At 34.3% G+C, this 288358-nt stretch overlaps 4 protein-coding genes and 1 long non-coding RNA gene across 7 annotated transcripts; 1 reads left to right on the top strand and 4 right to left on the bottom strand.

Annotated features, from left to right (window-relative positions):
• Nucleotides 1-11193: 11193 nt before the first annotated feature.
• Nucleotides 11194-12646, bottom strand: LOC141482533 (uncharacterized). The gene is made up of 3 exons (XM_074176011.1): nucleotides 12333-12646; nucleotides 12055-12273; nucleotides 11194-11996 (listed from the first exon to the last, which is right to left on the bottom strand). Exons 1-3 carry the CDS (start codon nucleotides 12501-12503, stop codon nucleotides 11349-11351), a joined length of 1038 nt encoding a protein of 345 aa, XP_074032112.1. The 5' UTR covers nucleotides 12504-12646; the 3' UTR covers nucleotides 11194-11348.
• Nucleotides 12647-19996: 7350 nt separating this feature from the next.
• On the top strand, nucleotides 19997-201932 carry LOC111506965 (uncharacterized). Of its 3 annotated transcripts, none has more exons than XM_074176012.1 (5): nucleotides 19997-20093; nucleotides 51201-51527; nucleotides 158010-158205; nucleotides 169026-169304; nucleotides 200252-201932. In XM_074176012.1, the coding sequence occupies exons 3-5, from the start codon at nucleotides 158014-158016 to the stop codon at nucleotides 200339-200341; spliced, it is 561 nt and encodes a 186-aa protein (XP_074032113.1). In that variant the 5' UTR covers nucleotides 19997-20093; nucleotides 51201-51527; nucleotides 158010-158013; the 3' UTR covers nucleotides 200342-201932. The 3 variants fall into 3 exon arrangements, with proteins under 3 accessions (XP_074032113.1, XP_074032114.1, XP_023017956.1); XM_074176013.1 differs by lacking the exon at nucleotides 200252-201932 and adding an exon at nucleotides 178971-179429; XM_023162188.2 differs by lacking the exons at nucleotides 158010-158205; nucleotides 169026-169304; nucleotides 200252-201932 and adding an exon at nucleotides 127202-129651.
• On the bottom strand, nucleotides 124290-130048 carry LOC141482534 (uncharacterized). Its single transcript, XR_012465582.1, has 2 exons — nucleotides 129958-130048; nucleotides 124290-125123 (listed from the first exon to the last, which is right to left on the bottom strand). It is a non-coding gene; the product is annotated as an uncharacterized lncRNA (long non-coding RNA).
• LOC141482553 (uncharacterized) lies at nucleotides 176204-177142 on the bottom strand. The gene is made up of 2 exons (XM_074176044.1): nucleotides 176771-177142; nucleotides 176204-176464 (listed from the first exon to the last, which is right to left on the bottom strand). The coding sequence occupies exons 1-2, from the start codon at nucleotides 177140-177142 to the stop codon at nucleotides 176204-176206; spliced, it is 633 nt and encodes a 210-aa protein (XP_074032145.1).
• Nucleotides 201933-222325: 20393 nt separating the features above from the next.
• Nucleotides 222326-229544, bottom strand: LOC111506966 (transcription factor egl-46). Its single transcript, XM_023162189.2, has 2 exons — nucleotides 228818-229544; nucleotides 222326-226565 (listed from the first exon to the last, which is right to left on the bottom strand). The coding sequence occupies exons 1-2, from the start codon at nucleotides 229515-229517 to the stop codon at nucleotides 226471-226473; spliced, it is 795 nt and encodes a 264-aa protein (XP_023017957.1). The 5' UTR covers nucleotides 229518-229544; the 3' UTR covers nucleotides 222326-226470.
• Nucleotides 229545-288358: the final 58814 nt, after the last annotated feature.

Consider the following 288358-nt stretch of genomic DNA (forward strand, 5'->3'; position numbering starts at 1 on the left):
TCCTTATGGAATTACCTGTTCAATGTTGTGTCACACTTAGTACTTCCCCTAATCAAATTGTATGAGTGACCAAGGGGTGGGGAGAGAAGTATGACAGTTGAGGTAACGATAGGATTTGTCCCCCTTGGATTTAAAATTGACGTGTTTTTGCATTATGTTCACAGCACATATGTTTTGAGGAATTTATTTTCGGTATCGGGTTAAATCGAATCATAATTACAAATTTCGTCCGCCATTTTGGAGCCCCCATCTTGATTTTTTGCACTGAAAAACAATTCATAATTTCCGACCCTGAAAACCACCACTTATCAATTTTGAATAAAATCGGACCATAATTGCAAATCTTGTCTGCCATTGTAAAGCCGTCATCTTGTTTTTCCCCTAGAAAAACTCCATAATGCATTGTCACCGAATTTATGTCAAATTAGCTTTCGAATAAAGTATCATAATTTGGAATACGGAACAGTTTTTTTCACGCAAGAAGGCGCCAAAATCGAAAGTTAGGTAGCTAAAATCGACATGACTGAATTTCTTATGAAATTATCTTTTTAACGATGTGTCACACTTACTACTTTCCCTATTCAAAATGTTTGGGTGATAGTCACCCAAACATTTTGAATGAATGGGTGGGAGAAGAGGTATGACAGTTGAGGTTATGATAGGAAGACCCTTGGATTACAAATCGACGTGTTTCTGCATTTTTTTCAGAACACATGTGTTTTGAAGTTATTCGATCTGTTTCGTTTTCGGTGCCCCACCCTCTATAATTTAATCCTTAACGAGAGTGAAAGATGATAATGGTAGTTTGAATTGCTTACTTTTACGAGTGAGGTAACTATTGCCTGTAATAAAATTTTGTTTGTGTTTATTTATAAGACACACTGTTTCAAGTATAAATATAGACACTACCGTGAATATGTTGTGTTGCTTGAAGTGAAATCTGCACGAATCGCGAAATTATACAGAGGTATCTCAGGGCCATTTTTGTAAGATAAAAATACTTTGAAGAACATTGCCACTGCACACTCCCCAGAATGGGATACCGTATCGCAAATGTGACTCTATCAAGGAGTAATATACTGTCTTTTGCGGTTTGGTATCCTTGTTCGTTTGCAGCAATTTTCAGCATAACAACCAGAGGGCCATTTTTTATTCAAGTTTCTGACATGTTCATTGAACTTGAGACGGTTGTCGAAGTATAGCCCTAGAAATTTACAAAAAACACTGTTTTCAATAATCTGGTGGTTTGAAGAAATATCAGTTACTGCACATTTGAAGAACACTTTCTTAGTTTTCAATATGTTAAAGGATGAAAGGTTCGAGTCGCACCACTTTTGAACTTTATTATATCTGAAATGATATGATGAAGATCAGCCGTAACGGTGAAGTTTCCGCAGCAGTATCTAATGATTCACGCAGTCAAAAGCCCTGGATAAATCATACTCTTGAAGACTTTGTGAAGAGTTTGGCCATTCAGAAAATCTTGTTTTTGGTTTCAAAACTTGATTTTTATATTCAGTAGACCTGGATTGAAAATATTTGAATATATTCTTGATAGCTGTCAAAAATAAACCCATTTGAGTATATTCTTGATAGCTGTCAAAAATAAATCCAAGAAAAGTGATTAAAACGATCTTTTTATAAAACGCTAATCATTGTCTAGCCAATATCGTTTGAACTCTTGGCAATAGTACTCATTGCATTTATTTTATACTCCATGAACATTCAGTTGAATTAAACGTTCTGTAAAGTATTACAAAAGGTCCTGCTTATACACCGCATTATAGAATGTTTCACCACAGCAAGAGATATACAGTATGGATGTAAGTAGCCCACTCCTCTCTTACCTTTTGAATGGGACAAGATAATGAAGTCGGCAAAATTCAATTGAATAACGTTAAGGGTTTAAGATGTTGCATCACTTGTCGCCGAAAGGAGGTAACCAACTTTTTTTTCCAAATAAAAAAGGGTATTTTGTAATACATCTTTTGACAGGTCCATGGAAACACCCCCGTATATTCCGTAATATTCGAGGTAGAACGATGAAACTCTCACGACTGATGAAAATGCTCAAAATGCACCTACCACCTGAATGGGGTTGGCCAAAGTGATATAACACTGTCCCCACACGCGATGGAACACCCCATTTTTACTGTAAAACATATTAGGGAGCAAAATAGGATCAAAATTCCTTCAGATTCGTGACCAGGACTACCAACTTACTATGAATACACTTTTTTCCTGAAAAAATTTCATTTCTGAAAAATCCGAATTTGTCTCACTTTTTATGGAAACACCCCCGTATCTTCCGTAATATTCGAGGTGGAACGATGAAACTCTCAGGACTGATGCAAATGCTCAAAATGCACCTACCACCTGAATGAGGTTGGCCAAAGTGATATATACACTGTCCACCACTCGCGATGGAACACCCCATTTTTACGGTAAAACATATTACGGCGCAAAATATTTCGCTTGCAATACCTGAACCCCTTCATTCTATCTGGAGAGTACTCTCAGGTATGAAAGATACAGATGCTGTGAGATGCTATCATCCATTTTGAGCCTATCTGAGGAAAATGTCACAGCACCACATTCTCAGATTATCGAGATAGTGTGAAGCAGTGTATGAAAAATTATCGATGGCGGCATCTATTATAACTGAAGAAGATTATTCGTAAAACTAATTCTGGTTGCTGAACATCCAAATTCTATCCCAACCAGAAGTGAGAGCTCTCGATTGATTAGCAAAAACTGCAAAAAATGGAAAAAATCTATATTCACATCTCGAAAACTGTACAATTCTGAGCTTTGGCTGTGGACACTTTCAATCAGCACATCAAGAACTACAACATATCAAATTTTCGGCAAAATTCAAGGCAAGCCATTTCTCATAAAAAATGTGCGTGGTCCTTTATCAAAATATTGAGGAAGCATTTTACCATCCGAAACAAAATTGATCTTCATACTCATTGCTACACCGAAACAACTGTTAATTTTTAAAGAAAAAATCGCACTCGGTGAATAGGTAGAATTTAAATTATTTTACCCACTTGCTGAATTGTTGTATTAACCCCCAGACCAGTTTTCATTGCATTTGTTGTTTCTAGTATTGTTGTTCTTTGAATCATCGTTGTTCCTGTTATTTCTGCCGTGTTTATGTTCCCATTGTGTTTATTGTTCCTGTATTTGTGTTGGATATTGTTCCTGTGTTCCAGTTGTTTTCTGTTCGTGAGTTTCTGTTCATATTTTAATATTTCTGAAGTTCCCATTTTAACTGATATCAGCTCATTTTGATTGACAAAGTTCAACATGGCACGTCTGTCACTTAAAGCAAAAATTGAAATTGTTTTAATTGTTGGTAAGGTCTTATCGTGAAGTGGCCGCTGAATTTAATAGAAGACACCCGCTAGAGGTAGCTGTACACCCTGGAACTGTACATAAAATATATAATCTATTCCTGAGCACCGGCCAAGCAACAAAGGACAGAAAAATTGTAAAACATCATATTGATGATGATACGATATTGGCGGCTCATCAAGCTGATCCTAGAATTAGTTTGAGAAACTTATCGCTTCAACTCAATATGAGCCGCAGTAAAATATGGAGGTGTTTAAAAAGGCATGAAAATGCTTCAAATATTTACATACTTTGCACGAAGGAGATGAAATCCGTCATATGGAGTATTGTTTATGGATGCAGGGAAATTATCTCAATGACAGGAATTTTTAAAAGTATATCTTATACAGTGATGAGGCAACCTTTACCACGAATGGTGTTGTATCTTCCCAGAACATGAGGTTTTGGGCTGAACAAAATCCAAATTTGATGGTGAATTGTAGAGACCAAATATCTCAGAAAGTTAATGTATGGTGTGGTATCCTGAACGAAAATATTATCGGGCCGTTTTTTTTCGATCAAAATTTAAACGGACGACTATTCGTTGATTTTCTCGAAAATGCATTTTTCGATGTGTTGGAAGAACAACCTTTGGATGTGAGACACAGCATGATTTTTCAATTAGATGGTTCACCAGTTCACAATAGTGGCATAACAAGGGTTTGGTTGAATAGGAATCTACCTATGAAATGGATAGGATCCAATAGCCCTCTCGTAGTATGGCCACCACGATCCCCAGATTTAACTCCACTGGATTTGTATTTATGGGGAAACTTGAAAAATAAAGTTTATAAGTATAGGCCAACAAATAAGGAAAATCTTTGTGCAAGAATTATACAAGCGTGTAGAGAAATCACACCTAGAGAACTGAGAAGAGTTGGAGAAAATAATAGAAGGCGCATAGAAAAATGTGTTCGATTGGAGAGAAATTTCATAGAAGGCACGAAAATATAAAATTGTCAACAGTTAAATCATTTGAAATTGATTGTTTTGTTTTTAAATTGAAAATGTGATTTTGAAAGTAGTACTTCGAAAGAATTTTGTACTTTATATCATTTTTCGCCACAAAATATCCTTGTTTTTTTTTAAATAATCGGAAAATGAGAATATGAACTAACATTAACCATCCTAAAACCTCACTGATTACATGTTTCCGTTCCTCTTACAAAATTATCATTTTCTCTCCTATTGAGAAGGAATAACTTTCCTGACAACAAAATAAAAATTAAATTATTTATGTCAAAACAAAAGTCAAGTTTCTTTTGAACAATTTTGTTCATGTTTTGATGTCAAAATAAAAAAAAAAAACTACTTCAATTATTACGTTTCCATGAGAAGTGAAACAAATTCAGATTTTTCAGGACTGACATTTTTTCAGAAAAAAGTTAAACCACAGTAATTGGTAGTTCTCATCACGAATTTGAAGGAATTTTGAGCCTATTTTGCCCCCTAATATGTTTTACCGTAAAAATGGGATGTTCCATCGCGAGTGGCGGACAGTGTATATCACTTTGGCCAAACCCCATTCAGGTGGTAGGTGCATTTTGAGCATTTCCATCATTCCTGAGAGTTGCATCGTTCCATCTCGAATATTACGGAAGATACGGGGGTATTTGCATAAGGAGTCAGACAAATTCGGATTTTTCAGGACCGAAATTTTTTCAGGTAAAAAGTGTATTCGTAATGAGTTGGTAGTCCTGATTACGAATCTGAAGGAATTTTGAGCCTATTTTGCCCCCTAATATGTTTTACCGTTAAAATGTGGTGTTCCATCGCGTGTGGCGAACAGTGTATATCACTTTAGCCAACCCCATTCAGGTGGTAGGTGCATTTTGAGCATTTTCATCAGTCGTGAGAGTTTCATCGTTTTACCTCGAATATTACGGAAGATACGGGGGTGTTTCCATGAAAAGTGAGACACACTGTATATGGAATAAGGAAGCGAGAAAGTATTTCTAACAAGATATTTGAAACGGGTTGGTTGAATATGGAAAACAGAAGATTTCTACATTCAAGAAATCTCTTTCATAAAATCATCCTTACCGGAAGACTTTCCTGTCTTCATCAGAAAATAACATTCCGCACTGATGTTCATAATGTCAATATTAGACATCGAGGAAAATTGTCCCCACCCCCATTCAGAACTGAACTCTTCAGGAGATCGTTCATTTACCAGATTTGCAAGATATATAATCTCATTTCACCAAATTTCAAAACAGGAAGTATCCAAACTTTTAAAACCCAACTTAAAAATCTTTTGTTCAGGACTTATCAGTAGGTTTTTATTCATTATTTTCACATACCAAGGTTGAAAAGTGCCGCTTTCACCAAAAAACTGTATAGACAATTTTCAGACAATACAACAGACATTCAACAGGTACGCATAGGTATTTTTCAGGGTTAAGTGGAAAAACAACAGAGTAGCAAACTCCGCTGCCGAGTTGAACTTCACCCTCTATTTTCTTAAATATATTTTGAAGGATTATTTCTATTTAAATGTATTGAAAGAGGAAATAATAAAGACGTTATTATCATTATCATTATTATTATTATATACTGGCCGTTTCTCTTATCATGCGGTAACATTGCTCTATTCTAAACCGTAACAGATACGGAGATTAAATGGGAAAAAAGGTAACTGTCATCGAAACAGTAGGTACAATGGTCGAAGAAAATTTACGGGTTACGGGGACTCTCGCCCTTCTCAAGTAATTCTGGGAGAACTAAAAATGCTGTTTTTCGTTTTATTCGAATGGAATTGTTATTTCAGAGAATATCAAAAAATATTTTGATAAAACCTTTCGAGTCAACATGGCCACCATCGGTTTTTTTTTAAATACGGACCTTTCTTTTTCATTGTAAATATTAGGTTCGTTCCAACCAGCGTCAGAAACAGTTTCTGATAGTCAGGATTCTGCGCAGTAATGTGATTGCGTTCCAACGTGAGTTTCCAACCATTAGTAAACTATCAGTTTTCTGTTCCATCCAAGATTCAAACCTGTTCGAAATCTATCAGAATGGTTTGAGGATTATCTTCTAACCATCAATCTGACGCATGCGTATTCCGTATTACTGGTTCTGTTTTATGTTCATGCAACGTAAAAACAACATAACCTGCAAAAATTGTTATAAAATAAATTATGTATTTGCTGGCGCAGGAAAAATTAGGAATTCTTTAAGTGAACCTATAATATGAACATCTTTAATTACAGAAATTAATTATTGCGGTGACCTCCCAGTTTCATGTTGATAAGTAAATAGAATAGAGATATAAAATACTGCAACCTTCTTTTACTCTCCAGAAATACACTTGAATAGATTTATTTTTAAAGAATTGAAGGGGTTATATTTTTAGGAGTGACATTCTTTGTGGAATGTTTGAAATACAAACTGAGTAGAGAAAATTATCTTCTGTATAATTCAGTGTTCATTTAGAAGTATTTGTTTCGAAAGAATTTTTTTTCTTTCGTGTAATTCAATGTTTATATGAAAGTAGCTGTTTCAGGAGGACATTCTTTCAGTTTGTGTCTGAAAGTTACTTCTTTGCATAATCTACACATCCATGTATAGAGTTACTTATTTTCAAATTGATTACTTCCTTCCTTTCTTTGGAAGATTCCCTCATCCCCTTTTTTGTATTAAGATGGAGTAGTAGAAAGCCAAAAACTTTCTTTCCCAAATTATTTTTAAAGGTTATGTTGAAATTCCATGCCAAACTTCAGTTGAACTATCAGCTGTTCCAATCAGAAATTTCAAATTAATCAGAAACCAATATTTACCAGACATGCGCGTTGTCAACGATTTACAAACAGTTGGAAATCTGTTTGTGACTCAAGGTTGGAACGAACCTATTGATGAAGCAATAAATTCACAGTCCAAGGGTATATCACATTTGAAGTTTTTATAGCGTTTCATTTGAAATAACTACCATCATCCGTGACAACAATTTTAAATTACGTTCCTGTCATTATTTCTTTTGTGAATTGTTTCAATTTTTTCAAAATATAATTCAGACAACCCAATAAATTCGACAGATAGGTACCCTAACACAATAAAAATTTGTACTTTTTCGTTTTGTAAATTTTTGTATTGCCGTAATCCTTCTTTCAAGGCTTATTTCTCCCTAATCGATTATAATTCGTAATATTTTTATAGTTTTCAATCCTGGAAGTAACGAAAATATCAGTTTTTGGTTAAAATTAGATTGTTGTATAATTAGGAATGATCAAATAGCATTTCAGTTCAATTATCATTTTAAACGCGTAGGCATTGCTTGGTTTCTATGGCAGGAAAAATTAATGCGTTGTTGATATCTGTTGAGAACTGTCAGACGTTTATGAACATGTCAAAGATGTATTTAAATGATGAAAGGACTGATATGCTATTTACTTATGCATAATCAAAAAGATATCCTCTTTTGGCAAGGAATATGTATTTTGAGCTATACCTGAATCGTCGTATTCCGTACATTCAAATGTTCAGAAAGAAATTTGAGGGACTGTGGTGCATTTGACAGAAATGGAACAAGAAAATATGTGGTTACTGGAAGTGTGAGGAATCAAATTAATGTTATGTGTGAGTGAAACATTTTTTTTTCATTTAGGATTGGCCAGTTACAAAAATTATGCTAATCAAGATTGTTTTTTACGAGAATTGCCCATGACATGGGGATTTCTGTAAAATCCACCAGAAGTATTTTGAAAAAGAACAAATATAAATGGTACAGGAAACGCAAAGTTCATTACCTCAATGAAAAGGATTACGGAATGAGAGTACGATTTGCGAAGTGGTTAAGACGTTGAAATAGGGAAGTTGGAAATATTTGTAAAAATAAAAATAATATGGACTGACGAGTTAAAATTCACGAACAATGGTTGGTTTAACAGAAATATACATCATAGGTGGAATGATACAAATGAACATTTACATAGGGAAACCAATTTCCAAGAAAGATTCGGAATGAATGTTTGGTTGGGAATTGTGGAAACAAACACCCTTGGCCCTTTCTTTTACGATAATCATTTGAGTAGTGAAATGTATCTTCATTCTCTATTTGATGAATTCGATGGCTACTTAGATGAATTGCCACTGAATATCCGTCATGAAATACAATATTTTCAACAGGACAGCGCTCCTTCCCATAATGCAGCAATAGTAAGGGAACATTTAGATGCAATATTCCTAAGAAAATGGATTGGAAACAATGGACCAACTAACTGGCCAGCTCGATTCCGAAATCTTACTCCTTCAGATTTTTTTGTCTGGGGATACATGAAGGATGAAGTTTTTTCAACACCAAGTACAGATATCGATGATCTCAAACAAAACATAAAAGATGCATGTATTAGTATTACACCTATTCTGCTAGAAAATTGCCACCGGAATTGTCTGATTGTGAATTCATAGCTTTATGAATATTTGTAATAAAAAAAGGTCCTTATTAAAAAAAAAGTTTATGGTGGCGATGTTGACAAGAAACGTTTTATCAAATATTCATTGTTACATCGTCATAGTATACAATATTACATATTCTCCGAAATAACAATTCCATTCGAAAAAAACGGAAAACAACATTTTTGGTTTTTCCCGTTTAACTCGAGAATGGCGAGAGTCCCCGTAAATTTTTTTCGACCATTGTATTGTTTCCGATGACAGTTACCTTTTTGCCTATTTTATCATCTTCGTATTTGTTACGGTTTAGAATATAGCAATTTAACCATATTGAAAAAATTTTAATTAAAAATAACAAATCTGGACCACCGAAAAAAACATTGGAATAGAGCTACCATTCGAGAATTTTAAGATTCTCATTAACTTTGTTATTTTCTTATTTTGAAAAATTGGGTTTTTATTTGCAATAGTACTGTATTTTCTATATATATATATATTGCTTACTCTCACAACAATTAAATGTGTGGAATATGTCGGGAATATAATGAATAAAAAAATGGACCCAAACACCATAATTAAGAAATGCCCTTATTTATCAATTTGTCAGATATTACTTCATGAACTTTCATTCCTCTATTCAAAGTATGTTATTTTGTGACTCGTCCAAAAGTTTCTCTTTTTATGGACAGAATAAATATATATCTAAGTCAGCGAAGATACTAGAACTTAAGAAAAATGGTCTGACTATGATGTTTGAAAAAGTATCATGAACGGTGAGCATGAAGTTTTTAAAGACAGACGGTTATTTAAAAAATAACATTCAGTAGCTTTGTAAAATTGAATATGTTTTTAAGTATTCTCTGCTACGACATTCATAGCCTCGTGTTCTGGGTATGCCATGTTAACAATTATTCGAGTAACCTAGGACTTGTGCATATAGTTGGAATCGAAGTATAATCTTTTTCGTAAAACGTTTTTTTTTTCAAATTGCACTCAAAATTGTTCAAAAATATTCGAAGTTCCATCATATCTTTTTTTATTGTCTCATTTCTATCAAATATTTTCAATATCTTTTCTGATTTGAGGGTCCTGTATCATAAGTATCAGTTTCGTGTAATGCACTGTTTGGAACCTTTGGTATAGTAATGAATATTACTGGAGTTTTATCCCACCACCAAATCGTTATTTGAACACCTCGATACGTGTTTGGATCACTAAGTGATCATTTTCAAGAGGAAGATTAAACTTCAAGAGGAATCTTGATCTTTCTCTCGAAAATGATCACTTGGTGATCGAAACACGTATCGAGGTATTGAAATGACGGCTTGGTATTGTGAGGAAACCCTAATAATGTTTATCGGTGTCGAACAAATTAATTGTGCTGTTGAAAATATGGCCCATTTTTAGTATCAAACAATGACCTCATCAACTGATATGAATCATGTTGATGATGTCAGAACTGACTCATATCTCATTATTAATCAAATAGTATATTTTCCCACAACTTGATTTCAGGTAAATCGTCTATTGGAAAACAAATATTTGAAACACAACTCTTAAATTCCAAATATTTATTGAGGTTCTGAAGTCTACAGAGTTTGCTCCGATATCTAACACGTATGTGAAACACACACCCATTTACATTGTTTATTGACTCTGAGAGGTCGATTGCTTATGCTGAAATTCGATCGTATCGAATGAATTAAAAACGCATCTTGTTGATTGTAGCTACCGTTTCCCAATGTTCCAAATGATTCATATTTTTAAAGCTTTCGTCACACCATTGGATGTATGCCAAGTGGAAATTCGAACAACACTTTCAAATCTTTTTCGATTCTTCATTCGCAAAATCAATAATCCACATGTACTCGTACGCTTTCATAACAGACTAATGAGCCTATTCATTTGAGAAACTACTATGTTTTTCGGTTTCTATTGTCTACAAATATTCAAGATCATGTGAATTTTGGTGGCAGCAACAATGAATCAACATGAAATAAGAATAACACACAATAATGGGTGATTACTGAGAAAAATTTTTCTTTGAAGGGTCTCTCCAAACTCAACCTTGAGCCAGAGCATTTCACATTTATTTTCGAATCTTCACCAGAATTTACTATTTTATTAGTCAATTTTTTTTTTAATTTTCGAAATTCGACACTAAAAGCCGCCAAAATAGTCTTTATCAGAATGTATAGATAAAAAACATGGACACATATTTTATTAGCCCAGTGACAGTATTTTTGAAGGATGTCATAGCAATAAGTTACTAAAATTAAAATGAAATGAAATTGTTGCAGAAAGGATCGAACATTCACTATTTAGGAAAAAATATTTGAATGAATCCTGGAAAGTGACACTGGATACTATATCAATGTCATAAATTTTGTCTCGCTTCTAAAAATAATTTTATTTCTGACCGGGATATTATAAGCTTATATCGTCATAGTTACGCTATCAATAAAGAGGGTCATAACTCCCTTGGGACATTATAGATTTTATAATTCCCTCTACCTTTCACAAGTAAAAATAAATAGAAATGAAAACTGAACCATATTTTATTTATTCACGTCATTACAAATAATAAATGTACAATTTTGAAATGTTCCCTGAAAATTACTTCCGCCACTGGAAACAATTTCTTCTTTTGTATGGCTGGAGCTTCTGTTCACTACAGTCGAGGTACCTGCCTCTTCTGATGACAAAGTAGACAACATACGCGCCGTTTTATTTCTCAATTCGATGCTATCCTCCAAATACCCCTCCGCCACCGTGGAACTTTTCCAACCTCCGTGTCTTTTTAAGTTAGTCATAGTTGCTCCTGCATTGGCTAGAGCAGTAGCAGAAGTGCGACGAAGGCAATGTCCCGTATAGGAAGATGAGTTTGGCAATCCTAAATACATTGCGATTTTGCTGGGGATTTTCCCAAACATGTTTTTTCCAATTGGCTGAGATGTACATTCATTTTGTCGGAAGCTCAAAAAAAATCGTTCAATACCTTTAGGACGCAAAGACATATAAAGTCTTAATAAAGGCAAAGCGGAGAACTCTTTTTCATCCACAACTGTAAATTTCTTCGATACACCAGTTTTACTTTCCGGTACGTTCACTACCATAACGGAATCCCGGTCCTCTATATCCGATATTTTCATATTCAAAAGTTCCTGACTTCTGCATCCTCCAAAATAACCCATAATCAAAACAACCTATTACAAAAAAAAAGGAAATAAATACACACAAAAAGGAAAATAAGAAAAAAATTACCTTATGCAATAAATGAATATTAGGAGCGTCCTTTAGGAATCTGATAACATCTTTAGGAGATAAAACAGCAGACTTTTTCGGCTTATAACTCTTACTCTTTCGTTTCAAAAAAGCATGTAGTTCATTGAACTTGGTGATATCTCGTTTCTCATGTATAGTCACCATCGATTTCAGCATTGACCATTTAGTCCATAAAGAATTCGGACTATACGTTTCTGACTGAAACGAATAAACACAATTACTACCAAATCTACCGAAAAACATAGAAAATTCCTTACCAGTTCTTGAAAATATGCCAGAAATACAGTTTCAGTGATATCTTTTGGCATAACATTTTTCCGTGTCAGCCAGTCCAGATATATCTTGTATTCTTTTTGGTATACGGCTTCACTTTTCGATGGAATTAATGATTCTCTTGCTTGTTCAGCTTTTTTCAAAATATCCTCCATTATATTTGGGGTAGAAAACACGTTTTCACCGCAAACACAGCTTGATAACAAAGTTCTGTTTATAAACAAGTAACATAGCAACAACCTAGCAACAAGAAAACTCTACTATAATCAACGGTCCCTGATTCAAATATACCGGTAAGGTAATGAATTGCTACATTTTTCCGTTTCAAAAATGAACAAAATTTTATTGAAATCGGTCAGAAATAAAATCATCTATGTACCACGGGAATTAATGAGCCTTAATAACCTCAGGCAATTGCTGTCCCTCGGGCCAGAGGCCCTCGGGACGCAAACTTTGCCATCGGTAATTAAGGCCCTCTTAATTACCTTGATACATAAATAAATATTTTCATCTTTTCTCTTGGATACCAGCAGCATACTGGCAGCTAGTGAATTAAAAAAACGATACCTGAATAGAAAAATACACTTGGGAAGCTGTATATTTGTAATGAATGAATCGAATGATTTTGTATATAAGTGTAATTGTAAAATCTCTTTGCAAAGCGCTTTCGACTTTCGTCATCATCAGTGCTCACCTGGACGTAAATTATCTAATTGAATAGAAAGTTTTTGTGAAAATTGAAATTTGAATTTTGAGGTTATGAATTTAAAAAAATTGTTGATGAGGACTTAATCGTCAGGCAACAGGAAATATCGAATTATTGCCCAACAGAAGAATCCATTTACAGGATAATATGTAATATAATAATGCAGCATAAATAAAGGCTATTCATATATAACAAAAGATTGACATATTAAGGATTTGACAAATTAAGAAATAAATTCACATATATGATCGAAATAAAAAAAAAACACGTTAATTGACTATTATTCGTAAATAAAATGAAATTTGTTACATTTGTAATATTTGAATTATACTGTTTAGGTATATTCGAGACTGGCTTGAACGTTTAAAGTTCATTTCTTTAGATTTGTTGACTGCCAGTCTTCAAGCATAGCCCACTGACTAATAGGAAAGTTTTTCTTCCTCATTCAGAGGAATCGGTCAAATTACGGATATGCAGTTGGTTAGTACCTCGTCCACTCGATGGAGTGACATTTTGTTGTTTCGCTCCAACTTAGGAAGAGGAATGAAATACTCTGAAAGAATTCCGATTTTTAATTATGGAATATCATTGAATTTAGGTCGATGATGGTCACTATCTTGCACTGATGAGTTGCTAATGAGCCTGAAATCGGTCTGCAAGTGTGCCCGTTCCAAAATTGAAGGTCGACTCTCTCAATTATATTGCCAATTGCATATGCAGGAAATTTTCTGTGAAGATTCCTTCACTGACGCCTGTCGGATATAATCCAACGCCCTTCGTGGTATTAGCCAGGGGAATAGTTGTTTTCTGATAGGCGTCATTCCATTTAACCTACTGTGTAGGTATATTCGAGACTGGCTTGAACGTTTAAAGTTCATTTCTTTACATTTGAATTATATAAAACTAATTAGCCTATTAACCAACGAAGTACACGTTGGAGATTGAGGCCATGTGGCTTGGTCAAAATGTGATCTGAATGAAGGACAACTTGTGACTGGAAGTGTCAAGTCAATTGTCGTGTTGAAAATAATGGTACCAACTTGAGAAAAGATCCACTCTGTATTTTAAAATTGATTTAGGGATGCCAATATAACATTATTCAAATTTTAAATAATAAATTTCAATTACACTGCAGTGTGATCCTTTGATGAAAAGGAAAGACATCTCTGTGTCAGTTCACTTGAGTATTCAAGCAATGATCATTGTCTAGAAAGTTCTCTGGATATCTCCAGATTTTTCCATCTACAAAAAACCTACTCAGACTGATCATGTCGTCCCCTTCAATACATTTCATCCTATGCAACACAAAGTGGCTTTAATTGACTGATTTGTGTCAACACACTGTTGAATGCTTCTTCATCATCTACAAATTTCAACTTAGAACTAAATATATTGAAACAGATTGCTGTCAACAATGGCTCTATCAACATTTCATTACTCATAAATTAATTAGTGAATTTAAACACAGGTCAGACAGAAGACTGGCCTTCAACTCAATCACCTTGATTAGTTTACGTTGGTGAAATATTTTTCTTTACTCTTTACATTACTTTGATCAAAATATTTGAATGGCAATTTCAAATTTGATAGAAAATACCATACCTGACATGGGATTTTTATATCACAATAATTTAATCAACTTTTTAGTAAATTTCAGAGACAGAATTGCGAGTTACAGAGAGTCTATAAGCTGGATTCTTGTGATTGTTCTGTATCTTACATTAGTAGCACTTGTAGACCTCTCATTACTCGCATTAATGAACATTCAAAAAGACCTGCTGAATCTGCATTTGGCAACCATATCAAAATTCACAACTCTAGCCCTAATTGAAATTCTAAAACTTCACATATAATTAAGAATGAAAATTTCCTCAGACTGAACTTGTTCGAAGAGACGGAGATATCCAAAGAACTTTCTAACATGACCTCAATCTCCAACATGTATTTCGTTTCTCTATCAGGCAATTTCATACAATTCAAATTTTACAAATATACTATGTTCTCATATTTTGATACTTCTTGCTGATACTGCCTGATGAAGTACTCATCAACCGTTTTCCTAAATTCATAACCTCAAAATTCAAATTAAATTTCTTTTCAATTAGACGGTGGGATGGTAGCCTAGTGGGTTGACGTGGGTGGTTTGTTCCACTGACTCAATCGACCGCTCTGCGAACCGGTGGTTCCAATCGCAAGGCCGGACGATCTATTTTCACTTCCTATCGTCCAATTCCTGACAGGAATTACACGTTAAGAGGTAAGACCTCAATAATCCTCATCTCGCACAAGTTTCGACTTTTGAAAGTTTTCATTCGAAGGAGAGCCAGAGCTAGTTAACGGAACCACAGATTTTGAAAGATTCTAACAGATTCAGTTCCAGGTGAGCACTGATGATGACATTATTCGAAAGATTTTACAATTGACAATTGACAACTTCTACACAAAATTCTTTGATTCATTTATTTTATACAAAAAGTTCTTATGTGAGAATATAAGATTTTCAATTCTACTAAACGCAATATGAAAAAAACTATTCAATGTAAAGATTTGCGAATTTGAAGAGTTCAAATTTGAATCATATTCGAGAATTATCTAGATCTAGACAACAGATTTATCTCAATGATTCTTAAACGAAACAAGAGCACCTGTAGAATGAACATGTTTCCTATTCATAATAAGCATCTGAATTAACGCACTATTCGATACAGTTCTAGATGCAAGCAAAGAAGGTCCAGAAAGGGACCGCAAGAAGGCAATCATAATACTTCGGTGCAATGCCCCGAATAACAGTGAAGGGGAATACAATTTTTCGTGAAGTTACTGATACCATAAAGAAAGAAAAAAGAAATGATTGTTTTTGTTGGAATTTGTGACATATTTCCCAAACGATATTCTGAAATGATGGTCATCTGCTAATTAATATTAACATTGGAAAATGAAACTAAGAAATTCTCAAATTCGAATATTTTTTCAGAATATATGAATTTTTTTTATACATTTTGTATATCCAGTATATCCAGATGTACATTTTGTATATCCATATATACCAGATGAAATAAAAGCAAATGAAAATATAGTCAAATTCAAATCCACCTTGAAATCATTTTTGATTGACAACTGTTTTTATTCCCTAACAGAGTTTACTGAACAATTACTAAAATGAAATAACATATTCTCATCCCCTACATAGCACCAGGCATTTTATTCCCAACTCTACATGTACGAACTTTTAAAAAATATGTATTGTATTATTGTATTGTTAGTATTTTTAGGTGTATTTTTCGTTTTTTATTATTTTATCCTGATTCGCAACCGAACACGGTTATTAGACTTATCTCATGTCATGTAAATGATTCGAAGAGATCAATAAATCTATCTATCTATCTATCTATCAGTCAAATGAATCATTCTTAGCCTCGTTATCATTGAAATGAGATTTTCAAAAAACAACATGTTAATATTTCACCGAAAAGTAGATCGCCAAAGGAGATAAAAAGCTCTGGAGAACAACCAGAATCCTGATGAAATCTATTAGAGGGAGTCTAAGATCAGTCAAGAACCCTAGAGAGCCTTCAGCAACACCGGGGATATATTATAGCTGCGAATTGGTTCACATTTGAACCACAAAAATAAGTATAATCACCCGCCTCCCTGAATACAGGAGAGAGTATTCCGCCTGGCTAACCGACGCAAATCAGCTTCAGCCTCAAAGAAGGCACCCACAAAAATCTTGTTCGAATAAACATAAGTGCTCGAGAAAACTTAGAATTACTACCCAAGGATATATAGTTAGGCAATGAATATCTTCAAATACAGATACAATTTCATGGGAATAATCATAAATGAAATCTGGCTACCTGTTTATATCTAATTATCGCCATTATCGCCTCGATAATGTTTACCGCAGTCTTGGATGAAACGTCAAGCATGGAAACTTGTAGACCACGATGAACAGATCGGTGAAATAGGTTCGATATTATCATTTCTGGCCGTGAAATTTCACATTCTTTGATCAACCATAGATCGTCTAGCTATCACGCATGCATTTCAATGTTTATGGCTTGCCATAAGGATGATGGCATTCTTCCACTTGAAGAACACAATGCCCTGGCAAACACACAGTTTTATAGATGTATGCTGCATACTGCCTACAAGACCAAGCGAACTGAATAAATCTTATCAACAGGGACTTGTTTTAATTTTTGACGACTGAAGCATATCACAGAAGAGTTGATAGGTACTCCAACCACCAGTTCGTTTCGACTAATAACTCGTAGAACTGATAATGTTCAGTACATAGCTTTTGATATGTAGACCTGCCGAGCGACCACATACATATTCAATTCATGAAAATTTTCTAGACAAACACCCTGACTTCCACATTATTCAATTGAAACTAAATTTCAGTGGCCCCACTGACTTTTCTAGACACTACTCAGTGTCAGAATTAAGTGGTCCCTACCTCTTCTTTTCTCTCTCCTTCCACTGTTTCTCTTATTAATTTTGAGACTCATAAAAGCAAACCTAATCTACAATAAACTTCAGAAAATAATTGCTAACTAGTCTCCTCAAGTCATTTGTGGAAAATCCTGACACTCGTACAGGGTAGTAATATGCAATTCCGATTATTGGAGTAGTAACATCAAATATCTCTACTAATTATTTGTTAGTTTCATGATCATTTCGTGTGAATCCTTTCATTTTAGGTTCATCTAGCTCTACAGTTCATTCAGTTCCAAGTTTATAAAATATTTCAACTAACTTTATCGTTATTCAATATGAAACTTCAGAAAGAAACATCGATTCATGTGGAAATCAATAGAAGTAGAAGCAATAGTTGTTTTTGTTGGATTCTTTCTCTTTTTTTGTATCTTCAACAAAATATTTGTTGATGATCTACACCATTTCTTCAAAATGTGTAACCAGCCCTCCATGTAATGAAGAATTAAAAAATAGTTTTTCACTTTTTAGCTGCTAAGCTGAATTCTAAGAGGAGATGGTGGTTGATCAAATCACCTCAACTGTTCTTCCTGTAACATCGGATGAAGAGCAAAAGCTTTTCAGTTCTCCAACTCTTAGACAAACATAAGAGGCTTAAGCCATGGGAGATAGTTCCCTGGAAATTCTTTCAGGTATTCAGGCCCTGATAGCAGAACACGTACTATATGCCTATCCCCACCCATACCTACCAGATCATATGTTTAGCGTTGGACCAACTGAACTGACCGCTCAACGAATAAAATAATTGACTTCGTTATGAAACTGGATTCATTTGATCGAGTTCAAAATATAAGTCATACTCTTAACCTTCAGTGGAAGTTCGAATTGACCTACTCATTTCAGACCTACCTACCTTCCATATCAGCTACGTGGTTCGCTTTTGGAATGATTTCGAGTACTGATCATGTCAATTATTCATGACGTTACGCAACGAATAATTTGTTACAAATATAAAAGTGATTTCTTCAACTCAGTATGGAAAATGTCTTCTCACTTAATTTTCCTGATAGATAAAGGCATGTTATTGCATTGAATGACAAAAAGCATCAGAAATAAGCCATGGCGGGTGTCTCGACCTAATTTTCAAATTTGTAATGAATGAATATATGAAAATTGCTCCACCTAGAAAGCCTAGTTCGTTTAATTTTCCTGAACGAGGGCCCCTTGACTATATTCATTTTTAAATATTATTTGCATATCTCAATGAGGATCTAGAGGTGACTTCGAATTGGGGTGAAAGTATCCAGGTTCAATTCAATGCCAAGAAAACCCAGGCATCGGTTTTCTCCAAAAACCTAAATTTCTTCGAACCAGATAATAATACCAGGATAGACAATTCCGCTTTCTGTTTCGATAAGTTTGTTTGGAGTTAAATTGACACCAATATGTTTTGGCACAATCATGTCGCTGAATTACAAAGGCTGCTTCTCAAAAGCTTAGAATACTGTTCCAAACTAGAAAACTGTACAAACTCCAGCAACTCTTGATGCTCAGATCAGACCTTCTTTCGAGTAATTCTAACATGTATAGAGCTCCGCCCCTAAGCATACCCTGAAGCTGCTGAATTCCATCCAGAAAAGAGTCATCAGCGTGACTGAAGACACGGACATCACTTGCAACCTTGATAGTCTGTAACATCGAAGAAAAGTTGAAGATCTGTATCTCTTTGATAGATACTTCCACGGAAGGTGTTCAAGTGACTTGGCACATTCGATTTCACCAAGAGCGGTACATATCAGAAATACGCGAAGGACTGTGACTGCTCATCGTTTTGGTATTTAACTCAGTAAACCTCGAACTTCACTGTTCATGAACTGTATGTAGAATAAACTTCCTGAGAACGTTTTTCCATATGAATTCAATCTCCAGCGATTCAAATCCAACGTGAATATCTACTTCCGCATAGGCACTGCTCTGAGAGCGCCTTAAAGATTTTTCTGTAGTGTTTGTGTTTTGTTCTTGAAAAACATTTCAAGTTTGCGTTCGTTTTTTCCTAATCCACTCCACTACAATTACTACGGCAAAGGAAATTGTGCCTTCCAAAATGGAAAGCATATTTGTAGCAGCAACTTTGCTCTTCTTCGACAATGTGATGGTAAGATCTATTGAAGTGTATACTGTGGGCAATGCTGTTCTACTCCATGTTGAAAATATCTATCGTCGATCTTGAGATATGAATCGATCATTGTCATTATTATCATAATTGTGTGCGTTCTTCAAAAAGGTCCATTTTGTGTATTTTCTCTACGTGGGACCTCGGTCGTATTGACAACAATATTGCGAATAAGAGAAAACAATATTACGTTAATGTTGGTTGTTTCCTGAATCCCCAATCACGTCACCACTGTCTTGTATTCCAACAGGAACGAGCCCGATGCATGCGGGAATGAGGGGCACCCAGTCCTGATCAATACGTGGGGAACCGCCCCATTTACCCTGTCTCCGCCAGTTTGGCCGCATCTTGTTTGTCGTGTAGACGCGTATTCTTGGTTTTGCCGAGTCCCAATTACCAGATCCACGACTTCCATTGGAACCGACAGTGAGTGGAACGTCATTTTTCATGTAACTTATCGGCAACATTCTTAAACCCAATCAGAAATTGGTTTGTTGATGATTGTGTACCGCTTCTGTTTGTTATTCAGTTTTTGTTTTGATACAGTCGGTTGTTTACATCGGTGGGATATCTTTTCACGTCGTAACTAATCCTGAGTTTGATTTGTGAATTGTGTTTGGCATTTCACAGTTTTTGTTTCATAGTTGTTTACTTAAAATTGCATTTCTCGATACGTTTCACTTCTCGATATGTAATGAAAATAAAACTAGGTTATTAAGGTATATCTACATTTCTCAATCATAAACATCAAAGAAATTTTATAGTCAAAGTTACTACTTTTGTTGTTTTCTAAGAAATATATGTGAGTAATTAGAGTACAATATAGAAATTTCTCTTCATCAATATCGATACAATGCGTCGAATTTCAAACCACTTGTAACATTTTTATATTAAGTAGGAACGTCAGGAAATCGTCTACTGTCTCTTTTTACAGAATATGAAAAACTCATTTCTTTTTTGTTACAGTATTTTACAGTGAAATATTTTTATACTTCAATAGTAAAACGAAAATTTTGAAAAGCTACCCAATTGGCGGAAAATCTGGATGAAATGAACATCATGAAAAGAGATATAATTATTTCTGTTTGTTGGTTTTTGATAATTACCAAAACTTGAAAATGCTCAATAAATCCTACTTTCAGCTTGACAAATTTCAAGTAACTTATCAAACATTTTGCTTTTCCCATACAGGGTCATGTTATCAACAAATAAACTAATTAAAACAAGATTAATAAAGAGATGAATGAATGAATATAACACTGTTATTAGACTTTATTATAAATATAAAATCAGTTTTCTGGTAAAATTATCTATGCCTCATGTAGCCCCATTGAGGGCACCCCATTGAGTCACTTTTTTCAAAAATCTCATGGAATGTATAAAATATTTTTTTAAATATGACTACACTTCAAATCAATGGATTATTTTGTTGATTTAATTTTTTGTGGTGTTTTCAAAATTCATCTTATATTAAAAAATCTATCAATGCATAACAGAAATTATCGCTTTTAATTATTTTAGATTCTTTAAATTTTTCATCAGGTAACATTTGTGGGATGTATATTTGTCATTTTCTAGTTTATGCCTATAAATTTTGTACTCATAAGCGTCAATGAATTTATTTAACAAAATTATGAGTTTTGCTGTTTTCCCAGAAATATTTATGAGCAACAATCAGAATTTAATATGAACATTTTGATTTTTTCCAGCTTTTAAGAATACCCACATCAAGTCATGAAAAAAATCATTTTTATACTCTAATAGCTCATCAAAAATTTTGATCTCTTGCCCAATTGGAGAACAATGTTCACGAAATAAACTTGATGCAAATAATGAAATCAAAGACGTAGGAAACTATCTATCTATCTGTCTATCTATATATCTGAATTGTTGAAAACAATGAAAAAAAAGCAATTACTAAACGACGCATATTTAAATGCTAACTTTCAAATGATACATTGTGCTGAAGTTTTTTTTCGAAACAAAATTATATTTCACAAATTTTTATTGGACTGAACATATATATTTTCTTTGGAATAACGAATAATATCCCTTTCAATGTTTTCCCGTTGAAGAAAATCTACATTTACAAAGGTTATTTAAAGTTGTATAAACGTGGGTCGAAACATTTTATAATTTTCATGAACATTTTATACAACATTCTCCATCAATTGAACCCTATCAGAATTGGGTATGTTGATGACTTCTTGAGTACCACTGTGGTTTATTAGGTTTTCGTTTTGATACAGTCACTTCATGACACTTGTGGATAGCATTTTACTCAGTTATCCTTAGCTTGATTTGTGAATTATTGTGTTTGGAATTTCTTGGTTTATGTTTTACGCTTGATTTCTCAAAATTACGTCACGCGAAATGTTTCAGTTTCCGATGTGTATGGAAAATAAAATTAGGTTATTTATCTTTATGTCTCTCAATCATAAACATCAACCAAATTCTTTTAGAGGAATAATTTCTTTCGCCATTTTCCAAGAAATATTTTTGAGAAATCAGAGTACAATATTGAAATTTTCCACACCAATATTGATAGTGTGTCATAACTTGAAACAATAAATTATTTTTATTTTCAAATCAGTTCTCAAGAACTTTCTCAAGCCATAAGAAAAATAATTTTTATGTACTGCTAATAATACATCAGAAATTTTGAATACCTGTCCCTTGGAAAATCTGTACAGAATAATCCTGATGAAAATGAAGACTATCATACATGTAACAAACTGCTGAAGTTATAAAAATTGAAAAATAAAAGATATGTTCGTATAACTACACTACAAACATAAAAAGAAAAATTTCGTTTATAAAATTATCATGACGTTTTGAAAAATTGACTAAGGTTGTTGAGGTTTGATCTGTTATTCACCGCTTGTTCTTCATTATTTATCTCAGCCATTTCTGAAAATAATGTTTTCGAAGGATTCTTTTCAATATGTTAAATTTCAGTACTATCATATAATCCATATTATGATCATACTGAATAACATGATCTGCCAAGGCACATGATTTAACATACCTCCTACGATCACTCTCATGAGAGATAATACGACTGTTTAATGTTGTAGATGTCTGACAAATATATGAATTTTTGACACGAAATTTTGTAAATGATATTAGATTCATTTTTGTTTTGTATGAGTTTTCGTTTTAGTGTGTAAATTTGATATCTGATCTGAATGTGACTATGCTTTGGATATTTGCAGTATTATTTTGTGGAATTTATGATGAGCTAGGAGATATCGTCATTTGTAGTGCTGAATGATAATTTGTTAACTAATTCTTTGAAATATTCCTGATATAAATTTTGATTCTACTTTCGGGAGATTTGTTCGTATTTTTTTGGCTGGTATGAATGATAATTGATAGGTCTCATAATACTTATTGATTTTCTGTACCATTTTGTGATAATTATATCATAAAGATATGCTTCCATTCATTTATTCTTCAACTGTAAATTCGCAAATTCAATATTATCATTATATACTGATAAGACTTCATCATTCTTTTCTGTTGGTACTGGTAAAATTAAATTATCAACAAAACGTTTAATAAAAGGTATATCGTAGTTAAGTTCAGAAAGATAACTTTTTAGTGCCTCATCCAAAACATAACTTGATGAAATGGGTGATATAATGGAACCCATGAGTGTACCAAAAATTTCAAAAACAAAGGTATGATAATTCGAAAACAAATTTGAAATCTTTCACGAAATTCAGCTTAGGTTGGGTTAGGTTCAGAGTGAGTGGGTCTATTCGACCCTCCACCGCAACCCGCAAGGGTTTATTGTGGCTCACACCCATTCACACTCGATCAAATAAACACAGCTTCTTAACAAAGCCGATTAGTTTGTTTGGTGAGTGGTCTTTCATATCAGATGGAAAGAGTACGACTCTGGCGAACTCTCAATATCTGATTCGGTCCCAGCGGGGCAGGTACAAAGTATGTGCTCTGCTGTTTCATCATTTTCCAAACAGAGGCGACACACACTGTCTTTCGACAGTCCGAGTCTGCATATGATGATTTGAATGACTGTGACCTGTAAGACATCGTAGTTCATCCCTACTTACTGTAGTCCAACAACTGTTTGGTATCAAGCTTAGAATGGTGAATAAAGGTCTTGGAGTGAGCCAATCCTGGAAGATTCTGCCAGAAGTCCATAAATCTTCTTGCCATCCAGATATACAATCTTTGTTTGACAAAGCCTAAAGCGATACAAATGACAGATTCTGGTCCGATGAAGCTTAGAGTACAAAATTTCTCCATTTCACATCATTTCCTGTTTAAATTTGTCCAAAGTTTTCAAATGTAAAATCCTCTAATAGAGAAATGATCAAATAAGAAATGGTGTGAAATTGAAAAAATGTACTTTAAGTTGAATCAATTTCATGAAGTCTCTCAAATTTGTTTTTGAATCATCATACTTTGTTTTTGAAAATGTGTTTGATGAAAAAATTTTTGGTACACCCATGAGTCCATTTTATCAAGTTATGTGTTAGATGAGGCACTACAAAATAACCTAACCAAACTCAACTTCAATATACCTGTTATAGTCTTCCTCTCAAAAATGTCCATTTTGCAAGCACCTTATCTCCATGAATTATCTCAATTATTCATTCGAATTGGCCACCCACCATGCCTCGTCAATAGCTGACATTTCAACCGGCCTTTTCTTCATACCATGCATAGGAAGGAATCCGCTGCGCAATCCATTCACAACAGGTTCAATCGTAAATATTACCCAATCTCTTAAATTAACAAACGTTCATATAAAACTGAAAACATTTTCAAAACTTTGAAAATACTATGATGATCAAAACATTTTTTAAGATTGAAAGACAAAACTCCAACAGTTCAAAACTCTGGTACAGTCTATTATATTTCTTGTGCAAGTTGGAATTAGGTGTATATTGGCCAACATAGTATAGTTCAAGTGCAACCCAGCTTCCAACAGCTCCCGTTTAATAATATAGTTAGGGAGCTAACTGATTTCATTATTCAATAACCATTTCTGAATATATAAAAATCACAATAACTACATAACAACTCAATAAATTATAGGCCCTGAAGAAGCTTCCCACTAGAAGCGAAAGCTTGGCAAAGTAAAGCAGAGTTTTTTATTTTTGTTTTTTTGACTGAGAGACCCCGTTATTCCATTCTACTATATATATATATATATATATATATATATATATATATATATATATATATATATATATATATATATATATATATATATATATATATATATATATATATATAGAAGAAAACCATGAGAGCAGTCTCATATTCCACAGTTTCCCAACCTCCAATGAATCCCCAGCTGATGACCCAATTCAGGTGAATATTCGACATTTGATGGATATAATTCAGATACTTCAACAGTAACATTTAACATTCCAGACACCAAACTTCGCACTTACAACTGTAAATTTACAATATCTCCAAATATGAATATGCCAAAATGAAGACTCCTTTTGAAGTTATTCGCTTGATTGATGCTCTTCCATATTTTTATTTCCGGATGAATGAATAATATTTGATTCACGTACTAATATTTGTCAGAATGATGTTGAGACATGGGTTAAATTTTTTTTTTGTGAATCCTACTCATGAATCATAACATTCACCATCCTTTTTTTATATGAAAGTAATATACGTTCGATAAACTTTTATTGAACGAGGGATGGATAAGACAGGAGGTGGAGCACTTGTACCTAGGGGTTATGAACTATCATTTTTTGTGAAAAATACCTCAGCTGGGCTTCCCTCATGGATGGTGGTTTTGGCGTTCTTGCAGACCCGGACTTTATTGCCTTCTTCGCTGACTTCTCAACCTCTTCACTACCCTTTTTCCTTTTCCAGGGGCTTTCAAACACATCATCCAAACAAATCTGCGTCAAAACAGTCGGTGAAGGTACCAAATCCTTCGGGTGTGCATCTTCCAAGAAAGACAGATCCATTAAGGAATAAAACACTAAAATGCCCGGCAGCGAATGTTCGAATTATAAGTAGTAGACCCCCAGCTAATCCGCCAAATCGAGGGCCGCCGAAAAAGTTAGACTCGGCTGTCACGCAGGTAGCTATGGCTGCCTCCGTGTTGATTTTGATAGTTTTCTTATAAACACAAGATCTATTAACTGAAACCACAAATGTGCGTTTGACTCCTGGTGGTGGCTTCGTGAATTTGTATTCCTTCCTTTGTTAGCCAAGTGTTTCCCATCCTTACACTTGTTGCACCATACTGATTATGGGACAAAAGCCCGAAACACATGTCTATGGTGTGACACCCAGGTCAACTTGCCAAGTTGGGTGTCACACCAATAGGTGGTTCCACTTATGTCTCGCTTGCGTTTAGGAAGTTATTTTTATTAAGTACTTTTCTTGGTTTTTCACATTTTGTCTTCAATCGAAGACCGCCTGCCCGGTACTGACGATGCCAAATAGGCTGAAACAGCTGTCTACCGGTGGCTCTTAAATTGAAATCAATATGGGCATGATCAGAATGGTAATTATTCATTTATCTTTTGATTTTCATGGAATTATTTTCCAGCAGCTTGACTGTATTAACCTTTCTCGATTTCATATCATTTCTAGAAACATGTAGGTTCGTTTTTCGATGAGATTCCAGGTTAGCTTCCCAAATTTCTGCTAACGCAGTGGTCGGTTGAATGGTCAAACCACCAACACTCACATAAAAACTTGGCAAGTTGACTTGGGTGTTACACCAACAGGTGGTTCCACTTAGGTCTCGCTTGCGTTTACGCAGTTATTTTTGTTTAGTACTATTCTTGGTTTGTCACATTTTGTCTTCAATTGAAGACCGCCATAAATAAAACATATTTGATACAAAAATTAGAAAAATTATATTCGGAACCTACGATATATTTGAAATTACCATATCATTCATGATCTATCCACCATATCTTAGTTATTGACAAAATTTCAGCTTTAAGAATGTTCTTACCTTAAGAGTTACTCGAAGTAAAAAACTCTTCTCGCGACAAGTATTGGCTCAAACCTCTACAGATCACGTCTAAGAACTGTCGAGGAAGAACAAAGTGGTTATACGTACAATTTTGTATTTCCTTCACATCTGAAGAGTTAGTCGATTATACTTTTCTTGATATTTACACATTTTGGTGAACTAGAAAAGTATTAGACGCAATAATGTTCTGTGTACATAACGCAATGTTGTTTGGGTTTATGACTGTGTCTGAAAATTTTTATACTGACGTTTCATAATCCTAACGCATTTCTAAGCGCTAGAGCATCAAAATAATTTTCAAGTACTAGATACAGATCAAACTCATTTTCATTCATCATATAGATTTAGACAACACTCATTTGAACTGAACAAATGGCAACCCACCAGTTTCTTTATTCATGGAGTCATAATTTTTGTGTATTATTTAGTTCAACTTTAGTTAATTCCTTCAATAAATTGATGGATGTAGCCGTTACTACGTGGCAGGAGATCATAATGAAAAGAGAAATGAAAATTTCTATGTTTTTTACCACTTTTATTTGTAACTAACTTTACAATAAGTCTATTGTATAAGTTTGAGAATGTCCATATAGGACGAAACTGCAGTAACGTTAGTAACAAATAAAAGTGGTAAAAAACATAGGAATTTCCATTTCTCTTTTCATTAGTTGATTCCATTAAACTCTGTCAAACATTATTCTGTCCAAACTGATGTTATTTCAGGTACAAATTGAAGATATCATTTCAAGAATGCAACAAATGATGATTACTTCTATTCTCACTTATTCGATTGAATGAAAATAATAAATTTCGTCTGATTTCTACTGAGTGTTTTATTGTGTTATGACTGGTTTCGGCTTGTTGGACCATTTTCAAGTTAACTGATGCACTTTAAGAAACAAGTCCTTAAATATATTGAAAGGATTATATTTTTAGGAGTGATTAATTTTTGGGAAAGGAAGTTTTTGGCTTTCTACTACCCCACCTTGATACAAAATAAAAAATGGGAATCTTCCAAAAAAAGGAAGGAACCAATCAATTTTAAAAGTATTAACTCTAAACATAGATGTGTAGATCATGCAAAGAAGTAACTTTTAGACAAAAACTGAAAGAAGAAGCTCTCCTGAAACAGCTACTTTCATAAAAACATTGAAGTACACGGAAGAAAAATTCTTTCTAAACAATTACTTTTATATAATAATAATAATAATCGTCTTTATTGTTTCCCAGCTGTAGTTACATACAATTATTTAAATAAATTACAGAGCTAGTTGCTGATGTAACAAAAGACGAAGTTCAACTCACTCAGCACAAATGCTACTGAGTTGTTCTTCCACTGAATTATACAAAAACACTTTTCTCTTCTCAGTTTGTATTCCAAACATTCAAACATTCATTCAGATATCATTCACAGGATTTCTACACAATATACTAAATGAATGGTGATAATTTCACTTACATGGAGCACTGTCATCCTCGCCAGTAGACATCGATGTTGCGCCATAAGACATTTGCCTTAGGGCCCTTTAGTACCAATCTGTATAAAATTATAAGAAAAAACCACACAATTCATTCATAAATTACGATTTTTTATGTCACGGAATAAGTTTGATCTACTTATGTGTAGATCATGCAAAGAAGTAACTTCCAGTTTGTGTCTGAAAGTTACTTTTTCACATGATCAACACATCTATGTATAGAGTTAATACTTTAAAAATTGATTAAAAAAATCTGTTTAAAATCTGTTTTTCCGTCAACCAGCTGTCGCTGGTTGAATTCAATGTTTATGTGAGAGTAGCTGTTTCAGGAGGGTTTTTCCTTCCAGTTTGTATCTGAAAGTTAATTCTTCGCATGATCAACAAAGAAGTGGAAATTCAAAACATTTTTTTCTCAATCTATTCCTGAAAAAATTCAAGTTTTGCGACCCATTTTATCTTATGACTAAAGCTTATCGCTCACTTGTCCAGCACAGCACAGCACGGCACGTCCCGTCAAAATACGGATAGGATTGGAACAATGAAAATGAATGGACAACCGCACACTAGCCCGGCACGGCACAACCAAGAGCGTCCGTCGCCGGCCAGCGTCGGCCAGCATCATCTTGTCCAAAAGTGACTGGGAATTTTCGGTCTTTCTGTTTTGCTTTTCCATCAGTTGACAGCACAGTGTCAGACGGTACCTATGAAAATGGAAGAGGAAAAATTTCAAGTGAAATTCCCTTGAAATTGAACAAACAGCACCTTCAGTATGCTGGTTGCAGCTGAACAAGTCGGCGATGCTACTACCTGTTGCCATCAAGCGACGGACAGCGTTGTGCTGTGCTGTGCCGGACAATTGAGCGTCAAGCTTAATGGACGAGCCATCAATATATTTTTTCCAAAATTTGATTTCCAAAGTTTGGATTCCCATATCTATATAAGTGAACAAACCATCACATGTCTTCTTCTAAAGCGGTCCTCTCAATATTGATTTAAAACTTGTCGACACTGTCTATTATCTCAACTTAGATTCTGCCTCGAGGAATAATGTTTGAATTCCTGTGCATAGCTCATTAGGTATCTAATGGATTGCATAATTTCAGAAATTTAGTCAATGCAGCAGCTAGAATACCAACTAATCAATGTTGACATGTCCAATAAAATGAGGATTTAAATTACCATGCAAAAGGCAAGCCTGCATTTTTCAATATGAGTTTATTTTAACATACATTCAACGGATTAATAGTTAAAAAATGTTGAATTTCATTTAGGGGATAGAAAATGAATAAAAACTACCCCAAAAATCCCTTTTTTGAATATATCTCGAAAGCATAAAAATATATGAAAAAAAGGTCGAAACAGAAAATGTAGGCAATAACATTTTCTACAAAATCGTTTCTGATCACTTTTGACGTATTTGCAATAGAAACCGAGATATTTGCAATAATCAATTAATACTTATAGTTCAGACGGGCTGCAGTAGAGCGGCTAATTCTGTCTGGCAACAGGTATTATGAGACATTCACCGAGCAAGCGTAACGAAATAGATCGATGTTATAGATTGTGAAATGAATCATTGTAGTTGGGTGTTTGGGAGAGTGACCACACTTCACACTTCCCGATTTTCGCGGGGCAGTCCAGCTTTTTGGTGGGTTTGGGTTACAAGATCTTTTTTTGGAACTTCTGTCCAAGGGCACCGAAAATTATGATCAAATGCTCATTCGATTCAGAATGACCCCTAGTAACTTTATGAAAAATTTCCAGAGAGGCTCAAAAAATTGCTAAAGTAAAAATTTAGTAAAAAAAAGCGGAGTTTGATTTTTTGCAAATATCTCTGAAAATATTAAAGATATCCGAAATTAGAAAAAAGACCTTTGAAGTGGAAAAAAATTACTGAAAAAACAACCTCCCCAAACTCTATCACCAACATTTATAATTTCAATTAAGAAGCGAAAATAGCTCTAAAAGTGGGCAATGCGCGTCCCGTACGCGCTGACCGATATGGACCTTTGAACAATAAAAATTATTTCAACTCATTGAATATCATCATTGAGAAAAACAACTTCACATACCTTAAAGACACTTGAAAGAACGAAAATCCATGGAAAAAAATTTTCTGGTGATTATTTTATTAGATATACTTTGGTTAATTAACTGATTTTTAAAAGTTTTGAATTTACATAAAAACCTCGATAATTTTTAAATTATTTATGTTATTAATAATTATGTTATTAATAATTAAAGACAGTAAAAAGTGCAAAATTCAATTGAAGCAATGGAAAAGTTTTCTTTATATTCGAATTTGTTTATATTCTTATTATTGAGAGTTACATGAAAATGGTTTTTACGCCACTTTTAGCTCTATTTGTTTGCAAAATTGGTATAAACAATTGTATTGTTTGAGATATTTGAAATTTTTCAGAGAGGATTTTTATCAATAATGAATATTATGATTTTTAAAAACAAAATCATTTCTCAAAAAAAATTATTGCTTAAAAAACGCATTTGTTGATTCACAATTTTGTTTGCTACTAAATATGAATATTGAGGAATGTTTTTTTTTAATCATAATTTCTATTTTTTTTATATTCTGAATAAAAAATTTGTTTAATAAACAATTTGTTTTGAAGAATTATTTTTAAAATTTAGATTTCTTAAATGCTACCAAAAAAAAAAAAATAAAAACAACAATTTGTTCCTTCTTGTGACACATGGTTTTTGAATTTCACTAGTTCGGACTTCCATTGTCTAATATATAAAATGATTTGAAATCCCTGAAACAACTGAAAAAAAGGAAGAATTAAAAATGAATAGCTGAAAATAACAATTATATTAGTCAAAAAACCTGAAATGAAATAATAGTGAAATGAAATACAAGTGAAAATAGAACAATTGAACAAAACATAAAAAAATAAAAATAAAGAAATTGAAATGAAAATAAAAAAAAATTAAGAGATTCCAAACCAATCGACGTTTCGATTGTTAGTATCTATAATCGTCTTCGGGTGATGACTGGACTGATTCCTCGGAGAGATGACTATTTATGTGTCGTTCGATTACTTTCATTTACCTTCGCTTTCCATTTTTTCCGCTTCACTGGTTCAGTGGGAGATAACCGTTTGGCGGAAGTTGGCCATTTTTCGCTTGATGATGGGTTTCCATATGTTGCGTATCTCTACGCTAGCTTGGGTGAATACGTTGTTGGACAACATGTATGCGGCTTCCTTGAATTTTCTTCTAAATCAATGTTCCTCTCTGTGTATGATCTCAGCTTGGGACCACTCGATGTTGAGTTGATGGGTCCAAACATGTTCTGCTATTCCTGATTTGCTGGTTTCCCCTCGCTGTGTGTGTTTCTTGTGCTCGGCAATGCGAACATTCAATGGTCTCTTAGTTTCACTAATATAGGATTTCCCGCACTCACAGGGTATCCGGTAAATGCAATTTTTGGAATCGCAGTAAGCGTTTGGTGGCCTGGTTTTCGTGAGGCTGCTACGGATAGTGTTCCCGGATCTGAAGCAGGTTCTAATGTTGTACTTGGAACCAATTCTTCTAATCCTCTCCGATAATCCTCTGATGTAGGGAAGTGCAAGCACTAGTTGTGACGGCTTCTCTTCCTTGCGAGGCTCCTGCTGTTTTTAGCCAAAGTCTTTTCTACCATTGCTTTGGAGTAGCCATTCTGTTGAAGATTATTTTTGATGATGTCTAGTTCCTTCTCGAGACCTTCCTTCGTATTACAGAGCCCGAAAGCACAGTCTAATAGAGTCTTAATGATTCCTCTTTTAGTCAATTGATGGTAGTTGTATTCGTGGTTCAGATACTGTCCCGTGTGAGTGGGTTTTCGGTATACAGATGTTTCCCACTAAGTGTCGGTCCTCTTCACCAAAATGTCTAAGAATAGCAATTTGTTGTGGATTTTTTTTCCATTGTGAAAGTGATGGAAGGTATCACGCTGTTGATGTGTTTCAGGAAAGCGTCTAGGTCAGTATTCCCATGATTCCATATTATGAAGGTGTCGTTAACATATCTCAAACAGACTCGAGGTTTCTTGTGGGCTTCTTCAATGGCCAGAGTTTCAAACCGCTCCATATATATATTGGCTATGACTGGTAAAAGTGACGATCCCATTGGCAGCCCCTCATCTTGTGTAAAGAATTCGTCCTTCAGTTGGAAATAACAGTTTCGTGCACAGCATCCTAGTAATTCTATAATTACTTCTCTAGGTAGATTCGTTCTCTCTTTCAGGTTCCCTTCTTCGTATAGCTTTCTCTGTATGATTTGGAGTGCTTCTTCGACCGGAACGTTGGTGTGAAGGCTTTCCACGTCGAAACTAATTAGTTGATCTTCCTGTGTGACTTCAATTGACTCTAGTCTAGACAGATCATCAGCTCCAGAGATTCGGCTACCCAAAACTTGTCTAGATTTTTACTTCCCATGATAAAACTATTACAAGGAAAAACATCCTCTTTTGTAAAGAATTCAAGGCATTTTGTCGAACTACTAGAGTCAATTGAAGTCACACAGGAGGATCAACTAATTAGTTTCGACGTGGAAAGTCTTTACACCAACGTTCCGGTCGAAGTAGCACTCCAAATCATACAGAGAAAGCTATCCGAAGACGGGAACCTGAAAGAGAGAACGAATCTACCTATAGAAGTAATTATGGAGTTACTAGGATGCTGTGCACGAAACTGTTATATCCAACTGAAGGACGAATTATTTACACAAGATGAGGGGCTGCCAATGGGATCGCCACTTTCACCAGTCATAGCCAACATATATATGGAGTGGTTTGAAACTCTGGCATTTGAAGAAGCCCACAAGAAACCTCGAGTCTGGTTGAGATATGTGGGCGACACCTTCATAATTTGGAACCATGGGAATACTGAACTAGACGCCTCTCTGAAATACATCAACAGTGTGAGACCTTCCATCAATTTCACAATGGAGAAGGAAATCCACAACGAATTGCCATTCTCAGATGTTTAGGTGAAGAGGACTGACACTAAGTGGGAAACATCTGTATACCGAAAACCCACTCACACGGGTTAGTATCTGAACCACGAATCCAACCACCATCAATCGACTTAAAGAGGAATCATCAAGACTCTATTAGACCGTGCTTTCGGGCTCTGTAATACGAAGGAAGGTCTCGAGAAGGAACTAGACATCATCAAAAATGATCTTCAACGGAATGGCTACTCCAAAGCGATGGTAGAAAAGACTTTGGCTGAAAGACAGCAGGAGCCTCGCAAGGAAGAGAAGCCGTCACAACCAGTGCTTGCACTTCCCTACATAAGAGGATTATCGGAGAGGATAAGAAGAATTGGTTCCAAGTACAACATCAGAATCTGCTTCAGATCCGGTAACACTATCCGTAGCAGCCTCACGAAAACCAGGCCACCAAACGCGGACTGCAATTCCAAGAATTGCACTCACCGAATACCCTGTGAGTGCGGAAAATCCTATATTGGTGAAACTAAGAGGCCATTGAATGTTCGCATTGCTAAGCACAAGAAACACACACAGCGAGGGGAAACCAGCAAATCAGGGATAGCAGACCATGTTTGGACACATCAACACAACATCGAGTGGTCCCAAGCTGAGATCATACACAGAGAGGAACATTGGTTTAGGAGAAAATTCAAGGAAGCCGCATACATGTTGTCCAACAACGTATTCAGCCATTGTCAATAACCTTCAAACACATGATTTTGTGTAAAACAATACGGAAAATTTTTTTTACACAAAAAGAACGAAAAATGTCGATAATTAAATTACAAGTAATTATATTTTTTGGATCTACTCGTTTTTGTATAGAGTTATTTTTTTGAAATTGATTTATTCCTTCGTTCTTTGTTTTGGAAGATTCCCCACATTTTTTTGTATCAAGATGGAGTAGCAGAAAGTCAAAAATTTCAATAATTCTCAACCAAATGCCTCAATTTTACTTTTTAATATTTTTCAGGTGAAGAAGAATGTTTAGTACTAAAAATCGTTATAATCAAGGATCCATTCTTCTTCAGAATCCTCATGAGAATCAGCGTTATTCAAAAATTATTAATAATCAGCCACTTCTGCTTTTGTTGATTTTCTGACATATTTTATGTATAGATAATTTTTTCTTACCTTTCCCAAATAGGGCGCTGGTTGTGTCACAATCTGCGAAAGCTTGTGCAAATAATATGAATTGTTTGAAATTACTATTGTCAGAAGTGGAGTATAATTTGTTGGTAGATTTTTTCGAACTAAATAGTTTATTAAAAAAATATTATCGTCTGTTGTTGTGAGACCAATTAATAAAACCAATAAATCCACGTCGTTGCCAACAACTGCAACTGAATTTCCATGGTTATTCTTCAAGTATATCGCGGTATTGGCAATGAGTGAATCATCATCCTCATCAGCTTTCCTTACTTCAATTCCAGTCGAGCGTAGATATTCACTCAAATTCAGAACAAAATTGTGTTTGTTACAAATATAAAAATTTCGTTTCTGTAAATGTAACAAGCATATTTTTGTCAAAATCTACATCTGCAGCAACATTTTCCACTTGTTTTCGATATCTTTCGTAAGACTTGACACCAAATTGATCACTGCTGTATCCATACAACCACTGCATTACCAGTAAAATGACTAACAATGTATTGACGATAAGATTGAAATAATTCCAAGTATGTTTTACCATGAGGCCAGGTGACTTGGTGGAGTAAAAACCCCCCATCAACGACGAATGAAAAAGATAATAACAATTTATCACTTTCAAGACTGGTTTTGAAAACAGTAAACAAATCTGACTTTTGGGTCTTCCTCATGAAGCCTGCAGAATCGAATAATGATAGTGAAAATGGCGCTAATTCGTATTCAAAAGCTTTTTTAGAAAGCTCTTCATCGTCTCTAGTTAAGACGTTATGTTGTCTGATGAGTGTACATTTTTCTTAATGGTCATGCTAATCGGCAAAATTGCCGCTACTGATCAATGGAAAATCATCACTAGATGAGAAAAGAACACACGCAATACCCTCAAAAGGTCAATGTTTGGGCAGGGATTGTAGGAAACCATATCATTGATCCCTTTTTCATTGAGGGCAACTTGAAGGGCGATAATCATTTGAAACTCAAAATAATATCATTCCAAGTTTAGCCAATTCATATCCTGATCCAGGAAACCCTCTAGTTCTAGTGAATACGATATGGTTTTAGCAGGATGGAGCATGGAGGCGAGGATCGATTGAATGGCCAGCTTGATCACCTGATCTTTCATCATTAGATTTTTTTTATGGGGATATGTGAAGGGCAATGTGTACGAAACTATACCTTCAGATTTTAATGACCCAATAGAACGAATAACGCTTGCGATTAGGTCGATCATGCCTGATATGTTGAATAATGTTAGAAGACAGTTTTATTTGAGATTAGGATGTTTCCAAGAGGTTTGCGGTTAACTTCGTTAACATCCATAATTCTTTTTCATATTCTACATACAATTACGTTTTGCATTACATTTAGTTTTTGAGTGTATTTTAAAGCGATAACATCAAAAAATTGGGGGTTGTACCTGTCATTCGAAGAGGGCTGAAGGTAGGGGTGACAATTTTAAGTAGAAGAATGTCAAATTATAATTTACATTTGACGTCTTCCGGGATTTTTTTAATATGTACTGTAACCGTAATATTGAATTTATTCCATTTGGCTTTTACACACTGTATATATTTTACAGATTAAAGAATACAAATTTCTTTTCGATAATACAAATTTCTTTTCGATAATATTTTTGATAAATTTTTTTACATAACAATGAATAAGATGAATAATTCATTATATTCTTATAAATCTTTCTTGCAATAAAAACATTTTACTGTTAGGTTCTGTTATCGTAGAGTAAAACATAAAATAATATACAGTATATACAAACCATCATGAAATCGACATGACTCCTTGCCTTTCCACACTTTATATTTCAGGTAATTTTTCACTTTACTTTTGTCTATTAATGTCTTTAAACCTTTTTTTTCACAGTTGCAATTGTGTCACAATCACTTTCAAGAGGCAATTCACAAATTGAGCACAATTCAAGTTCCATTTTCACTTTTCACAGGTTCTTCAATGAAATGCAAAAAAAAACACTGTAATGAAATGGATGCAAACACTTCCGGGAATGAAAATAAATATAACTCGCATTCATTCATATGTGCACCTAGGAAACACCGACATTTAATCTATTTCGTAGTGCTGGAGAGATATAGCCGCTCTACTGCAGCCCGTCTGAACTATAAGTATAAATTGATTATTGCAAATATCTCGGTTTCTATTGCAAATACGTCAAAAGTGATCACAAATGATTTTCTAGAAAATTGTATTGCCTACATTTTTTGTTTCGACCTTTTTTTCATATATTTTCATGCTTTCGAGATATATTTAAAAAAGGGATTTTTGGGGTAGTTTTTATTCATTTTCTATCCCCTAAATGAAATTCAACATTTTTTAACAATAAATCCTTTGAATATATGCTAAAATCAACTTATATTGAAAAATGCAGGCTTGCCTTTTGCATGGTAATTTAAATCCTCATTTTATTGGACTATTACTGGAAAGTGTATTTTCGTAAAATGAACATACATATAGTCTTGGTTAGAACAAAAACTTGCGTTTCACGGAATGAATTTCACTTGTGTTTCGGTTTCTGACGATAAGTCAAAATTCATTTGAACTGTTGAACGTTCAATTTTCTGGAGTGATTGGTTTTCGGAAAAAACGGTGTCTTTCTACTTCATCATTTCTAAAGAAAAAAAGGGAATTATCCGAATGAATGAAAAATAATATCACTTCAAAATGAACTTTTCACGAAAATGAAGTCGATTCGAATCAACTACTTCCACATGAACATTTGATTATACGAAAATAACTGTTTGAAGTTCTAATTCCTATAGTATACTAATTTTGCATGTGTTTTCCACAATATACCGAATCAACACTGAAATTTAATGAGGAAATCATGTTAGATCTACTACTTGTGATCATATTCTCTCAGATTAGTTGTGACATAATCTATCGTTGAAGTGCTGGTAATGCCTGTTTTGTTTTTAGCTACTCTGGCAGGCTGTGTAACAATCGATATGAACAGAATCGGGCATATTTTGAAGCTCTCTCGGTATTGAAGTGTTTGATAACTCATTAATATTGAGGTTTCTGCACAATATGGTGGAAGAAAATTCACTTATCAAAATATATGCGATGGAATCGGTCGATACTTGACGGAAATCTATAACGTATTCAAAAATTTCACTAAACGCGTTCAAAAACGCGTTTTTTGTAAAACTGTTTGGTGAAAATCTCATAATGAAATGTTTCTTGAATACTTACCGAATATTTTAGAGTTTCATCTAGTTTATCAAAATATTGACCATGATCACTTGATGCTGCTGATGATGATATGCTTTTTTTACTTATGGGTAATCGCAGCCATTTCGATGTGTTTATCCAAAGAGAAGTCACAAACATGCATAACTTCAGAGCATGTATCTAAAAAATCTGTGGTTATGAAAATAGCTGATCCGCCGTATTTGGGTCTCATTGGCCAAATATTGGGAACGTACAGTACACATCATTTACGAAATTTATAGAGAAAATCAATTTGAAAGATACAGAAGTTTCTACTCCGCGCCCCTCTTCGGCTTCAAAAAGGTTGTGTGAGACACTTTTCTTGAGAAATGTAAGTAGTTTCTCAGTTGTCATCTACGTCTCAAATCAGAACAATTTCTCAATTCCGAAAATAGGTTTATACCTATTACCTGTGTGGGGATTCAGAATGGAATATTTTTGGATATATCCACGTTTTTTCTATTTGTTTGGGTCAGCTGGGATTGAGTGCTGCTTGCACTATTATTGGATTTTACCTTATCATAGTGCAGGTTTCGTTGTTTTAGGTCGATGTTTACTTTCGTTGTATATTTCAGTAGTTTGGACTTCCATTGTCTAAAATGATATAAATTGATTTGAAATCCCTGAAAGAATCTGTAAAAAATAAAAAAGATTAGCTGAAAAATAACAGTTACAACAACCAAAAAATAAAAATAAAAAATGAAAAAATTCAACTATCAACACGAGATGAAAATTAAAAAAAGTAATAATAAGAAATGAAAAATAAAAACTGTTAGTATCCACAATCGTCTTCGAGTGATAACTGATATTACCCGAAACGTCGTGAAGTAACTTGGTTTGGAATATTTTAATTTTTCATTTTTCATTCCTTGTTAATAATTTTTTTAATTTTCATTTCTTTTTGATAGTTCATTTTTTTATTTTTTAATGTTAATTTTTTTTGGTTGTTGTTTGTATTTTATTCCATTGATATTTCGGTTTTTTGCTTAATATAATTGTTATTTTTCGGCTAATCTTTTTAATTTTTTACAGATTCTTTCAGGGATTTCAAATCTATTCATATCATATTACACAATGGAAGTCCAAACTGATGAAATGCACCACGAAACATTGTCAACCACCTTCAAACAAACGTTCACTTTCTTTATCAATACGCGGTTTGGCACCCTTCGTATAGATGTCGTTGGCTGTTGTTTCAGCTGGCTATCATTGAGTTGTTTCAAAAGTAATATCAAATCGTCTTATTTTTCAACTCATTCCTCCAAGTGATACGAAAGTTTTTCAGTACTGGATGGTCCTTCATAATTGATTTACCTATTTTAGAAACCACGTTGATTTGTTGAGGTTATAGTTTCCTCTGAATCATAAAATTCTTCACTATTCATTTGTATCATATAATTCCTTACCATTTCGATTGCAAAATTATTTTGCATTTGTTTTGGTTACGATTATAATTAGTTCATCATTTTCCAGTTTATTCAATTCACTTGACTGTTCGAGATACATCAGATACGACATCATTCTTTGTATGTGAGGCATTCTTTTTTATTGGTTTCAGAAACTGTTTTTTTATCATCAGCTGCTAACATATATCAATGGTCTCTGCTTCAAGAACTAAATTATGGAAGTTACTATTTGACTCAAATTAATAATAGTTTGTCTGCTTCTTCCCAAAAATTTCTCTTTAGTTTTATACAGAGGCATATATTCTCCAAATAAATAATCGATGGAAGTTCAACTTACCATAATATTAGTCAAAAATCACTTCTAACTTAGTGCCACAATCATGACCTCAATATGGAATATAATATTTTTATCTTGATTAACATACAAATAGTTCTTTTGATTGAAACCAGCAAAAACTAATTTTTTCAGTTCGATATCATACATATTGATCATAAAATATAAATAATTCTGACTCCACTTCAGAAGGTCTCTGATTTCAAGTAACGTGAAAAACATAAATCTGATTTCAATATATTTTCACTGTAGCAAGATTTGCTGATTTTGGACTAATTGCTTTCAATTCGTGTTGATTTATCTCACTTTGTGTTCTTACTCTTCAATATTGAAGTGTAATAGTTCATTTTTCTCAAGGACAGAACACAGTCGATACGGGAAAGTAGTGATTCACGTCAGTTTTGAATCGCTGGGGATTAAATTAATTTGGAAAAACGTTCTCAGGAAGTTTATTACACATAAACACAGTTTTCCAAATGGAAGGGTTGTTAAATAGTGAAGTTTGAGGTGTCTTGAGTTGAACCTCAAAACGATGAGCAGTCACAGGTCGTCGCGTATTTCTGATATGTACCTACCGCTCTTGGCGGAATCAAATGTGCCAAATCACTTGAATATCTCCTATGAAAGAGTGACAAATCTCCAACCTTTCTTCGATGTACCAGACTATCGAAGTTGGATGGAATCAAGCACCTTCAGGGTATGCTCAGGAGCGGAGCTCCATACATGGGAACAATACTCCAAAAGTCTGATCTGAGCTTTATGAAGCATCAACAGTTGTTGAGGTGTCTATAGTTTTCTGGTTCGTAACAGTGTTCTAAGCTTTCGAGAAACAGCTTTTGCAATTTCAGCGACATGATTGTGCCAAGACATATTGGTGTCCATTTCAACTCCCAACAAACTTCGAAGCAAAATCGAAGCAAAAAGCGAAATTGTTTGTTCTGACATTATAATATCCGGTTCGGAGACATAATCTTTTTGGAGAAAACCGATGTTTGGTACTGATTTGAACCTGATTACTTTCACCCCAATTTGAAATCACCTCTAGGTCCTCATTAAAATATGCAACCTCCTGCTGCCAGTGAAGATGTGCATCCGCAGTTGAAGTCCTGGAATTCAAATGGAATTACGAGACAAGTGTGCTGTAGTCAGCAAAGCAATATATTAGATTCTTTTTTTCCAATGAGTCGTTGATATACAATAAAAAAAGGGTTGGAGACAATGTAGATCCCAAGGGATTACCAGGGTTGATGGTAAAAGTATTCGAGAGATATCCACCGAAGGCCACTTGCACGGAACGTTCTTTCAGAAAGCTGGAGAGCCATACACAAAAATGCAATACACATAGTATCGAAGTTGGGCCAGCAAACCCTCATGTCACACATGGTCAAAGTCCTCAGAAATGTAAAGTGCACTAGCTCTTGACTCCCCATGTGTTCCGTTAAGATCCCACCAAAATACCTTGATTTCTCAGACAATGATTTCTCTTCCTTGAAGAATGACTGAAAGTAGGCATTTCCATATTTTGAGAGTGAAAACAATGCTATACTTTCATTTGGTAATCATGTATTTTTAAAATTCCTCTTTCAGGTTCTTCAGCACATAGTTTGTCTTAATATCCAATCTTTATATCATATAGTGAACATTTCAATTCTACACGAATAAAATCAGTTCTATTTTCAATTGAGTAAAATCATTACTGCCTGCAGAATGAAAATATTATCACAAAATGATGTATTTATAATGTTCACTCTACATTTTTGGAAGTTTTTGATAAATGTTTCTGATACACTAAAGAAATAAAATATGATTTCAATAAACTGACATTTACGTTACATGAACAGAGCATCGTTCACGAGAAATGAGTCTGACTTAATTCCAAGATTATATTCATTACCCCATGGTAAAACCTTGACATATATTTCAGCCAGAGGAAATTTCTTAGGAACAGTGTAAGATGTGAATAGTTCAATTATCCTGGTCTCCCAGGAAATTGGATTCAATTAGTTCATCAGCACTGATGAGTAAAAAAAGGAAAATTTCAAAATACTGTTCTATTCTTGTCCATAGAGAGTTTGAAATGCTCTGGAAATCAAGAAGATCTAACGACATAATTTCATTTGAAATTATTATCCATCCATTACTTTGATTGAAACAGTTCAGTTCATTAACTCGTTCATTTATTAGGTGGTAGATTCATAATGAATAACTGTTTTACGATACAAGTTAGAGGATTTAACGACAATGACTGTCGTCATTATAATTGGCGTCGGCGACATTAGAGTCTCCATCGAACAGACGAAAGCAAAGATTAATTATTGTGATAGCAATATTATCGTGTGTGATGTAATTATCCCTCCTCTGTTTTATCAGTATCATACTTTTTTTTCCAATGAGCCTTCGTTTCTGAAAAAAGTGTTGACAGATTTGAATTCTACGTGGAAAACAAATAGTAGAATATTGAAAATTCTTTAAATATTCGGATGAGTAATAACTTGAAGAAAATGATATAGAATAATATTAGTATTATTGTAAAAAAAAATTGCACAGAGCGCCCACGCTTTTTTCACAATAATACTAGTATTTTTTATTCGTTATTGTTTCAAGCTTATTTAAAAAAAATATTTTTTAACTTTTTAGTTCGATGTTCTTTAAAAACTTGTTTTATAGTAATATATTTATTTTTCATTTTTTAGTTTCGTATGCTATAAAAGTGTGTTTTTTAGTATTTTTAAACTATATTTATTTTATCTAAACTTTGGGATCAATCAGCCGTATATTGTTTAGAAAAATGACCATTGATATTTTCCGATTCCGGAGAGGAAGCCTAAAAATCAGCTACCATGCCCAAGAAAGACAGCAGGCGCGCAAAGGAGGATTACAAATAAGGCAGCAGGCGTGCATAAAAATACTTTTCTCAAATGAAGAAATACGTGTAAAGTGAGTTCTACTTAAATCAGATAGGTTACGTATAGCGCCATTTGCCAATACATTAAGCAATAATGTCGATAATTCTGTCAAATACAGATCCCGAGCTTGAGAGTCACAAACAAACAAACGAACATATACAGGTGAAGCTAATAAACGCGTGTTAAAAATACTTTTTTCAAATGAAGAAATACTTGTAAAGTGAATTCGAATTATATCAAGGAGCTTACGTACAGCGCCATCTGCCTGCGCATAGATGAAGCAATAATGTCGATAATTCTGTCAAATATAGATCCCGAGCATTCAAACGGGAAAAAAGAGTTACAAACCAACAAACATACATACATACAGGTGAAGCTAATAGAATAGAAAGCTAAAGAAATGACGAATGAGTAGAAGATTTGTGAAGAAACAAATAAAGAGAAATGGTGGTGAAAAAGTTGAATGAGAGAGAAAAATTTAAAACCAAGATACACGATCATCATCATCAGTATCAATAGTTTTCGAGAAATAATTGGGCTATTTCTACTGCTTTGAGACTATTTACAGGTCGTCATTCTCTCTTATTTGATTTTTCGGTTATGTGCATTGTAGCTGGTTTCCACACGTTGTGAATTTCCACACTAACATGGCTGATTGCATCGTTGATTTACCTGTACGTTGTCTGACATAACTGACATAACTTGGTTTGAAATCTTTTAATTTTTATTTTTTCATTTTTTGTTAATAATATTTTTAATTTTTTCAATTTTATCAGCTTTTATTATTATTTCAATTTTTATTTGTTTGGTTCTTGTATGTTATTTCTTTATAATTTCAGTTTTTTGTTTAATAAAATTGTTATTTTCGGTTAATCTTTTTGATTTTTTTCAGGGTTATAAAATCAATTTATATTATATTAGACAATGGAAGTCCGAACTGATGAAATATATCTGTACGATGTTTTTCTGAACTTCTTTTTGAACCATTGATTCCACCGACTTCTTGGGTATTTCAACGGTTTCAACGACCTTATAGATTTTACCGTTTACAGTTTTTCACATCCACATGTTATTTGGTCAACGTAATTCTTGAAACCATTTTACGTAAGATTGCTACGGATTGGAAAGATTGTATTCTACATCGTTGATAAAAAATATGCTTGCAGTTAACCCTTTCCACTCCGCTTCTGAATAGTTCGAAGAATAGTGATGAACTCTGACAATTTAGATTTATAACGAACTAATTACATTTCGAATAGCATCAAGTTGAATTTCAATTTCATCAGATGAACAAAGCATTAAATAAAGCAGGTTATGTGATTAATTTTATGATCATAACTGTATCCTGAAAAGTTATACTACTTTTTTCGTACTACCTGACCTTTTTTTTTTTCAATTAACGATTTATTCATCAGTCTTGAATAATTTCAACGAACTCAACTCGATTGGATAAAATGGAAGTCAAATATATTCATAGAAAGGATTCACAATTAAAAATCAGCAAGCAAAACATCTGTCTGACCTGAAATGCATGCAAAAAATTATGATCGATAAAAAATGTCAATAGGTATACATCTTTTTAAATGTAAATGAATGAATCATCAAAAAAATAGCCCTACACGTTGCGTCGCCATACTCTTATCACCATTTTTTGATTACCTACCTGATTTTGATGATCGCTATTGCCCGACATATAGAGAATTTCAAAAGAGGATAACAAGTTGCTAACAACTATCAATATATTCAGAGAGCAATGGTAGTCGGTTTTTTTATTTTGAGGTAAAATCTTTTTGGTGCTGAAATCAAGAAATAAAAAATATACATAGGTCAGAAAGTTATTTATTAGTAGCTTCAGATTGATACTTCAGAAATGTGATAGATATGATAGCAGTTATATATTTTTTTTTAATAAAAACCATGTAAAGCCGGTAACGTAATAAATGAATAATTCGACGCCGCTGCAGCTGCAGTACTATTTTGAAATATAATCCTGTGTCACCTGCGGAAAGGAGATTAAGTGCTGAAATCGCATTTTCGGAAAAACACAATTGATTGTTTCATGATTTTTCCAGAATCCACATATTGATAAAATACCAGTTTTGAAGCTTTGGAATTTTGGCAGTACTTTTTTCTTTTTTATGAAAATGTTATCGTTTTTTCTATTCAATAAATTGATGGATGTAGCCGTTACTATGTGGTAGGAAATCATAATGAAGAAAAGAGAAATGAAACTTCCTATGTGTTTTACCACTTTTATTTGTAACTAACGTTACAGCACTTTCGTCCTATACGGACAATTTCAAACTTATACAATAAAAAGTGGTAAAAAACATAGAAAGTTTCATTTCTCTTCTCTTCGTTTTTTCTATTGTTAATTATAACCTCTACTTTTACAAATAGTTTTAAATTATCTGGACTTAGTGCGTTTTACACTAATTCCATCCCTGTAAAATGTGTAAAGTGCTTATTAGTACCTCAAAATGTTAGAGCTTAAGGAAATGATATGTAAACAATTTTACTTAAAAAGCTAGAGATGTAAAATGAACAATAACAAGTTTTACAAAATGTGCTTGGAGAAAACAAGTATTAAATAAGTAAAGAAGTAAAAAAAGTTAAAAATAATTATGGCTTTCCTAAATATCATCATAAAATGCCCCTCTCAACTTTTTCATCTTGGGCTCAGATACATTGCCCGAGTTGAGGTCCTCATAAGATTTCCGGTATGTTGTACCTATATAAGAAAGTAAATCCAAGATACCCTTTTTTTCAATTAATATCATTGGTGATCCCTGATAGCTAAGAGGTGGCAAAAGTTTTACAACCTTTCCTTTTTTCTTGAAAGAAACTGTTTTATATTTCTTCATTGCTTAAAAGTTGCGGTAAGTTAGCCATCTAACCTTACTTCAATTCATCACACCATTATCTTTATCTTTTTTTCTGTTAACTAATGCAGATTTTAGTAATACCAAGAAAAAAGTTGGTTCTCTCCAACTCGATAACATGAAATTTTTTTTCCTGGTGTCACGCATTAATTGCGCCCAATCATGAGGGTGTCCGCGAATTTTTTTTTGTTTTTTCTCTATGAGCGCATGAAATGCGAGAAATGAGAAATTTGTGGTTTATCTCTTGTAAGCTACTAGAATTTTGAAGAGCTACCCAGCACATAACAGCAATATGGCTATTCTTGTTTTGGCTAGGGCATGAATTGAAGTACATTGTCCAATTTCGTTTGCTCCACGGCCGGCGATGGCTTCGTGCCACGCATAACAGTAATTTTGGTTTTTGTCACAATCGAAAATGGGTAAATTAAAGGTCCATAGTGTCCTTTTATAAAAGTATATTGAATTTTTTATTAATAGACTTGCAAGGCATTGTTGCAAGTCAAATGTTAAGGTTTTCTTCGATGCATCATTCTACGAAATTTCTTTGTCGTTTCGCTTTTGATCATAAGCCTGGTCCGCTTGAGCCAACTTTTCTTCAAGGGTCAGTTTGTCACAAGTCACGCAGGTATCGACGTTGGGTTTCTTAAAGTGGAAATTCATCCCATGAAACTCTTGCCGATCTCGCTTCGAAGATCGAGGTCCTTCTGTATTCTTCATGAAGCATTGTAATAGTTAGGTGAGAAGGCAAAAACTTTTCAGGGTAATCTCGGAGGGAATAATGACTTTCGTATGATGGTATTTTTTTAATGAAATATCTAAAGTCATCTCTTAAAATTTTACCGGCGATCATCAGATGAAGCAGCTCTATGATCTGGTGAAACAATTCCAGAAATACTACTTTGTTTTCTTTTAGTTGCTGTAGCAATGAACCGCCTAGTTACTCCAAACGTTTTTAAAAAGCATTCTTTGCAAATTTTTGTGCGCGTGCCATTAATTTCAACCTTATATTCCACTGAAATCTGTTTTTTGGCTTACCTATTCCTTCTTTTTTCCGACTCGTTGAAGTTTGAAATACCCGCGATGTATGTAAGCCTTCTATTGAAATCTCTTATCTGCCAATATTATCAAATATTTTTTCGCGCATATTGAGATCGATTCAACTAGAACGTTTATTGCAACATTCGACGAGCTCCCTCCTTTCTCACTTTAGAACAGTTTTTCCGGTTTCGTGGTATATTCTTTTCCTAAGTATCGATTTTTTTTTCGCTCTCTTTCTCTTTCTTCTTTGAATCCCCGCTTCCGAATAGTCCCCCTTTTTGTTAAATTACTGGTTGAAGTGTTACCTGCAGAACTACCACAGCCATTTTCAACTTCGTTGTCGTTTCTGTTTGATGTTTCACGGTCATATTCGTTTTGCAGACTGTCCAAGATATTGTAATTGTCATTTTCGTTTGTCGGACCAGGATAATTTGTACCCTAAAAAAATCAGATCAGAGATCTTGATCATTACTTGAACACATTGTTTGATAATAATAGATAGATAGATAAACAGTTCATTTAACTATATCATATACATATGCATATTCATAGCAAGTCATTTGGTCTCAAAAGATATCAAGTAAACCATTTAGTAATACACTAATACACTTTCAAAAGTAATAACAAAATATCACAGCACATAAACATACAAAAATATAAGAGAAATATAAGAAATAGTTGAACAAACAGTACATAAACGGTAAGTATATTCTCAGAGGATAAAAGTCACATCTTGAATATCTTCCAAGTACTCATTGATTGAGTAAAAACTGTTTTTGAGCAAATACGATTTGATGGTTCGTTTAAACTTATTCACACTCATCGTTTTGATTTGACGAGGCAGTGCATTGCAGAGAATAAAATCTAAAGAATTTTTTTGTGAGACAGAAAGCTTATATCTAAAAAGTCTGATATTGTCAGAGGTTCTAGTGTTATGATGGTGAATGTCAGCATGTGTAGTGAGGTTGGACGATGTTTTGTGTATTTCAAGGAGTGAATTCTAAATGTATAGGGACGAAAGAGTCATGATTCTGAGTTTGATAAATAAAGGTCTACACGTATTTCTATACCCTAGATTACCTAATATTCATGTTGCCATTTTTTGTTGAATGAAAATAACATTAGCAGCCGAGTATTTTCCCCACAGTTACCCATATGATACAGAAACAGTGAGAAATACACTGTTTTCGTAGTTTGAAATATGCCTGAGTTGTCGCAGAAGAAATAATATGCTCGACAGTTTATGTTTTAATTGATCTATATGAGCATTCCAACTCAGTTTAGAGTCTAAAGTAACATCAAGTAGCTTCACATGCTGGTCTTGTTGTTCACACTGACGGGTCGCTACGAGTAGCCTGTGAGACTTGTCATTATTTAGTTTCATATTGTGGGCTCTAAACCATGTTCCAACTTTTCCTTCAATTTCTTTAGATCGATCTAATAAAACGTGGTTATATGGACTTGAACATATAAATGACGTATCATCGGCAAAAAGAACACATTTGAAGGGAGTTATGAGGTTGCTTAGCTCATCAACATGAATAAAAAATAAAAATGGCCCCAGAACAGATCCTTGGGGCACATCATGATTCATTTCATTAAAATTCGATGTACTATTATTGAAACGAACTGCCTTAAATCGATTTTTCAGGTAGGATTCAAAAAGTGAGAATGCAACTCTTCTTATTCCATAAAAATATAATTTTTTCAGTAGGATGTCATGATCGACACAGTCGAAGGCTTTCGAGAGGTCGCACAACGTGATAGCTGTATGATTTCGTTGTTTAAGGCTCTCGATTATATCCATTACCTCTGCTGTGGTTGAGCTACCAGCTCTAAAACCAAACTGCGAGTCACTAAAATATAAACTAAAGTCAGTAAGGTAAAAATATATAACTGTGAGATATCAAAAAAAAGTAACAGTTTTGTCTATATAAATATTGAATTATAATGAAAACGTATATCGCATATATCATGTCTATATTTGTTAACATTATGGAAATTTTATAACAAAATACCAGTATCTATCCTTTTTCCGTTTTCTGCTATCGTCATGAAATTGTCATGAATAATTCTTGCATCGAATTTGGTTCCATGTTATACTGCAAATCGAAAATTAAATTCTTAAAAGTATGCCGTTGGCCTTCTTCTCTGATTGTCAGTGGTAAATGATTAAAAAATTTGATGGCCATATAGCGTGGACCTCTTTTTGTATTTCTTAATCTATGTTTAGGAAGAATGAGGTTCGAGTTATTCATAGTAAAGTACTCATGAATATTTTTATGAATGATGAATTTTTCTCCATTGTCATAAACGAAAAAAACACAAACATAAATATAAATCCCACATAAGGTAAGTAACGACAGGAATTTGTGAAGTTCATGTTAGGCATAGTCTTTATTATACATTCTTGCATAATGAAAATGCGATCCAAGTGAGTACTTCCGCCTTGGGCCATAACTCTCCATATTTAAGGAAAGGATAGATAGTTCTAAAGTATGCCGTTTTTAGTGCAGCTGTATTAAGTGACTTCTTAAAACTCTAATTGCATAACATTTGCTAGCAACTTTTTTTGCAAGATGCTCAGTGTGTGCGCCAAAGTTTAATTTTTCCCTAACATTTTTTATATGATTCAGACGAAGTTCATTTTGAATAAAATATGTTGGGGATGTAGAAACAACATTCAATATGTTACTTTCCAAATTCATAAGGCAGTCAAGAGGGGAAACAAGATTGGAATTATCAGTATGACTGACAAGTTTGGAGGTGATGTTTTCAAAATTTCAGGAAAATCGTTAACATGAATATTAAACAACAACGGACTCAGCACATTTCCTTGTGAGACACCTTCATGAATATTAGCTATGTCAGAGTAAAAACTTTCTGTTGATATTTAATACAAACGTTTTGTTTTCTCTTGCTCAGATACGTCTTCATAAGATCCAAAGCTTTCCATGATGACATAGCCTTTATATCAACACAGAATGGTCCACGCAGTCAGAAGCTTCACCCAGGTCCAGAAAAACACCACAAGCACTAGAGTCTTGTTCTAGTACCTAAATATTGAATTTTGTCTATGACATAACACAGTACTGTTTCTGTATTTTTCCGTTGAGAAAACCGTGTTAGAAATCATTGAACAAATTATGGGCATTGAAGAAATTAATAATTTTATTTGATATGATCACTTCGAATTACTTATAAAAAATATCAACAAACAGATTGGCCCATAATTATCCATATCGTCCTGTTCTTCCTTTTTATGAAGTGGTAACACTATTGATAGCTCCATTTGATCTGGAAATATTCCTCTGAACAAATAATACAAATATGACAGAGTTCGGAGAATGTGAAAGAGCACACTTTTTCAATAATATAGATGTACCGCTACTCAATTTATTTTTAAGTTTTCTGCTTGCCTGAATAATTTCTTCTTCTCTGAATGGATATAAAAATAATGAATGTTGGCATCTAGTTGATGTGATTTTCAGCTGATATATGATTCTTCTTTGATTATAAAAGGCGAAGAATTAATAAAGTGAGTATTGAAGCTGTTTGCTAGATCAACATAATTAATGGTCGATATAACAAGGCAAAACCATTTAATTTTTTGAATGTTTCTTGTTGAGAGAATTTATTATATTCCAGGTGATTTTCGATTCATCATCGCTATTTTGTATTAAATTAAAGAAACGTTCACGTTTTATTTTATTCAGAAGTGTCTATATCCCATATTCGTTATATACATTTTTGGAGAAACAACAGACAAAAGACAACATTAATTGTAGAGTACTCACTATATTTCTCATAATTTGAACCTCTTTGGTTATTCAGTTATTTTGTTACACTGTTTCATTATTCATTTTTAATGGGGAAATTCGAATGGAGAAGATCTTGTATTTCTTTCATAAATATACTGCATTTCTCATTTATATTAGACTCTAGAAATATTTCATTCCAACTATGTGACTATAATAATGATGATAATAATAACAATAATCGAACAAGGTGATCACCGAGTTGGAACCCGTTCAGCAAAAGGCTCATATAAAAGCCGCAGAGATCTCCTCACTTCTGCGGCAACACAAGGATAAGCCAATGCATGGGATCTTCTTCAATAACAGTCTACCGCAGTCGCATGATAGGTATAGAGATTCCTGACACAAGGTGCAGGGCCTGCCGCGAGGCGTCCGAGATACTAATGTACTTGCTATCAGCATGTCCAGCAATTGTGGTCTTGGCCTACATCCATCAACATAACGCGGCCGTAAGAGTGCTTCATTAACATCTACGGCACTGAGACACCCGTGTTGCTCTACGCTCCAAAGAATATTGAGTCCGTTGTGGGGAACGAGACGTGTCCAATTTATTGAAACTAATCGTTTCCCACCCCCAGGCTAATGAGCCTCATCTAGTCCTTCTCGACCACCAGAACAAGACGATATTTGTCATGGAGTTTTCAGCTTCTGGCGAGACGAATATCTTCCAAAAAGAGGAGAAAAAAACAGATAAAATATCAAGATTTTCTCTTCGAATTCCACAGACTCTATCCAGACCACTCTGTCAAGATGGTTGTTCTGATTATTAGAGTCGTTGGTGGAATAACGTCCCCTCTACTCTCGAATCTCAAAATCATACCGGCTTGCCGTACTAAGGCAGAAATCTTTGTCGGACAGATGCAGAAGGCCGTCATTCTTGGCCCATTGGCTCACTGCGCTTGCTCATGGCACATGATTCACGCAACAACTGATCACTTACCTCACGATGTGGGGAGTGGTCGTTGGTTTATAATGCTGGCGTGCCCTCCCGAATGTATCGGGGCTTCGGGGGATAGGGCCTGACCAGCGCATCCTTCGGTGAAAAATAATCGATTTTATTGACAAAATGGAGTACAAGATGTAGGGGGATGAATAATATAGACAATGCTTAAATGATATCTCCTACATTTTTGTCAAAAAGCAGATTTCAGTTTCTGATCATGTCATTTGAGTATTGCTATCAGAACTTGATCTACCATTCAACCACAAGAAGATTCATAATTTTCCACCTCTGTCAAAAAATGTGATTATCTAATATTGTTTCATTCCTCATTCTTATTTCCTTTATTACAGATTCTCGATAAACTACTATTTGCTGCTTCAACTTCAAACCGAATTTCACCATTTCAGTCTTCCGTGCTGCGTTGGGAAAAGTAGTTTACTATAAGTCCAAGATCATCATCCGCATTTTGTATGATCGATACAACCTGCAAATACTAACCTTCGAATGATTTCTACATTCTTTCAATTCTGGGACCAAGTGAATTTCTTCAATGAAAGTATGCACGACATGTATTGAAAGAAACACATAAAAGGCTCAGCTGATACCAGGAGGAAATCCAAGAAATGTAACTGCGGTTCCACTGTTCATTTCATAAAGATATACTACAAGCAGTCAAAGTGAGTCTTTATTATATGATACTCATTTTTAAAGCATTTGAGTTTTATGCTGTTTCGATATAAAATTGTTTATATAACTGGAAGATTGATCAGTCATATTATTTATCTCTTTCTATCGAAATTAGGATATTTTTTTAAGGTATGATGCATATGTCCTGTCATCACTTTCGTTCATTAATCTATGGGATTTTTATGCTAACGTCTATTCTGATCTTTAGAATTCAATATAATCCTTTGAGCAAACAACTTTTGAGAAATCCTCGATGTGTGGTTGGAAAACGGTACACAATATGATAAATAAATAGTATTGACAGTAAAATTTCCAATATTCTTGAATTGGATCCAGAATTTCATATGAAAATACAATTCCTGATCAGCAATGTTTTGGATGAGGCAACTGATAAAGTGCTCAAACATCAATAAACTGCCTCCAACCGCGAAGTTGTGATGTTATTGTCTTGCAACATCTTCATGAAGCTCTGGTAGATGTTCATTATATCTCAAAGTGGAGTGCAGTAGATTTTCGAAGAATAAAAACTCAAAGTCGTCTCCACAATTTTTTATCACCCTCAGATGTTAGAACAGTGAAATCATCAATCAGTACATGTTTCGAACATGTTAATCATTAGCTAACTATTTGAAATTCTACAATAAAAGAAGAACAACATAACAATAGTTGTATGAAGTATAAAATACTTACATGGAGAAGAAAATATTTTATAATGGAGGAAAAATTGTCACATGTTACCAATAAATAAATGGTCACAATGACATGTTAATGATAATGAAAAAATACTTTTTTAAATTAGTAAAAACGTAGTAAAACATTATATCTAGGTATGATAGATTGAACTATGGGAGGTTTAGAGCCTTTACACTTACTCATTAACATAAAAATCATGAAGCGGTACATGAAAACGAATTATAATGAAAGATATCCGAACTGAATTGAATAAAGAAGGAGAAACAACTGTCAAAAATATATAAAGAGATAAAATCGAGATGGCATGGAACAATGACAAGAGATTTGCAAACACAGAACAGCAGAAAAACAGATCCCATACCATCTATACATGCCATCTTGTTATAAAAATTTGTGAAGGTAGTTGGAAGAACAATTGTTCCGATCAGCACCACTAGACGAGACATCTGTTGCCCAATGAAGAAACTGTGTCACACTACTGAAAATGACCATCAAAAATATGTACAACCATACTAATAAAAAAAATAAAATAAGGGTTTATAGAAGATCAAGGCAAGGAAAATTTAGTTAAAATTAAGAGAATTGAAAAACTTGTGGCAATCAAAGTGTACTTGTTTATTAAGAGATATAACATTAGGGTTATTAATAGCAGAATTGATTTCAAAAATGTCAAGTAAATTAAGTAAAGTGCATTTTTGGCAAACGTGCAAAATATTCAAATCAGAATCAATATAAAAACTATGGTTGTAATCAGGAATGTGATTAGAGAACGAACTTTTAGTGTTAAAATCATCTAAGTGTAGACTTCTAAAATTGTCAATTATTTTAACATGTTCAAGCACTCTTGTTTCAAGTTTTCTACCAATTTGTCCGACATACTGAGCAGAACAATTTGGTTGTGAACACGAAATTCTGTAAACGCCTGATTTATGGGTGATTGGTACTTTATCTTTAGTATTGACTACTTATGATATACTGTTTGGAACCTTTGGTGTAGTAATGAATAGTACTGGAGTTTTTTCCCAACAACAAATCGTTATTTTTAACACCTCGACACGTGTTTCGATCACCAAGTGATCATCTTCAAGTGGAAGATAAAACTGGAAACTTCGCGAAAGTATACCTGTATGGTTTAGGTAAACCATACAGGTATATATATATATATATATATATATATATACAGCAATTTTCAGTTATATAAAAATTAATTTCACAATATTGCCTATCTAAATACATATATTTACAATGTGTCCTTATGTAGTAATCAGTAAACTCAACAATATTATTTCAACAAGCTATATAGTATGTTATTTGGTTTTGGTCCGTCATCGTTATTCATAATATTATTATGTTTACTCATTTCTACACTCTCATAGGCATCTAGTTGCCTGTTGTTGTTAACTTGTCTAACTAATCTTAATGAACTTAAGTCTATGGAATGGTTTTGTTGCAAAATATGATGGGCAACTGCTGATTTTTCAGGTCTTTCATATTTTGAGTGTGCTATGTGTGATCGAAACACGTATCGAGGTGTTAAAAATAACGATTTGGTGTTGGGAAAAAACTCCAGTAATATTTAGTATTGAATAACAGTTTGGAAATAGGATTCATAATATAAAATAAAAAATAATATTATTACAGTACCGTCTGAGAATATTTGAAATATCTTGTGAAACTTTATCTCAATAGGGAATAGAACAATATCTATTGCAGTTGTCGCTAGAGATTAAACTATGATAAGGAACTTTAGTTCTGTGTTTCTTTCAGATTCTATCAATTAGATAAGCATGGAAACCATCATTATGACCTATTTGTCTAATAATATTCAACTCTATATCGAAATTTTCAAGTGACATCGGAATAATGAATAATCTGTGAAATAATGTATTACTACCCATAGCTAGACCGGAAATCTTTGAAAAATCTTCATTATTCAACTGAAAAAATTTTGTTGTTGAACGGTAATGTAAAAAAGAACACAAATTGATGACGTGGAATTACAAAATATCTGTTTTAAATAGTAACTCCCTAACTAATCTAATGCAATCTTCGGGGAGGATACTAGGGAACAAATTAACAACGTCGAAAGACATCAGAATAGAATTAGGTAGTACAAATATATCTTTGAGTTCTTGAGCAAGATCAAAAAAAATTTAACAGAGAACTAGGATTGTTGAAATGAGTGATGTCATTAATAAGTTAATATAACCAAGAAGTAAGCGTGGAAGCCGAAGATTTGCAATAAGATACAACGGGTCTAATAGAAATACCACATTTATGTATTTTAGGCAGTCCATAAAGCAAAGGGGTGGCAGGATTCATAGGAGTGAGTTTGAATTTACAAGAATTGTAAAGTTCACTAGTGTCAATACAAACAATATGAAGATAACTTTAAATGTTTGTATTGACACTATTAAATTTTACAATTCTTCTAACTTCAAACTCACTCCTTTGCTTTATGGACTACCTAAAATACATAAAGATGATATTTCCATTAGACCCGTTGTCTCTTATTGCAATTTTCCAGCTTCCAAGCTTGTTTCTCGGTTGAATTCACTTATTAAAGACATTACTCATTTCAACAATCCTCGTTCTCTGTTGAATCCTTTTGATTTTACTCAAAAAATCATAGATTTAGTTGTACCATCTAATGACAGATGGTGCCTGATATTGTTTATTACATCAACTACGTTTTCTTAAGCCACATAATTCTCGGACCCATTGTTCACTCACCTCACCATATAGGGAATGGCCATTGGTTATTGATACCGACATACCTTCTGTAATGGCAGAGCTTTGAGAAAAGGGACCGACCAATACAATATTTTTGTTGAATATAAAGGTAATAACGATATTCAGTACACTGTAGAGAATCTTTAATATTTTTATTGAAACAGACGAATAGAAAAATATGGGTAACCTTTATGATATATCAACAATGATATGCGGAATATATAGAAATTATATTTTTCCGTCTCTCACCTAAATTGTAGTCAAGTAATCAGTATGTTGAAACTACTTTGAAGGCTTGAGAGGGGTATAATTTTATGAAAGATTTATTTTCTAGGAGAGGAAGGTATTGGCTTTCTACTTTTCCATATGGAAACTTTTTAAAGAAAGAAAGAAGATTCAACTCACTCGTGACATGAAATCGTGATTCAATGAATTCTTTGAGTGCTTCATCTCATAATGTTATCCAGATTTGTGCTGATGAGGTAATAAGGCAAGTGTCTTATTCCAAAACATCGGATGTCCGCCATTGAGGCGGTGAAATTCACTATATTATGTAGTAGTTGTGTTAATGATATGTGATTCAACTCCATAACGAATGTTTGAAATTCCAACCGAATGGAATATATGTTTTTTGCATAATTCAATGGATGTCCGCCATTGACACGGTGAAATTCTTTCATTCACTCTATTGTGTACTAATCCTGTGAATGATATGTGATTCAACTCCATAACGAATGTTTGAAATTCAAACCGAATAGAAGAAGTGTTTTTGGCATAATTCAATGTTCATATAAAAGTATCGTTTCGGAAGTATTTCTCTTTCGTGTAACTCAATGTTTATATAAAAGTAAGTAGTTGTTTCGAGAAAGCTCTCCCTTCAAGTTTGTGTCTGATCTACACTTCTTTATGAATAATTCATTTTGACATCCATTGCTCTCTTCCTTCCTTCGAAAGGATCCCACACACTTCAAAGGTATTATGTTCGATAACAATATATGCCAGGATAAATGAATTTGAAACATTCAATAAAATTTGAAATTATTTGCTGGATATAACAGTTATTTATTCACTCCAGATTGTATGTCAAAAAAAAACTATGCAGTATCTCTCATGCAGTATAACTAGCAAAATATAAATCACCAGAAATTAGTTCACTTTTTATGAAGATCATATTTGAAGTGCAATTGATGTAATGAATAAATAATTCATCTTCTAATATAGTACATTTCAAGATAATTCAACTGGTTACCTATCATTGGAAAATATTATAGATACTCATTTATTAACGGACCTACCTACTTTTTAATTATGAAACGTGCAGATTGAAACATGAACCTTAAAATCAGTTTTCGCAGATATCAATGGTTATGTTAACACCTCATTTTTTTATCTTCAGTATAGAAATTCTAGAACTATTATAAGTGTTTGGAAAAATAACCACCAGTTTCATTAGCAATGTTCATTAAGTTGAAAAAAATTTTCATTTTCAATCGTTTATTGCCTGGCAGAAATATCTACATCTACAGATATTAACTACCTGACGAGGCCCAATGCTACAGCTACAAAAGTTTTAATTAATCTGTTCAAAAATATCTGTTCTTCTGTTAACCAGCTGTCGCACCCCTACGAACGACAACCCTCATAAGTCGAAACTTGTGCGAGCTAAGGATTAACGAGGTCTTACCTTTTAACTTGTGATTCCTAACACGGGTTGGACGATAGCAAGTGAAGATCGATCGTTCAGACTAGGGCTTGAACCACCGACCAACACGGCAGTCAATTCGAGTGAGTGAACAAAGCACTCACGCCGAACCGCTTGGCTACCGAACGACCGAATTCAATTCAAAGATTCAATTATACCTCCTTATCAGTGCATAGAAAGTTCATTTCGTGTCGTTATCAAAGGCAGTTGTTTCAGCATTATACACTATACTACTACTGAAGGTAATGTTTTTTCTTAAAACAAGACGGGACATAAAACAAGATAGCATCTAGTCAAATACTGAATTCCACTGATTCCATTATCTTGGAAAAGTCTGTTAGGATGAAGAATGGATTTCATGCCCAATTCTCATTAGTAACAAGGTTAGCAGATATATATTAAATAGGAAAGCCATACAGTACTTGTGTGCGTAATTTTTTACACTTACACAATAAAATTCATATTATATAAAAATTGTTTGAATACTATCATGGACAGTATTGATAATGTGAATGAAGTAACGGGATAATGCATTCCAAATTCAAAAGTAAAAGGTATAGAGTACATTCAACAGACTATTATCATCGCCTAAGAGCTTGAAGAAAAAGATATATTTTGCTTTCAATCTTTTATAAAAAAAATATTTAATAATATTCTCAATTCTGAACTCTTTCACAATTGAAATTAACCATTAACCATTAGAATGTTATTCAGTTTTCCAAAATAATAAAATTTTCTGATGAATAATAAACACGATCGATGACTAAAAATGTCTGAGAACTACCATTGCTCATAAGAAATATTTTCAATACAAGACCAACAGGTTGAAATATAGAATGAATAAATTTCTGACTGAATTATAGCCCTTGATATTTGAGAAACTCCAAGGAAGCGACACATAAAATCTGTGGAATTTCATTTGCTATGTAGAAGTGAAATCTTTCTTCTTTATTAGGGTGGCAGAGTCGCAAGCAAATTAGTTCTTGGATGCATACATGAACTCATTCTATTGGAATATATTACTGGGAATTATATTTCGTCGTTATAAGATATTTTATCATCGAAGAAGTTGAAATATTTTCGATATGAGAAACATCGCATAGAGAAATATGAAATTATACATCATTGAATCTACTTAAGGTTTTTTCTAATATTTGCTGATATAAACATGTAACTGTTCAGAAACTTTACTTCTCATTAAGAGTTTTATGATTAAATATCTCAAATGTTACAAAATCCATCATTATAAAATTTCCTAATTCGTTCAACAGAACGTACTCTGAACAATGTGGAGAAACTGTTCAAACATGTAATTTTTCCGAATGAATAAAAACGAAAGCTTGTTTTTCTAATGAAGACGATAATATTGTTATTGTAAGTTTGTATTGTACTGTGACTACTTTTGGATACATCGAGTAGTTGAATCCACATTATGGTAAAACTCTGCTTGAGGCATATCCGTCTGCTTTTCCACAGACTGATTTATGATTCTCACACCAAACTTTTACTTTTAAAAAGTTGTCACAATGTTAATTAATGGAAGCGTTCATACACCACATTTATAGTTCAAAATCTGGTGTAGGAACGCTTTCGCATATTCACATTGTGAACACATTTTAAAAATATGTGATGGATAGTTGATGGAAATCCATACTGTATTCAAATATGTGGGATTATTGTATTCCACTTTATAATTTACCAGCATTTAGGTTGAAACCAATTACATATTTCAAACCTTTTTTTTATTAGTAGTGGGCTATGCTTGAAGACAGGCAGTAAACGAATCTAAAAAAATTAACTTTAAATGTTTAAGCCCGTCATGGATATACCTACACAGTAGGTTGAATGGACTGACGCCTATCAACTACTCCACTGGCTAATACCACGAACTGCGTTGAATTATATCCGACAGGCGACAGTGCGATTTTCAATTATGGATTATCATTGACTTTGGGTCGATGATGATCACTATATTGCACTGACGAGTGGCTAAGAAGCCCGAAACCGGTCTGCAAGTGTGCCCATTCGTGGTATTAGCCAGTGGAGTAGTTGTTTTCTAATACGGTCAGTCCATTCAACCTACTGGGTAGGTATATCCGAGACGGTCTTGAATATTTAAAGTTCATTTCTTTTGATTTATTTACTGCCTGTCTTCAAGCATATCCCACTGACTAATGAGAAAGTTTTTTTCCTTATTCCAAGGAATCGGCAAATTTCAGATATACAGTTGGTTAGTAACTCGTCCACTAGATGGAGTAACATTTTTGATGTTCGCCCTAACTTGAGACGAGGAGTAAAATCTTCTGAAAGAATTTTGATTGTGAATTATGGATTATCATTGACTTTAGGTCGATGATGGTCACTACATTGCACTGACGAGTGGCTAAGAAGCCCGAAACCGGTCTGCAAGTGTGCCCATTCGTGGTATTAGCCAGTGGAGTAGTTGTTTTCTGATACGGTCAGTCCATTCAACCTACTGGGTAGGTATATCCGAGACGGTCTTGAACATTTAAAGCTGATTTCTTTTGATTTATTTACTGCCTGTCTTTAAGCATATCCCACTGACTAATAAGAAAGTTTTTTTCCTTATTCCAAGGAATCGGCAAATTTCGGATATACAGTTGGTTAGTACCTCGTCCACTAGATGGAGTACCATTTTTGATGTTCGCTCTAATTTGAGACGAGGAATAAAATACTCTGAAAGAATTTCGATTTTCAATTATGGACTATTATCGACTTTGGGTCGATGATAGTCACTATCTTGCACTGACGAGTGGCTAAGGAGCCCGAAACCAGTCTACAAGTGAGCCCGTTCGTGGTATTATCCAGTGGAGTAGTTGTTTTCTGATACGGTCAGTCCATTCAACCTACTGTGTACGTATATCCGAGACAAGCTTGAACATTTAAAGTTCATTTCTTCAGATTCATTTTATTATTAGCAAGTGTTGATGAATGGTATATCCGTCCATGGTAATTTGGCAAAACATACTGACTAAATGACAACTGATTTAACAGATGAAGCTTCAACAAGATATCATTTGCTAAAGTTCGGAAGTCCCTGTTGGAAAACCCTAATATGCGACGAACAGTTGTTGAATTCAACCAGTAAAATGTTGTTCTATTCTGAACAATTTTCTCAATTTTCACTCAGATTCTTCTCTGTTCTCAGAAGTAATTTCATAACTAGACACTAAATTTATCCTCTATTTACTGAACATGGAGCTAAAAGGTTTTCCTCTGCATATTTCACATGGGATTACTTTCAAATATGCATGTAGGAGGCAACGAATAGGATATCCGTACTCGCAACGGCTTTTGATAATTTAGAGTAGATCGCAAGGGAATTCAGGGTATGCACAACAATGTAATGGCAGGGACCGGATACAGTCGATATATGGGAAAATTCACTAATGAAAGGAACTATTCGAATGATTTTCACGATATAAATGAGCCGATGACGAATGATTTTGCTATTTGATCGTTAAAAAACTTAGCACAGATGTTAAAATACCTTTGAGGGTGAGAATATAAACTTAGCGGGTTGATTCTCAAGAAATATTTGTAGGGTTTGTGTTTACGAAGGATTGGCCGTATACCAAAACAGATTCCATCATGGAAGTGTCTATGAAAGTGAAGAACCATTTATTATTTTCGAAGGAAAATGCCATTGGACGGGATTATCGGGCAGATTTCTTTGGAAAAAGAAGACGATCAGTACGGTAATATGGATTATAGATAAAATAAAAAAAACTCAATCTTAAAGAAGTAGACAACTCAAATTACCAACAGAAAGTAGTAGTGAGACTTAATTATGGTTTTACCTGGACTTCGGCATCGCTAGTTAATGTTAAAGCTTGTCTTAGCAATCAAAAAATGAGTTATTCAACAATATCCCATGGTGAGATTTTTCTCTTACAGCCTATAAAACTGCATGATCCACTCGCAATAGGCGTATCTTATACTAAACTGAACAAATATAATTTTCAAATTAATCAAAAGAACAATTTGTTCAGGCCTGTATCGACTTACCTACACTGTAGTTTGATGGACTGACCCAAAAAACAACTATACCCCTGGGTAATATCCTTCTGTGAAGGAATCTTCACAGAAGTATTTCCTGCATATGATGTTGGCGATACAACTGCTGAAATAAATTTTCAGTTATGAGAATGAGCACACTTGTAGACCGGTTTCAGGCTATTCGGCCTCTCGTGAGTGTGAGCTAGTGGACATCATCAACCTAGAGTTGATGATATTCAATAATTGAAAATGTGATTCTTTTCAGAGTATCATTCCTCTAACCAAGCTGAAGCGCACGACGAACAACAAATTTGTCGTCGTTCCATCTGGTAAACAAGGTACTAACCAACCGCATATCCAAAATTCGCCCAATTCTTCGTATAAGGAAAAAACCTTCACGTATATTCAGTGGACATACTTGGAAAATGATTCTGAATCAAATTATCAAAAGAAACAATTTGTTCAGGCCAGCACAAAGTATGTGCTCTGCTGTTTCAGTCCGACAGTCCGAGTCTCTGCATATGATGATTTAAATGACAGTGACCTGTAAGAAGGCCTGTTAGACATCGTAGTTCATCCCTACTGTAGTCCAACAACTGTTTTGTATCAAGCTTCGAATGGTGAATAAACGCCTTGAAATGAGTCAATCTTGGAATATTCTGCCAGGAATCTATAAATCTTTTTGCCATCCAGATGTTTGGCAAAGCCTAAAACGATGCCAATGACGGGTTCTGATCCGATGAAGCTGCTTGCAGCACCCTCCTTTGCAAGGGAGGCAGCAGCCTCATTGCCTTCCAGGCCAGTATGGCCAGGAATCCAGACCAGAGGTAATATGTTAAGTCTTCCTATTGGGGAGAGTCGTTTTTGGCAATTTGCTACCAATTTAGACGTTGCTCGGTAGGAGCCAAGAACTTCCAACGCCGCTTGACTATTCGAGAATTTGTTTTTGACTTGTTTATGAGGTTGGATTCTTCCAATCTCTCTTCACACAATTCAGCAGCGTAAATTTTCGCTTGAAATACCGTCGCATTGGTCGCATACGATTCAGTATTACTATATACATTACACTTTATGTGTCAACTATTAGAATGGATTGATCAGAACCATTATTCAAATGACACCTAACAAAAAATCGACATTGAGAAATGGCAAATGAGATGGGCAAAAAATGAAAAAACCATATTGCCAATTCCTACACATTTCACGCCCTATTGTTTTGTCTCTGCAGATCAGTTTCTTCTCAGAGTGCCTCGAACCCATTAATTTTCAGTGTTATTTTTTTGGAAACGAAGGATCAAACCACCAAACCACCTCCATTGCTCTTTTGTTTATGAATTACGTATTTTGAATAAATGGCGTTTCTACACCTCCGTAAAAATGTGACAAATATATAAGTTATAACATAACATAAAACAAATATCATTTACTTGAATTAATTTTTATGTTCCTGGGTTTTTGGGTCTGACGTTTTATCTGCAACTGTATAAGGCATTATCAAAAGTATCTTAGAGTGTTAGATACCAATCGTTCAATTATATATGTTTTTATTTAAGTTATTTTTTTCGTTGCAGATAGCTTTTCCGAGGTTGCGATTCAAGCAGGCGTCTATCTTTTTGTAAATTTATATGTAACGCTTTTCGATTACATTTTGCGGATTTTTGACATCAACCTCGCGTAAAACAACTTTATTGGGTTGGCAACAATTTTGGCGTTTATTGTGTGAGGTGCGACTACATAATCAATACATGCAATAAAACTTTATCTGATCGATGTCTGTACAGATGCCTCTGAAAATATTTTAGGAAAACTACTACTAAGGGGCTCCAGCAATAGAACCCAGAACAATAATTTTTCAAATGTTTATCTATGCCTTTTTCAATTACGTATTGTGATGAGCTTTACTTAACATTCAGAGTTTTTGAGGATTTGTGGATCGTTAGTAAACTGTTCAGTTTTTAATGAACACTTTCTGTAATACACAGGGCCGCGCCGCTCCTGTGTGCGAAGTGTGAGACGCACTCAGGCGCCAAGACAATAGAGGCGCCGCTATCGTAATTATTTTTGTTACACTTACACAACAACATATTATTCTTCGTAGTTGAGTATCGAAAAGTATATTAATATGATGCCGCCGAAGTTACGTCCGTGCCTCTGCCTACGAGTAATACACCATTGCCACCGCCAAGACAATTATCATCACCAATACCAACTTTTTCCAAAGATGTCCCTGAACTCTGGTCAGAAGTTTCCAATGCTACTTTCATCCAGTATTTGATAGAAAATCCGATTAGACAAATTAAACAGTATAATTTTCCGCGTGACTTTTCGTGGCGAAAATTTTCCGAGTATTATTATGAAGGGCATTTAGGTAACGGTGAAAAGTATCACAAAGTGTGACTGCTGTATTCAGTGTCCAAAAATGCCGTTTATTGTTTCAGTTGCAAGCTATTTGAATCAAAACATAAAAATAAATTATGCAAGAGAATAGACCTTTACATCATAAGACGAGCGCAAGCGTAGCTGTCATATTGAAATGGCGGTAATTCAAAACATTCGTACTGTTTCAATCAACAATGTCAGCGCAAGGAATATTATCTCTACAAACAAATAAATTATTGGAAAAAACCATTGATGGTGTTTCACTTGTTTATAATTCAGTTGAGGCTCATAATTGTGAACAATTAAAAAGGTGGTTAAAACGTCATGGGCGTCCGCAAAAAGGAAAAATAGTGAGCTGATTGAGAGGTTAAGTATCGCAGCATTTGTTTACTATCTAAAACATATAAAAAAATAGTATTTACAGTTTTATTCTCATAAATAATGTCAATTTATTTGATGTAATTGAAAATATATTTCAGTTGACAAGATTATTACTTATGGAACTAATAAATAAATCAAGCCATCAATATTTTGAGGCTGTACATATGACATTATTACATAGACAAATATGTGAATACTGAATTGAATATGTTTAGTAATTTTTATTAGAGGGAAATATTTAATACAACATAATATATATGAAATTCGTGAAATTCACAGTAAAAAATGCAATAAGGAAAATGTTGAAATTCCTGATAGCTTAAAGGATCAGGGTTTTGTTCAGTTGGACCACTTTCTCCAATGAAATGTAGTGAGCAAATATAAGTATCCTTGGTAACATCATCAATAGATTTAAAGCCTCGGTCACTCTTGCTACATTTTTTCACCCATAATTCACATTTCGCATATTTTGCACATGCTTTAATATGTAATTTGCTTGATGATTTGATTATTTTTTTGCGATACTCAAGACAAGGCTATGTAAACTTTATAAAATATGTGTTGGTTTTGAATAATTTGTATCATGTATCTCTTTTACATACTCCATAACATTGCCGTTTTGTTGTTTCTTTTCGTACAGATAACATAATTATAATGAAGTATAAATTTTTTTTCTGATTATTTTGACTTACTACTTTATTTTTTTTTAACTATTTTTACAATTAATAAACTTCAATTTACACCTTAATTTTTAAAACATGAGTTGCGGGCTCTTTAATATGGTTGTTTACAAAAAACAGTACGAAAAAGATGGCTGATACTGACGCACGCGCACAAAAAAATTTGTGATGAAAAGGCCTATTAGTGACTGGTGACATCTAGCTTAGTATTGCAGCAGACATGAGAAAAGTTCTGCTCATTTTAATAGTTATAAAAATAGAACAGATTTATCTCACGCTCTTAAAAATAAAAACACTATTGATAGTATTCAACAAAAACTTTTAGAGGTTGAAAAGCAGCGCTGGTACGATGTAGTCAAAAGAATATATGTGGTCCAATTTCTAAGTACACAAAATATGGCTTTTCGCAGCCAAAAATTATACGACCGCAAAAATGGTGATTTTTTTAAATGTATTGAACTGTTAGGATGGAATGGCCGCGGTGGTAGTGCGCCCGACTCACGATCGGAAGACCGTGGGTTCGATTCCTGCTTTGACCAAATATTTTTCTCGAGAGAATTCATCTGGTTGAAGCTGGGATGATTCTGCAACCGTGTTAGGAATCACACGTTAAAAGGCAAGACCTCGTTAGTCCTTAGCTCGCACAAGTTTCTCAACTTCTGAGAGTTGTCGTTCGTATGGGGGCGACTGGGGGTGACTGAACATATACGATGCGAAACGAATGATTCGGATTTCAAAACTATGCCGTCTTACATTGGAGATAAGACCAAAAATTAAATAATTTACATACTTACTCGGTAACCAAATTCAACATTTTATTTCAAATTTATAAATATTTTTCAATAACACTGGATTGTACACATGACGTTTCACATGTAGAGCAAATTAGTATTATAATAAGATTTGTCGGTTTTAACAGAGAAAATGGAAAGTTGAAAATAAGAGAGCATTTCCTAGCTTTCTGTCCAATTATATCGGTACAACTGGCGCTGGATTAACGTCATTTATAGTAAAAAAACTAGCCGAAATTAATTTGGACAAAAACAACTTATGGGGACAGGGTTATGACAATGGATCAAATATGCGCGGTAAGAATATTGGTTCTCATTTACTGAATCTAAATCCCGCGCTTTCTATGTACCGTTCGGTAGCCATAGTAAACGTATTTGTAAACGACGCTGCCAATACCAATCATCATACGACTGGATTGTTTAGTATTGTGCAAGAATTATATAAATATTTTTCGTCCTCTATCAAAAGATGGGATATATTAAAAAAAAATGTCGTGAATCGGACCCTAAAACCATTGTCTGAAACAAGATGTTCAAGCAGAATAGATGCTATCAAACCGCCGTTTACAAATTTACCAGAAATGTATATTGCCTTATATGAAATATCAATTGGTGTACCGTATGATCAGAAGGCAAAATATGAAGCAGCAGAAAAAATATGCTTCTTCTCATTCATTTGTTCGCTAAATATATAATAATAATAATAATATTTATTTCGACGGCAAGTTTCCATATACAAATAAAACAATTAAGTAATTATGAATGTATATAAGAAGATTCCACGAGGGTTTCCCCTGTGTGTGGAAAAGGGTATATTTAACTTAAGCCTAGGAGTATTGAAATCATGGAGTATTACAATAAAATTAAATTTAATATTCAATAATAAAATTATATTTTCAAATTCATGGTTTACATTTTATCTAGAAATAATGAGTGTTTAGAAATAATAAGTGTTTTTCAGGCAATATATTGATGGATTTTTAAGCGTGGCAACGTATTAATCCAGGCGATGAGATGTTTTCGGAATGATTGCATTGATATGATTATTTTTAGTTCGTTGGGTATCATATTGTAACACCTGGGTACTAGAGAGTTATAATTTCTCATTAATGTGTTTTTCTTGGTTCTTGGTAGTGTGAGTGTGTAATGTTTATTTCGCGTTTCATATGTGTGTGTTCTACTGGTCGACATGTTTTTATTCAAATGCTGTCTTATAACGATTTTTACAAAGTATAACTGTCTGACGTCCATTATTTTGGTCTCTCGATATAAAATTTCAGTCGGGTAATCATATGGTTTTTTATAGATAAATTTGAGTATCCGCTTCTGTATCATTTCCAGTGGTATTATATGGTTAGAATAGGCAGCTCCCCAGGCAATGATACCATAGTTGATATGACTTTGTACAAGTGCGTAGTATATTGTCCTCATTTGTTCTAGGTTCAAACAATTACAGTAATGTCTCATTCTATAGAGAACAAATCTGAGTTTTTTTACTGTGGCGTTTATATGATCATGCCATTTGAGATGTGGATCAATGATTATGCCCAAGTACTTAGTATTCTGTGCTGCGGACACATTGACCTCTTTGCCATTGTTCAAAATAACTCTGAGTGATTTATATTTAGGGAGGAATTTTTCATATGATGTGAAAGGTAAAAATATGGTTTTTTCAAAGTTGATTGTTAGCAGGCGACTATCAAACCATTGTATGATTTGTTTAAAGTCTTCCTCCGCAACCCTTTTCAGCTCAGCCCAAGTTTCTTCCGCATAAAGCACCGCAGTGTCATCAGCGAAACTGATAATATCGCCTTTAAATAACATGGTGTATAAATCATTGAGGTAAATATTGAAAAGGATTGGACCTAGAACTGTTCCTTGGGGAACTCCATAATTGACTGTCTTAGAATCACTGTATTGATTATCTATCCTTATTCATTAATTTATGCGTGTTTCCTCTGAATCCTATCCTTTCTAGTACCTCAAGTAGTTGGCTGTGACTTACTGTGTCAAAGGCTTTTGCTAGATCAACGAAAATACATAAACTGGGTGTTTTTTTATCTATGTATTGGCTGATTTTATTAACTAGACGACTTATAGCGTCCTCCGTGGACCCGCCTTCTCTAAATCCGAATTGGCGATCAGACAATATGTTATTTTTCTTCATAAAGCAATACGTTTCTTTAATATTTTTTCGAAAATTTTGGCCAAATTTGAAATGAGCGATATTGGCCTATAATTTGACACGTCAGTTTTATCTCCTTTTTTGAATACAGGGTTGATAATGGCCGTTTTTAATGCTATTGGGCACTGTCCTGTTGAGAACATTGTATTGATTATATAAGTGAGGGGTTTTGCGATTTCATGTGCTATCGTCTTTAAGGTTTCAGCTCTGATACCGTCGATTCCGAAGGATTTTTTATTTTTTAATTCAAATATTGTTTTAAGAACTTCATCTTCAGTTGTTTCTTCTAGGAAAAATGACTTACATAAGCTTTTTTTTGGAAAGTTACGGAGTTGCGTTTTATCTATTTTATCAGCCAATGATTTACCAACGTCAGTAAAATAGTCAAGGAACTCATTCCCTATTTCTTTTTTGTTTTCCAGTATGTATCCTGTTTTATTTACTATCTTATCAATTTCTCTTCCTTTACTTCTTGTAGATATTTCATTTATTGTTTTCCACATAGCGTTAGAGTCATTCCCATTTTTTTAAATCTGTTTTTGGTAATACTCTCTTTTGGCGTTATCTATTATTTTTTTTAGATCATTTTTCATTTTATTGTATCTTGTTTTGTTTTCCGTAGTCGGATCAGCTTTGAATTTTCCGTACCAACAGTTTTTCTCATTTGTTAATTTTATTAAGTGATTTGTTATCCATGGGCTACGTTTAATAGTTTCTTTCTTTATCTTAATTTTATTTGTGCTTCTTTCGACTACAGTTTGTATTTTTCTAATAAATAGTTCTGTTGATAGTTCTAGATTCTCGGCTGTGTATATATGGTGCCAGTTTTCTTTTCGGATATTTTTTATTAGTTTACTATGATCCAGATAACTTTTTGTTCTTGTTAAACTGGTATTGACCTTCTCATTCTGTGATATAAGCTGTAGAATGATAGGGTAGTGATCAGTTATATGCTCCTCTAATATAAAAGGTATGTATGTGAAGGTTTCCTCCCTATCCTTCACAAAAAAATGGTCTATGCACGTTTTCGTTTCACCTTGTATACGTGTGTAATTATTAATATAGGAAAAAAATCCAAATGAGTTCATGATGTTTAAATATTTGTGGGTTACTTCGCTTTGGTTGTCCAATATATGGATGTTTATATCGCCAACTATCAGATGAATATCTGATTTAGTATTTTTTGGTGATTGTAAGTATTTTATAAGACTACTACAAAACTCATTGACGCATGTGGATGGAGATCTATATATAGAGGCTATTCTGATACTTCTTTTTGCAAATACAATATCAAGTTCAATAATTTTGTTCTCATTTATTTGATAACATGATATGTGATAGTTTAAACCTTCTTTAATATAAAGTATGATACCATCATTCTGGTTTATAGTACTTGAATTATAAAATATATCGTATCCATTGATGTTAAAGATACTTTCGTCTTCGATTTTCCACGTTTCTGTGAGTATTATGACATTGAATTCATGTTCGACCTGAGCTAATAATATTTTAAGCTGATCGATATTTTTTCTTATACTTCTAATATTAACATGAAATAATTTGAGATTTTCATTATTAGTGTTTCAAAAGATTGCTTTTTAAGTGAAATAAGGTGAGTTTCGATGTTTTCGATTTCAAAATTTTTTATGTAATAGTCCATGATTGTTTAGGGTAGATTCAGGTAAATATAGATACTAAAATTAAGTGGTTGTAATATAAAGCATGTAAATATACAGTAAACAATTATATAATAATAAAATATGGGAACTTTTGTTTATGAATATAAATTTAGATATATGTAAGATGTTGTTTCAATATAGTTTTTTTGAAGTGTTTTTATTATAATAACAAGGAGAATTTCTCTTAGGTGTTTCTCCTGCTTTTTCGGGTGCTGATAATTTTCGAGTGTCGTAGCGTCTGGGATTTTCCTCACTGATTTTTTGTTTCTCTTCTACTTTTTTCCGTTTTCCTTCTAATGGGACTGGTGCCTTGATTTCTGCTATTTCTTTATTTTCTCCTGGAATATTCTTAAATGTAAATATTTCGTTGGGGATGGGTGTAGTGGGCTCACTGTGGACCTTTCTTGCAGGTGGTGATGTGGATTGAATTTCGTCATCTACTTCCTGGTTCTGTTTTGTCAAATCGGAGGCTGTGTATTCTATACCGTCTACTATTAGTTTTTTACCTTTCAATTTCGCATCTCTTTTCTCACTTCTTGCTAGTTTAAGGTGGTGCACTAGTAACTTTCTGTTTTCAAGATCAACCGGTATAAGGTCTTCAGATATATATATATATATATATATATATATATATATATATATATATATATATATATATATATATATATATATATATATATATATATATATATATATATATATATATACCATATATATAGATACCAGTATCTTTGAGTTTTGAAGAGTTTATCAATATTTCTTTCTTTTTCAGCTGGGAATGCAGTGTTACTAGCACATGTCTTTTCCTATCGTGCAACTTTCCTATTCTGAAGACGTTCGTTATGTCAAAATTTTCTAATTCCACCTGAAGAACGTTAGTGATAATTTTTTGAATTTTTTCTTTCTCGTTGATATTCTCTTGTATTCCATAAAATATGATATTAGTGCTTCTTATTTTTCTTTCAAGTCGTTGGAGGCTTTCTTTCAGCTCGTTGTTTTCAATTTCTAGTCTATCCACTTTTCCATTTAAGACCCTGACTTCTTCCTTGGTGTCTTTGATAAATGTTTTCAAGTCTTGGCTGACATTATCTATTTTCGACGAGAGATTTGTATTCACTTTTTCCAGTAGATTGTATATAGCTTCTATTGTTATTGATTCCTTTCTATCGCCCATAGCCCCGTTAGTACCCGCCACTGTGTGTGAGAAATGGTACTTTATCAGTTCACGTTTTTTTATTTAATCTATCTTTTTGTCACAGGATGTGGACCATTCCATTGTGAATTTTGCCAAAGAATGTCGCTCAAATATATAAAATTTTACTTTAACTCACGTGATTTTTATATGGGCTAGAAGAGGATCCTTTTCTGAATGCACTGATATAATTTTTCACTCTCAAGTCAACGTTTTTATCATTCAATTTGAATTTATTGCAGGACAAACAATCGCACATACCCGACGATGTGTACGATGAGGAAGACTATGGCATATGATATTGACAAAAGTAAATTTTGTGAGCAAAATTTTGAAGTTCAACGATATGAATATGCAAGTTGCTTTAAATGCTTTAATGGAATTGAAGAAGTTTTTGATAAAAATTAGAACCGACGCAAATTTTGAGAAAATTGTAAATGATGCCATGAAAATTGCGGAAAACTTAGATGTCGAGGCTGAATTTAAAATTTCCAGATCCAGACTCCTAAGGCCATACTATAAATGACCATACTATAAATGATCCGAAAACCGCTTTTAAAATTAATGTATTTTTTATATATTGGATCAAGCTTTATCCTGGGTAGACGAATTATTCAATTTATTGAATAATCATAATGACGTATTTCATTTTTTATTTAAACTAAGTGATGACCAAGATCAAAGTCGATTGAGAAGTAGCTGCAAATGATTCATTGGATATTAACGCCGATGATTTGTGTGAAGAAATTGTGTCGTGTCAGTCTTTTTTTCAAAAAATTTAATGACGATGTGGTGAAAATTATTGAATTAATATATTTAAACAATTTGACAGCTGTTTGCCCGTTACCGTAGCAAGCGCGGAGAGTTACTTTCTGAATTAATACTTATAAAAAAAATACTTGCGCTCAATAATGAGCCAGGAAAGATTAACAAATTCAGCAAGAATATCCATAGAGGAGGCCATACTAGACCATATAGACATACACGAGATTATTAAGGATTTCGCAAAAAGAAAAGCTAGAAGAGTGGAAATAATATAATTTAAGTATGTTTATATTCTCACTCTTGTTGTTTTTTTTTTTCAACATAGCATGCTTAATAGTTAAATCAGTATTATTAGAAAAGTCATCTATTTTGTTATTAATATCTGAGTATACGATTAGATATAACATCGTAAACATCATAAATGAAGTATGTAAAAATTTTTAATTCGTGTTTTATTTTTAGCAGTAGTTGGCAAGCGGAAGCTAACTGGTTTTACCTATTGTAGTAATAATAAAAATAACAGTCAGCTATTTACTATAATATTTTTAATGGAAATATCTCGCAAACACAACCAAAATATATCACACGTATTCTACTCGATCGACCGTACAACCTCTCTGGTTCCACTTATCGCCTCGTAGCCTTTTTTTCTCCGTTATCAGTTTGTACTCGTGAATCAGCTACTTTTTATCCTTTGATATACATTAGCGTAACAGGCAACTCTCCCAAAAGGTAGAAACACGGAGTCGATCTCCTAACACTATTTAGGAAAATATAATCCAAGTATATAAAACTAGAGAACATTTATTTCGGTCAAAATTAACAAATAATGAAAAAACATAAGTTGAAACATGAAGATTCGTGAAAAAAAAGAGGCGCTTCATAGGTTTCGCACACAGGCGCTGTGGGGGGTCGGCGCGGCCCTGGTAATACAACAAGCAGTTTGGAAGGGTATATTGAAAATCAACTATGAATTCAACAGAGAACAGTGTTCTTATCATCTATCTGTTATCTTGAACACAACCGCGTCACAGGCCTACGATCCTGAAGCCGGTGACTATATACCTGAATTGTCTGGTTGAAGGTTAATTATGTGGCCTGCTGCTCAATCTGGTTTCAAAAAGCCAGCATTATTCACGTTAAGATAGTTTGATTCATTTCAGTCAGTCCATATAAAAATGTTGTGACAATTCAAGGAATCACGTCATTTGTTGAAAAAAATGGTGTAAAAATACCAGCTGATTTGACTAAGACTAACTATAACTATATCTAACTATAATAACAATTTATAGAATTCAAAGATGGGCAAATCTTTGGGAAACCCAAAATCTGAAGTCCGCGTAAATGCGGTCTCGGCAACAGTTAGAGTATAATAACTTGATTATATACTATCGAGTCAGTGTACCAGTTCTAATAAGAAGATTATTTGAAATTCTAATGACATCTCCCCGTAGCGAGGTTTCATCAGAATTTCAGTCATAATATTCGACAGCTTCACTATTCCCCTTTGGTTTATAATTCATCATTCAATCAGAGAAGCTTTCATTGACAATTAACCAGAAACTCAATCCTGATTTAGTCTGAATCGTGTATGATATACCATTGAAGTGAGGGTGATCTTGAGTGAAATAACAGCGTACTACTACATAGTTGTATTATAATTGAAGCATATATTTCATGGGGGTTTCACCCACAATAATTCTGGCAGCTCAGTTAGTAGTGTAGGTTTTTTCAAATAGAAACTTGACATTGATCTCAGGATGTCATACGAGGTACAGTAAAGAGCATATTGCTTTCTTATGAGGAAAACTGGAAAACAGTCGGGTATTTTGTATTTTTCTCGAGAAACCAATAGAGTGTTGAAAGACTTGAAATTTCTAATGCAAAATTCTTTCATCGTATTTTTATAAACTGAGTCTGATGAAGTAATAAATGGGTGTCATACTTCATAATTCGTAATCCAAGATACTTTGCTGGAACATCGAACTGTTTCAAGTCAAATTGTGACTTAATGAATCAACAGTATCTTGTATAATCTGACCAGAAGTTTCAATTATCAGTATATCATCAACATACAGTGCATTTCTTTGATGTCCCGCCTTTTATTTTTTGAACGGGTCGATTGAAAAAATTTTGAAGTGGAATTGACAGATGAAACTTTCAAGATGGCGACTGGGCACCATCTGGGGAAAAATTAAATTGAAAATGGGGTCTTATGATACATCTTTTGAAGCTCCTAACAAATGCTTCACAATCCTAGAATATAATGCCAATAACTTCAACTACTACAAAATGGCGGAACTTTTAATAATTGCCTGAATACATTGATATTTACCTACATAATATGAGGTAATAAGCTTGAGGTCAGTTCAAAAGATGCTCGAAATGGTTGCCTTGAACTTCTTGACATATGAACGGCCCATCCGATATTTCACGCCGAACATTTTCGAACACAGTAACATCAATATCTCTACAAATATTTATTATTCCCTGCCGTATATCCAATATTGAAGCAGGTTCAGTTTAGTACACCTTTTGCTTCGAATAGCACCATAAGAAAAGTCCAAAGATGTCAAATCTGGCGAGCGGGCTGGCCATTCTGTAGGACCTCGACGGCCAATCCAACAACCGGAAAAAGTAGTATCCAAATAGTTTCTTACTTGTCTGGAGTAATGTGGTGGTGCTCCATCTTGTTGCAATACAATATCCATATCGCTTCGGTGATTTCAGTGATGAGAAAGTCAACAGTAGTTTCCAGCATATTCAAATACAGTTCCCCTGTTAAATTTTGATTAATGAATATAGGTCCCACTATATGGTTTCCCAATGTTCCTGTCTGAACGTTAATTTTTTCCGAATATTGGGTATGTGTTTCTCGGAAAACGTGAGAGTTGATGTCAAAAGGCAATTTTGTCTGTGTACATTGTCGTTTAAAAAAATGTACATTCGTCTCTAAATCAAATATTGTGGACATATGTAGTATGCCTTGCAATGATTCCTTTCCGTCATGATTTCGCAGAATTCTTTCTGCGATCAGGGTCATCTTCAGTTAATTGATGTACCATTTTAATTTTGTATGGATGATACCTAATCCACTTCAAAAGTCTCCACACAGTATAAGGAGACACCTCACAAACATTCGCGACGGAATAAGTAGACTGTTCATGATTTACTACCATCTCAACAAATATTTGCACTTGCTGTTGTTCCGGAATGGACGGATAACCTGGGGGCTTTATGTTATCGACACTATCGGTAGTTGTGAATTTGGATACAAGTTCTCTAAAATATTTTCTACAGATAGGACGATTCAGAAAACGTTCATTGAAAATCCTTTCGGTTTCGCAAAAGTTACGCATCGCACCATAAATAAAAATCGCTTCAATTTTTTTTCCCAATAGACGAGAATTGTTGACGTGTAAAACTACTACTAGTAAAACCGAAAACTAAATGAGAATATTCTAACTGAACAATGATGTTCATTGTCGAACTGACATTTTTTGACGTTGTTATAAACAAAAAATAACCTAACAAACCTTATCGGGTTGCCGTATGGCAGATAAAAAGGAATATTTCTAGAAATATCGATATTAATATGTTTGTCTTCATGAAACTATTAAATGTTTTGCCATTTTGAAGTAGGTATAGATATCGACTTCATATTCTAGGGTTGTGAAGTATTCGTCAGGAGCTTGAAAATGATGTATCACAAGACCCTCCTTTCTATTCAATTTTTTTTCTCAGATGATGCCCAGTCGCCATCTTGAAAGTTTTATCTGTCAATTTCACTTCAAAATAAGGTATTCATGCATTAATCTCCCTTTTTCCTCAAGTTGACCCGTTCAAAAAATAAAAGGGGGGGTATTAAAGAAATGCACTTTATAGTAGGAGCAGTATTAAATGGTTGTCTTTATTTTTCACATATAGGCATGGTTCACGTGAATTGGAGTCAAACCCCGATTCACTTGAGTACTCATCAAGTGTTTAAAACCAACATTTTGATGCTATTGCCAGTCCATAGAGCGTTTTTCGTAATTACAAAACAAACTCAGTTTTATTACAATTCATACCATCTAGGATACCAACATACTTCAATAATGTTTTAACACAGAAAAGCTGTTTTTATATCCACCAGTTCTATTTGCCAATTGCCCGGAACTGACAAGGCAAGGGCAGCAGTGATTTTGGTATAAAGTTCAGATTATTGGGAGAAATAAATTAACGTATTCAATATTTTTCATAGAATTTTACGGAACTTGCCTAGCTTGTGCCATCTACAATTATATGTCATGCAATGCTCACAGAATACATATAATGATAAAAAGGATATACATTTGAAATCCACCACCTAATTCAACTAAACGTACGTTATGAACACCGTCATCTTTACCTGTGAATACCCAGTCCAGAGGTAGTGCTATCCTTAGAACAATCTCGCAAATTGAATTACATTTCATGGCGTCAAGTAGTGACTAAAAAGCTGCCTTCCATTTACTACTGTTTGAGCATGATTGTGCATTCAAATAGGTTTGAGGTGTATCACTCTTATGATAATTCTTACTTTCATACTAAATCCATATGTACTCAAGATATAACATTTTATTGAAATTTCTTCAGTTTATAACTGATCTCTACTAGAATTGCCACACTTTTCATCGTGAAATCGTTCAGTGATTTCAGTTTATGTTACCAACTCTGAGGTATCGGAACTATGCTTCAACTTCAAAGTCATCAAAAACATCAAGTAGTTAATTTCCACATTTATTCACACGCAAGTAGTTTATTCATAAGTTAAACTTTCATTGAACAAGACAAGACAGGAGTTTATAGTTTTTCAAAGAACGAAACACAATCACTACAACAGAAAAGTCCGTAAGGCGCTCTAAGAGCGGTGCCTGTGCATAACTGACGATTCACATTGGATTTGAATCGCTAGAGATTGAATCCATTTGGAAAAATGTTCTCAGGAAGGTTATTCCACATACACGCAGTTCTCCAAATGGAAAAATTAGGGTTATGTTAGGTGCGAAGTGAGTGGGTATCTTCGACCCTCCAATGCAACCCGCAAGGGTTTATTGTGGCTCACACCTATTCACGGCTCTGACGAACTCTAAATACCTGATTCAGTCCCCAGCGGGGACAGTCACAAAGCATGTGCTCTGATGTTTCATTATTTCCCAAACATAGGCAACACAAACCGTCTTTCGACAGTCCGCGTTTCTGTATATAATGATTCGAATGACAGTGACCTGGTAAGAAGGCCTGTTAGACATCGTAGTTCATCTCTTCTGTAGTCCTCCAACAGTTTGGTATCAAGCTTTGAAAAGTGAATAAACGCCTTGGAGTGAGTTAATCCTGGAAGATTCTACCAGAAGCTCATGAATCTTCTTGCCATCCAGGTGTTCAATGTTTGTTTGGCAAAGCCTAAAGCGATACCAATGACAGGTTCTGGTCCGATGAAGCTGCTTATAGCACCCTCCTTTGCAAGGGAGTCAGCAGCCTCATTGCCGTCCAGGCCAGTATGGCTAGGAATCCAGACCAGAGACAATCTGTTGAGTCTTCCTATCGAGAGGAGTTGTTTTTGGAAATTTGCTAACAATTTAGCCGTTGCTCGGTATGGGCCAAGAGCTGTCCGAGTATATTTTTATTGACTTGTGTATGAGGTTGGATTCTTGGGCACCGGAAGGTGTTTTTGATCCATCTGCGAACCAACAACTATCTGCTCTTAATATTTCCTACTCCCGGAGGCCCCAGTCCTCTCTACTCGAAAATAGTACTTTATAAGGCAGATCGTAGTTGACAGTTGGATGCATAAAGTCAGAGATCATTTCCAGAATGCTGAGACTCCCAGTGTCAACCAACAGTCTGTTGCCCTCTGCATTGAATTGATTTGTGCAATTAACAATGTGCACAAGTCTATATGCAGTCCATCTAGCCTCTCTCTCCGGAAAAATGTGGGGAGGAGGTAGATCTAGAAGGATCTCCATGGCCGCTTATGGTGTGATACTGAGAGAACCACTGATGGCCAGACAATCCGGTCTGTGTAAGCTAGAGAGCTTCGCCTGGGCCGTTTTCTGTAAAGCTTTTGGCCACCAGGCAAGTGCGCCATAAATTATCATTGATCTGAAAATCATCACATAAATCCAAAAAATTTGTTTGGGACTTAAACCCCAAGTTTCACAACAAATCCTTCGACATGTCCAGTCTCGCTTTGTGTGAAACTTTTGCTAAGATGACAAGGTCATCTGCATAAGCTTGCAGATCTATTTTTATTCTGTCGAGGGCATCAAGCAGACTATCCATCAGGAGCGACCACAGAAAGGGAGAAAGTACTCCACTTTGAGGGCAGGTGACAATGAAACCTAATGGTCTCGCCTTGAAAAGTCGTAGTTGCAGTTCTCTTAAGCACTCTGTTAGCATGGCATAGACCCAGCCAGTTATGGCCGATTCTATACCTTTCCTAGCCAGAGATGATCCTATAGATTTAGGTAGTGTCAACTGGTCCTTCAATTTCGAGAAATACAGCAACCGCAATCTCCTTGTTTCGATACAAGGTTGTTTAATGATAAATCTGTCGATTTGCCGGTTTCACAAGCATACTGGTGATTATTCGTGGGTGATGCATATAATGCCACCCTCCTGATATGTCCATCCAGTATCCTCTCAAGTCCTTTCACGAAGGATGTAAGGCTGATTGGTCATACCGATTTAGGGTGAGGGTCTTTCCATCCACACTCATGAAAGAGTTTTTGAACAGTGAAGTTCTAGGTGTACTGAGTTGAAACTTAAAAAGTTGAGCAGCTACAGTCCGTCGCGTATTTCTGATATGTACCTCTCTTGGTGGAATCAAATGTGCCAAATCACTTGACCACTTCTCGTGAAAGCTTCTATTGAAGATAGACAAATCTGTTGTTGGATCATACAATGTGTATTCAGTGTCTATATATCCTACAAAATGTATTTTACTGGAACATGACTTAATTTTTCTGCCTTTGTGTATATTTTCAACTTCAACTTCCGCACGTGACCTAGACGGTCGGATATTCTGTAGATTTGCTTGCTTTCCCATCAGTTTTTCATGAAGGGTCAAGAAATTTTCAGACGACTGAGGTTTTCGATTATACAATTAATATGTTATTAGGAATGCAAAACCCAGAGTGTTACTGGAAAACCTGATTGAAAGAGCAATGCACGGTGCACGTTCTTGAATTGTACGATTGAATATTTCAGCAATATATTCATGCTGATAAGGTTCGATGTAATTGTATGCCAAACTGATTTAAAACTATTCCGCAAGCTCCACTAGTGAATTCGGTTCCATCGTCACAACGTAACTCACTGAAAAGACCAGGACCAGGAGAAAGAGACTGGAGGAAGTGTGAAGTAGATTCCAAAAATTCAATTCCATGAGAAAATCATCTGAGAATTTTGAGAGTAATCGTAAATCATAACAGAATTACATTTTTCATTTAGTTAAATTTCTAAAAGGGTCAACGGTTAGGAGATCTGCATATGAAATTTGGCAAACAGGGTTTCTCTTTTATTTTTGACTTTGAACAGATAGAACAGCTAGCAGTAGTCGAATTGTATGTGAGTTGTCCAACTCCTTGTACAACGCTAGGCAACTTAGCCAGATGAGAAGAAGAGATGAGACCCATCCAACGATGTCACATAACTCCCTCTTGGATTAACTTCTGCAACTGTACCCGAGTCTCTATTATGTTTCTCGTTCCTCACTTCGAACAACTGGTTTTAATTCAATAATCTTTATTTTCTTTTATGCAAACCATTTAGGCCATGCCTAATCTTTCAGGTACTTTTGCGGTATTTAAACTGATAGAAACAGAAGTGATATCACAACATCTAAAGCTTTCAGAACACATTCTCATAGTTATCCTGTATGATTCATCAGACACATAAGGCAGGGCGAGTTTCCTCCTCAATTTTCTGGCAATAATGAAACCGGTATTAGGTTTCATTACAATACTAGTATTATTTCATTAGTTCGGACTCTTGTCTAATATGATATAAAATGATTGGAAATCCCTGAAAGAATCAATAAAACTGAGAAGATTAGCTAGGAAAGTGAATAAATGACAATTAAATTAAGCTAAAAAACAATCAACAAGAAATAAAAATTCAAATTTAAAGATTTCAAACCAAGTTACTTTACGACGTTTCGATTGTTAGTAACCACAATCGTAACTTTTTCCCTGTCAACAATTTCTTTTTTACCTAGAAGTCAATGATGTGAAAAATTTATTTTTTCAAATGAGATATCAGTGAGATACCCTGTATATTCCTGCATATTTCAATGGAGCTTGAAATTACCTTTCGATATACAGAGCTTACAGTTTTTTCATGTAAACTTTCAAACGCACACTTTATTTGAGTAGGCTTTGGACGACGCGGCGACAAAACAGTAGTAGCTATCAAATGTTGAGAAATCTACTCACAGTATTAATTGAAACGCATAGTTCCAATAAAACTGAGAACAATTTATACAATATTTACTACCAATAAATGAAACTTCAACAATACTAATAATAATGATAAAGAACAAACAATGAAATATATTTCTTCAGAGAAGGTATCTATGAAAACACTTTTCAAGCACCAGAACGGAATTACGGTCTCTCTTGAGAGGACCGTAATATTATCAAGTTCAGAGAAGGTGTTCGAAATGTATACTAGCTTCTCCTACACACAGGCGACCCCTTTTATGAACGTTTTTTGCCGAATTATTTAGTACAATAAGAGTGAGAGAAGCAAAAGTTCACTGCCGTTTCCTATCTAGAATTGGTCGAGAATTCAAAAATAAAATCTTTCAATCTTCTCCAGAGGTGAAAGTCCATAGGCTTTAGGTCCGATGACCTGGTCGGCCAACGGTTGGGTCTGTGGTTGGCTATTCGATTATTACCAAAATTTGCAGCCAAAATTTGGTGACAATTGCAATGTTGTGAGGCGAAGCCGCGTCTTCTCGAGAATATATTTTTCTGAGCTCCATTAGTGGTAACTCATTAAGAAACCGTTCAATAATTTGCCTTAAAATTTACTAATACCTCCGAGATGTGGGAGTGCTATTATAAATGAACGGGCTGATGATTCTACCCCTGAAAACACCTACTCATATACTAAATCCAAATCTTTCTTGACTTCTTTTAACAAAAAATACAGTGCATTTCTTTAATGTCCCGCCCCCTTTTATTTTTCGAACGGGTCAGCTCAAAAAATTGAAATTTGGGATAATGAAATTAATGCATGAAAACTCCATTTTAAGTGAAATTGACGGATGGAACTTTCAAGATGGCGACTGGGCGCCATCTGAAAAAAAAATGAAATGGAAAGGGAAGTTTTGTGACACATCATTTTGAAGCTTCTGGCGATTACTTCACAACCCTAGAATATGAATTCAATATTTGTTTGAAGGTGATTGATAATGTTTCATGATGAATTTCACTAGTTTGGACTTCCATTGTCTAATATATGAAATGATTTGAAATCCCTGAAACAACTAAAAAAAAAGAATTAAAAATGAAAAGCTGAAAATAACAATTATATCGAGCAAAAATAACCTGAAATGAAATAATAGTGAGATAAAATACAAGTAAAAATAGAACGATTGAACAAAAAATAAAGAAATAAAAATGAAAATGAAATGAAAAATTAGAGGTTTCAAGCCACGTTAGTTCACGACGTTTCGATTGTTAGTATCTACAATCGTCTTCGGGTGGTGACTTGACTGATTCCTCCGAGAGATGACTATTTATGGGTCGTTCGAGTACTTTCACTTTTCCCGCTTTCCATTTTTTTCCGCTTCACTGGTTCAGTGTGAGATGACCGTTTGGCGGGAGTTGGCCATTTTTCGCTTGGGTTTCCAAGTCTCTTTTTCGAGAGGCAATCGCGGTAGAAGATTAGAGTGGTGTCAAGAACATCAAAACTGGGATGCAAATGATTGGGCCACAGTTTTATTTACAGACGAATCCAGATTTGGATCTCATCCAGATTCTCGTCGAGTAAGACTGTGGAGACGACCTGGAAATAATGGACCTTTGAGAGACGTCCAGGAAGTCCACACATACAGAGTTGGTACAGTAATGCTATGGAGCGGAATCATGATCGGCGGCAGAACCGATCTCGTTTTTTAAAATCGCTCCCTCACAGCTCGACAGTACCTCGACACCATTCTTCTACCTATCATCCGTCCGTTTGCTGGTGCTGTTGGTGAAAACTTCCACCTAATGCACGATAATGCTCGTCCACATGTCGCGCGTCTAGTGACTGACTGGCTCACCAACGAAGGAGTTGATGTATTGCCATGGCCAGCACAATCACCGGACTTGAATCCCATCGAGCATGTGTGGGACATGCTTCAGCGAAGAATTACTCCGCATATGGGAAACATTCACACAACTTTTCAATTGAAAGAGCTTTTAATCGCTTAATGGGCAAATGTACCTCAACAAGACATTGACAATCTCATTTTGTCGATGCACCATAGATGTAGGGCCGTAATAAACCAGCGTGGAGGCCATACTTTGTACTGATTCCAATTTTTTCTGTATTATGATTTTTTTTCGGGGTGCCAAAGAAGAGCCATATTTTTTTTTAGTTTTGCTTATATGCGCACTCAATATTTTTGATCATTTAATAAATTTTGTTGTAAGTTACATTCGTTTAATAATCACCCGTCAACTTTTTTTTCCCTAAAGCGATCTAAAAAAAAAATATTGCCATTTTTAAAAATATCCCTAGACTTTTCCGATGTGTGTTTTTGGAAACTAATTCTCCCGGTCGTTGGATTGGCCGTCGAGGTCCTACAGAATGGCCAGCACGCTCGCCAGATTTGACACCTTTGGACTTTTTTATGGTGCTATTTAAAGCAACAGGTGTACGACACTGATCTTGCTTCAATATTGGATATACGGGAGAGAATAATAAATATTTGTAGATATATTGACGTTACTGTGTACGAAAATGTTTGGCGTGAAATATCGAATAGGCTGTTCATATATCAAGAAGTTCAAGGCAATCATTCAGATCATCTTCTGAACTGATCTCAAGCTTATTACATCATATTATGTAGTTAGGAATCACAAGTTAAAAGTTGAGATCTCGTTAATCCTAAGCTCGCACAAGTTCGACTTCTGAGCGTTGTATTTCGTAAAGGGTCGGAAAAAACAGATTTCAGACAGATTTTTAAACAGATTTTTTTCAAATGTCAATGTATTCATGTAATTAATAAATGTTCCGCCATTTTGTAGTTGATTTCATATTCTAGGGTTGTGAAGTATTCATCAGGAGCTTCAAAATGGTGTATCACAAGACCCCTCTTTTCATTTAATTTTTTCTTTCCAGATGGTGCCCAGTCGCTATCTTGAAAGTTTCACCTGTCAATTTCACTTCAAAATAAAGTATTCGTGCATTTTTTCCATTATCTCAAATTTCAGTTTCTTGAGTTGACCCTTTCACAAAATAAAAGTGGGGGGTTACAATAAAGAAATGCACTGTATAGGAATTTAGTTTTTCACGTCTGGCGTCCGGGATTTTCCGTGGTCTTCCTTGGTTTCAATCTCCAAACGTTTGAACTGCAACTGCGGCGGTCATCTTGAGTGGCGTGGTCAATGTACTCTTCTTGACGTGTCAACTGTTTTTTTCATACATTACATAATTTCACGACATAAGGCGTTATGAAAACATTTTGAATCCAAAGAAACAAACAATGATAGATTCAAGAGTCTTCACATGCCAAATTGGAACAACAGATAATATATTGATGCAAAAAAACATTTTTTTTCATTCAGTATCGAGAATGAAGATTGAATTTATTTTTTCCAGCTTCATGTTTTTTTTCGTATCCCCTTTTATTTTCTTCTCCCGTTTTGACCAAGACCCAATCTTTTGCCTTTCCAAAAGAAAAATATCTTCTTTCCTCATTCAAGACCAGATAAAACGAGACAAGGGACTAAAATACTGAAAACACTATTGGAAGAGTTTACTTGCAAGTTAACAATAGAAAAGCAATGTCAAAAAACAATTTTGGGGTTGATACCATAGTAACGACGTTGATATCCAATGTTCCGTTGTTATAACAATTGATATAAGAAGGAAGTTCAGAAGTTTTCTGAATTAGAATAATCAAATAAAACAAAAAATAAAAAAATATCATAATCAAAGATGTTTCTGAATGTTTTCAGAAACTGCCTGTTTTACAAATTTTTTGACTCGATTTGATGGTCATGAATTGAGGTCAAAATATATAGCTTCAAATTTTAGTTCTGATTTAACGCAAGTGTGAGATTCATCAGGCAATTTCACGAAATAGGTTGCTAATTGGATTAGCTTCAAGGGATGGAAGGTCTTTAATACCAATTCTAACACGGGAAATTGATGTCTGACGTTATTGACTAACCAAATTCAATTCATTTATATTGAAACGGAAAAACTAATGTAAATACAATTCAAAACATGAGTAGCCTCAACTCACTCGTGACATGAATTCGTAATTTCATGAAAGAATTGAGTGCTTCATCCTGTATTGTTATTCAGATTAGTGCTGAAGATTCAATAAGGCTAGTGTTTTATTCTGAGAAATCGATGTCTGCCTTTGAGGAAGACAGTGTTACATGTAGGTGAAATTTTACCTCTTTTGTACACCATGCGAATGATATCTGACTCATTTCCATAACGAATGTTTGGAGTAAAAACTGAATGAGAAAAAGGGGTTTTTATATAATGCAATGTTCATATAAAAATAGATAAGTAGTTGTTTCGGAAGTACTTTTTCTTTCGTGTCATTCAATGTTAATACGAGAGTAGATGTTACGAAAGGGTTTCTTCTTTCAGTTTGTGTCTGAAAGTTGGTTATTTGCATGATTTTCATATCTTTGTGAAGAGTTCATTTTGAAATCGATTATTTTTTTCTCTTCTTCTCCAATACCTCATTTTAAGATTTTCCCATTGATATGAATGAACAACTCTTCAAAACAGAATTTGGACGGTGATATCTGAATATATTGGAAATTTTTTACGAGAATACTGAACTCTAACAATGGAACGCTCATCCATTTATACTTTGCAGAGTGCCGAGAATAATAATAAAAAATAAATTGGAAATGACCTCATCTACTTAATGGAGAACTTTTATGGTACTTTATCGGGAATGAAAAAATTAGTATCCATTAATCTCGTAAAAGTGTCCATTTCCTGTAGCGGAAAATTGTAAATTATGGTCGATAGTAAAAGAATATGGTAGACTTTCAAGCTCACCCAGTTGATAAATCTAGCACAGATGCGTAACAAGTATTCAATGCATCTAAAATGAATTACAAACACCCTTCGATTTTTTCTTTTTCGAACGGTTTCATTTAGCTTGCCTTGTTTGTTAGTTCATTTGTTTCGTTTGGAGTTTGGGTCAAATTTAGTAATTGAAGTTTGACTCCCATCCTGTTGACGAATTTACCTGATATTTGAAACACATACAGTTTTGATAACAATACAATTAATTAAATTCTGTATAGCTATAAATCCAAGATGGCCACAGCTACAAAATAATAATAATAATAATAATCGGCCTTATTCATCGAATAATTACAAATAAAACACAGTGTGACAATCAGTGAAAGGCGAAGTTCAGCTTGTGCTGTTTTTCAACTTAACCTAGGTATTTATGAAATTAAAAATAAACCTATAAAATAGCAAATAATATTAACAACTAACCATCAAGTAACAAGCAAATCCAACAAACATACACATTACCATATATACATAATCTAGCACACATATAAATAGATACACACTAAGTACTCATATACATATATGTACACACAAATATACATATACATACACACATATGTATAAACAAAAGAATCACCAAGAAGATAAACAGCGGTATGAGTTTCACATTAGATCAATCTGAATCAGTGAAGATAAGATTTGATTTTTTTCTTAAAAAGAGAGTAATGCTTAAATTCACAAGGTAGATCATTATAAAGAATGATGGAATTGTAAATGAAACTTCGAGTGAAACAGACTGAAATGTGTTTAGGGATGATGAATGTATCCCGATTTCTCGTTCTTGATTGACGGCACCCAAATGTGCTGTACCTTTTGAAAATATACGATGGTTTTCTCTCGGATAGGAATTTATGCGTAGCAATAAGGATATGAAGTTGCCAGATTTTATCGAGTTTAAGCCAACCTGATTCTTCGAATTTCAGTGAAATATGGTCGAATGTCCTCACCCCATATGACAATCGTATACAGTTATTTTGAATTTTCTGCAGGCGTTTCGCGTCAGATAGAATCAATGCTGGTCCGTAAATGATGTCACAGTAGGAGACTTTAGATAAAATAAGAGTTTCACAAAGTTTTAGTTTTAGTTTAGGAGTCATAATATCCCGGTTGCGATACAGATGCCGTAATATGGAGTAGGAGCTTTGACATAGACTACTAACATGTTTATTGAATCTGAGGTCTGAATCTAACCACAGACCAAGATTTTTACATTCATTAACAATAGTAAGTTTGTCACATCCAATTCTAAAATCTATTTTGTTCACTAATTCAGCCCTTTTACGTTTAGTACCTATCAATAGCAGATGAGATTTTTTAGAGTTTAATTTTAAGTTGTGCGCGATAGAGAAGCTCGACAGATTTCCAAGATCTCTGCAGATTACATTTCGTTTCACAACTACCCAAACATGGTTATCAAATGACGGGGCTTGACTATTAGAATAGTAGTGCAATTGGAAGAAAATACAAATTCAAAATGGCCGCAGCTGCAAGATGGCGAATTACATATTTTTTCACAACTACCCTGATATGGGTATCAAATGATAGGGCTTGACTGGTAGAATAGTAGTACATTTCGAAAAAGATGCAAATACAAGATGGCCGAAGCTACAAAATGGCGAAATACATGTTATTTCACAAGTACCCCAATATGGGTATCAAATGACAGGGCTTGACTAGAACCATAGTAGTACACTATGAAAAAAATACAAATCCTATATAATGTATACAAAGAACTTTGTCAATCTAGAATCGGGATATAAGCATGGATCTCCCACCCAAGTCAAAATTTTGTATCGTGCCAATTCGAACTGAAAGGTTATAACGTGCCGAGAACTGTGTGGCATCAGAATGCATTAAAATTAGAAACTGAAAATTCCAAAATAAATTATGTAAAAAAAAGTTTTTATGTTAAACGGTTCCTTGGAAAAAGTAAGATAATGGTGATGTTGCGATGAGACTCTGGGTTCGATGAGTTTGATATAGACGTGTAACCACTATTGATTTATTTATCAATCAGAACATACATTAAATATATATACAAGTGTTAGATAGCTGCGATACAACATTAATTTCGCAATCGCTATCGTCAAATTCACATTCAATAAACACACTCCTTGTCGGCTGACCATGCCAGACTGACTGTCCAAAACAATTCGTCTCTTAACTCCGCGCGCCCCTCCACCGACACTTCACTAACAACCCGTTGGCGGTAAAACTGAATCACTACATCACCCCCTACTTAAATTAGGTGTACAAGTAACGGCAATTTAAGTACTGGAAGTAGACACAACCTTCTACAAAGCTCCCTTACTCAATTCTCTAAGGTAGCCAAAATGATAATGAAAAGAAAAATAAACACTGACAACTAAATAAAATAGAACTTCTAATTCCTCAACGATAACCACAGTTACTGTAATTTATTAATCTCATTATAGGGTTTCAAATTAATAACATTTTGTTTAGAGAGTTCCCTCCCCTGGACATCACCAATGATATATGAATTTGGGCCTGCCTGCCGGATAACCACAAACGGTCCTTCGAATAGCCATACAAACTTTTTGATAACACGATCGTTTGCTGAGGACTGTGGGTGCGACCGAACAAGAACCTTATCGCCGACCTTGAAGGAAACAGGTTGAACCTTAGCGTTATGTATATCTGCCCGTTTTTTTGTTTTTGATCGTAACCGTTTAGAGGCCAATACCCAAGCCTGTTCCAAACCCATCGAAGTTTTATCGACCGAAGGAAATTGCACGATTTTCTCAAACGGGTTAGTAGACTCCTTACCGAACTGAAGAAACAAAGCCGTATATCCTGTGCTATCGTTAATAACGTTGTTCAAGCATGTTTCTACCCACGGAAGCAACATGGCCCACATTGTATGTTTCTCAGCGCAATAAGCCCTTAATAAACGACCAATTTCTCGGTTGTATCTTTCCGTCATATTCCCCTGTGGATAATAGACAGAAATCAACTTATGCCGGATTCCAACCTCCTTTAACTTTTTTCCCCACAGCTTGGAAGTAAACTGCGTTCCATTATCGCTCAAAAAACACTGTGGTTTTTGAACTTCTCCAATGTAATTATTCAAAATTTTATTCAAAATGGTTCTAGAAGACGCCCTTTTTAGCGTGTATAACTTGATATATTTACTGAAGGCATCTACTAATACTAGCAAATGTTGTACCCCGCCACGACTCGGTGGAAGAGGCCCCATCAAATCGATACATACTAAGTCGCCTGGTTTTTCTACTATAACAGCATGTCTCGTGCCTTGGCATTTTTTCGAAACCTTCGTTTTTTGACATATGTCACACCCGGCAACCACCTGTCGAACATGCTTTTGCATTTTTGACCAGTAAAAATAATTTCTTAGGCTACTATAAGTTTTCCCATCCCAAAGTGGCCTATACTCTCGTGTTGTTGTATAATTAAATCTACTATCTGAGCCCGAGGAACACATAACTGAAACCCACTGTATCCTAGGCTTCCCTTTCGAAACAATAGTCCTTCATGCATTAAATACCATTTATAAATCTTCTGTTCCTTCACTCCGAGAGCCCTTTTATCGCACTTTGCCTTTTCTAATATTTCAATCTTATTTCTGATCCATTCTTCCCGCCTTTGGTCCTCGCGCAAATTAACAAAATGTTTTTCAATCCTAGAATAATCGGTATTCAAACGAGCAAAGAAAATACGTACATGGCCTCCGTCATTGATCGGTTCTTCTAATAAACATTTCCCTACAGGGTTCCGAGATAATATATCCGCTGTAAGGTTATCCACTCCCTTACAATGACGAATTTCAAAGTCGAATTCCTGAATGAATAGAATCCACCTAGTCAAGCGTGCGCTACGGAATTGACTTGTTAACAAAAACTCCAATGATTTGTGATCACTTATTATTACTAGTGACCTTCCCAAAACTAATTGACGCCACTGTTTCAAACAACAAATTACCCCCAAAGTTCTTTTTCGGTGACCGTATAGTTGATTTGGTGGGATTTCAAAGTTTTACTAAGGTAGGCGATCACACCTTTGTCACCCCCTTCGTATATCTGATAAAGACAGCCCCCTATCGCAAAGTTCGAGCTATCGCATTCGATATAAAACTTCCCTTCAGGTCTCGGGTGTACCATCATCGATACTTCTAAAAATGCTTGTTTGATATTTTCAAAAGCGCCTTGTTTATCTTCTCCCCAGCTCCAATGAACCCTTTTTTCAGTAGTGACAATAATGGCACTGTTAATTCAGAATAATTTTTACAGAAGCGGCTGTTGTAATTTACAAGCCCTAAAAACCCACGAAGACTTTTAACATTTTTAGGAACGGGAAAATCTTGAATTGCCTTAATTCTTTGCTGATCCATTCTAACCCCTTCTGAAGTAATAATATGCCCAAGGAAATTTACTTCACTATTAAAAAACAACGATTTTCGAAGTTTAATCGTCAACCCTCCAGCAGATAGCCTCTGAAAGATATTGTCTAAATGCAAAAAATGTTGCTCAATATCCTTAGAAAAAATTATTAAATCATCTACGTATATAAACGCATAATCAACTTCTCCCAGTACCATATTTACACCCCTAATTAACGAAGCCATCGACGTTGACAGTCCAAATGGTACCCTTTTAAATATATACGATGTACCCTCAAAAACAAATCCCACATATTTTTGATTTTCCTTTTTGATTGGCAATTGCCAATATGAAGCAGTTAAATCCATTACACTAAATATTTGCCCTCGTTTAAAACTGAGCAATAACTCCTGTGGATTTGGTGGTACAACGAAGTCCTTTTCTATGCGCTTATTTAAATAACGAGCATCTAAACATATGCGCACGGATTTGTCTTTTTTAAGAACTGTAACTAAAGGTGAAATAAATTCGGTTTTTCCAGCTTCAATAACCCCTAGATTGATCATTTCCTGAATTTGTTGCCGAACCTCTTCCCTATAAACAAAAGGTATGGGATATGATGGACCACAGAAAGGACTATCATCCTTCAGCTCAATTTCATGTTCATAACCCCTTATTAATCCCGGCCTTTCTGAAAAAAGATCATCATACTTCTTCAGAAGTTGGAACAATTTATTTTTGCCCTTCTCTCCCAAATTAGCATTATCTACTATTGCCTGATAATCGCTATCACTATAGTGGTGTTTTCCACCCTGGGTGGATGTTCTTTCTAACCGATTAACTTGCAGAGGTCGTTCATTATTCAACAAAAGTGAAAATATTTCATTATCTTTGCAATAAAAGTTAACCTGATATTTTTCGTTTTGGCACGAAAAATGCATTGCCCTTTTGTCAAAATGGAGCTCTACTTTGTAGTTTCTCATCCAATCTACTCCTAAAATAATATTTTTATTTAACCCTGGTACGATTAAGCATTTTGCTTCGCAACTTCGCTTTCCTACCAAGAATGTCAATAAAACCTGCTTTTTTATCTTAACTGGTTTAGCACATACATCCATAATAATAGAAGTATTTGTTACTGGTAATATCGGAATATTTTCCAAACCTTTTTCAATATGATTGAAAAATTCCTCTGATATCGCTGATATCTCGCTGCCACTGTCTAGCAGTGCTTCGCTTTTAAAATCCCCTATAATAACCTGAATTATAGGTGATCTAACTTCCCTAACTTCCTTTACTTCGTTTTCCCCCTCTGACTCACTTAATAAATAATCCGATGGTTCTTCATCAAAAGCTGTAATCAAACGAACATTTTCTGTTGTACCCGCATTACCAGAATTTTGAAAATTACTTCTAGTAATTTCTCCTCGACGACCTTCATTTTGATTATTAACCCTTTCGTTCCTACGACGCTGATCTTCCCTATCGTACCCTTTTTGGTCATGTCTTGTATTACTTCTCTGTCCCCCCCAATCATTACAGTAAGTTTCATCAACTTTTCTGAGATATTCTTCAACTGCCTCTACCGTTTTCAGCCCCTGCGTAATTATCCCCCGGTAAATTTCTATAGAAAAATGTTTGCCCAACATTTCAACCAGTCTATGTTCCTCTACTGTTTCCGATAAATAATTCGCTTGCGTTACCAGGTTTATAAAATAATCTGACCTACTTTCCCCTCTTTTTTCCTTCTCGAATTTTCCATAATTCAACTCCATAAAAAGATCCCTCTGTCTATCTACCCCCCAGAATCTTTCTCTAAAAGCCCTTTCGAAACCTTCAAAATCAGCGAAGGACTCCTCCCTAATCGCTGCCCAGTCCGCCGCGGAACCTCGTAAATTATTTAATGCAAGACTCAGTTTGTTTCCGGCAGGTACACCCGCATCGCGAAACATATTTTTCAATTTCTTTAAAAAAGTCATAGGATGAACTTTTCCATTTGGATAAAATGTTAATGTTGTCCCCCCTAATTCTCTCCAATTCAAAATAAAAGAATGATTTTGTTGATTTAAGTCTTGGTGATTTTGAACTGCGACAACAGGTGCCGACTGATTCCCCTGGCATTGATTTACTATCTGATTTCTATTAACTTGTAAAGTTAAATTTTCAACAGTTTGCCTCAGTTGTGACATATCCTGAGCCAATTGGCGAAAAACATCGTTAAAATTATTTTTTTCAATATTTTCATCGGACTGCACCGTCTCAAATAAATCGGTCCCGTCCATGTCTGAACAACTCAAATTGTTTTTACTTATTTCCGCCCTACTTCCAGTATTCTTTTTTCCTTTAGGCATTTTACAACAATAATGTGCCCGCCGTTTTTTCTTAACTAAGTACTAACAATATTTATATATCCCCATGCACATAAATAATAAAAGTTCAAATATTAATTTCAATAGTTCATGAAATCTTCAAATAAGTTTATACATACGCAGATAACATTTAACAATCTCACCGGTCTCCACGTACTATTTGTTTCTCGGTACTGCGTCAGTGCTTCCTCGAAATCCTCTGCTCTCCCCTCTCCGCTCTCTGTTTCAGTTCGCCGAATTCGTAAGATCGCCGCCACTTGTGTATATTATTTCAATTTATCTATTGTGTGACACGCTATACTTTGCCGCTGTTGGGTGCCAATTTATGCGATGAGACTCTGGGTTCGATGAGTTTGATATAGACGTGTAACCACTATTGATTTATTTATCAATCAGAACATACATTAAATATATATACAAGTGTTAGATAGCTGCGATACAACATTAATTTCGCAATCGCTATCGTCAAATTCACATTCAATAAACACACTCCTTGTCGGCTGACCATGCCAGACTGACTGTCCAAAACAATTCGTCTCTTAACTCCGCGCGCCCCTCCACCGACACTTCACTAACAACCCGTTGGCGGTAAAACTGAATCACTACAATGTAGATACTGTATTGAAAACTAAAAACTAATTCGGAAGGTTCTAGGTAGCAGTCATCACACCACTCTCCTCAGCAATCTACGGTTTTGATCAGGTGAATAAATAATAATATCGTTGGGCGTAGTATTTACATATTTACTCAGGTTACACAATGCCCAAAAATTTTATTATTTTGTATCTCATCAATACCGTAGATTGTTGAGGAAAGTGGTGTGATGACTACTACCTAGGTTCATCCAAATTATTTTTTAGTGTTTAGTACATTATCCATATCATTATATATTTTTTTCAATGAAACCGTTCAACATAAAAACTTTTTCCACTCATTTCATTTAATTGATGTTCAGGACATCGAATACTAAGATTATCAGGTCCAAGTCCTGTTAATGACTTCCCGAGCCACCTAGGGAACCATTACCTTTCGTAGTTTCGTGAGGCATGTGACGTAACAGAATCAATTCCCTTTCAACTAGCTAGATTTCGTGAGAAGAGAAATTGATATTGATAAATATTTCAAAATGTGTATATTTTCATTTTAGCAGGTGAAAAAATTGAAGAATTATTCGAAATGAAGGAGCGCTGGTTATATTATCAGAGAGTCATATTGGTGTCAAGTATGTTTGTATATGTCCGATTGGTTGATATGCTGCTGAGTTGACGTTTAGATAATGGGTGGTGAATTCTCCAATGAATGATTACAATAAACGTCCCTAAACTCCATTAGCAAGTTCCATTACAAGCTTGTCGAAAAAAAATAATTTCGAAGAATATTACAGGAAGTTATTACCCGACTTTTCATCAATATTTACCATCAATTATGGTGAGTTACTTTATGGAAGCTCTTACACTGAGCAAATAGTAATATAATATGATCAGGATATAATCAGGGCGTGAAAATTGACGGAGAGCAAACACATTCACTGTAATTTACTCATCTCTTCGAAGTTGTTTTCTAAGTATTTGAAATTGAGCAGAATTTCAATTATACAGACCATTGAGAAATTTCATATTTTCTCTTTAAATTATTACGTGAAAAAATTTTAATGGAGGTCTAAGGTTTTCAATCAATGCTAGCTAAATGCAGAAAATTTTATTATAGATGCTAACTAACGGTCTTGTACCCCAGAGTTGAATTTTTATACCGTGATACATAAAGTTCTTTAAGTGGAGTAAGTTACAAATAATTGAAAATGTATTGATAATCGGTTGAAAAATGGGTGGAATATCAATAATATACAAACAATGCAAATCAACTGTGAAACATTTTCATGAGAAGGTTCCCTATTGAATTCTCTTCAAGTGTCATGAAAAACCTATTCTCTGGAGTGACTTCTGTATACTTCCCAGTGTATAATTTATTTTGAACTTTTGGTTGTGTTGAGAATATGACTTTTTTTCTCAAAATGTCTTTATATGTTAGAATCTACTCTTGAATTTCTCCATAGAGAGATTCCACTAGGTGATTCAGAAGTTTATACATCAGTAATTAGTAAAGAGTTTGCTACCACTAACATAATAAAAATATTGGGATGATGGTCGACTATAATTTTCTTTTGTTTGAAGGTGGTTGACAATGTTTCGTAGTGCATTTCATGTTCCGTATCGTTCGAAGTTTGTAAATACTGGTACAAATTATATAGTTCGGCAACTGCGCATTTTTTTTTCGAAATAAGGAAAACGAACCATATTGGTAGGAAAAAGTAGTATGTTCTTTACGTTTATGAGAGACGGAACTCATGGTATATTATTATTGGTTGATCAATCGGTTCGTGATACATTTTGAATTTAGTTATTTGTTTGCTGGGGAACAATTATCGGAAGATCTTTCGATTAGAATTCATATTTCCTTCATTTTCCTACTTTACCTTCCTATTTTCCCTAATTGCCAACGTATTGGGAGGAAGGAAGGAACCAGTGACAATTTTTGGGGTAAGTTGTGAATTTTTTAACCTAATCAGGTAATATTTGCAACATTTCATCAGTTCGGACTGTCATTGTCTAATATCATACAAATTGATTCGAAATCCCTGAAAGAATCTGTAAAACAATTAAACAGATCAGCTGGAAGAACAATTTTACTAAGCAAAGAACTGAAACTACAATGAAATAACATACAAGCAACAACCAGAAGAACAAAAAAACTGAACTATCAATACGAGCTGAAAAATTAAAAAATTATTGAAAAAAATTAAAAATATAAAATTAAAAGATTCCAAACCAAGTTACTTCACGACGTTTCAAGTGTTAGTATCCACAATCGTCTTCGGCTGATAACTGGACTATTTCCTTCGAAATCTGAATATTCATAGGTCATTCCCCGGCTTTCACCCATCCCCTCTTCCCTCTTTCCATTTCATTGGTTTTTACGGGAGTTGACCGTTCGGCGAGAGTTGGTCATGTTTCGCTTGATTGGAGGTTTCCATATGTTACGTATCTCTACGCTAGCTTGGCTAAATGTATTGTTGGACAACATATATGCGGCTTCTTTGAATTTTCTCCCAAACCAGTGTTCCTCCTTGTGGATGATTTCAGCTTGAGCCCAATTGATGTAATGTTGATGAGTCCAAACATGCTCTGCTATTCCTGATTTGCTGGTTTCTCCTCGCTGTGTGTGTTTTTTGTGCTGGGCAATGCGAACTTTCCATGGCCTCTTAGTTTCACCGTATGATTCTCCGCACTCACAGGGTATCCGGTAAATGCAATTCTTGGAATCAGTCCGCGTTTGGTGGCCTGGTTTTCGTGAGACTGCTATGGATAGTGTTCCTAGATCTGAAGCAGGTTCTGATGTTATACTTGGACCCAATCCTTCTCTTCCTTTCTGACAATCCTCTGATGTGGGAAAGTACAAGTACTGGTTATGGCTTCTCTTCCTTGTGGAGCTCTTGCTGTCTCCTAGCCAAAGCTTGTTCCACCATCACTCTGGAGTAACCATTCCGTTGTATCACATAGCCCGAAAGTACGGTCTAGTAGAGTCGATTGATGGTGGATGGATTCCTAGTTCAGATACTGTCCCGTGTGAGAGGGATTTCGATATACAGATGTTTCCCATTTAGTATTGGTCCTCTTCACCAATACGTCTAAGAATGGCAATTCGTTGTGGACTTGTCTATGTATCTGATCTTTGATAGGTATGTTACTGTTGAGAATTCTAATAATCATTTTGAAATCTTCTTCATGAACTCAGTCCCTCCTACCACGGATAGCGTTGATATTCAGTTCGCTTATGATAAGAATTTCCGATTTAATATTTTCGATTATGGTAATCACTAGATAATGCGCCACCCGACTCCTGTTGGTGTTAATTTGTAGGATGACTTCGTTGTTTATACACTTCCTGATTTGCCTGATTTCAGCACACACTTCGTTAGGATCGACTACCTCTTTTATCGAAGCAAGTCAGCTTACACTTTTTCTTTCATATGTACCAATAAGGCATCTTCTCTAGCTTTTTTTGTCTTCTGCACGTTATGTGTGAAAGTCAGTTCACCAAGAGTCGAATTCCTTATGAACTCCATCAGATAGAATTTCAGGTTCACCAATGAGCTCACCCCTTAGTCCACTTCAAGCAGACATTTGTATGTACTTATGATGCACTGTTTGGAACCTTTGGTGTAGTAATGAATAGTATTGGAGTTTTTTCCCAACATCAAATCGTTATTTTTAACACCTCGACACGTGTTTAGATCACCAAGTAATCATCTTCAAGAGGAAGATTAAACTGGAAACTTCCCTAAGCTAATGCTGTTTATGCTACACAGGTATACCATACAGGTAAACCATACAGGTTTACCACACATGCAGATATACCACACCTACATTAATTTTACGATTTGCCTCATCTATTATTTTACATATGTCCTTATGTAATGTTTGAATGTTATAGCTGTATATAAAACAATTTTCAGCTATACAGGGTCCTGCAACAGTGGCGCGGTGTTCCATATCTCTATATAGGAAGCAGATAGGAATCTAATTTTCTATAATATTACCTTATTGCTCGAGCTCGACAAAATAAAAATATTGGCGGTCACACAGGGTGTTCGATTTTTTCTGGGCGGATCCCAACTGTGTCTTTTTAAATGGCAACCTATATTTTTTATCGCTTTTTCGGTTTCTTCATAGAAAATAAAATAAACTTTATGTATATCTGCACTTTGAAAATATTGATGGTTTTCGAGATATCTAGCATGACAGGTTTTTTTTTCCAATATTCGTCACTCAGAATATTTGAAATTATAAAGTGCTGCCAAGTCCAGTTGAAATTTTTTTTTGGTCGAATATTCTACATTGGTAACTCTCTCAAACGATATATCTGAAATCGACCTGTGATATACAGGGTATGAAAAACCGCTTGCCAAATATTGTAAATGAAAATTTGCAAAATCTTCCTTATATTAAATGGAACACCCTGTATATTATTGATCCATAAGAAGCGCCAACGAAACCTCTACAAATTTCATTAAGTATTCCCTATGGCTAAGTTCAATAGTTTTTCTTAAATGAGCATTTCTTTCGAAAAATGGTCATTTTTTCAAAGCGAAATCCATTTGACGACTGATAAGAATATACAAAAAATACCCTTTCCTTAAAATATCGCCCATTCCTAAAATTACCTGTTGCTAGATAAACAAGTTGCGAATTACACCACAAAATGGACGTTCTTGAATAGTTACAATGATTTCAAAAATCTCGGAATTTGTGCCATATTCTTTCGGTCTAAAACAACCTTTCAGCGAATGAAATATTTATTGGAAATCAAGTAGTCTGGCAAATGACAGAACAAAATATTTGGCTGCAAATGAATATTGAAATTTTTAGTCAATCGTGAAGTTGAACTGTCGGTATAATTTCATCAGAATGTTGTTATCAAAAAGTGATTTGATTGATATGATTTTCATATTAGGTGAATCAGACAGGAATTGTTTATTGGCAAGTAGAATTTATTCTCAACGGTATCCAGATAGAAGGCATCCAGATGAAAGATCTTTCCGAAAGGTCTTGGGACGATTCGTTGAAACTGGATCTATTAATTATTCCAAACATGAGCGCATCAAGCCAGCTACTAATGAAGATAATGAATTGCAAGTTCTTCTTGCTGTTGAAGAAGATCCTAGTAGGAGTCAACGACAAATTGGGGAAATAGTGGATATAAGTGAGAGATCAGTGCAACGAGTATTGAAGAAACATCGCTTGCATCCATACCACGTTCAGTTACATCAAGAACTACTGTATGCTGATTTCGAGAAAAGAGTGAGATTTTGCAATTGGGCCATGAACAAAATTCGTCGAAACGAATATTTTTTCAATAATATTTTATGGTCGGATGAATCGACATTCCATAAAAATGGATTTGTAAATCGACATAATTACCATTATTATGCGACAGAAAATCCTCACTTATTGAGACAGGTGGATTATCAACATAGGTGGTCGATAAATGTCTGAGGAGGCATCATTGGATAATATGTAATTGGTCCATACTTTTTTGAGGGACATATGAATGGTGCAATGTATCTCAATTTCTTACGAAATGATTTACCAGGTTTGTTAGATGATATTCCTCTTGACCTCCGCAATAGAATGTGGTTACAACATGATGGTGCACCTGCTCACTATTCGGCAGAAGTGAGAGATCATCTAAATGAAGTATTTCCCAATAAATGGATAGGACGGAATGGGCCTGTACGGTGGCCCGCTAGATCACCAGATTTGACGAAACTAGATTTTTTCTTATGGGGATACATGAAAAATATGGTTTACGTTGAGCCACCAACTTCTCCCGAAAATATGCGACTTAGAATAACGAATGCTTTTCGCAGCATTACACCAGCTGTCTTGCGCAGGGTAGAACAGTCTTTCAAACATAGACTTCAGCTCTGCATTCAAGAAAATGGAAGACATGTTGAACATATTTTGTAAAAGTTTCATTATCAACCTTAATTAAACTCTCCCTTTTGTAGTTTTGTAATTTGCCAGTTGACAAATTTGAATATCTAGAACTCAAGCTCTGAATGAATATAATAACATGAAAAAAATAGTTATTTATAATGTTTCTTTCTTTTAACTTGTTTGGTTTGATATTGCACGATTTATGAGTGAAATTCTGCATCCAATGAAAAAATAATTTTCCATTTAGCAAAAAGTGATAGGTACATACATTTATTTCGTTAAAAAATATTTGTTTGGATACCTTCTAATGTACAAAATTGAAACAAGATATCTTTCGTATATTTTTATCAGTCGTCAAATGGATTTCGCTTTGAAAAAATGACCATTTTTCGAAAGAAATGCTCATTTAAGAAAAACTATTGAACTTAGCCATAGGGAATACTTAATGAAATTTGTAGAGGTTTCGTTGGCGCTTCTTATGGATCAATAATATACAGGGTGTTCCATTTAATCTAAGGAAGATTTTGCAAATTTTCATTTACAATATTTGGCAAGCGGTTTTTCATACCCTGTATATCACAGGTCGATTTCAGATATATCGTTTGAGAGAGTTACCAATGTAGAATATTCGACCAAAAAAAATTTCAACTGGACTTGGCACCACTTTATAATTTCAAATATTCTGAGTGACGAATATTGGAAAAAAAAACCTGTCATGCTAGATATCTCGAAAACCGTCAATATTTTCGAAGTGCAGATATACATAAAGTTTATTTTATTTTCTATGAAGAAACCGAAAAAGCGATAAAAAATATAGGTTGCCATTTAAAAAGACACAGTTGGGATCCGCCCAGAAAAAATCGAACACCCTGTGTGACCGCCAATATTTTTATTTTGTCGAGCTCGAGCAATAAGGTAATATTAGAAAATTAGATCCCTATCTGCTTCCTATATAGAGATATGGAACACCGCGCCACTGTTGCAGGACCCTGTATATGAGAATGTAGAAATAAGTAAACATAATGATGTTATGAATAACGATGACGGACCAATACCAAATAGCATACTATATAGCTTGTTAAAATAATTGTTGTACTACATAAGGACACATTGTAAAAATAAATTTAGATAGGCAATATTGTGAAATTAATTTTTTATATTTTCTAACAGACTTTTCTTGGCTTTGCTCAACTGCCTACTCAGCTGATGTGTTTGAAAGCTTGAATGTGTTAAACTTAAGTTTGCAAGGGCACAATGTGGACATGTTCAAAGTTGAAGACAAGATTAGTGCTATGGTCAAAAAGTGCCAGATTTGGGCGACTCGGATTGAAAATGAGTCATTTTCTAACTTTCCCACTTAAAAAAAATTTCTGGAGTCTTCAGAGGAGAGTCTTCCTGAACAGATAAAGAGTATTGTAGCTGAGCATCTACGCAGCCTGGCCTCCACTTTTAGGGAATATTTCCCTGAACCTGATCCTGGCGATAGTCGAATTCGAAATCCCTTCAGCTGCCAAGAAATAGATAGAATCCAAGACCTCACCGAAGAAGAACAAGACCAACTTGTAGATATGTCTAGCTGTGGTACGATGAAAAGCATTTTTAATAGTGAACAAATTGCAGACTTCTGGGCAAAAGCACGCAAGGACTACAAAAAGCTTGGAGATAAGGCAATGAAAAAGATACTTCCGTATGCAACTTCCTATCGGTATGAACAAGCATTTTCCTCCATGTACTTCATGAAAAACAAGTAAAGGAATCGGCTCGACATACGGTCGGATTTCAGAGTGAAAGTGCCAAGTCTAGAACCAAACATTTCAGAAATATTGGACTCAAAGGTCAGATTCAACTTATCTCATTAAGAAAAATCTTCAACAGTTTTTGAAAAATCTATAACAATAAAGACAACATTCAACAAAAAAATTTAGGCCTAATCTTTTTCTTGAAATCCCAATCTTCATTTCTAAACCAATAAAGAAATGAAAACTCTTAATTTGGCTTTTTAGGTACTTGGTAATGTGATATGGCAAGGTACCAAGGTTAGCTAAGCTCAGGCTTAGCTAATTGAAGGGGGGACTAGAATATTTTAACTTTAGGTTTATGAATTATTGGGGGTCCTTGCCGTTATGTCAAATGTATGAGGGAGTCCTTGGAAAAATATTGTTGAGAATCCCTGATCTGAAGGAACAATTCGTTCAAGCAGGTTTCAACTCCCTACACCCGTGGTCGTCAAATTTCGGCCCGCCGCCGATATTTGTGCGACCCGCCACGAAGTAACAATTTCAATAGTCAGCTACATTTCATAACAAAAACAAAATCGAAAGGAGTTTTCAAGAAAAATGGAAGGAAGAGTTTTGTTCCATAAGTGGATATAAGGAAGGTACTGCGATATGTTTATTATGCCGGGAAACTGTGGTTGGAATTAAGCGATACAATACAAGTAAGCATAGTTCATTTACCGAAACCTACCCTTCAGAATCGATTCAAAGAAAGAATAAAGTAACTCATTTGAAATTCGTCAATTCATCGTCAACAAAATATAATGACGACAGCAGTCAGGCAAAATGAGGCTATTACAAAAGCATCGTACCAAGTATGTAACATTCTTGCAAAACGCATGAAACCCTTTACTGATGCTGAATTGATGAAATAGTGTATGATAACTGTTTATCAAACGTTGTTTCAAAGTTTTTCAAATAGTAAACAAATAATGGCAGAAGTAAAAAAGTTCACGCTTTCTGAATTCACCTGTCGCTGCCGTATTGAAGATATTTCGAAAAATTTGCTTGACGCAGTAATTGGCAAACTGAAAAACTGCAAATACTCCAGTCTTCCTTGTGATTCCAGTACGGATATACTCAACTTCTATGTCTCAGTGCCCATTATTCGTTCGGTACTGCATCAGAATCACAGAAGAAGACTTTTTAGCGGTAATTGCCATGAAGGGGCATACGAGAGGTTGTGATTTTATGGAAGTTATAAAAGAATTTGTAGAAAAACAGAGAATACCTGTAAAAAAGTTGATATCAGTGTGTACTGATGGGTTTCCGTCAATGGTGAGTGCAATTAATGGTTTGATTGCTTTAATGAAGGAGAAATGGAATTTACCTAATTTGTTGCCCATTCATTGCTTGCTGCATCAAGAAACTTTGTCATGTAAAACTTCGAATAACAAATTGAAAGATGTTATGAATTCGATTGTGAGCATTATAAATTTCATTCGTGCGCGCTAACTCAATTATCGAAAATTCATCAAAGACCTTCGTGAAGAATTACAAGCTAATTATTGCGATGTTATCTTGCATACGGCCGTCATATGGTTAAGCAAAGGAAAAGTATTAGAACGGTTCTTCTACTTGAAACAGGGAATACTACTTTTTTTACAACAAAGTGGCAAATAATTCTCTCAACTACAGCAAACTACAGCCAAAATAAAGGGATTTTTAAAATTTTCCAACTGTTGCTGCTCTGCAATCTGAAGTTTTCATTCTAGACAGTACAATCTATCAAGATATGATATCCTATTTGAAGGAATATCTGTTAGAAATTCAAAATAGATTTGACGATGTGAGAAAAATCAAGAATTGTTTTATACTGTAACGAATTAAAGAATTAACTGTCTTAAACAAATTTATTTTAACAATACTTCACTATCACAACTAATTTATTTACACCACTCAGTAACTAACGCTTAATTTATCTTCACCGTTTGTTAACCGCTCGAATCGCTTTCTTGGTACAGACTACTCTTCGGGACGGAGAGCGACGTTTTTATATTGTCAACGAACGTTCCGGATCCCTCTGCAGATTTCGGGACTCATCCGCATCCTTCCCGCTCTTTCGCGGTATTCCGTCATGCGTCGGTCAGGGCCGGCTTCAGATTCATTACAATACCCTTGGCATGATGAAAATGGAGATATGAAATTATTCTGCCAGTTTGAATTTTCTAAAACACAGTTAATGAATGAAATCATTGAACTAAAGCACGACACGCAGCTGAAAGCTAATTTCGTTGAACATCGTGAAAAGCAGGAGTACATTGAGTTTTGGAAAAATACACCTGGCAATTATAAATCTTCACTAGATTGTGAACAATTCGTACTAACTATATTTTCTCTGAGAAGCTTCATTTTCGAAAACGAGCTTTTTGAAAAACAAATGCCGCAATCGTCTTTCCACTCATTTAGAAGACACAATGAGTATTGCATGTAGTACAAAAGATGCCGATATACAAGAAATAATTTAAAAAGTTCAGCACCATAATTCGTAATTATGAGGTGTTTATAATTATGGTGTTGATTATTTTTTATCTACCCATGTTTAAAAATCATTTTTTTTCTTATAAATATTCTAATGAACAATATCAACTCCCACGCGAACGACATCGCGGACATAGCTAGTGCTAAATAAATAAGGAAATGAACTTCATATCAGGTCGCGTGGCGGCCGCGCGACTTTCATACTAAAAAGAGCCGCGCGACCTAATGTGGACGTGTCAGATACTCTGCGGCCCGGCGCTGACACCCACATCCTTCTGTGTGGACCTTGGCCAGAAAAGTGTGACGACCGCTGCTCTATACGTTGGGTCAATGGACTGACACCTATCAGAAAATTACTCCCTTGGCTAATACCACGAAGGGCGTAGGATTACATCCGACAGGTGTCAGTGCAGGATTCTTCACTTAAGTTATTCCTGCATATGATGTTGGCGATATAACTGTCGCAATCGATTTCCAATTATTGGAACACACTTGCTGACCGGTTTCAGGCTGTTTTGCCACTCGTCAATGCAAGGTAATGTTTAACATCAACATAAAGTCAATGATTTGCGATAATTGAAAATCGAATTACTTCAGAGTATCATTACTCGAACTAGGCTGAAGCTGATAACAAATAACAGGTTTGTCATCGATCCATCTGCCTGTGAACGAGGTAACCAACCACATATCCAAAATTTGCCCAATTCTTCGTATAAGCAAAGAACAATTTTCACATATAGACAGTGAGCATACTTGAAGACTGGCTATAAATCAAATCATCTAAAGAAACAATTCGTTCAAGCCAGTCTCAGCTCCCTACACTGTAGGTTGATGAACTAACACCTATTCGGTTGGTTGGGGCGATGACAAACCTGTTGTTTGTTGTCCGCTTCAGCCTAGTTCGAGGAATGATACTCTGTAGGAATTCGATTTTCAATTATCGGAAATAATCGACTTTATGTTGATGATAGATATCACCTTGCACTGACGAGTGGCCAAACAGCCCGAAACCGGTCTGCAAGTGTGTTCCAATAATTGAAAGTACATTGTGTCAGTTGTATCGCCAACAACATATGCAGAAATATTTTCAGTGAAGAATCCTGCACTGACACCTGACGGATGTAATCCAACGTCCTTCGTGGTATTAGCCAGGATATTAGTTGTTTTCTGATAGGTGTCAGTCCATTAACCTACAATGTAAGAGTTGATTTCATTTATAGCCAGTCTTCAAGTATGGCCACTAACTATATATGAACACTACTTCCACGCATCCAATCGAATACGTTGCGTTATCCAAACTGAATGTGAAATGTTGATTCTCCGAACATTCATAGAACTCGGTTATAGGAGGCTGGGTGTTCATGGTCAATCTATATCATATCCATCGCTCGAAATCATAATGTGATATTGCTAAAGGTCGTTCGATGTCAAGTTCTTGTAACACCACTCTGGAGTCATTTTGTCTCCGTTATAGGTCAAGGTCGTTCAGAATCAAACACAAAACGCTTCCTCGAAGTCACCTCAACTACGTTGTGTCATGTAGGTTCAGAACTTTAAGATAGTCGCGTAACTGGCTCGAGTTCATTCGACGAGTCGATTCGAGGTCAAAGTCACCTTGTCGAAATTCGGGGCGTGAATGAGGGTCACGCTACCTCAAGTTACCTTGCCTGCGTCTTGTGACGTCAAACTCAAGGTCACGTTGTCTACGTCGTGCGACTTTTGTAAAAATCGTTTCAAAGGTAAAAGTGGTGAAGTGAGGTTCCAAAATCAACATGAACCAACTACTAGCAATAAATCAGTTTTGGCAAAATATGCTTTCAAAAAAGACACACACATTATCTCATTCGAGTCGATAAAAATCAAATTAACTATTCAGCATTATTCAAATGGGAAATAGAAATTCAGAAACACGAGGATAATTTCAATAGAAACAAAGAGGCAATGAACATCAGTAAAATCTGGTTACCTGTCTTCAATTGTATACAAAAAAGAGTCATTTAACCCAATTAGGAGAAACTAAGCCACGCCCACCAATAATGGTATAAAATCGAAGACAAATTCCAACATTGTAATTTTTTGATAAGAATATCTCGACCATTCCGAACGCTACCTAATCTCCTTCGATAATATCTACCGCAGTAGTAGACGGCATAAAAACCTGCATACCACGGGAAAGAACGGGAATAGTTTTGACATATTTCACTCCATTCCAATTTTTCCATGAATAATTCAGTCACCAAAATGAAACACAAATCCAATCGGAAGAAGAAAGCTACCATACTCTGCTTATTTGTCAGACAGAAGCAATGAATAATTCAGACGTATCTGTATTTTGAAATTCGAATCTGTCAGATAAAGGTGAATGAAAAATATAATATGTTTTTCAGTAACTTCAAGTTCTGGTGAATACTTTATCACAGTTTCTGTTACATGATCGCGTGAAAAGAATATTCATGTTTTAGGAAGTCTTCGATTCTCATCAGTAGCTACGTTAGGCGTTTAACTGTTCTGAACACCAGAGAAGAAAAGTAGATATCAATAATATTAAAAAAAAAATTAAGGTAAATATTGAAAGTGTCAGAGTGAAAAATGGTGTTTATGTTAGTGTAAGGCAATCATTATTAGAAACTGGTTCAATTTCAGTAACACCAATTATTTCGATATTTCTTATACTCAGACAAATATTAATAAAACAGAACTGAAATGGTTTCTTATCTCCTGGTGGTGTATCAACTAGTGAAGGATTCGAGTTTTTTTTTCATTTGGGGTTATTGTTTACTATACACCTGTTCTGTTTTCGTCTTTCTCTTCAAGTTGTTATAGTAGTGTTAGTTCTTATCCAACCTGATGTATATATCTTTCTGTATCACAACTTCAAATTGTAGCGATCAGGGTGATATGAAAAATGATGGAATTCTTATCCAATATATTACATTTTCATCTTCTCTGAAGAAGTCAACTTGGTTGATGAGACGCGCATTTGAAAGAATATTGCATATATGGTGTTTCGAATCCATGTGAGTAAAGGATAACTCTGGTGTTCCTCAGGAATCCATATTTTCTCCAATATTTCGCTTCAACAACCTATTGGAACAGAGTACAAGAATTTCAACACATCAACAAATGTAAATTGGAGCTGGAACCTCTGGTGAAGAATAAATCTAAAACAAGCACTACTCCCAAACACCAGAACAGCAACATTCTTCCCTTCGCGTGTTCTGCCAACCAAGTTAGCGTCTTGAGGAGATGAAGTATCATAACCGTGATATATGATGATCAATGATTACTCTACTGCCTGGTAGAAATTTTGGTAGATGTCGATGTCGTAATGCAGAACCCATATGATTATGTCGAGATATACAGGGTGTTTCAGAATTCGACGGACAAACTTATACCACGTCATTCCTCTTGCAAAATGATGAAAAATGAGGTAGGACATGTGTGTCCGGAAATGAGCCGTTTCAGAAATACAGGGCGTTGAAGTTGCAAAATAAAAAGACCCTTTTCGTCGTAGCTCCCGGACTAAAAGGAATAAATTAATGAAACTCAGCAAATCGAATGTGCTAGAATGTGCTTCCTCCAGTGGTATGTTTGCTTCAGTATCAGTAGCCAGTGGCGTTCCAGCGGGGTAATAGCTTATATTTCCCCCCTTATTTTTTACGCCACTGACTTTATATCCACAACCGTCTTTTTTTTGAATTCCTTGATCAATTTTACGTAAAAACCAAAAAAACATTCACTATGAAAAAACCAGTAGTTTTCGAGAAAAATTGAGTTGAACTGATAGGTGCATTCTCATATGGGAATATTAATAATCGAGTAAAATAATCGAAATTCCAAAACCGAAATTATTTGAACTCTTTCATCATTCTACCATCCATTGTGTGCTTGAAAAATTATTCACTTCGGCAACATATTGCGGATTTTCTACCATTTTACCAACTTTTTTTGCAGATATGTTGTGAGCCCGCAGACCTACTGAATGGCTTTACCTCGAGATTTATTTTTTAATAAAATGTTCCATCCAAACAATTACGAATAGTTGGCAAAACTGAACTCAGAATGTTTTATCGAATTATCTTCTCTCACTGGGTAAAAATCCAAGTTTTATCGATTAACCAAAATACCATTACTTGTTTCAACCTTAGCCATCTACAATGTTTCCTGGGCATATCTATTATAGTTTTGTTAGATAACTGTACCGATATTCTCGAGTTCTTCAGCCACTGGTTGAATAGTTTCAGAATACATTCACGTGACTTATAACAATCTTTGATCCACCTAAGCAATGAGGATTACTTTATTCATTGACAACAATAAATTTGTTAGGGGGCTGTGGAAATGAAATGAGATTCGTATGACACTTCCAAGTTAACGTAGCTGTCAGAAAGTGTTTGATTGTGTATTTCGTATAATAAAAATGAATTTTACATTCGAAGAGTTAGCGGACATGCACCTTATTTATGGAAAATCGGGACGAAATGGAAGGTTGGCACAAAGAATGTATCGTGAAAATTTTCCTGGAAGAAATAGAATTCCTAATATGAAAACGTTCGAAAACGTGGACAGAAGACTCAGGGAAACAGGAAGTTTTTTAATTACCAGAAGGAATGCAGGTATACAGAGAACTATAAGAAATTATATCACAGAAGAGGAGATATTGAACTATGCTGCTGAACATCCGTCTGAAAGTAGTAGATCTATAGCTAGAGTGCTGCATGTGTCTTCATCGACTGAGAAAAGTTCAGGCACTGAAACCAGAGGACTATCCAGATCGAATTGAATTTTCTCGATGGTTTTTAAGTATGTGGAGAAATAATCCGGAATGTATCAAGCAAGTGTTATACACTAATGAGGCAAAATTCACAAGGGAAGGTATTTTCAATTCTCGCAATAGCCATATTTGGGCCGAGGAAAATCCTTTTGCTATTCATCCACATGGCCATCAAACAAAATTTTCATTGAATGTTTGGGCAGGAATAGTAGAAAACCGTTTAGTTGGTCCTTATCTTTTACCAGATAAGTTGAATGGGGACAATTATAGCACTTTCTTGGGAGAAGTATTGCCTGAATTATTAGAAGATGTTCCTCTGAATATCCGGAATGGAATGTGGTTTCAGCACGACGGTGCTTCTGTTCATTTTTCGTTAGCTGCTAGAGAGTACCTAAATCGGAAATTCGGTGACAATTGGATTGGTCGAGGTGGACCCCACAAATGGCCTGCCAGATCACCAGATTTGAATCCTGTTGACTATTTTCTTTGGGGTTATATGAAGTCACTGGTTCATGAAACAGAACCAAAAAGCCAAGAAGAATTAGTCGCCCGCATTCAAGCTGCATCGATAACGATTGCCGAAAATTTAGAATCATTTGAAAAAGTGCGATTTTCTATGTTGCGCCGTTGCAGATCGTGTATAAGTGTTGACGGAAAAAATTTCGAACAATTACCCTATTGATTATTCATCAGATGTTCTCATTATTATTCAAAAGCACATTTGAATTTTCAATGTAAATTTCAAAAAGAAATTCGTGTTTATGACTCACTGTTCTAGAATTTCAACAGTATTGTTTCTTATCACATTATCTAAAATATGTGTAGAGAAGGTATATTTTGAACATGATATTTCTACTCAAAGATGAATTATGAGTACCGACATCCAACTAAGAGTTATGTAATTAGCTGTAAATAGACAACTTCCATTTCTTCATTTATTTAAAAAACTTCATTTACTGACTAGAGTTAGCGAAGATCTTATCAGATGGTTATTCAAATAAATTGACTTCTTTCAAATACATTTCTTTTTTTCAGGCGTATAATTAGAGTCTACTGGTAAAATTTTGTTTTTCGGCTTCATCTGTGAAAATTTGAAAACACTGTATACTTTGAGAATGTTTTTCATTTTCTTATCAATGAATATTCTTCAAGATATTTACGATTCTACAAAGAGAAGTGTGATTTCACGAATGGGAAAGACAGGATAATTGTGAACAAAACATAATTTTCCCAAAATCCAGAATAATGGTGTTATTTTAGGATTATTGGAGCCTAACTCAGTCGAGATTCCGAATGATCGCAAATTTTATTTGGGGTCACTTTTTTTCAGATCACAAAGTCACTCGAAGATCTGAGAACAATGAAAACATTTCAACAATGAAATCTATTGACAAGCACGAAAATAAGCCTCAAGAGTTATGATTTGTCATTACAATATGCTAAACATAACAAAAATTGGTACGATGATAGAAAACCCACAATAATTACCATCACTTGCAAGCGCTAAATTAATGGTAAAATCATAAAAGAGTTCAAATAATTTTGGTTTTGGAATTTCGATTATTTTAATCGATTATTCCCATATAAGAATGCACGTATCAGTTCAACTCAATTTTTCTCGAAAACTACTGGTTTTTTCATAGTGAATGTTTTTTTGGTTTTTACGTAAAATTGATCAAGGAATTCAAAAAAAAGACGGTTGTGGATATAAAGTCAGTGGCGTAAAAAATAAGGGGGGAAATATAAGCTATTACCCCGCTGGAACGCCACTGGCTACTGATACTGAAGCAAACATACCACTGGAGGAAGCACATTCTAGCTCGTAATCGATTTGCTGAGTTTCATTAATTTATTCCTTTTAGTCCGGGAGCTACGACGAAAAGGGTCTTTTTATTTTGCAACTTCAACGCCCTGTATTTCTGAAACGGCTCATTTCCGGATACACATGTCCTACCTCATTTTTCATCATTTTGCAAGAGGAATGACGTGGTATAAGTTTGTCCGTCGAATTCTGAAACACCCTGTATAATTCCATTTATCCAAGCTATTAGAATAAATGTATGCAATACTTTCTCGAGGTGAACTAGAAGTTTGCTACTTCTACATCTGTAAAAACTTCTCCATTCAGAACCATTTTTTTTATATTCCGAATGGTTGAAATTTCCCAAAAAGTCTACGAAAACTTTGAATTCCCCTACAAAAATCACTTCTCTTCAACAAACATAGTTTCATGATAACCTGGAACACTACGTATTTCTAACTAAACATATCTACGTTTATTTCGGAATATTCTACTGAATGAGACTCCAAAGAAAGCAGATGATGCTGGTATATCAATGTCATTGGAGTGTTTTTTTCGAAGGACAGTTTTTTCAATAGAATTGTGGGTTGAAAGGTCGAAGACTGGTGAAGACCTGGTGAAGGTTTGGTGAAGGCATCAGCTTGTTGTTCACCTGTCGGATATGATTTGTTCGTTATATAATACGTTTGCACCATTAGAGTCGAAAATGACAGATTGAATGCGGGATACTGACAGCAAGTTATATGGAACGTCTGGGGAATACAATACATTTTCCAGTTTGCCGTCAACTTTCCAAGGACTTCTGTGAGCATGAATATGTTGTAAAAACATCGAGTCGATTTACAATGTGATCTGTTGCCCCAGAGTCCAAGAAGAAAAACATTTCATCAGATTTTCCATTGTTCAGACCCGTCGAATTTCCAGCCATGAAGATGAATCCGCGTTTATTGTCCCTAATTGTTTGAATAGCTTGTTTTGCTAGCTTCTTCTTGTAGTGGTAACAATCTCTTTTTAAGTGGTTTCTTCTTCCACAATGTTCACAAATTATATGTGAGACTTTATGTGGTGATTTGTAGTATGACTTCTTCATTCTTGTTTTTCTGGTTACTTTGTGTTTCTTTTTTTTTGAATCTAACACCTGGGGTTCCTGAGGTTTTTTGATTTCCAGTCTGCATTACCTTCAAATCTATGCTGTTATCATTTCTTTTCAATACAACTTCATGATCTAACAGTCTTGTTTTCACAAAAGCGAGACTTCTTCGTTCATATATGATATCCAGGCCTTTAAGAATATCTTTGGCAGAATATTTTTCTCTTGCGAAGCTCTGAAATGAATTACTCATGTATTCAACTATTCTGCTCTTTGCGATCAGATTTTTCTTCGTCCATTCGTCATCTTGTTTTCCAACATCCTGGTTTATAACATCCAAAAGTTGTAGGTCAGCAAATAGTGATTTCACACAGAACTTCTAGATGCAATAACGTTTTTCATTGAATGGTTGAATGTTTCGTTTATTATTTTGATATCCATGTTATTTACATAGAGCAGATACACAAGAACGTAAGTTCACTTTTGATTTTGTTTTACGTACACTGGGCCCATAACCTGTTAGGATAGGGCACCAAATTAAAGCGACCAGTTGAACCATGAACATTGAATTAACATGTCAACCACTTTCAAACAAACATTAAATTTCACGAAAGGAAAAATGCTTTCCAAACTACTATTTCTATATAAACATTGAATTATACAAAAAAACATTTTTTCTATTAAGTTTGTATTCCAAATATTCGTTATGGAATTGAATCAATGATGGATATCAATATTTCGAAATAAGACAATTGCCTTATTCTCTCTTCAGCACCAATCTCTTTATCTCTTCACAATATGAAGCACTAAATTCATTCATAAAATTACGAATTTATGTTACGAATGAGAGTACGTAATGAAATTTATTCGTTTATTTGATTCGATCCTAGCCATAGGAATCTCATTTGAATTGAAAGGGGTATATTTTCAAGAGTATATTTATGGGGAAATGGAGGTTTTGTCTTTCTACTTCTACTTCCATAAAAAAAATGTGGAAATCTTCCAAAAGAAGAAAGAAAACAATGAATATCAAAATAAATTCTTTACTATGTTGTGAAGATCTTGTGAAGAAGTAACTTTCAGACCCAAACTGGAAGAAAAAGCCGTGTCGAAACAACTACTTTCATAAAGACTTCGAAATACATGAAAAAACTAATACTTTCGAAACAACTACCTTCACATGAACTTTTTTTTATATAAAAATGGAGAGGTAGAAAACCAAAACCTTTTTTTTCCAAAAAGTAGATACATTTTATTGGTTTCCTATTGGAAAGAAAACGCAAAGAAAATGAATTAACAAATCGGTTGAACAATGATTGAAATTGAATAACTTTTTTCGAGATCAATTGCCCTAACACCAAACTGATATTTTTGCACTCGACGCGCGTTTCGCCAACAAAGTTAGCATCCTCAGGAGCATCCTCAATTTTCTTCTCCCGAGGATGAAAGTTATTCAACTTTCACACCAAAGGTTCCAATCTCATCGTTATTAATGATTGAAATGTCATTAGTATGCAAATAATAAAAAATAATGAAAACGAGTTGCCTAGATATAATGTCTCCAGCTTATATTTATTCAATCTAGTACGGAAAGTTATTTGAAAACTGAAAATTTAAAAATGAATGTGTTATTTTCCTCAGTGTATAAAACCGATGGAAAATTCAAGGTTTTGGCAGCTTTTACAGAGTTTTACAATCAATAAATGCACTACATACTAGATCTATTCAAGTGATCGAAATGACATAAGCCAGTTCTCATGACAATCGATGTTTTTGAAAAGTAACTATAAATTTGGAAACCTAATAACTGGAAAAAATCTCGACATATCTTCCTCGTTAAGGAAGCTCAATCGATCGAGATATTGCCATCCCATAATCAAAAAAAAATATTTTCAATCAAAGCTCTCTTGTATAGTAATTTCAGATGAAATCATCTGGATTCATTCGCCTATGAAAATTCTGAAATGTATGGATTTGCACACATTTCAACCGATTCACTTGGGATATAACCATTGGCTATCATGATGGTTTTAGGTGTATCCTCATGTTTGCTTTATTTGTGGACCAGATGAGTTCATAATAACATACTCTGACTTCATCTCATGACAACTTCGAAAAGGAGTCGTTTCATATATCGTGATAAGTATAACTATTGTCTTTCTAAAGTTTCGAACTGGAGTTATTGTGATTATGACTACAAATGACGACTATGAGAATACTTTTTCATCACAAAATCTAATATAACCTTCCAGATGTATAAACAGTTTTATTGCTTTTTCTCACGTAATGAACAATAATATTTCATTACTTAGGTATTCGTAGGTTAGTGCTTGCTTCTTTTATTTGTTGTGTAGTCGCAAAAGTAACGTCCCATTTGATATGTAAACTTATGAAAGTGATATATAAGTTGTTATATTTATTATTTCCTGAAGAAAAAACTGCAGATGGAATTGATCACAAGACCTAAATATTAAATAGGGATAAAGTTGAGTGTTTTCAGTTCAAGGTTTGTATATCATTGACTATAACTCTTAGAGTGAAACTATAAAGTGGACAATTTTCAGATTGAATGATTTTGATAACAGTAGTCTCAAAAATTGGAGCACAAAGTTATGTCTTCAAATATATATTGACAGATCAACTTATGGAAAGTGGAATACTTGGATGATAATAGTAAGACACTAGAAAAGAGCTCAATCCACAACGATGTGAATCATCTATGAGTTTTTACTACTTCGACTGATAAATTAGTAGAACTCAGTTCTGATTATTATCATCCCAAGTAATAATTTTTGCTATGTTCACAAATTAATTAATTTTTTATTTTTTATGAAAAATTTTAACAAATTTTGTCGATTCCTGGGCGTTTACCTAATCTATTGATAATTCAACAAACCCAGCAACATAATTTGCCAATATGTTTGTTATTTTGCTGTTACAAATATATGGATTCATGAAGTTGCCAGTAATCAGGTATCATTCACAGGATTCCTAGACAATATTCCTATCAAAGGCAAAAATTTCACTTTCACTATCGTCTTCACTGGTAGACATCGATGTTTCGCCATAAGACGTTTGCTTTGGGTACCAGTCTGGATAACATTATAAGGAAAAACACACAATTCATTCATAAATTACGACTTCATGTCACGGAATGAATTTGATCTATTCATGTCGTCCATGATATCGTAATGACATTCATTCGCCTAGCCAAAGGAATCTTGTTTAAATTGAAAGGGGTTATATTTTCAGGAGTGATTCATTTTTGAGAAACAATTTTTTTGGCTTTCTACTCCTCCATCTTGATACAAAAAATGTGTAAACTTTTCAAAGAAAGGAAGTAATCAATTTCAAAAGAAGTGAATCTATACATAGATGTGCGTTAAAGTTACTTCTTTGCATGGTCTACACATCTATGTATAGAGTTACTTCTTTCAAAATTGATTACTTCCTTCCTTCATTTGGAAAATTTCCACATTTTTTTATATCAAGATGAATGAGTAGAAAGCCAAAAGCTTTCTTTAGCAAAAAACAATAGCCCCTAAAAATATAACCCTTTTAATTTAAACAAGATTCCTTTGTCTAGGATTTAATCAAATGAGCGAATGAATGTCATTAGAATGTAATCGACGACATGAATAGATCGAAATCATTTCGTAACATGAAGTCATGATTTATGAATGAAATATGTGTTTTTTCTCATAATGTTATCCAGATTGGTACGGAAGAGCCCTAAGGCAAGTGTCTTATGATAAAATATCGATGTCTACAGTGTAAGTGAAATTTTTACCTTTCTTTCAGTATGTTGTATAGGAATCCTGTAAATAATATCTGATTCAATTCCATAACGACTGTTTTGAGTACAAACTGAATAAAGAAATGTTCATATAAAAGTATTTGTTTCGCATGAATATTTTTCTTTCGGGTAATTCAATGTATATATGAAAGTAACTGTTTCAGATGGACTTTTTCTTTCAGTTTGTGTCTGAAAGTAACTTTTTTTCATGATCTACACATGTATGTATATAGTTATTTCTTTTGAAATTGATTACGTCCTTCCCTTCTTCGAAAGATTTCCACATTCTTTTGTATCAAGACGGAGTAGTAGAAAGCCAAAAACTTTCTTTTCCAAAAAGGCATGAATGTTTCCTCAATATACCACACATTACCTGACTTCCTTTGGAAATGTATCCAATTCTTATAGCAATAATGATTGTTTTCATTTGGTTGGACATAATAGGTAACAAGTTGAAGTTAATTTGAAAAATTAAATATTTGGGAAAGAAGGGTTTTAGCTTTCTACTTTTCGGTCTCCATTCAGAAAAATGTGGGGATCTTCCAGAGAGAGAAAGAAAGCAATCAATTCCAAATCGAACTCTTTACGAAAATGTGTAGATCACACAAAGAAGTAACTTTCAGACAAAAACTGAGAGAAAAAGCACTCTCGAAACAAATACTTTCATATGAACATTGTATTATACAAAAAAAATACTTTTCACCATTCAGATTTTACTCCAAACATAATAGGGTTGCTACACAATAAAGTATATGAGAAAGGTAAACTTTCACCTACATGGTACACTGTCATCCTCAATGGCGGCCATCGATGTTTCGGAATAAGACACATGCTTCATTGCCTCTTCAACATCAATCTTAATAACATTACGAAATGAATGAATCAATTCATTCATGAAATCACGACTTTATGTTATTTCATCGATTTTAGGATTGAAAATAGTATATTTTGATGAGAAATAAAATGTGAAGTAACTTTCAGGCACAAAAGTTTCCATACAAAGATTTGAGGAAAGGTGAAGTGAGAAACACGAGAAATAAACAAAACTTGGTGGATGAGGAGAAGAAAATGGCAACGATACCGAAAAGTATTGAGAATCTCCACACATGAATACTTGATACCTTTTGTTGACCATCTGTGGTCGAGAAAAACTACATTAGGTTCATTAGCTTGTATGAGCTTGAGGGTGGAGAACAAATAGTTCCAATGAATTCGGTATTTCTCATTCCCCACAAGGAATTTAATATCCACCGGAGCGTAGAGCAACACCGGTGTCTTGCCAATACCGTGAAAGTGCCGTAGGTGGTCATTAAACACTTTAAGAACCACTTTGTGTCGATGGATATAGGCTGATACCGTATATGCTGTACATGCTGACAGCAAGTGCTCAGGTCTCAGACGCCTCGCTGGCAGCTACCCTTGAGGGAAATGTTCCAATTTCTGCTCTCTCATGGATGCGGGTCATGCAGAGAAGGATATCCGAAATCATGACGACTTCATTATTTTGATTAGTATTATTACTATTTTTATTCTAAGGAGAAAGTAAAAGTACACTATCATTTGGTGAAAAACTTTTTTCATTTCAAATGATCGACATTGAGACATTTGGTATTGAATAAACCCACTATAAGATATAAAGTTTTCCATAAAATTCAAATTATCCAGTATGAAATCCATACATTTCTATATGTTTGAAGAACGTTGTTTCATATGTACACAAAACTTACTCTGATACTTTACATATCCATTGGACACCCAGTATGTTGGTAGTTATTTTTGAAACATTGCTCTCGTTGCTCTCCATATACAGGATGTAACATGGGTACCTCAAAATATTCAAGCGACGTATTCCCGAGACAATTTCAAGAAAAAAAGTCTATGTGAACTTGTGTCCGGAAATGCTTCGTTTCGGAGATACAGGGTGTTGAAATTGAATTATTAAGATCATTTTAAAAAAATAACATTCGCAAAAAATTATTTGCACGAAATATGGTACCTGGAGTTTTTTTGATGTGTGAAATCATAATTTTGTATTAATTTCCATGTAACATCTAAAGGGCGTTGCGTTCATTTCAAAATGCTTTTTTGACAATGAACTCTTGGTATTTTTTATGAAAAAATCAAATTTTCACACCTTTTCCAAGTAAAAAGGTACACTTCCTCAACAACGCTGAAGGTGGTCGTTTTCGAAATTATTACAACTTTCTTTATCGAAGTGAGTACTTATATATGTGGTGAATCTCGTCAATATAAAAAAACTTTTTTCTATGAAATGTTCAGCGAAAAATCATCAAATTTCGAGATACAAATAACCAAAAACCTACCATATTTTGAAAAGTTTCAACAATTTGTATCTGTGTAACGAATGGTGTTTCGATGAATATTTCATGAAAAAATTTGTTTGTTTTGACGAAATCCACCACATACTTAGTTTCTGTGGCGTTCTCATCAACTTTACTTAGCGCCCTAGAAGCTAAGTAATACGCATCGATATAGAAAGTTATAAATATTTTGAAAACGATCGCCTTCAGCGTTGTTGAGGAAGTGTACCTTTTTCACTTGGAAAAGGTGTGAGATTGGGTTTTGTTATGAAAAATACCAAAAGTTTGCTGTCAAAAAGTTAGGGCAATTCAAAATAAAAAATGACAGCGTACGTAGCGCCCTCTGTTAAATGAAACCTAATTCTAAATTATGATTTCCCACGTCATAATACCTCGGGCACAAATTTCGTGCAAATAACTAATTTTTTACAAACGTTATTTTTAAAAAACAAACAAAAAATTCAATTTCAACATCCTATATCTTCGAAACGAAGCATTTTCGGACACAAGTTTCTATAGACTTTCTGTAAATTGTCTCAGGAATACGACACCAGAATATCTTAACGTACTTATGTTCCACCCTGTTCCACCCCTATCCTCCACACACGCACTGTTGATACACCTGGTTTAACTTTCAAACACTATAAAAAACCCAACTCGTTCATTCAAAATCATCTTATTAAATCAATTTCCACAAATGAACCCATAATATTATGTAGAGTTAGTGTGCAAATAACTATCATTAAAAACTCTAATTGTATAATTCAGAATATTTTTTGAAATTGGTAATTATATTGTTACTCTCCTGAAGTCATGCCAAAAATAGTTTTATTTTCATTCTGAAGTATTTCTCTTCAGTCTACTGAAGTTGTTTCAGTGGGACAAATGATTTCACCAAGCAATTTTCAAAAGACCTCCTAAAAGTAATGGAGGTCTTTTGAAGGAGGTCTTCTTCTGAGAAGACTTCCTTTTGGAAAATTCACTATACTCAGGTACGTTTCATGAGGAAATAGTATTTCTTCTTCACCTATTTTTCTTTTCAGTAAATTCGATATAATCAATTGATAAAATCGAATTTCCTATTATCATCGAGACTTGGGATGAGAATATTTCGCTGTGTTATATGGATGTCGATTTGTTGAATCTTCGAATGTAGGACAAAGTTTAGAGTTTGAATGGCTTCTGGAATCATTTTTGTGTATGACTCCCCAGCTTTCTGAAAGAACGTTCCCTGCAAAAATGGCCGTCGATGGATATCTCTCGAATTCTTTTACCCTCAACGCTGTTTTTTTTAAGTACAAAACAATAGCACTACAGGAAATTACTTGAGGCGCTCTCAGAGAGGTGCCTGTGCCTGTGTTGCACAGGGATCCTAACCAGGATCCTAACCAGGTTCAATTCAATGCCACAAAAACCCAGGCATCGATTTTCTCCGAAAAGATAAATGTCTCCGAACCGGATATAATGATGTCAGGAGTTAAATACTTTGAACGGAGAATTGTGTTTTTAAAAAATATTAATTTTATAAATGTACAATTGAAAACGACTTTCTCTATCAAGAGTTACAAATAGAATGAATAAAAATGAACATTAAAATGATCAACGTCGCCTCGCAAGTCCAGATAAGGATTTCTTGGAAAACCGCTGTCAGCAGATCATGTTTCCGTGAGAGCAGCAATCCGTGGGAACGGTCGTTCCATAACTCCTCCCTCCTTGAGTTCAAAAATGACGGAGTCATTTTTGTCTGGAAGGAACCATTTCGATTTCCGGGGTATTATCGTCCTTTTTCGTCTTCCTAGAGCGAAGCCATTTGGGTATGATCTTCTTTCTGATCAGTACGATCAGAATCAGTATCAGTATGATCGATCCGAAGATGATTCCGACGATCAACGTGTTGTTGGTGTTATCGACTACGTCGATCTTTTTCACTGTTGACAACTGTCCTGCCAAGTTGTGGAGCTCGTACATTTCGTTTAAGTTGAGTTTGGAGAAGTTTTGCGTCTCGTAGCCATTCGGGGTTTCCACATTGTTGATATGGATTTTTGGCAGAATCAGAGGTTTTCCTTTTTGAATTTTCATGTTGTTGGAAAACGTCTTATGGATTATTCGGATTTCACATGATTTGGGTATTTTGACGAGTGTGGGGATGCTAACTTCGATATATCGATCAGCTCTGCACTTTGAGAAAATTCTTTCTTCTCGTACGGGAATGATCAGCACTTCCTCTTGGGTGATTTGTTCGGCTATGGATTCGCCTACGTTGATTGGAATGGGTTGGCAATTTGTTGTGATATTGCCTTCAATCAGCTGGGTTGTGCACTGGTCCTGTGGGTAGTAGTCTTCTATATAGAAATATGTTTCCTCCAATAATGGACACAGGTTTGATTCGAATTGATTTTTCGAAGCTGCTCGTGCCAAATAGGGATATTTGAGGACATAAATATGGTGGTTTTGGAAGATGGGGTACAGGTGATAAAACATAAAAATTTCGTTTCTGATAATTGGAACATGAATTGAGAAAATCAATTTCGTGTTCGAAAATGTAACTTGTGTGCCAAAGAATTGATAGTATGACAAAATATTTTCGAATTTTGGAATTTCGCTTTCATCGTAAATTTGACTCAAGTATTTTATCATTTCTTCCAGATCTGAACTGGATATAATTGAATTATGCAAAGCATTCAATTTTGCGAAGGTAATTGCGTCTTCTACGTTGTCAATGAATGTTATGATATTTTGGCAGTCCAAAATGATCTGAGAAAGTACACCTTGAAAACTGATATAATTTTTGAGATCGACAATGGTTTTTTGAATGACAAACTGGAATGTTTTCAAGCTGTTTTCGAGCGCTTCTTGATTTGAATTGAGCGTTCGAATGGTTCGATTATAGTGATTGATTAATTGTTTTGATAGAGAGGTTTCAAGATTCAATTCGTGAATGATATTTTCTTGATTTTTTTCCAATATTGCAATGGTTTGATCGTAACGCTTTCCATCATCAGCGTCAAGTGTTCCGAAAAGCCATTTATTGATTTTGCCGATTCCATTGATCATGCCACGTTTAACACGAATATGTGGTTGAAGGTTGTCTAGTTTTGTCTGAGTTGTTTGAATGAGATATTCAGTTCTCTGAAGCATATTTTCGGATAGACCATGGTAGGAAATTGGATTGGTAACGTTTTCCTTATTGAAATTATTTTTGATTATACTGAAATATATTTTTAACTTATTCAATTGATTGATAATTGGACTCAAATCGATGTAGTAAAGAAATGTATGTTTACTATAGATAATTTTGGCGTTGCCTAATTGTATGGGAAGAATGGGGTTATGAATGGTATTGATTTGAATGTCTTCGTCACATAGTACTTGAAGTACGTGAAGTATTAGGGTCAGGGTTGGTAACCTCATTTTCGTCAGTTCCCTGTAACAAAGTTTTTTTGTTAGTCATGGGCTTTCGGGCAATATTTTTGTGATAGGTTCCTTTGTTGGTTTTTAACTTTATTTTTGTTTCCTTGAGTATTTTAGTCTTATTGAATTTGGGTCGGTCTTTTTGTCGTGCTTTGGTCCTGATATATGCTACTTGTTGATCAGAAAAATCAGGGGGTTCATCTCGGTTTTCATTTCTCTTTTCTATACATTTTTCTTTGGTTTGTTGGTTTGTCTGTTGTATAGATTGGTACAATTTTTGGGTAGTGTCTTTATGGGCTTGAACGTATTCTGAAATAATGATATGATCACTGAGATCGAATGGATTCGTATTATTGATGTGACCTTTCACTACTTCGAACGGGGTGAATTTTGTGACACTATGAATTGAGTTATTATATCCTAGGAGGGCACGTTTCATTAATTGCTCAGGGGAAAGATTCTTGTTTTCCTCTCTCAATCATCGATAATGTTCGATCAAGGTCGAGTGAAACCTCTCCACAGGGGAATTGGAATTGCTATTTTTGGGAGTTGTATAATGAAGTTCTATTCGATATAATTTACAAAAGTTTTCTAGTTTTTTATTTTTGAACTCAGTACCAGAGTCAGTGGTAATTTTTAGCGGTAATCCATGATGAGAAATGAAATTGAGAAGGTTTTCGAGAACTAGGACACCGGTAAGGGCTCTTAAGGGGTATGCTTGACCATATCGAGAAAAGGAATCGATAATTGTAGTAAAACTTTCGTTCGATATCGTGAATGTATCGATATGAATATGTTCGAATGGTTTTGAAGTGGTAGGAGTGAGATTGAATTTTATGATTGTTGGATTTCGATCATATTTATTCTTTTGACATATTCCGCAGTTATTGACAAAATTTTGGATATCATCAATCATTTTAGGCCAATAAAAACGTGAACTCAGAGATTGTTTCATTTCATTGATACCTCTGTGACACGTTTTTTTCGTATGGTAAAGTTGAAGTTTTTCCTCTTGGTCATTTGATGTTTCTACATCAGTAAGGAATGTGGGACATTCGACAATTTTGAAAGAGAAATTTTTGAAAAGGTATTGAATCGTATTGCTGAAAAGCCTTCGCAATGAAGGGTCTTTAAAGTGAAGTGCGTACGTTTGTTTTGGATCAATGTATTCTTTGAGTAATTTGACGATGTTATTTTTGATGTTTTTTCTCGGTAGTGTGACATATGACCGAAAATTTTCAAAAACTTTTTCGATCTTGCACTTCAATTTTTCTATATCCCCAAGTGTGATGATTAACTGGTTTTTATATGTATTTATAGCCCGCTCTGAAATGGGAATATTACATATAGGGTCCTCAAGTGAAGTGTGAACAGTTTCTGAGTCAGAATTTTCTTCTTTTTCTTTTGGAGGAATGATTTGAATGTCAGAAATTATATTGATTTTCTGTGGATTTTTCGGGGGTTCGATAATTTGGAGAACGGTCTCGTCCAATTCAGGGATTTCTTCGGGATTTGTCAATATGTCTCTGATTATTTCGTCGACGTCACCTGGATTATTTTGAATGGATAAAGTTTCAAGGGCATTCAAATCGACGTTGGAAGGGTTTCTAGAAAGGGCATCAGCTGCTTGATTTGACTTGCCTTTTTTATACTGTATGACGTATTCAAACTCTTCGAGTTTTAAACGCCAGCGTACCAACCTAGAGTTGGGTTCTTTCAATGAAAAGAGCCACTGAAGAGGTTTGTGATCGAAAAATATTGTAAACTTTCGACCGAATAAATAGGGCCGGAAATATTTACAGCTCCAGACGATGGCAAGAAGTTCTTTTTCGATTGTCGAATAATTGACTTCTGCTGGGTTCAGTGTCCGGGAGGCATAGCATATTGGGTGGTCATTTTGGGATAATATGGCGCCTATTGCGAAATTTGAGGCGTCCGTGGTCAGTTCGAATGGTTTCTCGAAGTCAGGATATGCTAGAACAGGTTCAGACATAAGTATTGATTTGCATGTATTGAAGCAATCAATAAAGTCTTTCGTGTGCTCTACTTTTTCATTTTCCTTAAGACATTTGGTCATGGGTTTTGTGAGTCTGGCGAAATTCTTAATAAATTTCCGATAATAGCCCAATAGTCCCAAAAATGATTTTATATCTTTTTGAGTCTTTGGAATTGGGAAATTTTTGATAGCCGTGATTTTTAGGGGATTAGGTTTGATACCTTCCGATGTAATCACATGTCCTAAAAATTCGACTTCTTTTCGAAGAAATTCCGATTTATCTAATTGAATTTTCAAACGAGCTTCTCGCAATTTGGAAAATACCAATTTGAGGTTTTGAATGTGCTCCTGAAGTCCAGTGCTGAAAATAATGATGTCATCCATGTAGACCATGCAGATTTTATTTTGCAAGTCTTTGAGGACCTCATCCATTACTCGTTGAAAGCTTGATGGTGCGTTTTTGAGACCAAACGGCATCCTCAAGTACTCATAATGACCATGATCCACATTAAATGCGGTTTTTTCGATAGAATTTTGGGCCATTTCAATTTGGTGGAACCCACTGGCCAGATCGAGGGTGGTAAAATATTGAGCACGTACCAATTTATCCAATATGTCATTAATATTGGGGATTGGGTATCGATCATCTATAGTTTTTTCGTTGATTTTACGATAATCAACAACTATTCTCCATTTTTGTTTACCAGATGAATCGAGTTTTTTGGGCACGATCCAAATGGGGGACGACCACGGGCTACAGCTGGGTCGTATGATATTTTTCTCAAGCATATCGTTGATCTGACGTTGGACTTCTTGTCTGTGAACGTATGGATACCTATATGATTTGGTGTGTACCGGTATTTCATCTGTAGTCCTTATCTCATGTTTGATTTTTGAAGTAAATGTCAACTCATCTCCTGGTTTGAGAAAGATATCCGAATATTCTTTGCATACTCTGATTATAGCGGTCTTTTCCTCTGAATTCATGTGGCCAATGCGAATTAAGTCTGCGATATTCAGGTCGGCTTCGTTTGATACGGAATGGTCATCTGTCTGTCTGTCGGGGTTTGTGAAAGATTCGAGGGTGAATATTTCGTATGTCGAGGATACAAATTGGGTGACAGGTAGGGGTTCAAGTAATTTTACTGAAATCGTTTTATTGGTGGGGTTTTGAATTTCAATCGGGGCATATCCGTTTTTGGCAATAGTCAATATTTGGGGAATAATGAGATTATTCATAGTTCCTTCGATTGTCAAAATTTCGCCTTCGTACACACTCACTGGCAGATTTTTTATCATCTTTTCCAGTGGGTTTACTGAAAAGGAAACACTGAAATCTGAAGGTTGTCTGAATTTGAAAGGTATTTCAGTATTTTTTCCTATCAATTTCTTATTAATTAAATCGATATTGAGGTTCATGTTTATTAAATCTGTCAGTCCTAAAACGCCATCGAAATAGTCATGAAAATCGAATAAGATGAAATCAATTTCATAATCCGTATTGAATTCAGAAAAGGCTGGTATTGAAGCTTGATATCTGACCTTTCGACAACCAGTTGCCGTTTTTATAATGGTATTGGAGTGATATATTTTATCTGGAAATAATTTTTCAATTATCGAAGGTTTGATTATCGATCGAGAGCTTCCCGTATCGATAAGTAGTTTTAATTTTGGGTTTTTGGTTTCTACATATGGTAAGGCATTATTGCATGAGAGATTAATTTCAGCTAGGTCGATTGGTCTCGTTGGCTAGCCGTCTGAAAATTTGCGATTTCGTCAGGGTCTAAAATGTCATCGTTTGAGATACAAGGTGGTTGTTGATCGAATTCATTTTCGAAATTATTGCCTTGATCAGGGCTTTCGTCTGTATTGGGGTGTTCGTAATATTGATATTGGTTGGTAGGTTGATCATAAAAATCAATCGGGTTTTCATATTCATTTGAAAATAATTCCTCTGATATGAAATTTGGGTTTTGATTCTGTTGGAAGAATCGTGGTTGGTTTTGGAATTGGTTTGAACCATATTGCGTTCTGAAGTTGGTCCTGGGGTCTTGCCGGTATTGAGGAATTTGTTGGTGGGACATCCTAGTGGGGTTTCTAGAAGTAGTCGACATGGGTTCAGGTTTTGGCAGTTGATTTGAAGGAATTTGTTTGGGTTTGAAGACATTTTGAGGGGTACCAAACACTTCTCGATTAGTAGGATATTTTCGGGGTGGTAGTTGCCTGGGTTGGACATTTATTGGTTGATTGGGCCAAATGGGTCTCGGAGAGAAGTTTGGGTTCGAAAAATTGGTGTTGGGATAATTGAATTGTCTCTGTGATTGATTTGGTATTGTTTGTTGAACGGTGGTGTTCGTTGGGACATTGGTCATGTGGGTATGTCTGTTGTTATGAGTATTGAATTTGGTTCTATAGTTATCTTGGGCGGTGCCATATAACTTTTCAAAATTTTCGTATTCGTTCACATACGCCATTGCGTCTTCAAGAGAATTTGGGTTTTTAAGATGTAAATTATTTCTGAGAATACCTGTACATCCAGCAATGAATGTACCAAGTGCAACCTTATCATAATGTGTTATTTGACAAAGTTTCTGTTCTCTACTCAAATTAGAATCATTACTGATTCTCTGTACCACGCTACTTCTAATCAGTTGCAACCTACTTCCGAAACTGAGTAAGTCTTCACCTTTATGAGGTCGACTCCTCGTTAGTTCCAGAACGAGACAATCTATATTCCTACGGTCAGAAAAACACTGTTTCAGAGCATTTTTCAAACTTGCCCAAGTATTGAGTTCTGGTCGATTTCCAACCATGTATTCTGCTTTCCCGATCAATTTTTCCTGGATGCATTCAAAGACATGTTCGTTCAAGGATGCATCGTTGAATGTTTCATAGGTATTAATCAATGAATCGCACCTATCAATAAATTTATTAAGTGTGTTACTGTCACCATCGAAAGGTTTCAGGTTATTAAGTCGAGACTTGAAAAGATCCCAGTTCATTTGAACATTCTGTTGCTGTGGTGGAGCCATTGTTATTATTGGTAATAGTAGTTCAGGTTCGGAATTACTTTCGCTAACTACTGAATTTTCTTGTACTGATAAATTGCCTAGTCTATTCAAAATATCGTCAAGTTCGTTCATGAATCAATATTTAATCAATAATTCTGTATTATTGACTTCAGATTCGGATTTATTGAAATTTCTTAACAAAAATTCACAAAATTGATTTTTTTTTCTTCTTAAATTACTCGTCTAGAATAGACACCGATTTTGTTCGCAATGAACTGCCCTAAATTATCTTCACCGAAATCCTTATGCAGAGGGTTCAGTAAAGGCGAAAAGGAAATTTGGCACTTACAGTTATTTTGGTGGTCCAAAATCTTGTAGTCTCCAGTTCCTCCTCCAATGATTCTTTGTAGCCTCCAGAAGTAGGGTCGTTTCTTGGTCCGTCCGGTACAATCCTCGATGGATCACGATTTTTCGAATTTGTGCTTAAGAAGTAGACACTCCAAGTCGCGAAAAATTACTTTTAACGCACTGCACAAATCCTACCGACTGCGCCAGTTAAATACTTTGAACGGAGAATTGTGTTTTTAAAAAATATTTATTTTATAAATGTACAATTGAAAACGACTTTCTCTATCAAGAGTTACAAATAGAATGAATAAAAATGAACATTAAAATGATCAACGTCGCCTCGCAAGTCCAGATAAGGATTTCTTGGAAAACCGCTGTCAGCAGATCATGTTTCCGTGAGAGCAGCAATCCGTGGGAACGGTCGTTCCATAACTCAGGACTGATAATTCCGCTTTCTGCTTCGATAAGATTGTTGGAGGTTGAAATAGACACCAATATGTCTTGAATTGCAAAGGCTGCTTCTCAAAAGATCAGAACACTGTTCCAAACCAAAGAACTGTAGACACTTCATCAACTTTTGATGCTTCATAAAGCTCAGATCAGACTTTCTTTGGAATATTGTTGTCATGTATGGAGCTCAACTCTGAACATACCCCAAAGCTACTGATTGGAGACGCGAACATCACTTGCAACCTTGATAGTCTGGAACATCGAAGAAAGGTTGGGGATTTGTCATTCTCCTATATATACTTTCACGGAAAGTGTTCAAGTGACTTGGCACTTTTTATTCTACCATCAGAAATACGCGACGAACTGTGGCTGCTCATCGTTTCGAGGTTCAACTCAGTACACCTCGAACTTCACTGTTTGAGAACCCTCTTATTTGAAGAACTGCGTATCTGTGGAATAAACTTCCTGAGAACGTTTTTCCAAATGGATGTATTCTTCAGCGATTCAAATCCAATGTCAATCCCGACTTTCGCACAGGCACCGCTCCAAGAGGATTATCCTGTAGTGCTTGTGTTTTGTATCAAAAACAATAATGCTGTTCTTTAGTCCTCACTGAAAATAGAATATAGCTTCATTATATTTTCAATTCAAAGTTTGGTAAAAAATTTTTTTCTTGAATTACAAACCGTTAATAATCTTTTAAAATCTACAAAAGATTTTGATAAAACTATTTTTGGAATTGCTTTCCAAATTTGTACACTGAAGGGTTTTTGTAATGGAAATGAAAAATAATCCGTTATGATCGCGGATATTCTTAACATACATACTTTTTTGCTAAATGAATATTTACTGCGTTTATTTCCTTGTTAAACACTCTTTTCACTTCGAATGCCACCCGAGTTTTCATTGTGAACAAATTTCTTCAGTGTCAGATTTGTTTCAAGTACTTCTTACTTCTACTAGCATAATGGTTTTCGTGAATTCCACAATGAATATATAAAAGTGACAACCTGCCAAATCTATACAATAATCTATAACTTTAATCATTCACATAAAGCCACATCATTGAAGGGTATAGTTACTGTATTATTGGGCCAAATTTGCTGTTAGTTTCAACTTATCCTCTACTTCATAGTTGATCCTGTACCGAGGTTTCCTTTAACTTTGAAAATGTATACAACCCCTTTTCAGTAAGTAAATATTTTTCAACTCATTTACGAGTGATAGTATCAATTTCTCCGTCAATAAAACTAAGTTATCAGAGTTTTTTCGCGAATAACTCAAAAAAGTAAATACTTTATCGAAAAACATCATCGTTGGTAAAAATACGCGTAATGAAAATAGAAAGGATAGGTGATGTGTAGTGTTTGTAGATTCAGAATAAAATAACTTATTGATGGTTAGTTCTTCGTCAAATTTCATGATCGAAAACATGAAGTAATCGAAAACCAATATATTTTTCCAAAATGCCGGAAGAACCACAATTTGAATTTCATAAAAAATCCCTAGCATCAAAACTAAGCTGATTATGACATAAATAATTTTGATCACTATCCTTTTCGGCAACATACATATGTGAAAATATTTTCCTAACTACCGCACCACTAATGAAAATGATCATCACCATTTCACATAATTCAAAAACAATCTGATGTAGTATTGGTGGATACACATTATATCTATATTGTGTGTGTCATTGATAATTTTCAAGTTACAAAATTACAAAAATGCTCTTTCCACTTCAAGTTTCAACTTTTTCAAGACTGAGTTCTTTAAACCAATCAAACCGATCAAACTTCATACTACAGTTTGAATTGTATAGATCACAAAAATAGGGAACAGCATTATTTTCCTGATGATTTGCTCACTTTGTATACTAGAGACTCCCATGAAAAATAAAACCGAAAGTTTTCCCAAACACTTTAAAAACTTTCTCATTAGTTTCTCTGGAAAAAATTTATCAGTTTTTGCTTAATTCACGTTGAAAGTTTCGTGAATTCCACAATGAAACAATCAACGATTCGTTTGTAATGTGTTCATTATGAACCCACAATTCATTATATCTTTTTATAAGCTACATTTCCACTCAGAATGATTCTTTCGATAAAATACCAACTTTTGTTGTCGAAGAGTATAGACTTTCGAAAAACCTCTGATTAACAAATGTTGCTTTTAATTAGTCTATCTATACAATTCAGGATACATTTTCTGAAAGATACATTTTTCATCTCCAAGAAGGGTGGCATCCATTTCCTTGGAAGCAATCTCCGATACAAGGTCAACTTTGAAGTATTGAGTACCTGAATCGAAATTTTCATGAACTTTGGTGCTGTTTGGCAAAATTATGGGGAAAAAGGTCACTGATTAAACTTATTTTTCAAGTTTCTGAAATTACCTGGAATTCGATATTGTGTATATCGGCTGTGATTTTTTTTTTGATGGTACAAGCAGAAATGTATATTTTTGTGTTAACTTGACCACTCACATTCTTCAGGAGTGATAGTAGAAGTTAACAACATAATTTTTCATAGTAATAGTCGTCCTGAGCGACAACCAAAAACATTGGGACCTTATTTTTGACAGTGCTTGTGTTCAGTGCAGTGCTTGTGGCAGTGCTGTGTTGTTTGTGAAGTGCATGCAAGTTTTATCTCTATGGAGACACAAAAACTGATATTCCATGTGGCTTCCAGATGCACGGGTCAGCCGGTCTTCATTCAGCCCTGGCTATCAAACGGCAGAGGCGACTCAGAGAGCAAGCAAAGAAAAGGGCCGCCGAGAGGAGATACAGTACCAGAACGAATAGTATGGATAGCATGGAGCATGCCCCCAGAAGAGGCAGTTTCCAACCTCCAAAGGATCACGTTTTTGCTACGTCCATTGGAATACTCCATCTAGGAGTATGCTTTGTCGTTCTGGGGCTCTTCTTGATTGGTTCTGGACTATTACCAGACGACCTGGTTACTTGGAGAGGTGGAGGATACTGGAACGAGCTCGTAGTAACTGGAATTTTTGTAAGCTCCATAGGTGTATTCCTCATTGTTTTGAATAAAGTTGTGAGCAAAAGAGAGGAGGATGAGCTGCAGGATTACGTCGCTAGGCAACTCACTCGTTCACGAAGCGGCCACAGACTGGAGAGAGATGTAGAAACCGGCTGTTTAACAACGAAGAATCATAAAAGACACTTGGAGAAGCAGAGAGAAGAGAAAACCAGAGGTATTTCTGAAATAACTCCCACTCATTCACCTCATACGAAAATCCCACCTTCTAATGCCATCAACGGTGATGTCTACCTTGAAAAAATTCTGGAGGAAGACATCAGTGAGAAGGAAATAGGAGATCTCCGTCGTTTAGAGTTGAGAGAAACCATTTCGACAACCACTACTGCTAGCTTGAGCCCAGGCACCCCTTCGGAAACGAGGGAGTTATTAGTCAATGGACGGCAGTACAGTTTCAACTCAAGGCAGTACTGAAATTGATTAGTTCAATTCGACCAAATTCAAAATCCAGGGGTGTGAATAGTTTACCAGTCTATGGATGATGAGTTGAAAGTGTGAAGCTTGTGAAGAAATGCATTATTAATCTTAAATTTTTATACTTCTACTCTGCCAGTCCTCAGCATCTAGAGGGAATTCATTTTTGCAATTAAAGTTAGAACTAGAGCACAAACGAAAGAATTGAAATAATAGTCAAATCATTCTATTATCTACTGTTGCACTTCCAAATTTGGAATTACTAGGATTCATCTTTCATCAATAACCGATACAAATATGAAATACTCGTAAACTGGCATTGTCAAGAAATGAAGATGTGATGTTTGAAAAAATCACTCACTAAATGTTCCAATTTGGTATATTGAATGCAGGTACTCACATATTATACAACTGTATCCATTTACTAACGAAGTGAGTCGTAATATGAAGCATGAAATCACAAATATTCAAGGAATTATATTTTTTTTATTCGTCTCACATATCCCTAACTAACTTGTCCAAAATATTCGTGACTCAAACGAGTGTGCTTCAGGTTTACCGTTTTTCGCTAACAGTGATAGATGAAAATGGAGTGAAATTTTTTCGGCATTTTATTTACGAAAGTCATTCTGTATATTTTCTTTAAATTTCCACACTTTTCAAAACCAAAACGAGTAAAACAAATTCAGAATATGCATATCTGTATGTATTCGATACATTCATTCATACCTATCGAATTCTCATAACATATTCATAGCATATTCTCATAACATATTCATAGCAAAATATTGAGAAAACGATTGTGATAACATAACAAACATTATTGAAGAAAACAAAATCCGGGCTGGTAGGTCGTGGTGACCGTTTTGTTATCTGAAGCTACGAAGCTACAGAGAATAAGTTCCAGATCAGTTTCTGCGCCACATCAACTCAGTTCATCCTTGCGTCTAGTTAACCTTGAAAAGGAAAAAAAATTGAATGTACTGATCAACAAAAAATTGACAGAAAACTAGGTCACATAGTTTATCGCAAACATACTCATACCGATTAGTTTCTCAACAAGAATTCAAACCAACATTCAAGGAAAAACGTGTTATGATCGTACTACCAGAATTTGTGTGCCAAATATTCTTGAAGAAGAACTTTCTCAACTAGATCAAGCTCTATCGGCAAATAGGTTCACAGCGCAAGAAAATAAACGTGCTCTTCAACTCAGTGGAAGGAATAAGTCAACTTCGACCACAATCCAGTCACAATGTCACAATATTAAGACATGTATTGCAGTCAACGTCAATCAGAACAGCCCTCAGCCTTCTGAAGTTATAAATACAAGTGAACACGGAGATCTCTAGTCAGTCGTTGCAGAGACTTCGAGATATAAGTTTCGTCCTCGTAGTCAACGGACGTACAACTGATGATGTCTGCCACAGATGCAGACGAAAAATGCTTGTTACAACAAGTTCTAGGTTAGTCTACCAGCCCAAATTTTGTTCTCTTTGAGTGTTACTTGATCGTGAAAGTCTGACATTATTGGTATAATGATCTAATTTGTTAGGTGGACTAGGAGTGACTAATTTTTGGAAAAGAGAGTTTTTGGCTTCCTACTACTCCATCTTGAAAGAAAAAAATGTGGGAATCTTCCAAAGAAAGAAAGAAAGCAAAAAATTTCAAAAGAAGTAACTTTATGTATATATATATATATATATATATATATATATATATATATATATATATATATATATATATATGTGTGTAAATTATGCGAAGAAGTAACTTCCAGACACAAGCTGGAAGAAAATGCCCTATAAGCATTGAATTACACGATAGAAAAATTCTTTCGAAACAAATACTTTCATATGGATAATGAATTATATAAAAAACACTTTTCTATACTCAGTCCAAACATGCATTATATCAGATATCATTCACAGGATTTCTACACAATATACTAAATGAAAGGTAAAAATTTCACTCACATGGAAAACCGTCATCCTCATTGGTAGACATCGATTTTTCACCGTAAGACACTTGCCTTAGGGCTCTTCAGTGCCAATGTGGATAATATTATAAGAAAAAAACCACACAATTCATTTATAAATTACGATTTTTATGTCACGGAATAAGTTTGATCTACTTATATCATCGATGACATCGTAATAACATTCATTCACTGATTTGAATGAATCCCAGCCTGAAGAAATATTGTTTGTGTTGAAAGAATTATAATTTTTAGGAGTGACTAATTCTTTGGGAAAAAAAGTTTTTGACTTTCTACTACTCCTTGATACAAAAAAATTTTTCAGGAGGGCTTTTTCTTCCAGTTTGTGTCTGAAAGTTACTTCTTTGCATGATCTACACATCTAAATTGTTATTCGGTCAATATGATCGGGCAAGTGTTGATGTATATTTCACAAAAATCTATGAGATATTTTCAGTGAAATAATAATAATAATCTTTATTGAAATAGGAAACAATGAAATAATGAAAAATATCATCCTTTAAAATTGAGTATCAGGAATCGAAGCCAATTTTTTATGTGGAATGAAAACATTGAAAGGTAATCAAAATGAAGTTTCAACTACAGTATTCAATGTTTTTGGGTGTATTTGAATAATCCTGAACAATGAAGTATAGCAATGTCTTATTTTTTGTGAGAACCAGTTCTTCTCCATTATTTAACACTGTTATGAAATGAGCTAGACAATCCCAACCAAAAACTGTTGAGATATTTGTTTGAAGGTGGTTGACAATGTTTCATGGTTAATTTCATAAGTTCGGACTTCCGTTATCTAATATGATATAAAATGATTGGAAATCCCAGAAAGAATTTTTTTTAAATAGCTGAAAAATAATTGTATTAAGCAAAAAATCCTGAAATAATTACAATGAAATAAAATGCAATCAACAACTGAAAATTGAACAATTAACAAGTAATGAAAATCAAAATTGAAAGATTTCAAGACAGGTTACTTCACGACGTTTCGTTTCAGTATCCACAACAGTCATCACCCCAAGACGATTGTGGATACTGACAATCAAAACGTCTTGAAGTAATTTGGCTTGAAATCTTTTGTTTTTAATTTCCATTTCTTGTCAATTGTTCAGTTGTTAATTGTTGCTTGTATTTTATTTCATTGTAATTTAAGTTCTTTTTTGCTCAGTTATTTCAGTTATTTTATTGATTCCTTCAGGGATTTCAAATCATTTTATATCATATTGGACAATGGAAGTTCAAACTAATGAAATGTAAGGATACATTTGATAAGTATGTGTATTGAATTTATCTCAGTAGATATAATATATTAGATTCTGTCGCCAGTGAAAATTAGAACTTGGCTTTCATTTCATCTATTATTTTCAGATATGCATCTCAAATGAAACATTGTCACTTTCTAGTGACATATTTTGATGAATAATTCACATCATACAATGGAAATAAATAATTTCGTTAACAGGAAATTGATCTCCTGCAATCGATACTATCGAAAAACTATGTATTATGTTAAGCTATAGTTTTTTTCTCTGTGATGGATAAAAAAAAAGAGTAATTTCGTTTTGGAAAACCACTACAACCATTCATTCAATCGATTATTCGATATCCTGTGACTCACTCTGTAGTAAATGTTTCCAAACTCATCATCAAGGATTTGATTAGAAATAATTGGTCATAGTTATAAAATTGTTTGAAACTGGAAACTTCTCATTTCTCAACAACAGTGTGGATATGGATTGAAACAGAATGCGAAGTGAAAAGTAAATCCAACTGAGCCGTATCGAATGACGAAAGCTTTCTCTGATAGTATTTTATCTCAGTGCTCTTTATTTTCCAGAGATCATAAATTTAGCACGAAGGAAACCTCCATTAACCGACTCAACGAGATAAAATGAAGTGCAGTGAAAATAACAAGTCAGTCGCTAAGGAGAGTTTTATCGGCTACAAAGCTTTTAAGCTCTCGTGATGCTCTGGTGATATGTTGCTAATTCAGTGAGTCACTCATGTCAGTGTCAGATTCCACAATATTTTTAAAAATAAGAAGTTTCCAATGATGAATCCGTAAACAAATTGTCCAACAATTATGTTGTTATTTCAATTCTTTTCTCTATTTTAGCGACTGAAGGGTAAATGATATTGGGTAATACCTCAATCTGCGTAGTATTGAAATTCAGAAAATATTTTTTCGAATATATATCTTTAAAATATTCCAGCTGGTGCTAGTAATGAAGGCTTTTGCTATAAATTAGTCCAAAATTCATATTTTCAGGAATGTTGGAAAAAGTGAATAATCTATCAATCAAATCATTACCTACTAATCGAAATCAATCATGTAATCTTGTTATAAACGTTCAGAAATATCATCACATATCCAACCAAACCCTTATTAGTATAATCTGTTCTCCTCAATTCAATCATTCTTCGACCAATTTTGGGAAAATCATCCAGATACTTGTATTCATAATCCTGAACGATAAAAATGTAGATACACCCAAATTCACTAATAATTGGTCCCAAAAAAGTAAAAGAGTAAGGGATTGTTATAATAAGGATTCATATATTTCCCAGAAGTACACAATGTAAAAACAGTAATCATAGTCCCGAATAAAATTTATTTGTTATTCTCTTTGGCTGCTTGTTAAAAGAAGTAAATACAGTTGAGCAGTATTTATAAAAATAAAGAAGGGTTACTATCTTCATTCGAGTTTGAAGGCCGTCGTAGTACGAGTGGCTGGCTTCTTCAGAGGTTTATTCATCTTCTCACAGTTATAAATAATTTTGCAAAAATATTCGAGAAAGTGTTGAAAGTCCGCCTCATGCAATGACTAGAATCCAATAATATTTTATCAAACTCACAATTTGGTTTCCGAGAAGGCCTGTTTCCGCAGAACAGGCTATATTCAGATTGGTGAAAGAAGTCTTGACTAATCTTGATGATAATAATAAGTGCCTAACAATATTTATAGGCCTGGCCAAGGCGTTTGACACCGTGGACCACAAAATATCATTGCATAGATTGGAAAGATCGGGGATAAGAGGCTCTCTTCTTAATTCATTTCAAAATTATCTCCTGGATAGAACTCAGAGAGTGAAAATCAAAAACTGTTTAGTAACCCCTTCCTATCATCATAGGCGTACCGCAAAGAACGGTGATGGGTCCCATTCTCTTCCTAATTGATATAAACAATACTGGAGTACTGAGAAACACCAAAAGCTCAGTAATCTCATATGCAGATGACACAGCGATAATGTTTTCTGGAGATTCTTGAACAAAAGTATATCAACACCATACATACATAGTATTGAATCTACTAATCTTCTCTCTGTGTCTTTCTCTCTCGCTCTACTATCTCATTTTTTTCTTTTCCTTCCATTTGATCTATCAACCAATATTATTTTTTAGGTAAGTATTCATTTGAATTTAATTTAAGATTTGTTTTGTAAAGAAACTCTCTAGCACGGGGTAGGCATAGGCTATAAGCTTAGACAATGCACCTAGTGCATAAAATCCTCTTATAAACATGTCTGTCTGAATAAATATATCATATCACATCATTTCATATCATATTTTCATGATTCGTCGATGACTGAATCGTGTCATCGGTGAATCATCAAGATGAATAAACCTCTGAAGAAGTCAGCCACTCGTGCTGGCGAAACATTGGGATGCAGTTCCAAACTACGACGGCCTTCGAACCCGAATGAAGATAGTAACACTGAATATCTCGGCGGCAGAGGCCTTGAACAATTTTTTAATAAAGAAGGGGTTATTAGAATAAAGAACTGTGAAGTGAATGTATTCAGGAATAGATAGACCAAATATCGTTCGTTCAGGAGAGAGGGAGAAACTAAGGAAATACTTCCATAGGAATCCTGTTCACAAAGATTCTTGATGAAGATATTTAGTTGAAAAAAATGAAATTTCAGTAAAGAAATTCTTCGAGTATATCTCTTTAGCAAAATTCTATATAAACCTGGTCAAGCAAAGCATTAGTGGTACTTAATGAAAAAATCGAAATTGAAACACTAAATTCCGATAACCGCACACAGACAGATATAAATTTCAATCAAATGTTGGCCTTTCATATCCATAGATTAATGATAGGCCATCAATTTATGAAATATTCAGAGGTGAAAGACTTCACAAATTTCACCATCATTTTTGAATATTCATAGATGAAATGGAAAACAAGTAAATATATTGCAGAAGATACGTGAAAAATTCCATCAACTATTCGAATAGTTATAATTTAACCCTCTAAATAGAACGAAATTATTTAGGTACTTTGATTTTGCATCTCTATCGAAAAAAAATATGAAAAAGGATATGAACTGAAGATCAGATACAACTATCGGAAAATCAAAGACAGGTACAAAATGACCATCCCTGTGCTAAAATACCAGAAGAACCAGGACATATGAACTAGAAGCAGAAGTATCAACTTCTCAACAACTCTTTAGATTCTAAAAATCCTTCGTCTGTTGTGATATGGATACAAAATATTGAATTTCAGATCTTGGCATTAAATATTTATTTGAGTCAGATTTGTTGACAGAAAATTGAACAGTACTTTCAAAAAAAACCACAGGAGGGTGTATATCTTGATTATACGAAATAATTTGTTTAAACATTCTGAAAATTCAAACTACTGAGAACAAATAACATTATATTTTATTGAGCAATGTTCGTAGGAAAATGCAAATATTGAATATGGGTAAGGAGGTATCGATGCTCTAATTTAAGGTAATGAGTTCATCGGTGCTTAGTGAAATGACCAATTATCTCAATTATTGCATAGCATCACATGCAACACAAGCGAATGAGAATCCAGTAGCAGCTCACTAATCGAAATTCACCAACTTATGTAGGGAGCAATGGTAGCAATATAAAATTACTTTTGTGATATAGAAAGCATTGTGATTGACCAGTTCCAAATTTGAAGTGAATGAATTAGAAACGGAAACGAAGAAAGACAACAAGCAGTGAACATTCCTGAACAGGCTGGCCATGGCCAATCGAAAACGAAAAATAGAATTGAGTCAACACCTTTGTAAAACGTAAGGACACGTCTATTTCTGATTGAAGGAGTACACTCTCTTCTGATATACTTTTACACTTGTACACATCGTTAATTTCAGTTTTTAAGTGATCGATTAGGTGACCGTGAATACCATTCAATGTTGCCTCTTCTTGTAATCCTGTTTTGTGAAAAGTATTGATCTGAAATCAGTATAATGATGAAAATCATTTGATATTTATTGTACGGTGCTCTACATGCCTTGATGATATTCTATGGCAAAGCTAGCCGCTCGATATCTTAGAAATAGTTTCGGTCCTGTTACTGTTCTACTAGCTCTTTCAATTTTCCTGTTATTACCTTTTAGACGATTCGTGTATATAACTATAATAATAATACAATATTTCCTCGAGATCCTAAGAGATAAACTGGAGCTAAACGGATATTTATGTATAAGAATCAATTGTAGAGTTTCATGAGAAATGAAATATTAAGGACAGTCCTGTCGTTGTTATGAAATTTTAGATTGAAAGAAGTATTCTGTGATAATTCAGCCTTCATTAACTGGAAAACATTTTCAGTAATAATTGAAATAGTTATGGTTCAAAAAATTATCTGCATATTATTTCTCTCTCTCTCTCTCTAGGTTTTTTTGGCCTTTGCTTCCGTACGGCTGCATATTGTCTGATAAATTAATTGAATGTATCAACACTGTTCTATTGGGAGAAAAGTAGATCACGAAAAAATCCACCCACTTCTATTCCAACGCTTGAATTGTCGAATTTTTCAAATTGATAGCAACAAGATTATTGTGGTGATATTATAAGGAAAAGGCTGATTATGTTTCAACAGATATCGTGTATTCATTCGTTATATATGTATTTGCGATATTCGATATTCGATATTCCCTTTGTTGAATGTTTGATGGTATTCGTATAATTCTTGGTAGACACCGAAATGGTGTACATTGATTTAATAAATATTTTTCACGATTGAATTTTTCAAATATAGAAATTCATATTAGAAAATATTCACATATTCTACAACTCAATAAATCAAATTGCACTAATAAGAATAATCTATCGTCACAAGAAAATTTGTAGAAGTTCAGCAATCCTTCTCGATATCTTGTATTGATTACATACACACTAACTCTATAATTTCTTATATGATTGTAACACAACATTCCATTAAATGGATTTAAATATACTTATCACAAAAAATTGTTTTTTGTGAAAATTTCATCAATGTAACAAATTTTCGAATATTCCACTTGTGAAAAACTACTTCATATTAAATATTATAAATCAAATCTACTAAAATCCAATCCAAATGTGTACCTAAACTCAAACAGTTGTGTAAGTCTCTAAAATTGTATTTATTCAATATATTAATATATTAAGCTTCTACAGAATTGTATGTTTTCTTACTTTTCTATATACTCACTCACTCTTCAAATAAACTATAATAATCTTCAAATGTGTTTTCTTCACAACACTGGCTCCAAGTTTATCTAAGTTTATTCATGCAGTTGGTACAAATTTTCCATTCGATCTTTGGTTTATCACGGAACACAATCCCTAATGAACAAAAAAAGTGGTTTGGAAATTGGGAAGAGCTATTTTTGCATTTTCTTGGAATTTGCCTATATTTAGAATTTATGAAAAAATTAGATGCACAAAAATTGCAATACAGAATATATTATCAGAAGATACAAGATACAAAAAATCGCAGGCTACTAGGAAAGCAAACACAATTTGGAAAAATAAGAAGGTATTTCATTATACAACATAATCTTCTCTCAAATGGATACATTTTTGAAAATAAACCTGCAACCCCTGCAGACCTGTGGAAACAAATTTCATTTCACTCTGAAAACCAATCCTCCATAATTTCTATCACCTCTTCGTTGTAGTTTCACAAATTTTTTTTATTAAGGAAAAATAGATGAATTTGGATCTGGTGTATGAAGGGGGTGTTAGTAATTCTAAGCCTTAATCACGAGGTGTTTACATTGCATTTTGCGATTTTTAGAAAGGAGCATCGTCCCGCAAAAAAGTCCCTCCAGACAAGTTTCCGTGCCTTCTCTTCATATTTTTCTCATAGGCACCGCTCTTAAAGCGCCTTAAGGATTTTCCTGTAGTGCTTGTGTTTTGTCCTAAGAAAATTAAGAGTTGTAAGTAATGTCGAATAGAAATTCACAATCATTGTTCTACTCCTACCCAACAGATTTTTTAACACCAAATCGTTATGCCTTGTAGAACAGTAGGAACTCTATTATATCGATTGCTGTTTCATTATTGAGTCAAAAAAGGTACCCAAGTTTCGTCTTCTACAATGACAACATGATTTGAAAGGTTCGCATCTTCTTAAATTCCGGCACAGATCGAAGGCGATGCTTCTACCTTTCTTTATTCCGGTCAACATCAGACACTTCAGGATGGGAATCCATTCTGGGGAAATTTTGCTCACGTCCAAATCGTTTTTACTCAATTGAAGGTTTCATAAATCGCACGAACCATATCGATATTAATGAGGGTGGCCAGAGAAACCGGCCTTCTCAATCTATCTTCAACTTCAATAGTCAATTCATCTCTTCCAAATGTTGCAGCCCAAGTTTTCGCCATCGCATTGATCACCAAAGGTATTGAGCACATATGCGTAAATCTGCTTAGATTAGATTGTAGGGGAGCTGGCCCATGGCTTGATTCACTGCCAACTTTTCAGATCTATTGGAATGCTCCTTGGTTGTTAGAGCTCATTGTCTAGCTTGATCTCTTTGATGAGATGTCATAGCCTTGACACTGATCCCTTCATATAGCTGGCAGCCTCTGGTTTCTCTTCCTCGCATCTTGCGTGTCTCAGACTTGCTATAGCTTCGAATTCACAGAGCATATGCAGTGCGGTTTCTTTCTCTTCTTGACAGAACCTGCATTAGGTTCCTTCTGTCCATGTTGGTCATATGTTTCCTGAGTCGGCTATGCCCCGTTAGTAGGCTCGCCACTACCCTTACAACCTTACGGTTCTGGTTTAGCAAGTCTTCAGTGAATCTGGGCAACGGTTTCTTCATGAACTCTTTCGATTGCCTCATTCCTGGGAGCTTAAACCACCAATCTATCGATTCAGGCTTGCATCCATGAGTTTATGGATGTCTTTATACATTCTTTCGCTATCCCGCAGAAGAGTTCTGGGCCGATCATAGCCTTGGATGCGCCTTCACGGGCTAGAACATCAGCCTCCTCATTGCCCTTGTGAACTTTCTGTCCGGGTGGCCCTATTTTGGGTACTCAGCTTCTTCAGTGTGCTCAGGCAGCTCCCCACCAGTTTTGAGAAGACTTGAAGTGGGCTGAGCGCCCTAATTGTCGCCTGATTGTCGGACAAAATGGCAATGCGTAAATCTGATCACCTCTTAACACATTTGTATACATATTTGTGAAAGATTCATTGAAATTTACGAACATTATTTCCTTCGCTGTTGATAAGAATTTTTGGATTTTATGAGTTACTATTCAATCATTCAACTTATAGTATTGCTGTATTGTACAGTTTTTTCCAGTTTCCAACTTTTCGAGTTGGTTAGAAGAATTCATTGAACTGAACGGCGCGGCGGTCATATTGTAGTCATTACTGGAGATTTCAATATAGAGTACGATAGACATATACTTTATTGCTTATGATGCACTCTTTGGAACCTTTGGTGTAGTAATGAATATTACTGGAGTTTTTTCCCAACACCAAATCGTTATTTTTAACACCTGGACACGTGTTTCGATCACCAAGTGATCATCTTCGAAGAGGAAGATTAAAAGTTCACATGTCCTGAAAATGAAATAAGATATATCCCAGTATGAAATATAATTTAAAGAATAGGTGTCAATATCAACAACAGAGAAAATACAATTGATTGAAAAAGCTCAAATAACTAATTGAAAATAACGAATTGAAACAGTTGATTGCGGTATTCACAAGGATATTCAAGAACTCCAATTCACCTATCGATCTAGTTCTTAGTAATGACTGCAACATGGCACCTTATACAGAAAAAGATTATATCATAAGTCACCATAAAATCCTACATATTGAAAGTACGAAAGAATCGGACTTGCCTCAAACCAGAAAGCTTCGTGGTTAAATAAACTATGATGAACTAAAAAATATACTTGTGGAAAAAGATTAAGGTTGTACTTATAGTGACGTTGATGTATTTTTCAGAAATATTTGTAAAGAATGTTGTTTGCTCTATTGAGCTGATTGTACCCATGACTTCAAGAAAAAATCATAAACAATGGCTATATGATACATGTAGAGCAGCTACTGATGGGAGGAATACAGCCTATAAAAAATGTGTGTTAACTAATGAGGAAAGAGATTGGATTCTCTATAAACAAAACAATGAACGAGTGAAAAAGATATTTATTTGAACAACAAATTGTTGGGAATAAGTGTAATTCCAGGTTGATGTGGATACACCCCAAATAAATTGTAGGCAGGAAAAATGTAGGGAGTTCAATTTCGAGCCTATATTGCAAAGGGATAATTTATAGTGACGAAATAACAATCACCAATGCATTGAATCAGTATTTTATAAATAGCATTCAAGATGTAATGATCAGTATTAGTCCAGCAAATGCAGAAAACGATGAAATATTCAATACAGTGCCAAACTATTTGTCAAACAATTAACCCTTTGACCCTACAAAACTTATACGATATAATAAAATACCTAAGAAAAAAATATAGTATTGCTTAAGTTGGTATCGAAGTTATTTAAAAATCATTTCTTGTTGTTGGTTTTCCGCTACTGAATTCAATTAATTTGAGTTTATCGAAAGGAAGAGTGCGGCAATGTTGCAAAACTTCAACAATAGTTCCAATACCAAAAATTCTAAACACTAACTCAGCTGAACAATTGAGACATTACCATACATTACCGGTTTGTGACAATATCTTAGAAATAGCGTAACTAAATCGAAAAATGAAATATATTGATGTGAATAATATTATCTGTTCGTACAAATCAGACATTAATAATTCTTTGGATAAACCTGGAGTTGGAATATGTGCGGTTTTCATTGATATGAAATAATCGATCGTGAAATATTAATATTGAAATTGAAGAAATATGAATTTTCGGGTTTAGTAATATATTGGATAACGAGTTACCTGGGTAATCGATATCAAAAAACCAAAATGGCAAATATTGAGTCGGAGTATCACCTCAACAAGTATGGTGTGTCATAAGGAAGTGTTTTAGCTCTCCTTCTATTCATGTTATTTGTAACTGGTTTGGGTTATGTTTTGACAAAATGTAGTGATTTCGTTAATCTTATGAACACATTGAATGATGAAATAGATAAACTCATTTATAAATTCAAAATCGATAAATTGAAAGTAAATGAAACCAAAAGTAATAAGATATACAGAGAAACTCAGTTAATACTAGACGTGTTTTCAATCGCTCTTCAATAAATTCAAGTTTCTCTTATTAATATTTATCAAAAATAAGTGAATTTCGGATCTCCATTAGTTTGTAGTGTGAAGCATCCATTAGTGTAGCTGAAGTATAAATTATTTATCCCTCTTACGTGCAGTTGAAATTGTAAAGTTCATCGAAATGTCAAGCAAATGTGTAAGATGCACGAAAACATTAGGTGAGAAATCACCAGGCATTCAATGGGGTTTTTATACTCGAGTTTGGGGTTTTCTAGAGGGCAAAATGCTTTATTTAGCGATACTCCAGGAATTGTTTATAAATGCGAAGAATGCATAGGCGAAGGTACGGAGAAAACTGAAGGTACTAATTGTGGAAGTTGTCTAGAACTCTCTCAAGCTACAAAGGAGTTAACTGAACTTGTGGAAAGCCTGCAACAGGAGGTGATGCAATTGAAAATGAATAAAAACCAGGATATTACAGAAGTCATAATAAACGACAGCGCAGAGAAAAAAATCTAATTACTTGCAAACTTGATGGAGATGATCAAGACACCGATTTGAACAAAACTATTAAAATCATCTAGACCATAGCACCAACTGTAGGCACCAATAATTTTACTACTTATCGAATTGGCCGAAGGAATGGGGTCAACACTTTACCTTTGAAAGTAACGCTCCATAGTAAAGAAGATATAATTACTATTCTGAAAAACAAGCGTAAATTGAAAGATCTAAATATAAACATTCGAATCAACACAGACAAAACAAAACTTCAAAGAGATTACCTGAAAAAGATATTGCAGGAATTGAACGAACACAAACAAAAGGGAAATGAAGATATGTATATATCAGATACATAAATGGTACTCCCACCATCGCCTCCTCAAAAAACTATTAGATTTCAAAATTAGTCAAATAAACATACGTTCCTTAAATAATTGCTTTGATATATTCAAAGACATCATACTTGAAAATTAGTTTGCAATTGTTGGTGTGACAGAATCATGGCTTAACCCAGAATACCCAGATAAGTTTGTTTCAATTCCTCAATTCAACTTGGTATGGCTATATCGCAACAGTAGAGGCGGAGGTGTTTGTATTTATCTGAAGTCCTCTTTCAAATATAAAGTGTATCACTCAGGCATCACTGCTCATGTCTTGAAACAGTTGTGGATCATTGTTCACGTAAATGAATATGAAATTGCTTTCGGAACTGTATATCGTCCACCAGGAACTAGTGTTGATTTATCTCTTAATGATTTATGTTAAATTTTAGAACAAATTCACTTGGAAACGACGGTTATAATTTTAGTGGGTGATATTAATATTAATCTCCTGAATCCAAATTCTAACGATACTCAATCGTTCATTAATTTGCTTTCTGTCTTTGATTTGTGTCAAATTGTAGAGAATCCCACTCGTATTACTAATACATCTGAAAGTCTCATAAATGTCATCTGTATAAATAAAGAATTACTGGTAAGAATTTTCAATACTATTGATATGAATGGTATTACAGACCACCTAATGGTCAGCTGCGTAACCAGTTTTCGAAATGAATAACTACCTACTGATTTAATATACTTCAGAAGTTACAAAAGCTTCGATTTCACTAATTTTCATAACGACTCTGTGAATATGCCATGGGGTGATATTCTTAATTTACAAAACATGAACTCTAATGTAAACTTTTTAAATGATTGTATAATACATCTATTTGATAAACATGCTCCTATCCGCAGCTTGAATTGTAAAAAAAATGTCTGCCTTACGTCACAAACAACCTCAAGCTCATAATGCAAACCAGGGATAAGGCTCATAAAACATATTTAACTTTGAGAACACCGGCTTCAAAGAAGTATCATGTAACTCTAAGGAATTACGTTAACGACGCTCTAAAACGCGAAAAATCAGCATATATGCAATATATTCTAAACAAAAATAAAAAAATTCTAAAGCAATTTGGAAAAATCTCTCATATTGGGGCGAGAATACAAAGCGTTCTTCACAAATCAACAGTCTACCGCAAAAACTGCGTAATCCAGAAGAAATCAATAACTTTTTTCTTCATTTTACTGGAAATTCTACAATCAACAGTGATACCTTATTATTTTATAGTAATAACAGATTCAATATCAATGCAAGTTTCTCGTTTATGGAAATATCTAATAAGGATATCTTTGAAGCTATCAATAAAATAAAATCAAATGCTTTCGGTATCGATAATATCAATATTAAAATAATTTCATTTATTATTCCGCATTGCATAGTTGAAGTGAAACATATTTTTAATGAGTCTCTGAGGCAAGTCATTTTTCCTGATCTTTGGAAAATTGCTAATATTTTACCCACTTCGAAAATACCTGTACCCACCTGTTTCAACGAGTTACGTCCAATAAGTATTTTACCAGCATTCTCAAAAATCTTTGAAAAAATAATAACACAACAAATCAAAGTATATTTGGATACAGCTAACATACTTCCAGAAGTGCAATCTGGATTCCGACAGAAATACGGTACCAGCACTACTCTTTTGAAGGTTATCAATGATATCACTACTTCTCGAGACAAATCGCTGGTATCATTTTTGGTTATGCTTGATCGAAGCAAAGCATTCGATCTGGTAAACTTCAAACTATAGCTGAGTAAACTAAAATACATTGGGTTTGAATTCAGTTCTTCAGATTGGCTATCTCACAGGAAGGGCTCAACGGGTTATACTGGATAATGATCAATTATGCTCATCTCTTCAGGAAACTTCTTCTGGTGTATCATAAGGTAGCATTCTAGGTCCATTAATGTTCTCTCTTTTCATTTTTGACTTTCCTGCCACGTAATCCCAGTGCGACGTACATTTATATTCTGATGATTTTCAATTATATCTGTCAAGTCAATCTAATAATATTTACTATGCTTATGCTCACTATGATTTAGAAAATACACTTCTATTTTCCAAAAATCATGGCCTTCGAATAAATCCAAATAAAACAGTAGCCCTATGTTTGGGATCTTTTTCTTGAAAATCAACCGATTGATTGGGTGAATTCAGCAAAAAATTTAGGTGTATATATCATTAACACTCTCTCGTTCAACGAGCACGTCAAACACATTTACAAAACTTGCTTTTTTAAACCGAAATCCTTATACAAGTTCGAGTTCCAGCTTTCTCAAGAAACGAAACTGAAATTAGTTCAATCATTGATTTATCCCCATATTGAGTATTGCTGCTCAGTGTATTACAACTTCTTGCCAGACTATAATAAACACAAACTTCAACGCATACAAAAAGCTTGTATGAAATTTGTGTGCTGCATAAACTACCGTGATCATATACCTCCATATTTATCGAAACTAGATCAGCTGAATATTGAGTTTAGAATTTGTTATCTCATATCTGTATTCTTATATAATCTATTGGAAAGCAAAACTCCTAATTACTTGTTCAGATTGATTAGTAAGCGATCTGATAATAATTCTATCGAAGTATCTAAATGATTTATTATCGTATATTAATTTGTCTATATATCAATTCAAAAAAACTTTGAAAATTCATTTCTTAGATGTTCAAAAATGATTGTAGTCTTTTATATTATCTCCATAATAGTTTTTTTAATATTATTTTTCTGTCTATTGTAACTGTTACTTATAGTCTTACTGTATGCTTTTTTTTTTCTCAATTATGGGACGGGTGGAAGATAGCCTACGGCTAACCCTTTTCCCTTTGTGTATAAAACTCGTTTTTGCACAATAAACGTTATTATTATTATTATAAATATATGTTTAATGGCAATAATTTTCTGTAAACAAAATTTCTTAGTATGGACATATACATGAAAAAAATTTAAATATCTTGGCAGAACTTACATGGAACGCTCACTTAGAAAAAGTTTTTCGCAAAGCCAGACTGTCCCTATTGACATGTCGAAGGATTTGTGGTGAAACTTGGGACTTAGGTCCCAAATAAATCCATTGGATTCATGTGATACGATTGTCAGACCAATAATCACTTATGGTGCAATTGCCTGGTGGCCGAAGGCTGTACGGAAAACTGCCCAGACGAAGTTCTCTAGCTTACAGAGATAGGCTCATCTGACCATCAGTGATGCCATCAATACCACACCGTCAGCAGCCATGGAGATCCTTCTAGATCTATCTCCTCTCCACATTTTTCTAGAGAGAGAGGCTGGGTGGACTGCATATAGACTTATGCACATTGATAATTGCACACATCAACTTAATGCAATTATATCCTGTTTTTTGAGAATTCAACCAACAATCAAATTTCCACATTCCTCCGTTCTCCCAAAGACAAAATTGTCAATGAATCCCAGGGTATATATAAAATTCCATGCTCCGATTGCGATAGAACATATGTAGGCCAGAGCAACAGATGTGTGACAAGTAGGGTATATGAACATCAACGTGCTGCAGTCAATTGTGGGGATGCCAGGAAGTAAAAATGAAACTCTTTGGTATTGTGTCAAGCTTTCGGAAATGTTTGATTTCTTTCTTCGGGACTTAGTAAAAATTATGAACAAATTAAAAACACAGTTACAATTTCATAGACCGGATGAGACTACTTACTATAGTGAGTTTGAGAGGAGCTAGTTTCTTCAAAACAATCAAAGCTTATTCGGTCATCTTGTTCAGAAAAACATCGTAAAAACATTTAAATGTTAATTGGAATCTTTCAATACTTAGTTGTAACGGACAGCATGATTCAATTATGAAAATTAGTTTTAGGTCAGTCACGTGAAGCGTGGTCTCATTGATGTATGACAAGTGTCAATTAATAAATGACCAATAATTTATATTGATCCATAGAGCTGACAGTTCCATCGAATACGTACTCTGCCATAATGATTCATTTGGTAGTACTATTAATTCCATGTTTACAATATGAAATTACGGACTATGGTTGATATGATGAAGAAAAATGTCAAATGGATTCTATTGAATTGTTTGATGAAATATTATTGAATTTATCCTAGTCCAATTTAAGTATATATGTGTAAATGGAGCTAATATTGTCAATGTCAGATTTTTTATTCATTACATTATTTTCTCCTTGTATAAGGATCATTTCCAGAAAGGAAAGTTTGATGTCGAGAAGAACGCATTCAAACCTGAAGCAAATGGAAATTCAAAGGCTTTCCTTCAGAAATTGTTCTGACCCATTTACTCAAATTGCTAGAAAAATATACAGGGTGTAACTAAATAAGTGTAAAACATTCAAGAAGGTGATTCCACATCGAAAAAAAGATAGGATCTTTCATATAAAGAAATTTCATAGGAGCATCCCTTGTTAAGATACAGCCCCTTAAAGGGGGTACATAAAATTTGTATAACAATTTTTTTCACAAGCACTAAAAAAGTTACAATATTGAAATCAACCTCACGTTTTGTACTACCAAAAAGACACTTAGCCATAAATTTATTTGGTTTACCCCATGGTAGTAAGGGGTGGAAAACGCAACCCCTAAAATTTATTTCCAATGTAACTTTTTATCTTATTATTTGTTTACCATTTAAAAATTCATTTCCGATAGCCTCTTTTATTCTAAACAAAAAATGTCTGTTGGGTTTTTTGCCCAAAATGAACCAGTTCGCAGGAAAAAATTATTTTAAGAAACTTAAGAAACCGCATCATCGATGCGTGCAGGGTAATCAGAGAGACTCCAGGAATATTTGAGCGAATACGTGGCTCAATGCGCCGACGTCTAGGCACATGCGTAATGTCCGAAGGTAGACATATTGAACATTTACTATGATTTCTACATGTTGTGTGTTTTGTTATTAATAAATTAGTTTTGTTTATTAACCTTCAATCGTTTAATGCAGGTACTAACTACAAAATTAGTTTCGTATTTTCGCATTTATGACGATGTATTTCTGTAGTTGTAAGTAAAATAATTTTCTTTGCGAACTGGTTTATTTTGGGCAAAAAACCCAAGAGACATTTTTTGTTTAGAATGGAACAGGCTATCGGAAATTTTTAAATTTTTAAATGGTAAACAAATAATAAGACAAAAAGTTACATTGGAAATAAATTTTAGGGGTTGCGTTTTCCACCCCTTACTACCATGGGGTAAACCAAATAAATTACTGGCTAAGTGTCTTTTTGGTAGTACAAAACGTCAGGTTAATTACAATATTGTAACTTTTTCAGTGCTTGTGAAAAAATTGTTATACAAATTTTATGTACGCCCTTTAAGGGGCTGTATCTTAACAAGGGATGCTCCTATGAAGTTTCTTCATATGAAAGATCCTGTCTTTTTTTCAATGAGGAATCACCTCCTTAAATGTTTCACACTTATTCAGTTATACCCTGTATAAAATACATGTTCTACAATATCCAATATTGTTTTGAAAATTATCAGCTTGTAAACAACAAACAGATGAAATACTCGAAATTGTATATTGGAAAAATTGAATTGGACGAACTCTCACGAAAACGGAATGAAGAAATCCAATTTATGGAATCAAATTGAAGCCTCTGTCTGTGACCCATTTTTATATTTTCTGTCCAACAGACATCTCAAGACGTTTGTCACGCAATTCCATTAGAGATATGGTGGGTAGTAAAGCGCTTGAATTACTGAGTGAAATCGATAGTTCTATCTTTTGAAATGACGTTCATGGTGAGTATGATTACTAAGAAATTTTAAAATCGATATTCCAAAACTAATGATGTAAATGAAGTTGACCTGATATTCATTTGACGATATCATTTTGCTGTACTACAAATCTGATATGTAAACCAAAGATGCAAAATTGTATCAGTTTCTTAAAAACTCGAGAATGACTGGCCGATTCTCATGATCTTTGAATTATTGTATTTGTCTCCTAACAGAATAGCGGAATAACTATTGAATCATTGGAGAATAAAAAAAAAACAGTACTAAACGCATGTATATTCGGTTTGTAAGGTTTTGACAGTGATCGTGGTACTCACAGAGAAAATTAAAACTAAGGTATATCTGGAAAGAGGTATATTTTTAGGAGGGATTAATTTTTGGGAAAAAAGGTTTCGGCTTTCTTCTACTTCATCTTTATACGAAAAAAAAACATGTTAGAATATCCCAACGGAAGGAAGAAAGTAATCAAATACAGAGATGTGTAGGTCAATTACTTTCATATAAACATTGAATCAACATCTATTAAGCGTTTGGAAATCGTTTAAGCGGCTAAAAACATTCGTGAATGTCAAAAATGCAAACACTAAAACTGTTACACTCTTCTTGACGTGCGATGAAGTTGGTGTTATAAAATCGGATGAAATACACCTTTCAGAATCTACGAGTAGGTATATGTAAGTTATCAAATTGTTGCCTACAGGAATATTAAAAATCAGGCAACTTTGGTTTAATCATAATTATACCGTGAATGTACAAATATGCTTTGTAACAACGCCACCACAGCAAGGAGTGATAATTTTTTTTCTGACATGAGTAGGAAAAGTATTGATTGAAGACTGAATTGGCGCCCAGTTAGTTATGAGTGAGGATTTATTAGATGAGAGTTCTGCTCTATTCAAATTTCAAAACATCAGCATTTCAGGAGAAGGATTGAGGTTCAGGGAAAAAATAGACTCAGAATTTTGAATCTGTATATTTATAGATACACGGTATCAATCGATTACTTTATGTTCTACTACATAATTGATTTGATTTTCTTTTTTCGTGAAATCGTGTGTTTCATTATTGTCGACCTATTGTTTGTTGTCCGCTTCAGCCTAGTTCGAGGAATGATACTCTAAAGGAATTAGATTTTCAATTATCGGAAATCATCATCATCATTATGTTGATGATAGACACTACCTTGCACTGACGAGTGGCCAAACAACCCGAAACTGGTCTGCAAGTGTGTTCCAAAAATTAAAAATCCATTGCGGCAGTTGTATTACCAATAGTATATGCAGGAATAACTTCAGTGGCGCCTTCATATGGTAGATATTGAGTCATGGCCCATCCATATTGATAATTGATATCAAAGTATATCAAATAAGATTCAGGTTTTGAGGGATTATAGCTGAACATGGTATTGGCTCTTCTTTCTCTGCATACTTGACTTGAACTTCCTCGAATTCCACGTTCAACAAACAAAAACATATTTCGAACTGTTAGTAGCTTCAGTTCTTGTTTTGCATACTTCAAAATTTCATCTCATGTAGAACCTGTCGGAGTAAAGTAGTGTGCGGAACCAAGCCCATATGTTCACAGAATATTCGAAGGGATTCGTTCGAAGACATCAGCCTGAAGTAATATATCAGTTTCCATATAGTCCCCCAAACTGGTACTTCCAAACATAGTCCACATGGACTTTTGAGCTCTACGGTACAAACGATGGAGACAATGTTTTCCATGGTATTCATTGTAGAAAGTATCATTGGTTGGTAGATGAGTTTCTGTAAACTTATCAAAAAAATCAAAATATTCGTATGACATCACACCTTTCTTTATTAGGATGTTGGTTGGTTTTTTATCCAGATTTATCGTGTGCGACTTCAATTGGAGAATTTAGAGATATATAGAGATAGTTTCTCTAAGGAAGTAATCATAAATCGAAAACTATTGATGAATCGAAACAGAATGTTTGATGCATCCATATGTTTTGTTGAAGATAAGAACTTTCCTTCGGTGATTTGTAGTTACTGTTTTTGATTTTAAATTCTTGTAGCTATGTCCACTATGATCAAATGAGCATCATCGCCTGATAGATTATGAAAAATAACTGAAATCGTGTGGCTGTCCTTACAGTTGACGTTGCACTCTTCATAGGCCAACCTACACTAATTATATTCAAAAATGAGATGGTTATTGTTCCGCACCTTCTTATCTGATTAATAAATTGCCGAAAGGTCATAAACCAAACTAGTTATTCGATCAGCAAATCACTGCATGCAGTGATTTGGTAGGATGGTAGCCTGGTGGGTTGATGTGAGTGGTCAGTTCCACTCAGTCAATCGACCGCTGTGCGATTCGGTGGTTTGAACCGCAAGGCCGATTTTATACCGGTCGTCAAAATTAAAATAGTGTACCACATGTGGGTACGGGACCCGGTGATACACATGACCGGTGATCGGCGTCGATCATTGGTAAGCATGTGTGCCAGGTCCCGTTCCCACATGTGGTTCACTATTGGAATTTGGACGACCGGTATCAAATCGGCCGTTCACAAACGTTGTGTGTGCAATTAGCCTTGGGAATCGCACAAAACGAAAGTTGTCGTCCGTAGGGGCGACAGCTGGTTAACGGAAAACAGATTTTAACAAATTTTTTGAGTTTTCTCTCCTATATGTTCACTGATATAACAATAAATCATTATAGGAACAGTTTCTAGGAGAAATCTGGAATGTTTCTGGCTAAGTATTATTTGTTATCAGTTCTAGAACACTCCAGATCAGCATAAACGACAGAAAGTACTTGATTTCTGTAGTTTTTGAATTTCATTGTATTTTCACCATCTTCGGATATTTCAATTGCTTCATTGTTCACCTCCCTACAGTCGATAACTAGACTGTTGGATTTTTCTCCAAGGCGGAAATGAACTGGTAATGAACTGAAGTTATTTTTTTCATCATATTTAGCCCAAATATTAAAAAAACTGCTTTCCTTTTTTTATATTTCGACAGACTGAAAAAGTGATGACGTGTTCCTTCATTTTTTTCAGAATATATACATCTACTAAGATTTCGGAATGTTTTTTCGATCTTGGAATTTTCCTACCACTGGAAACTGAATTCGTGAATTTCAGTACTTAGGAGTATTGTAGATATGATAAAGTAATAGCATTATTTTTTCAATTTCCAGCTGGAGAGAGTGCTGAGGTTAAAACCTGAGCACAGCTATGCTCAATTTATTTTATTAATCATTTTTTGCCTTATTGATTCATGCTTTTTTTACCTCTGGTAGGTCATTGTATGAAAAACTGATCTGAAGCCCAGCCACTATCACGTTGTTGAGAATTTTTCAGTTTTCTCAAAATTGGAGTGATAACTTGCGATGAATTGTAGCATTTGGTGTGGTGAAATGTTTCATTTCCTTCAAAATTTGTTTACTTGTGGCAGATTCGTCTCTCAAATTGACGACAGCAAAAAAGATACACGACTTCACGATGAAAAATTGAACAATCATGCATCTATCAATGAACTGATTAATGAAGAAGAGAGAAATGAAACTTTCTGTTTTTCACCACTTTCATTTGTAACTAACGTTACTGCAGTTTCGTCCTATACGGATATTTTCAAACTTATACTTTATTGTATGAGCAATCATGCATCTATCTATCTACCTATCTTTCAAGAAACTGATTATCGAAGAAGAAAGAAATGAAACTTTCTATGTTTTTCACCACTTTCATTTGTAACTAACGTTACTGCAGTTTTGTCCTATACGGACATTTTCAAACTTATACTTTATTGTATGAACAATCATGCATCTATCTATCTACCTATCTGTCAATAAACTGATTATTGAAGAAGAGAGAAATGAAACTTTCTATGTTTTTCATCACTTTCATTTGTAACTAACATTACTGCAGTTTCGTCCTATACGGACATTTTCAAACTTATACTTTATTATATGAGTTTGAAAATGTCTGTATTGAACGAAACTGCAGTAATGTTAGTTATAAATAAAAGTGGTAAAAAACATATAAAGTTTCATTTCTCTTTTCTACATTATGATTTCCTAACACGTAGTAATGGCTACATCCATCAATTTATCGAACTGATTCAGAATCCTGAGTTTATTTCTATTCCTGAATCCCTATCCTGCCCCTGCAACTCTGATGCTTCAAAATTTGAATGGAGAAGAATCCTAACCTACTAACCCCTCACTCATAACTGACATGACGCCAATTACAGTTGACAGTACTCATCAGTTTAGACAAAAACCTATTGATTCTTCACATATTGGCGCTCTTGCGAATCGTAAACGTACATTAACGTTATAATTATGATTCAACCAAAGTAGACTGATTCCTTATATTGTGGTAAAAATCATTTTGAAAACTCAACATATAGACATTGGAAAGTGTGTTCCATATGCTCCTGTCATTTTGTGATGACACCAACTCAATCGCAAGTCAAGAGGAGTTTAATAGTTTTGGTGTTAGAATTTTTGACATTTCTGAACGTCTTTTAGATGCTTTAACATTCTCAAAACGCTTTTTGACGTTTTCCTGAAGCTTTAGACGTTTTCTGGAAGCTATATGATGTTCTTTAAACCTGACATGATATGGACACCTCAGTAACAAAAATTCTCTCATAGATTCTGCTGATTCTGCTGATTGTATTTCAATAAATACATAGTTGAAGTAATCGATTATGAGTTATATAAAAGACATTGGAGAATAGTTTGATATACCATTGACTGATGAATGTACAGTGTAGCGAAACGCCTTCCAGATAAAATGTATTGTCAAAATTCTACAATCTTCATCATGTATAGTATTACTAATTTACATCAAGTAACAGGTCAGAGTATAAATGATCAATCATTCTTTCTATTTCAGCAATTCAGATACTGAAAAATTGCCCCTCCACATGTTAACGTTTCAATGATGTTAGTATTCAGTTCATTTCCTGATGACGCCAACTTGGTTGGTGCCCCGACTGACGCACGCACAGCATTACATTAGAACGAGTTCAATATATTACTACCGATAGCGCCCTTTTGGCATACCGCTATCTTTGTTCTTACTTGGTGAATAATTTTATCATCCCCACTTCCATTCCATGTGCTGGAAATAACAATCATACTATTATCAACGAAAATACGGTTTAGTGCCCTTTTTGCATGCCGACATGTTTGTTTTTTCCCAATATGCCGCCATCGTCACCATCTCCTCACTCACACATGTACACTCATATTGCCATGGGAGTTTGTCCTCGAAGCGGTTTAGTCCCTTTACTGTCGATGTCTAATAATTTCCATAAGTGGAATTCGAACTTGTTTTGACACGATGGTATCATCTAAATGACTCCTCCAACTTCTGTACCAATTTCAAATTGATATTTTTCTCGTATAAATGCTCCATTAGTAATCTATTTTTTTATTTCTGTATACACTACCCTACAATGTTATCAGTTTTCATCAGTTGTTTCGATATAAAATAATAGTATTGTTCATTAGCGATACACCGCAACTTAACACAAATGCAACTTCTAATCAAAAGCTCTGAATTGAATATCAGAGAGAAATTCACAAGTACATAATGAAATTTGATTATGAAACTATTCATTTGAATGGGTATTGACTAATTTGGACATGAGCAGTTATTATGACTTCAGTAAAATAAGTAAACTATAATGGTTAGGTCATGATAACTTTAACAGTTAATAATAGCCCCAGCACTTTTAAGTGGGTGATGATAAGAGTTATCAAAATATAGTACTCTTTTCTTCAGATTAGTATCTATAGTATCGGTTTTAGTAGATATAGTATTCTTTAGATCACTAAATTATAAATACTGAGCTCAAGGTTATCAACTTATACAATCTATTGAATAATAATAATAATAATAACTTATTTAGAAACAATATACATTGATTCAAAAGAACAAGGTAATTATTGAACATGATTTAATGAGAATTCATTGGCCTGTACATCGACTTTTTATGTGATATGAATTCAAAATCGTGACATGCATAATTATATCGAATTAGGATCCCAGAATACTAAAACTAATACTACTAATACGAAATATGTATACAGTGCATTTCTTCAATTTTGTAGTAGGTAGTTGAAGATATTGACATTATATTCTAGGGTTGTGAAGCATTTGTTAGGAGCTTCAAAAAGATGTGTCAGAAGACCCCCCTTTCCATTTAATTTCTTTTCCCAGATGGCGCCCAGTCGCCATCTTGAAAGTTTCATCTCTCAATTTCACTTCAAAATTGAGTATTCATGCATTAATTTCATCATCCCAAATTTCAATTTTTTGAGTTGACCCGTTCAAAAAATAAAAGGAGGGCATTAAAGAAAAGCACTGTATGTTCAAAATATGTTTCAATGTACTACACAATATACAAAAAACTAAGAATAAATGATATATAAACTGTCAATTGATGAGAATAAATGAGGATGAACCATAAAATACAAGAAATATAAAAAAATTTCTTGCTCAGTGCGACATTTTTACAAAACATTTGGCGAACATCTACCATTTGGGTCTTATTGAAAAGTGAATCCAATCCATGTCTGCAAGACTTTCTGAAGACTATTTTCAGTAGTCGTCTCTGTACCACTTCGAAATTCCCAATGTGTGTTTTATGAGTCCTATCCCAATCAATGATACCATAGTTTATGTAGGTTAACTCTAATTCGTGATAAAACACTCTATTTTGTTGAGTTTACAAAACAAAGGACAGTTTTTTCAATTTTAATAATATACTTTGGAAGTTTTTTGTGACATGTGTGTTGATCCCAATTCAGGTAACTGTCCATGATAATTCCTAAATATTTGATGTCATCAACACTGGGAATGCGGCTACTTTCATCTCCTATTTCAATAATGAGATTATTGAATATGGGCAAATTTGCCGTGAAGTGAATTGCATTTTAACATAATTCACTGTGAGCAATTTCATTTCATCACATATAGTCAGTGGGCATACTTGAAGACTGGCTATAAATCAAATCATCTAAAGGAACGATTCGTTCAGGCCAGTTTCAATTCCCTACACTGTAGGTTAATGGATTGACACGTATCAGGAAACTACTACTCCCCTAGCTAATACTACTAAGGGCATTGGATTATGTCCTCAGCTGTCAGTGCAGGATTCTTCATTGAAGTTATTCTTGCATATGCTGTTGGCAATACAACTGCCGCAATAAAATTTCAATTACTGGAACTCACTTGCAGGCAAGTGTGCGAAATCTATTGCGGCAGTTGTATCGTCAACAGCATATACAGGAATAACTTCAGTAGTGAAGAATCCTGCACTGACTCCTGTAGGATATAATCCAACGCCCTTTGTGGTATTAGCCAGGGGAGTAGTTGTTTTCTGATAGGTGTCAGTTCATTAACCTACAGTGTAGGGAGTTGGGACTGGCCTGAACAAATTGTTCCTTTGGATGATTTGACTTTCTTGGCATGTCCTTTTACTTCATTTCAGTTTATATCTTGACAATTAATTACAGTATCATCAGCAAAACTTGTCATTATGTGATGAATTATAGAGATATTGATATAGATAATACATAGAAATAGATCCAGCACAGTTTCTTGAGAAACGCACATCGAACTTATCTCAATTCACTCTGATAATCGACAATTTTCACTAATCATTGCCTACCACGCAAGGAACTGCTCAGTAGGTCTTTCTCTATTCCTCTGAAACCGAAACATTCCAGTGTTTGTATAAGCTGAGTTTGCATTCGCCTGATCGACAAAGATACATATGGTTTATTTCTTTTCATCCATGCTGTCACATATCTGACGTTACTTCTACAATTGAATCCTGAGTCATCTTACCCGCCCTAAATCCAAACTGTTTCCGGGACAGGAAATTGAAACATTGAATACTGAATATACCACTCAGAAAATTTCCAATCTATTCAACACTAATACGGATTCAAAAATTTTAGGATTATTATTTTTGTTCGCAAGTAGGTATATAGTTTTTTCAAGGACAAAACACAAGCACTATAGGAAAATCATTAAAGCACTTTAAGATCGATGCCTGTGTGAAAGTAAAGATTCACGTTGGATTTGAATGGCTGGAGATTAAACTAATTTGTAAAAGTTAGAGGTGTACTGAGTTGAACCTCAGAACGATGAGCAGACACAGTCCGTCGCGTATTTCTAATGAGTACCGCTCTTGATGGAATCAGATGTGCCAAGTCACTTAAACAACTCTCGTGAATGAATCTATAAAAAAAATACAAATCTACAACCTGTCTTCGATGTTCCAGACAATCTAGGTTGCAATTGATGTTCGTGTCTCCAATCAGGCGGATGGCTCCAGCAGCTTCAGGGTATGTTTAGGGGCGAAGCTCCATACATGTGAACTATACTTTGAAGAAGGTCTGACCTGAGCTTTATGAAGCATCAAAAGTTGCTGAGGTGTGTACAGTTTTCTGGTTCGGAATAGTGTACCAAGCTTTTGAGAAGCAGCATTCGCAACTCCATCGACATGATTGTGCCAAGACATATTGTTGTCCATTTTAAACCCCCACAAACTTATCGAAGCAGAGAGACAATATGGATCCCTAGGAAACACCAGCGTTGATGGTAAAAGTATTTGAGAGATTTCCATCGACGGCCACTTGCAGGCAACGTTCTTTTAGGAAGCTGGGGAGACATACACAAAAATGATCCAACACGCCATAGCCAGCTGGTCAGCAAACCCTCATGCCACACACGGTCAAAAGCCTGAGAAATATAAAGCGCAACAGCTCTTGACTCTCCATGTTTCTCGCCTGTTGATCTTTGTTTCCGAAAGCCATATTGATGATCGCTCAAGATCTTGAAGCTTTCCAAATACTTGGGATATAGTGGTTTACGGCTATCAGTGATATGACTGATAGCAAAGCAAGTGGTCCATAATTATTTGGAAGAGTTTTCTTGCCTTTTTAAAAATAGACTGAACGCGAGCAATCTTCCAACAAGAAGAAAAAACCCCTTCCATGTAAGACATGTTAAAGTCTACAAAATACTGGTGCGAATTCATTGGCACACTTTTCAAGTACAAAACAAAACACTTTCTCAATAAATTTAACATGCACACCAGAACATTTTCAAAGTTTCATTTCATTTCAAGCGAAATGACACAACTATATATTTCGACAGTTGGTAAAATTTTATTTTGTTCAAATGTATCTACGTAATGTCATCCAGATTTGTTTTTTTTATTTTCTTGAGTTTCATTGTTCATTATAAACTTGTACAGGTTCTACTTCACTGCTATTATTAAACAGTATACATGATGAATTGTATTGTGAAATTGTATCATATCCAATTCCACTCATACAAGTTGTTATTCGGATACACTTGGCGATTAGCTCACGGCTTTGCGAACTTTCCATTTGGTTTTTTCCATTCTTATTCGTGTTTGTTTCTGATTTTCGTAACAAATAAACATAGTCATTATTTTCAATGGTTTCCACATCGCACGCGCATGCAAATAATGATTTCGAAGGTAAATTCCTTTACTTCATTGCAATTTCCGTAGCGGTCTCTATGTATTTATTAATTGAAAGCTTTTATTTAACTTGACTTGTATGTATGTTAACAAATCTTGCAAATTTGATTTGACCCACTTCCCGGTATCCGATTGACCTGAAATTTTGCATGCTGGTCCAGAACCGATGACAATGCATGTTAATCATAAACATAACCTGATGCTGCTGCCAGGATCGGCTCCGTAAGAGAGATCGCCTCAGCGGTAAATAGCAGGGACACGAAATTTTGTGTACACATTCGTTTATGATAGGCAGTTGGTAAGCCCACCATGAAATAGATGCCACATCCAGGGTTGGCTTCAATAAAAAAAATATATTTCTAGAAAAAAAATCAAATCAAGCTTTTATCTTCAAATTCCTACTTCTCAACTCTAAAAAGAAGACAATAAATGGTGTAGTAGGTTATAAGAACCCATATTTATTTGCATTGTAAAAAAGTATTATTATGTACCACCCTCCTTAGAGGGTGGTACATAATTCCCTTATAATAATTCCGCTTATTCCCAGATTAAGAGGGTCCATCACGCAATGTGAGCAACAGGTACAAGAGGCATACCATGACTTGTGTAATTTGATGAGATGGGCGTCGTTAGCATTGGTTCCTTAAGTTTTTCTGTTGTAGGACTCTCCGTTTTATAGATGGACTTTCCGTATTGATCGATAACTATCGATTGAAACTAGAAAATATAAAATAAAATAATGATAAAAAACTTTTAAAACAAGCTTTTATTCAAGTGCCCTGAAAATATCAAAATAAAATTTTAAATCATATCAACCACATTCATTTATGACTTTACAGAATTGAAATTATAATAAAAGCTTGTCGCGATGCCTAGAAAAAATCCCTACATATTCAGTCGGATGAAATTTAATTAAGAAACATTTCGACAGATCAACTAGGTACTGCAATAAATTTCAAACCCGATAAATCCTATATGTGCAAAAAAGTTATTCAAGGTTGAAGTTCTACATTTTAAGCATTCACGGCACTTTAATTTCATTACAAACATTATGAATTGCTTACAAGTTTAGTAGGTGCCTACGTTATTACGAAATTTCAATTAAAAATTGAAATTATCGCGACAAGCTTTTATTATATTTTCAATTCTGTAAAGTCATAAATGAATGTGGTTAATGTGATTTAAAATTTTATTTTGATCTTTTTAGCGCACTTTAATAATAGCTTGTTTTAAAAGTTTTTTTATCATTTTTTGATAATATGAAATACAGGCCATGTTAATCGCTGATAATGTAACATCCAGCTTAGAGGTGAAATTATTTTCAACATATGTTCAGCAGTTTCTGAGTAGCATTACAAATATATGATTATATGAAACATCATTTGTTTTTTCATAATATCAGTTAAGATAAAAAATTGGCTTTGAAATTTTCAGTAAAATGATTGGTGCTATGCCCGCTGTGGCAGTTCGCCATGAAAGAAGAAAAGGGCAGGAAAAACGCTCGAAACGTCCAAGCCAACTCTACATTGGGGGTCACTGGCTACCTCCAAACAGTCCAAGTCCAACTCCCAGTCCAGGTATCAACGAAGATGGTAACGAGAGGTTACCGGAACTATATATTTGTGGAAAAGTGAGTACTAATTTCTGATTTTCCAATCATACTGAACTAGATCTTTTCTATTGAATCTTCACAGAGTCACCAAATCAATCTGATATCTCTCAAAAATTTTTTCAGAATCGATGGAATCACACCAATCAGAATTTTTAAATAAAATATGCAGGAAGAAAAACACTTTGAGCCCTTATATTATTACCTCAATTTGAGGATATATGGCAGATTATTATGAAGCAGAACATGACAGAAATCAGTTAAATAAGTCCAACCGTCACCACTACCAATATCATACTGTAAAAATCTGAACCTCTTAAGTGATATTTATTAAGACAATCATCTCGCTGTATTTTAATTTCCGAAAGAAATCTTCCAATATGTACACAATTTAAAAAACCACATTCGTGATCAACTAGAGAATTTATATCCTAGTATCCCTTCATCTCCATAGAATTAACATGTCAAACACTTCATATTGCAGTTACCAAATACTTTCAAAAATTAGACTATGAATTACATCGCGTAGCTTTAGAAGCTTTCGTTATTCTTCTGACACGGTATATTTTGTAGTTAATGAATTATCACTGCTGGACTTCATAAATGCCGATTAACTGGGAACATAATCAAAAAATTATGTGATGAACCTGCCCGATTCTCGATGAAAATACATAACCCTGGCGTATTCATACTATACTTTATAGGCGTGTTTGAACCTCTGAGGAAGTTATTGTATAGTGAAATTTTATTCTTTGGTGTAAAAAGTTGTTATGGTTTCGTAACATTTTATTTTTTTGCGTGACCACGGTTTAGCGTTACCTTGACGGCAATATAGGTTTTACATTGTATTAACGTCTGATATTAACCAAAGAAAACAAAGTAGATTGAAGGCGCCTGCCAATCTAACTCAGCAAATTGCTTTCTATGCAAATTTTCCTAATTGAATTGGAATTGCTGCATGGTTCTCGCACCTACTTAGTAGTACTAAGTAGTACACTTAGTAGTACCATCAATAACCATTTTTCAAGGTATTTTTTCACCAACTTCATTTAGGTACTAACTATGTGAATTTTTAAACATAAAGGTCTCATAGGTTTTTTTTGGGGAAGTACCCGTCCCAGATTCCATTAGAAAAATATAATATTCATGAGATATAAGTGTGTGGTTTTGTCTCTGCAGAACAACTTTTCCAGACAGAGATCTGTAGAATTTATTCTGAAAGGGAACGTTTTTCGAGAAGGTCATCATTGAAATTGAATCATATTACCTGCTGCTTTCACCCCCTGAGGACATAACCCTGAATTCCGGATTTCACCATTCGTGTGGTATAAAAGCAAGACTTTCAAATATTTTTTTTATTTTTGATATTAGTAACACGTTTATTTTTTATTTATTATAAATATTCCTTAATAACTATTGATCACACTGTTAGTGAACATTTAAAGATGAGATTCCATTCCACAAAATTTATTTTCGATAATAATAATAATAATAATAATAATGATAATAATGCATGGGGTCTTCTTCAATAACAATGGAGACCTTGGCTTATCAAAGCGCCTGATAAGCCAGGTCGAGTGAGCTGAAGTCGAAAACTGAGGGGTTCATCATGGCTTGCCGGGATGGTATCTTTAACACCTTAGTCTACCGCAGTCGCGTGATGGGTATAGAGGTTTCTGACACAAGGTGCAGGGCCTGCCGTAAGGCGCCCGAGACCCTAATGCATTTGCTATCAGCATGTCCAGCATATGCGGTCTCGGCCTATATCCATCGACATAACGCGGCCCTAAGAGTGCTATATTACCATATACAGCACTCTTACGGTATTGACGAGACACCGGTGTTGCCCTACGCTCCGGGGGATATTGAATCCGTTGTGGGGAACGAGAAGTGCCGAATTTATTGGAACTATTCATTCCCCACCCTCAGGCTCATACAAGCTAATAAGCCTGATGTAGTCCTTCGCGACCACCAGAGCAAAACGATATTTGTCGTGGAGTTTTCAGCTCTTGGGGAGACGAATATCGTCAGAAAAGAGAAGGAAAAACGGATAAAACATCGAGATTTTCTCTTCTTTTCTCTTCGAACTCCGCAGACACTATCCAGATCACTCTGTCAAGATGGTTGTTCTGATTATTGGAGTCCTAGGTGGAATGATGTCCTCTCTACTCTCGAATCTTAAAATCATACCGACTTGCCGCACTAAGGCAGAAATCTTAACCGCACAGATACAGAAGGCTGTCATTCTTGGCTCACTGCGCTTGCTCAGGGCACATGATTCTCGGACTCGATGATCACTTACCCCATGGTGTGGGGAGTGGTCATTGGTTGATAATGCTGGCGCGCCCTCCCGAATGTATCGGGTTTCGTGGGATAGGGTCTGACCAGCGCACACTACGGTGAAAAAAAAATAATACAGTGTCTACCTACATGACAGAATGGTACTGGATGTAGCCTGTCAGTAGTTCGGATCCTTTTCTCTGCATGGGCCGCGACCATGAGAGAGCAGAAATTGGTGCATTTCTCTTTGGAGTAGCTGCCCGAGCAGCTTTCGTTGCGTTCAACTGCTCAGAGCTTTACTGTCAGTTTTAAGTGAGTAAAATGTCAAGCAGTATGGAGGAACTGCTTCGCAATCTGGCTGGGAGGGACAAGACCGAGATCATTAGCATCATTTGCCAATTGATCTCGTGCTTCGGCCTAAACCAGGCAGATTTGCAGGGCAATACATTGCCAGTCTCTGGGCCCGGCTGTTAAAATCTGACAGACGGGAATCAGGGAGTGGCTAATGCTCCGCCTGCGAGTGACAATTCTTTCCGTGACAGCGATCACGAAAGCGTACATTCCTCCTCTTCCTCCGCTTTGAAGAAGAGAAGAATCAGCGAAGATTTCCCACCTCTACCAGATGTGTCCACAAACAAGGTAGACGAGTGGATTAAGAAAGGCAAACAACCGAAAAAAGCAAAGAGATTGCAGAAGAAGGTTGTTTTAGACGACATCAGGGACGAGGCAAGCAAATATTACTCCGAGTCCGAGGTTTCGTCGCGTCCGGTGACACGAAGTCTGGCCCGCGAGGTGGCCACTTCTCTTTCCAACGAAAATATGGACACAAGTCCAGCTATCCAAGCTGACAGTGCTTCTGATCATTCAGACCGAACTGTCAGAACTATTCAGGACCAGGAACCTGGCCCCTCTGCCCCACGTAAGCAGGAAAACCAGCCTCCCACTAAAAAAGTCAAAATACCACCAATTGTCGTTCGTCAGAAGGACAAGTGCGTTAAGCTGATCAAAACAGCAGCCGAGGAGAAAATAAATTTCTCCAAAGCCGTCAATCTTCATGACGGCATCAAAGTTCAGCCCTCGACTCCTGACGATTATCGTCGATTGTCGAGACTCCTTGTGACGGAGAACATCCCCCATCACACTTACTCCCTCCCTGAAGACCGGCAAATCCGTGCCGTCTTCAGAGGATTGCCAGAGCACTTCTCAGTCGACGACATCCGTGAGGAGTTAGAAGCCAGAGGCTTTGATCCCTCCTCAGTAACTAGGATGAGGAGAGCAAATAAGCCCTTACCCATGGTCCTGGTACTGGTCACCAAAGACCAAAAGGACATATTTGAGATCAAAGACCTCTTGAGTGTGAAGGTGCAGGTTGAACCCCAGCACCCCAAAACTTCGGTGGGTCAGTGCCATCGCTGCCAACGCTTTGGCCACTGCCAAAGGAATTGCATGGCCGTCCCAATATGCGTCAAGTGCGCCGGCAGGCATCTTACCAACGCCTGCAAGAAAGCAAGGACTGACCCCCCGAAGTGCAATAATTGCAAAGGGGTACACACTGCCAACTATAGAGGCTGCCCTGAGTTCCCTAAGGCTCAGAAGTCTAGAGGCAAGCCAGTTAAAAAACCATCTCCCCCAGGCAGACCTGCGGGGTCTGGTCGTGTTAAGGAAGGAGTTAGTTTTGCCAGAGCAGCATCCAAGGGTGCAAACGGCTCGGCAAAGACTGCTCCTTCTCAATCTATGCCCTTACCTCAGATTCAGGGGGCTTCAGACATCTGCGCCGCTTTGGAGCAGATGAAGCAACTATTCACCAAATTCCCCGTGCTCGAAAAAATGTTCACGGTGAATAATAACGTGCTGACCAGAACTGCCAATGTCTAGACAACCGACATTGCCTAGATCTTTGAAGATAGTCTTTTGGAATGCCAATGGCTTTCTACCTAAGAAACTTGACTTTGAGAATTTTCTCTTAGAACATAACATCGATGTGGCTCTAATCCAAGAGACGCATCTGAGGAATGAATCCGTTGTCATTCCAAATTACAAGTTCTTCCATAGAGAACGTATTGGACGTGCTGGTGGGGGAGTTGGCATTCTTGTCAAACGATCCCTCCAGTGTGTCCAATACGGCATTGACAGTGCTCGGTTACACGGAACTGAGGCCGTAGGGGTCGAAATTCGACTGAGGCAGGGTTGTCACAGATTAATCTCTGTCTATAACCCTCCAACTAATCTTTTACTCCCAGAATCACTGGATGAATTGCTGATGGGTAGTGATATTCCGACAATTGCTGCTGGCGACTTCAATGCCAAGCACGGACTATGGAGCAGAGCCACCAATCGAAACGGCCGAGCGCTCCATGCGCATGCCGACAGACATGAATATCTCGTGCTGGGACCGGATGAACCTACGTTCTATCGCGGGCAGTATAGGCCTGACGTACTTGACATCGCGCTTCTCAGAAATGTCTCTCTGACCAGCGAAATTTACGTTCAGTCGGAACTGGACTCCGATCATAATCCAGTAATCCTGGTATTGGGTGATGAACTTCCTTCCCCTGATTATTGCATGAGATATAAGACGGATTGGGATGTCTTCACAGCTCAGCTCGGAGAGATGCGCGCCCCTCCTGAGGGTCTCCGCTCTCCCAACGAACTCGACGCGGCAGTTCACCGCTTCGAGATCTCCGTGAATGATGCTTTCCGGACGGCCACCTCCAGTGAGGAGTGTCCGCAGAGGAGCTATAATGAGTTTCCCCCTCGTATCAAAGCCATGATACGAGAGAGAAACCGCCTGAGAAGGCTCTATCAGCGAACACTCTTCCCAGGAGACAAAACAGCGGCAAACAGGATGGCCAATCAAGTAAAACAGGCCATCATTGACTACCGAAATGATAGGTGGGAGGAGCTGTTGAAATCCATTGAGCCTGGAGGTGACGAGCTTTGGCGAATCACTAAAAGACTCAAAGGAAAGAAGACAGCTCCCTCACCCATTCACGGAGAGCGCGGAGTATGCTACTCCCCCGCCGACAAAGCGTTGGCTTTTGCTGACACGATGGAACGTCAGTTTCAACTTAACGTTGACGACAATGACGACATCGACCGCGATATTCTGCTCGAAGATCGGGTTCACCGTATCCTCAGGGAGGATGACGATGATGTCATTCGTCCGGCTTCTGTGGAAGAATTAAAGGGCTACATCAAGGCTGCAAAAGCCAAGAAGGCCCCGGGGGCTGACTCAATAACTAACAAGTTGTTGAAGAAGCTCCCGGAAAACTGCGTTGAGAGCCTTTTGAGCATCATCAACAGCTCCTTGGCCCTAAGATACTTCCCCAGAAGGTGGAAACATGCGGTCGTCGTCATGCTCCCAAAACAGGGGCAGAACCGGCTTTTCCCGCAGAATTATCGCCCGATTAGTCTGCTCTCGTCGGCGGCTAAGCTGGCTGAAAGAGTCGTACTCCAAAGGCTCAACGAAGAAGTTGAGGACCGAAATGTTCTGCCTGATGAGCAATTCGGCTTCAGGAGAGAGCATTCCACTGAGTTGCAGGCTCTGAGACTGGTCGAAAACACCATCGCGGAGTTGAACAGGAACAAAAAAGTCCATTTAGTCCTATTAGATATTTCGAAGGCCTTCGACCGCGTTTGGCATGAAGGCCTTCTTCACAAACTAATCGCATTCGACCTGCCTCGGGGCCTGATCCGGTGGATTGGGTCTTTCCTGAGAGGCAGAACATTTCAGGTTAGAGTAGAGGGCTCTCTGTCTGACAACAGAGAGATCCTCGCTGGAGTGCCACAGGGGGCCGTGCTCTCTCCCACGCTATATTCCCTTTATACCAGCGACCTTCCGAGGTCCGAGCATGTGAAGGTATCTCTCTACGCCGATGACACGGCTCTCCTCTCATCTTCCATGGGTCGGGAGCTCGGGATCGTCTATATGCAACGTGCATTGGGCGACCTCGAGCGCTGGTACCTCGAGTGGAAGATCCGAGTGAATCCGGATAAAACTCAGGCAATAACCATGGGAAGAACGATAGCTTCTCCGGCCATGAAAGTGAGAATCTCTGGAAGGGAGATTGATTGGCAAGCGCGGGTCAAGTACCTAGGTCTTATTATAGACCGTAGGCTCACCTGGAACCCGCACCTGTTAAGCGTGAAGGCAAAGATCCAGGGTCGAGTGGCAAGCCTGTACCCTTTGATCAACAGAAAATCGAAGCTGAGCCTAAAAAACAAAATCACGATCTATAACATGATGTTCAAGTCTGTCATCATGTATGCTTCAGGCGTTTGGGGACAAGCGGCTCCGACTAACATCTCCATCTTGGAGACTCTACAAAACAAAATTCTACGGATGATTGTGAATGCTCCGTGGTTCGTACGGAATGAAGCCATCCGCAGAGATTTGAAGCTGCCTTCCATTCAGCCATCCATTCAGTCGAGGAATCGGCGAGTTTTAGATTATGCTGAAACTCATGAAAATCCTTTAGTCAGGGAAGCTATAGATTACGCTGTAGACGACCCCTCCCGATATAGAAGGCCCCGACACTCTGTCGAATGAGGCCCCTATGTTCTCCGTTAACAGATGAATAATATCTTCATCTATCTCACCCCAGCCAGGTAGGGGTATAACGCGAAGGGCGGTATGGATGTCTAAGGACTTTCATGCCACCAACAAACATCAGTTGTGACCCATTTGTCTTTCTGACAAACCTCAGTTAAAAGGGGAAGGAGGCCAGGCTTCAACCTGAATAAAATCAAGATGGATTCGATGCCCGAGCAGCTGATGAACTCGGTTTGGTTTTCGACACTGAACGAGGTGATCACAACTCTGTCACCAAGTTGGAACCCGTTCAGAAAAAGACTCATATAAAAGCTGCAGAGAGCACCTCACTCCTTAGGCAACAGAAAGATAAGCCAGTGCATGGGGTCTTCTTCAATAACATTGAAGACTTGGCTTATCAAAACGCCTGACGTTCGGTTTCCTCAGGTCGAGTGGGTTGAAGTCGAAAACTGAGGGGTTCATCATAGCATGCCAGGATGGTGTTTTCAAGACCTTAGTATACCGCAGTCGCGTGATTAGTTTAGAGGTTCCTGACACATAGTGCAGGGCCTGCCGCCAGGCGTCTGAGACCCTAATGAACTTGCTGTCAGCATGTCCAGCATATGCGGTCTTGGCCTTTATCCATAGACATAAAGCAGCCCTAAGAGTGCGTTATTAGCATCTACGGCACTTTTACTGTATTGACGAGACACCGGTGTTGCTCTATGCTCCGGGAGATATTGAATCCTTTGGAACTATTCGTTCCTTCCCTCAGAATCATACAAGCTAATAAGCCTGATGCAGCCTGAGTTTTCAGCTCCTGTCGAGACGAATATCGTCCGAAAAGAGGTGGAAAAACGGATAAAATATCGAGATTTTCTCTTCGAACTCCGCAGACTCTATCCAGATCACTCTGTCAAGATGGTTTTTCTGATCATTGGAGTCCTTGGTAGAATGATATCCTCTCTACTCTCAAATCCTATAATCATACCGGCTTGCCGCACTTAGGCAGAAATCTTAGCCGGAAAGATGCATAATTCTTGGACCCAATGATCACTCTCACCAACGTGTGGAGAGTGGTCGTTGGTTGATAATGCTGGCACGCCCTCCTGAATGTATCGGATCTTCGGGGGATAGGGCCTGACCAGCGCATACTATGGTAAAAAATAATAATTATAACTTTATTCACAAGAGTAAGAGTACTTTACTTTAAGGAAAAAGTTGAATAAAGTGTCTAGGCTATAATTGCTACTGCACTTGTTCCGCAAACAATTAATGACTATAATGTAATAAAAATAATACAAAATACAATAAAAGACAACAATATTTCTTTACGAAAAATATAAATGATGATTAAAACATGATAAAATAGTTAAAATATTAGTATAATAATATAATTAAAAACTTGAAATGAAATAGTTAAGATTAACAAACTAGGTAATGTTATAATAATTATTATATTGCAGGAAAAATAACAAGATCAGTTATTGAAGATGAATAGATAAAAACCAAGACTAGTAAATCTTTGTGTAGGACCTATTTTATTAACTTTTATCTAGAAGATTTATTACGAAATTTCTGTCATTTGCTAGTATTTTTTTTCTTTTGTGAACAATAATATTTTGATTTAAAAGGATTTGGAAAAGCTGAATACACTTATTTGAATTAATGAATCGAAGAGGTTTTGTATTAAAGTGTATAATATATTAAAATTCTTGCAGAGCGCTTTCGACTTTCGTCATCATCAGTGCTCACCTGAAAGTAAGTGATCTAGTTGAAAAGGGAATTTAGTGAAATTGAAGTTGTAAAATTTTTTTTATGGTTAAGAAATTTGGAAAAATTGTTTGAGATTACTTACTTGTCAGGCAACAGGAAGTATCAAGATAAGTGAATTGTACATTGTAATATTTAAATTATATAAAACAAAATAGGCTTATAGCCAAGAAAATACATTTTTGGATTCAGGCCATGTGGTTCAGTCAAAGTATCTTATGAAGAAGGACAACTTGAGACAGAATGTGTCAAGTGTCATGTTAAAATAATGGTACCAACTTCAGGAGTGATCCATTATGGGTTTGATTGAATATGTAGAGGAGAAATACTGAATAAATTATATTAATAAACTGTGATTAATTCATAATTCATAATCCTCTTATGAAGGGGAAGGAAATCTCTGTTTAAGTTTACTTGAGTATTCAAACAATGATCATTGTTGGAAAGTTCTTTAGAAATCTCCAACTCTTCAAACAAGTCAAGTCTAAGGAAATTTTTATTATCTATTTTATGTAATATTTTGGAATTTCTATTGGGACTAAAGTTGTGATTGTGAAATTTTATGTGGTGGCCAAAAGCAGATTTATCAGGTTTTTTTATATGTTCATTAATACGAGTGAAAAGAGGTCTACAGGTTCTACCAATGTAAGATGCCGAACAATCAGAACAGTTAAGCTTGTAGACTCCACTAGAGTTTAATTTGTTGATTTTGTCTTTAGAATTTACTAAAAAGTTACTTAAGTTGTTTTGAGATTTAAAGGAAATTTTTGTACCAGGTATGGTATTTTCTATAAATTTGGAAATAACAGTACACATATTTTGATCAAAATAAGGTAAGGAAAAATATCTCACAGAAGGTGAATTAACTAAGGTGGTGGAGTTAAAGGCCAATCTTCTATCTGATCTGAGTTTAAATTTACTAATTAATTTGTGAATAATGGATGGTTGATAACCATTGTTGACAGCAATCTGTTTTAAAGTATTTAATTCTAAATTGAAATTGGAGGGAGATAAGGGAATGTTCAACAATCTGTTAACATAACAATTGAAGGAAGCCATTTTATGTTGCATGGGATGAAATGAATTGAAAGGAATGACATGATCAGTCTGGGTTGGTTTTCTATAAATGGAAAAATCTAGTTTGTTGTTAGTTTTTGTTATAGTCAGATCTTGAAAGTTTAATTTATTGTCTTGTTCTATTTCAAGTGTAAATTTGATTTTGGGATGTAAGTTATTTAAGGAGTCAAGGATATCATGTGCTACATTAGAGTTGCCATCTATGAAAACCAAGCAGTCATCAACATATCTGTGCCAACTGAGAATCTTATCAATTTTATTAATTATGAATGAATTTTCTAAATTTTCCATGAAAATGTCAGCCAGGAAAGGTGAAAGAGGGTTACCCATTGCTAGGCCATCAGGTTGACTGTAAAATTTATTGTTAAAGACAAAAAAATCTTGGGAAATGCAAAATTTAAGTAAAGTTAATATATCTGTTTTGGTAGAGTCAGAAGTTAAGTGTTGAGAAAGCAAGTTAGAAACTAAAGGTAGGGTTTCAGATTTTGGAACAGAAGTGAACAAGTTGCTAACATTAAAGGATATCATGAGGGTGTTGGAATTAGGTTGAAAGTTTTTGATTTTATTAATTAAATCTAAAGTGTTACTTACTGAATTGGCAGGTTTGTAGTTGGTTACATGTTTTATCACTTGTAAGACAAATGTTGTAAGACAAATGTTGTCTTTAATCCTCAGCTCGTTTGAGTTTCGACTTCTAAGGGTTTTCGTTCGTAGGGGTGCGACAGTTGGTTAACGGAAAAACAGATTTTTGAAACAGATTTTTTTTAAACATAAGAATCAAAGTCGTAGAGTCTGTCTGTGTGTCTGAACACGATAAACTCAAAAACTACCGAATGGATTTTCATACATTGTTCACCAATGGTCGAAGTCATTCAAGAGGAAGATTTGTGTGTATACTAAATTTTTAAAATTTTATGAGGATTGTTTGAAATTTGATCATGCTTCATTCAACCCTTTCAGTTTTACGAGTATACTTTTTTTAGAGGGGTCTAAATTTATTGATAATTTTGGATACTGAAAGATCAAACCGGTAACGTGCAAATAACAAATGTTTATACAATTTGAACAAACATGTTACTGGTTGTGTATCAAAACGTTTTCTATTTGACTGAATTCGATTCATGCACACACGAACAAAAATATTGCATAAAAAAATCATTAATATACTATGATTTTCCAGGTGTCAGCCCTCCAAATCATAGTAGGCTCAATTCTACTGGGTGCCATAGTGTTAATAGTAGGTTTAGTCCAACTTGTGCCCAACGCCGCAGATGCTGACCACAGGTATATCTTCATTGGGGCCGGAGCCATACTCCTCGTGGTGGGCTTCATCATGACCGCAGTCAGGTGTTTTTGCATGCACTGTGCGAGAAACGCAAGGATAGTCATGGCAGATCCGCCGCCTCCCTTAGACGGGGTGAATAGCATAGATGTTCTTGTACAAAGGAGAGACACACAGGTAGGAGTGGCAATTATTTGATTCACCAATAGAATTTTGTACATTTACTTTGTTATGCTGGCAAGTTTTAGTATTTCTAGGAAGTGCTTTCGCCTAATAGTTAGTAGGATTAGGCAGTAGAAGATTGATCAATGATTCCAAAAGAAAACATAAGACTAAAATCATACTTTATGTTCCAAATTACGGAAAAAAATAGACCAATAATATCTATTACAAGATTCGAAAGTGTTGCAGAGAATATGCGATGCAAGACGCAGAGAAAAAACAAAAAAAAACAATTCAAGTCAGACACGGTTGTTTTAGAATCTTATACCAAATCAAAGTTGATTCCTAAAAAATAATTGTAATGCTGCCCTTATTGAAATCGATGTTATTCTCCAAGATTGATCAATGATTCCAAAAGAAAACATAAGACTAAAATCATACTTTATGTTCCAAATTACGGAAAAAAATAGACCAATAATATCTATTACAAGATTCGAAAGTGTTGCAGAGAATATGCGATGCAAGACGCAGAGAAAAAACAAAAAAAAAACAATTCAAGTCAGACACGGTTGTTTTAGAATCTTATACCAAATCAAAGTTGATTCCTAAAAAATAATTGTAATTCTACCCTTATTGAAATCGATGTTATTCTCCAAAAACTCTATTGAAATAGAATGAAATTGACCGATACTTGATAGAAACTTATTGTTATCTATTTTTACTCATTTTAATTATCACTATAAAAAATTTACAAAACCTTGACAAGTGTTCCGAAATACGTTTCGCAGTTTTGTAAACGATTCATAAAGAAAATCAAAATGAATCTTATCGGTAAGTTTTTTCTATAGCAACAGCTTTAGCTGAGCATAATTGTAACTTGAACATATACAGCGCGCTTATGAAAAATCCATTATAAGCTGAATCATATGTTCAATACCTGAAACTGAAAAAATCCAGGTGAACAAACAATGGATATAGGCAGATATTTAATAATTGACAAACAGGGTGGAATAGGGTATAAAAGATAAAAGTCGAAATAAAACAGACGTATATAATGAAACAACTAACCCAGCTTCATGATAGTGACAGACCCAAATCTATAGTAGTGAACAGTTATTTTTATAAGTTATTGAGTTGAGAGACTCTGATATCCATTGTTACAGCAATAATATGGTATTTCAAGCAAAGTGTGTTCAGTCACCAAATAACTTAAACAATGATAAACTCAAACTGCAATGTTCCTTGTTCACGACCAGTATCAATTTTGGCTCACTTAGTATAAGTATTTATCAATTACACATAGTTAACTATATCTATCTGTATCTGTAGAGCAGGGAGGTTGAGTGTAAGTCCACAGCACTTAGGCCACATGTGACCCATTGTGCATCCTCCCGAGAAGTTGTCCTCCTAAGTCATCGTCCATCCCGTCCTTTTCAGGAAGGTGGACAGGTCACTGGGAGACATCTCCTTTATATCGGCAGGTGTAAGCCAAGACTCGCCCGATAACTCCGGGCACTCGCATAGAACATGCCTGACAGTCGCCCAGGGTGATCCTGGGAAGATTGCATCCCTTGATTACATCCTATCTCTTTAGGGATTGAGCATGGGTATAACATTTGGCTGGTTCCGCAATTGTCGAAGTCATCAGGCCGTATGTGCCACTGGATCCTAAAATTATTAGTCCAGCCGCTTCCTTGGCTGAAGAGCCAGCAATGCGATTACCTTTAGTCCTGCCGTACCCTTTAACCCACCTCAGGATAATGTTATCATCTACCGAGGCTTTGGCTAAATCTTGGTGGCACTCTAGTACTATCCCTGAAGTTACGCGTTGTCTGTTCGAAGCTAATAGGGCTTATCTGCTGTCAGTGCAGATTGTTATGTTTTTGCCAGAAATTCCTTTCCTGATTATTTATTTTATGGCGATTGAGATACCAGCCAGTTCTGTTTGGACCACGCAGGTATTTTTTCCATTCCCCACTCAATCCTTAAGCTTAGTAATCAGGAGTACACTCCACATCCTGAGCCTTCTTCGGTTTTTGAGCCATTCCTACTTCGAAGTTTACACCAGCCATGCGCAATCGTAACATGGCCATCAAGGCAACATACAGGTTCAGAAGGGTCAGACCCGTAATTAATTCCATTGCAACGGTTGGTGTTACACTCATGGCTCCTGTGATGTTTAAACAAGCCAGTCGCTGTATTTGATATAATTTTTGGGTGGTCGTTGCTTGTAGAACTTTCGGTCCCCATGCAATGGCTTGGTACGTTAACATAGGTTTTATTATTGCTGTGTAGATCCAGGTGACCATGCGGGGTGAAAGACCCCATGCGCGACTCAATGTCCTTCGACATTGCTCATAAGCCACATATGCTCTTTTTGCTCCACTCTGTAGGTGACAATTCCATGTTAGCTTCCTGTCGAGGATAATACCAAGATATTTCACCTCTTCGGAGAAGTTTAGTTCGCTTTCGAAGATTTCGGGAGGTTTCAAGCCCAATAAACTTATTTTCCTGGTGAAAAAGACAATCTCAGTCTTCTTGGAATTGGTCGACAGTGAGTGTTCCTTACACCATGTTTCTATCAATTTGAGCCCATCCTGCGCTCTATCGCACAGTGTGTTCACAAATTTGCCGGTCTGAAAGATAACTGTGTCATCTGCATATACAATTGTATAGAATCCATTATTGTTGAGGTGATTAATCAGGGTATCCAGAACTATGTGGACATCCCCTCATGGACATCCCCTCACTGTGATGTCTTCTACATTGATACTAATTGCTCTACTAGAGAGCATCTTGAGTATCCATTCTCCTACTACCAGGGGTACATTCCTGGAGTGTAGTTGCTGGGTAATTGTTGGAAAAGCTGTGAATATACCCATGGTGAATTCTTTGTTGTCCAATGATCTCTCGATTCTGCCAACCACATAGTGAAGGGCCGAATCAGTAAACCTTCCCCGAGTATATGCATGCTGATTTGGATGAAGTGGGTTGTGAACTAGTACTTCATCTCTTATGTACCGCTCACATAGCCTCTCCATAGTTTATAAGAAGAACGATGTGAGACTAATTGGTCGGAATGCTTTTGGTAAGGTGAAGTCCATCCTACCTGGTTTAGGTATAAATACTACTCGTACTTCTCTCCACTTACTGGGAATATACCTCAGAGCTATAGAGAGGCTCTGAATATTCCAACCAGGTGCGGCATAAGAATATCCAGTTCCCATTACTATATCCAACATCTTACTAAGGTCAACATAGACTTAGTGTGCTTAGGATATCCCTGAAGTAATTCGAATAGAGAAAGTTCTGTGATTTTTATTTTCACAAAGTGTTTTCTATATGTGAGGTGATTCTCTATTCATTTGAATGGCCGTGAAAGAAAACCTGTCCAAGATTTTATAGTAATAGTAGTTTGGGCTCATTCCATATTTTTTGATAGCACATTAACTGGCGCTCCTTTTTCACAGAATTTGTCAGTTCCAGAGTTGTGAATACTTTTCAACGCCTCTATTATTATCAACATTATATTCAAACTATTTTATATTGTTCTATCCATTTGTTGATAATGAAAATGTATTTTTTTTCAATTCATTGTCATTCAAAATACTTCAGTTGGTATATAAATAATTGAAGAGACATTAAAAAAAATGTAATTTCAGAATTGGAAATTGATGTGTAAACTATTTCAATATTGTTCAATGAGCTCATTCTACTTCACAGCCATAGTGTTTCTTATTCAATTCTAGAAACTCTTTTCAGTTGTCTAATTGTCAACCCTATCGCTCCACAGATAAGTTATGATGTGTAAATGTCTGATAATTGTAATGCCAATATTTTTTTCAAATTACACATTTGATATATTTGTCCAACATTATCCATTCTCACAAACCAAAAAATTCGTAATATTGATTAAACATACAACATATATTTTTCAATCATACTTCAGATTCAAACAATATAATTATTTACTGGGTCTCTATTGCCTTTCTAATTGCTATTACCGTGTTGCTATCTGACAACAAATTGGCTATCCCAGGCAACTTCGCCATAATGCATATAGTAATGTGAGGATCTCAAACTATGGTTGCGCATTCATTAATTTTTCCTTAATCAGCTTGATTCATGCCCATATTAACCCGTTTTTCGTTGGTAGATAGGACCGTATTGGCAGGAAAGACTTATCCAATACCAATTTATCATACGAATCTATTACAACCATTTTTTTAACTTACTTATAGAGTTTACTGTGACATTTTCGCTTTGAAAACCGCGATAGCACAGGAATGAGCATCTCTTCTTGAGAATGCTTTCATATAACGAAACGGCTATCGCGGTTTCCATCGAGAATCATCAGTTCTTTTCAATTTTCAATTGTTTTCATTTCTTATTTTTTCATATAATTCATGCTGAAAATAGTACCTACCTACTTGTAAACAATCATTATTTGTTTTCCTGTGTCGGTGAAGTATCAGAAGTGACCAAAAGTGAAACGCAGTTTCCACAAAAGAAGTTGAATCACATAAGTTGATATTTAATTCTTTTTTATAATTATAGATTTTGGCTTTCAATAACGTCTGATGATCAGAAAGCATCCTGCTGTCTAACAATGAAAAGTTAGAAGAAGGACTTCCACGATTTATACGTGAAATACAGTGAAACGTTTGGTCAACATTTCAGCTACATAGTTTCCATATTAAAGGTAACTGAGAGCAAAAACAGTGATTATTTATCAAGACAAAACAACTTATCGATAATAACGGTTGAAAACCTACAAAAATTTCAATAAGAATTGCCTCTTTCGGCACTATATTGAACGAAAAACTTCCCACATATTCATATTTGGTGTAGATACTAACTTGAATATTAATAAATAATAGTTCAGAAAAAACTGAGGAAACATGCTTTTATAGTAACACAAACTAAAAAATTTTAAAAAAATCGAAAATAATTTAAGATTATGTTCAACATCGGCTTGATGTAACTCATGAATTTTATGAATCGAAGAGGTTTTTTGTATTAAAGTGTATAATTTTTAAAGTTCTTGGAGAGTGCCTTCGAATTTCGTCATCATCACTTACCTGAAAGTAAAGTAAGATCACTTACCTAATTGAAAAGGAAGTTTAGTGAAAATTGAAGTTGCAAACATTTTTTTTTATTTTTAAGGTTAAGAAATTTGGAAAAATTGTTTGAGATTACTTACTTGTCAGGCAACAGGAAGTATCCAAATAAGTACATGGCACATTTGTAATATTTGACTTATATAAAACAAAAAAGGCGTATAGCCAAGAACATACATTTTTGGATTGAGGCCATGTGGTTCAGTCAGAGTATTATATGAAAAAGGACAACTTAAGACAGAATGTGTCAAGTGTCATGTTAAAATAACGGTACCAACTTGAGGAGTGATCCATTATGGATTTAAAATAATTATGTTGTGGTGAAGCCAATACAGAATAAAATATATTAGTGATAAATTTGATTAATTAATAATTCATAATCCTTTTATAAAGGGGAAGGAAATCTCTGTTTGAGTTTATTTGAGTATTCAAACAATGATCATTATTGGAAAGGTCTTTGGAAATCTCCAACTCGTCAAACAAGTCAAGTCTAAGGAAATTTTTATTATCTATTTCATGTAATATTTTGGAATTACTATTGGGACTAAAGTTATTATTGTGAAATTTTATGTGGTGGCCAAAAGCAGATTTGTCAGGTTTTTTTGAATGTTCATTAATACGAGTAAAAAGAGGTCTACAGGTTCTACCAATCTAAGATGCCGAACAATCAGAGCAGTCAAGTTTGTAGACTTGTACTTTTGTGTAGTTTGTTGATTTTGTTTCTGGAATTTACTAAAAAGTTACTAAAGTTATTTTGAGATTCAAAGGAAATTTTTGTGTCAGGTATGATATTTTCTATAAATTTTGATATAACAGTACACACATTTTGATCAAAATAAGGTAGGGAAAAATATTTCACAGAAGGTGAATTAACCAAGGTGGTAGAGTTGAAGGCCAATCTTCTATCTGACCGGTGTTTAAATTTACTGATTAATTTGTGAATAATGGATGGTTGATAACCATTGTTGACAGCAATCTGTTTTAATGTATTTAATTCTAAATTAAAATTGGAGAGTGATAAAGGAATGTTCAACAATCTGTTGACATAACAATTGAAGGCAGCCATTTTATGTTGCATAGGATGAAATGAAATCTGTTTAAAAAAAATGTTTTTCCGTTAATCAGCTGTCGCCCCCATACGAATGACAACTCTCAGAAGTTGAGGAACTTGTGCGAGCTAAAGACTAACGAGGTCTTACCTTTTAACGTGTGATTCCTAACACGGTTGCAGAATCATTCTAGCTTCAACCAGATAAATTCTCTTGAGAAAAATATCTGGTCGAGGCGGGAATTGAACCCACAACTTTAGTCCCAATAGAAATTCCAAAATATTACATAAAATAAATAATAAAATTGTCCAAAATAGTATATTGTGTAACAAGTGCGTGAAATCGACTTTTTTACACAAGCGTGGAATTTGCGACACGAGCCCCCAGGCGAGTGTCGCAAACAACGCGAGTGTAAAAAAGTCTTCACGCACATGTTGCACACTATACTTTTTCTACGACCATACAGAGAAAATTAAGCACCATTAGTTTAAAGAGCTTTATTGAATTTCAGAATAATTAGTAAGTACCTATATCACATCAATTTTCTGAGTAATTGAGTTTTCTATATAATGCTCTGCCACTGCAGAGGATTTCCCACCCCCATGTTTTTTTAAGGTAAGCAAATCGCCTCCAGCTTCTACTAATAACGTGGCGGATGACCGCCTAAAACAGTGGCCTGTATATTGTTCAGCATGAGGTAAATTTAGGTATTTTGCGATTACCGAAGGAACTTTACTAATTTTATTCATACCAACGATCTGGCAGATACATTTTCCGCCTTGATAATTAATAAATAATTTTTTTCTGCGTATTTTTGCGGACGGAGTGCCGTATATTTTAGGTATAATTCAAGATGTTCCGTGATGGCAAATTTTCTTGAGATTTTGGTTTTTGTATCATGGACGTTTACTATGAGTATTGTACCTAAATCTTCAATATCATCTAATTTCAGTTTATACAGTTCATCTCTTCTAAGAGCTCCAGCAAGTCCAAATATTAGTATAACCTAAAAGAAAAAGAAATTACAATATAGAAACTGAAAAAAGATTATGGCTGTCAGAAATCGAACCCAGGTCCTTGGGCGCACGAGGCCGACGCACTACCGCTGAACCATTCGTATTTACAAATATGTGTGTGAAAACGCGATTCTCAACGCCCAATTTAAAATAATTTAGAAGATCATAGTTAGATATCACATTAACATAGTTTTAGATAATATATCTGATTTGGCCAACTATACTTATTAGGATCTACTTAATTAATAGATATTATTTTCTATTTATTCAATACTACCGTGAGACATTAAACTTACCTTGGTCAATAAAAATTTTTCGTCAGGAGCTTCTTGTATAAACTTCAGTATTTGTTCTTTCTCCAAAACTCTGGATTTTTTGGGAACGTATCCCTCACTCTTCCTTTTTAAAAAAGCACGTACCTTAGGATAGTCAATATTTATGTTTTTTTTAATGCTGATGGTACTTTTTAGCATTGAGAAATTACTCCAAAGTGTTGCTGCCTTAAAGTTCTTGGATAATTCTGACAAATATGCCAATATTACGTTTTCAGAAAATGAATTGATATTCTTTGTTTTCCTCCATGCCATGAATTTCTCATACGTATTTTCATACACGCTCAATGATTTTTGGGATAATAAAGTCTTACTAGCCTCATTGGCTGCATCCATAACATCCGGCGGGGTAATAATATAATAATAATAATAATAAGTTTATTCACCATAATGATAACAACAAAAATATTATAAAATAGGGGTGAACAAACAAAGGCATCACAAAAGAAACATTTTCGAAAAAAATGTTTCTTGTGCGGGTACTTCGTATATCTGAATGATCAGAATCCATTATAATATAATGTTAAAATATTAATAATTAACTCTCAACAATGAGCTCACAACAATAATGATCAAGCTATTTTGACAGTTTATTTATGATTTATTGCTGCTCTTAAACAAAAGATGCACTAAGGCCGCCTATCAGCGAAATATTCATGTATTAGGTCTTATGGACAGACTACAATGTATTTCTTATTTCACGCACTGGTAATAAAAACACTTGAATGTACCATGTTATTCTTATGGGTTTATTTCACGCCCTAGGGCGTAAAAATAATTTCACGCACAAGGGCGTGAAATTACATTTTACGATTCGTGAACGGTGTGTGAAAGTACTATTTCACGTACGGGAGTAGAAAAATGTATTTTATTGGCTATAAGCCTATTTTGTTTTATATAAGTCAAATATTACAAATGTGCCATGTACTCATTTTGATACGTCCTGTTGCCTGACAAGTAAGTAATCTCAAACAATTTTTCCAAATTTCTTAACCTTAAAAATAAAAAAAAAAATTTGCAACTTCAATTTTCACTAAACTTCCTTTTCAATTAGATCACTTACTTTCAGGTGAGCACTGATGATGACGACAGTCGAAAGCGCTTTGCAAGAATTTTAAAAATTATACACTATAATACAAAAAACTTCTTCGATTCATTCATTCAAATAAGTGTATTCAGCTTTTCCAAATCTATTTAAGAATTTTATTCTGAAATCAGAATAAAAAAATTATTTCGTTATAAAAAAGCGTGAGATGCTTTCAATTATGTCTGTATTATGGATCCAATCTGGCAAACAGCTCCTAAACAAGTATTCATAAGAGTGGATATTCACGCCTCACGCTTTTTCACAAGAAATTTTTTTTTTTATAAATAAATTAATTCTGATTTCAGACTCATTGGAAGTGTTCAGTTACATCAAGCCATAGTACTTGATCACAATCTTAAATTAGTTTCGATTTTTTTTTACTTTTCAGTTCATATTGGTATTGAAGCATGTTTTTTTAGTTTTTTAACTATTATTTATGTTCCATTGTTTAGTTTGGCTGGCTATTTCAAGTCCATTTGTTTTAATATAAAATATATACGCATATGCAGACAGTGTGGTTGTCTCACTTGCTCTCACATAGAGACTGTGTGAGGAAATTATTCAATCCTGGCGATCCTGTTCAGTATAATGTGACAAACGTATGTAATTATTGTATTGTCACCGATTTTTGATAAGTGTACAAAGTTCAAAATGAATTCATTCGTTTGAAGTTAGTCAAAATCGAGTCCAACGAGCTATGGCGAATCAAAAGATTCGCTTAGGTCATAATAAACAGGAGTAAATTTTTAATTGTCTTTGCCTATCTGTTGTGTAGCTCAAAGGATAGAAACCCGCTTGTTTTGTGATCAAGTATTCATTTGCCTATGGAGATTTGTTTATGATTTCTTCAATAGCTTGCATAGATCACGGGTTCAAAAAGTTAACAGGTGAAATTCCACATCACCACACAGTAGCACAAAGATTTATTATTCGATACGTAGTAACACCAAATAACACCAAACATAGCAAGCAACCAAGTTTCATATTATTTCAGCTCATTTTTTAGCATGTTTTAATTGTTAGCTCTTCTTTAATTTTGGTTTTAGTTTTTTTTTAACTTTCTCCTTTCTTTTCTAGGCGAAAGGATATCTTCTCTTAACCTATCAAGAAGGTTCAATTGACAGGCCAAAATATATTAACTAAGAATAGTACTTTTACAATATTGGAAACTTATAATCTTCACCTATTTCTGTAATTCACACAAAACGTCCATTTTAATCAATATGTCTTGAGAAATTGAGGAGAAGAATTTACATAACGAATATACAGGGTGAGTTATGATGATACAAACTCCAGGAGAAGAAAAGTCACATAATCGTAAAAGTTTCAGTTATCATCCACTTGAATACAGGGCCGTGGCAACATCCTTTTGAACCCTTGGCGAGTTTGGAAAATCTGCATTTTCCAATACCAGGGATTCTAAGATACTTTTTAAAAGTTCTGTCGAATTATTTTGTTTATATTGAAAATGAACTGAGTGATTGAATTTCAAAAATGTATGAAGTCATGTTTGCAGACGATTAGGCAACTTTGAAATATGAAGACTAATGAGATATAGTGAAGGAATATAATAGGTTCGGAGTCTACTGAAATCAACACACTGATATAGGTCAAAGTATTTTTTGTATAAAAACTCTTCAAAGCAGTTATTGTGAATATTCTTTGAGAGACATTTTTTCATGAGGGAATCAATATTCTCAGTGTTCCACAATCGGAAAAAAAAACAAAGTTAAATCAAAAGAGAATCTGCTGGAGGGCGAACTGAAAAGTTCACCTTAAAAATTCACTGCGTGATTTTTAAAATAGCATGTGCTACATGTATTTGCACTCAAAAAATGCTTGCAAATAGTTCACGGTCACTAATTTTTGAAAGTCTGGAATATTTTGTACATTAACATTGAATTATACAATTATACATCTAGATCAGGGCTGAAGTCTTGAAAAATGGTAAAAAGTGAAACAAGTAGTAGTGGGATGGAACTTATTACAAAATGGATGTGGATATGATAAAAATGGAAGAAAAAATAAATTACGGGTGATCTGATTTCGGAAGGAAGTAAGTTTTAAGGGTAAAAAATTGTTGCCGGTATTTCCGGCAAAACTGCAAAGTTTTGCCGGAAATACCGGCAGTTTTGCCGGAATACCTACAACATTGCTAAATGGCAATGTTGTAGGTAATAAAAAGGTCTACAACTTTTGTATTCACAACTTTTTCACAAAACCTCAAAATTTATGTGAAAAATTCAAATAACCCCAAGTTTTTTACTTTTATCTTTAAAAAAATTGTATACGAAATTTGGTGAAAACTTACCTTTTCATGTCCCCTAATTTTCCTCGCGTCAAAATATCAGATTTTGTTCAAAAAGTAGGTGGAAAACTCGAATTCGATTTTTTTTTTAATCATTATGTACAATTTCATCAAAAAATGTGATTGTTGCATTCAGTTGAAAAATTAGTTTCAATTCTAATTACATTCATGTCATATAAATCTCATAAAATATAAATATACATATGAATCGTACTATTGAATTTAGATACTTCATTCTGATTACGTTATTGATAATAATATTTCCAAAAACGGTAATTTTGTTATTTATAAATACCTTATCTTGAATTTCAATCACTTATCCATGACTGGAGTTTTTTCCCAACACCAAAGCATTATTTTAACACCTCGACACGTTTCACGTATACTTAGTGGGCATACTTGAAGACTGGCTATGAATCAAATCATCTAAAAGAACAATTCGTTCAGGCCAGTCTCGACACCCTACACAGTAGATTAATGGACTGGCACCTATCAGAAAACAACTACTTCCCTGGCTAGTACCACGAAGGGCGTTGGATTATATCCGACAGGTGTCAGTGCAGGATTCTTCACTGAAGTTATTCCTGCATATGCTGTAGGCGATACAACTGTCGCAATATATTTTCAATTATTGGAACACACTTGCAGACCGGTTTCGGGCTGTTTGGCCACTAGTCAGTGCAAGGTAGTGTATATCATCAACATAAAGTCGATGATTTCCGATAATTTAAAATCGAATTCCGTCAGAGTATCATTCCTCGAACTAAGCTGAAGACTACAACAAACAACAGGTTTGTCGTCGCCCCATCTGCCTGTGAACGAGGTAACCAACTGCATATCCAAAATTTGCCCAATTCCTCGTATAAGGAAAGAAATCTTTCACGTATAGTCAGTGGGCATTCTTGAAGACTGGCTATAAATCAAATCATCTAAAAGCACAATTCGTTCAGGCCAGTCTCAACACCCTACACAGTAGATTAATGGACTGGCACCTATCAGAAAACAACTACTTCCCTGGCTAATACCACGAAGGGCGTTGGATTATATCCGACAGGTGTCAGTGCAGGATTCTTCACTGAAGTTATTCCTGCATATGCTATTGGCGATACAACTGCCGCAATAGATTTTCAATTATTGGAACACACTTGCAGACCGGTTTCGGGCTGTTTGGCCACTCGTCAGTGCAAGGTAGTGTATATCATCAACATAAAGTCGATGATTTCCGATAATTGAAAATCTATGTAATTAGAATTGGAATGAACTTTTCAACTGAATAAAATTGCAGCAATCACATTTTTTTATGAAATTGTACATAATGATTTTTTACATTTTCTGAGAACATTTATTATAGTAATGTATATTTTTTCATATTATCAAAAAGTAGAGATTTCAACGAACAAAAAGCACACCGACTTTTAGAAGAAAAAACTGATATTTTGATGCGACAATTTTCGATTGAAATTTAGGGTGCTTTTTTGATATTAAGTCAGTTATTAAGTCAATGTGAGGTGAAAAAATAAACATTTTGAATCAAATGGATCACAGTGTATATAGGACATAGAAATGTAAGTTTCCACCAAATTTCGCAAAAATTTTTTTTCGAAATCTAAATCTGTTTTAAATCTGTTTTTCCGTTAACCAGCTGTTCCATCCCTATGAACGATAACCCTCAGAAGTCTAAGCTTGTGCGAGCTGAAGATTAACGAGGTCTTGCCTTTCAACGTGTGATTCCTTACATGGGTTGGACGATAGCAAATGAAAATCGATCGTTCAGACTAAGACTTGAACCACCGACCAACACGGCAGTCAATTCGAGTGAGTCAACAAAGCACCCACGTCGAACCGCTTGGCTACGGATCTGAAACTAAAAAATCAAAAACTTGGGTATTTGAATTTTTCACATAAATTTTGAGGTTATGTGAAAAAATTGTGAAAACAAAAGTTCTTCTTAATACCTACTATTCTACTTAATACCTGCTATTCGATGTTTTTCCATAGGACTTGTAGTTATGCCGAAAATCGAAATAAACCATTTTTTACCGTTAAAAACTTACCCCCTTCCACTTCCCGAACTGAGATCACCCGTAATTTATTTTTCCTTCCATTTTTATCATATTCCTCTCCTTTTCTAATGGGTTTCATCCTACTGTTTTTTTTTTTTTGTATCAAAAATATAGACCCTGGTCTAATCATAATTAACTTCTCGAAACAAATATTATATTTCTCCAAGGCATTTAGTAAGAGTATAATTATTGAAACCCTTCCGACATTTCCTGACGATAACTTATGTTATAGAACGAACGATTCAATATTCGATCTCTTCGAAATTTTGTTTCAATATTACTGAGGAATTATGGAAAAAGGACTATCTCCTAGAGTTTGATGTCTCTGTACCCACCTTGTACATAATAATAGTAAAGGAAGATGGAATGGTCTTCAGAAAGAATACCTTGTATTACTGCTAAGGGTACTTCAGCTGAATGTATGCTCATTGGTGCTCATTTCCATTTTTCATTTATGATTGAGTGTGGCAAAGGCATCTCCAGAAAATATTTGATTCGATGAATCAGATGAAAAAAAAAGACGTTATCTCTTTTATTCCGCCAAATCGATTACTCATGACATATATTGCACATGCGCACATTTTTTATGATCGATATAAATACAGTTTTCGAGGACCATTTTTTATGTTTATACGATTTGAAGTTATTTTAATCTGTAACCCAAAAATGTGAAAGATGGAAAAAGTCACTGAACTTCCAGTGAATATTTTCATGTACAATATCAAAGACTACATTTACATTGTATTTTTATAATCATTTATTTGAATAAAATTTTTAAAATCTCTACATTGCTTCCTTCTATTCTTTCGCTCAAGTTGATTTTTCTAGTTGTGTATTATTTTCATTTCCGCATTATTTTTCAGAGTCACTAGTAAACGATATTTCTGATATTGTTTCATTGTTCGTTTTCCTATGGATTAGGTGATTGCATTATAGTAGTGTGAAAGAATATATGTTAAATAGGAAATTTTTGGAAATCCTTAGACACAGCTCCGATTTTCATGATATTTTTATTTTATTTTTTGAATCATTTGGAATCAGGAACCTTATAAAGTGGAGGCAGAAGTATTTATGTTGTACAAAAGAAGTATATTATATGCCAACTAGTTTTCCTTTATTTTCAATTTTGAATGAACTCTTTTTTCTTTTCTGCCTTTCGAGTCTTTATTGGCTTTTCATCATAGTCTCCATGGGAGACTATATAAATACGTATTTGTATTTCAAATAATCCAATCAATCATTACATAATGTAAAGTTTTTATTTTCATGTTGTTTTTTACCAAGAGTGTTTGTCGGTTGGGAAATGTTATGTTTACAAATCGCGGCAAGTGAAAGGGATTACTAACCTCACTTTCAGTTCTTGATGAAGAGCTAATAGAGACTCGAAAGCTAGAAAAGAAAAAAAGTTCACTTATTTTACCATCCCCTTATTGACTGCATATCCGAAAATTATAAAAGATTCTTATATATTTATATATATATATATATATATATATATATATATATATATATATATATATATATATATATATATATAATCGAGAAAGAATCATTCAAGCTGCTGGAAAATAAATCCATGAAAATCAAAATATGAATAAATATCATTCTGATCATTCCCATATTGATTTCAATTTGAGAGCCACCGGTAGACAGCTATCTTACGGTGGCTGTTAAATTGAAATGTTACTGGCTTATAATAATAATAGGTTATTTTTGAGTGGGTATTTCAGATTCAAACATGTGAGTTGGTGTGGCTAAATACTCGTTGACACTATAAAAACAATGTGCTGTTGATAAAATTTTTGGTAAACCTCTTGAAACTTCATATAGGTAAATCATTAACAGTGAGTGGCAATATACTATAAATATTAACATTGAGTGTATTGAAATACCCATATAGAGGAAGGGTAGTCGTTGCGTTGCTGACTAGTCAAGAATAAAAACTGTTGGATAGTAGAGTATTGCAGCAAGTAAATGAGTACTCTTTCAAGTTAGTCCAAGCTTTCGGAAAATTTTATTTCCATCATCAGGAAAACTACAATAATATAAGTTGTACAGTAAAATCAAAAATATTACATGCTCATAACTTACATCTTATATAAGGATGGTTGAATTGATGTTGAAGAAGAAATAAAGAGACATTGGTGAAGATGAAAATCGATATACAATAAAATACAAGATACATTTTTTTTTGAAAATATAGTTTTCTGTCAGATCGCCGTTGAACACACAAGGTCAACTACGGCCTGACATATCAGACTGATTCATATCAGGTTTTTCATAATCTGGTTCTACATAGTTTTCAATGCGACGTTTCGTTCATTGAAATCCATAATTAATATTTTTTTTAATACGGACCTGTATATTTTTTCATACATTTTGGTAGTCATTGTAATCACAAATTCATTAGTATATTACAACATATGTATTTCCCGACGTTTTTCCTGAAAACACATTATCAATATTCTATCATTTATATCATGTATATATGTATGTATATCATGTATATATATATATATATATATATATATATATATATATATATATATATATATATAAAGTGGATAATCTTAGCGACTGGAGAAATCTACGGTAAAATAGATCAATAGGGTCTCTCAGTCAAAAAATAAAAAATCAAACTCTGCTTTACTTTGCGAAGCTTCCGCTTCAAATGGAAAGCTTCTTCAGGACCTATAATTTAATGGGTTGTGAATATTTTCGCCATTGAATAACATTACAAATCATAGTTACAGTAAAAATGAGCGAAAAACAATAAATTTAGCATATAAATTGACGAGAAAGTTATACATGTATAGGATTTTTTGTGGGTTTGACAAATTTCATACCTTCACATAAATGTCATTTTTCAATGGGTATGATGATTTCATAATTTTTTATTCTAAAGAAAAAGTTATTGATTGATACAATTTTCATTATTAATATGTTTTTGATGTAGTTCCAGTAAGTTACTGTATATACTGCTAAGATTATCAATGTCAGTTTTCTTATTCATACAATCAGAAGGCTTATTAATTTCAACCATTCAAAGAAAAAGGCTTTTGGAAATATTTTTTTTGTATGTGAAACTTTGATATTGGAGTAATTTGGTTTATATCCTGTTCCTATAGAGTGTTGTGCTAATGCACATGATTTCTTATTAAGCTTTATATCACTTTTATATGAAGTTACTCTATCATTAGGAATTCTAATTGTTGTTCCAATATAATTCAAGTTACAATTGTTACAAGGAATGTTAAAAATCATATTTGACTTTTTTGAAGCATCGGTTTAATCTTTCAATTTAGTATTCAAATTCTTTATAGTTTTGATATTTTTTTGGCATATTTTGATATTTTGTTCATTATGAAAAAGTTTTATGATATTTGAAAATAAATTTCCAAGGTTAGGTATAGATTTATAAGAAATATTGATAGGTGAACTATCATTACATACATTTCTGTTAATTACATCGGAATTTGTATTACTGTCAGTATTGAAAATTATTTTATTAAGACGTTTTCTGGGATAAGAATTTTCGATTAATATGTCTGTAAGAACTCTGAGATTTTTTTGCTTAAGGGATATTACAAAAAAGTCAAATGTGAGAGAGTAGAAAAGTTTTTGAATTCAGATGGCTCAGTAAAAAATTTCTCCAAAATAATGGAATTTGCAAAAAAAATTGTGGTGTGATGAAAATAGATTTACCAATAACGGATGGTTCAACTGAAATATACATATACCAGACAGATATGGTATTAACGTATGGCTTGGTGTTCTTGATAATAAATTTATTGACCCCTACTTTTTAATCATCTCTGACCGGAAAATTATAGTTGGACTTCTCATCAGGGACTCTTATTGAGTTTCTAGAAGATTTACCAATCAGCCTAATGAAAGAATATGAGTATTTTCAACAATGGAACTCCACCACATCGCAGGAGAATGTGCAGAATTTCTCAATACAATGCCAGTAAGATGTATAGGAAATGATGGTCCTATTGAATGGCCACCACTTTCACCGGAAATTCCTCTTCCATATTTTTTGTTGTGGGGCTTCATAAAAGATGAAAGTATTCAGAACCGATTTTTAAAATATTGAGGAAGTAGTTATTACCTGCGGCCCGCGCGGAATTTGGTTTGTCAAATCAAGTTTCGTGAGAAACCATTTTGAACAAATAGTTACGACATTTTTTCAATAATCCAAAACTTCGGGTTTCCAACTTCAAAACTAACGAAATTCAATATAATTTTTAAACCTCTATTTTTTCCTTTGGAAGTGGAAATTCCTGATTTACTTTCTTGGTGCTTATTTACGCTATATAAAGAACCTACCTGCATATTTCAAAAGTCTCGGTTAGGTAGCTTTGGCAGCAAGTTAATATAAGAGTGTCAATCAATCAATAGGTTTTCTGATTGATTCGGCCGTTAGTTGATGAAGATCCATAGTAATATCAAAAACTACACCTCTCGATTTGATCTTCACAAACTTCATTTGAAAAATATATCACATCATGTTTCACTAGCACAGTAGCTTTATCAAGTGATTTGAAATCACTTGATCTTCAATTCACTTCACAACATGTTTCCCTAGCACATGTTTCAAACGATTTGAAATCACTTGATCTTCAAATCACTTCGAATCACTTGATAAAGCTATTGCGGTAGCGAAACATTTTGTGATATATTTTTCAAATAAAGTTTGTGGAGATCAAATCGTGAAGTGTATTTTTTGCAATCAATAGGTACCTACTAATACAATATTGAATAGCATCAGCAAAAAAAACTGAAAGGATTAGAATTAAATTTGTAATCCTACTAATCCTACCCCTACTAATATTATGAATGCGTGAAGTTCGTGAGGATGGACGAATTTAAGATATATGTATTTAGGTTTTATACTCTTTCACGCCCGAACATCTCAACGGATTCAAATGTAAGTTGGTATTTCGATAGATATGATCGGGAATAACACATACTGCAGGTTCCCATAGTAACACGGGTAAAACAGCGGGAAACATAGTATTTCCTAAGTGGGTACCTATGGATTGACTGATGATTTTATATTAACGTACAGTCGAAGCTACTGAACCTAGAATCTTGAAATATGCAGGTCGGTTCTTTGTACAGCGAAAATGAGCATCAAAAAAGCTAATCAGGAATTTCCACCCCCAAGGGGAAAAATGGAGGTTCGAAGATTGTATTGAATTTCGTCAGTTTTGATGTTGGAAACCTGAAGTTTTGGGTATATAAAAAATATTGTAACTATTTGTTCAAAATGGTCTGTCATGAAACTTGATGTGATGAACCAAATTCTACGCAGGCGAAGCCGCGGGCAACAGCTGGTAATTCAATTTATATCTTTACTTTAAAAATACAGTAAATTAAAAAAAATACTGCTCTAAGGAATGAATAGCATCGAGATTCGAATTATGTTACCTATAAAGTAATTTCAAAAAAACTAACACAACCGTCAACGACGTCATCTGTCCGCTTTTGGGTTGCATTCTCGGCGGTGGCGCTTCATTGCTTAAACCGCCCCTGTATCCTCGCGTATCGTCCGCCGTCGTCTTACAATAGACGTGACGCGTAATCGCTTACTGCGTTGTATTAAGATTATCATATCGTTGATAACTTTTAAACGACTTGTCTAAATTTCTAATTATAAAAACAAAGTGTATCTATAATAAATACTCAAAATGGCAATTGTCTTGATTTTTATAATAATTCGACGAATATTCTAAAATGTGTATTGTGAAAATAGTATCCAATTCAATTGTATTTACGGCTCGGTATTTAGCATGTAGTGGTTACCACATAAGAGGTAGATATATGCTATCCTGGACTTGTATTTAGAACTATTCAAGATAAACAATCATACCGTACATTATCTTCATGTAACTCCAACGGTATAGGCAGCGCACCCCAAGATATGTCTCAGGGAGCAAGAATTTTTCCGACTTACTTGATACTTATCCTTATATTATGAGCAAAATTATACAAAACATTTGTAAATTATAGCCTATATGTTATTCTGATGTATGAGCTCTATTTATGTAAAGTTTCATTCAAATCCGTTCAGTCGTTTAGGTGTGAAAGAGCCACAAACATACATCTACACATACATTTATCCATCCTCACAAACTTTCACATTTATAACATTATTATAGATATAGATAGATATAATAAAAATACTAATAAACGTCTTTATTATGTACTACAAACACAAAAAAACACAATTAGGTTCTAACTACATATATAAAGTTATACTAAAAGACAATTTGAACATTATTCAGTGCTATCGCTCCACGTATGTTAAGAAAACTGCCACAAGCACACTATTTCTAAAGCAAGTATTTGTTTAAGAAATGTTCTACGACAATTTGAAAATTCAATGCTATCAGTCCACGTATGTTAAGAAAACTGCCACGGACACACTATTTCTAGAGCAAGTATTTGTTTAAGAAATGATCTAAAGCCGGAATTACATTATTATGTTGTGGTGTGTTGTGATGCGCTCATCTACAATGCTTTCCTCCGATTCGGATAGTGATATTCAGGAAAACTTTGCGTGCCTGCTAATGTAAAGTTTACTTTAAAAGAAAAGAAAAAAGAGAAAATATTGGGTTCATCCAGTAAATGATCTGAGAGGTAGTCGAAGCGAATATCATTTACTAGTGATGAAGAAAAATTTCATCAATATTTTAGGATGTCAAAAAATCAATTTGAGTAGAGTATGATAGAAAATGATATTAAAAAAATGCAAACCCGTATTTTCTAACAAGTTCAATAAGTTCGTCCGACATCTTGTGCACAAATAAATGCAAACGCCAATCTCTAGCTAGTTAACGCGTCAGATTAGAAACATACTATAGTGTGGAGTGTTCTGACGCGTCAGAACCCCACCATCTTCCTATCGGGAATCGACCGATCACCGTCACGACAGATCGCGTCCCGACACACTGCCCTTCTGTAATATAATTTTAAACATACTAAATGTATGGATACGATATACTTGTGACGCGTCACGACACACCACGACTCAATAATATAATTCCGGCTTAAGACAATTTGAACATTGAATGCGATATCGCGTGAGACGGTAACTTAAAAAATGTAACGTGAAGCATTCCGTTATAACATTCATTGTCTACGATTCTTTACATTCTATTTCGCAACTGTTTTTTTTTAATGTGGTATATTACGATGCTATTAATTATGCAACAATTTTAGAAATGTAATTTCTCATGGTTAAATGATGGAATTTTGATGTAATGTTTTTTGGAAGAAACGTCGAGAAATACATATGAATTACATATGAATTTGTAATTACAATGACTACTAAAATGTATAAAAAAATATACAGGTTCGTATTAAAAAAAAGACATTGATGATGGATGTCAATGAACGAAACGTCGCATTGAAAACTGGGGTGAACCAGCTTATAAAAATATGATATAAAATAAAAAATGTTTCAACCTTTATTGATATTATCACCACCCCATTCAGTAACCATACATTTTCTTTTGGAGGGTTTTTCAAAGGATCCATAATTTCGTAAACTATTTTTGATACATTGAAAATATCTATGATTATGTTGTCGTCGTTCAGGATACAATTCCTGATATATTGCCAGAGATGATAGATAGATATGATGTGAAATGATAGAATATTAATGATGTATTTTCGAGAGAGACGCCGAGAAATACATACGTTGTAATATATCAATGAATTTGTAATTAGGATGACTACCAAAATGTATGAAAAAATAAACAGGTCCTTATTGAAAAATATTTTGATGATGGATTTCAATCAGTCGTATTGGAAAATGGGTTGCACCAGATTTTGAAAAACATGAAATAAAGCAAAAAATTTCTCTGTCATTCTTTAGTATTATTGAAAATTAAGACAGTAGAACAAAAAATTAAATATGTCATCATGAGATCTCTCTAATGTCTCAATATGCCTATTCCTTAGATCGAAAACTTTTGGCTACCCAGCTGTCGTCAATACGGTATAACCTACGGTAAAGGATAGGCAACACTTGGTCGCGACAAAAAGTCGAAAGAAACAAGTGAATTAATCATCAAAGGCCAACTGCAAATTCGTGGCATCATTGGAAAATATTGTAATTACAAGGACTATTCCCAACTCAGTCACGGTTGCAGCTATACAACCTGCGTGGATACTTTCTATATCAGAACCTTCATTTCAACATATTGCAGGTCAGTCAGATTTCGACTCTAATATTCCTGATTCTGATTTCCTCGTTCTGCGTTGCTTCTTCACCAATCAACAATAGAATTCAGTTCCTCATGAATTCACAGTTCCTTTCAGATTCATACTATTGTTTAGACACTCCAAACTCAAAAGTCCACTGATTTTCTGTTATTCAGAAAACGATGACCATAAAACAGACAATTTGATTTTCAAACGTTCATGTTGTAGTTGTACGATTTATAAATTGAAACCTGAAACATCACGGTGAACATCCCAGCAAATTTTTGATACGCTATTATGAAAGTGACGAAATTGGAGTTTCGACACACATCACGGTGAACATCCGAGCCCATTTTTTATATTACGTCATTGAGAATTTGTCGAAATTGTGGAATCCGACACCACATGGTTGACATCTTAGCAAATTTTTGATACGCTATTGTGCATCAACAAAGATGGGGGGTACCTCATTGCAAACATCCTTGCCCATTTTTTTATATGCTATTAGAATCAGTTGATATGATAAAAAAAGACAGTTATGACATAAAAATTGTTTATAAAATTTATTCTACATTGTAAATTTTCATGCTCAATTACCTGAAAGAATGTCTAAGATTCGGTAATGAATCTTCAATGATTCAAAGTAATTTTTGGGAGGACCCTGTACATCATATTTCAGAAATCTTATATTTATTGTAGTAACCATAAGAAGAATATGTAGAATGAAAGAACCATCTACAGATTCTGCATTTGGAATTTTCCAGTCCAAATGTAATTTATAAGCTTCATAATTCACAAGTCTTCATCATATAATTCTTTAGTTCTGATAACAGAATAGTTTGATGAGTAACTTCAAAAATTTGTTCCTTTTTTTGTATTGTTTTTCTCATTGGTGTCCAGAACTTTTACGTTTTCAAATCCAGCATTGCACTAACGAAAGTAATAGGTTACAGATTTCTGTAAACCAATAAAATCCTTACAACGGAAGATGATGAAGCCATCTGATTTTGATTGAGAGGGAGTATAAATGCAAAATACTACTCATACAAAATACAAATCAACGATATGATGGAATTGGCCGATACTTGATGAAAATCCATAAGTAACGTATTCAAAAAACAAATAAAATGGCTTTTTCGGGCGTGTCTTTACCAGTCAAACTGTTTATTGAAAATCTAATAATGAAGTGTTTTTTGAATACGTTACTTTTTGAATTGTTGAGTTTCACTTATCGTTACAGTGTCAATTGAAATGAAGTCGAAACCTTTGGAAATTATCAATTCAACCTAAGAAGAGAAATGCACTTTTCACAAAAATTCAGGAAATTATTATCATTATTCGAATTATTCGGTCGGTATACGGTGTGTTCGACATAGGTGCTTTGTTCACTCACTCAACTGACCGCCGTGTTAGTCGGTGGTTTAAACCGCAGGTTAAAGATCGATTTTCACTTGCTATCGTCCAACCCGTGTTAGGAATCACACGTTGAAAGGTAATCCTTAGCTTGTACAAGTTTCGACTTCTGAGGGTGCCACTGCTGGTGACCGAAATTCTTTTTTTTTCAAATTCGCTACAGACTATTACTAGCGTTTTAGAGGTTTACCCTTGGCACAAAAATTCAGAAATTGGATGGCATTTGATTGGTTATTGAAATTTCTGTTGTAAAAAATAGATTTCTTTAGCCTTCTTTATTCATTTTTTACTGGAATATCAAAAAATAATAATGATAATTATAATTACTACTCCCCTGGCTACTCTGGATAATCTGAAGAAGAAATTAGATTTTCAGTTATCGGAAATCATCGACTTTATGCTGATGATAGATACTACCTTGCAAGAAAGAGTGGCCAAACAGCCCGAAACCGGTCTGCAAGTGTGTTCCAATAATTGAAAATCTATTGCATTAGCTGTAACGCCAACAGCATATGCAGAAATAACTTCAGTGAAGAATCGTCTACTGACACTTGTCGGATATAATCCAACGCCCTTCGTGGTATTAGCCAGGGGAAAAGTTGTTTTTTGATAGGTGTCGGTCCATTACCCTACAGTGTAGGGAGTTGGTATTGGCCTGAACAAATTGTGATTCTTTTTTGGTTGTGTTTTCTACTGAGAATCCATAATTTACTTTTTTTATTGAACGGTTTTACACCGGACCTGAGTTTGTACAATTTTTTAGACCTTCTTTTCGCTTATAAGGATTTGGTAATTATTTTCTTTCTTTCATCTTGTGGAGCAGTTGTGTGATTTTTGTATTCTATTTATTCACTCACTAGAGAAGATTTTAAATCCTCCAATAAATTAAGGTACATCTGAATGTCTTTTTCCTGCTTTTCTTGAATACCTAGTAGTATTTCCCGATCTTCATTTCGGAGTTATTGTTCTTCCTCTCTTTCGCATTCATCTTCTTCTCTTTTGCGTTTTTTATTGTCCGCCAGGCTCGCTTGCAAAGTCTCGAACATTTTTCTTAGGCTATTCCATCTCGTCGTTATCGACACCCCTTGTTATCACCATGACCATGTTATCCGACACCAAATGTTACGTTTTTCCCCGTGGGTTCACCAATAATTGACTACACTGAATAATCAAACATACCTTTATTTCACTTTGAATACAACAAACGCTTCAACTAAAAATTTCAACTTTTATTTAAATGTCTATCGCCTTACTAGATCACTTAGCGTACCGCACTGTTACGTCCACTTCACTGTGTACTTGACTGTCTGAATACGCTTGCAGCCAGCGTTTTTAATATCGCAATGGACTATAGAGATGTCGACTTTGAAAATTTCAAATTTTTTAAATGAATTGTCACTAGAATATCTCATATACCTCATGTTTTTTTCACGAATTATTTTCAGTAAACATTTTTGTACAATATTCAAATTCTCCAAGTAACAAGGAGATTATACTAGAGCAGGGGTCTCCAAACTACGGCACGCGGGCCAAATCCGGCCCGCCAGTATCATTAATCCGGCCCGCGACAGCCAATGATTTACTGTCATCAATCTGGCCCGCGACAGCCAATGATTACCTAATTGTTGTTACTATTGCTGTGGTAAGTTGAAGAAGAAAACACAGAATGATAATTACTCGGTTTTATTTACTTGCAAGGTAAAACTTAACAACAGAAATGATGACAAAGAAAACTTAACTTAAGTATCTAAGTTTAAGCATATAATTAACTAACAAATGATTGAAATGAATCACAGTAAAACAAATACACTAGTAAGATTTATGAATTTGTGATTTTCCACCGACAATACTTTGTAGTTGTGGATCAATTTTACTTGTACCAATTATCAAAAGAGATTCAAGATGCTCATCGGTTAATTGAGATCTGTAAACATTTTTTGTGTACTTCATCTTGGAAAACGTTTTCTCACGCAAGTAAGTAGTACCAAAATAAGAAAACAACTCACGAGCAAATGTATGCAAATTATCAAATTGTTCCAGTGGAAGACTTTTATAAAATTCCAACAAAGATGAATTTTGATATTTGTTCTTAAGCATATCACTGCACCGTAAATCAATAATTTCCATTTGAACTTCTGGAGCCAGGGTTTCAATGTCAGAATCAAAAGGATTTTGAAAAAGCTTAATTTGATTCGCAATGACATCAAAATCTGAAAAACGAATGTCAAAATTTATCTTCAAAGCACTCAAAGTTTCGATTGCAAAATTGACGGAAAATTCAGTCTCTATAGTGTGGCTGAACATTTCACATGTTTCAAAATGTGTGAAACATTTTTTACGTAATTGCGATGAAATAATATTATTTTCTGCCTGAAGGATTTGATATTGGTGTATAAATCAGGGAGAAGCTGATTTTCTCCTTGCAATCTCAAATTCAGTTCGTTCATATGATTTGTCAAATCGACAAGAAGGCTAACTTCCACATCCATTCACTATTTTCTAAATCGACAAAAGGGCGCTGCTTCTCATTTAAAAAAATTTCGATCCCTGCTCGAAGTTCAAAAAAGCGCTTAAGGTCTTTTCCGCAACTAAGCCAGCGTACGGCGGTATGATATGGTAAATCATTTTCTCCAATCTGTTGAATTAACTCGCGGAATTGTCGGTGATTCAGCCCAGTGGATCTGATGAAGTTAACAACTGATATGACTGGTTTTAGAATTTCAGACATATCCAAACATTTTCCGCACAAGGACTGTTGATGAATGATACAATGTAAGACTAATGATTTTGCACCACCATCATTTTCTACAGCCTTTGACACAAGTGCAACCACTTCTTTATTTTACCATACATATTTTTGCCTCCATCAGTTGTTATAGATTTCAAATTTCTCCATCGAAGGTTCTTTTTATTGAGGGCATTTTCAACTCCCTTAAAAATATCTGCCCCAGTTGTTGTGCCGTGAATACTATCAATATCAAAAAGTTCTTCACACACTTCATAGCTTTCATCTACTCCACGAATAAAAATCAACACCTGAGCAGTATCTGATACATCCGCTGACTCATTTAATGCTAGAGAAAACCACTCATGATGTCCATTTTTGTCAGACAGTTGAGATGATATATTTTCTGCGATGTCCTGCACCCTCCGAGCCACGGTGTTTGCTGACAAACTGACACTTTTGAATAAATTTACCTTTTCGGGGCATATTTCTTCGGCTACTGCAATCAAGCATTCTTTTATCATTTCTCCATCTGTGAATGATTTGCCACGTTTTTCGATTTCAAGAGTCACACGAAAGCTGGCACGAGTAGCAGACTCTTGTTCAGTATTCGCTTTGGTAAACAAAGATTGCTGCGATTTGAATCCGCGTTTCAAAGCTTCAAATTTATTCTTCCGCAAACTTCCTGTATACTTGGAGTAACTTTGAAGATGTTTCGATTCATAGTGTCGTTTAATGTTATAGTCTTTGAGAACAGCTATGGATTCATTATAAATTAAACATAGCGCATTATTACTGGACTCAATCACAAAATACTGAAAGTTCCATTTTTCTTGGAACGTTCTGCATTCACTGTCGATTTTTCGCTTCTTTTCCATACTAACAAATCACACATAAAAACAATAAGTCAAATCAAAATACTTTTATTGACGGGTGTTACTTTATTTCACAATAGACGTTTCGCTTCCTTCGCCTTTCCTACGCAGACTAACTCGCAGTTGCGCCGCTAGCCACTACCCACTACCCACTAGATGTCGTTAGGTGTCACAATCTGTTTAAAATCTGTTTAAAATCTGTTTAAAATCTGTTTTTCCGTTAACCAGCTGTCGCACCCCTACGAACGACAACCCTCAGAAGTCGAAACTTGTGCGAGCTAAGGATTAACGAGGTCTTACCTTTTAACGTGTGATTCCTAACAATAATAATTGAAATGCAAAAAACGCGTAAGTTTGCTTAGGTCACGCACTTTGCGTGACCACGTCTAGAAATATAGTTAAGGACAGAAATTGGCCCTTGGAACAAACAGAAAAAATCATTATGACCCGAAGGCTTCAAAGTTTGGAGACCCCTGTACTAGAGTAAAGTATATCATCTTGAAATATATTATATCAATGTATCTCAAATATTTGAATCTAGAAAGTGGACAAACTTTCTGAGTGACACGTTTGATCTACAGTCCCATTTCAAATGCCTGTCTATGGTAATTCTGAAAAATTTCATTGACATTGACTCTTGGATGACAGTATCATTATCGATTATCGATGGACACCGATTGACAATAATGTATGATGTAGGAATTCAGTTCTGTTGCAATTCAGTACGAATTTATTATTTCAACCAGTTTTTTACGAACATTATTTCCTTCAAACCTATTAAATTTTGAGAAAATCGAAGGCCAGGCCATCAAAAAAGAGTTCTGCATGAAATTAACATCTGGGTGTAATTTTTTTGAATCAAACGTGATTCTCAGAGCCTAGTTATGCATCACTCTCACAGTTTCAATCACTGTTACTATTGTAATCATACTGAACCAATAGAAACAAATGTTTAAATATGATTTTGACTCAATATTGAAACTTTGCACAAATGCTTCTACAGAAATTTACAGATTTAATTTGATAATATGATCATGACAGTGACTAGACACTAACTCGACTGAGACAACTCGGATAAAAGTTTCATTTTGATAGAAGTCACCAATACAATGAACAGGTGTGAAAGACTGAAGTGAAAAACGAATTAGAATCAATTTCCACCTTGAATAACATTTTCACTCCGAATGGCAACATAATTATAAATTTCAATGAAATCTAAAATGTATTGCCTTGTATTGATGATGCTCTCAGCCACGTCAAGGCACTTGAGATAACATTGAAATTATATGTACGAGTTCAGTTTCATATATATTTCATATTTTCAAATAATTTTTTTTATGAAAAAGTGACTCATTATTAAGATACAGAAAATGATTATTTTTGAGAAGTAATATTTTGTTCTTATATCGATGCATTCAACTGAGAATATTTCACGAAATTATCTTCACGAATATCACTCGACCTTGTGAGCATCACTATTGAAACAATCAGCAGTCGTATTCTAGTGTAGTGGTTTTGCTGAATAGACAAATTTTCGTTGAAAAATGAAATTTTATCAATAAATTTCTTAGGTCTTGTGGTATTACTTTCGATAATATCGTTATCACCAATGTTTTTCAGTTCATTTCAAAAGTCAGCTCGATACAATGATGCGGTATCATCTGCAAAATGATTATTCCACCTCCAAACTGTATCATTTGCAAATCTATTTGAATATATGTTGAAGAGCAATGGTCCGAAGATTGTTCCCTGCGGTACACGTTGAGTTACAATAGAGTGTTCACCACTTCTGTATTTTTGTTTTTTTTTTATAAATAACTCGTGAATATAACTGGTTATATTCATTACTACACCAAAGGTTCCAAATAGTGCATCATAAGTAAATAACTCGTTGTTAACTTGAGACATTTTCCTCGAATATCATATCGATATCGGTGGTGTCAAATGCTTGAGATAGATCTACAAAAATCCCATAAGGTTGTTGTGATGCACTGTTCGGAACCTTTGGTGTTGTAACTATTATTACTGGAGTTTCAACCAAACACCAAACCGTTATTTTAAACACCTCGACACGTGTTTTAATCTCCGAGTGATCATCTTCATTTTACTATATCATGTAGCAATCCTGTAAATGATATCTAATTCAATTCCATAACGAATACTTGGAATACAAACTGAACAGAGAAAAGTTTTTCGTATTATAATTTAGTGTTCATATAAAAGTATTTATTCCGAGAGGGCTTAATCTTCCATCTTCATACATAGTTATGGATGAATTGAGTGTTTTTTTAAATTGATATCCAGATTTGCTACTGAAAAGCCGATAGGGCAATTGTCTCACAGCTGAACATTGGATGTCTTCCACTGAGGATGACAGGGTTTTACCGCTATCATTTACTAAAGTGTATAGAAATCCTGTGAATATATGATTCAATTCCATAACGAATGTTTGGAATACAAACTGAAGAGGGAAAAGTTATTTTTCTATAATTCTTTATTCATATAGAAGAATTCGTTCCGACAGTAATTTTTATCATATACTTAATTTTTTTCATGAAAGTATCAGTTTCGAGAGGGCCTTTTTATCAGTTTGTGTCTGAAAGTTATTTTTTGATTGATTGTTTTCTCCCTATCTATGAAAGATTCACGTATTTTTTGTATGAAAATGGAAAAGTAGAAAGCACTAACCATTTTTTCTCAAAAATTTTCTTTCCCAAAATATACCCCTTTCAATGTGTTTTTTTTCGTTTTCAGTGAACTCAAATAAGAACACTTCAGTCCAACAATGCTTGCAGTGGTTCAGCCTAGCACCACTGACGAGATCTAGGACAAGTGGAATGAAGCTGTCTGGTATTGAATTTTGAATGTATTATCTTACAGTGAAAGCTGCAGAGGAAAACATAGGACGAATTTTGTTCAGCGGTCGATGTCGAAGCTTCTCTGTGCAACTGATTGTCTTTTTTATTTATAAATAACTCATCATTAAGAAACGTGTATTTCGAAAAAAATTAAAAGTCATGTTGTATTTTTTCATTAAAATGAAGACCATTCAAGATGCATACCAACTTACGATCTCATATCGTCTTTGGCATAAATACCCGAAAGTTACTCCTTTCGATTATTGAATGTCGTCCTATCAAAAGTCACAAAATAATTGGTCACGCCAAATATGTCTCGTATCGTTCTACTATATCCGTCTCATCATTTTCCAAGCTTCAAATTCACAATTTTTCAACTCGCAACACCGTCGAAACATGCTCTCACCGCATTACATTCAAGGTCATTCAGTTCTAGACTATTGGACTCCACCATAATAATATCACGATGTTATTGAAATTACTTTCAGGGTATTGCCTAGTGCACAACTATTATACCTAAAAAATATTTTGAATTACTTTCAGAAAAGTGTTGCTGTTGTTATGATCTTAGAAAATATTGAAGGGTATGTTTGAAGAAGCGGTATAACTTGAAAGAAAAAAAATGCACATAAACATGAGTACACGTACCACTGACAATGTGTACATAGTATTTATATACACAAGTTCCGAACGGAATCGCTATCGACAACTTCAACAACTATGAGGTATGACTCAACCCGAATCGACTTCGCCGAAAAATTGGCTGTCAAAGTTTCGAAAGCGGCACTGCAATACATCCTTGCAGCACTGGATTTCCGTTTCGACTGAACGAGGTGTAAAATGCCAAGCCAACCACTAGGTGAATGGCAGAATATCTCGATCTCCAAATGACCTCCAGGAAATAATCCTGCAATTTCTCACCTCTGGCTTCTATTGTGGACTGAATGCTTTGATAACCTTGAACACAGCTCAAGGTCATGTAAAGTCCAAAAGGGTTGCAGGTGACGTCACAGGCAACACCTCCAACAACCTCAACTCGATAGGCGATACACAGAAGGCGATACGAGCAGGCAGTTGTCGTCGGAACTCCACGACTCTACCATCACTGAAAGAGGCATTCGGCATAGAGACAAACATATCAGTCGGCTAAACTATGTGGAGTTCACGTATCTGTCTTCATATGCTGAGGCGGAAGGATTATTTGCTGTTGCTGCTACGACCTCATCCCCCACAAACCTGTACAGGGTACCCATGAAGGATGATGTCGAATCCTGCCTTTACTGTGTATGCAATCTTCCCCCTCTCATATCAAGGTAAAATTTCATGTTCAAGGTCAATCTTCACGTATAAGATTATATTGCATGTACATAATTCAAGAGCGTCCTTCAGGGTCAAACCTCAGACATCCTCAAAGGTTAAATCTCAACCGGAGACAAGCTCGAATCTCGAAGTGTACCCCCATTTTTGAGGTCACACCACCTTGCACATAGCTCAAGACCGTGAGACATCAGTCGAGGTCTATGCTATCAATGACGTCATGGTGGTGTGAGAAGCCGTGAAACGTCTGTTATCTCCTACTGATCCAATATAACTCGCAAAATGTTTAGTTTTTCAAATGTGGTAATAATTTGGAGATTGAAGAGAATCCAGATTGAAAATACAGTAAGGCATCTATTTGATTCTTCAGTGGGAACGAGATATGAATAATTCGAGAATGAGGAGAATGATCAACTGTCCCATCACAATTTAAAAGTGTATTCAGAATTTGAAAATGATTGTTTCGCACAATATTTGCATTATATTGCAATCCATCTGTACTCAGTGTAATATATTTTAGCGCTATACTCAGTGTATCTTTCAATTTCGGTTCACTTCATTGACATTTTTTTTATATTTCAGATAACTTCCCCATCAGAACTAGATGCCTTAATCGGCCAGTCGAGCCATTCAAGCAATGAAAAAGAAGGTCAAAATTCCATTGAACCCTAAGGAGATATAAAGTAACCAAACCTAGCTAAATATTTGTGTGCTTTGAGGAGCTTCATACATTAATGGATATATGATAAGTGTTGATCACCATCTAAGAAAATATATTCCAGCTAGCACCGGACTGTTATTCCAAAAATACTCATGAATTCCATCTCACAGAAATAAACAGCTCTTCAATAGGCACCACGAAGTATCCCTCGCAATTTCTCTGGAGTTCGACATTTCAATTAATCCTGAGTAGCCGGATGTTGAATAAATTTATTTAATGAAAATCACCATTTTTGTAACAACTGTTAGAAATGGAAATTTGTTGACCTGTCAAGGTTAAATGCAGCAGTATTTCGATAAAAACTGCTATAAACTTTTACCAAACAAAGATCAGGGCTGGCTTTAGATGTCAGGGAGGTAAAATATGTTCATTCGGAAAATTAATGTTTCAAGAATAAAGTAGTTGTGTTCAATGTTCCTGTTAATTTGTTAGCATTGAAATGAATATCCCTATAATGAATAAGAAAAAATCAAATTCGGTTTTGTCAGTTTTTACGTATATAAATTATAAAAAATAGGTTACTGAGAAAGAGAGGAGACTACCTTCTGGTCTGCGCGAAATCTCACATCAGAGTTTCAATAATGCATTAATATCATAGGTTGTTGATATTATTCAGATTTGGACTGTATTGTGCATTTTGCACAAGTGGATAACCTCAATATAGATTGTGCAGGAGTATTTGTTATCATTATTCTTTCTCAAAATTTTATTACTTTCTACAAAATGCGATCATAAAACTATTCAAGTTTTCAACATATAACTTATTCATCACATTTTTCGAACTTCTATTGTCTGATATGATATAATATGATTTGAAATCTCTGAAACAACAAATAAAATTGAAAACCAAACTGAATAGCTGAAAATAACAATTATATTAAGCAAAAACCCTAAAATCAAATAACAATAAAATAAAAATCGAGCAAAAAATTGAACATTCGAAAATAAAACAAAAAAAGATTGCAAGCCAAGTTTCTAAACGACGTTTCGATTGTTAGTATCCACAATCATCCTCGGGTGATGACTGGACTATTTCTGAATTTCACTAGTTCGGACTTCCATTGTCTACTATATGAAATGATTTGAAATCCCTGAAACAACTAAAAAAGAAGAATTGAAAATGAATAGCTGAAAATAACAACTATATTAACCAAAATAAACCTGAAATGAAATAATAGTGAAATAAAATACAAGTAAACATAGAACAATTGAATAAATAAAAATCAAGAAATGAAAAAATCAGGAATAGCAGCCCATGTTTGGACACATCAACACAACATCGAGTGGTCCCGAGCTGAGATCTTGCACAGAGAGGAACATTGGTTTGGGAGAAAATTCAAGGAAGCCGCATACATGTTGTCCAACAACGTATTCAGCCAAGCCAGCGTAGAAATACGCAACATATGGAAACCCATCATCAAGCGAAAAATGGCCAACTCCCTCCAAAACGGTCATCTCCCACGGAACCAGTGAAGCGGAAAATGTAAAGCGGGGATAAATGAAAGTACTCGAACGACCTATAAATAGTCATCTCTCGGAGGAATCATTCCAGTCATCACCCGAAGATGATTGTAGATACTAACAATCGAAACGTCGTGAACTAACGTGACTTGGAATCTCTCCTCTTTTTATTTTTATTTTTTTTTTTTTTTCATTTCTTTATTTTTATTCATCCAATTGTTCAATGTTTACTTGTATTTTATTCACTATTATTTCATTTGAGGTTTATTTTGGTTAATATAATTGCTCTTTTCAGCTATTCACTTTTAATTCTTCTTTTTTAGTTGTTTCAGGGATTTCAAATCATTTTATATAGTAGACAATGGAACTAGTGAAATTCATCATGAAACATTGTCAATCACATATTCAACGAAAGTCATTTTTTGTGGAGGAAAAAATCAGTTTTTTATCGACCTTTTTTTTGGGTAATTGTTACCTTCCACAATCTGAAAAAATATAAAAATTATAATGGAGAACTTTATACAAGTGTAGAAGGGCAAACTTTTTAGTTTACCCCGATAAGTTACTGCGTAAAAATTAAAGTATTTTTCACAAAGAAAAATCTTCTATTTATCAGTAACTTGTCGTATTTAACAATTTTGCCTATCAAAAAAATTATTAAGAAATTATACTTATCTTTTACGTTTCGGAGGCCAAAATCTGCCTCCGTCTTCAGAAATGGATAAAAATTCGAATATATACGCAGTTATTCCTTTTTTTGAGAGCTTATTTCTTTACTTCTTCGACAGATGTCAAAGAAGTTTTGAAATATGAAATTATGTCAATGTTGTTGATTGACAACTGAAATATTTGATGTAATACATGAACTACTTTCAGAACAAAAAATACACTGAGATCTATACTCACACATACAAAACCCAACAACACTGAAGAAAAAACAAAAAATTGTATTTATAAAATACCTTGTTCTTGTGGTAAAAGTTACATTGGTGAAACCTCAAGACCATTGAAAGTGCGTGAGAATGAACATCGAGATTATATAAAAAATAGACAATTGACAGGATCAAAATTATCAGAACACATTTTAAAATCAGACGGTGAACATCGGGTGGAATGGAATAGAACAAGAAAGATTACCAATGAGCCTCATTCTAAGAGACGTAAGCTAAAAGAATCAGCGTATATTCTCATGTCTGGAGAGAACTGTATCTCGAATAGCTATTCTTAGAAATAGACCGTACTTGGCTACCAATCTTGAAGAAAACTTTGGATAGTGGCGAAATGGCAATAAACTGATATCGGCGAGTACCTTGTATTACATCGAATATTTCAGTTGTCAATCAACAACATTGACATAATTTCATATTTCAAAACTTCTTAAACATCTGTCGAAGAAGTAAAGAAATAAGCTCTCATAAAAAGGAATAACTGCGTATATATTCGAATTTTTATCCATTTCTGAAGACGGAGGCACATTTTGGCTTCCGAAACGTAAAAGATAAGTATAATTTCTTAATAATTTTTTTGATAGGGAAAATTGTGAAATACGACAAGTTACTGATAAATAGAAGATTTTTCTTTGTGAAAAATACTTTGATTTTTACGCAGTAACTTATCGGGGTAAACTAAAAAGTTTGCCCTTCTACACTTGTATAAAGTTCTCCATTATAATTTTTATATTTTTTCAGATTGTGGAAGGTAACAATTACCCAAAAAAAGGTCGATAAAAAATTGTCAATCACCTTCAAACAAACGTTAGACTATTTCTCATCGAAAATTCCAGGAATGAATACAAACATTTTGGAACTATTATTTTCTTATTGATTCTTTTCTTTTATGCAAAACCAATTCCGTCGATATTGTCGATAGTTGTGTGAAATACAAGCGAGTTTAGGTTGAGTATATATCTTTATCGTGAATACTACTATATAGAATTCAAAAAGAGATAAAGTAAATCAACTGATCTTTCTCTTGAGATATAATTCGAAGGAAACTTTGATATTTTGATGTATATTTTCTGAAGATGTTCTTATATATTGTGACTACTCTATTCATCAAAATTACTATCTAATCATTCGACTGCTTTATCCATGATGAGTATATTTTTTGTCAGATTTTAAACAGATTTAAACAGTTGTAATTTTTTTCGTTGAAATGTATAGCATTCTAGTGAAAACATGGCAACGTCAAATTTGTTTCAAAAGTCCTGGAGTGTTGACTGTTCTTCAGAAGTATTGAATGCAGCTGCTTGCAGATATCTTCTGAAGAGTTTTCATGATAAAAAACGACAAATCGCATTCACCTAGGTCAGTCCTGATCAAAATAATCAAACATTGATATAAATTCACAATGTCTTCATTCTTCTACTTTATCAAAATAAAATGAATTGATGGTTTTATCAATTCATTTCAAATAGTAAGTTTTTTGACAATACTACTGATTTCAGAATTGTTATGTTTTTCTCAATATCAAATTCAAAGACTCGGTAATAACACTAACCTACAACATATCTCTCAGGTAAAATTTATTAAATTAGGACCATATGAAGAGTACATTTAGATTACTAAGGATTTTGATATCCACATGAAGAAAACGGTACCTTTATTCAAAATGGCACTCACTAAATGGATGAACTTTTATCAAAAATGTATCTCCTTTGAGGGTTATGAATACAATGCAACATTATTATTAACATATTATTTTCGGTGTGCGTGTGTATATCTATGACCTTCACCTCATTTATTGTAAATCATGTTTTTTATATTCACACTGAATTTATATTCATATACCAAAACTATTTGCGAAACAACTCAAAGTTCAGTGAAAATATCACGTTATAGATTTTCAAGATATTCAAATCCATACATATTCTGTGTAGGAATGTTATAAGTCCAATTGAGATGATAAGACCCATTAAATAACAATTATTTTCCATTCGTGACATGAAGATTATTAAAAATCGTATATGCTGATAGTCCATACAATTTTATTATATAACAAAGGAATATGAAACTATATAGGTATCATTAAATTTTAATATTATTTTTGAATTTTTTTTGTGTTGTCAAAAAATGAAATTGATTCAGTTTCAATAGAGATTATGCCTTTTTCCAGATTCTCCATATTTATAAAGTTTTTTTGAATGATAAACCCTTTTCTTGGAAAAAAGTAGTACCTACCTGAGTTCAGGTAAAAATTAATAGAAATCATTATAAATCAAATTTTATCAACTCATTGAATGAACATGTGAAAAACTATGAAAGAGAGGACATTGGCAGATCAAGATCTTCAGATGATGTGGTGCTGCAGGTTTTTCCGGGTTTTCCTGCAGCTGAAGAAGCAAATGCGCCACTGGAATCAATCAAATCGCCCCGGAGCGCCAATAAAATTTTTGATGTTTCATAATTTCATAATTTGTATTACTTTTTTATACAGGGTGTTTCAGAATTCGACAGACAAACTTATACCACGTCATTCCTCTTGCAAAATGATGAAAAATGAGGTAGAACATGTGTGTCCGGAAATGAGCCGTTTCAGAAATACAGGGCGTTGAAGTTGCAAAATAAAAAGACCCATTTCGTCGTAGCTCCCGGACTAAAAGGAATAAATTAATGAAACTCAGCAAATCGATTACGAGCTAGAATGTGCTTCCTCCAGTGGTATGTTTGCTTCAGTATCAGTAGCCAGTGGCGTTCCAGCGGGGTAATAGCTTATATTTCCCCCCTTATTTTTTACGCCACTGACTTTATATCCACAACCTTTTTTTGAATTTCTTGATCAATTTTACGTAAAAATTAAATAAACATTCACTATGAAAAAACCAGTAGTTTTCGAGAAAAATTGAGTTGAACTGATACGTGCATTCTTATATGGGAATAATCGATTAAAATAATCGAAATTCCAAAACCAAAATTATTTGAACTCTTTTATGATTTTACCATTAATTTAGCGCTTGCAAGTGATGGTAATTATTGTGGGTTTTCTATCATCGTACCAATTTTTGTTATGTTTAGCATATTGTAATGACAAATCATAACTCTTGAGGCTTATTTTCGTGCTTGTCAATAGATTTCATTGTTGAAATGTTTTCATTGTTCTCAGATCTTCGAGTGACTTTGTGATCTGAAAAAAAGTGACCCCAAATAAAATTTGCGATCATTCGGAATCTCGACTGAGTTAGGCTCCAATAATCCTAAAATAACACCATTATTCTGGATTTTGGGAAAATTATTTTTTGTTCACAATTATCCTGTCTTTCCCATTCGTAAAATCACACTTCTCTTTGTAGAATCGTAAATATCTTGAAGAATATTCATTAATAAGAAAATGAAAAACATTCTCAAAGTATACAGTGTTTTCAAATTTTCACAGATGAAGCCGAAAAACAAAATTTTACCAGTAGACTCTAATTATACGCCTGAAAAAAAGAAATGTATTTGGAAGAAGTCAATTTATTTGAATAACCATCTGATAAGATCTTCGCTAACTCTAGTCAGTAAATGAAGTTTTTTAAATAAATGAAGAAATGGAAGTTGTCTATTTACAGCTAATTACATAACTCTTAGTTGGATGTCGGTACTCATAATTCATCTTTGAGTAGAAATATCACGTTCAAAATATACCTTCTCTACACATATTTTAGATAATGTGATAAGAAACAATACTGTTGAAATTCTAGAACAGTGAGTCATAAACACGAATTTCTTTTTGAAATTTACATTGAAAATTCAAATGTGCTTTTGAATAATAATGAGAACATCTGATGAATAATCAATAGGGTAATTGTTCGAAATTTTTTCCGTCAACACTTATACACGATCTGCAACGGCGCAACATAGAAAATCGCACTTTTTCAAATGATTCTAAATTTTCGGCAATCGTTATCGATGCAGCTTGAATGCGGGCGACTAATTTTTCTTGGCTTTTTGGTTCTGTTTCATAAACCAGTGACTTCATATGACCCCAAAGAAAATAGTCAACAGGATTCAAATCTGGTGATCTGGCAGGCCATTTGTGGGGTCCACCTCGACCAATCCAATTGTCACCGAATTTCCGATTTAGGTACTCTCTAGCAGCTAACGAAAAATGAACAGAAGCACCGTCGTGCTGAAACCACATTCCATTCCGGATATTCAGAGGAACATCTTCTAACAATTCAGGCAATACTTCTCCCAAGAAAGTGCTATAATTGTCCCCATTCAAATTATCTGGTAAAAGATAAGGACCAACTAAACGGTTTTCTACTATTCCTGCCCAAACATTCAATGAAAATTTTGTTTGATGGCCATGAGGATGAATAGCAAAAGGATTTTCCTCGGCCCAAATATGGCTATTGCGAGAATTGAAAATACCTTCCCTTGTGAATTTTGCCTCATCAGTGTATAACACTTGCTTGATAAATTCCGGATTATTTCTCCACATACTTAAAAACCATCGAGAAAATTCAATTCGATCTGGATAGTCCTTTGGTTTCAGTGCCTGAACTTTTCTCAGTCGATATGGGTACAACTGCTGTTCATGCAAAGTCCTCCAAACAGATGATGAAGACACATGCAGCACTCTAGCTATAGATCTACTACTTTCAGACGGATGTTCAGCAGCATAGTTCAATATCTCCTCTTCTGTGATATAATTTCTTACAGTTCTCTGTATACCTGCATTCCTTCTGGTAATTAAAAAACTTCCTGTTTCCCTGAGTCTTCTGTCCACGTTTTCGAACGTTTTCCAATTAGGAATTCTATTTCTTCCAGGAAAATTTTCACGATACATTCTTTGTGCCAACCTTCCATTTCGTCCCTATTTTCCATAAATAAGGTGCATGTCCGCTAACTCTTCGAATGTAAAATTCATTTTTATTATACGAAATACACAATCAAACACTTTCTGACAGCTACGTTAACTTGGAAGTGTCATACGAATCTCATTTCATTTCCACAGCCCCCTAACAAATTTATTGTTGTCAATGAATAAAGTAATCCTCATTGCTTAGGTGGATCAAAGATTGTTATAAGTCACGTGAATGTATTCTGAAACTATTCAACCAGTGGCTGAAGAACTCGAGAATATCGGTACAGTTATCTAACAAAACTATAATAGATATGCCCAGGAAACATTGTAGATGGCTAAGGTTGAAACAAGTAATGGTATTTTGGTTAATCGATAAAACTTGGATTTTTACCCAGTGAGAGAAGATAATTCGATAAAACATTCTGAGTTCAGTTTTGCCAACTATTCGTAATTGTCTTTGAAAATCGTTTGGATGGAACATTTTATTAAAAAATAAATCTCGATGTAAAGCCATTCAGTAGGTCTGCGGGCTCACAACATATCTGCAAAAAAAGTTGGTAAAATGGTAGAAAATCCGCAATATGTTGCCGAAGTGAATAATTTTTCAAGCACACAATGAATGGTAGAATGATGAAAGAGTTCAAATAATTTCGGTTTTGGAATTTCGATTATTTTACTCGATTATTAATATTCCCATAATGAGAATGCACCTATCAGTTCAACTCAACTTTTCTCGAAAACTACTGGTTTTTTCATAGTGAATGTTCATTTGGTTTTTACGTAAAATTGATCAAGGAATTCAAAAAAAAGACGGTTGTGGATATAAAGTCAGTGGCGTAAAAAATAAGGGGGGAAATATAAGCTATTACCCCGCTGGAACGCCACTGGCTACTGATACTGAAGCAAACATACCACTGGAGGAAGCACATTCTAGCTCGTAATCGATTTGCTGAGTTTCATTAATTTATTCCTTTTAGTCCGGGAGCTACGACGAAAAGGGTCTTTTTATTTTGCAACTTCAACGCCCTGTATTTCTGAAACGGCTCATTTCCGGACACACATGTTCTACCTCATTTTTCATCATTTTGCAAGAGGAATGACGTGGTATAAGTTTGTCCGTCGAATTCTGAAACACCCTGTATGATTCTATAATTAAAAATTATCAATTTTCATATCAGAAAACAGATTTAAACGAGGAGAAATATTCAATTCTATTTGGTTTACAAATGTGGAATTGGTATTCGTACTGAATATCTTGTTTTACTCACGCTTATTCTTGTTTCTTGAAGTTGGATAGACCCGGTAAATGGCAATTTTTTGCAGTTTTTTTATAAAGAATGTAGTCGATAATATCTACTTCGTAGATATGTCATAAATAATTCTTCGACACATCCCTATAAAAATCAAGTAACAGCGTTCAATAGTATGCTTCACAGACTATTGAATATTCCTCTATTAGATAGTAATTTACAGAAATAACTGAATCTTATAAAACAAATTGCTATCAATAACTGTTACAAAGAAGACATTATCGACTCCATTATTTCCAAAAAACTTAGAAAATACGCCATTCATCAAGCCAAGCGTAATAAGACATTGATATAGTTTGGAAAATCCAACAATAATACCGCTGGATGTTTTTTAAGCAAAGGCCATACAAATAATAAGTTGAGTAAATTAACGAAAAACAATAAAGACTCCAGTGTCGGATAGACCAGTAGTATATAAGTTGACCTAAAATTTATATTGTCCAAACGGGGAGAACCATTCTCCGAAGAATGAAGGAACATAAGAGTGGTTACTTGAATATGAAGACCAATTCCACCTTTTCAAACCATTTTTCAGAGGGGCATGAGTTCAACGACGACTATGACGAATCTTATTTTGAAGAGAATGTTCGAAACTCAATATTTTATAAAGCTCAGAAATTAATAAATTTTGAACTTCTTTGAATTTACTGGGTTGCCATAGATAATTCAATTCTTCTCATTTTCTAAATATTTTTTTCAATGTGGAAATTAGTAATTAGTTTTTAACATATCCATTCATTGGGTTGGTGAAATTTCTTTTGTGTATTTAAATTGCTGATTAGTTTTCACCCAAACTCACCTCAAATTATTGTTCATCGAGTAGGTGGAATGTCATATGATTGAAAGTGTTATCATATAAAGCACTAATCAGGTAGATTTCAGTTACCATGGAAACAACTGAGGAATATGTTGTTATATTACCGTTTTGGAAACTGTCTAGTGAAAATTTCACTATGGAGTGTTACTCGAGTTTTATGAATTTCCATCAGTAGTGCTAATTCTACCACACAAAATAATAATTTCATAGTTACTTTCTAGAATGAAATCTGCCCTTTCCACACTGTTTGTGAAGATTCCGTTACGAGTATTGTATGAATTCCATCAAGACAATTCGAATAAATCTATTCGTGAAAATATACTTTCATCAGTTATATAGTTTACATTCATTGTTTGCAAAAAATGTGTTGTTGGATCATTTCACGAATCAATATTTGGATAATATTTTTTTGATAAAAATTTACACTATTTTCAGCAATAATAATTTGTTTTCACTCCCGTCAGAAAAACAGAAAAAGTATTTAAAACTGAAAAGATAATCATTTCCGAATCGGCATTTCCTCATAATCTTTCACGACATCCAACGATATTGAAAATAATCTAATAATCTAAAAGATATTCAACACTTCATTGTGAGATTTTAACTAAACAGTTTTATTAAATCGCATCACATTTTCTATTATACAATAGTTCATTCAGGCGTGTCTATACTATATATAAAAGATACTTCAATCTGGAGTTTCTCCAGGATATTTTTATTGAATATTTTCAATATTTTCCGTTCAGTTTTCCATATTACTCTTAAAATAGTTCAAAACGAAAATATCCAGTAATAAATTTCAATAAATTGTTTCAAAATCATTCCACAATAATATCCCATAGATTCTAAGGTAGATGAAGGGATTGATGTGAGGGTCATGGGTCCAAGTTTGAGCTATTTTATCTTCGAAACCAATTTTCACCTCTGGAGACTTATACTCAAGATTGATTGACGAATCATTCGAAATGGATTACGAACTTATTCAATGAATGTTTTTGAAACAGCTAGGAATAGTTTCTATCCGATAAAACATTACTTTCCATGGTCACTACCGTTCCTGAAATGACAAATTTTGATTTATTGTCTAATTTCGGTGAACTCACCGATAACAGTTAGTATTCAGACAAACAAATGGGCTGAGGAATATATTGAGATATCAAAAACGCTTTGGTATGAAACATACACTGTAACTAGTATTTTGTAAACGATACTTTTCGGAAAAAGTTGAAGAATATTATATTTAAATGGCACTTACACTTTCCTCTCGTGTCAGCCTTCGGACTGTAGGTATTGTAAAGAACTATAAGATATTTTCTTTACCATTCTTTCTTTTCTGTGTTACTAAAAATATAATCTCCCAAGTATTTGAATATTTAGACTTATTCAGTTGACAAGATAACAACAAGCCCCCTTTTCGCATTATATTCATTTTGGGATCTTTGTTCAGAATATGAATAAATTTACAACTGACCAAATAATCAGTTTCACTTTGTTGAATTATATTAGTAGTGGTAGTAAAGTGTTTCTCTTTTCTATATAAATATACAGTTCTTTCTAATATTTTCATAGAAATGACTTCAGTTGAAAAATAGATTGTATCTCTCATTCAGTATATTGAAACAGTTTCACTCTTACATTTTATATCAATTATAAAAATGTTATAAATGATTGGTTCGTCATTGAATATCAATTTGAAGTAAACCATCTCAAATACTAGTATCTTATTCATTAGAAATAAACCTGTAGCTTATCTATGACATAGACTATTTGGAAAGGATGAGTTGAAAGATTCACAAGTTAACGCCAGAACTTGATTTGCATTAGAAATAATATTACAAAATCAGCAGCAATTTCATAAACTGTGTTGAGAAAAATCCAAAACTATTCAATAATAACAGAATTCCTCAAAATCACAACAAATATCTTATAGATTAAGTAATCAAGAAAGAACCGTATTCATTTGGAATGATCCCAAATAGTGATCGACGGAAGCCATATGAGAAATGTCCTCATTAAATAATTCAAAGACTATTTGAACAATTTTCATAGTGTGAAAATTGTTTAACTATTATCATGTATATTGTTATCAATTCACATGAAGTAATGGTCAATGGATTCATAATATTACAAGATTTGTCTCAACCAGTTCTTTGAATCTAAATCTATTTTATTCTTTGGCATTGTTTGATAGGTGAATTAATAACCTCTGACGTAAAATGATTCGATAAAAATTTTCTTCATCAGAAAATACACTGTCTCGCGATGTCCGATTCGCTGTGTTAGCATCAGCAGATGATGATAAAAAAAATCCATTTTCTGATGATGTTTTCATCATTTCCTGATGACGAACCCAATGCCTGCCTGTTTATTCAGTTTTATTCAATTAACATCGAAACAATGGTTCAACTCCTTTCCGAAATAGATATATCCACTAATAGCCAATCAAATCTAATGAAAAGTACAAACAGTCATTTCACAAAAACTGATAATATATCTGCTCTAGAATTTTATAAACAGTATCAGTGTCATCATGAATGGCTAAGCTAAGTTAAGGATATTTTTTCGAAGCAAAATACGATTTCATTCGTCAAGCTTCAGGTTTATAATTCATATCGACGGAAACTTTTAAAACTTCCTAACCTAATTTGTGCCAAATAAAAAGACTGTGATATATTCAACTAATACACTAATTTTATTAGCACTAAATGAGATCATACTCTTATTTTTTCAATTGAATTTGTCAGCACTTTGCCTGTACAACTTACAGATTTTTCTAAATTCCTTACGACCAGGGGTGATTTTTGTAAATAGTATATGAATCCAAATTTTTACTCGACCAAACCAAATTATATTGTATTAACCCAAGATCCATTCTCTATTTGGACCTTTTCCGCTGTAATTGATTATATAGATTTAATTGAAATTGTATTACTTCCTGACTCGATTATCTATGAAACTATATATTTGATATTGTTATTTATTATACAATAAGGTACAATAAGGGTGAATCTAGAATAAAACACAATGTATATTCTATCTCACTATATACACAGGATGTCCGAATATAATATTTTTAAAATAATATTTATTACAAATTCTTATCAGAAAAGAACATACGGACATCCTTTTTAGGAAAATATACATATTTATCAATAACATGCTTTATGTATGATATGAGTATTGTTTTAATATTTTTTGAACAACTTTCTCTTATACTCTGACACAACCAATCAATGATATATTGTTCGTATGTTGTAAAAAAATTTATTAAAATGTTTTTGAAAGCAAAGTGATTTTGTTATGGAAATATCCCTAATTTAACAGTCGTAATAACTTGGGTATCTGAGAGTTGTGTATATCCATCAAATGATTTCAAGTTTCACTTCCAACCAACTCTCAAACGTGGAACTTCCTCTCCGATTGCGTTGGAAATGAAGTGTATTTTGAAATAATGTTACGATAGAATGAATAATAAAGTGAAAGAAGAGAGGACTGGCAGGCAGACCAGGCTGAATGTTGACGGATTCGACGTCGTCGTCAGTTCCATAAAATATGTGAACATGTGTATTTGTGTTATTTTCATTCGGAGTCCTCCCGAGAAGAAGGCGACCAGTAAAAATATAGTGTTTTTTTAAAGAAACAGCAAATGAGGGTGGCAGCATTGCCTTCAGCAAGACTGCTGCGCCTCCAGACGGAGCTTCTATTCACTATGGACAGAAGGAGACTGTCCAAATGCACTCGAATCATAAGCAACGGTCATAAAAATCAAAGAGAGAGAGAGAGAGAGGGAGTGGAACTCTCAAACATCCTTTCGCCAGCACATAATGCAGCTGTGGCTCTGAACCTATTCCCCGAGTCAACTTGTAATGTGAACTTTTCCATATTGAAATCATGAGCGAGAGTCGTAAGTGAAAAATATTGAGACGAAGGATATACTGCCCCATTTTTTGTAGTTGAGTCACTGTTATACCTCCCCATTTTGTTCTAATCATTGTGAACCAATCTCAGCTCATTTGAAGCGGTTCTTCTATATTTAAAGATTTTATGATCTGATGCCGTATCCATTCGTGTTTTTGAGAACGTAAATATACGACTAGGTAGTATCGAAAATAATTTTTAACTTACGAAATGGCGTGTACCTTCTGATGAAAAATTGCTAATACCAGGGTATTTCAAATTCGATCCAAATCATTAGGATCTCGGCAACTATGAGAGATACGAAAATGGTTAAATACTGGCAAAGTTGCGCATTTATGTGACTAACAATATGCCGTTAAGAAAGTTCTGAAATACCGAGTAAGTATATCAGGAGATATCCGGAAAAAACTGAAATTTCAGAAAATGGTTTATATTTCTTCTGGCTTCATTTTTCGAAGGATTTGAAAATAAATTGCACTCCTACATTGCCATTGTTTTCAGATTTGCTATCCAACGTTTCGTCTTCCCGCCACCATCATCAACTTTACTTTTTATTATGGGCGCTATATTGGATTCTTTCTATTTTGAATAAATCCAGATTCCACCCTTTCAATGATGTTTTATAAGTTATCATTCTTTTTAGAAAAATTAGAGATATGAAACAAATTAATTCTTATAATAATAAGCTTTTACTTTGATGTTTTTAAATTTGACTTTCAATTTGTTACACTCAATGAAATTTTGTTATTGTACAAGTCATTGAATTTTTGGCGAAAAATGGCTTTCACGAATGAAGAAAACAGAGATATGATACAAATTTATTAAAAATACAATAGAAACAGTGCCTCGAAAGACAACCACATCGAACTATGTTCCAGTTATTGGATCAGAATCTCACCAAGTTTGGTTCATTTGAAAAGCCAATGAAAAAATACGGAAACAGAATCAACAATCAAAATTTGATAAGTGAGGTGTGTATGAGGTAAATTAGACATTGTGTCCTTTTCAGTGAAAACAGAACTTTGAACAAATAACAATAATTAACTAAAATAACAAATGTGCCCTTCTTCGAATATTATTCACTAAACGATTAATTTTCCTCCTCGTCAATCTTCCGAACTCTCTTACAATGCTGTGTTGAAGGTCCCCAATATTTTGATATTCCCTCTGACCATAAACTCTATTTTTATTATTCTCTAAAAATTATTATTGTGTGCCATCGTATGGCACACAATAGTCCTGACAAACATCTTATTTCTTAATTTTTATTTTATACTATCAGATTATTCATAACCTAGTGTCGTCATTGCGGCCCTGGTGAAAAATTGTATTCGCATCCTTCTGAACCTCGGACTGGAGTCTAGTGATCGCTATAAAACTCAATTCGATCAAACAAACAAAACAAAACTAATACTCAAATTGTACGAAAGGATAATATTCAACCTTGTAAAATAACCTTGTGAATAGTTTTAAAGTTGGGGATTCATATATTGAATGAATAGTTCCATGGAAAATTGAATAACACTGTGATAATACTATAAAAAATAATGTTCACCCTCTACAAATAAATTAATGAAAAACATACAGAACTTTTGGAAATTTCTCATCCTCAATAAATATAAATTTGAAAATCAAAAATGAAATATTATTTTAGTATATGTTATGTCTGATAGTTAATTTTTGTATTATCTACACATCTTTGTAAAACGTTTATTTCGAAATCAATTGCTTTTCTTTGTTGTCACATTTTTGTATGGAGATGAAGAAGTAGAAAACCAAAACCTTTCTTTCTACACTCTAGACTAATATTTACATTGAAAAATAATGAATAATTTTATGTTATTGGCTTTGTGCTTCTCGAGTTTCTTGTCAAAAATAGAAATGGAATTTTCCTTGGCAGCATTTGAAAATCAAACCAAGGAATCTCCTACTATTTCAATATGTTATCATTTTTTATTTTTCGTAGTATAATTTAAAATGGAAGTGAAATTCAATTGCATTATAACATTTCCACGAAGGACTACATTCCTGTTATTATAGTCTAAGGTGAGACCTCGTTAGTTAGCAGTTCTCAACTTCTGAGAGTTGTCGTTTGTATGGGGGTGACAGCTGATTAACGGAGAAACAGATTTTAAACAGATTTTTTTAAACAGATTAGTTTTTTCGAGGAACAAACAAAGGATACCATATCTACAATTTTTCAAAAAAATAATCAACTGAGGTTCAATGCTGAAAGCCCGTTTTTGTGATCAAACTTTTTCATTAAAATCTTCTTGAAATACGATTAATTTGTAATTTGTAATTTTGTTAACTGGATTACTGAATTTCAGAAATCGTGATCAAAGTTTCAGAATTAAATATCAGCAATTTGAATCTGCCTGACCTAGTGTACTAGTGTTAAATATTTAGACATATACGAGTATATTTGAAAGTGGTGGACAATGTTTCATGGTGAATTTCATTAGTTCTGATTTCCATTCCCTAATATGATATAAAATGATTTGAAATCCCAGAAGGAACCAAAAATTCGACAATCAAAATGACTTTGAATTTTCTGTTATTTTCAACTATTCATTTTGATTTTCAATTTATTGGTTCTTTTAGGGATTTCAAATCATTTCATATCATATCAGACAATGGAAGTCCGAGCTAATGAAATTCATATACCACTAGACTCGTATAAAGACAAACACTTCAACTGACGTGCACATTGTGGAAATTTGATTTCCAAAATCAACAGAACTCAGTATTATGTTCATAAACCAGGAATTAATTTTGGATATAACTCAATTTTCTGTCATATACTTTGATTAAGTTGAATACATGTCGGGTTACCTCAGCTCAGAAGCCCACTGAGTACTGAGCATTGCAAAACATTACTACAAAATCCTTTTTCTCATCAATCGAAATGTTTTCAAAAAAAGTATTTATTTTGTTTTGGAATTGAGTTGGAACAACGCAGGATTCTCAACTTGACCAACATGACAGTGAGTAACTTCTTCTTGTCATCTAAAACATTGATAATTGATGTTTCAAAAACAATGCCAGTTGTTATTCCTGCATATGCTGTTGGTGATGAAACTGCCGCAATCGCCGCAATTATGTTGATGATAACTTCTCGTATAGAATAAACACAAATAAATTCACTTCCGGTCGGCCTCTTTGATGTATCAGGTCGAAATTTTATTTTTTGCTGGCGTGTGGCGGGCAGGTGGGTGTTGGCTAAGAGCTATTGAGCACCTCTGCACGAGGTTCCATAAAAAATATGTGACCATGATCTGACTTCATCATTGCTACGAGAAGCTCACAATAAATGTCTCATATGATGATCTATCTATAACAATTTATTTTATGATTTTCTTTACATGTTCATTCCTTCAATCTTACATCATGAATACTAGAAAAACATACGTTTTTGGGTCAATTGGAAATCGAAAAAAATCATTGTCGACATCACCCTACAAATTACAGCAACCCGCAGCTCGACAGTTGTTCATTTTGAAACTAGACACGAATTTTTCACAAATACAAAACCACCACTTACAACGACTCACTCTGTAATGATATTCCATGCCTCAACTTGGCTCGCTTGGTAAATGCCTCAGATTCAGTTGACTGCGCGAGCATAAAATTCGAGCTGGGTAATGTTGACCCAAATATGGCGGAAAGTGAACTTACTTGTATTTACTTCTATATGGTGATGATAGACACTATCTTGCATTGACGAGTGGACAAACAGCCCAAAACCAGTCTGCAAGTGTGTTCCAATAATTGAAAATCGATTGCGACAGTTGTATCGCCAACAGCATATACAGAAAGTGAAGAATCCTGCACTGGCACCTGTCGGATATTGGAGTAGTTGTTTTCTGATAGGTGTCAGTCGATTAACCTACAATGTAGGTAATTTGAGACTGGCCTGAACGAATTGTTTTTTTAGATAATTTGAATGCCAGATAACTCACTTGAAATTTTGTAATTTTACTAGCTTCTTGATGTTGGACGTTATTAATGGATATTAACGTTTTCATAAACAACACTGACAACATAATTATTTCTTAAAAGAAAATTCAGTACATCTTACACATACGCCTTTTTATGGAGGGACCAACTTCGCAATATTTGAAACGCAAAATTTTTTTTTTTTCAAATGGAAACCTTTTATTGTCGAATATTTTTCGAAATTTAAGAATCTAATATTGTATTCTGGTCGATTGATAAGGTATAGGTATGAACGGTTTGACCATCGATGTATCGAAACTCAATTCCGTTCCAAAGTATGTCCAAATACGGAGGATCAAATAATTCGATTCAAAAATCATGTCTATTTATGTGTCTACAATAAAATAAATATGAATTTACGGTCTTTTTATTTCATCCAATAATATGAAAATCTATTTTATAATATCTTTTTTCTACCATAATCCGTTTCATAATGATATCCATTATGATACAGATTTTTCATAACGATACAGATTATCAACCAATAATGCTCGTGTCTTAATAACCATCATAACATGATCGTTGCATAATATACTATTAATGGCCGATCTTCTGACGAAGTTTTCTCTTTGAACATATCTAGACAAATCATTTCCAGGTGGTGAAAGTCGATACTAAGGGGCAATTGTTTCCTATCAATCTATACCTATCTGAATTGTTACGTTTATAACAGAGATAATGTAAAAAGCAATTGAAGCAATCCTGAGAGCCATCTACATAATAAAAAACCTATCGTGAAGTGGCGCCACCCCTACCAGAGAACTATTCATGTCATTATTTCATTTTTATCGAATTATAACTTTTATTATAAATTTTGATGGGTGAAACAAATTGACTGTAATGTGAGGTTATTATTATGAAGATATATTTCGTTTTCAGTATCTTCGAGTTCAAGTTGTATCTTCTGTATTCAACGAGAGTCATTTTTTGTGGAGGAAAAATCAGTTTTTTATAGACATATTTATCAGTAACTTGTCGTATTTAACAATTTTGCCTATCAAAAAAAATTATTGAGAAATAATACTTATCTTTTACGTTTCGGAGGCCAAAATCTGCCTCAGTCTTTAGAAATGGAAAAAAATTCGAATATATTCGCAGTTATTCCTTTTTTGATAGCTTATTCCTTTACTTCTTCGACAGATGTCAAAGAAGTGTTGAAATATGAAATTATGTCAATGTTGTTGATTGACAACTGAAACATTTGATGTAATACAAGGTACTCTCCGATATCAGTTTGTTGCCATTTCGCCACTATCTAAAGTTTTCTTCAAGATGGGTAGCCAAGTACGGTCTATTTCTAAGGAGCTATTCGAGATACAATTCTCTCCAGACATGAGAATATACGCTGATTCTTTTAGCTTACGTCTAATCCTAAAATATTCCACGAACACTAATCCCAAAATTAAATCAGAATGGTTCATTATTTTGCCTTTTTCCTAGGCTGCACGAACCCCAATCCTGAAATTAATCAGGATGTTTTATTATTTCGCCTATTGTCGAAGTGTTGTTGGCCTATTCAGTTTATCACTATTTATAGGAAAAGGGGAATGAATGGAAATCAATCATGACAACAATAGATAATAGATACCATACACAGAAATACTTGTCTTCGAAAAAAAAAATAGGAAAAGTAATAGATGTACTACTAATCGAATTCGTTACCTGTTCAGATATAGAGTGTCCATAAACTCTCTACTACCTACTACTTAAATGTTGTTGAGTTTTACCTGAGTTCTTCTTCTTCTTAGTTGACCTCATCTCCCCGTTAAGGTATCGAATATGAAATCTGAAGTTTTCACGGATATATCTGAAAGTAAGAAATGAGATGAGCAAGGTCAACAAAACTTCTGAACACGTAATAGCACACCTAGATAATGACAAATGAGATTTTGTCGAAACGTCGGTGAGATTAGAGATAATATCACATACACGGATCAAATACCCGAAAAACCAGTTCAGCATATTCCTATCCGTGAAAAATTCAGATTTCATATATATATATATATATATATATATATATATATATATATATATATATATATATATATATATATATTTCCCATCGGGGATGACAATACACCACACGGAATAAACCCGAAGAATAATTTCAACATATATATATATATATATATATATATATATATATATATATATATATATATATATATATATATACCTATTATCATTTATCGTCACATTCTTGGAATATTTCAAGTATTCCTAGAATATTCATAAAATATATTTGAAGAATATTCTATGGTGATTCCCTTTTTTATATTCCTACAATGAACTAGAATATCCCGAATATTTTATGAATATTCCTTGGGTTCTATTCCTGGAATATTCTTGATAGAATATACTTTACATATTCTGAGAAATTATGATGCACTGTTTGGAACCTTTGGTGTAGTAATGAATATTACTGGAGTTTTTTCCCAACACCAAATCGTTATTTTTAACACCTCGACACGTGTTTCGATCACAAAGCGATCATCTTCAAAGAGGAAGATTAAAAGTCACTTCCTCATATTTATATGAGGAATATTTTAAGATATTCCAAGAATATTCCCCAGGAATATTCTTAGAATATATTAAAGGTTCGCCAGGAACACTTCCAGGGAATATTCTCCAGAAGTTATATATATATATATATATATATATATATATATATATATATATATATATATATATATATATATATATATATATATATATATATCCATGGCACATTCATAACATAATACAATATTCCTAAATGTATTTTCATGAAATATTTCTGGAATATCTATTGCTGTGTGGACTATGAATGAACTCCATCGATACAATTATTTGACCACAAGGTTGAAAAACTAGTGATATATATTCAAGCAATAATAAAACTGCCATCTATTAGCGAAAGGTATTATTTCCGTATGAAGAAGAATCAAGTGAAACAGAAGTCTGTTTCACTTTCAAAAAATTGATTATTCTGTAATGACTGATTATCTCACAAAGTTATCTCCCTTCCTCTCAGATCAGTGAATAAAATGTTTTCTCTTTGAACATATCTAGACAAATGATTTCCAGATGATAAACGTCAATACTAGGGGGCGATTTTCCCATGTCTATCCTATGTAACTTCTGAATAAGTAGAGCATTTTACTGTTTGATCCGATGAACTTTAATCGTGATCAAAATTTTTAAAACTAATTAGGTATCGGTGATTTGAATCTGCCTGACCTAGTGTACTAGTGCTGAATTTTTAAACATATACTGGTATACAGGGTAATTCAAATTCGACCCCCACAATTGGGATCTTCTAAACTACAGAAGATACGTCGAAGCCTAAATTGAATGAAAGTTACGTTTTTTTGTACTCAACTACTTGAAACTTGAAAAATTCCGAATATTTCAAGATAAATCCGGGAAAAAATGAAAATTGGAATTTTCGTTTTTATTTTCTTGGCGTTATTTGACAACATATCCCAAAAAAACATTTTCCTTGATACATTTTGTACATTTTTAACAAACTCATGATTTCATTCATGGTTTTTGAAACTCACCGGTCTCAGCCAAGTGTTTGTCCAAAATACCGAATAATATTCTATCCGGCTGTTGTTTTTTCGGAAATAATTCAAAATTAATATGTATTGTTTTCGTACTATTTCAATTAAATAAATAAAGTTTCAACATATATCGTTCTTGGTTTTTTTCGAAGAAGTCGTTTGTTGTACAATAAAAAGAGGATTGGACACAATATGGATCCCTGGGGAACACGAGCGTTGATTCTTCATGTTTCTCGATTGCGTTATTCCATACGATAGAAGGTCGCCTATTGATCTCTGTTTCCAAAAGCCATATTGATGATCGCTCAACATGCTGAAGCCTTCCAAATATTTGAGGATATGGTGGTTTACGGCTTTCTCCACGATTTCTGATATCACTGATAGAAAAGCGACTGGTCTATAGTTATTTGAGAGTTTTTTCTTTTTCTATGCAAATCATCAGGGATATTTTCCAAAAATAATTTCATCTTGGAACTGTTCCTAATCTTTACGATTTCCTTGTCACTGTACATATCGAAATATTGCGATTCTAACTTTGTCAAAGAATAAAAATTTGTATTATTATCGATATTCAAAACGAAATATCTGAGGCTTATGCTGGTTGTCAATAAAAAGCGTATGAAACTGATTCATAATGCGATAATCTTGCATTCGTGAAATTACCAAAAAATCATCATTGAAGGGAACTCCTGCATTATTAACTAGTTTCATTACTGTTATTTCTGAATCAATATTAGTGGTTCAATATTGATTCTCGAAATTTGTATGTGCACCTGTGTTTATTCTGATTTTTTGTTTATTGAATGGAATCGAAAAAACTTTTTTTCAGAATGTAAATGCAGAATATTTCAATTTAACCTGGACATTCAATTACGTAGAACCATGTTGAGTTTTTCTTTTAAAATTATGCCGTTCTTATTTAATACCATGACAACTCCTTGTTCGTATAATTTTGGAATAATACCTAACAATATTAGCCTCAATATGGGGTCCTAAGAAACTCCCATTTATTCTTGAACTTCTGATACATTGCTTATAATTTGAAGATGTGGGTGTATTTTCGAATTATGGTATCTGGTTGATCATTAAATATGTTCACATTAGGTTTTCCAGTAAGGAATTCACAGGATATGAAAGGAATCAAAAATGATAGTTGTTACAATTCATTTGGTTGAAAACAATAAAACTAGTATTACTGGTGAACATAAATTTCATTCATAAATCAACACACAAGCTCGAACTTATTGTATATATAATTTTTGTACATATATTCACAAACTTAATTCAATATAATTTTATACAAAACATTTACAATACATATCATTATGTGTATTACTTTACTTGCTAAATTTCATTCTATCATTTATTATTACTACAGTTTGACTAGAAACACTCGCTTCTTATAGATTTTTAATCTACGTATTTATTTACATATATAATATATCTACTAGACAGGGAACCCAGAAAATAGCACAAGTTGTAGTTTTTCCAGGTACTCTGCATTTATCAATTATGACTAGATCTATGACTAAACAGACGGATTTTAACATTACTGGCATTTATCCCCACGTTCATTCTCTACAAATTTTCCAGAGTATGGCAATTTATTCACGTAAACTACAAATTTTGTTTTAAGTGTGGTAAGTTGCCGCTTGGAGCGTATTGCAAACTTTTTCCCTCGCCCGCACTCTCAGTAAAAATCTAAATAAAACTAAAATCCTAGAAATATATGCGAGCACTTTTTGGTAATATTCTCATACAAGCTCAAGAATGAACTATAATGACATACTCAAAAGCAAAAATAATGTGATTATCGTCAATGATTATAGAGTTTTACTTATTATATAAAATAGAAGTTTCAATTCCAGTGGAATTTTACTGACATGTTGAAATTTCTAATGTTTCACGTTCGAAAGATATTTATTCAGAAAATCAGAACACACTGCGTAGTTCAATGTAGCTGGTAAAATGTAATAAATTTATAATTCAATATATAATTTGGAACACATATTTGAGGTATCGCTTTCAGTGCTATTCTAAAATCAAATAGATTCAATATCACATTCTTTAAAACTAACCTAGCAAAAATACTAAATTATGAGAAATGTAATACATCTATTTTCAGTTTCTATTTTATTATAAAATTTCGTGAATATATTCACGATTGACTAACAAGATTTTGGAATGATAATAGTATGGTTTCCAAAATGAGACTCTTAAAAATAATATGTAACAAGACTAGATTACAATGACTAGAAACAGTTGGTGTGACTAGAATAATTATACTAAATTGTAAAATTATACAAATGAAAAAAATTGACTAGAATGATAGCAGTTACTAGATGACTAGAGAAAACATTTTTAAAATAAATATTTCAGGTAATCACAATAAGGATACTAAATTAAGGACTGAATTTATGACTAGATATAATTTTTGGCAATTCTTAAAATTGAGGATAGACCAAAGACTAATTATACTAAATTGTAAAATTATATAATGACTAAATTAAAAATGTGACTAGAATAAATATGACAGCAGTAACTAGATGACTAGAGAAAACATTTCCAAAATAAATAGTTCAGGAGTAATTTTACTAAATTGTGAAACTATACAATGACTATAAATTAAAAAGTGACTAGAATTAATATGGCAACAGTAACTAGATGACTAGAGAAAACATTGAAAAAATAAAAAGTTCAGGTGACTGGAATGAGGATACTCAATCAAAGACTGAATTTATGACTAGATATAATTTTTGGCAAGTCTTGAAATTGAGAATAGACTAAGGACTTCTCTAAGAGGTTTGTGAAATTGAATTTCATTACCAGAGTAATTATAATGAATTGTAAAATTATACAATTACTATAAATTAAAAAAGTGACTAGAATTAATATGACAGCAGTAACTAGATGACTAGAGGAAACATTTCAAAAATAAATAGTTCAGGAGTAATTATACTAAATTGTAAAAGTATACAATGAATATAAATTAAAAAAGTGACTAAAATAAATATGACAGCAGTAACTAGATGACTAGAGAAAATATTTCAAAAGTGAATAGTTCTGGCGACTAGAATAAGGATACTCAATTAAATACTGAATTTATGACTAGATATAATTTTTGGCAAGTCTTAATTTTGAGGATATACTATGAACTTCGCTGATAGGTTGTTGAGATTGAATTCTTCAACAAAGTTTCAATTCTAAACTATTTTTGGCAAATTGCAAAAAAATAATTGCAAAAAATAAATAGTTCTGGCGACTAGAATAAGGATACTCAATTAAATACTGAATTTATGACTAGATATAATTTTTGGCAAGTCTTAATTTTGAGGATATACTATGAATCTCACTGATAGGTTGTTGAGATTGAATTCTTCAACAAAGTTTCAATTCTAAACTATTTTTGGCAAATTGCAAAAAAATAATTGCAAAAAATAAATAGTTCTGGCGACTAGAATAAGGATACTCAATTAAATACTGAATTTATGACTAGATATAATTTTTGGCAAGTCTTAATATTGGGGATATACTATGAACTTCGCTGATAGGTTGTTGAGATTGAATTATTCAACAAAGTTTCAATTCTAAACTATTTTTGGCAAATTGCTGTATCAAATATTCCTTCGAATCCATGACTAGAAACGACTTAATTCAAATGACTAGAAAAGTATAACCTAATAATTAATTAATATATCTATAAAATATATCAGGAAAAAGTGCCATTTTTCAAAATATTCTAAACATGCTGATAATTGTTTCTCAGAAGTTTTCTAATAGTATTATTCCTAATGATCCAGATAATTTGTGTTTCAAATTTTACTTTTATTATGCTATAATACGAATGCAGAAGACTTTTATCGCAACTGTCACCATAGTGTGCAAAATGTTATTATAATTATCAAATTTAGAAAATGTTTTATCTGATGATATCGAAATGGATGAAATATCAAAAATATTGCGTTAAGTTTAATATAATGTGATGATAATCTGACAATTCTCAGTGTCAGATTTGTCTACGCAGTCTGTAATCAGTCTTTCAGCGACTATAATTACTTTTCGATTATCAAAGTTTTTTCCCAGACTAAGGAAAATTCTATAAGACCAATAATTATATAAGTCATCGAGATACGCTACAAAGAGTGGTGATTTGTGTTCTTGTTTAAAAAACAAGAAGTTAGGATTAGAAAATAAAGTCTATTGAAAACTGAAAAATAGAGCATGGACATCTATCAAACTGAACGTTTGTAGTCATTCTTGAATATATTGCTGAATAAAAGCAGTAATAATATTGTATAAAATTGGGTCAATTTCAATTATGAATGGAGGTACTAATGACTGGTGACAGTTTCCATTCCATTTGCTAAAGTTACGGGATTCCTGTCTTACCGAACGTTAAAATCTCTTTTTAAGTTACACCCAGATTTGTCAACAGATTTACTGGGCATTGATACAAGAAGGGAACCTTGAAGAAGTTGTATGAAATGAAAACTTCTTGAACCAATTAGCAGCTTAGAAATATTTTCAATTATATATCTTATAGACACACAATGAGTATGAGATCATTTTGAAATCTGATTTCTGATAAAATACATATTTACAATATAATTCTTACCATATCTACGTTTTCGATCATTTAGGACGGTATGAAAAGAAAAAAATCACTCAGTTTGTGAATATATATATATACTTTTTCATATCATTGAATAATATGAGGCTGACAATGTATATATCTCTTTGAAGTCAAATGAAATTCTCAACTCTGAAAGTAATATACAAGTATATAAGGTCAAAGTAATATTGTCAAAATCAAAAAATATCATGTAATTAATGAAAATTCTGTTTTTTGATCCATCCAATATCAACCCAATAAGTATATGTACAATTTACACATTTTTGATAAAGATATATATACAATTGCTCTGAATGATAACTATCAAAATTGTCCCCACTATGAATTGAAACCGAAAAATGATCTTAACTATTAAATGGTATCATGTAAATCACAAATATTCCCTCTTTTCACACCGTCCAAGGCGAATCAATAAATATATGTACAATTTACAAATAAATTCACATTATTTACAATTTTCTCAGAAATTATTCATCCACGTAATGCTAGGGACGTACCTCTCAGGGAAAAAAGCTGTCGATTCTTGACTGCTGCAGATCGGTGGCAGCGGGGGTGGCCTCCAGAGACGGGGCGGTAATCTTGGGATGGGCCTAACCGGAACCAGCCGTTGTCATTCAATCTGGTGGATGGCTTGATGTTTCCTCAGGTAGGCGATTCTCCGGAAACGTTTACCACACTCACTGCAAGGAAACTGTTCAGCAGAATCTGGAAAAAAATTGAATCAAAAGGGTATTACTAGATCAAATTTTGAGTGTTTTGAATTTTGAGTTTTATTGTAACGGGTCAATTATTCGCTGGGAATTTAATTCAATTTTTCCTGAGGAAGCATTTGATTATCGTAACAACGTGTGCCCCATATAAGATATTCACATTCAGTAAAATATTGTATTGACATGTGAAGAGACGAAAAAACATTTCATTACAATTTTATCGTAATTACTATAGTTCAGAAACGTTGATATCACAAATAAACTTGGGAATAGTAGCGCATTCGCCATATTATTGAAAATGGTTTTAAAGTCGACGCAACTTACAGTTGACTATATGAAAATATATTTTCAACTAAGTCATCCAAAATCTGTTGTAATAATTTTCAATTATACATCAAATAATGTTGGTGTATCCGATATTTCATCATCTTTAAGACAGTTGAAATGAGTGATTAATCATTTTCTAGAAATATATTCATTGTGTTTTTTAAGCAAATGAATTTTGATACTTAAAAATGTCAATATCAATATGTGACAATTTGACTTAGGATATTGAAATATTTATCTATTCATCTATTTTTCTTTTTATCTTAGCAGAGTTTCATTCCACTGAAATTGAAGATTAGTCAAATTTAAACATATTCTACGTGACAAAAGAAACTGTTAGTTAAGATCTATTTCTTTAGTCCACATAATATTGAAGAAGACGAAAGTAATGTTCTGGAAAAGTTTTTCGTTAACGGATGTTATAAATAATGTTCCTGGTCATATATGTGAAAAAGTCTATTTCAATAATCAACGGTACCCAATTGAATGAAAATATTAAAAGTTCGTATGGTCTAAGATTCGAAATCTATGAAATAACAAATTGAATACAAAAAAATCAGTTGAATGTTGAAATTCATAACAATAAGCAGTCCAAATATTTGGTTGTATTAGTAAATACAGAAATTAAAAAGAAAAAAGAAAAAAGGAGCAAAATTGTAAGAATACTAAATAATATGTAAAGGAAATTAACTATTGCGATCTGAAATGAAAATGGGATGAACAATATGTGATATGTCAACAAACGCAAATAATGTAAAAGGAACCCAAAGTTACAATAAAATATAGTAATTATCATAAATTCTGAAGAAAATGTCAAAAGAAAAATGAAAAATAAAAATGAGATTTCAAACCAAATTATATTACGATGTTCCTATGGTTAATATCCACAATCGTTTTTGGGTTATAACTAGATGAAAAACATAGTGAAAAATTGTGAAATATGTCTCACGTTTCCACAGTTGTTATTTTTTTAACCTAATTCCCATTCATGAGTATCCTCGATATTTTCAAACAAAATTTTCATAATCTTGCAAGAACATCATCGGTATCTCAGCTGTGCCCAAATATAAATAATATAAAAAATATATTTTATGTTTCTTCAACAAAATATTTTTCATCTATCACAAAATAAAACTTGAAATTATTCATTATTATTCATAAACAGTTCTGTTTTATTTTTTCAGCAGAATTTTGAAACGGTTTGAAATGTCACCTATTCAACGCTTCAAGTGAGTTTTGAAATTTAAAAAACAAGAATCAATATTGATATTTTGATTTCACTAATTAAACCTGTTGAGTTTTTCTTAAAACTCATGCCTGTTCTCCAAGTAACATGTATATTATGATATAATCACATAAAAGTAGTTGATTTATTTTACACTTCGAAAGCGAAAAATTTAATCATTCAGGAAAGTTGTTGGCTTTCTACTTCTTTATCATTATACAAAAAAAATCTGCGAATCTTCCTTTCTTTGGAAGCAATTAAAATTATAAATCCCTCATAAAAATATACCCCTTTCAATTTACACAGAAATTATTTTCATAGACTTATGTGATGAAAATGAAATGAATATTCCATTTTAAATAAACAACATTATTTCAGTGGAATTTGATGTAATACTTTTAGAAATGTTTTATTGCAACTGAGATTCAACAGAAAAAGTCCATGAATGAGAAAAACATTGTTTTTAAAACATATTTAACAATGAAGTTTTGCTGTTATTCATACAATACAAATCACGATACAATTTTTGCCATCAGTAGAAAGAAAAATTTGAATTTGTAGTTGGACTATAAACTTGATAATTTCAAATTGAAAGTAAACCAAAATGAAATCCGATTTGAACTGATAGAGAATATTCGGTAACACCTAAGTAAAAAATGCAGTACCTGAATTCCAAAACAAATATGAAAACTCACCTTCCGAATCTCCAGCCTCCTCTTGCTTACACTCTTTGATTGGTCGAGGTTTGTGCCACCTCCTGTGCGATGCCAGATTCGCAGGGCAATTAAAAACTTTATCACATTCAGGACATCGATACTCCACGTGGACGATTCTCGAACACCTATGCTGGGCCAGCCCGAAAGCATCCTCGTAGAGCTCTTTGCAAAGACGACATACGTAATCACCGATAACATTTTCGATTTTCGCCAACTCTGCTTTCGCTTCTTCGGTAATTTCGACGACGTTAAAGGCGGGGTCGATGTCTCCTTTCCTCACTACCAAGTTTTCGTCAGGCCGCAATTCGCGGATGATAGTTCCAGAAACGGGAGAGCTGTTGTCTTCGTCAAAATTGAGTTTCCTTGTAGCTTTGTTTTTCTTCGACGGAGTGGCCGGTGTCAACTTTAGTTTCTTAGCTGGTATTTCCGGAGTTGGCGATCCGAGGCTCTTCTTACTTCCCGGTGAAGGGGTACATGGTGGGGTAATCGGTGACTGGTTGTGGTGGGTCTTCAAGCTCAAGTCCAGAGGAGATACTGTGCTCAGTTCCAGCGGCTCCGAGAATCTGAAGAAGTGCTGTTGCAAGTGGAAAAACTGCGGCTCTAGCGCTAATCTGTGCAGATGATAGTGATTCCTGAAGGTTGCGAATTCCATGTCATGGTGGTATTGCACACGAGGCATCCCTCGCGTAGTGCCACAGCCAACTGAGCTACATGTCACTGTGCACACTTCTTTTAGTCATCTACGGGTTTTAAGTCCCAATAAGAGCTTCACCCCGCCTAGTCGGTAAACGAAGCGTGCGCTAGGTGGGGCGAGTTCGCACCCCTATTGGACGACTGGCCGCACTCCCAGCGTATTGGCAAGAGAGAAATCACGCTTGATGTTCAGTTGTTCGTAACGGATTTTGCTTTTACACGGATGATTTTTCGTAACGGTTTTTAGGCAATTATTGTCGTGTAACAAATCATTAGAGGGATTCCCTTGCAGATGTCGATTTTACACCCCCGGTTGTAAATAGATAGGAGTTTAGATAGAAGCCTTTCGGGTGATTTTTTTACGTTTTTAATTATGTCGGGTGGGTTTTATCTGTATAGTTTCCGTGAATTTATTTGTTGTGCTTCCTGTTAAATTTTAGAAATTTGTCCGGTAATTCATTAGCGATTTGTGTTGAATCATTTCCGGGGTAACGAATAATTTTGGCCTTTGTAAATGAAGCACTTTAGAGCAATTCGAACAATTCATTTACTTAAAAGTGTCCATGGATGGAAAAACGCCGTTCAATAAAGTGGGCAAAATAATTCCATACAGTATTCATTTCAGGTTAGTCAAAAGACTAAGCAGCTGTTTGAAAATTTATTTTTGAGCCAATGACTTTGTATTTGCCATTCCAATAATAGTGACAACACAAACTATGATTTTGTATTCAGTGTATTACAAAAAATTTGGTCCAATAGAAATGGAAGTTATCTTAAATAAAATAATGGAACAGCTAGATATTTTGTTTATTTGATTCATTTCCTGATTTCGATTGGCTGGTAGAAGTGAACATTTCTTTTTGGTAAAGAAAGTTTTTTGCTTTCCACTACTCCATTTTGATACAAAAAAAATTAATCACCCCTGAAAATATAACCCTTTTAATTCAAACATTTCTTATATTGTAGAAAGATCAGTTCTAATTAGGAAAAAAAGTGATGAATCTTTAAAAATTTCGGCATTTTTTCAACGAAATTTTGTGATAGATTCATCTTCCAAATAATTACAATGTAAAAAATTCATCTACATACTGATATAATACTAAGTAAATGAAATATTTTCGAAAGAGATATCCAAAGCAGGACTGATAAGCCTTTCACAAAAGGAAGGTAGTCAGGACGAATTATCCCAAAACGTACTCCACGAAAAATATTCCGTTATTAATAAAAGGGTGGCGTAGTCTTGATTTTCAAAATTGAGAGAGTTAAGACCTACAAAATGTTTTTTAATGTATTGAAAAACGTTGTATTGCATTTTATTGAATCGAGGATCATAAAATTAGAAAGTATTATCTTCTTCAATCTATTGGTGAATCAGATAAAACAGTATCAAATATGATGATGATTGAATTCCCACTGTCTTTACTTTCGGGAATCTACTTTGGTTTCTATTTCTCACATATAAATTTCAATTACCTCCTAGAACCATTAAGGAATCAACGATTTTCTTATTTTCACTCCTCTGATAGCGATCCAGGATTCTAGCTATCTTTATCGTCAACTATATAGAAACTAGGTGCTCCAAAATCTTCGCCAGATATTCAAGAACGATCTTTACTTCTGAGATTCGACTTTGGATTCTATATCTCACATATAAACTTCAATAACAATCTTCATTTTAATTCGATGTAGGTGAGAACGTCCACTACAACCTTGATTTTGATTCGACCCAAATTACAACGTCAACCACAAGTTTGAATTCTTCTTGAATTTTTTTCCCAATTCCCCCTTTTTTTTGATTGCCTGAATTTGTCTGGCAGAACTCGAATAATAGTAGAAATTTACTGATATGGAAAATGGCTCTACTTTTATAATAATATTTATATTGTACCTTTGAAGTTGGATTATTTCCCTTCTAAAATTTCATCCTTCACTCATAGTTCAAAACTTAGGCCATATTACTACCTGTTCCATCAGTCCCGTTGAACATAACACATTCTATACGATTCTAACTACGACATCTTCGCAAACGTAGGTAAATATCCTTGTTTGCACCTCACTTCCCGCTTCGTGTTAATCACTAATACGGAATAAAAGAAAAAGTTTACTTGACATTAGTTTGTCCACCCGACCGTAAGATGGATGAATTAGACAACATTAACAATTGATATGAAATGTAAAAAGCTGTCTGAATTTTGGCTATTATTTACGAAGAACTACTGCAGACTGCTTAGAGGAATCCTAGATCTGTGAAAATAGAAATTTGAATCATTGGGATCTGAAAGTTTGAATAGACAGGGAGGTTTTCTTCATGTTCAGATTGCCTCGCAAACAGTATAAAATGAAAAGTGAAAAAATTAAATGTTATTGATCCATGCTGCGAGGTCTTTTTTTTTGGTTAAATCTGCTCTCAGTGATTTTTTGAATTATACGCCGATGGGACCACGTGTTGTAGCTGGTACGAAATGAATGTGAGCCACTTAATTGAATCTTGAAGATGAAGAATCTATTGGAATTTGGTTTCAGAATTCATTAATATCCCGAGTGTAGCCTGTTTGTAAGAATATTGATTTGCTTGTTTGGACGGGGTTTCAAATTGATATTTTTTGCGCATTGCAGAATTGCACACATATCAACCTGGAAGACGAAAAGGCATTGAACAACCTGGTAACTGTGTTATGAATTTCTTCTGGCACAGTATATTCCAGCTCCCATCCTATGTTCATTTCACTACCATGTCCACCATGGTAGTGTATACAGATTAGAGTACAATTAAAACAATGGCGATAAGAGCAGAACTCTTGTTTCGCAAGAAGTTATAAAGAATATATAAGTACATAAATATTCGTATAAAAATATGGCCTTCATGAAGTAGAAACTACAAAACATTTTATAAAATTTTGTGAATTTGGTGTTATAGTTAAGCAAATTATATTTCGGCTTGAGGTAAAATAGGCCGATTAAATACTAGACAAACAAAAAGTAAGAAAAATAGATAAAACCTTAGACAAATATTGCACGTTTTATAAGAATAAACATTAATGTACAAATAGATAAAATCTTAGGCAATATGGATAAAATTATGCTACTTACAATACAATATGATACAACTTTGGGATAAATCTGACGAAGACTAACTTGTTTCACTCTAACAGATTTTTTTTAAATTGTCTATATTTTTCGAGGATGTGTTTTCTTATTTGTTTTTTGAATATTGGTTTGGAATAAAAAAATTTTATTTTGTGAGGTACGGTGTTATATTTGCCATGAAAAAATATGCTCTTTGTGAAATTGGCTTTTTAACAGTAGGATAGGTTAGTTTGTCGCGATGTCGTGTGTTATAGTCGTGGTTTCGTGATGATGCTTTATTTTTGCTGTAATGATACTTTATGTTTGTACAATAGTAATATAATTGTCTCATATCCATAACTTCACACACACAGGAGATCTGACGAGAAACGTGAATTTCTAGACAGGATCAACTTCATGAATCTCCTTTGTAATACCTCTAACGGATTGAGGTGTACACACAGAGCTGATCCCCATGCTGTTATACCATATCTCAAATGGCTGACTACTAGGGAACTATATAATTGATTAAGTTCTGCGTGAGGTGAGTAATTTTTCAAGGAATGGAAGTTGTGAAGCATTGTTTGCAGTTTTTTTAATGTATATTTTATATGAGAGTCCCACCTTAAGTTTTTATCTATGTAGACGCCCAAGTATTTGATTTCTCTCAGGGAATCTGTTTTTATTGTTTTTCCTTGTTCGCCAACATCAAGAGTTTCAAATGGACAATCATTGGATAGATTGCAGCTAAAAGGAATAAAATTAGTTTTTTCCAGATTCACTGTCAGGGGCCTTTGGTCAAACCATTTTTTGAGCAAGTGGAAATCTATTTCTACGTTCTTTTTCAAATCAAGCCAAGTGTCTGCTTCATAGAATATCGCAGTATCGTCTGCGTATCCAATTATTTTCCCAACGCTGTCCAAATTGAATTATCCATATAGATATAAATTGAAAAGCAGAGGACCCAGTACCGTACCTTGTGGGACTCCACATTCCATTTGTTTTTGATTGCTAATTGTATCTGCAATTCGCACAACTTGCATTCTATTTCGAAGATAGCTTTCAAAAAGCGTTTGGCAGTTCCCTCTGATACCATTATTCTCTAAAGTTTGTAGGAGTAGTTGACGATCGACAGTATCGAAAGCCTTCGTTAGGTCTATGAATAGACATGAAGCAGGTTTTCCTTTCTCCAAGGATTTATGTATCAATTCTGTCAGTTCAAGAATCGCGTCTTCGGTTGAGGTTTTTTCTTTGAAGCCAAATTGTCTATCTGAAATCAATTCGTATTTGGTTATAAATGGGTTTATTCTTTTCTTTAGCAATTTTTCGAAAATTTTTGACAGATGGGTGATAAGCGAGATTGGTCTATAATTTGTGATTTCAGTTTTATCTCCTTTTTTATGGATAGGAGTCACTACTGCAGTTTTGAATGAGTCGGGCCACACACCAAGTAATATACATTTATTGATAATAAAAACTGAAGGATCTAGTATATACTGTGATATACATTTTTTTGAAATCCCTGAAAGAATCTATAAAAGAATGGTTGACATAATTTGACACCTTCATAATATGGAACCATGGGAATACAGAACTAGACACCTTCCTGAAGCACATCAACAACGTAGGTTCTTTCATTACTTTCACAATGGAGAAGGAACTTCACACAACGAATTGCCATTTTTTGGTGAAGAGGACCGACACTAAATGGGAAACATCTGTATACCAAAAACTTACTCACACGAGACAGTATCTGAACCAAGAATCCAACCACCATCAATCGACCGTGCTTTCAGGCTCTGTAATACAAAGGAAGGTCTCGAGAAGGAACTAGGCATCATCAAAAATTACCTCCAACTAAATGGTTACCCCTAAGTGATGGTGGAATAGAGTTTGGCTAAAAAACAGAAAGAGCCTCACAAGGAAGAAAAGCCGACACAACCAGTACTTGTTATTACCTACATCAGAGGATTATCTGAAAAAATAAGAAAAATTGGGTCCATCAGAACCTGCTTCAGATCTGGGAACACTATCTGTAGCAGCCTCATGAAAACCAGGCCACTAAACGCGATTCCAAGAATTGCATTTACCGGATACCCTGCGAGTGCGAAGATTCATACATCGGTGAAACTAAGAGGTCATTGAAAGTTCGCATTGCCGAACACAAGAAACACACACAGCGAAGAGAAACCAGAAAATCAGGACTAGCAGAGCATGTGTGGACTCATCAACATAACATCAAGTGGTCTCAAGCTGTAATCATTCACAAGGAGGAATACTGGTTTAGGAGAAAATTCAAAGAAAGCCACATATATGTTATCCAAGAATGCATTTAGCCAAGCCAGTGTAGAGATACACAACATATGGAAACCTATAATCAATCGGACCACGACCACGACCAATGAAGCGTAGAGAGAGGGAAGAGGGGATACGTCAAAGTACTCAAATGACCTTTAAATAGTCAAATACAGTAGCATATAACCTACCTTTTATGTGGTAACCACTGTATGCAAAATACTGAGCCATAAATACAATTGAATTGGATACTTTTTTACAATTTTAGAATATCAGTCAAATTCCTATAAAAATTGATACAATTGTCGTTTAAGAACAACTCAGTAGCACTTGTGCTAACTGAGTTGAACTTCGCCTTTTGTTATATCAGCAACTAGCTCTGTAATTTATCTAAATATTTGTACGTATATAGATGAACTTTAAAAGTTATCACGATAAGATTAACTTGACGCAACCCAGTAGGCCATTACCTGTAGAGGGACGGTGTAAGCAATGAAGCGTCATCGCCGAGAACACGACCCGAACGCGGGCAGAGGCGTTAAAAATAATGCTCTGAATATAATTAGTCTGTAGATATACGAGGTCTCAAGTGAGTTTTCATTTTTCTCAAAAAAATTCATTTATTCATCAATTTCTATTTTGTCCCCTTCGAAGTAGTCCTTCTCAAATATAAGTAATACACTTATGACAGCGTTTTATCAAATCCTTGAAGCAGTTCCGATACGTCCTTTTTGGTATGTCCTTGAGATTTTTCAGCGATTCGGTTTTTATTTCGTGAATCTTCGCAAAACGCCGTAGGTCTCTTCGATCTTGGGTACAAAAAAAAGTTGCAGGGGCTCAAATCTGGTGAATAATGTGGCTGAAGCATGATTACGGTGTTGTTTTGTCCAAAAAATTACGAACATACAAATGACGAGTGAGCAGGTGTATTAATGTGATGCGAAAGCGATTAATTGTTTTTCTGTTTCTCCACAATATCGGATGTTTTCTTTATATTGCTCTTTATATTGTGGCAAGACATCCTAATGCACGGTAATTAAAGAACACACTGAACAAAACCTTGACATTTTATTGAACTTGGCGTGCTTTTTTGGTCTTGGCTCTTCTGGGCTCCATTCATGAGCGATTATCCTGAGACGGCTTTTTTGGCCAAATTTCAGCAAGTTTGGAATGAACTTTGCTGCCACACGCTTCATGACCAATATTTAGAAAAAAACTGCAAGACATTAACCAACCGATATGCCGATATCCTTAGCAGACGTCGTTCACGGTTGTGTTACTTTTGCGAATATATTTATACTTAACATTATTCGATTCTTGAAGCTATTCATTACTTAGTGCAGTTGGCATATTTTTTCAGTCACTGTATTTTCAAAGTATAAAATATAAATTTCTAGCTATTACTTGGCCTTATATTACCGTATTACCGAAGCTACCGAACCTAAAATCTTGAAATATGCAGGTAGGTTCTTTGTATAGCGTAAATAAAAGAAAGGGAATCAGGAATTTCCTGAAGGGGGAAAAATAGGGGTTTGAAGATTGTATTGAATTTCATCAGTTTTGAAGTTGAAAACCTGAAATTTTGGGTTGAATAGAAATATTGTAAGTATTCGTTCAAAATGGTCTGTATTATGTGACAAACCAAATTCTACGTAGGCGAAGCCGCGGGCAACAACTAGTAATTTCTAAATTAACCCACACTATCATTCCTCACGAACAGCCACTGTCGAATCTCAAAGTATTACAATAAAACACTTGCAAGTCCACCTCACAGGAAACACCAAGATTTCAATCCGAACCCTTCTTTTGTTGTGCAAATCTTCAGGAGGAGCAAAAGTCCCTCGAAGGACAGGCGCCATCCATGTCCCCACAGTGTAAGGAATAAGATGTGAGTCAGGTGTAGCTTTGTAGGCCGAACAACGGAAAGGAAAAGTTCTTTCATGTCTAACTTCGGGGAGGAACATTTGAAAGGCATCCACCTGAAGGGCGTCTTATTATTAGTAGATTTGAATATGTAGTGTGTCACACTTGTTACCTGAATTAGTTGCTTTGAATTTATTGAATGAGCTTGAGTTGAGTTGATAGGGTGATTTCGAAATTTATTATGCACACTTTGATCTCACTGCCATATCTGATAAACTGAGAAAGTATTTGACAGGACAAAACTGGATTTGATACAAAATCATTTCATTGGAAAAGATAATGGGGGAGAAAAATATTAATGAAGACTACGGAAAAAAAATTGCTGATTTTCCAAAGCATTCTGAACATCAATTTATACCTATGAAGCAATTATTTGTTCTGTACGTCTCAACTCATTAATTACACAACGTAAACTTGAGTTTTGGAAACTTTACAGTAGAACAAATAACAATGGGTTTCATCAGAATTGTCTAAAGATTAACTGGGAGGATATGCTGAGCTAAATTGAACGTTTCCTCGCATTTCACAACGCGCTATTGAATGTATTTGATGAAGCATTCCCCATGCAAAAAATTAAAGTTAAAAAAAGAAAACCATGGATTACAACAGGATTCAAAATTTCTTCGAAAAATTTATGTACACTGCATAACATACTAAAATTTACTGGCAATCTTCACTTCCATGACTTCTTCAATGACTACCACAGAATATATAGATACACTATTAAGAGAGCGAAAGAAATCCATTATGATAACCAAATCGGTACGTCAACTAATAAAATGAAAGAAACATGGTCTTCTATCAGTGATATTACGGGAAGATAAAAATACATGTGGGAATATCACTTATTTCTGATATAATCAATGATTATTATTGTTCGATTGCAAAAAACCTTAGTGGGAATTTATGATATATATTATATATTAAATCTTGAAGATGTCAGAATTGAGGATAACCTAACTTTGTGCGGTACAATATTAGTGAGTTAGTAGAAATTCTGAGGAATATAAAGAATATAAATGCAACTGGTTATGATGAAATCTCTATAAGAATTATTCAAAATTTTCCAACTGAGGCACTGCAAACGTTGTTATCTCTAATCAACAGCTCTTTCCACAATGGAATTTTTCCTGATTTCCTGAAAACATCCGTTGTCCTTCCATTATATAAAGGTGGAGATTCAGATAATCCCGCGAATATTCGCCCGATCTCTCATTTCAACTATAGCCAAAGTTATCGAAAAACTTCTGAAAATACGTCTGACGGTTTTACTACAACACCACAATATCTTCAATGAAAGCCAGTTTGGTTTTCAAACCAATAAAAATACGCACGATGCCATCTTTTCATATCTTTATGATATTTATTCAAAGTTTAATGCTGATAGTGTAGCAGCTGCGGTCTTTTGTGATCTTTCTGAGGTGTTTGATTGCGTTGATCACAAGATCTTGCTAAGAAAAATTTACCAATACGGCTGCAGAGAAATGACGCTCAAATGGTTTAAATCTTACCTTTCAGGAAAGAATCGAATGGTAAGAACAACGAGACTTTCAGAAGAAAAGGAAATTTTGTGTGGTGTTTTAGGACCCATCTCATTCTTATTATATGTCAATAACATTGCAAATTTGAGCATTTCTAGAAATTTCACTCTTTTCGCTGATGACAGGACGATATCGTGGAACAACAAAAACTCAAATGATTTACACAATGCAATATCTACTGTTATGAAAAAAATCATGGAGTGGTATGATGCTGATTTGCTATCCTTCAATATCACTAAAACAAATATTTTGTCATTCAGATGTGCTCTTGATGACCTGTCATTTGGTGATAACTTAGTGGTCAAGAACGTAACTCAATCTAAAATTCTAGGTATTCACATTGACAATCTGCTCAAATTTATTGAACATATCAAACAACTTTGAAGAAAAATTGGTTCTGGGTGTAATGCAGTGAGAGTAACTTCAGTAAATTTTGGAATCAAAACTGCCAGAACGGTGTATTACGCCCTCGTTGAATCCCACCTACATTATGGAATACCGTTTTGGGAAGTATGCAATTCATCAACACTTCTGTCTGTATTATTACTGCAGAAACGGAGTATAGGTATATGTGTAAGATTAAACCTCGTGATTCATGCAGACACAAATTCGTTGAGCAAAATATTTTAACAGTGATTGCTTTGTTCATTTTGGAATCGGTTTGCGGTTTGCATTCACAAAAATATGTCCCTATTTGAGGTTTCATGCCATTCTTATAGCACCCGTTCCACCGCGTTGAAATCACCAATACCTTTAAGAAATTTGGTCAAGAATTCTATTAATTACAATTAGGTCATGATGTTTGATCACTTGCCCTCAGATATGAAACAGGCAAATTAAAACAACAAAATATTTAAAATAAGAGTAAACATTTTTGGCTGATAGACCCTGTTATAATTTGCAAGAGTTCTATAATGATAAATTTACGTGACAAAATGTGCATATTTGAATTTAGGTTATATAAGATTTTTGTTTATATTCTTGTTTGGATATAAATGTTTGATTGTCTGGTGCAATGGGTGTGTTTATGTAATCTGTACACAACCTGTACACAACCATGTTGATACAAAATTTCGACGTTGAACTATAGTGTTTGTTCTAACTTTACTTTTTTGTATGTGTTTTTTATACAAATTTTATATTTCTATACTTACATTTATATTTATTTTTCACAAGCTTTGTCCACAAGATTTATTCTTAATAACAGTAAAGTATATTAGTATTATTATTATCATTACTGATCTATTATTATAAAGGTTGATTTTCTTCATTTACTTTTCGGAGCCATACATTACCATACATATCAGATGTAAAATACATACGAATTTTGTAAAAGTTTCGGCAAATTTCATGGTTCTGTGGAACTGCATGTCATCCTACCCATAACATACGTGAAAGAACTGCGATCTGATTCTTTGGTCTGTAAAAAAAAAATTAATTTCTGATGAAAAGCCAGCTTTTATTCGAAACAGTAGAACAGTGAGTTGTGTACAAACAGAGAATCAGAAAATCAATAAGTAGCAATAGACTTGTCACTTATTATGATTCATACCATCCAATGAAATTGGAAGTAAATAATATCATATCTCTCAAGAGCAGTATGATTAAACGACTTTCACATCCATATTCATATGTCTTTGATAATTCAAACAAATACTTTCAGAGGATTCTCATCCTACCTATTCAGTTTGCAAATCATTATTTGACAGTTCAAATAATATTTCTTCTATCTCATGACGAAATCCACAAGAGAATATTGCAAATAATCAAACCATCATCATATTCAGATCCCTACAGTATATTAAAGAACTCACCTCAAAATTAATTGGATTGTATTAAGGAATGAAAACATTGAAATGGCTAGAAAAAATAAAATGACCTCATCAAATTTACTCAGTAGGATGAAAACTATAGAATGAATCAATCAAACAAAAATGAATCAAAATTCTTTGTCAAAATTGTGAAAAGTCATGTATTAGTCAGATATTCATAACTCAAAAATATTCGTGAGTTGGAGAAAGAAGGGAGTCTCATCTCAAGGAAGTCCCAATGAGCGATCTCAAACACCTATGATTGAGAATGTTTGTGACTTGAAAAATTGGTTAGAATTACTTATTCAAAACTCTGAATGACTTTTTCCATTTCTCTTCAAGTATATAAGAGTTATTCTACATATTTTCATAACTTATTATTTCTTCCTTGTGAGTTCATCATCAATTAATTAATGCACTAGAAATATGTACGAAACATATTCAATTGTGAATATTTAATTATTACCTCGTCATATAAACCAAAATTGTTCATCACAAATATACCAATATCATGGAGGGAAAATATATCTCCAACAACTGCATTACTGGTCGTAAAATAAATGATCCAGAAATATCTGAACAAATTGAGTTGTTAAGAAGAAATTCCTCTCACAATTGATAAATATTTGCTAGACGTCAGGATCGCGGAGTGAGATATTGCATTTGAATGTCCTGTGATAACTTCATAGACGAAGTTTCAAAATCATTTTTTATTTGGGTAAATATAAGTTTTAATCTAAGTAAAATTGGCACTGGCTATTCAGTTTATGAATTGTACAGTTTTAGTGGACTTCTTTTGTCTAAAAAACGATTTGAAATCCATGAAAGAATAAATAAAATGAAAATGAATGAATATATTCCTGAAGAAAATTACTGAAGATACTGAGCATATAAACATGAAATTAAGACATACAGTTAACATAAGAATTAATTAAAATTTATGAACAAATTTTAAGCAAAAAAAATATTGGGACACGAAATGAAAACGAATTATCATATGACTCAGTAATAAGCGAAATAACAAATACCTATGTGCCAACAATACAAATTAAAAAAAAAATAAAATATTCAAAACGAGTCTGCCCGTGATGTTAATCATATAATTTCCACAATAAATCATTTCAACGTTTCGCTACTTGGTACCCTCATCAGTTGCACTGGTACATCAGATCATGCAACAATGTCTTTCATATAACAGTGAGTCAATTCAATTCAATTCAATTTATTCAACACAAAATGGATATTGACAGTAATCGAGTATATTGTTAGAAATACATTGTCAGCCAGCAGCTCAGAATTCACCTAAGCATAAGATATACTTGTGCTGTGATTATTATGTTCCTCTAACTGACAATTAAAACCATAATCTGCACATTTAATTAAGTCACTACTTCGTGTGACTTCAAATAGTCTAGATGCGAGAAAGCAGATATATCACCGAAGAAATCAGTTGAAGATGTCGAGTATTAAAGTTTTATTTTCAGAAATAAAATTCCTAGTACTGATTTTGAATTCACCGAGTTTCATTATCTTCTGAATATTATGAAGTAGAATATCATACCTATAGTTTCGGACAATAAAAAACAGAAACCTTTGAGTGTATTTTTGAAGAGAGGCACCTTGAGTAAAAGATTCCGCATAGATCTCATTTCAGTTCCTGGCTGTGCATGATCAAATTTATGTTTCTTGGTGAAAATACAGATAGGCAATGATAAGTATATGTTATCATATATGTGTTCATCAAACATGCGGCAAAAAATTAAGGGACTATTCTTTGGACTATTTTGTCTTTTGATGTTTATACTACTCCAGAAAAGATGTGGAAGATTTGGAAATCGCATAATTGCTGGATGTAACGCAATCAGAAAAGATCCTGGTGTTGCTGAAAGAGTTTCAGAGTCGATGACAAGATTATATTCTTGCATACAAGTGAGGGGTAATCATTTTCAACAGTTCTTGTAGATTAAGAAACATTACATGTGATTTTTGGTAATAAATTGTTATTGTCGAAATTCATTTTCGCTCCGTATCTTCGAAACAAAGCGCCCTACCAAAAGTCGTCAAAGAACAAAATATCCTTAAAATAATCCAAGGAATAGTCCCTTAGATTTTTGCCACATATTCAATAAACACCCTGTATAGACATCGAACATTGAAAAGCTTCAACTCTTTATATAGTTTTTCAGAAGAAAGTAGTTTATTTTTATAAATGAATTTTTTACACATGTATTTTTGGTTGTCTGTATTCGATTTAAAGAATTATTGAACATGCCACCCATACTTTGATACAATAAGTCAAAGACGCGACCATATATCACACCATTTGAAAGATATCGGATGGCTAAATATGGAGTCGCAACGCATTCTACATTATACTGTCTTGTTTCATAAAATAATCAATGACAAGAAACCCAGTTATCTTTATAGAAAAATCAGTTACGGGACGAACATACACAACCTCAGTCTTCGATTCCGAAATCAGCTTTCCACACCAAAACATAAAACCTCTCAATTCAGAGGCTCTTTTTTATTTTTTTCTACCCTGGCTATACAACCGGTTACCGAATGGATATATCCATAATGCTTCTTGTGCGCTAAAAAAGAAACTTAAGAGAGATATTTTACTGGGTATATGAATTGTTATTTATTTATTCTCACTCAATAATTATAATCTTAATTTGTATTTATGCATAATTATTATTTTTTTAAATTAAATTGTAAATAGGAGTAAGGTTAGATGTGAGAGCAAGTTTTGTCCATGTGTAAACATGGGCGAAAAATGAATCCTGTCATTTGATAAGAGCTTTGTATGTACTGATTACTTATGTTTGAACTGGTCAGGCCCTATCCCCCTAAACCCCGATACATTCGGGAGAGCGTGCCAGCATTATCAACCAAAGACCATTCCCCACACCGTGGGGTAAGTGATCATTGGGTCCGAGAAGCGTGTGCCCTGAGCAAGCGCAGTGAGCCAAGAATGACAGCCTTCTGCATCTGTGCGGCTAAGATTTCTGCCTTAATGCGGCAAGACGGTATGATTTTAAGATTCGAGAGTAGAAAGGGCATCAATCCACCAATGACTCGAACAATTAGAACAACCATCTTGACAGAGTGATCTGGATAGAGTCTGCGGAGCTCGAAGAGAAAATCTCGATATTTTATCCGTTTTTCCTCCTATATTATATTTTCATCTACCATGACCCCCAAGTATTTTATTTCTTGTGTTCGTTCTAATAAACGACAATAGCATATTTCTGTTTCACATTCAAATTCATGAATACAGTATTAGGCTGCTCGCTTTGGAGTATTGGAAATATAAAATTAGTTTTATGATGTTCAGGCTCAACAAGTTCAGCCATATTTGGATATTCTACAATATCTCTTCAGAATCTGTGTACTTGTCCCAAGAATTTTCAGTTGCAAATAAAGCTGTGTCATCGGTATAGGAAATTATGTGTTTTTTGAAATTATGGATGCAACTAATGCTATTTATGTGAATGTGAATGTAGGTTTAAGTTTTTTGATTGCTTCATCAAAGTATTTTTCTGTGATGGAATCGAATATGAATGTATCAATATTATTCTGTTTAAAAAGTAGTTTAGCCATATTTGGATATTCTACAATATCTCTTCAGGATCTGTGTACACTTTGTCCCAAGAATTTTCAGTTACAACTATAGCTGTGTCATCGGTATAGGAAAGTATATGTCCTTCGAAATAAAGAATTCAACTAATGCTATTTATGTAAATTTGGATTTTTAGGTTTTTTGATTGCTTCATCAAAGTATTTTTCTGTTATGAAATCGAATATGAATGTATCAATATTATTAGCATTACGATCACATGTAAAGTCTAAGTTGTAGGATGATTTTTCTCAACCAGAAACCGATAAAAAAAAATGACGCAAAGCTTTATGAAATATTCCCTTCATCTACTATTTTCACTTTGTAAGTGTAATTTTCATGTATTTTTTTCTTCCACCTTGATCATATATTTTACCTCACTTCTCAAATCTCTGAACTTTTCATTATAGTAATCCAATCTCAGCCTCCTATACTTTCTTTTCTCTTTCAATATATCTTTGATCCCTTCTGTAAACCAGAAAGGGTATTTTTGATGAAATTTAGTTTTATTTAATTCAAGTACACACCTCGTAATTATTTCTTTCCAGATATGATGATAATAATCCAATGATGCGTTAACATTATTTGTCTCTGTTATGACTTTATTCCAGTTAGCATCTCTTATATATTCACTAAGAAGAAGGAAATTAGTTTTTGGCTTTCTACTACTCCATCTGATACAAAAAAAGGGGATGAGAGAATCTTCCAAAGAAAGGAAGGAAGTAATCAATTTGAAACTCTATACATGAATGTGTAGATCATGCAAAGAAGTAACTTTCAGACACAAACTGAAAGAAAGTCCTCCTGAAAGCCAAAAACTTTCTTTCCCAAAAAATTAATCACTCCTAAAAATATAACCCCTTCAATTCAAAGGAAATTAGCTTTCGAGTAATTGCATCTATTTTCGTTGATGTCAATACTGATTTTATATTTTTATTAATATTCACTTCAACTTGTGGTCGGATGATGAACATCTACACTCACAAATGGAAGCGGTTCTCTATCAACCATACAATTAATATGATACTGTGTCAAAAGCCTTGGCAAGATCATGAAAGATTGTTGAACACTTTTCTGATTTCTCCAAGGCTCCCACAGCTTTCTCAACAAAGTCAAAAACTGCACTTTCGGTATTGGAGTTCTCTATGAAGCCGAATTGTCTATTAGTTATAACTTGATATGTTATAACTTGATATTTTTCGAAGAAAACCGTATATCTTTTCTCAAGTGTTTTCTCAGAAAATTTTGTACAGTTATTTATTACCGAGATCGGTCTATAGTTGCCAACAATATTTTGTTCACCTGCCTTTTATATAGGTGTAACCAATGATTCTTTCCACTGATAAAGAAGTTTACAGTGTTTAAAAGTTAGGTTAATTATATGAACCATTGGTATTATCAGATGCCTATGCATATTTTTTTCATGAGAACTGTGGTAACTAGAAAACTCAATTAGATAAATCATTAATTCTGGTTAGATTTTTGGGAGAGAAAAGATTTGGCTTTCTACTTCTCCATCTTTATACAAAAAATGTGGAAAACTGTCGAAAGGATGAGGAAAGCAATTAATTTCAAAATGAACTCTTCTCAAAAAGTTGTAGATTATACATAGAAAGGGGTATTAAGATAGAGAAGTAGAAATCCAAAACCTTTTTTTACCAAAAATTAATTTCTTCTCTAAACATACTCCTTTCAATTTGAACGTAGATTTTGAAAAAATAATTACAATAAAATATTGCTTCTAAGAAAACAGGTGAAATATCAGCAATTCATGGCGGAATTCAATTAGATAAATGATTAATTCTGACGAAACAGGTAGACTTCAAAAAACAATGACAATACAAAACCACTTCTAGGAAAACAGGAAAATTATGAAAACAAGTTCAATAATGAATTGTTGGTCTTTTGAAAGGAAATTTGATTATTTGCGTTTATTGATTTTCAGAGATTACAGCAGTTTTAATTTTTGTCCTTCATTTTCTGTATGTAATATGTCGTAGTCCATGTTGATGTTGTGGTTGTGTGTAAGGTGGCCAGTATAGGTGGAATGATTGTAGTAAGAGAACAACCACAATTTCAGTATATCATGCCCTATATCGGAGAAACCAAGAAGCCTTCGCAAGTCCGCATTGCCGAACACAAGAAAAATAACCAGTGAGAAGAAACCAACAAATCGGGATCATCGGAGCATATATAGACTTATCAACATAATATCGAGAGTTTGGAAACTGAAACCATCCACCGAAAGGAACATTGGTTCAAGAAAAAGTTCGAAGAAGTTACCTGAATGTTGATAAATAACGCATTCAGCGTATGACATCACTAATCACTAATCAAGTCTTCTTTTCAACGATCCGGAAACTGGGATGAGTGAGGAGAGAGAAGGGAGCAGTAAATGCCCCAAATGACCTATAAAAAGTTTTGAATATTATTTTATTGGATACTGAAACTGAAAATACTTTGAACATTCATCGTTATGTGATACGACAGTTTTTTTTAATTTCGGTTCATTAAAATAATTCCACAAAATGTTTTTGGTATTTAAATTTGTTTACAGCACTCACCAGATTTCTCGTGAACTGCTAACAAGAATGGTCATGTGTATTTTTGGAAAGGTAGCTGAACGACCTTTGAAATGAGGTATCTCTCTTTCCAATTGAGATTTGAGGGGTTGTGTCACACGAAAATTCCTTCACAAATTGACACACTGCTTCAATTTGTATGCCATGAATTATAAAATGTTTAATGGATGTTATTTGTGATTAATAATAATTATGATTTGACTGATATTACTGACTTGAGCGAAGCTGTGAAACGAAGAATATGGTAAAAAAAATTTATTTTGAAAAATTTTATTCGGTATAATCAATAACTTCCATAACGATTTCATTCATTTTGAGAAAGCGTGTCACGTGATTTTTTTTTAAATTGACGATCTATAAACAATAAATTTAATGAATTCTCCGTGAATTGAATTTGCGTGAAATCTAAAGAGTCTTTTATTATACATTCCATGAAAAATACTAAGTTTACACGCTTTCATGAACTAATCCTTGAAAAAAGAAGACAACAGTGACTCAAGGTATGAAGTATATTGAAATTCAACTTTTAAAACGGGCTCAAAAGATAGTGAGTGATTTGAAAAAATTGTAAAAAACCTTTCAAGAAAGCATACACTCTGTATTTGTAACAACTATATTCTCGAAACAAAAGTTTGCTCACTTATCAAGTAGGTATCATTTATGCAAAAAAATTGTATTTGCTGTATACATTCTCTCTCTTTTCATTATCAAATGATATTATTATTATTATCAAAGTAATATGTAGTACTGAAACAACAATTGATTCTTGAACAAATCAATTGAATGGCAGTTTCAAGCAGAATATACCAGAAGTTAGAAAGCGAATATTTGACAAAAACAAATTCCCTCTATGCCTATCATCATAGAACTTTGAAAATAGCTCACAGAGAATCGTAATTGGACAACACATTTTCATTTCCTTCATCCACAAATCAAATAAAGGGAATCTACCTATCGAACCAAACCAATAAAATCATTTACTTGCTTCTACTAGAAATTACTCAGTAAATTGGTAGCCATAATTCCAGAACAGCCAGGTGAAACAGTCAATTTTATTGGAAATACAGAGGTATCAAATAGAACAAACGATGATTAGTCCTAAATCCGAAATGAAAACAAAACTGAGAGCCTAATAACAAGTCTCAAGAGGGGTTAACTTAAATTTATGTTTATTAAACGCAAATATTAAGGGTTTCGGCTTTTGCTAAGTGAATTGCATTCAAATTATAGAACATTTAGTGTAATTGCCTGAGTCACGTGATGATCAAAATGAATCAACACAATGGCTCTGATGTTTGAGTTGTAGGAAGAGTATGTAAAAAATATATATTCACATAATTCAGGAGAAACGTATACCAAATACGTACGATTATAAAAGTTTTGAACCCGAGTTCACTGACCAAGCTCCGCACAGGCGTAGAGTTATATCCACTAGTCCAGACAAATATTGAGAATATAAGTATCAATAATAATAATAAGAGAGAGAGAAAAGAATTGGAGCATTTATTTTAAAGGCAGCTACTCGGGCAGCTGATGAACTCGGTGTACTTTTCGACACTGAACGAAGTGACCACACTCTGTCACCGTGTTGGAACCCGTTCAGAAAAAAGCTCATATAAAAGCCGTAGAGATCACCTCACTTCTGCGGAAACACAAGAACAAGCCAATGCTTGGAGTCTTCTTCAATAACATTGTAGTCCTTGGCCTATCAAAGCGCCTAACTTTCGCTTTCCTCAGGTCAAGTGGGCTGAAGTCGGAAACTGAGAGTTCATCATGACTTGCCAGAATGGTGTCTTCAACACCTTAGTCTACCGCAGTCACGTGACGGGTATAGAGGTCCCTGTCACAAGGTGCAGGGCCTGCCGCGAGGCGCCCAATGTGTGAAATTTTGTTGAAAAGTAAATGTTAATTTTCAAAAATACAACAATACAAGCTTACTTACACTATTTTATTCCAAACAGTTCACCAAGAAAGCTGCATCATATTTTTGTGAGCCTGGTTTTAATTGTGTGACCATAGGAGTTTACCTATACTACGTAAAAACCGTGGTTATAATATTTGAGTTGTTATTTATTATTTGCTTTCAGATATTACAAGTATCAGTTGAACACGATATCTCATATCATCTGAATCAAAATAGTCACATACATGGTTCGAAACAGTCACAAACATAGCATTTATGCTACCTCGTGCCTTAGCATTATCCATGATTGTGACGGCATCAACCTAACCGTGTTAGGAATCACACGTTAAAAGGTAAGACCTCGTTAGTCCTTAGCTCGCACAAGTTTCTCGACTTCTGAGAGTTGTCGTTCTTATGCAGGCGACAGCTGATTAACGGAAAAATAAATTTTACACAGATTAGTAGCTACAGTTGAAAAAATATGTCACGGTAGTTATATTGGTATGTAAGGTTATGTGAGTAACTACTTCAAACTTATTTTTTCAATGGTTTCCATCTCGTGAGAAGACTAAATAAAAAAAATATTAAATGAAGCTGAGAAAAGAAAGAGAGAGTATGATCTTTTATCCTTCTTATCTATCTGTCATAGGGACAGATAGATAATTGTTACACTTGTTTCGCAAAAAAGAGAAGAAGCTACACATTTACACCTAGCTCTGCACATACGAACAATCAATCCCAAACAGTCCTTAGGGTTACCTAGATATATAGTTTTTCCCAACACCAAAGCTCGACACGTGTTTCGATCACATTTTTCGATCAAAGTTTGATCTTCCTCTTGAAGATGATCACTTGGTGATGGAAACACGTGTCGAGGTGTAATATTCATTACTACACCAAAGGTTCCAAACAGTACATCACAAGTACCTAGTTTTATTTCTTCTGGTATGCTATTATGAAGTTTGATGTCTATAAAGGAGTGAGCTCTTTCTAAGATTGACTTTTTCAGTATTACTGTGTATGCTAATTTTTCGCAGGGACGTGTGGAGTATGGTTGATCACGAGTTTTTGCTTTGTTTGAACTGAAGTGGTATTTCACGTTTGTAATGAGAGAAAAAATTGTAGCACGTCTAAGTTTCCACACTCATTTGTTTCTAGGGGTTTCAAATGTACACATGAAGCTGATCCTGAAGCTGTTATTCCATATCGTGAATGTCTTTCAACAAGACCCGTATATAAATATTTCAGTTCGATGAAAGATAAATATCTTTTCAGAACCCAAAATCTGTAGAGAACTGTTTGAAGGTTTTTCATTATATATCTGATATGGTAATCCCATTTTAGATTTGTGTCAATATATACGCCTAAGCACAGTACTATGGTCTAAGTATTTCGATTGTTCAACAGACTGAATTGTTAATGTATGGTTTCGTGTAGGCAGGTAGCCTATATTTTCAGGATCACAATGAAGATGTTTTTTATAAAAAAACATTTACCTATTATAAATATATCTCTGAGGACTGATGGAGTTCTGAGCGCTGAGTCTTTTACTCAGTCTTTTACTTTTACTTTTTACTGCCATAAAAAACTATTCCTGGCTGTATAAAGTAGCTGATATATTCATCAGTTGAAACCCTGTAAAAACCTATTCGATATTGGAAAACAAAAACGATGATGACGTGATTCCAGAATATAGAATAAAAAAATTTTATTTGAAAATTTAAACTTTCGAAACACGTTACATAATGAAAATATAATTCCTTCGTTTATTTCTTTGCTTGTCATAAATATCTAACAAAAAAAATTGCTTTTTCCATAAAAAAATGTTATTTGTGTACTTTCTTCCAATGTTTATGGAATAACCAAAGTGATCTATTATTCATTCGATTTTTAGTAACATTTCGATATACCTTACAACTATTCACGTGAAAATATCAACACTGTGTATATTTTGCTGTTCAACCACATACAATAGAAAAGATTGCAACGTGTAACGTATAATTGACGAACACGATTTCTATTTTCTGCTATAAAAATTTCCGTAAACCTATTCTGTAATCTAGGAAATTATCACGACACCTTCCTACTAGGCGAAAAAATTACAGTCTGAAGAGGTGATTTATTAATAGGCGAGCCGATGTTCCGCGCGGATTGTTTTCGTCTTTGTGAAAATACATATATTCAGACAATTGATTACAAACAGTTGTTTGAATTGGAAAAAAACCAAGAAGTATCTTTCTTGGATGTATACTTATAACATTAATATTAACAGCGTATTCCGTATTCAGTGTTGCCAGGTCTGCTGTTCCTGCAGTAAACTTCTTATTTTACCTTTCTAGGTACTCTTCTATTATTTTCAGAGTAAAAATTTACTGATGGCTTAGTAATTTTTTCAGAATTTTTTTATTGAAAATGCTATCAATAACCGTGATTAATGTGATTGTGAATCATGAATACAAACGTAAATGCTTTAAACATATATGTGCTCATGGCTACTACAATGTGAAATATGCAACTGCAGTTCTAGAAACAGTTAAGAATTGATTCTGACAACTACATGATTTGAAGTTCCAAGAAGACATATATTATGGGAAAAGTAAGTGATATCCATGAAAAAATGTTGATTTCCAGAAATTAGTGAAGTAGTGAAGGAAGTGTCATTAAATGTACCATCTACTCAATTCCCTGGAATATAAAAATTCAATCAATACAATACTTAATACAAAAAACTCCTTTTCCGTTGCAGTAAATTTCACGTTTTTATAATTCTTTTTACTCCCAAATATTTCTTAGATAGTCTCTGGAAATTGGGTATTTTATATTATTGGCTACTATGATGTGAAAAATGCAACTGCAGTTCTGGAAACAGTCAAAAATTGATTCTGACACATTTAAAATGATTTGAATTATTAAGAAGACATACAGTGCATTTCTTTAATGTCCCCCCTTTTTATTTTTCGAAAGGGTCAACTGAAAAAATTGAAATGTGGGATAATGAAATAAATGCATGAATACTTCATTTTGAAGTGAAATTGACAAATGAAACTTTCAAGATGGCAACTGGGCGCCATCTGGGAAAAAATTAAATGGAAAGGGGGGTCTTGTGACACATCATTTTGAAGCTCCTAACGAATACTTCAAAACACTAGAATATGAATTCAATATCTTTACCTACTACAAAATGGCGGAACATTTAATAATTTCCTGATGACAAACACATCAATATGGATATTTCTATCTGCCATATAGCAATTCCAACAACCCGATAAGGTTTGCTTTTTTGTTTATAAAAACGACAAAAAGCTATTTTTATTTACGATGCAACGCGTAACTTTCACGAGACCGAATGGATTTTCAATGAACGTTTTCCGAATCGCCCTATATGTAGAAAATATTTGAGGAAACTTGTATCCAAATTCCCAACTACCGGAAGAACAGCAAGTGCAAATAATTGGTGAGATGGTAGTAAATCCTGAACAGTCTACTCATTCCGTCGCAAATGTTTGTGAGGTGTCTCCTTCTACTGTGTGGGGACTTTCGAAGAGGAATAGGTATCATCCATACAAAATTAAAACCAATTAACTGAAGATGACCCTGATCGAAGAACAGAATTCTGCGAAATATGACGGAAATCATTGCAAGCTATCCTACCCATCTCAACAATATTTGTTTCAGTGACGAATGTACATGTTTTTCAAACGGCAATGTTCACAGACAAAATTGCCGTTATTGGAGTGACACCAACCCTCACGTTTTCCTAGAAACACATACCCGATATCCATGAAAAATTAACGTTTGGGCAGGAATATTGGGAAATCATATCGTAGGACCTCTATTTATTGATCAAAATCTAACAGGGGAACTGTATTTGAATATGCTGGAAACTACTATTGACTCTCTCATCACTGAAATCGTCGAAGCGAATCCTAATGAATTTGATACGGATATTGTATTCCAACAAGATGGAGCACCACCACATTACTCCAGGCAAGTAAGAAAATATTTGGATACTACTTTTCCCGGTCGTTGGATTGGCCGTCGAGGTCCTACAGAATGGCCAGCTCGCTCGCCAGATTTGACACCTTTGAACTTTTTTTACGGGGCTATTTGAAGCAAAAGGTGTACGAAACTGAACCTGCTTCAATATTGGATATACAGCAGAGAATAACAAATATTTGTAGAGATGGCGCCCAGTCGCCATCTTGAAAATTTCATTTGTCAATAAAGTATTCGTGCATTAATTTAATTATCACAATTTAATTTTTGTGTTGCCCGTTCAAAAAATGAAGGAGGGACATTAACGAAAAACACTGTATATTATGGGAGAGGTAAATGATATCCATGAAAAAATGTTGATTCCCAGAAATTAGTGAAATAGTTAAGGAAGTGTCATTAAATGTAACTACTCAATCCACCGGAATGGAAAGAAATCAATCAAATAAGAATGGACCTTAATAAATTTGCTCAGGAATTTTACTGTTTTTAAATTAAAATTCAGAATTATTTCATGCAATTTGTCACTAACATTTTTCATACATAAATTTTGCCTGAATACCTCAAAAAACGACGAACCTATGAATCTTGGAAGAGAATATATTTCCTTTGGTTGACATTTCGGGAATCAACCCTGTTTCCTTCCTCGAATCATTTTGGAATACAATAAAAAATGTATAAATATCGAATTCAGTTCCGAAAGATCTGGAATTCGACAATTATACAGTTATATACAGATACAGGTACAGGTACCATTTTCGAGTATCTTCTAAAAGTATTCATGAAAAGAAACAGAGATGGTTACCGAATCGTCATCAAAAAAGGAAGTATATATTCATGTCAAATTCATTTATTTTCAGTTTTTTTTTGCCAAAAAGTTATAAAAAAGTAGTATTACTAATAAGTATTAATTTATTTAACCCCCAAATAACAACCAGACAATATCAACAGTTTTATCTCGTGAACAAAGCCCCAAGATAGGAAAAACCATCCCATGTATCAAAACTATATCAGAAAATCAAAATAAATCTGACGACTATGTTGGAAATAGATACATACGTATGCACTAAAAAAATTAATATTTTGAATCAGAATTCGAAACTTTCACCTCTCATCAAGTCTCTACTCAATAGGATATCGCAAGTGCCTGCCGTGAAACAATTAATTTCCTAGTTGATACTACGATAGACATTAAATTATATATGATAAACTTTCATGCAAGTTTCCTCACAGAAGAAATTTTTGGGGATGCTTCGCGTTTATCCAGCAACAGGATGTTGATGAAGTCTAACAAATGATCCTCTACAGATGGTTTTCGCAGTGTTACTTCTCCTGAGGACGCCAACTTGGTTGGCGTCCTCAGGAGATGAAGAAAACCAAATAGTTCAATATCGGGGACGATACTCCGGTCGAATTAGACCAAAATTTGTGTAAAGCTACCTAAATTCCCACCAAGCTGAAAATCAGTAAGATTGTTTAAAAAATTATTGAAAATAAAATTTGAAAGTTCCCCATCTTTCCCCTGTATGGAAAATTTTTTATTCAAGATCAAAGGTCAAAAAAATTAGCGCGATTTTCAGCAAAACGATGAGTTTAATCATAAAAATACCCCTGACAAAAATTGTAGCCCATAAAAATTATCTACAAAAAATTCACTCATACTTTTTTTCTACGAGCCACCGTTTTTCAGATATAACGATTCAAAAAGTTGTAAAAGTTGTAATCGTCATAATGTGCATGAGTACGCCTCGTATATACATCTCTATAGTTGTAATATATGTTAAAATATTTTTTATCGGTCATTTTAACTTACACTTATGATATAAAATATACATAAGTTATAACTATAAGAATATCAGGTAAAATGAAACCCAGTCCCTTAATTTATACGCCATTGCATCCTTGAGACAACATCTGTCCTCTGTTCAATTGTTCATTTTCAAAATGTTTGAAAAACAAAATTTAGTTCAATGTGCTGAAGTTTTCAAAAATAGTAATTCAACTTGACAAGAAATTATCACTAACGGAATTCACTTTCTTCTTTCTATGTACGGAGTTCCTAAAAAAACTCCTGCTTAGATATGTATAGATATGCATGTTTCGTTAAAAATACTAAAAGTAAAAGACAAGTACAATCACCTTGTCTTTCTCCAACCTCAGTTGCTGCTCAGGGTGCGGGGTGTAGTGCTAAATGTGGTTGCAAAAAAGCCGGACTGTTTTATTCTCTGGCATGTACTGATTGTCAAGGCCGGTCGAGCTCTAATATTGAATCACCAACAGTGTAGGATCCGTTTGATTCCAACGAGCGACATGCGGTACATCGCTATTAACGCAGTTTGCATGTCCTCAGGATGAAGATGAAGAAGAACAAGAACAAGAAGAATAAGACGAACAAGAACAAGAAGATCAAGGAAAAGAACAAGAAGAATTTGAAAGTTACGACTCGGGCGATTGAAGTTCACTACTTTTTTTTTAACTTAAATTGCTTTTATCTTTTCAATCTCTGCTAATATCCATTATTTTGCAATAGTTTCAAATTAAACAGAATCACAACTGACCCGTGGAATAGTCCTACTGGGAAAACCACGTAGAAAAAACGTGCTAAGTACACTACCTCATAGGTGACGTGCATATTATGACGATTACAACTTTTACAACTTTTTGAATCGTTATATCTCAAAAACAGTGGCTCGTAGCAAAAAAAATATTGGTACATTTTTTGTAGATAATTTTATGATCTCTAATTTTTGTCAAAAGTATTTTCATGATTAAACTTACCGTGTTGCTGAAAATCGCGAAAAACTCATTTTTTGACCTTTGATCTTGAATACTTTTTTTTCCATACAGGGAAAAGATGGAGAACTTTCAAATTTTATTTTTGATCATATTTCAAACAATCTTACTGATTTTCAGCTTGATGGGAATTTAGGTAGCTTCGAATGTCTAAATTGACCGGACTAATGGAGTCTGTCCAATATAATTCAATGACCATCGTGCTATCGGACAGAAAATTAATTTTCCGGCAGGTATTTGCAATATTCCACTGCGTAGGGACTTTGACTGAATCTTGATATGAAACTCTTCCCGACACAGTTAACAGTCTTATTTTGACCATAAAATGATTCTGTTGAAATGTCTAAGACTGAAAATATTTTATTATGAATGATAAAATTCTTTTCGAAATATTTGGTCGATATTCCCTAGATAGAAACCAGCTACCGTCATCTGCCATTACCTGAAACTCGAAAACGCGTGCTACTTCTCCAGTCCTACAATAAACTTGTTGCTACAAATCATACATTGACGGGGCTTCCTGCGAAAACCCAAAACTGGCGAGCTTTCAATTACATAATTGCCGTTGCTGTATCAGGGGTCGTTCGGGACGCAGCAAGATAAAAGAAATAATCGTATCTCATTTACATATTTGCAAAAGCCGTGACAATAGGCGACGATGTGCATGCACCTAGGTGACACATACGCTCACATACGTCATGGCATGTGTGCCCTTAATAGCTGGTTTTTTGATTGGGGTGCCACCCTACGACAGCTGCTCGTACGGCGCGTGGTCCCCCTTTTCAGACTACACCTGGTCGAAGGGCCGTATCTAACAATCGCCCTGTGATTATGTATTTTTGTTCTATATACGCGACCACATAGTTGGTACCTGCATTGATCAGTGGCAGAACATTAGCCTCTTATTTGTGTTTCTGCGAACGCTAATTTCTGTATTTGTTGCCACCAAACCTTCCATAAATGTGCAGTTTGATGATATAGCAATAGTTATTTGTGTGTATTTTATTTTAAATTTATAGTAGAGAGGAATTATAGAAATTAGCTCAGTTTTTGGACAATAAACCAACTATTTGTATCTGTATCAAAATGTAATGAATACTAATAGGTAGAATTGATACCTCTGGCATAAAATAATTCCAATACAAACACTTTTCCTACACGAGACATCTCGATGCGCGCGACTTACAAACCAAGTTAGCAGCATCAAGAGATGATGAAATTCAATCTTACGACTTAGACCTTTTACTTACATCACTCTTGATAATAAAGATTATGAAATGAGATTCAAAACATTAATTCCTCGTATTAGGTATATCTCAATCCCTTATTCATATGTAAGTAGTGATCCGCCACAGATCCGCACGGGTGCATTACTGATACTGAATATACATATAAACACGTGCGATTTCTGCTAATGATAAATTGCTGGATGGCGAAGCGCGGCTTTCGACGCCCTATTTAAAGGGAAGCTTCGCCGGCCCCCCTGTTGGTACCACCGCAACCGCTATGTCCCTACATTTTAAATCTGTAATATCTTCAAAAATTTTCATCTAAATCACATGCTGTGAAGGATCATATTGATCTATATTGAATGCACGATGTATTCAAGGTACTTATTTGGAAAAGGATTAATGTTGTATTGCTTACAACTTCGTAAATAAGCCACTTTTTCTCGAGGATAAAAGATGGTTATTGTGAGTTATCCCTGAGAGATGGACATATACCATCGCAGACTTTTTCTAGACCTTTTTGAAGGGTACAATACTTCAGTACATTATTTTGACTTATCTCGTAGGGTTTACCCAGCTTTTGCAATGTGACCGCAAAAAATGCGTTTATTTACGACATCACATTAGAAACCTCTAAAATTATCAGTGTTTCTCTACTATATACATATACATATGAACCTTCCTCTTGATTTACTCATATCTATTATTATCATCACCCGAAGACGATTGTGGATACTAACAATCGAAACGTCGTGAATTAACTTGGCTTGGAATCTCCTAACTTTTTAATTCCATTTTATTTATTTTCTGTTCAATTTGTTTCCTTTTTACTTGTATTTTATTTCACTGATATTTCATTTCAGGTTTTTTTGCTTGATACGATTTTTTTTTCAGCTATTCTTTTTTATTCTTCGTCTTTAATTTTCAATTTCTTCTTTTTTAGTTCTTTCAGGGATTTCAAATCATTATACATAATATCAGACAATGGAAGTCCGAAATAATGAAATTCATCTGTACAAGCAGTCATGTCTGGGAGATCACGTGCACAATGCATGATAATGTTTTGGATAACTCTGTTGCTTAGATGGACGAAATTTAGTTCTACTTTTGATTATTTTATGGGAAAGTGAACAACGGAATGTTTGGAATGGGACTCCATTGCTATCCATAGATCTCATTTCACATTTATCGATTTTTGTATTTTCTGAGGCCTTTAAAAGCCTATCCCCATGTAGGGGTCATAACAATTTTAAACAGTTCTCTAAAAAATATTGAAAAACGAAAAAATATAGATTTGCGAATCAAATATTTGTTTAGTGATCCCATAATTTTTCAGAAGATAGGTTGGTTAGGTAACAGAATCAATTTTTTCTTAAAAAAAACAATTGTTTTCTTGCCAACGTTTCGATTTCAATTAAATTCTTCTTCAGAGCTCGACAAGTAGCTTTTAAATCTTGATATTACATTTAAAATATATTTTTGAAAAATAAAAAACATTGCAACAACCAGATTTTTGAGACAACATCAACACACGACATGAAAGAATGACATGTCGTTCTGTGTTGATGTTGTCTCGAACATTTGGTTGTTGCAAAGTTTTAATTTTTTTTTAAATGTATCTAATGGTTCCTAAAATAGTGATATTAACTTGATGAAACTACTTTTCGAGCTCCGAATAAGAATTTAATTAAATTCGAAACGTTGGCAAGAAAACAATTGTTTTTTGAAGAAAAAATTGATCCTCTTACCCAACCAAACTTTTTTGTCAAATATTTTTATTGAAGGCATATGAACTTAGCATATGAACGTAGGAAAAGAGGATAATGGGATAATTTTCAGAGACAATAAATAATTGAATCAAAATTCATTAGAAAAATGTTATCTTCAGATGAATAGCTAAAAAAACGAAACGATAAAAACTATCAAAATTGTGGGGCTCTGTTTTCCTCTAGTTGCCTTGAAGCTGTAGTGAAAATAGTGGAAGAATCTTGTTCGGCGGTCGCTGTTAAAGCCTGACTTTGCGAATAATTGCCTTGATTAGTCGCGTTTATCTTTGGTATATGTGGATTAAGTCTTCTGACGATCCCATAAGAGGAAATGCCTTCAGCGCTCAGTTGAGTCCAACATTTTATACGTGATTCAACCTCCTATTGAATCACGAATGTTTGGTTCTTGGGCTCTGGTTTCATCTAGTTAACTTGCAGTGAACAAAACTGTAGAATCATCATGAATAACTCATAGATCTGAAACTTGTATGAATAACATTTTCACAAATGTAAATTGTGAAACGTACTCTCAAACAGTGAATTTGCATTTGTCATATCATATGGGACAAATACAGAATTTTCAGAAAGAAGATGAAATAAAAAAATGCGAAGTGACAGCGATAAATATAAGTAATGAAATAATGGAAAAATGCAAAGGGAAATTATCAGAATTGCATTAGACAACATTACTTGAAACTCTTGATCTCTACAAAGCCTACACGTGTTTCCATAAGGAGTTTCTGGCAATATATGAACCATGCCTTCCTATGAAATAAATGACAAATAAATAGAAAATAAAGTCGTCAAAATTGTACACTGAAGAATTAAAAGAGATGAAAAACAGATTTGATGCACTTTGTTTCTTATTTTCATGTCTCTGACAAATTGGTTTGAAATTATTCTCTAACAAAATTTTATTAGGATAGTATAAATAAAATTTGGGAAACTGAATTCCGTCGAAAAATATATCAATCGGTTTCAATTGAAAAGGTGGCAAGCACCTTGACCTAACAAAAGACAATAAATATGGTCCATCTGACAATTTAATAAATGGGACCCACCCTTTCCTGTTTCCAAATCGATATCAGAAATTCAAAACCGACAAAATATGTTTTTCAAATACAGACTTCGAGAGGATCGGAAGATCTCATTCGACCCCTTTCCGTAGCAGATGCTTCAAACATTTTATTTCGCCGAATACAATATATTATATTTTCACTTTACCGAAAAGGTATTCTTCAAACGTGTGCATTCGAAATTGGCACGCTTTCAAATTCATTTTATTTTCTTTGCTTTGACACGTGGCTCCATTCGCAACCCTAAAATTAAAGATATGAGATATGCAACGCAACCCCACAGGTAGACCGAGTGACTCATTGTTGATGCTGATACATATCACGTTTGGATTAGAATTGCATATATCCGTTTTATTCATCATCAATGTTATCCATGTGGTTTGCAATTGAAATTAAAATAGTTTACTATACCGTAAACTTTTTCATTTTCCAGAAATGACTTCTTTCTCTCACAATTATAGAAATACAAATCAAACAAATGATGTAGTTTGCTGTCATTGAATTTTTGATCATATATAACATCACCTATTGACTAACTATACTTTGAAGAATGACATAATAATGACATAATAATCTGATGACATATTAATTTGAATTCATCAGATGTCAAATTTATCTAAAGATTTCATATCAGATGATCCAGTGGGCTCTTCCAAGAGACTAGGTCTGCGTTTCTAGCGGAATGAGTTATTGAAAAACCCAAATAAGAATGATATTTTATCCATCGCAACACTCTTGGATAGAGAAAGAGGTGCTTGCAACGAAATTACTTCAGGAACATTTCACGGACTTAAGTATTTTCCATACCAGTGGGTAATAAAGGTGTTTCAACCAATTTTTTTTTCTTTTCATTTGATACCTTGTAGAAATAATTCATTTGGCCAAACAATATTTGCCGGGTCAGCTAGTAATATAACAAATACATTCGTGAATTTTAATATGTTGAGAAAAATATATTTGAAGGTATATTTTGTTCATGTCTTCTACAATCTAAAAAGGTACAAATTTTGCCTATCAAATAAAGTGAAATATATACAAAAATCATTTTTACATCTAACTTTGCTCTTAAATAGGTTGATAATTCAGAAAGTTGTCCCTTTTCATACTCAAAACATAGATTTATTTTTTAAGTTCCTTTTCAACAAATGGGAATGAAGCAAATTGGACTTTTTGTTAAACGGAGAAATTTTCAAGGATAATTTTTCAGTTCAGTCCTTCAGTACACAGATTCTCTGTTGATCAAAGTCCATTTATCCAATATCATTTTCACAAGTTCCGCTATTAGAACACATTTGCACAGCATTCATACAGTAAACGAAGTACAAGTCACAGAATGAATCTGCCACAAATGTTCGATGGTCGAATATAAAAACATAGTTTTTTTGAAATTCCATTTAGGTTTTTGAACTTGTCCTAAACACCTTTTTTCAACATTCTCCCTTTCCTTTCTCTACCTCTTGCAATCATTCTCCTCTTTTTTTTACTTTTCCTTTATTCCCTCTCTCTCTTCTATATATAAGCTACATTTAAGCTATATAGCTACATCGGGTTTTATCGCGTTTTGCTCCGTGTTCTGTGCTTTTGGCAAAGTCTCATTTGCCATCTTCTGGTGATGTCTGGAGTTTTTCAACTGTATTTTCAATGAAATTTTAATTCATTATTATTTTACCTGTATGTGATTTCTGAAATAAATTCTGAATCATGAAATATTTTTTTTACAATTTCAAACTGTTATATGTGTTACAGAAGAAGTAAAAACGCGGAAATGAATATTCATTCGCTAAACGTTACCCTTTCCCCAAAATCCTTTTTTCTTTTGTGAAATAGCAGTTCCTTGTCGATGAACACATAATGACGTCACGCCGCCATTCATAATTCCTCAAGTGAACACGTGCTTACTACAAGCATTCCTTTAGAGTATATTCGTGGCCTTCTAGAGTAAATCTTAGGGTACGCAATCATGACGTCACTGTATCGTAAAAACGAGGGGTCCCTTATCTGTAAGACCTGATTTAGAGTCTTTGTACTTGCACAACTACTTAAGAAGGTCGTAGAACAGGTGCGATGGATTCATACACTTGAAATGTTATGAAAGGAAGTGAGTAATAAGGAAACCGTAAGTGAATATAGGGGTTAATGCTATCTTTAAATGTGTACCTTTACCGTTATTTACAGTCAGTGGTGCGCCTGAAAGAATTAGGATCAGATTATTTTAATAATTTTTCATTAACCTTTTTGAATACCTTAACTTTCCACAATCTGAAAAAAATAAAAAGTGTGAGGAATAACTTTCTACAAGAAAAATGTTCTGTTTATTAGTAACTTGTCTTATTTAATAATTTTGCTTAGAAAAAAACAAATATTCTTGACGTCTGTCAAGAATATTTGATAATAAAACACTTCAGAAAACTAAACAATATATTCAATTTTTTCCAGTTTAGAAGACGGATGCATATTTGTTGGTCTCCAAAACGTTAAGATTGGAGCTGTCCAATCGAAAATTTGAAATATCATTCAACAAATTGCTATACGATCATGTTTTTCATAATATCAAAGGATTCCTAAAAATGACATTTGAAACATTGTTTTTCAACATACATTGCGCATGTGAATCTTTTAATACGCAATTTGGCTCAAGTCAGCCTGATATGAAAGTATATATTATAAATTCACTACTCTTATAAAGTTTGTGTTAACCGAAAATGAAAAAATCTGTCTATTATTTTGTCTGTGGAAATAAGTATCAATGGAAATCTTAGCTCTTTTTAGACGGTTTTATTGATCTGAAATTTGGTATTACATTGAGTTTTGATGACAATACAATTTAATTAATTCTGTATCATTGTAAATCCAAGATGGCCGCAACTACAAAATGGCGGATTGCATATTGTTTCACAACTACCTCAATATGGGTGTCAAATGAAATTTCTTGACTATTAGAATAGTAGTAAATACACTTTGAAAAAGATGCAAATTCAAGATGGCCGCAGCTACAAAATAGCGGATTAGATATCATCTTGTAATACTGAGGCAACAAATGGATATAAAATGAGTATAAAAAAATTGTCAAACGGTTTCATTGAAAAAGAAAAGATAAATAATGATGTAATGTAGATAATGTACTGAAAACAAACAAATAATTCGGAATGTCTTAGGTAGCAGTCATTACACCACTCTTGTTAGCAATCTACGGTATTGATCAGATAAAAAAATACCAAAATTCGTTGGGCGTAGAGTAACTTGAGTAAATATGTAAATACTACACCCAACGATTTTATTATTTCTTCATCTGATCAATAGCGTCGATTGCTGAGGAGAGTGGTGTGATGACTGCTACCTAGGACCTTTCGAATAATTTTTTAGTTTTCAGTACATTATCTACATCATTATAATTTTTTTATAAAACCATTTGACACAAAAAAAAATTTAATTATTTTTTTACTTTTCGAAAGTCATCGACAAGGTGTATCGTGTGTTTCAAATTCTAAACTTGAAATCCCCTATGTTTAACATATCATTTGAGAAGTTTTGATTCAGAAAAAAACATTGTTTCAGGAGGATCTTCCAGACAATACGAAAAATAGGGTATTATCTAACGCGAGACAGGGAGTGAAACTGATAGTGGTATATAATGATTCATCCCCCATATCAAAAAATGTTGAATTTGGCGTATTCTCATGTCTTGGTCCCAAAACCACTATTGTTGCTGCTATTTGTCAATGACCACAACTAATCAGTAAATGAAAAATTGTTGTCAACCAGGCCATTTGTTACGAACTAATATTCCAAATATAATGATCTCAATAAAACACACCTAAAGTGATCGCGAAACCTAAATTTTATTATTTTCCAATTCAGTATACAAACAATGACATTCAGAAAAATAAAGTCATGAAATTCGTTACAAAGCTTTGGGAACTGTAGGTATAGCTATTATCGTTCAGTTCTATATAATAAATAAAACCAAAAGACTTGAGTAAAATATGCTATTCCTAAATAAAACTGACTCTCAAAGTTATTTCACCAGTGTGGAGTGACTGGTTGAGTCAATCTAGTGGTTTAGTTTTCACATATTCCCATGAGAAGAGGTCTGTTGTATCGGGTGATGGTGCTGGAATTTTTGTAAAAAGAAAAATTTAATAATGAAAGATATGATAAAACTGACCAATACTTGATGAAAATTCATTATAACATATTCAAAAAACACTTCAATGTGAGATTCACACTTGAAAGTTTACAAAACCGTGACACGTGTTTCGCTATACAATAACATTATCGGGCGACAAAATGAATGATATTTCTGTATAGAGAATGATGTGAGGTCATTTTTTATAAATATATATGCGCAATGGATTGGCTGATCCACACAGTATAGGCAAAATTTATAAAATACATTTTAATGACAAGTTGACTGAAACTTCTTAACTGGTGAGTAGAATTTGGAACATCTGGTGTAAAATGTATATATTGAAAACACTTTCCCGTATCAAAACAAAAATACTGTCTCATGAAGGGCGTTTCGCTAACCAAGTAAGCACTATCAGGAGACGGGTAGGACTAATTTTCACGGCTATGTTAATGTTGTTGATGGAATCCAGACGAATAATTACATGACAAATAAGGGTCTGTCATAAAGCTGATTCCTAGTATTTTTTTTTGTTTCTAATTTTATGTGCTACCTAATGAATTGATAGCCAATATTCACATATTTTTAACCTGTAACTGCAGGTAATAACATCACCTGCTGCTATTGTTTATTTGCCTCTGGACGAATCATTATTCTACTTAATAAGACTCATTGAATGAATTTCTATTATTTTTTTTCTTGTTTCTAATCTTATTTCCTACCTGTTTTTTACCCTACCTTTACCCGTATTACCGGTAGAAATCAGGTGATATTAGGTACCAAACAACATTAGGAACAATGAAAAACTAGAAACTAATCTACTGTGAGGTAGTGATTCGTTTAGATAAAAGTAAAAGTCTGGAAAATTAGCTTCTCAACTGGGCAAATTTGGCAATTTTATCTTTTATTATAATTACTTACATAATATAACCGTTTCACTGGCATATACAAAAAATGTATATGCCAGTGAATGTGATTCTGGAAATATTAATTTTATCTTTAAATTGATAATCGTCTGTTACTTGTATGCTTCCAATGAAGATAATATAACATGCTGACAGTTCAAGTCATGCATAGCTCGATGAAATTAAAAAGAGTTGTGGCATATATTGCAATCATATCAGAATAAATATTTGGAAATAATTAATTGAGCATGGGAACTCTTTGATAAAGCGCACTAATGTCGGCATCGGCGGGTCATATTTGATGGGGGAGAATCAACAACAATGCTGTGTGTCGACGGACTTGGCCATATGGCCACTCGAAATTCACTTAATTACGCTCAGATCATGGATCTGATTTATTAACATCATATTCGAGCATACTGTTGCTTTTAACAAGGGCCTCAGAATGTGTTCTTCAGTCGGAAACATTCCTAGCGCTAGAAAAAATCTTAGTAGGTAATAACTTCACTGTTGAGGTTGTATAAGTGATCAAACCAGTTGATGGCTATGCCAAGAGAGACACACCTCCTTTTGCCGCTGGGAAATTTTTTTGACAGAAATTTGTGTCGAAAGTATACTTCGATATCATGTGGTACGTGAACGAGTTTGATGTTCGTTCATTCACGTATTCCAAAATTTCTATTTTGGTCGAGCCCGTTTCATTGTTTGGTTAATTTTCTAAGGCTTTTTCTACCTTTCTCGTTATCACAAGATTTGAATTTCCAAACAAGAAAGTTTTTTCTTGTTCAATCTTTGGCCACCAAACCGAAGAAGCATATGTTATGTTCAGCCACCATCAGTTGGTTTTAGTCCCCATATCCCAGTCAGGTATCTATTATCACTGTCAGATATTTTACCTCTTTCAACAGTTGAATCTCTCCACTATAGACTTGTTAAAGTCTCAATTATTTTGTCTTACGTCCTGCAGCAGGAACCGATAGAATACCACTGCAAGGTGAGATGTCACCCTTGAATGTGAGAGTCCTTCTAAATGACGAACCATAAGTATGTGTATCCGTACGGAAAAAATATACGACTCTCCACGGAACCTTGAAAAAACCTGTCGCACTTTTTTCATTGTCACGGTAAAGCAGGATTTGGACGCGATGAACCTTCCTTCTTTAGCTACTCAGGTAGTTACAAAAAAAATTAGATTTGAATCTACTGAGGAGATGGACGTCGACGTCGCCCCCAAGTGTCCTTATCGTAACATCGAATCAAGAGCAGGAGCTTTTCGGTTTCCCAACTTTTGACAAACCTAGGAGGCTAGGTGGCGTCAGGAAACGCCTTATCGCCTCCTCAAGAACAGGATACCTGCTTTGCACCAAATTTTTGAGCAGAAGAAGAAGAAGAATATGTATCAGGAAACTAGACAAACCCCCTAGACAGGTGCTGCAAACGGTTATGCTCAAATGATGATGCATACAGAAGCAAAAAATCTCTGCATGGCTGAATTGCATGTATCGTCAGAAATGGCTAACGTACAGATGCCCTCATATGTGGAGGTTGCTGCACTTTGAACATCCAGCAACTTCAATAAGGCAAGATTCCAGAGATACCAATTTCAGTCTGTGTTGGTGTAGGATACCCGAGAAGGAAATGATGGCGTTTCTCAGTGTGGCTACAGTTATCACCCTGGTGTCATATTAACATCCCGCATAATGACTGCTTCGAGCAGGTCCTCACTAGAATACGTGAAATGTCTGTCAACCTCGAAGGTGATTATTCTCCACTGGAAAATTCGGGTTCTAGTAGCAGATCACGTACTGTGTACCTGTCGCGCCTCGCAAAGGATCTGATTCATGAGAGTCCTACCTGCCAGCTGACCTGAAAGATCACTCAACAAATAAAGTAATTGGCTTCTTCGAGAAGCTGGATGTATTTGGTCGAGTTGGATAGATGTGAGCCATAATAAACCCCCGTTCATCTCAGTAAAGGGTCGAATTGGTCCACTCACCTCAGACTCAGCTAACCTTCATCTTTGTCTTTTTGATCATTGCTACTGTGCTGCTGTATCCTATATCCATTATGGTCTAAAAACATATTTTATTCATTATAAATTTCTACAAAAACTCATCCCTCCAAATGGCCGTTCATTGTTATCGAATGCGTCATCAATATCCAAAAAAGTAGTTCTTTATTGTTCTTATAAGCAAAGTCTGCTTTTTCTGTGACCCTTGTTTGATATCTATCTAACAGTGAGACAGTGTTTATTGTAGGTAGAAATAATAACTACCAGTAATCAGTAGGCTGCCAACTCCAATTCTATCGAATCCTTTATTTTTAAACCCATCTGGTCTAAAAAATTTCTAGGTCTGTCTGATAGGCTTTCCAGTTTATTCGGGGATTTTAATGACTCATTATGGAGGTATGAGACCCTCCGATAATTTTACTCATCAAACACATTCCATAAAATTTGCCCCCCGTAACAAGATAGCTTCTGCATATCGATAGGATGTACGAGCGAATAGATGAACCAGTTCAATAAATACTTTGAAACATCGGTAAACTGATTTGCATCCTTAAAATGCCATAACTTGTCATTCGGTTTCTTCATTATCAAGCGTCCTTATCTGCATAGGCGTAGTGTGTTCTGTTTCTTGTGGAGGTGACTTTGTTTTGTATTTATTAAATATATTTCATTATATTTATTGAATAGACTGTTATATTTGTCAACTTTGAAATATGAGATAGAGTTGGCCGATACTTGTTTTTCAAAATATATTATCATAGATTTTCATCACATTCACACTTTTTTGTGAGATAATTGGTAGACCTAGTCATTAAACACAGGTATAAATGTTCGTTAAACTCAGGTATAACTGTCATTAATTAGTTCCTAGAATATAACTAGTTTCTACGTAGATAGTGATATTTCAAAAAGTATATATAGATCACAATGTATGTAGAATTCAGTTTGTTAGTAAACACGCTTGATAAAGCTACTGTACAGCGAAACACGTATTGCAGATTTGTTAATATGTTCAAGTGAAAATCTTACAATAAAGTTTTTTTCAAAATACATCAACTTTAAAATAGTTTTTGAGGTAAGTAAAAAACTGACAAATAGCTGAATAATATTGAATTTTATTATTTTTATGGTATTAAGATGGATGCCGTAGCAGGTCCAAGTAATGTACAAAGAAAGCGGAAGTTTATGTCTTTAGAAGAAAAACAGATTGTCTGTAGAGTGTACGAAAATTTAAAAAATACACTCCGTACAGTGGAAGTTGTAGCCCAGTGTTCATTTTTAACGGGAATATCCGTGTCGACAATTGAACGCATTGTACGTGAAAAATAGATGATTGGGATTGTGCAAGCTCCAAAAGTACATTGTCGTGGTAGAAAAAAAGTTGAATTGGACGAGTACCAGAAAAGTTTTGTACGCTATACCATTCATTCTTTCTTTTTTGAGAATAAAGCGCCAACCCTCGAATCCATTAGGACAAACGTAATGGATAATGATATCATTCCAAAAATAAGCAAAGAGAAGTTAAGGAAAATAATAAAAGAAGATTTAAAATTTATATATGCCAAACGATCCCGTAAATCTGTCTTAATAGAAAGAGAAGATCTAGTCTCATGGCGACGGAGATATCTTCGCTCTATTAGAGAAATGCGTTCTGCTCACAAAAAGATTTATTACCTGGACGAAACGTGGGTGAATGCTGGTCACACAGTATCTAAGATCTGGCAAGATACTACTGTAACTAGTTATCGTCAAGCATTTGTGGACGGTTTATCAACAGGATTACGAGGACCAACGGGTAAAGGGCAACGACTAATTGTCGCCCATATAGGTAGCGAGAGTGACTTTTTAGGCGATAGTGCAATAATTTTTTTATCAAAAAAAACGGGGTATTATCACGAAGACATGGACGCCCAACGCTTTGAAGGATGGTTTGAATCCCTTATTTCACGAGTCGAGCCAAATTCGGTAATAGTTGTGGATAACGCTTCTTATCACAGCCGACTGTAAAACAGCTGCCAACTATGACCACCAAGAAAGCAGACATGCAAAGTTGGTTAGGACAAAAAGGAATTCCATTTTCCGAGGGCATGGTTAAGGCCGAGCTTATGAGCGCCATTAAACAGCATCGTGACAGATATCGCCAGCATACAATAACTCGTGCTGAAGGCATCACCATTCTGAGACTTCCTCCTTACCATTGCGAGTTAGACCCGATAGAATTATTTTGGGCTCAAATCAAGAGTTACGTAGCTCGTGAAAACGTGACATATATATCTCACGTATATACCTCCCAACGTTCCTGCATAGGATCGACACCGGATAATTACAGGGCTACTTATGGACATCATTCGTTTGGAGAACACCTAAACAAAAAGAAGAGAACAGAGCTGAAGTTTATGTTTCATGCGAACGAAAGTCCCTGGAACATCGAATTTGAACTATGTTTATAAGGTCGTAACTGAGCCCAGAAAAAAATTCCAAATATCCTCAAAGAATTTATACAAACTAGTACAAAGAACACAATTTTTAGAATGAACAAAGAGGCAGCAAAAATCATTAGGAAATGTCAAAACTTTTAGACAGATAGATAGATGTGGATATCAAGTACGTGTATATTCAGAGAGGTATGAAGTGGAGAAACACTAATCAGAAAATGAGAAATATCAACAAACAGCAAAAGAGAAGAAATAATTATAGAGCAGTATTCGTAGCATTTGTCATTTTCCAGTTATATAATAGAAAAGTTAATCAGATTTTGTGGGAGCATATGGAATTATTAGACACAGAAAATAATAATGATAATTGTTAACGATCTAACTTACTTTATCAAGGTACCATATATTTTGATAATTTCCATAGAATCAACAAGAAATACATTTAAAAATGATGACGACAATATGCTTTAAAATTATGAACACAGTTTGTACCAGTTTTTGAAAAAATCGAAAAGAATATCACCCGACGTAAAAAAATGAAATTAATTGATTACACAATTCCTATTGAATCATCACTCTGGAAAATATATACTTGCAGACAATGAAAATATTTTAAGGCTCCAAAAATTTTGGTGTATCCTGTATTTATAGATAATAATAAACGGCAATAAAAGAAAATAAAATCCCATTCACTATATTTACCATGTTTTCGAAGTAACAGATCATCTGAACCCAGATGAAAAGGAAATTATTTAAGATCATCCTAATGAGATTGAGAGATAAATCAGAAAAATAGGTTTTTCTTTCGATATAACGATGAACAAATCAATGAATCAATTCAATTATAGCAATTGAAATATACAAAATAATAATAGAATATTCAATGGTCTAAATTAATAATTGTACGAATAATCAAATGATAAATCAATATCTCGACCTGATGAAGTAAATATGAGGACTTGGAAGTATATGCCAAACAATAATATCATAAGCTTTCTTCCAATTATGAATTCAAAAATATAGACAATAATTTGTCGAAAACACATTCTAATGTTAAAAAATTTCTTTCTTCGTTTATTCATTGTGTATCGATAAACATATATATCCATAACTAAATGAATTACCTGAAATAATAAAAAACTCACTGTCTTGTAGGTATGTAATAAGAGAGTTTCGCCAGCAATGAATCATTCATTTCTAATATCATGCCAATAATCAAAATCTTTAGGTTATTTTGGCTTACTATTAATACTGAAGGGATTATAGCAATCTGCTTTCCAAATGAGTGAACACATTAAATTAAAAGTCTTATTATCTAATTTAATAGGCCAAAAGGCAGGAGCCCACTGACTTCATTAATAATCGATGCCCGGAAGCATCATGGGCGTAGATTGGGGTGTCGGTATTAATGAATTATTCATGTTTTTCTGCACTTCACAATCTCTTCTTATGGTACACTGAAACACTATAACTAAATTTGGTTCAAATTTGTTCATTAGTGGGATAGATGCATAAAACGAAATCTTCTAAGAAAAACGATAGTTAAGTTTGTTTGTTTCAAAAGATATTCAGAAATATATGGTTTAGGACTTTTTAGTTTCACAGCAACTATTTGAAAAATTAACTCCCTCCCACACACAGACAATACCTTACTGCTTTCATTCGTATTATATTTTTTTCTTGATTATAAAAAGGTGATCACGTTGTTCAATCAAAATTATCTTTATTCTAGTCAACGATTTGTGATACAGAGTCATCATTCTCTCAAAAATAATTTGAAAAGAGTACATAACTTCACTAATCCTCGACATAACTTCATTAAAGGAAAATTTCCATTCATTTTCCAAGATATGATGATACTTGACGGAAATCCATGAAATGAAAAACATTAGAAAACATATTACTGAGAGATTTTCACTAAATAGTTTTCGAAACCGCTAGTATATTTATTACTATTACATTGATATCAGTAGAAGCACGGTGAGACATTTTTTGTTATACTATTTGATAATATCATCTAAAATACCAGAATGGATCTTCAGAAGGAAAAATCATATATTGGCAGAATAACGGAATTCAGACCATCCCAGATAATATAATAGATCTAAAGAGCAATCGTACCATGCTAACCCACGAATATTCCATATCCGAGGCAGTTGAACATCTGAAGTATAGGCGAAGGCATCTCTTCTTACGAAGACACTATCTTTGGGATTAACAGAGAAGTTAATCCAAGAATATTAAAGATAAATGAGGCTTTCCAGGCCGGTTCGTTCCCGAACAAATCTTCGACATCACCCTTCGAATGAGATTTGTTCTCTGGCTTTTTCTTCAGCTTCCACTGCAAGGCATCTTGTTGAAACAGAACGCAAAAACAAAATATTAATTATCCAATAGCAGCAATTGTTGAACTGAACTGTCCTCAAAGAAAAAGCCTGAGTAGGTGAAGAAGATGATATATTTCTATCTATGACATTTTCCCAGAACGATCCTTTGCAAAACGTGGCTTTGATTTAGTTCATCGAATGAGATTCATCCTCTGTTTTTTACTGCAAACAACTATTTAGTTGAAACAAAAGCCTCAAACTAAGAATGTCAGATATTTTAGATAGAAAGAGATACCAAGAAAATATAACAATATATTTAATATCTTGAAGTTTCTTTCATGCTTCTTATATTTGTTTTACTGAAGTTTCAATTTTTCATAATGTGGGCCGATTAGTTGTCGAAATTGAACTATTCGGTAGTTTCCAGGAATTACTGATGATAACAATTCAATATTCACTTCCGCAAGTATATGTCATATACATATATTTTTCTATTCAAGGATTACGGTAGGATGGACCACGGTACTATTTTTGATGAACTATGGTCTTTTGGCCTGACAGAATATTTTATATGTTGTTTAGAGTTATATCTCATCGATGGAAAATACTTCTCACAATATCTTGGTTTCAAGTCTGTCGATCTGGTAGCATTATCTGGTGTTACAAAGGCTCTGTACTCGATCCTTTGCTATTTATCATATTTATGAAAGATATTTGTATAGAAGTGGTCTCTGAAATCCTCCTTTACGAAGGTGACTGTGAGATATTCCAAACAATTATAATCACTAAATGACTGCACATATCTTTACGTTGATATCAACAAGCCTGATATCTGGTGTCAAATAAATTTGCTTACTTTGAATACAAATATCAACATTATGAATTCACACATTAGTAAAAAATCATCAATTTCTTTTCCTTATAGACTGAGCGGGCATACTTTACAATAAATGACTGAATTTCAAGACCTAGCATCTTATCAGATAAAAAAACTTTCTATGTTTTTTACTGTACTGGTACTGTACTGGTACTGTAGTTTCGTCCTTTAAGGACATTTTCGAACAATTACAATAAACCGAAAATAAATCATAATGTTAGCCCTCTTATATCTACTGTAGGTAATAATAGAGCTCCTTAACTTAATTGAGTGAAATCATCTAAAAGAACAATTCGTTCAGGCCAGTCTCAACATCCTACACAGTAGGTTGATGGACTGACACCTATCAGAAAACAACTACTCCCTTGGCTAATACCACGAAGGGCGTTGGATTATATCCGACAGGTGTCAGTGCGGGATTCTTCACAGAAGTTTTTCCTGCATATGCTGTTGGCGATACAACTGCTGCAATAGATTTTCAATTATTGGAACACACTTGCAGACCGGTTTCGGGCTGTTTGGCCACTCGTCAGTGCAAGGTAGTGTATATCATCAACATAAAGTCGATGATTTCCGATAATTGAAAATCGAATTCCGTCAGAGTATCATTCCTCGAACTAAGCTGAAGACTACAACAAACAACAGGTTTGTCGTCGCCCCATCTGCCTATGAACGAGGTAACCAACTGCATATCCGAAATTTGCCCAATTTCTCGTATAAGGAAAGAAATCTTTCAGGTATAGTCAGTGGGCATACTGGAAGACTGGCTATAAATCAAATCATCTAAAAGAACAATTCGTTCAGGCCAGTCTCAACACCCTACACAGTATGTTAATGGACTGACATCTATCAGAAAACAACTACTCCCCTGGCTAATACCACGAAGGGCGTTGGATTATATCCGACAGGTGTCAGTGCAGTGCAGCATATGCTGTTGGCGATACAACTGCCGCAATAGATTTTCAATTATTCAATTGAGTGCCTGGAATTTGTTTACCTGGGACAATGTGGACACGCTAATTTGAAAACTGATTTGATTTGATAATTTAACAGATTACATCCGCAATACTTATACTTATGAATTTCTAAAGAATCCAAATAATTGAGTTTGTAACCTTTGCTTGCATGGTGCAAGGTATTCTCTAGATTCGGAAAATTGTTGCATTCCAAGGAATGCAACAAGGAATGAAAACGTCAAATGGTTTTTACCTAGTCTGGGTAATAGTAAAGGTTTATCAGAATGCCTCAGTTTATTTATGATTGCCGATAACGACTCCAAAAAACTAAAAATGTACTACATTCAGTATTACATTCATTTTTGAAGAACATAAATATATCTTACCTAACACCAGGAAGAAAAATTTGCTTTGCAATATTCGACAAATAAATTATTTTCCAAAAGACTGTCAGCTTGGTCTGCTGGCATCGAATTTCACAGAATGAGGTTGAAAATAAAAACGAAAGGTCAAATAAAAAGGAAAACAACAAAAACCCTCGTCGCCATTGCTGAATTGTAAACAATTATTTCGCAGACGGTCAACTAGTACCATCTGGTGATAAATAGCACAGGATACTTTCATATGCTACACCATACCGTTTTGAGAAATTCCGACCACATAAACATTATTACACTCCGGACACAACTCCAGATTTCTCGCAATTGTCTGTATTCTTTTATGTTAGAGTTACAAATTTCTTGATTTCTGGTGGTTCAACATGGGGGTATCTCAATCTGTAAGTATCAATTTATTGAAAATTACATTCATCTCCCACAGGATACAAAATTCTTGGTTTCATCATCGGGAATTCTAACTGTTTGTGCGAGAATTAAGCTCACTGTTTCCTCTTTGATGTTCTTATGATATCAAAATTTGAAATCGAAAGTATTTCATGAAATCCTGGCAATAATATACACATCAATTGAATAGAAAATATACGGGGTATATTAATTTCAAATGTGATGGCGATTATCGCAATTATGATTTATCGAATTACATAGCAATTACTATTCAGATTTCAGGTGGACTCCCTGGATAAACATCGTACTTACTCACTCATTTCATTTTTATACAACATTGTATGCTGTCACATCGATTGTCCGTATTTGCTGGCACACATAAACCTGCATATACCCATTTTACCTTCTCCATTCTCAAACCAGCATGATTCGCTTTTCATCTTTAAACTAAATACGTAAAGATTCTATGAATAAGATATTGATATATAAATCAAAATTGACGTAAATATCAATTCTTCTATTCTCCCACAGTATGAAGTGAAGTTAAAAGTTTTTTTCACTAAGCTCTCCGTTATAGCGTATATCTACTGTTTGTATTGTTCACATTACTGTTTGTTTATCTAATATTCACCAACTTGTTTATGTATTTTTCGAATAACATTTTTCCATTCTGTAATGGATTTCGGTTGTTGAATGGTGTACTATGAATGAATTAATGAAATGAAGCTCAATTTTTAGAATATTTTGAAATTTGTATATTTGGGAAATAAAAAGCGAAAATATATGCGTGTTCCCCATCGAACGCCTCTGAATCACGTAGACCGAACACCACTCATCCACAACAGGTAATAAGTATGCCACGAGACTTTTCGTCTGTAAGAACCGTAGAGGGGTGCACCAGCGCGTGCCCTTCACCCTTTACCTTTCACCCGGAGCCGGAACAAAAGAATTGCCAGCTGCAACTAAAGGCGGACCCGGTGTGCGCCTTCATCTACGCTACTTCTGCATACTTGCACCAGGACTTATAGAAGGGGGAACTTGTGGCACAATGAGGACACGCATCGACACATGCATCGATGTATCGGAAGATAGGCTTTATTGATTTTTCACTTTTTGTTGGTGTTGAATTAGGAGCGTGTACCGGAAAAGGGGATTTTTTTGTTTTGACTAACATGGGGTCGTAGAAAAGTGAATGATGGAAAAAATATATTTTCTTTCTTCTCGCTATTTGAAATGTGGATGTTGTTAAGGGTACGACATTGAACAATTTCGTTCTACTTTACCCGCCCCTCAGCAGAAGTGCAATACAGTTATCTAGTTGAGAATAACCTCTTAACAGAAAGAAATATGCTCTTTCAGGAAAGTACTATAACCCAAGCGTGCTATCCAAAGAGCAAAATAAATTAGTAGCAGGATTTAACCTATGCAATTCGTTAGATGAAATCATTATAAATGTTAGGAATCACACGTTACAAGGTAAGACCTCCTTATTCCTTAGCTCGCACAAGTTTCTCAACTTCTGACCGTGGTCGTTCGTATGGGGGCGACAGCTGATTAACGAAAGAACAGATCTTAAACAGATTTGTTTTTCAATATGTTCAGATAGTTTGCGAAAATAATGGTACAATTTTTGGGGTGAAATTTAGGTCTCTAAATTTCACTGATATGAGCCTCACAGGACGTCAGTCTCAACTGTTCATTTTTCTCATAAAAATCAGTTAAAAGCTGTTCAAATCTATATACCACCAACAAACGAATAGCAAACACCGCATAAAAAACATACAAACGGTTATATATAACAGATAATCAAAAGCAAATAAGTACATAAATAGATGAGAAAAAAAAAAAATATATATATATATATATATATATATATATATATATATATACAGCGTGACTCACGGTCGATGGTAGGTTAGACGTTTCTGGAAAACGCAAAGCATGATTTTTCTGAAAATTTCACCTCTCACATTTCCTTACCTGTTCTATCGATCTGAAATATTTTCAGCATTGCGGCGTTGCCACTTCTATCAAAAAGTCCTAGCAATTATATTTTTTCAAATGGAACACCCGTATATTAATACATTTTTGGAATCGCTATAGTATTTTAATACTTTTTTGTCGATGATGTCCTATACCTATCTCTATTTGTTTTCGAGATAAAAAATAAATTGTGCTAAATATGGTGCAAAACATAGCCTTAATTGAAATTAAGTACATCAGTACTCTCAATTCAAGAAAAGTTGATATTTTGATGATAGTTTGGACAAACTCGAAATATTCAAATAACACCAAGAAATCGACTTCATATCATACAGGGCGTGCTAAATGTTACTATTATTTCCATTGTGCATGAAAGTAGTTAAAAGTTCATTTTTTCAAATAAAACCCCCTGTGTATTACTCGGTGAAATGAAAGATGGTGAAAAATGCTCCAAGATGATATATCATGCCCCTATACCTAAATCATCAAGTTTTCTCAATAAAGTCGCTTCTTCTAGAAACATTATTTTTTTTTAGAATTTGGATTTAGATAGCAGTGGAATTATCAAGCTTATAGCAGTTCGGTTACTGTTATGAGTATTTACAAAGTGTTATCGACGGTGTCGATATTATTCGTTTGAAACAGCAAAAAACCGTAACTAGTGGAAAGTGTCTCATTTCACTCAGTCTCCATCATTATCCACTTCAGATCAAATTCATTCAAACGTAACCTAAAACAAACCGCAGTTTTTCACTGAAAGCTTTCAAGCAAATAATTTAAATTAATATGCATTAGTTTGTTATACCGTTTCGGAAATATAATAAAGAATACGAAAGTGCCTTATTAAAAGTAGAAGGGTGCTCTCGACCAAACCCCCATGAAAACTCCTTCATAGTTTTAGCGGAAATAATATCGGCCCAACTCGATTAGGGGTGTTTTTACTCGGTTACGTGAGTGAAAAATGTATTGGTTACGGTTTTATGCTTTTATATTGCAGTGTTCCGTTTTGAAACATGCCCATAGAGATTCATTAGAGATTTTTTGATGCTACCATATGTTTCGTTTGTTTTGATACGGTTGTTGGAGAAATTGATAATTGAGTCTTATCATTAGCCAAATAAAACATTATCAAAGTGTCACTGATGAGCATTTTTTTACCAATCAGATCAAAAGATCTAAAATACTTGATTTCCAATATAATAATTTTTTTTATTATTTTGAGAATATATCTTAAGGTTTTCAGCATGAAAAATCGGCCAGATCATCAACATCCTCAAAAAATTGAATACAACAGAAGCTTTTAAGTTCTCTTAATTTCCCTTGGTATTTCTCATATCGTTCCTCTAGGAAAATATGAATCATATTTGTGCTATTGACATGTTTTGTGAATTTCGATGTAGTATATAGAGTTTATTTTTATTACTTTCCATATCGATCTTCAACACCGTCAATCCTTTCAATAAACTATTTGATATCCAGTTGTCAGCAGATAGAATATATGCCGACAATTCAAGCTGGTGTCACGCTATACGTTTTAACCGCTGCAGTGGAAGAAAATGCATTTTAGCCGAACCGACCCAATTACCTGTGCTGTAGATCTCACATACCCCAAAACTGTTTCAGAAGAATATCGGAATGATTCATGTTGATTGAAGTAACAGTCATAAGTTTAATTTTTCTGATTGATTCGGCTGTTACTTGATGAAGATTCATAGTAATTTCACAAATTACACCGAAAACGGTTTGATCTTCAAAAATGAAGTATATGAAGATCGAATCGTTTCCGGAGTAGTTTGTGGTAGAAATGAGTGCTCACTGTGAAAAATGTCTTGTAAAATGTAAGAACACAATGTGGTACTACACTTCATTACCTAGTTACTTGTTTAAGTTGTTTATGTTTGAATTATCTAAACGAACAATTCGTTCAGGCCGGTGTCATCTCACCTATACCGTAGGTGAAAACAACTACTATCAGAAAACAACTACTCCCCTGGATAATACCACGAAGGGCGTTGGATTATATCCGACAGGTGTTAGTGCAGGATTCATCACAGAAGTAATTCCTGCATATGCTGTTGGCGATGCAGCTGCCGGAATCGATTTTCAATTATTGGAACGGACACACCTGCAGACCGGTTTCGGACTAAGTGGCCTCTCGTCAGTGCAAGGTAGTGTCCATCCAAGGTAGTGTACAAGTATGTCACCTTACTATATGTGACATTTTTTTATACGAGGAATTATACGATTCAGATATCCTGTTGATTAGAACCTCGTTTACGTGCAGATGGGGCGTTGACAAATATATTATTTGTCGTTCGCTTCAGTGTTGTTCGAGAAATAATACTTTAGAAGAAATTCAATTTTTTATTATGGGAAATCATCGACTTAAAGTTGTTGATAGACACTACCTTGCGGTCGAGACACCAAATAGCCCAAAACCAGTCTGCAAGTGTGCCCGTTTCGATAATTGAAACTTGCTAACAGCATATGCAGGAATTACTTCTGTGAAGAATCCTGACACCTGCCGGACATAATCCAACGCCCTTCTTGGTATTAGCCAGGGGAGTAGTTGTTTTCTGATAGGTGTCAATTCATTAACCAACTGTGCAGGTGAGTTGAGACTGGAGACTGGTCTGAATGAATTGTTGTTTCTGATAATTTGATTTATATCCAATTTTCAAGTATTTCCTCTTATTATACATGTGATGTTCATGTTTATGTCAATATCATTCTGAAGTAGTCAGCCCAGTTTTGATATTGGAGTATTTTTTTGCTATTTATGAAATCGAGTCATCATTTCGTTTATTATCTTTTCTTTTATGGTTTATATACTGGTTTATATACTTCAAAGCGGAATGAAATGGTGGTTTTGCACTACGAACATAGAAAATCTCCAAGGGCTAACGCTCATGAGAGCAGAAATATACAGTGCATTTCTTTAATGTACCCCTCCCTTTTATTTTTTGAACGGGTCGACTCAAATAATTGAAATTTGGGATAATGAAATTAATGTATGAATACTTTATTTTGAAGTGAAATTGACAGATGAAACTTTCAAGATGGCGACTGGATGCCATCTGGGAAAAAAATTAAATAGAAAGGGGGGTCTTGTGACTCATCATTTTGAAGCTCCTGATGACTTCACAACCCTAGAATATGAAGTCAATATATTCCCCTACTACAAAATGGCGGAAAATTTAATAATTTCCTGAAGACGCACACATTAATATCGATATTTCTTGAAATATTCCTTTTTATCCGCCATATGGCAATTCCAACAACCCGATAAGATTTGTTGAGTTATTTTTTGTTTATGAAAATGTCTAAAAATGTCAGTACGATAATGAACACCATTGTTCAGTTAGAAGATTCTCATTTAGTTTTCGGTTTTACTAGTAGAAAGGTATCACGTCAACAATCTCTAAAATGGTCAATTCTCGTCCATTGGAAGACAAAATTGAAGCAAATTCACAACTACCAGTAGTGTACATAACAAAAAGCCCCCAGGTCATCCGTCCATTTCGGGAATTGAAATGGAACACCAATTAACTGAAGATGACCCTGAAGTCAAGCCAGGTCAAAAATGTTTATTGATTTTTTAGAATATATACATGATATTGTGAATGTGTATTGTGTTGTGTGGGGCCCTGCTATAGGCTTATGCCTCTTCAGGGTTATGATCGAAGAACAGAATTCCACGAAATCATGACGGAAACCATTGCAAGGCATCCTACCTATCTTCAGAATAGGAGTGACACCAACCCTCACGTGTTCCAGGAAACACATGCCCAATATCCAGAAAAAAATAACGTTTGGGCATAAATATTGGAAAACCATATTGTAGGACCTCTATTTATGGATCAAAATTTAACAGAGGAAGTGTATTTGAATATACTGAAAACTACTGCTGACCCTCTAATCACTGAAATCGTAAAAGCGAATCCTAATGAATTCGATATAGATATTGTATTCCAACAAGATGGAGCTCCACCACATTACTCCAGACAAGTAAGAAACTATTTGGATACTACTTTTCCCGGTCGTTGGATTGGCCGTCGAGGTCCTACAGAATTGCCAGCCCGTTCACTAGATTTGACACCTTTGGACTTATTTCATGGGATTATTTGAAGCAAAAGGTGTACGAAACTGAACCTGCTTCAATATTGGATATACGGCAGAGAATAATAAATATCTGTGTAGATATTGTCGTTACTGTGTTCGGCGTGAAATATCGGATAGGCTGTTCATATGTCGAGAAGAAAAAGAAGTTCATATGTCGAGCATCTTCTGAACAGACCTCAAGCTCATATTATGTGGTTAAATGTCAATGTATTCAGACAATTATTAAAAGTTTCGCCATTTTGTAGTTGTTGAAGATATTGACATTATATTTTAGGCTTGTGAATCATTTGTCAGGAGGTTCAAAAAGATGTGTCACAAGACCCCCCTTTCTCTTTAATTTTTTTACCAGATGACGCCCAGTCGCCATCTTGAAAGTTTCATCTGTCAATTTCACTTCAAAATAAAGTAATCATACATTAATTTCATTATCCCGAATTTCAATTTTTTGAGTTGATCCGTTCAAAAACTAACATTGAAGAAATGCACTGTATATTATTGGATTTGTTACATCAGTTCAAAGAATTTTGTGAGACCTTCTAGGAATATCTCAATCTTAATCCAGCTTTTTGTGCATCACATCATTCCGGGTATATGTAGGTACTGTACATTTTATCTCAATGGGCAGGTAAATAGTCAGAATTTTTTAATGGAGTGATTCAAATCCCAATATGGCACGCCAAATTCACACCCAATACCTTCAAATACTTAATGTTTGGACAAACATGTTTGTAACCCAGATCAGAAGTGTTTAATTTTTTCGACATTATTTATTGTTATAATAATAAAAATTTTACAAATTAATCATTCAGGATGGCTCATTATAACTTGAATACACTGTATAGCTATAATTCTTGAGTAAATATTTCAGAAAGTTTCGATTCAGATTTCAAGAATTGTTTTGGATCCAATTTTCTAGTAACATTCGTTAGTTTCCTGTATTACTGAAAGTAGGACATCTTTTCTTCAACAATCTTGATTGAATGGCGAATGAATTCAAAGAACGTCGATTTCTGAAGAAATAGATTACCTATCTCGAAATAACTCTTAAACAAAGCCACACATCTCGTAAACTGTTGTCGATTCATGAATTTCTAAAATGTCATTATCTATTGCAGTATCTTGCTATAGCACAACAACGAATAATCCAATTATCAATATCTGAACATCCTCTAAATCGGATTTATCCATTAATTACAGTCAATGCTCTGTGATTGCAGCTATTCACGCTGAAATGGAAGCTCGCATCTCTATAACACCTTCAATTAACTCCTTCAATTATTTCGAATGATGAATCCAGTTTGTTTCAACTCTTTTCAGAATTCGTTCTTTATGAAAATATACAGTTCGTCATACGAAAAAAAAATGAGGGTTCAATGCATTAATAGTTTTTGAAACGAATCGTAAGTAATCAATAAGTTGACAACGTATCTGACTTTTTTTTTACAATTCTCTGGAAATTTCATTGACAAATTAACATTTTATTCTTTCGCCCATTAGATATATAGATGTGAACAATTCAAGAAAACCAAATTGAAAAACAACTGAATATAATACATGGGCTGAAAAGTCCGGGGCCTAAGAAAGAAAACGTGTTATTTTTTTTGTTCAAAATTGGCTTTAATTCATCAAAGTAATTTCCATCAAGAGCCACACAATCATTCCAGGGCCGCTATAACATTTCAATACTTTTTTTGTAGAACGATTTATCTTTTGCTTAAAATATGCCACAATTTCAGCAATAACCCCTTCATTCAAGCGAAATTTCTCAAGTGAGCATTTTTTTGAGGTCTGAGAACAGCCACCAGTCGCTAGGAGCCAATTCTGGCGAATATGGTAGATTACGTAGCAATTCAAAGTTCAATTCATATAGTTTTACCATAGTTTTGATCGACTTGTAACACGGTGCGTTATCTTGATGAAACAAATTTTTTTCTTTGTCATATGCGGTCGTTTCTTTGCAATTCCGTCGCTTCAATGAAGCTACATAATATTTGCTGTTGATGGCATTTTCCTTCTCAAGATAGTCGATTAACATCACAACACGTACATCCCAAAATACCGAGGCCATAACCTTAAGAGTCGATTGTTGACCTTTCCGATGCTCTGGATGAGGTTCGCCAGTTGCTCTCCACTCAGATGACCATTTCATATACATCAGTATATTTGAGAACTATAAAATGAATTTAAAAATAAAGTAAATAAAACTTTTTTGTAGGTATCATGCAGTTCTTCAGTACAGAAAGGATCCATCAGAAACAGAAATTTCAGGATTCTACCTTTATGATTTGGGGAGCACTCATGGTACTTTTCTCAATGAAAATAGGCTCAAACCGAAGGTATACGTTAGAATGCAGATGAGAAATTTATTCTCTATCTTCAACTGATTGTGAACTGTAAGCCCCTGTTTCAATGTGCTGAAGGGTATCCACTTCTTTGTCGAAAGCTTCTTGATAATTATCAGTCACATTTTGTTGTTTTTCTTGTTGAACAACCATTTCGTTTTGTAGGTCATCAATTTTCCTCTTAATTTCTTCCATGTATCTAGTCATCTCTTCTTTCGTTCCAATAGAACCCAATTCTAGTTGACTACCTCGATCTAATTTATTGTTTATTTCTATTTATTTCTCGATACATGGGTTATGCGCATCAAGACGCCCACAAATTCCTTCGATATCTTTCAGAAGGTTTACATGAGGACCTCAACAAAGTTACTGAGAAACCTGAACCAATATTAACTGAGATTGACGAAAAATTGAGCGATAACGGAAAAGCACAAGAGTCCTGGCAGAGATATTTGAATATGAACAACTCCAAGATTGTAGACTATTTCGTTGGTCAATTAAAATCCACTATAAAGTGCACACACTGTGGACACTCATCAGTAATCTTTGATCCTTTCTGGGATTTGTCCCTTCCCATACCACAAAGATCTGGCCAAGTGAGTTTGTCACATTGCTTGGATTCTTTCACAAGAGAGGAAACTCTGGATGGAGATGAAAAACCAATGTGTTCGAGATGCAAGCAAAGGAGAAAATGTACAAAGTTCTTATCAATCTATAAGTTTCCCCGTATTTAAGTAAGTCATTTGAAAAGATTCTCTCCGACGGAAAGGTTCAGTGGCAAATTGAATGTTTCCATTGACTTTTCTTCAGATGGATTAGATATGAGCAGTTATGCAGCAGACAATGTGGCTCCTTGTCATTATAATCTATATGCACTTTCAAATCACAGTGGGACTACTTACAACTGACATAACACAGCATATTGCAGACACCCATATAGTGGCACATGGCATGAATACAACGATTCACAGGTGTTCCCAATTTCGCCAAAATCAATTGTGAGCAATGAGGCATATGTCCTCTTTTATGAACAGGAAGGAACGAAGCAGCACCTTTGATGTGTTTTTTTTTCTTCTTTCCTTTTTTTTTCTTCTTTCTTTTTTTTAATAATCTTAGTTCTTTGAATTGATTTGTATTTCTAGTTGTGTCACAATTAAATTATATATTTTACTTCTTTCATATTAATAACTTATGACTATGTTCATATCATTTAAATTCATTTCTATATTATTCATGAAGTTTTTGTCAGCTACTGCTTGAATGTAGTCATACATTTATGCTTTCTAACTGAAAAATAGTTATTTTTTTCTCGGACATTTTTTTGATAAAAAAACTTCAAATTTTCAATGTTTTTCTTCATTCTGAGTAGATATTCTCAACTGGAACTCAATCTGTTTTGAATCCGGAGTGAAATGATGAATCCATGTTTCATCCATTGTCACATATCGATGCAAAAATTCCGATTTGTTATGTTTAAACATGGCCGAACAATGCCCAGAATCATCAAGACGTTCTAGTTTTTGGCCAACACGTTCTTTTAATATCTTTACAATGTCAGCCAACTCACGCAACTTCACTTTTCGATCATTCAAAACGATTTTGTGGTTTTTTTTATTAATTAACACGCTTTCATTACCTTCACCTGTATGTATGTATGTGTGTTTGTTTGTTTATGACTCTCAAGGTCGGGACCTGTATTCGACAGAATTATCGACATCATTGCTTGATCTATTCGCGGGTAGATGGCGCTGTACGTAACCGCCTTGATATATCGTCATTATTGATTGATCTATTCGCTGGCAGATGGCGCTGTTCGTAACCTCATTGATATATTGACATTATTTTTTTCAATAACACGCTCCTGCTGCCTTATTTGTAACCCGTCTTTGCGCGCCTGCTGTCTTGGGCTTGGTAACCGATTTTTAGGCTCCCTCTCAGGGATCGGAAAATATCAGTGGTCATTTTTCTAAACAATATACGGCTGATTGATCCCAAAGTTTAAATAAAATAAATATAGTTGAAAAAGACTAAAAAACACGCTTTTATAGTATTCGAAACTGAAAAATGAAAAATAAATATATGTAGTTCAAAAAACTAAGAAACACGCTTTAAAGACCGTCAAACTGAAAAGTTGAAAATATTTTTTTAAATAAGCTCAAAACAATAACGAACGAAAAATATTAGTATTATTGTGAAAATAGCGTGGGCGTTTTGTGCCATATTTTTTGTATATCAAACGCTTGTCACTTTTTTCACAATAATACTAGTATTTTTCGTTCGTTATTGTTTTAAGCTTATTTAAAAAATATATTTTCAACTTTATAGTTCGATGTTCTTTAAAAGTGTGTTTTTTAAACTATATTTATTGTTTTCTGGTGTTTCTGCCCTATTTGAACGTTTACTGCGTTCTGCATCATCGGTGACTCTACGTTTGAAGTCATCAAACCAACTCAACGTTTAATTGTTGTTTCTGTTGAAGCGGAGTTCTTATAACACTTTTCAAGGCATTGCTTCGCTTGAACGGTATTTTTTCCATCAAGAAGCAGTGTGAAATTAAAACACGAAATTGTTGTCGATCCATTGTTTTGAAAATAACAAAAATAGTGTCACTCTAAACTAACTCGTAAACTTATGAGTAGAATATCATGAAATTTCAACAGCTTAAGACTAGTGCCATCTATATGTTAGGCCCGAGAATTTTCAGCCCAGGTAGTACTTGAATTAAAAAGTATAAGATTGAATTCATCATGAATTGGAGAAAGGGTCTATATATCGCCTAACATTTGACTTCTATTTTCGAAGCATATGTTCACCTTTTTACTGTTTAGAGATTTTTTAATTGTAGTTTTCTTGTTCTCTTCATTGATTTTATAATGGTGTTCCACTGTTAAAGGAGGTACATTTGTTTATAACTTACTTATTAGCTTACTTTAATGAGTTTCTTATGAAGTGTTCGTTTGTGTTTAATAATAAGTCAATTTGAAATCATACAGATTGTTGTGGTCACTTTTTACCGAATATTACCGTTTTTTTGTGTTGTTATATATTTATGATATATTTGGGAAAAGATACCAACCTGATATTATATGTCCTTCATAAAAACAGTGGAATGTTTGGACGTTAAGTGAGTTTTTTTGTCAAATCCTCTGGTTTTCAACAAAAAATATAATATATAACATAATTGATGCAATTCTCACCATTTTATTGTATCACTGTATTGTATCACTGTAGGGGTACGACAGCTGGTTAACGGAAGAACGGATTTAAACAGCTCACAATTTGATCATGAACTTGTATTATTATATTGACTTTGGTCCTTTTACGATCTTTACTACTTCTGAAAATAAATTATTCACCTCGGATATTTCAAGTTTTTTAATATCTTCATTCAGTCTAACAAAATTATTTATAACTCCATCCGTCATTTCCAAAAGTGCAGTATGATGTGATGGTAGTCTTTTGTTTTCAATTGCATAGGTATACACCTGTAGACCTTCTGTCGCTATGTCTCAAACAAAATTATTTTCAATTCAACAACAATATTTATTCCTCTTCAAAAGGTTTAATTATGGGAAATCCGTTAAGCTCTTCACTTGCGGGAATGTTCATGAAAGTCGATTTTTTAACATCCTTTGCTTAAGAATTTCCTGCATTGGCGTAGACATGTGGATGACCTTTTTGGTATGTTTTATAGGTACTAAGAGACAATTACATAATTTTCATAAGAATATTAACAAAATTCATGAAAACATCAAATTTACTATTGAAGTTGAAGCAGACAACACAAATTCAAACAATTTCTTGGACTCAACAATTAGTAGAATAAACAACAAAAATGATTTTTCAATTTATCACAAACCGTCCTATACATTACGATTCTACCCTATCAATACAAAGTAGCAGCTTATAATAGCATGATTCACAGATTAGTCAATGTTCCTCTCTCGATAGATAAATTTCAATAAACAACTTAATATCATCAAGCAAATTGCAGTAAACAATGGGTTCAAAGCTAAATTAATTAACAAAATACTTTCCAAAATAGTCTATGCAAAAGCGATTCAAGACGTTTTGCCTATTGATAAGTTAGATTATCAAAATCAAAATTATAGAGCTTTTTCGTATTTTGGACAAACCACAGAAAAAGCGGCTTCATTTTTGAGGAAACGAGATATTAAAATTACATATGGAACAAGTAATACGTTGGGAAAATAATTGAAAATAATAAAGACCAAACATCCAAATTCGAGAAATCAGGAGTATATAAATCAAAATGTGACACGTGTCCCAAGGTATATATTGGTAAAACTGGCAGAACATTTCGGAATCAAATTCAAGAACATCTTATGAGCTATGTACCTAAATAAGAAAACAAGTTCAACATATTCAAATCATCTTTAAGATGTGTTCGCAGTGTTCGAAATTTTACACATAGAAAATAAAGGTTTGAAACTGAATCATTTGGAAGCAATGGAAATTAATAAACCTAAAAATTCAAACATTCTAATGAATGACCAACTGGATTTGAATAGATTACCATTATTGAATTTTTCTTTAAAAAAAAGAGTATTATTATTATTGATCTAGAAGTGAGGTAATATGCTTCAGGTAATGATAATTGAAGAGGTACCTCAGTTATATAAGAGTTGTAGAGGTTTAGGTAATTTGATGGAGGTAGTCTCAATTGTAGTTAGCTGTGGTATATAAATATTAGCGTAAGAAGCAACTTGTAATATTCCAACCACTGTTGAAGAAGCTACTGTGTTAGCGAAACATGTGATATATTTCTCCAATAAAGTTTGTGGAGATCAAATCGTAACGTGTAGTTTATGAAATCTGTGGATGGGCTTTTGTTTGAAGGTGATTGACAATGTTTCATGATGAATTTCACTAGTTCGGACTTCTATTGTCTGATATATAAAACTACTTGAAATCTCTACAACTACTAAAAAAAGAAGAATTAAAAATGAATAGGTGAAAATAACAATAATATTAAGCAAAAAATAACCTGAAATGAAATAATAGTGAAATAAAATACAAGTAAAAATAGAACGATTTAACAAGAAATAAAAATAAAGAAATAAAAATGAAAATGAAAGTTTAAGAGATTCCAAGCTACATTAGTTCACGACGTTTCGATTGTTAGTATCTACAGTCATCTTTGGGTGATGACTGGACTAATTCCTCTGAGAGATGACTATTTATGGGTCGTTCGAGTACTTTCACTTATCCCCGCTTTCCATTTTTACCGCTTCACTGGTTAAGTTGGAGATGACTGTTTGCCGGGGGTTGGCCATTTTTCGCTTGATGATGGGTTTCCATATGTTGCGTATCTCCATGCTAGCTTGGCTGAATACGTTGTTGGACAACATGTATGCGGCTTCCTTGAATTTTCTCCTAAACCAATGTTCCTCTCTGTGTATGATCTCAGCTTGGGACCACTCGATGTTGTGTTGATTGATCTAAACATGGTCTGCTATTCCTGATTTACTGGTTTCCCCTCGCTGTGTGTGTTTCTTGGCAAGAATGGCAATTCGTTGTGGATTTCCTTCTCCATTGTGAAAGTGATGAAAGGTCTTATGCTGTTGATGTGTTTCAGGAAGGCGTCTAGTTCAGTTTTCCCATGGTTCCATATTATGAAGGTGTCGTCAACATAACTCAACCAGACTCGGCTTCTTCAAAGGCCAGAGTTTCAAACCACTCCATATATATGTTGGCTATGACTGGTGAAAGCGGCGATCCCATTGGTAGTCCCTCATCTTGTGAATAGAATTCGTCCTTCAGTTGGAAAAAATACTTTCGTACGCAGCATCCTAGTAATTCCATAATTACTTCTATAGGTAGATTCGTTCTCTGTTTCAGGTTCCCGTCTTCGGATAGCTTCCTCTGTATGATTTGGAGTGCTTCTTCGACCGGAACTTTAGTGGCAAGGCTTTCCACGTTGAAACTAATTAGTTGCACTTCCTGTGTGATTTCAATTGATCCTAGTAGTTCGACAAAATGCCTTGAATTCTTCACAAAAGACGATGTTTTTTTTGTAATACAACCATTACAAGGCCATTCTGGCCATTGAAGAAGCCCACAAGAAACCCCGAGTCTCGTTGAGATATGTTGATGACACCTTCATAATATGGAACCATGGGAATACTGAACTGAATGCCTTCCTGAAATACATCATAATAACTTCCATCACTTTCACAATGGAGAAGAAAATACACAACGAACTGCCATTCTTAGACGTTTTGGTGAAGAGGACCGACACTAAGTGGAAAACATCTGTATACCGAAAACCCACTCACACGGGACAGTATCTGAATCACGAATCCAACCACCATCAATCGACTAAAAGAAGAATCATCAA

The sequence above is a fragment of the Leptinotarsa decemlineata genome, unplaced genomic scaffold, assembly GCF_025532065.1.
Source record: "Leptinotarsa decemlineata unplaced genomic scaffold, Ldec_3_MD MMD2_tig00001393_RagTag_RagTag, whole genome shotgun sequence".
Taxonomy (NCBI): domain Eukaryota; kingdom Metazoa; phylum Arthropoda; class Insecta; order Coleoptera; family Chrysomelidae; genus Leptinotarsa; species Leptinotarsa decemlineata.

Coding starts and splice junctions, on each gene's coding strand:
- LOC141482553 (XM_074176044.1), bottom strand. CDS start 177,142: ATGGATGCAGCCAATGAGGCTAGTAAGACTTTATTATCCCAAAAATCA. Junction 176,465..176,770: donor AAAAATTTTTATTGACCAAG/GTAAGTTTAATG, acceptor TTTTTCTTTTAG/GTTATACTAATATTTGGACT.
- LOC141482533 (XM_074176011.1), bottom strand. CDS start 12,503: ATGGAGGATATTTTGAAAAAAGCTGAACAAGCAAGAGAATCATTAATT. Junction 12,274..12,332: donor TGGCATATTTTCAAGAACTG/GTAAGGAATTTT, acceptor TATTCGTTTCAG/TCAGAAACGTATAGTCCGAA. Junction 11,997..12,054: donor ATATTCATTTATTGCATAAG/GTAATTTTTTTC, acceptor TTTTTGTAATAG/GTTGTTTTGATTATGGGTTA.
- LOC111506966 (XM_023162189.2), bottom strand. CDS start 229,517: ATGCCTCGTGTGCAATACCACCATGACATGGAATTCGCAACCTTCAGG. Junction 226,566..228,817: donor GGAGGCTGGAGATTCGGAAG/GTGAGTTTTCAT, acceptor ATTTTTTTCCAG/ATTCTGCTGAACAGTTTCCT.
- LOC111506965 (XM_023162188.2), top strand. CDS start 127,202: ATGCACGGGTCAGCCGGTCTTCATTCAGCCCTGGCTATCAAACGGCAG.